General features: G+C 47.7%; 5 protein-coding genes across 10 annotated transcripts; 2 read left to right on the top strand and 3 right to left on the bottom strand.

The window, feature by feature from the left end:
- Positions 1-6,635: 6,635 nt before the first annotated feature.
- Positions 6,636-37,459, top strand: zgc:101858 (uncharacterized protein LOC449555 homolog). Of its 2 annotated transcripts, none has more exons than XM_068011977.1 (6): positions 6,636-6,818; positions 17,301-17,394; positions 21,274-21,343; positions 29,170-29,206; positions 29,787-29,850; positions 37,018-37,459. In XM_068011977.1, exons 1-6 carry the CDS (start codon positions 6,757-6,759, stop codon positions 37,174-37,176), a joined length of 486 nt encoding a protein of 161 aa, XP_067868078.1. In that variant the 5' UTR covers positions 6,636-6,756; the 3' UTR covers positions 37,177-37,459. The 2 variants fall into 2 exon arrangements, with proteins under 2 accessions (XP_067868078.1, XP_067868079.1); XM_068011978.1 differs by lacking the exon at positions 37,018-37,459 and adding an exon at positions 31,270-31,660.
- A 2,557-nt stretch (positions 37,460-40,016) lies between these two features.
- coq4 (coenzyme Q4 homolog (S. cerevisiae)) lies at positions 40,017-60,044 on the top strand. Of its 3 annotated transcripts, XM_068012824.1 has the most exons (7): positions 40,024-40,214; positions 40,313-40,480; positions 47,813-47,909; positions 50,443-50,545; positions 53,317-53,446; positions 58,579-58,672; positions 59,542-60,044. In XM_068012824.1, exons 1-7 carry the CDS (start codon positions 40,076-40,078, stop codon positions 59,702-59,704), a joined length of 894 nt encoding a protein of 297 aa, XP_067868925.1. In that variant the 5' UTR covers positions 40,024-40,075; the 3' UTR covers positions 59,705-60,044. The 3 variants fall into 3 exon arrangements, with proteins under 3 accessions (XP_067868926.1, XP_067868927.1, XP_067868925.1); XM_068012825.1 differs by lacking the exons at positions 58,579-58,672; positions 59,542-60,044 and adding an exon at positions 59,235-59,533 and having other exon boundaries at positions 40,017-40,214; XM_068012826.1 differs by lacking the exon at positions 58,579-58,672 and having other exon boundaries at positions 40,022-40,214; positions 59,542-59,658.
- Positions 60,045-60,067: 23 nt separating this feature from the next.
- On the bottom strand, positions 60,068-75,230 carry trub2 (TruB pseudouridine (psi) synthase family member 2). 2 transcript variants are annotated; one of them, XM_068012823.1, is made up of 9 exons: positions 75,163-75,230; positions 74,611-74,737; positions 74,114-74,245; positions 73,717-73,791; positions 72,313-72,374; positions 71,695-71,776; positions 69,932-70,004; positions 64,656-64,792; positions 60,068-60,760 (listed from the first exon to the last, which is right to left on the bottom strand). In XM_068012823.1, exons 2-9 carry the CDS (start codon positions 74,726-74,728, stop codon positions 60,447-60,449), a joined length of 993 nt encoding a protein of 330 aa, XP_067868924.1. In that variant the 5' UTR covers positions 74,729-74,737; positions 75,163-75,230; the 3' UTR covers positions 60,068-60,446. The 2 variants fall into 2 exon arrangements, with proteins under 2 accessions (XP_067868924.1, XP_067868923.1); XM_068012822.1 differs by having other exon boundaries at positions 75,118-75,203.
- A 4,728-nt stretch (positions 75,231-79,958) lies between these two features.
- Positions 79,959-169,337, bottom strand: LOC137347522 (apical endosomal glycoprotein-like). Of its 2 annotated transcripts, none has more exons than XM_068011973.1 (16): positions 169,259-169,337; positions 157,296-157,373; positions 152,979-153,116; positions 144,278-144,412; positions 142,281-142,408; positions 138,880-139,099; positions 138,469-138,603; positions 114,251-114,375; positions 109,481-109,571; positions 108,482-108,628; positions 106,270-106,401; positions 99,301-99,428; positions 95,346-95,463; positions 85,021-85,199; positions 82,117-82,161; positions 79,959-80,084 (listed from the first exon to the last, which is right to left on the bottom strand). In XM_068011973.1, the coding sequence occupies exons 2-15, from the start codon at positions 157,345-157,347 to the stop codon at positions 82,159-82,161; spliced, it is 1,731 nt and encodes a 576-aa protein (XP_067868074.1). In that variant the 5' UTR covers positions 157,348-157,373; positions 169,259-169,337; the 3' UTR covers positions 79,959-80,084; positions 82,117-82,158. The 2 variants fall into 2 exon arrangements, with proteins under 2 accessions (XP_067868074.1, XP_067868075.1); XM_068011974.1 differs by having other exon boundaries at positions 85,077-85,199.
- Positions 169,338-198,222: 28,885 nt separating this feature from the next.
- On the bottom strand, positions 198,223-215,491 carry phpt1 (phosphohistidine phosphatase 1). The gene is made up of 3 exons (XM_068011976.1): positions 215,297-215,491; positions 202,029-202,153; positions 198,223-198,503 (listed from the first exon to the last, which is right to left on the bottom strand). Exons 1-3 carry the CDS (start codon positions 215,442-215,444, stop codon positions 198,411-198,413), a joined length of 366 nt encoding a protein of 121 aa, XP_067868077.1. The 5' UTR covers positions 215,445-215,491; the 3' UTR covers positions 198,223-198,410.
- Between the last annotated feature and the right edge of the window lie 32,915 nt (positions 215,492-248,406).

The following is a 248,406-nucleotide window of genomic DNA, read 5'->3' as shown; positions in this document are numbered from 1 at the left end:
ATCTTCTCAACATCTACCACTCGAGGGGGAATCTTGAATAGGGACATAGTTCAGATAAGGGAACACCCCTCATTCTTCTAAACTCTAATGGTGGCACAGTGGTTAGCACCGCAGCCTCACAGCTCCAGCGACCCGGGTTCAATTCTGGGTACTGCCTGTGTGGAGTTTGCAAGTTCTCCCTGTGTCTGCGTGGGTTTCCTCCGGGTGCTCCGGTTTCCTCCCACAGCCAAAAGACTTGCAGGTTGGTAGGTAAATTGGCCATTATAAATTGCCCCTAGTGTAGGTCGGTGATAGGAGAATGGTGGGGATGTGGTAGGGAATATGGGATGAACGTAGGATTAGTATAAATGGGTGGTTATTGGTCGGCACAGACTCAGTGGGCCAAAGGGCTTGTTTCATTGCTGTATCTCTCTATGAATAAAGGCCTATCCTGTTTAGCCATTCTTGATAAGTCAACCCCTTCATCCCAGGAATCAGCCTAGTGAATCTCTTTTGAACTGCCTCCAATGCCAGTATATCCTTTCTTAAATATGGAGACCAAACCTGTACACAGTACTCCAGGTGCGGCCTCACCAACACCCTGTACAAGACTTCCCTATTTTTAAACTCCAGCCCCCTAGCAATAAAGGCCAACATTCCATTTGCCTTCTTAATTACTTGCTGCACCTGCATGCTAACTTTTTGTGTTTCAGTCACAAAAACACCCAGATCTCTCTGTGCTGCACTTTTTTGGAGTCTCTCTCCGTTTAAATAATAGTCTGCCTTTTGATTCTTCCTACCAAAGTGCATGGCCTCACACTTTCCTACATTAAACTCCATCTGCCAAGTTTTTGCCCACTCACTCAACCTATCTATATCCCCTTGCAGATTCCTTATGTCCTCATCACAACATGCCCTCCCACCTCTTTTTGTATTGTCAGCAAATTTGGATATATTACACTCTGCTCCCTCCTCCAAGTCATTAATATAGATAGTAAATAATTGAGGCCCTAGGACTGATCCTTGTGGCACTCCACTAGTTACGCCTGTCTAACCTGAAAAAGGGCCATTAATCCGGACTCTGTCTTCTGTGAGTTAACCAATCATCAATCCATGTTAATACATTACCCCCAATACCATGAGCTCCTATCATGTGCAATAATCTTTTATGTGGCACCTTATCGAATGCCTTTTGAAAATCCAAATACATTACATCTACCGATTCCCCTTTATCAACTCTGCTTGTTATATTCTCAAAGAACTCTAGCAAATTTGTCAAACGTGATTTCCCTTTCACAAAACCATGTCGACTCTGTTTGATTGCGTTCAGCTTTTCTAAATGTTCTGTGTGTGACCTCGTCCTCACCAATCTCCCTGCCACAAATGCATCTGTCCATGACAATATTGGTAGGAGTGACCACTGCACAGTCCTTGTGGAGATGAAGTCCCGTCTTTACATTGAGGATACCCTCCATCATGTGTGGCACTACCACCGTGCTAAATGGGATACATTTTGAACAGATCTAGCAATACAAAACTGGGCATCCATGAGGCGCTGTGAGCCATCAGCAGCAGCAGAACTGTATTCAACCACAATCTGTAACCTCATGGCCCAGCATATCCCCCACTCTACCATTACCATCAAGCCAGGAGTCCAACCCTGGTTCAATGAAGAGTGCAGGAGGGCATGCCAGGAGCAGCACCAGGCATACCTCAAAATGAGGTGTCAACCTGGTGAAGATACAGCCCAGGACTACTTGCGTGCCAGACAGCGTAAGCAGCATGCGATAGACAGAGCTAAGCGATCCCATAACCAATGGATCAGATCTAAGCTCTGCGGTCCTGTCACATCCAATCGTGAACGGTGGTGGACAATTAAACAACTAACTGGAGGAGGTGGCTCCACAAAAACTCCATCCACAAGGATGGAAGAGCCCAGCACATCAGTGCAAAAGAGAAGGCTGAAGCATTTGCAACAATCTTGTTGACGAGTTGATGATTCATCTCGACCTCCTCCTGAAGTCCCCAGCATCACAGATGCAAGTCTTCAGCTAATTTGATTCACTCCGCATGATATCGAGAGACAACTGAAGATACTGCAAAGGCTAGGGGCCCTGACAACAGCAATAGTACTGAAGACCTGTGCTCCAGAACTAGCCACGTCCCTAGCCCAGCAGTTCCAGTACAGCTACAACACTGGCATCTACCCTGCAATGTGGAAAATTGCCCAGGTATGTCCTGTACACAAAAAGCAGGACAAGTCCAACCCAGCCAATTACCGCCCCATCAGCCTACTCTCAATCATCAGTAAAGTGATGGAAGGTGTCATCAACAGAGCTATCAACCGGCACTTGCTTAGCAATAACCTGCTCAGTGACGCTCAGTTTGTGTTCTGCCAGGGCCACTCAGCTCCTGACCTCATTACAGCCTTGGTTCAAACATGGACAAAAGAGCTGAACTCAAAAGGTGAAGTGAGATTGACTGCCCTTGACATCAAAGCAGCATTTGACCGAGTATGGCATCAAGGAGCCCTAGCAAAACTGAGGTCAATGGGAATCAGGGGGAAAACACTCTGCTGGTTGGAGTCATACCTAGCACAAAGGAAGATGGTTGTGGTTGTTGGAGATCAATCATCTGAGCTCCAGGACATCACTGCAGGAGTCCCTCAGGGTAGTGTCCTAGGCCCAACCATCTTAGAAACATATGGGCAGGAGTAGGCCGTTTAGATCATCAAGCCTGCTCTGCCATGGCTGATAATCCACTTAAATGCCTTTTTTCCACATTATCCTCATATCCCTTATGTCATTTGTATCTGTCAATCTCTGTTTTAAACATACTCAATGACTGAACTTCCACAGCCCTCTGGGGTAGAGAATTCCAAAGATTCACAATCCTCTGAGTAAAGAAATTTCTCCTCATCTCGGTCCTAAGTGGCTTCCCCCTTATTTTGAAATTGTGTCCCCTGGTTCTAGACTCCCCAACCAGGGGAAACATCTTAGCTGCATCTACCCTGCCTATCCCTTTAACTATTTTGTTGGTTTCAATGAGATCACCTCTCATTCTTGAAAAACAGGCCCAGTTTCCCCAATCTCTCTTCATAGGACAGTCCCGCCATCCCGGGAACAAGTTTGGTGAATCTTTGTTGCACTCCCTCTATGGCAATAACATCCTTCCAAAGGTAAGGGGACCAAAACTGCACAACATACTCCAGATGTGGTCGAACCAAAGTTCTAAGCAATTGAAGCAAGACTTCACTATTCCTCTACTCAAATCCTCTTGCAATAAAGGCTAACATACCATTAGCCTTCCTAATTGCTTGCTGCACCTGCTAACCAACCTCCTGTGGGGGATTTTATCAGAAACCTTCTTAAAATCCAAGTATACCACATCCACTGACTACCCTTTATCCAATTCTGTTTGTAACATCTTCAAAAAACTCCAACAGGTTTGTCAAACATGATTCCCCATTCATAAATCCATACTGACTATGCCCAATCAGATCATTATTATCCACGTGTTCATTTGTCACATCCTTTAGATTCTAGCATTTTCCCAATGACTGATGTAAGGCTAACAGGTCTGTAATTCCCTGTTTTCTCTCTCCTTCCCTTCTTAAATAGTGGAGTGACATTTGCAACCTTCCAATCTGCAGGAACCGCTCCAGAATCTACAGAATTTTGGAAGATGATCACTAATGCATCCACTATCTCCATAGCTACTTCTTTCAACACACTGGGATGTGGAATATCAGGTCCTGGGGACTTATCAGCTTTCAGCCCCATTAATTTCTCCAATACAACCTTCTTACTAATACTAATTTCCTTCAATTCATCTTTCCCCCTAATCACTTGGATCTCTAATTCTGGGAGATTTCTTGTATCTTCCTCAGTGAAGACAGACACAAAGTAATCATTTAGCTTCTCTGCCACTTCTCTATTCACCATTATAAATTCTCCTGACTCTGCCTGTGATGGACCCACATTTGTCTTAGTCAATCGTTTCCTTTTTCCGTACCTGTAGAAGCTTTTACAGTCCGTTTTTATATTTTCTGCTAGCTTACATTCATATTCTATTCTCCCTTTCTTTATCAGTTTCTTTGTCCTCCTTTGCTGTATTCTAAAATCCTCCCAATCCTCACGCTTACTATTGCTGGCAACTTTTTTGGCCTTTTCTTTTAATCTTATACAATCCTTAACTTCCTTTGTTATCCATGATTGACTGCCCTTACTTTTGGGGCTTTTGTACCTTGAAGGAATGTATAGTTGCTGTAAACTATGTAATATTTCTTTAAAGACTATCCATTGCCCTATGTACTGTTATACTTTCAATGTATTTTCCCAATCCTGCTCAGCCAATTTCCCCTCATATCTTCATAATTTCCTTTGTTCAAATTTAACATCCTGGCTTCAGATTGAATTACCTCACTTTCAAACATAATATAAAATTCTTATATTATTCATATTATGGTCACTCATCTCTAAAGGTTCTTTTACAGCAAGATTATTAATTAGCCCGTTCTCATTACATAATAATAGATCAAAAATAGCCTGTTCTCTAGTTGGTTCCTCAACATACTGCTCTGGAAAACCATCCTTAACACGTTCCAGAAACTCGTCCTCCACAGCATTAGTGCTCATTAGGTTTACCCAGTCCATATGCAAACTGAAGTCATTCATGATTACTGTATTACCTATGCTACATGCTTCTCTAATCTCTTGATTAATGTCATGCCCCACACTACCGCTATTGTTTTCTGGCCTATAAATAACTCCTACCAATGTTTGCTGCCCGTTGCTGTTTCTTAGCTCCATCCAAACAGATTCCACGTTTTGTTCTTCCGATCGGAGATCCTCCCTCACTAAAGTACTGATCCCATCCCTTATTATCAACACAACACCACCTCCTTTTCCTTTTTGCCTCTCCTTCCTAAATAACGAATATCCTTAAATATTCAGTTCCCAGTCTTGGTCACCATGTGGCCATGTTTCCGTTATGACAATTAGATCATACCCATTTACCTCTATTTGGCCGTTAAATCATCTACCTTGTTGTGAATGCTGCGTGCATTCAGGTAGAATGCCCTTAACCTTGACTTCTTGACATTCTGTATTCTAAGCCTAGTTGATGCTCACCTTTGTTTCGCCTGCCTTCTAATGTCACTTGCTACTTTTCTACCTCCTGTTACCAGCTTTACTTCCTTCCAATTTGATCTACCACTCAGTTCCCATCCCTCTGACAAGCTAGTTTAAACCCTCCCCGACAGCACTAGCAAATCTCCCTGCGAGGATGTTAGATACGGTCCTGTTAAGGTGTAGCCCGTCCATCTTGTACATGTCCCACCTGCCCCAGAACCGGTCCCAATGCTTCAGAAAGCTGCTGCCGCCCCTCCTACATCTGTTCAATCGATCAATCCTCCTATTCCTGTGCGCACTAGCAGACTGCTTCAGCTGCTTCATCAATGACCTTCCTTCAATCATAAGGTCAGAAGTGGGGATGTTCTCTGATGATTGCACAATATTCAGCAGCAATCGCAACTCCTCAGATACTGAAGCAGTCCGTGTAGAAATGCAGCAAGACCTGGACAATATCCAGGCTTAGGCTGATAAGTGGCAAGGAACATTCATGCCACACAAGCCAGGCAATGACCATCTCCAACAAGAAAGAATCTAACCATCTCCCCTTGACATTCAATGGCATTACAATCGCTGAATTCCCTACTATCAAAATCCTGGGGGTTACCATTGACCAGAAACTGAACTGGAGTAGCCATATAAATACCGTGGCTACAAGAGCAGGTCAGAGGCTAGGAATCCTGCTGCGAGTAACTCACCTCCTGACTCCCCAAAGCCTGTCCACCATCTACAAGACACAAGTCAGGAGTGTGATGGAATACTCTCCACTTGCCTGGATGGGTGCAGCTCCAACAACACTCAAGAAGCTCAACACCATCCAGGACAATGCCGCCTGCTTGATTGGCACCCCATCTACAAACATTCACTCCCTCCACCACCAACGTACAGTGGCAGCAGTGTGTATCATCTACAAGATGCACTGCAGCAATGCACCAAGGCTCTTTCGACAGCACCTTCCAAACCCGCGACCTCTACAAACTAGAAGGACAAGGGCAGCAAATGCATGGGAACACCATCACCTGCAAGTTCCCCTCCAAGTCACACACCATCCTGACTTGGAACTATATCGCCGTTCCTTCACTGTCGCTGGGTCAAAATCCTGGAACTCCCTTCCTAACAGCACTGTGGGTGTACCTACCCCACATGGACTGCAGTGGTTCAAGAAGGCAGCTCACCACCACCTTCTCAAGGGCAATAAGGGATGGGCAATAAATGCTGGCCTGGCCAGTGATGCTCACATCACATGAACAAATAATATTTAAAAATCTGAAGTGTGTGAATAGCCAAGTTGGATCCTGTTCTTGCTCTCTGCAGCACAATGCGACTGGATAGCAATCAGGAGTAGGACAGCCTCGCTGAACTCCCCCACTGTTACTCAGGGCACTGAGTTCAATTTCCCTGAGACACTCTTCTCTACCCCCCTTTCCCCACCTCAGTACCAACTCCTACAAGCAGCTGGCGCGGGGTGGTGGGGTGGTTTGCTCAATTTCTCGAGGTGTACTGAGTGTTTCATTTTGTTCCTTAACAGCCCCTACTGCTCACTGGAGATGTGACTGATAAGGCAACTGTGAAGAAGCTGGTTGAGGAAACAGTGAACCATTATGGCCAGCTAGATGTGTTGGTGAACAATGCGGGGATACAGTACATGGGGACCATCGAAACCACAACCATGGATCAGTTTGAACAAATTATGAATGTTAATGTCAGGTACAGCCTCTCCCTCGAGCTGTTTTCATTTGTTACTGTTTGACTTGTAATGAACAGCTGCGCTTTATATCTGCCTATGCAGGATCTGTCCCTGTTCCTTCCCCAATCTCTGTACAGAAGCATCTAACCCCGTTTTTTTTTTTTTCTTTTTTATATGTCGAGGGGGCCTTTATTCCTCAGGCCCCCTTTATATACACACTTATATTTTTAAAATAACTTTATTAAAACCAGGTAAATAAACAAAAACTCAAATTAAAATGCCATTCTCGGCGTCGACGATGCACTCCAGTCCCTGCGGTGCCCACCGGTCGCGGAAGGCCTCAAGCGTACCGGCGGACACCGCATGCTCCTTTTCCAGGGACACCCGGGCGCGAATGTAACCGCGGAAGAGGGGCAGGCAATCGGGGAGGACGGACCCCCCGACGGCCCGCAACCTGGACCTGTGAATTGCCACCTTGGCCAGGCCCAGGAGCAGACCGACAAGGAGATCCCCCTCCCGGCCCATGCCCCTCCGCACCGGGTGCCCAAAGATCAGGAGCGTGGGACTGAAGTGCAGCCAGAATTTGAGGAGCAGCCCCTTCAGATACTCAAATAGGGGCTGCAACCTCGCACACTCCGTATAAATGTGGAACACGGACTCGTCCAGGCCGCAGAAAGTACAGGTGGCCTGGGAGTCCGTGAACCTACTTAAAAGCCTATTGCACGGGACTGCTCTGTGCAGCACCCTCCACCCCAGGTCCCCGATGTAAAGGGGGAAGACTCCCGCGTAGAGAGACCTCCATCGGGGTTTCCCCTCGCCGCCAGATGGCAACACGGACCGCCAGGGCGTGTCCGGCCGGCTGACGAGGGCGAGGAAGTGGAGAGTGTGCAGGAGCAGCCCGTACAGGAAACCCCTCCGCGCCGATTGGAATGGCACGGAGGGCATTTCCGAGAGGCGGCTCAGGTTGTGCGGGACCGGCTCCCGAGGAGGGTTTCGGGGCCTGGGTCCGATGAGCAGTTCCGGCCGAGCGGGGGTCAGCTCGGCCGGGATCGCTCCGCACTCCCGAGCCCCCTCGCCACCCGCAGTGAGGGACGTCCCGGGGGTTTCGGCTACTCCTCCGCCCGCCGGACCGTCCCCGGAGTCGGCCGCCCGGACAGCTGAGGCGCTCTCCTCCGCCAGCGTGGGAGCGCCCTGACTGGAGGCGACCATGTTCCAGACTCGGAAAAGATCCCGGTAAAAGACAGGCAACTCCCTCAGAGAGGCGCGGCTAACGGACTCCACCGGGAGCTGCGTGTCGTCTTGAAGGCAGTGACACTGGCGGAAAAAATACGTCGCCAGCGCACACCATCTGGGAGGACGCTCGACGTACAGGTATCTCTGCAGGGTCCGAAGGCGGAGAGTCGCAGCCTGGGTGCGGACGCACACCAGCGACTGACCGCCCTCCTCGATCGGGAGACTCAGGACCGCGGCAGAGACCCAGTGTTTCCTCTTGCCCCAGAAGAAATCGACGAGTTTCTTCTGGATCTTGGTGGCAAATACAGGGGGCGTGGCCAAAGTTACCAACCGGTACCACAGCATGGAGGCCACCAGTTGGTTTATGACCAACGCTCGGCCCCTGTAGGAAAGCACTCGGAGCAGTCCTGTCCAGCGCCCCAGCCGAGCGGTGACTTTCGCCTCCAACTCCTGCCAGTTTGCCGGCCAGGCTTCCTCAGCGGGGCTAAGGTGGACTCCCAGATAGAGGAGGTGCGTGGTGCTCCACGCAAAAGGTGTCATCTCCTCCGGCAGGGAGTCCACCCGCCACTGACCAACCAGGAGTCCGGAACATTTCTCCCAATTGATCCTCGTGGAGGACGCAGCAGAAAAGGTCTGCTGGCAGTCGCGCATCCTCCGCAAGTCAACGGGATCTGTGATTGCGAGGAGCACGTTGTCGGCGTAAGCCGAGAGGACGACCCGCATGGCCGGCTCGCGCAGAGCCAATCCCGTCAACCTCCTGCGAAGCAGGCACAGGAAGGGCTCCACGCAGATGGTATACAATTGGCCGGACATGGGGCACCCCTGACGCACTCCTCTCCCAAAGCGAAGGGGCGCCGTCAAGGACCCGTTAACTTTGACTAGACACTCTGCGGCGGCGTATAAAAGTCGAACCCGGGCCACGAAATGCGGCCCGAGTCCGAAAGCGCGCAGAGTCCCGAAAAGGTAATCGTGATCCACCCTGTCGAACGCCTTCTCCTGATCGAGGGAGAGAAAGGCGACCGACTGACCAGTCCTCTGGGAAAGATGGATCAGGTCCCGGACCAGGTGGATGTTGTCCTGGATGGACCGGCCCGGGACCGTGTAGGACTGGTCGGGGTGGATCATGTGGGCCAGCACGGAGCCCAGGCGGGTAGACATAGCCCGGGCAAAGATCTTATAATCCGTGCTGAGGAGGGAGACCGGACGCCAGTTTTTAAGCAGGCGGAGATCGCCCCTCTTCGGCAGCAGGACGATGACCGCCCTGCGCCACGAGAGGGGCATCTCCCCGGTCGCCAGGCTTTCCCCCAGGACCCGCGCGTAATCGTCCCCCAGGACGTCCCAGAACGCCCTGAGGAACTCCACGGTCAACCCATCCAGCCCTGGGGATTTGCCCCTCGAGAGCTGGTGGAGGGCGCCAGTCAGCTCCGCCAACGTGAGCGGAGCCTCCAATCCTTCGGCGCCCTCCGGGCTGACCTGCGGCAGGTCCTCCCACAAAACTCTGCGCGCATCCTCGCTGGACGGATCCGGAGAGAACGCACTGTAATAAGTCCGGACCAGGAGGCCCATTCCCTCCGGATCCGTGATGGAGGATCCGTCGTCGGCCAGCAGCTCGACGAGCTGCTTACGGACCCCCCGCCATTTTTCCAGCGAGTAGAAGAAGGGAGAGGCGCGGTCCAAATCTTCCAGGATCTGGATCCGCGACCTCACGTACGCGCCTCGGGACCCTATGAGCTGCAGGTCCCTCAGCGCGCCCTTCTTCTCTTTGTACGCCTGCCACAGAGCCGGGTCCATGACGGCATGACCGAGGCGGGACTCCAAGTCGAGCACCTCCCTCTCAAGGCGCCCGATCTCGGCTTCCCGCCTCTTGGTCGACCCCTTCGCGTACTCCTGACAGAAGACGCGGATGTGAGTCTTGCCCACATCCCACCATAGCCTCAAGGAGGGGAAGCCCCCCTGCTTCCTTCTCCAGTCGGCCCAGAATCGACAGAATGAGTCCCGAAATCGCACGTCCTCCAACAGCCGGTTGTTAAAGTGCCAGTACGCGGACCCCGCCCGCGTGCGGAGCAGAGTGAACTCCACCCACACCAGGCGGTGGTCCGAGCACGGCACCAGCCGCATGGAGGCCGCCGAAACGCGGGAGACGTACGCCTGCGAAATGTAGAGGCGGTCGATTCGCGACCCCCCTCCTCCAGACCTCCACGTGAAGGCGCTGGAGTCGGGATGGAGATTCCGCCAGACGTCCACCAAGTTAAGGGAGCTGATCAGTCCCCTCAACTTCTCCACCGACGCTTGGCCGCGCTGGGGACCGGAGCGATCCCCCACCTCGAGGGTGCAGTTAAAATCCCCCCCGAGGATGATGCACTCGCCGCTATCGATGGAGCTCAAGAGAGCGGACACTTCTTCAAAGAAGCGCGCTTGCAACGCGCCGGGCCTGGGCGCGTACACGTTCACAAAGTGGAGCGGCACGCTACCCAGGCGAACGGCGAGGTGGAGCAAGCGGCCCGGCACTAGCTCCTTGACCCCCAAGATCTCTGGCTGAAAAGTCGGGGCCAACAAGATAGCCACCCCACTAGAAATAGGGGTGAGGTGACTCATGTAGACCCCACCCTGCCACTCCAGGAGCCAGGTGGCTTCGTCTCCCGGAACGGTGTGGGTTTCCTGCAGAAAGCTCACCGCGTATCTCCCTTCCCTAAGGACTGAGAGATTGTGAAATCTGCGGTGAGCCCCTCTGCTGCCGTTGATGTTGAGGCTGGCTATGGTTATCTTCATGTCAAAGGTACTTAAAACCCGTCACCAACACCTCACTGTGAGGAGGGAGTGGAAGTGCACCTGGCCCTCCACTCCCCCAGCAACCCATTGAGGAACACATTAAAACGGCGCCTCTCAACCAGTTTCACGTCCGCGCGCTTGCCCGCTATCTTAAGGGCGGCACGGACGGACTGGATGATCAGCGCCAGATTCGACCAACGGTCGAGGGCCAGCTGAACTTTATTGCGGCAACCCCTGCAAGCCGCGAGGAAATCCCGGAGTTCCGCCGTGGGGATGAGAGGAGATTCGGTGGGAGGCACGAGGGACTCCACCACCTCACTGGCGATGGAATCAAGATCATCCTCCGTGCCCCGCACCGAATCCCCATCCTCCTCCGGGCCGTCACCGCCAGCGGCCGACACATCTACCACACACTGTGGGGCGGACGTCCCGGCCACGCCAGCTGGTCCCGCCTCCGTCACGATCCCACCCCCAGGATCGATGGCGGAGGAGTCCTCTCTGGGTTCTATTGTGAAACTGGAGCCTGTAGGCACCAGCGGTTCAGGACCCCCCTCCACCTCCGTCCCCAGGGCAATGAGTGGTCCAGGGGAGACAGAAGTTCCCGACTCCGGGAAACCAGCCGGAGCCGAGACTGGAGGCGGAGGGAGGAGGCTATCTCCCGCTCCGCCAGCACCCACAGGCCCAGCAGATGGGGCAGCATTCTCAGTTTTAACTGGGTCGGGTGTCTCCTGGTTGGTGGTGGACTCCGGCTGGGAGGCCCGACCCTCTGGGGCCTCGCCCTCCCCTTCATTCAGGACACCCGACCCAGTAGCAGTGGCAGAATGGGCGGCTTCCCCAGGCTCCCCCACCACAAGCAGGGCCCCACTTACTCCTTCAGGAGGGGCCTCACATACCGGGGCCATCCCCTCCCCTCCATCCTGAGGAATAGGGAGCACCTGCCCGGACTTTGCAGCCTTGGTGGTGGCGGTAGGGGAAACCTGGGGACCCGAAACAGGAGACAGTTCCCCTCCAACAGATGGGCCCTGCGCCTCAGGGCCCCTTGTTACCTCTGTGGAGGGGTGCCTTCTCCTCTTTTTCCCAGTTGTGTGCGGAGGCTCAGAGACCTCCATATCATCAGAGGCCTCCACCTCCACACTCTCTTTTTTATTCACCCTGGGCCTGAGCCCAGCCCTGGGGCAAGTTGACTTCCCGAGATCGGGCCTTGGGCTGAGCTCAGGCTCGGGTAGTGTCACGATATCCAGGGGACGCGCCTCTCGATGTTTATTTCTCCTCCGCGCCTTCCTTCCACTTGGACGGTCACCCCCCTCCCTGCCGGAGGCCGTGAAAACCACAGCCTCCGGTACCGACTGAATGGTATCTGGTGGTGGTGTAGTGGGGGTGGGAGGAGGTGCAGCGTCGCCACCCTGGGCCGCCGAGTTGGAGTTGGCAGCCGGGAGGTTGGGGCAGTTCTTACGAACATGCCCCACCCCCTTACAGACATGGCACCGCACCCCGTCCAAGGTCCAGAAGACGCGATAGGCCGTCCCCTGGAATTCTACATTGAAGTGGCCCTCTGTCACCTCCTCCCGCGCCAGCTGCATGAATAACTGGCGGCGGAAGGAGTACACGTGTCGGAGGCTGTTCTCCCGAAGACCGAGCGGGACTGGGGTGAGCCCCGTCTTTACCTCCCCCAGATGGTGCAGGTGGGGAAGGAGGAGCTCACCAGGGATGAAGGGTGGGACATTGGATAAAATGAGCCTTTGCGCAGTGGCCTCCAGGGGGTCCACTGGCAGAAAGGTCCCACCCACGGTGAGCCCCTTGCTCAGAGCCAGGGACACCGCCCGCTCGGTCTTCAGGAAAAACACTGCCTTCCCGTACATTTTAGAGGCTGCAACAATGGCCGAAGGGCCGACAACCTCGGCCATTGCTTTCACGCATGCCTCTATAGTCATGTTCGGGTGGACGTAGCTCTTGACCCCATGCTTCGTTGTTAATAAAGCAAACGGTGACGGGGCAACAGGTGCAGCTGCAGCAGCCGCAGCAGCATATGAACGGGAAGGCCCCGCCACCGGCAAAGAGGGGCTTGCCATGAGGTCTAAGAGCTACGTCCACCCCCAAGAAACAAAACAAATTTACACAATTTTTAAAAAAAGCAAACTTTAAACAAGGTGGAGTGGGAGTAGAGGAGGATGGCGTAGGATGGTAAAGGAAAAGGGGAGGATAGGTGATTGAGGCGACTGAGTGGAGGAAGGGAGAGAAAGGCTGAAAAGGATGTTTGTTCCAACTGCCAGTTGGAGCACCTTTATCACAATTAGTCCAAACTTGTTTGTTGTCTTCCAGTTGGGGGAGGCTTCTTCGCCCGGGACAGCTGGAGCCGCCCGGTACTCTCCTCTTCTGATTTTAACAAGACAGTCTTCACCCGGGCAACTCCAGCTGTCCCGAGCAGGCAGTTGGGGTGGGGAGGGAGCTCCCTGTGTGCAAACACCAATACAAACACAGGGGCCCCTACTGGATTTGGCTGCCCCACCCCTGAGTCTTCAGGCCTCTTCTCCCTCCCCCAAACAGTTTAAACTTAATAGTCTTTCAGGTGCCCTGACACCCACCTCTCCAGAAAAATTGCAGCCTTCCTTGATGGTTTCCCTCCACTCTGTATTCACCTTTCTCCAGTTGCTGCACTCTCCACTCTGCAATTGCTGCAACAGGTGCAGCTGCTCCCCCTGATTGCTGGCAGGAAGTGCTCCAAATTGACCAGCCAATCCCAGTGCTGTACCTGTCCTGGGAGTGTTTGATGGGACAGTGTGGAGGGAGCTTTACTCTATATCTAATCTGTTTTTTTTTCTTCTTTTTTTTATTTCCTTTTTTTTTTAAAGAAGTGGCCTTTATACCCCAGGCCTTATTTTTGTCGAGGGGGCCTTTATTTCCCAGGCCCCTTTTTTATGTATTTCAAATAAATAACTTTATTAAAAACAGAACTCAAATTAAAATACAATTCTCTGCATCTGTAATGCAATCCAGCCCCTGCGATACCCACCGGTCACGGAAGGCCTCAAGTGAACCCTCGGACACCGCATGCTCCTTCTCCAGGGACACCTGGGCATGAATGTAACCTCGGAGGAGGACCAGGCAATCAGGCCAGATGGACCCCATCCCCGCAGCCTGGACCTGTGAATTGCCACTTTGGCCAGGCCCAGGAGCAGACCGACGAGGACATCCTCCTCCCAGCCCACCCCCTCCACACCGGGTGCCCAAAGATCAGGATCGTGGGGCTGAAGTGCAGCCAAAATTTGAGGAGCAGCCCCTTCAAATACTCAAACAGGGGCAGGAAACTCGCACACTCCACATATATGCGGAACACGGACTTGTCCAGGCTCCAGAAACTACATGCAGCCTGAGAGACCATGAACCCACTTAAAAGTCTATTGCATGGGACTGCCCCAGCATCCTCCATCTCAGATCCCTGATGTAGAGGGGGAAGACTCCCACGTAGAGAGCCCTCCACCGGGGTTTACCATCACCGTCAGATGGCACATGGACTGCCACAGCGTGTCCGGGCGGCAGACAAGGGTGACGGGAAGTGGAGAGTGTGCAGGAGCAGCCTGTATAGGAAACCTCTCTGCGCCATGTGGAATGGCACAGAGGACACTTCTAAGAGGCGGCTCAGGTTGTGTGGGACCAGCTCCCAACGAGGGTTTCGTGGCCTGGGTCCGATGAGCAGTTCCGGTCGAGCGGGTGTCAGCTCAGCCGGGAGTGCTCCACATCTCCGAGCCCCCTCGTCACCCGCAATGAGGGGCGTCCTGGGGGCTTCGGCTACTCCTCCACCCATCAGTCTGTCCCCAGAGCCTGCCGCCCAGACAGCCAAGGCTGTCTCCTCTGCCAGTGGGGGAGCACCCTGACTGGAGGCGACCATGTTCCAGACTCTGAATAGATCCCAGTAAAAGACAGGCAACTCCCTCAAAGAGGTGCGGCTCGCGTTTGCCATCGGGAGCTGCGTGACGTCTTGAAGGCAGTGCCCCTGGCGGAAAAAATACATCGCCAACGCACGCCATCTGGGAGTACGCTCAACATACAGGTATCTCTGCAGAGTCCGAAGGCAGAGATTCTTATTCCGGGACAGGTACGGAGGCTCAGAGACTTCTATCTCAATAGAGGCCTCTGCTTCTACCTTTGCACCCCCCTGCCCAGACTCCTTGGGCCTGTGCTTAGCCGTGGGGTAGGTGGGCTCTCCTGGATCGGCCCTAGGACTAAGTTCAGGCTCAGGTTGTTGCTTTATGTCCAGGGGGTGCACCTTCGGGTGTTTTGATTTGCGCGTGCCTTTCTTCCACCCTGACAGGTCTCCCCTTCCCAACCGGAGGCCATGAAAACCACAGCCTCTGGAACCGCCTGAGTGGTGGTTTATTGGTTGATACAGGTGTCGGAAGAGTAAGGGGAGGTGCAGAGACGTCACCCTGGGCCACCGAGGTGGAGTTGGCGGCCCAGAGGTTGCGGCAGCTCTTACGAACATGCCCCACCCCCTTACAGTCATGGTACTGCTCCCTGTCAGAGGTCCAGAAGACACGGTAGGGCCCACCCCCCCCAGAACTCCACATTAAATTGGCCCTCCGTGACCTCTTCCGCACCAGCTGCATAAACAGCTGGCGCTGGAAGGAGTTTACATGTCGGAGGCTGTTCTCTTGAAGCCCGAGTGGGACTGGGGTGAGCCCTGTTTTTACCTGCCCCAAGTGGGGGAGGAGGAGCTCTCCAGGAATGAAGGGTGGGATATTGGACAGAAAGACCCACTGCACAGTTGGCTACAGGGGTCCACTGGCAGAAAGGTCCCGCCCATGGTGAGCCCCTTGCTCAGGGCCAGGGACACCACCCGCTCGGTCTTCAGGAAAAACACAGCCTTCCCACACATTGTAGAGGCAGCAACAATGGCCGAGGGGCTGACAATCTCGGCCATTGCTTTTACACATGCTTCTATCGTTATAAAAACAAGAAATGCTGGAATCACTCAGCAGGTCTGGTAGCATCTGTGGAAAGAGAAGCAGAGTTAACGTTTCGGGTCAGTGACCCTTCTTCGGAACTGACAAATATTAGAAAAGTCACAGCTTATAAGCAAGTGAGGTGAGGGTGGGGCAAGAGATAACAAAGGAGGTGTAGATTGGACCAGGCCACATAGCTGACCAAAAGGTCACGGAGCAAAGGCAAACAATATGTTAATGGTGTGTTGAAAGACAAAGCATTAGTACAGATTAGGTATTAATGCACTGAATATTGAACAGCAGCAAGTGCAAACCTGAAAATAAAAAACAGTGGGTAAGCAAACTGAACAAACTAAGATGAAATGAAATAAATATGTTCGGGTGGATGTAGCTCTTGACCCCATGCTTAGATGTTATTCGTGCAAAAGGTGCCGGGGCAACAGCAGCAGCTGCCGCAGCAACATATGTGCGAAAGGGCCCTACCACTGGTGAAGAAGGGCTTGGCATAGGGTCGATGAGTCACACCACCCCTAACAAACAAAACAAATTGACAAGGTTTTTTAAAACCTTTAAGCAAAATAGTATGGGAGTAGAAGAGGATAGGGGTAGGAAGGTGAAGGAAAAGGGGAGGATAGGTGGCTAAGTGGAGAAAGGGAGAGAAAGGCTGTGAGGGAAGGCTTCACCTCAACTGGTCATTGGAGCACCTTAATACAGTTAGTCCAAGAACTTCCAGTTGTCTTCCAACAGGGGAGGCTTCTTTGCGCAGAATTGCTAGAGCCGCCCGGTACTCTCCTCTTCCGATGTTTCACAAGACTTTCTTCACCCGGGCAACTCCTGCTGTCCCGAGCAGCCATTTGGGATGGGAAGGGAGCTCCCTGTGTGCAGGATAGAAGTTAGCACAAATACAGGGGCACCCTAGAGGTTTTGACCACCCCATTCCTGAGTCTTCCAGCCTCTTCTCCCTCCCGCATCAGCCCAAACAAAAGAGTGTTTCAGATGCTCCAACACCCACCTCTCCAAAAAGAGTTGCAGCCTTCCTGCCTCCTCATGATGGATTTACTTGTCCAGTTGCAAGACTCTCCACAGTCTTCTCTCTGCACTACTCCAGTTGCTGTTGCACCAGCCTGCAACAGATGCAGCTGATCCCCCTGATTGCAGACAGGAAATGCTCCGAATGCACCAACCAATCAGAGCTGTACTTGGCCTGGGAGTATTTGATGGGACAGTGAATGAAACTAATCCAACATTACAAATATAAACTCTGAAATATGCTACGAACCCTCCCACTGTCTCACACTGATATGGCATAATAACACAATTCTGTTAACCATTTTTACCTGAACTAATGCATCTGATAATTACTAGCTAGCTTGGTGTTACTGTGAGTTAACCACTAGTGGACAGGATTCAATTGCATAGCTGCATCATAATATAAGTTCAACCCTAAAAATCCCTTCTCAACCAAGTGGTCAAAGATCTCACTGTGGAGGTGTGCAAATAGAGTGAGCTTTCGGGCATTTATTAAATATTGACCTTGTGTGTTTGTGCCCTGCCCATCAGGTCAGTCTACCATCTCACTCAGTTGGCTGTGCCTCACCTCATCCAGACCAAGGGCTCTATTATCAATGTGTCCAGCATCACTGGCAAAAGATCGGTAAGTGAGCAGAGGCTGAACTGATTGTTGAGTCTAGTAATTGATGCCTGGGATTGTAAGACTCCCAGTCTTCTGTCGAGACTTCCAAACTGTGCCCAGATTTTCTCTCTCTTCCTTCTCCTCAGCCTTAGTTACAGGTTCTACTTCTCTGCCTCTTTGGTGAAGTTGAAACTCGTCACACTGTTCCCTACTCCACACCTTCCTCAATCTTCCATTCCTGCTATGACCATGACATCCATTCCTTAACGTGCATACACTTTCCAGGGTCTCTGGATTGCAATCATGAACAGGCATTGTGGATTCTCCCTATAGGAAGGATATTGAAGCAATGGAGAGGACACAGTGCAGATTTCGAGGATGCTGCCTGGTATAAGGGAACACAGATACTAACAGAGAGATATAGCACTCTTGCCTCTGAGTCAGAACGTTGTGAATTCCACTCTCACTCCACCTAATTCAGGCTGACACTCCAGTGCAGTAGTGAGGAGTGCTGCACTGTCAGAGGTGCTGCCTTTCAGATGGATCACTAAACTGATGCCATGTCTGTCCACTCAGGTGGACAGAAAATATTCCATGACACTACTGAAAGAAGATCGGAGCATTCTTCCCGGCGTCCTGGCCAACATTTATTGCAGGAACGTAAGAACAGGAGGGGCCCATTCAGCCCCTCAAGGCTATTGCACATTCAATTATTTATTTTTACTATTAGAGATACAGCACTGAAACAGGCCCTTCGAGTCTGTGCCGACCAACAACCACCCATTTATACTAACCCTGCAGTAATCCCATATTCCCTATCACTAGGGGCAATTTACAACGGCAAATTTACCTATCACCTGCAAGTCTTTGGATGTGGGAGGAAACCGGAGCACCCGGAGAAAACCCACGCAGACACAGGGAGAACTTGCAAACTATTAGATCATGGCTGATCCCTACCTCAACAACAACTTGTTATTTATATAGCACCTTTAATGTAATAAGACATCTCAAGGAACTTCACAGAAACATTATAAAACAAAATATGACACTGAGCTACATAAGGAGATATTAATGCAGATGACCAGACGCTTGGTCAAAGAGGTAGGTTTTAAGGAATGTCTTAAAAGAGGAAAAGGAGGTAGAGAGGCATAGGAAGGGTATTCCAGAGCTTAGGGCCCAGGCAGCTGAAGGCATGGCCACCAGTGGTAGAACAATTTTAAAATTGGGAATGCTGAAGAAGCCAGAATTAGAGGAGTACAGATATCTTGGAGGGTTGTAGAGCTGAGGAGAATACACAGATACCTCAACTCCAATTACCAATGTTGATCCAATCTCTTGATACTCCTTACCTAACAAAAATCTATTGATCACAGTCTCAAATTTCAATTGACTCCCTGCATCCACAGCCTACTGGGGGAGAGATGTGCAGATTTCCACTAGCCTTTGTACGAAGAAGTGTTTCCTGACATCACCCCTGAACAGCCCTAGCTCTAATGTTAAAGTTATGCCCCCTTGTTCTGGACTCCCCCCCGCCCCCACCCACCAGAGTGAATAGTTTCTCTCGATCTACCCTATCAAAACCTTTAATTGTCTTAAACACCTCAATTAGATCACCCTTACTCTTCATATTCAAGGGAATAAAAACTTAGTTTATGCAACTTGTTCTTGTAATTTAACCCTTTTAATGCTGGAATCATTCTGCAGCCCCTCCAAGGCCAATATATCCTTCCTGAGGTGTGTGTCCAGAATGTAAAGTAGAGCTACAGATGGATTCAACCAGGGTTTGGTACAGCTGTAACACAACTTCCACTCTTTACATTGAGCCCCCTCGAGATAAAGGCCAACATTTCATTCGCCTCTACTACTTTTTGTACCTGTCCACTTTTAGTGATCTGTGTGCTTGGACACCTAAATCTGTTTGTTTCTCCACAACTCCTAGTCTCTTGCCATTTAGAAAATACTACAATTTATCTTTCTTGGATCCAAAATGGATGACCTCAAATTTCCCAACATTAATCTCCGTTTGCCACAGTTTTGCCCACTCACTTAATCTGTCCATGTCCCTTTGTAACTTGCTGCTCACATTGACACAACTTACTGTGCCTCCTACCTTAGCATCGGCTGCAAACTTGGATGTATAACTCTCCTTCCTTCATTCAAGTCACTGACATATATGGTGAAAAGCTGAGGCCCCAGAACAGGTCCCAGAGGAACACTACTCGTCACATCCTGATAATCCGAGAATGTTCCCTTTATCCCTACTGATTGTCTCCTACATCCTACCCAACTTCCAACCCATTCACAAGCTTCCCACAAATTCCATGTGCTTTCATTTTTCCAATCTCTTCTTTGGAACCTTATCAAATGCCTTCTGGAAGTCCATATAAACAACATCCACAGACCCTCCACGGTCACCATTTTACTGACACACTCAATAAACTCCACTAGATTAGTCAGATATGGCCTGCCCTTCATAGAGCAATCTCTGATCAGCTCCCACTTGTCCAAATGCTCAGTCACTCTGTCTCTGGCAACAGTCTCCACACAAGTGTCATTCGACTGACAGGACTGTAGTTTCCTGGTTTCTCTGCAGCTCCTTCCTTAAATAATGAAGCAACATTTGGAATTTTCGAATCCAATTGCACAGTTTCTGAAACAAGAGTTTTGGGAGATTTTAACTGATGCAACTGCAATTTCCTCACCTGTTTCTTTTAATACACTGGGGTGCAAACTATCATGTCCTATAGATCCATCTGTCTTAAATTATATCATTTTCTCCATTACCTTTTTTTTAAACTGGTATTAAATCCACTAATCTCCCTTTGGCTTATTCTTAGATTCCATTCTCCCTTTCCTTCACTATGGAAACATTTTCCAAGTCTGCCAGCCCCTTGTGGTCTAGTAACAGTGTCACCTGCATCTGTCCTTAATGTGCCAACACCTCCCTTACTGACTCTCTCTGAATATACTTATCGAAAAACTTACTGTTCATTTGATACTCCTTGCAAGTATTTTTTCATTCTCCGTTTTGCACATTACTTGGCAGTCCTTTTGCTTTTCATAATGATCCCTTAACTAATAGCAATGAAACAGATTATATGGCCATTATCATATTGCTGTCTGTGGGATGTTGCTGTACACAAATTGGCTGCTATGTTTCCTAAATTACAACAGTGACTATACTTCAAAGGTACATCATTGGCTGTAAAATGTTTGGGACTACCTGAGGCCGTGAAAGGTGCTTTAGAAATGCAAGTCTTTCTTTGCGTCATGCAGACTGAGAGACCTGTCCCATGTTAGGATTCAGCTGCCCTATTCTGTCTCTCACCTGTCACACATGGGCATGGGGAGTGACCCACCTGTTCCACATGGGTGGGTGGTTTAGGGACGGGCTCAGTGACCCTCCTATATAGGTATGTGGAGGGGTGAGGGGCTCAGTGACCTACCTGGATAGGTATGGGGAGGGGCTCAGTGACCCACCTGTCCAGATATGGGGAGAGGTGAGTGTGAGGCTCAGTGACCCAACTGTCCAGGAGCGGGGTGGGGAGGGGTTCAGTGACCCACCTGTCCAGGCATGGGGAGGGGCGAGTGTGAAGCTCAGTAACCCAACTGTCCAGGAGCGGGGTGGGGAGGGTCGGCCAGTGTGAGGGAGGGGTTCAGTGACCCACCTGTCCAGGTTTGGGAGGGGTGGGGGAAGGGCTCCGTGACCCTGTCCAGGCTTGGGAGGAGTGGGGGAAGGGCTCAGTGACCCACCTGTCCAGGTTTGGGAGGGGTGGGGGAAGGGCTCCGTGACCCTGTCCAGGCTTGGGAGGAGTGGGGGAAGGGCTCAGTGACCCACCTGTGCCACACATTCACCCAAATCCAATATTTACCATGTTTTTTTATCTTGGCTTCCCATAGTTCCCTGGGGTTTTAGCCTACTGTATGTCGAAATCAGCCCTGGACCAGTTCACTCGATGTGTAGCCCTGGGTAAGTGCACTCTTGTTGCAAAATTCTCCTGCTGGTTTCCTGTTAAATTACGTAATTTATGACCTACACTTGCTCCCAATTAAACAACACCTCAATTCTAAAATTCTCATCCTTTATTTTCAAACCCCTCCCTGTCTCTGCAATCTCCTCCAACACCACAATCCTCCATGATATCTGTGCTTCTTTAGTTCTGGACTCTTGCGTATCCCCGATTTAATTGCTTCACCATTGCTGCCTGCGCTCTAAACTGTGGAATTCCCTCCCTAATTTCTCCGCCTCCCTACCTCTCCTGCTTAAGGATGCTCCTTAAAACCTACTTCTTTAACCAAGCTTTGGTGGCCCGTCTTAATATTTCCTTATGTGGCTCAGTATCACATTTTGCATTAGAATGCTTCTGTGAAGGGCTTTGGTACATTTTATTATGTTAATGATGCTATATAAATACAAGTTGGTAAAATTTGAGCTCAGTTTTGTACTTCCTTTACACTGTCCCCATCAAACACTCCCAGGACAGGTACAACACGGGATTGGCTGGGCAATTTGGAGCACTTCCTGTGTGCAATTAGTCAAACCAGCTGCACCTGAGCAGGCTGTGGGAGCTGGAACTGGAGAGAAAATAGCAGAGTGCTTCAACTGTGCAACTGTTGCACTTTTTCAAGGACTAAGAAGACCTGCAAGTCATTTTGCAGAGTTGGGTGTTGGAGTACCAGAGCACTGTTTTTTGCTTGGACTGTTGGGGGAGGGAGGAGGCACCGGAAGATCCAGGGGTGGGGCTGCCAAGTTCTCTAGGGAGCCCCTGTACTTGCTCTTGTGGTTACCTCCCATCTTGCACAAAGGGGGCTCCCTCCCCACCCCCAACTGTGTGGCTCGGGACGGCAGGAGCTGCCCGGCTGAAGAACATCTTCACAGTCTTTACAGAACAGCGGAAAAGGAGAGAACCAGGTGGCTTTAACCGACCCGGGCAAAGAACCCTCCCCTAACTGGAAGACAGGACCGTGAACTCTGAAGTAAGAAGCTCCAATCACCGAACCACAGCAACATCCTTGCAGCTCATCTCTCCCTTCCAACACTCGGCTGTCTATCCTCTCCTCTCCTTGACCTTTTTCTTTGCACCCCTATTCTCCTCTACCACCCCCCCCCCATTATATTGCTTTAGTTTAAGAACTGTTAGCTTTATTTCTTAAGGGTGGGCATGGCTCTGCAACCCCATGGCAAATCCCTCTTCGCCAGTGGCAGGGCCATCTCTCACGTATGCTTCTGTAGCTGCAGCTGTTGCCCCGTCACCGTTTGCACTAATAACATCAAAGGATGGGGTCAAGAGCTACGTCCTTCCGAACATGACGATAGAGGTATATGTTACGGCAGTGGGTGAGGTTGACGGCCCTTTGTCCGTTGTTGCTGCCTCTATAATGTTCAGGAAGGCAGTGTTTTTCCTGAAGACTGAGCGGGCGGTGTCCCTGGCCCTCAACAAGGGGCTCACTGTGGGTGGGACCTTTCTGCCAGTAGACCCCCTGGAGGCTACTGCGCAATGAGTCATTCTGTAGAATGTCCCGCCTTTCATTCCTGGTGAGCTCCTCCTTCCCCACCTGCACTATCTGGGGCAGGTAAAGACGGGGAACACCCCAGTCCCGCTCGGTCTTCGGGAGAACAGCCTCCGGCACGTATACACCTTCCGCCGCCAGTTATTTATGCAGCTGGTGCGGGAGGGGGTCACAGATGGCCATTTCAATGTAGAGTTCCAGGGGATGGCCTACCACGTCTTCTGGACGTTGGATGGGGCACGGTGCCATGTTTGCAAGGGGGTGGGGCATGTTAGTAAGAACTGCCTCAACCTCCCGGCTGCCAAGCCCAAGGTGGCGCCGCTGCACCTCCTCCCACTCCCCCTACACCGCCACCAGATAACGTTCAGTCGGTGCTGCAGGCTGTAGTTTTCACAGCCTCCGGTGGGGTGGGGGGTGCGTGTCCAACTGGAAGGAAGGCGCGCAGGAAAAATGAACATCAACAGGCGCATCCCCTGGGCACCATGGCAGAACCTGAGCCTGAGCTCAGCCCAACGCCCGCTCCCGATGAATCCACCTGCCCCAGGGCTGGGCTCAGGCACAGGGTGACCAGGCAAAAGGTGGGTGGGAGGCAGAGGCCCCTGATGACATGGAGGTCTCCGAGCTTCCGCACCCCTCCCGAAATAAGAGGAAGAGACGACCCTCCTCTGAAGAAGGCCCTGAGCCACGGGGTCCATCTCCTGGCGTGGGTCCTCAGGCTCCCCCTGCCACCAGCATGATCAGGGCCTCGAGCCCTGGGCGGAACTCTTCACCCCTCGGAATGGAGGTGGGGAGATGCCCATGTAATCTTGTCAACTCCTGACGTGGGGGACCCGCCTTTGGACCCCATGGGAGAAATCATTCCTTTGGCTGATGGGTCGGGTGTCCTGGGTGAGGGCGAGACCTGTGAGGGACTGCCCTTACAACAGCCTGATGCTACCGCCTGGAATGTACCCGACCCAGAGGCCAATCTGTGTAATTCCCTGTCTGCTGGTCCTATGGGTGCTGACGGGACGGGAGATGGCCTCCTCTCTCCACCTCCGGTCCCGGCTCCGGCTGGATTTCCAGAGTCAGGCACTTCCAACTCCCCTGGACCACTCATTGGCCTGTGAGGTGGAGGGAGGTCCTGAACCGCTGGCACCCACAGGCTCCAGTTCCATTCTAGAACCCAGAGATGACTCCTCTGCCATCGATCCTGGGGGTGGGATCGTGATGGAGATGGGACCAGCTGGCGCAGCCGGGACATCCGCCACACAGTGTGTGGTGGTTGTATCGGCCACTGGCGGTGACGAGATGGAGGAGGATGGGGACTCAATGTGGGGCATGGAGGACGATCTTGATTCCATCGCCAGTGAGGTGGTGGAGTCCCTTGTGCCTCCCACCAAGTCTCCTCTCATCCCCACGGCGGAACTCCTGGATTTCCTCGCTGCTTGCAGGGGTTGCCACAATAAAGTTCAGCTGGCCCTCAGCCGTTGGTCGAATCTGGCGCTGATCATCCGGTCCGTCCGTGCTGCCCTCAAGAAAGCGGGGAAGGGCGCGGGCGTGAAACTGGTTGAGAGGTGCCAGTTTAACGTGTTCCTCAATGGGTTGCTGGAGGAGTGGAAGGCCAGGTGCACTTCCACTCCGTCCTCACAGTGAGGTGTTGGTGACGGTTTTTAAGTACCTTTGACATGAAGACAACCATAGCCAGCTTCAACATCAATGGCTGCAGGGGGTCCCACTGCAGATTTCACAATCTCTCAGTCCTCAGGGAAGGGAGATATGCAGTGAGCTTTCTGCAGGAAACCCACACCATTCTGGGAGACGAAGCCACCAGGCACCTGGAGTGGCAGGGTGGGGTCTACATGAGTCACCTCATCCCTATTTCTATTAGGGTGGCTATCTTGTTGGCCCCAACTTTGCAGCCAGAGTTCTTGGGGGTCAAGGAGCTAGTGCCGGGCCGCTTGCTCCACCTCGCCGTTCGCCTGGGTAGTGTGCCGCTCCACTTTGAGAACGTGTACGCGCCCAGGCCCGGCGAGTTGCAAGCGCGCTTCTTTGAAGACGTATCTGCTCTCTTGAGCTCCATCGAAAGCGGCGAATGCATCATCCTCGGGAGGGAAATCGCTCCAGTCCCCAGTCAGTGGAGATGTTGAGGGGACTGATCAACTCCCTCAATTTGGTGGACGTCTGGCGGAATCTCCATCCGGACTCCAGCGCCTTCACATGGAGGTCTGGAGGGGGAGGGTGCCGAATCGACCGCCTCTACTTTTCGCAGGCGTGCGTCTCGGCAGCCTCCCTGCGGCTGGTGCCGTGCTCGGACCACCACCTGGTGTGGGCGGAGTTCACTCCACTCCGCATGCGGGCGGGGTCCGCGTACTGGCACTTTAACAACCGGCTGCTGGAGGACGAGCGATTCTGGGACTCATTCCGTCGATTCTGGGCAGACTAGAGAAGGAAGCGGGGGGGCTTCCCCACCTTGAGGCTATGGTGGGATGTGGGCAAGACCCACATCTATGTCTTCTGTCAGGAGTACGCGAAGGGGTCGACCAAGAGGCGGGAAGCCGAGATCGGGTGCCTAGAGAGGCAGGTGCTCGAGCTGGAGTACCACTTCGGTCGCAGACCTGGCCCTGTGGCAGGCGTACAAAGAGAAGAAGGGCGCACTGAGGGACCTGCAGCTCATAGGGTCCCGAGGTGCGTACGTGAGGTCGCGGATCCAGATCCTGGAAGGTTTGGACCGCACCTCACCCTCCTTCTACTCGCTGGAAAAATAGTGGGGGGGTCCGTAAGCTGTTCGTTGAGCTGCTGGCCGACGACGGATCCTCCATCACAGATCCGGAAGGAATGGACCTGCTGGTCCTTACTTATTACAGTGCATTGTTCTCTCCGGATCCGTCCAGCGAGGACGCGTGCAGAGTTTTGTGGGAGGAGCTGCCAAAGGTCAGCCTGGAGGGCACCAAAGGTTTGGAGACTCCACTCACGTTGGTGGTGCTGACTGGCACCCTCCACCAGCTCTCAAGGGGCAAAATCCTGGAACTCCCTTCCTAACAGCACTGTGGGTATACCTACCTCACATGGACTGCAGCGGTTCAAGACGGCAGCTCACCACCACCTTCTCGAGGGCAATTAGGGATGGGCAATAAATGCTGGCCCAGCCAGTGATGCCCACATCCCATGAACGAATAAAAATAAAATCCAGGACAACATTCACCTGTTCCGGGACCTGATCCACCTTTCCCAGAGGACTGGTCAGTCGGTCGTCTTTCTCTCCCTCGATCAGGAGAAGGCGTTTGACAGGGTGGATCATGAATACCTTTTCGGGACTCTGCGAGCATTCGGTTCCATTTTGTGGCCCGGGTCTGACTTTTATACACTGCCGCAGAGTGTCTGGTCAAAGTTAACGGGTCCTTGACGGTGCCCCTTCGCTTTGGGAGATGAGTGCGTCAGGGATGCCCCATGTCCGGCCAATTGTATACCATCTGCGTGGAGCCGTTCCTCTGCCTGCTTCGCAGGAGGTTGACAGGATTGGATCTGCGTGAGTCGGCCATGTGGGTCGTCCTCTCGGCTTACGCCGATGACGTGCTCCTCGCAGTCACAGATCCCGTTGACTTGCGGAGGATGCGCGACTGCCAGCAGACCTCTTCTGCCCCATCCTCCGCGAGGATCAATTGGCAGAAATGTTCCAGACTCCTGGTGGGTCAGTGGCGAGTGGACTCCCTGCCGGAGGAGTTAATACCTTTTGCATGGAGCACCACACACCTCCTCTATCTCAGTGTCCACCTTAGCCCCGCTGCAGAAGCCTGGCCGGCAAACTGACAGGAGTTGGAGGCGAGAGTCGGAGAGCGCTCGGCTGGAGCGCTGGACAGGACTGCTCTGAGTGCTTTCCTACAGGGGCCGAGCGCTGGTCATAAACCAACTGGTAGCCTCGATGTTGTGGTACCGTTTGGTCATTTTGGCCCCGCCCCCTGCATTTGCCAGTAAGATCCAGAAGAAGCTTATAAATTTCTTCTGGGGCAAGAGGAAACATTGGGTCTCTTCCGTGGTCACGAGTCTCCCGATCGAGGAGGGTGATCAGTCACTGGTGTGTGTCCGCACCCAGGCTGCTACTCTCCGCCTTCAGACCCTGCAGAGATACCCACACGTTGAGCATCTTCCCAGATGGTGCGCGCTGGCAACGTATTTTTTCCGGCAGTGTCACTGCCTTCAAGACGACACGCAGCTCCCGGCGGAGACTGTTTGCCGCGCCCCTCTGAGGGAGTTGCCTGTCTTTTACTGGGAACTATTCCAAGTCTGGAACATGGTCGCCTCCAGTCAGGGCGCTCCCCCGCCGGCGCAGGAGAGCGCCTCAGCTGTCCGGGCGGCCGAATCCGGGTACGGACCAGTTGGCGGAGGAGTAGCTGAAGCCCCTGGGATGCCCTTCGCTGCGGGTGGCGAGGGGGCTCAGGAGTGCGGAGTGCTTCCGGCCGCACTGACCCCCGCTTGGCCGGAACTGCTCATCGGACCCAGGCCCCGCAACCCTCCTCGGGAGCTGGTCCCGCACAACCCGAGCCACCTCTCGGAAGTGCCCTCTGTGCCATTCCAATTGGCAAGGAGGGGTTTCCTGTACGGGCTGCTCTTGCACACTCCACTTTCTCGACCTCGTCAGCCGGCCGGACACGACCTAGCGGTCCGTGTTGTCATCTGGCGGCGAGGGGAAACCCCAATGGAGGTCTCTCTACCCAGGAGTCCTCCCCCTTTACATCGGGGACCTGGGGTGGAGGGTGCTGCACAGGGCAGTCTTTTAAGTACGTAGACTTTTAAGTAGGTTTACCGACTCCCAGGCTGCCTGTAACTTCTGCGGCCTGGGCGAGTCCGTGTTCCATGTGTATGTGTATGTGGAGTGTGCGAGGTTGCAGCCCCTCTTTGAGTATTTTAGGGGGCTGCTGCTCAGGTTTTGGCTGTACTTCAGCCCCACGCTCCTGATCTTTTGGGCACCCGGTGAGGAGGGGCTTGGGCCGGGTGGAGGATGTCCTCTTCGGTCTGCTCCTGGGCCCGGCCAAGGTAGCAATTCACAGGTCCAGGCTGCGGGCTGTCGGGGGGTCTGTCCTCACTGTTTGCCTGCCCCGCTTCTGCGGTTATGTTTGTGCCCGGGTGTCCCTGGAGAAGAAGCATGCGGCGTCTGCTGGCATGCTTGAGACCTTCCGCGACCGGTAGGTACCGCAGGGGCGGGAGTGCATCATCGACGCCGAGAATGGCATTTTGATTTGAGATTTTGTTTTATTTATCTGGTTTTTAATGAAGTTATTTTAAAATGTCTATAAAGGGGACCTGGAAAATAAAGGCCCCTTTGACATAAAATACATAAAAGGGGCCTGGGGTATAAAGGTCACCTTAAAAAAAAAGGGGGGTTAGATACAAAAAAAGGAAAAAAAAGGGTTAAATACAGAGTCTCAACATCCAGAAAAAGCGACGCTAAGAACCCCGCGTCGTCACCTCTCCAGAAGGCCTGCCGAATCTAGTACCAATCAGGCACTTGCATGGACTGCAGCGGACCCTTCCCAGGATCAAGGACCCCGTCGCGGAAGTCCTGCCCTTGGATGACTACTAACCAACCAGAGGCCATCAGCTCTTCCGCTGGTAGGTCAGGGAAGGCGGGGAGTCACGGGAGGGGGGGGTCAGCAGCCAGGGTTGGATTTTGGCTTACTGATGCCCCCCAATGCACTAAGTGCCTTTTAAAGAGGGATTCCCCGCTCCGGAGCCAGGAAGCAGCCTGCATGGTATTCTGTGCTGTGCTTCCCATGTGGTGGCAGGATCACCTGCTGCACAGCTAATTGCAGTGGTGGTGAAATGAGGCCCTTTATTGGACATTAATTGCCCAGTTAAGGGCCTCAATTGGTGACAGGGCAGGAAGGCCTTTCACAAGCCTTCCCACCACGGATTAAATTTTGGTGGGCCCCCCTCCCGACACCATCCGTCCCAATTTTATGCCCTCCCCACCTCCAAAGCTGCGCCCCCCCCCCCCCTTTACTGGCGTCAGACACTGCAATCTGCACAAACTTCCGAAAAGTCGATATGTATGATTGAGCTCAGGTCAATAGGAGGACTCGAAAACTATCGGCTCATTCTGGTCCCACCCTTCAGGCCGAGAGAGGGGCCTTCGCTACGTGGATCCCCCACCCCAACCCCTGTGGTTTCCAGATCCTAAATTGGTGGATTGGTGATAGCTAGCCTCAGACGCAAGTGATGGTTCGGAATGAAGTTATTCAGAGAGTGACAGTGCAATTGGGATTGAGAGGAGACCCCAGTGTAACACTCTGTTTCTCTCCCCTGCAGAATTGGCTCCCAAGAAGGTTCGAGTGAATGCTGTGAAGTGAGTAATGGAGTTGGCTATCCTCTTCCCATTTCCATTTTGTTTGGGATTAATGCATCTTCTCCAGCGTTGGATCAACACTTTCTCTCTCTGCCCCCTCTTATCATCTGAAGGTGCTCCTGTGGGCTGTGACCCAGGCCCTCCAGTACCTTGTCTATTTGCTCTTCTCATGTACGATCCTGGACAGTGAGTGTTGAGGCCATTTGACTGTAGAGGGCATCGCACCCAAGCCTGGTCTGTCCACCTCTACAGCCACCACATATATGAACTTATGTACTGGGAGCACCAGCTGTATCCATCCTACCGAGGGTTCTGAGGCCAACTATACCATTGCCTCCTGCTCCCCTAGTTCAGGCCAACTGACTCAGCACAGTGAGAGGTCACAATACCACCTCCTGGTCTGAGCAGCAGCACCTGTCTCGTGTGCTGTCCATGGCTGGTGTGCTCTTGTGCTCCGTCGCTCTCTGGCACTAACTCGCTCTCTGGCCCACTCACTTGCTCTTACTTGTTCTCAATGGCTCTGAATCTCATGCTCACTGTCTGTTGTCTAACTATCTCGAATTCTGCTCTTTCTTTCTAGCCCTGGAGTGATTGTCACAGACCTCCAGAAGCGAGCTGGCCTGAGTGAGGTGGATTATGCTGAGGTAAGTTCTTGACTGGTATCACAGGAGTGTTAGGCCAGAGGAGCTCACCTGGTGACCGCTCAGGGTAGCAATTGGCTGCACTTGTATCTCCTTCTGTAATTGAGAAGCTCAATCAGTTCAGGCTCAGGTGCACTCCTCTGTGAGGGATGTTTGGTGTCATATTTTGGATCATGTTGGACTTGGCTAATTGTGCTTGTGCCTGGAGACGTTTGCTCCAATCCTCCTTCCCTAGCATTTAACTTATCTGGTTCCTTTTCCTTCTCGGTGATGTTGGAGCCTCTGTTAAATCAATTCTCCCTCTGTTCCCAAAAGGATTCCTTTTGCATTCCTTCAGGCCCCTTTTCACCTCCCAGTCGCTCTATATTTCAGTCTCCTCTCAATAATCGGGCATGCCTCCTCCTGCTCCATACCACTGTTCCTGTTTCCATTGTGTAGCATGAGGAGCTATGACCCATGCTGGCATGCCTGACTCCACCTCTCCTGTGTAAACCTCCCCAGGGGTCCCACACATCCACTAAGCTTAGACAGGGTCAGGGGATCCTGGATTGAATGATTTGGGGAGTTACATGCTCCAGCTGGATTGGAACAGTGACATCATCATATCTGAGATTTGAGAGTTTTAGTTTGAGAAGGAACAGGCAGGAATCTGTGCAGCACTACTAGTAAAGCTCTCTCTAAGCTATCCCCATCAAATGCCCCAAGTGCAGGTAGAGCACAGGTTAGATACAGAGTAAAACTCCCTCTACACTGTCCCATCAAACACTCCCAGGTCACGTACAGCATGGATTAAATAAAAAAGCTCCTTCTTGGCACATCCAGCTTTGTCGCTCTTGTCCCCAACCGATACCTTACTCCCTCCCATCCCAGTCTTTTCCTGCAGTCCAGCCCCCATCTTTGTTCCCTAAAGTCCAATAGATACAGTTTTGAACGTTTATTGCGGGCAACTGGTTTAGCCATTGATTCTCCTCTTGTCTGCTAAAACTGCTCATTATTGTAGGATCATCCCAAAATGAAGAGATAACCCCCAGTTTCTTCTATAATAGCATAAAGTGCTGGAAATACTCAGCAGGCCTGGCAGCATCTGTGGAGAGAGAAATGGAGTTTACGTTTCAGGTCTGACTACCTGGTCTGTGTATTCAAACATTGCCCCACTGTCTGTTAAGGACACAAGGATACATTCCAGGCTAACAGGTGTCAATTACACCCATCCTGAAACCATCAAGAGACATTCCTGAATTGAATGGGTTCTTCTGAAACAAAGAAGGTGTGAAGTAGCTACATCCTAATGGGATTATACTCATCCAGACATTAATGAATGGCCATAGAGTCCACATCCTGGTCTGTTGTGTGATCACAACAATGGAAAGGGCCACGTGTCTCCTAACAGAAGCTAATGTGAGAGATTTTTTACCTTAAAAGGTAGCTCACTGGAGAGAGAGCGGAGACCACAGCAACATCACAGAAAAGCAGTCCAGCGAGAGGCTGTGGAAGGATACAACCTAAACAAGGAAGAAGTCCTGCTGCTAATTCTATACTTCAACTTGGTGCAGCAGAGAATTGGTGGGCCACCACCTCCAGTCTGAAATATTAACCACCAGAAATCTACAACACCTCAACAAATTCAAGACGACAAACACCCAGGCCTGCATCTTTAAAAGAGAATGTTCTACTTAGAAGATACAATAGGTTTACCGTAAACCACGAATACCTATCACACCTTAGACCCTTGCCCTTTGCCATCTATCTATCTTCTCTTAAGAGTACATGCCAGAGTGAATGCATGCGCAAGTGGTGTTGCGAACATTTTGGGGAATTAATACTTTTCAATAAATAGTTAATCTTCTGTTTTAAACCTACAAGGAAACTGGTCACTGTCTGTTTATTTGGCAAGTAAAACACTCAGGGGCTAACTCATCATTTTAAACAAAATACGATTGCAGTCAGTTGGGAGGTGAACAGTGGGAACCACCCACACCCCATACCACCTGGCTGGAAAACTTCTCTTCCCATTCCTGCACCTATGGTGTTCCCCAACGATCTATTCCTAGACCCTCCTGTTTCTCATCTACATGCTTCCCATCAGCGATATCATCCAAAAACACTGCATTAATTTTCATATGTACGCTGATGCCACCCAGCTCTACCTCACCTCCATCTCTCTTGACCCCTCCACTGTCTCTAAATTGTCATACTGCTTGTCTGACCTCCAGTACTGGATGAGCAGAAATTTCCTATAGTTAAAACTAGAAAGACTGAAGCCATTGGGCGAGAATTTAACTCATTCAAAACCCAACCACTTGCACACAATTAAAATCGTCTTTATCCCTCATCACAAACTCTTTCCCAAACTATTACTATTCCTTGTTCCTATTTCTGGGGCGGCGCAGTGGTTAGCACCGCAGCCTCACAGCTCCAGGGACCCGGGTTCGATTCTAGGTACTGCCTGTGCGGAGTTTGCAAGTTCTCCCTGACCGCGTGGGTTTTCACCGGGTGCTCCGGTTTCCTCCCACAGCCAAAGACTTGCAGGTGATAGGTAAATTGGCCGTTGTAAATTGCCCCTAGTGTAGGTAGGTGGTAGGGAATATGGGATTACTGTAGGGTTAGTATAAGTGGGTGGTTGTTGGTCGGCACAGACTTGGTGGGCCGAAGGGCCTGTTTCAGTGCTGTATCTCTAAATATAATATATAAATATTGACTCCAATCCTTCCCTGAGAACTGTCTGATGCCAAACTAGACTTTTTACAATCTTGACGTCCTATTTGACCCCGAGCTGAGTTTCCGAACCCTCTCCATCACCAAGACCACCTATTTTCACCTCCATAATATTGCCCATCTTCACCCCACTTCAGCTCTTCTGCTCCTGAAACCCTCAGCCATACCTTCAGTTACCTCTAGACTCTACTATTTCATTGATCTCCTGGCTGGCCTCCCATCTTTCACCTTCTGTATACTGAGAATTCAAATTTGCAGCTCATCTTGCATTTAAAATGCTCACATTCGTGTTTAATCCTTCATAGCCTTCCCCCTCCCTAACTCATGTCCTCCAGCCCTACACACTCTTCCTATTCTGGCCTATTTTGTGCATTTTCCCCCTTCTTTCGCTCCCCCCACCCCCCGATGGCTGCATCTTCTGGAATTTCCTTCATAAACCTCTCACCACCTCCCTTAAAATCCTTTGTAAAGCCCAAAACTTTGACTATTTTTCTGGTCACCCCACCTATTTCCTTTGGTTCAGCATTCATTTCATAGAATCATAGGGTCATTATTGCATAGAAGGAGGCCATTTGGTCCATCGAGTCCATGCCAGCTCTCTGTAGAGCAATCCAGTCAGTCCTAATACCCTCCTGTATCACCATTGCCCTGCAAGTTATTTCCCTCAAGTGTCTATCCAGTTTCCTTTTGAAATCATTGATAGTCTCCACTTCCATCATGCTCATAGGCAGCGAGTTCCAGGTCACTGTGTTAAAAAAAAGTTCTTCCTCACATCTCCCTTGCATCTCTTGCCCAAAACCTTGAATCTGTTTCCCCTGGTCCTTGTTCCATCAGCTAATGGAAACAGCATTTCTTTGTCTAAACCTGTCATAATCTTGTCCATCTCTATTAAATCTCCCTTCAATCTCCATTGCTGTAAGGAGAACAACCCCAGCTTCTCCAACCATCCTTGTAGCTAAAATCATCATCCTTGGAACCATTCTGGTAAATCTCCTCTGCACCCTCTCAAGGACCCGCACATTCTTCCTAAAGTGTGGTGACCAGAACTAGATGCAATATTCCAGTTGTGGCCTAACCAAAACTTCATAAAGATTCAACATAACTTCCTGGCTTTCATACCCAATACTTCTATTTATGAAGCTCAAGATCCCCTATACTTTACTAATTACATTCTCAACATGTCCTGCCATCTTCAAAGGTTTATGCACACGAACCCTGTGATGGAATCCGTGGTTGCAAAGCTTGTTTTGTTTTTAGACCCTAACTGAGAGGGAAACTAGAATTGAAACAGAAACTGGAAAAACAACTTCAGGTTTCTGGGGAAACTGACACTGGTTAGAACCAGATAAAAGGAGACAAAGTACTTACTCCCCAGCTGAAGCAGACCAGGCGAAGTGGAGTGCCAACAGGCAAAAGAAAGTAGAGATTAAATCCAAGAGCTGTTTCTGTTACTTGAAGTAGCCGACTAAACAGACCCGTCCATACAGTGCACAGGTTGTAACTGAAGGACTTGGATAAAGGGAAAACTGGTAAATTCACACCATCAAGATTGTCATGAGCAGAGTTGAGGAGGTTCTGGAGAACTGTGTCTAGTGTGAAGACTGCACCCTTGGAGTTCGGAATGAGAGGGAATTGCTGTCAGAAGAATAGCAGCTAAACCCTTGAAGAAAGGAGCTGAAAATCTACCTGAGAAACTTCAAAGTTATGAAGAACTGTGTGACTAATTTTTTGTTTCCATATATGCTGGGTGGAACACCAAGCTGACCCTTATGACCAGGCTTATGATTTATAAGACCTGTGTTCTCAGCACCTTGCTGTATGGCTGTGAAGCATAGGCAAGTTACAGCTACCAGGAAAAGAACTGCAGTGCATTATGGGTATATCCTGGCAGGACAAAATCACAAATGTGGTAGTCCTCTCAAAGGCAGGGCTCCCAAGTGTGTTGGCACTAATCAAACAGAGGCAGATTCAGTGGATCGGACATGTCCCCAGGGTGGAAGATGGTCGCATACCCAAGGACCTTCTGTATGGTGAGGTAGTCAGGGCCAGACAACCAGTGGGGTACCCAAAGCTCCGCTTCAAGGATGCTTGCAAGTGTGACGTGAAGGCCCTAAATATTGATTATCGCACCTGGGAGTCACTAACTGGCGAAAGAGGGAAATGGTGACACATCCTGTGGACTGGTGTGCACTACCACAATGACCAGTTACTACAGCGGCTTGGCGACAGGTGCCAATGTAAAAAACAATAACTCACAGTTTCACTTGGCAGCTTCACGTGCAGCACTTGTGGCTGAACCTGCCTATCGAGGATTGACCTTCACAATCAGCAGCAAAGGTGCACCAAGAGATTGAGTAGGTTGTTTGCTGCATGTCCATCACTCTTTGCAGATGTAAGGATGCCAAACAACCAACTATGCTGGGTGGACTGCCCAGTGAAACTGTGAGACCCATCTCTGTTGTATGTGATCGTTAAGGTGTAATTTGTCATGTACATATTGACCATGATCTGTCTGTTGCTTCCTGTTTAATTTATGTTGGTTTTGGTTTGAATGTAAAAGTTAAACTTATATATGGGTGCGTGGAATGTGCTGCCAGCGGTGGTAGTAGAAGCAGATACACTAGGGGCATTTAAGTGACTCTTGGATAGGTACATGGATGATAGTAGAATGAAGGGTAGGTAGTTAGTTTGATCTTAGAGAAGGTTAAATGTTTGGCACAACATCGTAGGCCGAAGGGCCTGTACTGTGCTGTATTGTTCTATAAGTGAAATCTTGTCCATTTGGTTTGGTTTCCTAAATTAGGGTCAAATCGGTGGATTTGATTCTTTTCATTTGTTGGTGTTCTCCATGGGGATCACATCAACCTGCATGTCCCTGTCCCTGCACGCTCATTAGCACTGTGCCATTTAGTCTATATTGCCTCTTACTATTTTGTATGATTTTTTAAAGATTTATTGTTAGGATATGCTGCCCATCCCCAATTGCCTTTGAGCAGGTGGTGGTGAGCTGTTGCAGTTTGTGTGGTGAAAGTACATGCACAATGCTATTAGCGACAGAGTTCTGAGATATTGAACCAGTGACAGTGAAGGAACGATGATATATCTCCAAGTCTGGATGGTGACTTCTTGATGATGTTCATATGATAGTCCAGATCTTTTGTTATTCTTTCATGGGATGTGGGCGTCGCTGGCTAAGCCAGCATTTATTGCCCATCCCTAATTACCCTTCAGAAGGTGGTGGTGAGCTGCCTTCTTGAACCGCTGCAGTCCATGTTGGGTAGGTACACCCACAGTGCTGTTAGGAAGGGAGTTCCAGGATTTTGACCCAGCGACAGTGAAGGAACGGCGATATAATTCCAAGTCAGGATGGTGTGTGACTTGGAGGGGAATTTGCAGGTGGTGGTGTTCCCATGCATCTGCTGCCCTTGTCCTTCTAGTTCATAGAGGTCGCGGGTTTGGAAGGTGCTGTTGAAGGAGCCTTGGTGTGTTGCTGCTGTGCATCTTGTAGATGGTACACACTGCTGCCACTGTGCGTCAGTGGTGAAGGGAGTCAATGTTGAAGGTGCTGGATGGGGTGTCGATCAAGCGGGCTGCTTTGTCCTGGATGGTGTCGAGCTTCTTGAGTGTTGTTGGAGCTGCACCCATCCAGGCAAGTGGAGAGTACTCCTTCACACTCTTGACCTGTGCCTTGTAGATGGTGGGGCTTTGGGGAGTCAGGAGGTGTGTTACCCGCCACAGAATTCCCAGCCTCTGACCTGCTCTTGTAGCCACAGTATTTATATGGCTATTCTAGTTCAGTTTCTGGTCAGTGGTAACCCCCAGGATGTTGATGCCCTTCTTGGTGGTGGAGCTCACAGGGGAGGGAGGTGCTGTCAAAGTAATAATCATGTATCCTAGAGATTGTGCATGCTGCAGCCACAATGCACCGGTGGTGGAGGGAACTGGGGAATATTGAGTTCAGTTGCAGGGGCTGCTCTATCCTGGATGGTATTGAGGCTGCACCCTCCAGGCGCGTGATAACTATTCCATCACATTCCTGACTAGACTTGTAGATAGTAGAGGGGCTTTGAAAGGTCAGGAGGTAAGCCATTTATCATAGAATGGTTACAGCACAAAAGGAGGCCATTCAGCCTGTCGTGTCTGTGCCGGCTGTCTGCTAGAGCAACTCAGCAAGTCCCACTTCCCTGCCTTTCCCCATAGCCCTATGATTTTTTTCTCTTCAGATGATTATCCAATTCCTTTTTGAAAGCCATGATTGAATCTGCCTCCAACCAGGGATGGGGGGGCGGGAGGTGGGCAGGGGTGGCGCAAGGGTGGAGGGGCGGGGTTTACATTGGGGGAGGGGGCCAGGGATGGGCGACTGAGGGTTGGGGTGGGGTGCAGAGATGGGGCTGGGCTTGTAGCAGGAGGTCGGGGTACGTTCCAGCTCTGACCACTTCCCTTCTTTCCTTTTAGTTCCTGAATAAATCTAAGGTGACCCACGCCTTGGGCCGTCCTGGACAGGTGGATGAAGTGGCCCAAGCCATCGCCTTCCTGGCCTCCGATGCAGCCTCTTTCATCACTGGCGTCACCCTACCCGTGGATGGCGGGCGCCATGCCATGTGCCCACGCTGAGTGGATGAACCTCTGCGTACAGCAGGAAAGAATCCCAAAGAGGGACATTCGGAGCCTCTTTATTTTCTATTTGCCAGTGTTCCCAGTAGGTGCATTGATTACAAATGCCATCAATGTTGAGGAAATGGGGTTTAAACAAATTTGGTTATGTGATGTTTTTGAACCAGTTTCCAAAGAAACTGCGGGGAAAAGGTCAAAGTGCACTGAGGCTGGAAGCATTTCCTTTTCACTTTGAAAGAGACATCAGCTGGATGAAAATCAATAAAACTCCTGCTGTCCTGAAGCTGTCCTTTGTTTTATTTTCACTGCAGTAGAATTTGGTACAAATTGTGATTAATTTTCTCCTTTCCCTGGGCCTCCTCTGCAGTCTCCAGTCGAAGCCCTTCTAACCAGGTATGGTTGAGTCTTATCCTGCTCCCTTCAGCTGTTATGGCTGTGTTTGGGCTTCCAATCTCAACACCAGGAGATTCTCTTTCTGTCCATCAGTCCCTTTAAGCAGCTGGTTTGGGCTCTGGGTAATATTTTTTCTGCTTTAGCCATCACCAACCATTGCCATTTGGGCCAAACTCTCAGCACTCCTGCCAGCTGTCTGAGCCTCTGTTACCTCTAGATTTGACTATTCCAACACTCTCCTGACCATCCTTCTATCTTCCACCTTCTGTAAACTTGATCCCGTTCAAAAACTCTGCTCCTAACACGCAATAAGTCCAGTTAACCTTTCACCCCTGTGCTCGCTGACCTACATTGACTCCCATTTAAGCAACGCCTCGATTTTTAAAATTCTCATCCTTGTTTTCAAATCCCTCCACAGCTTCATCCCTCCCTACCTTCGTAAGCTTCTGCAATCCTCAGGTATCTGTGTTCTTCCAATGCTGGGTTCTTCTGCATCCCTGATTTTAATTGCTCCACTATTGGTGGCCATGCCTTCACCTGCCTAGGCCCCAAGCTCTGGAATTCCCTCCCTAAACCTCTCTGCTTCTCTACCTCTCTCTCTCTCCTCCTTACAACCTCCCTTTTTGATCAAGCTTTTGATCACCTGCACTAATATCTCTATGTGTCTTGGTGTCACATTTTATTTGAAAGTTCCTATGAAGTGCCTTGGGATGTTTTACCATGTTAAAGGAACTGTATAAATGTAAGTTGTTGGTGGTGTAAACGCACCTACCTGGGGTTATGGATAAGGGACTTGCATGTGTTACCTGGACTGACAACTCCTTGCTGATTGCATTTCCAACGACTGGACGCCAAGTGGGTTGCCCACCATGTCTCCCTGACTCAGCCTTTGGAAAATTTCATGCTGCTCAATGCCTGCATATAGGCTAAAAGTAGTAGCTGGATTATTTACAGGATGAGCAATACACTGAAGCCCTTTTTCAGATGGGGTAGTGGGGGTTTAGACCAACCACCACCCAACATTCTTCTAGCACCTTCCTTTTCTGGGCAGATGCCATTAATAGTTGTCCCATCTCAAGTGAAGTAATTCCTAGACTGTCCCTCCATTGACAGGGTTGGTTTCCAAAAGCTTTGTGTGAACCAGTGCATAATGATGGCTGAGAGATTAAAGAAAGACAAAATCTGTGCACTTAAAATATCCTTTTAACAATACATGCCTTTGTTCAAAAAGTGACAGGACTTCCGGACGAACCAGTCTATCTGAAATCACATCACCAAAACTACAGCTGTGAAGAGTGGAGATCTGGAAATATCACGGATTCTTTTTCAATATTATCCCTTCTGAAGGTGCTGACACTTACTGGAGCTCCATAGACAAGAGGCCATTCTGTGTCTGTGGGTTGTGACAGGGATGTGACTCCAGTCTGTTCAACCATAGGAAGCATCGCACCAAGCCTGATCCAGTACTCACATCAAGTTTGTGAACACACTTTCCATTAAGGTCGTGAATAAGACCACGCATCATCCCTGACCCTGGACACTGAAGCCAATTGTATGGCCCCCACTTAGATCCGGTGTGGATCAGAGCAGAAGCTGGGGCCTTTGCTCACCATTGTTAACTTGTCCATAGCACCTGATCCTGCAACAAATATCGGCCAGAGTGTTGGACACTAAAGAACCTACTAACACTTTTCACAAAAGAAAAATACTGCAGATGCCAGAAATCTGAAATAAAAACAGAATCTGCCGGAAATACTCAGCAGGTCTGGCAGCATCTGTGGATAGAGAGAGAAACGAGTTAACGTTTCAGGTTGATGTCCCTTTGTATGAATGGGTGAAATAGGTTCATTGTCTACCTTGAATAAACGTCACCTGACGTAGAACTCTGCTGCCCGTGCCCTAACTCACACCAAGTCTCATTCACCCATTGCTCGCTGACCTACACGGGCTCCATGTCCGGCAATGCCTCCATTTTTAAAAATTCCCATCCACATCCGTACGTTCAAATCCCTCCATGGCCTCACCCTCCTTTTCTCAGCGATGATCTCCAGTCCTACAACCCTCCGAGATATCTGCACTCTTCTAATTCTCGCCTCTTGAGCATCCCTGATTTTAATCGCTCTACTGTTGAATGAAAGGGCCTCTGTGAAGCGTTTTGGGATGTTTTACCACATTGCAGGTGCTATATCAATACAAGTTGATGACTGTAAATAAAGTAAATACAACGTGGGCAGGGCAGTTCCTGTAAAAAGCTGGGTTGGTAATGGGCTAAAACCCTCTGCTTGCAGTGCAGCACCATTCTCAGACTTTATTTCAGGTTGTTCACAGTTTCTATTTAGTTTTATTTGCATAATAAGAAGTTTCAGAAACACATTTAATTCAGAGCGTCTCTTTACCTGAGATTCCCGGTGCTGGGGCTCTGTGGGTGTCAGGGCCAGCACTGGGCGGTGCCGGGCGCGTTTCGAACTCCTTTCTGGCAGCGCCCAGCTGCCGTCCAATAGCTGCCATGGCGACCGTGCTGAGGAGCGAGGCCCGGGCACTGCGGGGACTCAGAGGCCGCGGCGGGAGGCCCGGCCCGGCAGCGGGAGTCGGGGTGCTGCGGCTGGTAACAGCCGGTTACCCGCCCGGACCTACGGTCCCAGCAGGTAAGGGCCCCCGAGCCACATCCACACTCCCCCACATCATCAAGCGGCCTCTGTCGGGGCTGTGAGCCGCTCCATTGACGGTGGGTTTTGTGTTCCAGGTCCCGGAGATCGTTCGCTGCATACCGGGGAGACGCTGAGCGCGGAGTCCGCTGCTCCACATACCGATTCCAGTCGCTACCGAACCCACATCCCCACTCGGCCGCTCCAGAAGCTGCTGCTGGCCGCGGGATCTGCTCTCATGGCTTTGTCTAACCCATACCGGCACGGTGAGTGAGGCTGTCATTCCCCGGGCTTTGTGTCCCTAGTCAGCCCGGGGAAAGGCCTGTGTGGAGCTGCTGCTGCTGAGGAGGATCAGTTTGTACCCGGGTTCACCATCCACACTGACACATCAACAATGGCCAGAGAAAAATACACAAAACAGCAGGGGGAGGCACCCTTGGAGCTACACCCCAAGGAGTTAACACCCTTAACCCACCTCTCTCATAACACCATAGAAAAATTACAGCACAAAAGGAGGCCATTCAAACCATCGTGTCCATGCTGGCCGAAAAAACTAGCTGTCCAATCTAATCTCACCTTTCAGCATCTGGTCCGTAGCCTTGCAGGTTACAGCACTTCAGGTGCATGACCAGGTACCTTTTAAATGAGTTGAGGGTTTCTGCCTCCACCACCGTTCCGGGCAGTGAATTCCAGACACCCACCAACCTCTGGATGAAAAAGTTTCTCATGTCCCTTCTAATCCTTCTACCAATCACCTTAAATCTGTGCCCCCTGGTAATTGTCCTCTCCACTAAGGGAAACAGGTCCTTCCTGTCTATCTAGGCACCTCATAATTTTGTGCACCTCAATTAAGTCATCCCTCAGCCTCCTCTGTTCTGAGGAAAACAACCCCAGCTTACCCAATCTTTCCTCATAGCTTCAACTTTCAAGCCTGGCAACATTCTTGTAAATCTCCTCTGTACTTTCTCCAGAGCAATTATGTCCTTCCTGTAATGTGATGACCAGAATTGTATGCAATACTCCAGTTGCAGCCTAACCAGTGTTTTATACAGTTCCAGCATTACATCCTTGCTTTTGTATTCTATACCTTGGCCAATAAAGGAAAGCATTCCATACATGTATATATATCCCTCAACCCCACCTACCTACTCCCTCTCGCCATATCCCTTAACCCCACCAACCCAACCCTTACCATATCCCTCAATCCTACCTACGTTCTCGCTATTCAAAAGAGACAAGGTGCGCCTCAACAGAACTGGGACCAATGTTCTCGTGGGGAGGTTCACTAGTGTGGTTGGGAAGGGTTTAAACAAATTGGCAGGGAGGTGGATACCCAGTGTACAGAAGTAGAAAGGTGCATAAAGGAGTGCTAGTGTTAAATGGTACTTGAGAAGGAAGTATTACCATATTAGATAGGAGCAGACTAAGAAGGACTACGAGGAATGCAAACACAGGTTTCAAATGTATGTATGTAAACACACAAAGTGTGGTGAATAAGATTGGTGAGCTACAAGCATAAATAGCCATGTGGGAATGTGATGTCATGGCAATAATGGAAATGTGGCTTAAAAATGGTGAGGACTGGGCACTTAATATCAAGGATACAAGTGTTCAGAAAAGATAGAGAAAGAAAAAAGGGAGGTGGAGTGGCAGTACTGATTAGGGAAGACATTGTAATGTTGGAAAGAGAGAATGTTCTTGAGGGGAAAAAAAAGTAAGATCATACTGGGGGTATTCGATCGGCCTCTGATGAGTGAGAGAGATAGAGGAGCAAAATTGCAGGGAAATCACAGATGTACAAGAACTATACCAGTGGGGATATTGGGGGACTTTAATTACCCAAATATCCATTGGGATAATGTTAGAGTAAAGGGGAAGGAGGGGGAGGAATTTCTGAAATGTGTTCAGAGCTTCCTTGACCAGTATGTTCTCAGTCCAACTAGGAAGGAGGCATTGCTGGATCTGTTGCTGGGGATGAGGTGGGCCAAGTGGACCCAGTATCTTGGAGAACACTTGGGTAAGAGTGATCATTGTATCAAAAGATTAGCAATGGAAAAGAGCAAGGAACAATCCAAAGTATAACTTCTAAATTGGAAGATGGTGAACTTCAATGGGATGAGAGGGGATCAAGCCAGGGTACAATGCAACCAAAGATTAACAGGAAAAACTAACGGAACAATGGGTGACCTTTAAGAGTAGATGTTTCAGGTACAGACTAGGTACATTCCAACAAGAGAGAAAGGTCAGGGAACCAAAGCCAGGGATCCTTGGATGACGAGGGAGATAGAAAATATGATGAAACAAAAAAAGATGGTTTATGATAGTATAGTTAGGGGCATAGACACTGTTCTCTGTGGCCAGGATCGAGAGTCCCGGAGGCTCTGTTGCCTACCTGGTGCCAGGGTTCAGGATATCTCCCTTCTTCCGAAGAAGGGTCACTGACCCGAAACGTTAACTCTGCTTCTCTTTCCACAGATGCTGCCAGACCTGTTGAGTGATTCCAGCATTTCTTGTTTTTATTTCAGGATATCTCATCTGGGCTGTAGAGGAACTTGGAGTGGGAGGGGAAAGATCCAGTTGTCGTGGTCCACATAGGTACCAACGATCTAGGTAGAATGAGGATAGAGGTTCTGCTGAGGGAATATGAGCAGCTAGGGGCTAAATTAAAAAAGCAGAAGCAAAAAGGTGATAATCTCTGGATTACTACCTGACCCACAAGCTAATTAGCACAGGATCAGTAAGATTAAAGAGGTAAATGTATGGCTCAAAGCTTGGTGTGGGAGAAATGGGTTTGAATTCATGGAACATTGGCACCAGTACTGGGGAAGGAGAGAGCTGTTCTGATGGGACGGGCTGCACCTGAATCATGCTGAGACCGGAGTCCTGGCGAATCGCATAACTAGGACTGCAGATAAGGCTTTAAACTAAATAGTGGGAGGAGGGTTCTGTTGCATGGAAAATTAGGAAGTCAAAGTTAAAGGAGAAGGTAGGAGTGCTGGTTAGTGATGAGGCTGATTGTTACCAGAAAATAAAAGGAAGGGGCAGAACGTGTGAACTTCATATTGCACCAAGGAATCGTACAAGAGTAGGGAAATTTGATAATAGAACAAACTTAAAGGCTTTGTATCTGAATGCACAAAGCATTCGGAATAAAATAAACGAGTTAACAGTGCAAATAGAGATGAATGGGTATGATTTAGTGGTGATTACTGAGACGTGGTTGCAGGGAAACCAGGTTTGAGAATTGAATATCCAAGGGTACTCAGTATGTCAGAAGAATAGGCAGGAAGGAAAAGGAGGAGGTGTAGCTTTCTTAGTAAAGGAAGAGATCAGTGCTGTAGTGAGAAACGATATAGGCACTGGAGATCAAGGCGTAGAATCAGTCTGGGTAGAAATAAGAAATAGCAAGGGAAAGAAGTCCCTGGTGGGAGTAATCTATAGGTCCCCAAACAGTAGTTCTGCAGTGGGGCACAGTATAAACCAGGAAATACTGGGGGCTTGTAAGAAAGGTACTGCAATAATCATGGGTGATTTTAATATGCATATAGACTAGATTAATGAAATTGGCAAGGGTAGCCTCGAGAGAGAGTTCATTGAATGTATTAGAGATTGTTTTTTGGAGCAAAATTATGTGGAACCAACCAAGGGAGCAGGCTATTCTAGATTTGGTATTGTGTAATGAGGTGGGATTATTTAATGATCTCATAGTTAAGGATTCTGTAGGGAAGAGTGATCATAGAATGCTAGAATTTCAAATTCAGTTTGAGGGTGAGAAACTGGAGTCCCACACTAGTGTTCTGGAGTTAAACAAAGATAATTACATAAGCATGAGGACAGATTTGGCCCCAGTGCACTGGGCAGGAAGACTAAAAGATAGGACAGTTGATGAGCAGTGGGAGATGTTTCAGGAGATATTCAATTCCTCCCAACTAAAATATATTCCAGAGAGGAAGAAAGAGTCCAAGAGGGGGAAAAAACATCCATGGCTAAGCAAGGAAGTTAAGGATAACAAAGATAAAAACTAAGGCATACCATATTGCAAAGGCCTGTGGCAGGCTGGAAGATTGGGAAACTTTTAAAGATCAACAAAGGGTTACTAAAAAGTAATAAAAAGAGGAAAGGTAAATTATGAAAGAAAACTAGCGCAAAATATAAAAACGGATAGCAAAGGCTCTATAAGTATATAAGAGGTAAGAGAGTAGCTAAAGTGAATGTTGGTCCATTGGAGGATGAGACTGGGCAGTTAATAGAGGGGAACACAGAAATGACAGAGACACTAAATCAGTATTTTGCCTCAGTTTTCATGGTGGAGGACACTAGTACCATCCCAATAGTAACAGGAAATGCAGAGGTTATAGAAAGAGAGGGACTTAGAAAAATCATCATCACTAGGGAAAAAGTACTGAGCAAACTATTGGGATTGAAGGCAGACAAGTCGCCAGGGCCTGATGGCCTACATCCTAGGGTCTTAAAGGAAGTGGCAGTGGAGATAGTGGATCCATTGGTTATAATATTCCAAAATTCCCTGGATGTGGGAAAGGTTCCAGTGGATTGGAAAAAGGCAGCATTTGCTGACAATGCAACCACTAGGTGGCGCTGCAATGGCACATGCGCAAATGCAGCCTGTGCCAGTAAAACATCGCAGTCTGCGACATCAGGCAGCTGCCAGGATTAAAGATGGCGCTGCTCAAATAATCACAAGATGGCAACCTAAACACATGGCAGCACACAAGGGCCGGGGAGGGGAGGGAATAGGCGGGTGGTGAGCCAGCAGTCAGGGGTGTGGCGAGCGGGCGGGGGGGCGGTGAATGAGCGAGCGGTCGGGGCTGTGAGCGAACGGGTGGGCGGCAGGGGTCGGAAGCAGGCAGCGGAGGGAAGGAGGAAAGCACACCCACCACCAGTAAGGTCTTCAGCAGCGCTGTCCCCGCTCCCCAGATCCCCCCTCCTCCAACCCCTGCTCTCTCCGGCCCAGATCCCCCACCATCTGAATTAAAAACAAGAAATGCTGGAAATACTCAGCAGGTGTGGCAGCATCTGTGGAGAGAGAAGCAAAGTTAACGTTTCAGGTCAGTGACCCATCTTCTGAACCACCATCTGCCCGCCTTACGCGATGACGTCCTCTGCACATGCGCCAACCAGTCCTGGCACTGCGGAACGCAGCCCATGCGCAGAGGGTAGGAACCAATTTACGCATGTGCGCATATTGGCGCAGTCGGTTGACGTCAGCTGCTGGCTGCGGTGTCAATAATCACTGTGTTGGCAAAATGCTAATATAATACCCTTATTCAAAAAGGGAGGGAGGCAGAAAGTAGGAAACTATAGACCAGTTAGTTTAACATTTGTTGGTAAATTGTTAGAATCCATTGTTAAGGAAGTTTAGTTTCGAGATACAGCACTGAAACAGGCCCTTCGGCCCACCGAGTCTGTGCTGACCATCAACCACCCATTTATACTAATCCTACACTAATTCCATATTCCTACCACATCCCCACCTGTCCCTATATTTCCCTACCACCTACCTATACTAGTGACAATTTATAATGGCCAATTTACCTATCAAACTGCAAGTCTTTGGCATGTGGGAGGAAACCGGAGCACCCGGAGGAAACCCACGCAAACACAGGGAGAACTTGCAAACTCCACACAGGCAGTACCCAGAATTGAACCCGGGTCACTGGAGCTGTGAGGCTGCGGTGCTAACCACTGCGCCACTGTGCCGCCCTAGTAATAACAGGACATTAAGAAAGTCAAAACGCAATTCATCAGAGTCAGCACGGTTTTATGAAGGGTAAATCGTGTTTGACTAATTTGCTAGAGTTCTTCAAAACTGTAACAAGCAAAGTGGATAATGGGGATCTGGTAGCTGTAGTATATCCGGACTTCCAGAAGGCATTTGATAAGGTGCCGCACAAAAGGTTGATACACAAGGTAAGATCACATGGGGTCAGGGGCAATTTATTAGCTTGGATAGAGGACTGGCTAACCAACAAAAAACAGAGTGTCAGGATAAATGGGTCTTTTTCTGGTTGGCAAGATGTAACTAGTGGGGTGCCACAGAGTTCGGTCCTTGGGCCCCAACTATTTACAATATATATTGATGACTTGGATGCAGGGATAGAAGGTACTATAGCCAGATTTGCAGATGGCACTAAAATAGGTGGGATAGTAAGTTGCAATAAAGAAATAAGAAATTTACATATGGATATGGATAGGTTAGGTGAATGGGCCAAAATTTGGCAGATGGAGTTTAACGTGGATAAGTGTGAGGTTAATCACTTTGGTCAGAAGAATAGAAAGGCAAATTATTATCTAAATGGAGAGAAACTTCAAAATGCTTCGTGCAAAGGGATCGGGGTGTCCTCGTGAATGAATCGCAGAAAGCTAGTATGCAGATACAGCAGGTAATAAGGAAGGCAAATGGAATTTTGTCATTTATTACTAAGGAAATAGAGTATAAAAATAGGGAAGTGTTGCTGCAACTATACAAGCATACTAGCTTTCTGCGATTCATTCACGAGGACACCCAGATCCCTCTGCACCAAAGCATTTTGAAGTTTCTCTCCATTTAGATAGTAATTTGCCTTTCTATTCACTACCCCAGAGTGCAGAGGATGCTGGGACATTGAGTAAATTTAAGGAGGAGATAGACAGATTTTTAATTAGTAATGGGTTAAAGGGTTATGGACAATGGGTAGGAAAGTGGAGTTGAGGCCGAGATGAGATCAGTCATGATCGTATTGAATGGCGGAGCAGGCTCAAGGGGCTGAATTGCCTACTCCTGCTCCTAGTTCTTATGACCTTATGATGCATGTCAGGTGAATTCTTCAAGTGAGAACCAGGCCAAATACAATAAGTTGAGAGGGGAAGTGGCCTCCTTTGTGTTGCTATAACTGCATGAATCTCGCCATATACCTCAACCCCACCTACCCACCCTCTCCCCACATCCCTCAATCTTACTTATGCACCTTCTTACCATATCCCTCAATCTCACCTATTCACCCTCTCCCCATATTGTTCAGTCCCACCTGCACCCTTTCCCCATATCCTTCAACCCCACCTACCCACCCTCACACCATGTCACTCAACCCCACCTACTCGCCCTCTTGCCATATCCCTCAACCCCACCTACTCGCCCTCTTGCCATATCCCTCAACCCCACCTACTCGCCCTCTTGCCATATCCCTCAACCCCACCTACTCGCCCTCTCGCCATATCCCTCAGTGCTATCTCTCTCAATATCCATCTAATTGTCTCTTGATCTGATTTGCACTGTCATCTTCTGTGTCCGTCCCATGTAACTTAATCCATAACTTGCTTCCTTTTTGGGTGATGAAGTTCTTTCCTTTTTACTCCTTACTCCCTCATTGTTACTCTGCGTCCCCAGGGATCTGAACTCTTCCTCACAGGGAACAATTTGACTTTGTCAATTCCCTTGAAGAGTTGAATTTTATCACCTTAAGGGAATAGCCCAACCTCCTTAAACTTTGCTGAAAGGTTTGCTCCTTCGTGTAGTTTTATTCTCAACACACCTAATGTGAAGTCACTTTGTGATCCATGTCTGTTATTTTGTTTGATCTGTTCCCTTTTTTTTGTTACAGATATGGTGGCTGTTCTGGGAGAAACTACAGGGCAGTTAGCAATTCAAAAAATGAGGGACAGGATGCAAAACCATCCTGAGGGACACCAGATTCTGCAGTGAGTGCGGCTGTGATATCCATACTGGGGTAAAGGGCAAGGAGCAGAGGGCAGGACAGAGTGGGTGGAGGGCGAGGAGCAGAGGGTAGGACAGAGTGGGTGGAGGGCGAGGAGCAGATGGTAGGACAGAGTGGGTGGAGGGCAAGGAGCAGATGGTAGGACAGAGTGGGTGGAGGGCAAGGAGCAGATGGTAGGACAGAGTGGGTGGAGGGGAAGGAGCAGAGGGCAGGACAGAGTGAGTGGAGGGCAAGGAGCAGATGGTAGGACAGAGTGAGTGGAGGGCAAGGAGCAGATGGTAGGACAGAGTGGGTGGAGGGGAAGGAGCAGAGGGCAGAACAGAGTGGGTGGAGGCAGATACTACAGAAAGCCGAGAGGAATATAGAAAGTGAAGGGTGAAATCAAAATGGAAAATAGGAAAGCAAAGAGGGCATGAAAGAATATTGGCAAGCAAAATCAAGGTGAACCCAAAGATGTTTTATTAATATATTAAGAGTAAGAGGATAACTAAGGAAAGACCAGGGCCCATAAAAGACCAAAGAGGTAACCTCTGTGTGAAGGCAGAAGATGTTGGTATGGTTCTTAATGAATACTTTGCTTCACAAGAGGGGGACAATGCCGACATTGTAGTTGAGGAGTTTGAAGTATTGAATATGATAAACATAGGGAGAGAGGAAGTATTAAGGCAATTAGCATCCTTGAAAGTGGATAAATCACCAGGGCTGAATGAAATGTACCCCAGGCTGTTAAAACAAGCCAGGGAGAAAATATTGGAAGGTTTGACCATTTTCCAATCCTACAGGTACGGTGGCGGAGGATTGGAGGACTGCTAACATATTGTACCTTTGTTTAAAAAGGGAGTGAGAGATAGACCGAATAATTACAGGCCTCAGTCTAAACTCGGTAGAGGGCAAATTATTGGAATCAGTTCTGAGAGACAGGATAAACTGTTACTTAGAAAGGCACGGATTAATCAAGGGTAGTCAACATGGATTTGAGAAGGACAGGTAGTGTCTGATTCACTTGATTAATTTTTTTGAAGAAATAACAAAGAAGATTGATTAGGGTAATGTAGTTGATGTGGTCTATATGGATTTTAGCAAGGCTTTTGACAAGATCCCATATGGCAGACTGGTTTAAAAAAAGTAAAAGCCCATGGGATACAGGGGAATGCAGCAAGGTGGATACAAAATTGGCTCAGTGGCAGGAAACAAAGGCTAATTGTTGAGAGGTGTTTTTTGCGACTGGTGTGCTGTTTCCAGTGGGTTCCGCAGGGCTCAGTATTAGGTTCCTGCTTTTTGTGGGTATATATTAACGATTTGGATGTAAATGTAGGGGGAATGATAAAGAAGTTTGCAGACAACACTAAAATTGGCCGCGTGGTTGATGGTGAGGAGGATAGCTGCAGGCTGCAGGAAGATATTGATGGACTGGTCAGGTGGGCAGAAAAGTGGCAAATGGAATTCTACCCGGATAGAGTAGAGGGGAGGTCAAACAAGGCAAAGGAATACACATTAAATGGGAGGATATAGATGAAGTGAGGGATTTGGAGTGTATGTCCACAGATCCCTGAAGGTAGCAGGACAGATCGATTAAGGTGGTTAAGAAGGCATACGGAATCCTTTCCTTTATTAGCCGAGGTATAGAATATAAGAGCAGGGAGGTTATTCTGGAACTATATAAAACATTAGTTCGGACACAACTTGAGTACTGTGTGCAGTTCTGGTCACCTCATTACAGAAAGGATGTAATTGCACTAGAGAGGGTACAGAGGAGATTTACGAGGATGTTGCCAAGACTGAAAATTGCAGCTATGAAGAAAGATTGGATAGGCTGGGGTTGTTCTCCTTAGAACAGAGGAGGCTGAGGGGACATTTGATTGAGATGTACAAAATTGTGAGGGGCCAGGATAGAGAGGATGGGAAGGGCCTATTTACCTTAGCAGAGAGGTCAGTGACTAGGGGGCTTAGATTTAAGTGTCCTCTTTCTGTGCTGTAAACCTTCTATGATTCTGGAGGACCAGAGGGCAGGACAGAGTGGACGGATGACAGGGACCAGAGGGCAGGACAGAATGGGCGGAGGGCAGGACAGAGTGGGCGGAGGACAAAGAGCAGAGGACAGGACAGAGTGGGTGAAGGAAGTAGGAGAGAAGATAGGGTACTTCAGGAAGCAGTAGATAGGTGACACCAAGTTTTAAATATTAAAGCCTGTGCACTGGAGGTGGAGGTGCGGGTCGCACAGTTTGAAGTTCTTTAAACAATGAGAGAAGGACGTAGTGTGATGAGTCTGGATTCCAACACAGGGAGGAGGGAGAATGTGTAAAATGGCATATTTGGATCTTGTTGGGAACAGAGGGAGTTGAGTACAGTCATATCAATAAAATAGCAATTGAGGAAAGGAGGGCAATAGATCTCAATGTCAGTGCAGTATATTGCCATCTTTACCACCTGGTATGGAAGATTAGATCGTTTGAACAGATGCTGACTTTGTTCCTGAGGTCAGGATTTCACTGTGTCCCTGGTGTTCTTGTTTGTAGGGAGAGGCCTCGGATCAGTATATCCACATTGGACCTGGCCAGCCTGAGAGAGTTACCTGATGGAACATTTGGCAGAGAGTATGTCCGCTTCCTTGACGTTAACGTGAGTTTGATGTTTTGCTGACCTATCCCGATCATACCTGGGGCAGTGAGAGAGTACTGCAGTAAATTGCACTGTCGAGGCACCATTACCTCCTTCAATTGAATAATTGTCTTTGTAAAACAAAAGCAGAGGCTTGCCTCATGAGTGCTTGCTGAAAATATTTAGGTAGCTGCGTCACTGTAGTGGACATGTACTTTTATAAGGCACAGGGATAGTTTCACTGAAGAGTGTTGTCTAGCCAGTAGTTTCAGTCTTGTATGTTATAGCGAGAATGGGGCTGAGTTTAATCTGGTTTTTCATCAGAACTGGGAAAATTTAGAAATGTAATAGGTTTTGAGCTAGTGAAAGCAGGGGAAGGTGGGAAAAACAATGTGAAGGGTTGAAGATAGGAGAGCTTAAATGTCAAAAGTTTCATGGTGAAAGGCCAAAAGGGAGTGGTAGTGGGACAAGGAAAGAAACAAAAGATGTGTTTAGAGGAGATGTGAATGGCAGGATCCTGAATAGCTGCCATCCGAATGCAAAATAAAGAAAAGAGCGAAAAAAACAAACCAGCAAAGAAACACGGAACAAAATGAGGGCAGTGGTTATGATTTAAAGTTGTTGAATTCAATGCTGAGTCCAGAATGCTGCAAAGTGCCTAGTCGAAAGATATGATGCTGTTCCTCAAGCTTGCATTGAGCTTCATTGGAACACTGCAGGAGGCGAGGACAGAGAGGTCGGTGTGAGAGCAAGGTGGAGAATTAAAATGACAGGTGATTGGAAGTTCGGCTTCGTGCTTGCGGACTAAACAGACGTGTTTTGCAAAGTGGTCACCCTGTCTGCGTTTGATCTCCCCTGTGTAAAGGCAGCCATGTCGTGAGCAGTGAATACAGTACACTAAATTGAAAGAAGTACAAGTAAATCGCTGTTTCACCTGGAAGGACTGTTTCGGGCCCTAGATGGTGAGAAGGGAGAAGTTAAAAGGGGCAGGTATTACATCTCCTGTGCTTGCATGGAAAGGTGCTGTAAGAAAGGAAGCAGGTCATGGGGGCGATTGAGGAGTGGACCAGAGTGTCACGGAGGGAACGGTCCCTTTGGATATGGGGAGCGGGCAGGAACGTGGAGTTGTGGCCGAGGATCAGCCATGATCGTATTGAATGGCGGAGCTGGCTCGAGGAGCTGTATGGTCTCTCCTGCTCCTACTTCTTATGTTCTTACGGTATGTTAAAATGGGAGGAGGTCGCGTCATGTTGGGGATGGCAGAAATGATGAAGGATGATCCATTGAATAGGGAAACTAGTGGGGTGAAAGGTGAGGACAAGGGAAACCCTGTCATGGTTCTGGGAGGGAGGATAAGGGGTGAGAGCAAAAGTGCGGGAAATAGATCAGATACATTTAGGGGCCTTGTCAACCACGGTGAGGGCAAATCCTCGATTGAGGAAAAAGGAAGGCATATCAGAAGCACTGGTATGGAAGATTACATTATCTGAACAGACGAGATGGAGAAACTAGGAGAATGGAATAGAGTCCTTGCAGGAAGCAGGGCATGAGGAAGTGTAGTTGAGGCAGCTGTTGGCTTATAGTGAATATTGGTCCATTTGACCCTTTGGGCCTGCTCCGCTATTCATTCAGATCATGGCTGATTTTCTATCTCAACTCCACCTTCCTGCACCATCTCTGTATTCCTTAATTCACCTTAGCACCCAAACATCTGTTAATCTCTGACTTGAATATTCTCAATATCTGAGCATCCGCAGCTCTCTGGGGAAGAGAATTCCAAAGATTCACAACCCTGTGAGGGAAGAAATTTCTCATCTCTGCCCTAAATGATTGACCCCTTATAGATCATTAAAATGTCATGACCAGGTGCAAAAAAAAAATCAAAAAGGCTAATGGAATGCTGCCCTTTATACATGGAGGACTAGAATACAAGGGGTAGAGATCAAAGCCCTGGTTAGACCACACCTGGAGTACTGTGAGCAGTTCAGGGCACCACACCTTAGGAAGGATATATTGGCCTTAGAAGGAGCTCAGTATAGATTTACTAGAATGATACCTGGACTCCAAGGGTTAAATTACGAGGTGAGATTATACAAACTAGGGTTGTATTCCATGGAATTTAGAAGGTTAAGGGGCGATTGGATCGAAATTTTCAAGATATCAAGGGGAACAGATAAGGTAGATTGACAGAAACTATTTCCACTGTTTGGGGAGTCTCGGACTGGGGACATAGTCTAAAAATTAGGAGTGAAATTAGGAAACACTTCTACACACAAAGGGTGGTTGAAGTTTGGTATTTTGTTCTGCAAACAGCAGTTGAAGCTAGATCAATTGTAAATTTTAAATCTAAAATTGATAGACTTTTGTAAGTCAAAAATATTAAGGGATATGGGGCAAAGGCAGGTATATGGAGTTAGGTCAGTGCTCAGTCATGATCTCATCGAATGGCAGAACAGGCTCGAAGGGCAGAATGGCCTCCCCCTGTTCCGATGTTCCTATGTAATGTGTAGAATGGGAGTTATGGAGGCAAAATCCCTGGAAGCATTTAAGAAAAAATTTAAAGCTGCAATGGGGGAATCATAAAGTCCTTCTGGATCAATGCATTAAGATGGGCCAAATGGTGTGACTCATCTATAATTATCTTGTGGCAAATGTTACTCAGAAATACAGTGCTTAGAGCTTGGTGTACATGACAGGCACACTGTATCACCACTCTCAGTCTGCAGCAGAGTAAAAGCATGCTCATTCTGTAGCAGAATGTGGTCACACATCAGTCCCTTTTTATTTAACAGCGAGTTACTCCCGACAGTCGGATGCCTGTGAAGTTTGTTGATGACGAGGAGCTGGCATACGTAATCCAGCGTTACCGCGAAGTGCATGACTTCATGCACACATTGCTGGGCATGCCCACTAATATACTTGGTAAGTCTGATTACTCGAGTTGGTTTTCTTTCAGTTAGAGTTTGAGCAGGTGATTTTTTGTAAAATTTTCAGGGTTAATTACCTACGTGTACCTGCATTGACAGTTAACTTCCTTACCGTTTAACATGGACTTGCTAGCCCCAGTCTCTTTCACTCTCCACTCCTACAATAGTTAGCAATATAAACCTTAGACTGTAAAATTGTACCTCTGGGTTAAAATGCAGCCCAGGCTGATGGTTTATAAGTCCCCTCTCTTTCCTGGCTGTGGGTCCTATGCAAACAACTAAAACCAATAGATTGGGGGAAGTCATTCACTAAAGCTTCAGTAGAGGACAAGTGGAACACCTTTAAAGGTATAATATCGAGCATGCAGGACAAATACATACTGAACATCAGCATGCACAGACTAAACAAAGGAGGCCAAAAATGGATTAACAAACATTTAATGGAATAGAGAGGAAAAATGATCTCCCATCCTGCAGAGGGAAAGGCTGGGATAAATACAAGAAAATACCGAAATGCATTACAAAAGGCAAAAAGGGACCTAGGTAAAGAAGATAACATAACAGTAACATTCTTTCTGTACCACAAAGGAAGAGGGCAGTCAAAGTAGGGCAGATGGAAACTGAATCAAAAGTGAACATGAGACAGTGAATGTTCAGAATGGTCACTTACACCATGGGAAATGACGAGCAACATCCCCATCCCCATCCCCTACAGAGATAACCAAAGGAAAGTCGGCAACCTCCATGACATCAATGACCTAGACAAGCTATTGGGTTGTAAACAAATAAATCCCCAGGGACAGATGGGATTTATCCCAGAATGCTGACGGGGACTGGGCAGATTTGTGAGGCACTGACACACTGGTCTGAGCAAATTACTAGACACTGAGGCAGCAGCAGTATTTTGGAATCAGGATAATGTAGTGCTCAAAAAGGAGCTGAAACAGACAGAGGCAACCACAGATCCAATAGGAATAAAATACTGCAGGTACAGCAAATCTCAAACAAGAACAGAAGCAGTCAGCAGCTCATTAGACACAGCATCTGTGGAGAGAAGGAAAGGTAACATTCCAGTCATTGTCCTTTTTAAAGACAAACACCTTATAAAAATGAAGAAAGGGAAAGGAAAAAACAAAGGTACACAAGAAAAGGATAGTGTCAAGTGATTGGTGGAAAACAGGGAGGGGTTAAATGACAGAAGTTTAGCAGGAGAGGTAAGGAAGCAGATGAGAGGCACTGAAGGAATAGGGCATGTGCCTGCCCCAGAGAATGTCACTGAGACCACTGCTGTATCTAATTTACATCAATGAACTAGATTCAAACTCAGTGTAAAGTGGTTACATTTGCAGATGATTCCAAACTGGGAATGAATTAGAGTTGGGATACCAGAAATTACAGAATGAATTGGATACAATATGTGAGTGGGCAAGATGGTGGTAATTACATATAAACAAGGGCTGATTGAGGAAGGAAAAATAGACAACACACATACCCCATGGATGGGGGTGAAATAATTCAGGATGAAGAGACCAGGGAATCTTCAGTGACTCAACATTCAACAAGTCCAACTAATGCAAAGCAGCAACTGACAAAACCAATTGGATGTGGAACTAGAGCCAGAAAAAACCCGGAGAATCGTGATCAAACTGCACAGGGATCTGGTCAGAGCCACCTTGAGCACCGTGTCCAGTTCCGGTCAGAGCCACCTTGAGCACTGTGTCCAGTTCCGGTCAGAGCCACCTTGAGCACCGTGTCCAGTTCCGGTCAGAGCCACCTTGAGCACCATGCCCAGTTCCGGTCAGAGCCACCTTGAGCACCGTGTCCAGTTCCGGTCAGAGCCGCCTTGAGCACCATGTCCAGTTCCGGTCAGCGCCACCTTGAGCACCGTGTCCAGTTCCGGTCAGAGCCACCTTGAGCACCGTGTCCAGTTCCGGTCAGCGCCACCTTGAGCACCATGCCCAGTTCCGGTCACAGCCACCTTGAGCACCGTGTCCAGTTCCGGTCAGAGCCACCTTGAGCACCATGCCCAGTTCCGGTCACAGCCACCTTGAGCACCGTGTCCAGTTCCGGTCAGAGCCACCTTGAGCACCATGCCCAGTTCCGGTCAGAGCCACCTTGAGCACCATGCCCAGTTCCGGTCACAGCCACCTTGAGCACCGTGTCCAGTTCCGGTCAGAGCCACCTTGAGCACCATGCCCAGTTCCGGTCAGAGCCACCTTGAGCACCATGCCCAGTTCCGGTCACAGCCACCTTGAGCACCATGCCCAGTTCCGGTCACAGCCACCTTGAGCACCGTGTCCAGTTCCGGTCAGAGCCACCTTGAGCACCGTGTCCAGTTCCGGTCAGAGCCACCTTGAGCACCGTGTCCAGTTCCGGTCAGAGCCGCCTTGAGCACCATGTCCAGTTCCGGTCAGCGCCACCTTGAGCACCATGTCCAGTTCCGGTCAGCGCCACCTTGAGCACCGTGTCCAGTTCCGGTCAGAGCCACCTTGAGCACCATGCCCAGTTCCGGTCAGAGCCACCTTGAGCACCGTGTCCAGTTCCGGTCAGAGCCGCCTTGAGCACCATGTCCAGTTCCGGTCAGAGCCACCTTGAGCACCATGCCCAGTTCCGGTCACAGCCACCTTGAGCACCGTGTCCAGTTCCGGTCAGAGCCACCTTGAGCACCATGCCCAGTTCCGGTCAGAGCCACCTTGAGCACCGTGTCCAGTTCCGGTCAGAGCCGCCTTGAGCACCATGCCCAGTTCCGGTCACAGCCACCTTGAGCACCGTGTCCAGTTCTGGTCAGAGATAAGGAAGATGTTTAACTACTGGAGTCAGAGAAGACTGAAAGCAATATGTACCTGTAAGAGTGTAGTTGGGGGAGTACTGAGATTCAGGGGAGAAAAATCAAAGGTGGCGGGGAGGGAGGAGAGAGTACTGAGTTGAAAAGAAGGTGAGGTGAGGAATAGGGTATTCGGGTGTAGCTTCAGAGCTGGGTGCAGAGACCACTATGCTTAATTTCCTCAGTTACCAAATAGCACTGATCAGACAAGGAGAGGTAGTGTCAGGGGTCTGATTTATGAGGGAAGACTGGAAGATCAGCTGTTAGTTTTGGAAAGGAGGTACCTCGGGTGATTTGATAGAGATACAAGATCATGAAGAGATTTGGAAGGTAAACTACCTTAAACTGGAAGAGCAGAACAGGTTCAAACGAGTTGCAGATAAATTTGGGACTGACATCAGGAAATTCTTTCCACACAGTGAGCAATCGACACATGGAACATACTCGAATTGTGATGGAGCCAAAATCCCTGGAGTTATTGAAAGAAACAATTGACACTGTAGGAGGGCAGGGGTGGGGTGTCTCTCTGGATTGAAAAGCTAATGCATGTCGTTTGGTCTGCCTCATTTATTTATCACCTTGTCGAGCAACTTTGGTAGCCCTAATGAGATGGGCCCAGAGCAGAGAGCTATCCCAGATTCAACACGCAGTGAGCAATCTCACTCCGAGCCATCACTGTTTTGGGAAATGGAGAAACTTTCACACTGCATCAGCAGGGGACACTGCCCTGAAGGCCAGGTTTAGGGACATTTCCTGTAGCTGCCCTGGGAGTGTTTGGTGCAGGATGGGGAGGAGGGTAAAAATGAGGGTGTGGAGTGGTGAAGATATTCTGAAGTTTATTTCGATTTACCGTCAGGGAAGTGAGTGTAACATTGTCCCTTAGGTGCTTGCAGGATGATGATGATGTGGACTGTACACAGCCTGTTAGCTGTCTGTGGATCTGCCTCTTTCTGTGCCATCCCCCCACACTACTGTTTCACTGTGCCATCCCTGAACACTGCTGATTCACTGTGCCATCCAACACTGCTGATTCACTGTGCCACCCAACACTGCTGATTCACTGTGCTGTCCCCCAACACTGCTGATTCACTGTGCTGTCCCCCAACACTGCTGATTCACTGTGCTGTCCCCCAACACTGCTGATTCACTGTGCCGTCCAACACTGCTGATTCACTGTGCTGTCCCCCAACACTGCTGATTCACTGTGCCGTCCAACACTGCTGATTCACTGTGCCGTCCAACACTGCTGATTCACTGTGCCGTCCAACACTGCTGATTCACTGTGCTGTCCCCCAACACTGCTGATTCACTGTGCTGTCCCCCAACACTGCTGATTCACTGTGCCATCCAACACTGCTGATTCACTGTGCCGTCCAACACTGCTGATTCACTGTGCTGTCCCCCAACACTGCTGATTCACTGTGCTGTCCCCCAACACTGCTGATTCACTGTGCCATCCAACACTGCTGATTCACTGTGCCGTCCAACACTGCTGATTCACTGTGCTGTCCCCCAACACTGCTGATTCACTGTGCTATTCCTGCACACTGCTGATTCACTGTGCTGTCCCCCAACACTGCTGATTCACTGTGCTATTCCTGCACACTGCTGATTCACTGTGCTGTCCCCCAACACTGCTGATTCACTGTGCTATTCCTGCACACTGCTGTCCCCCAACACTGCTGATTCACTGTGCTATTCCTGCACACTGCTGATTCACTGTGCTGTCCCCCAACACTGCTGATTCACTGTGCTATTCCTGCACACTGCTGATTCACTGTGCTGTCCCCCAACACTGCTGATTCACTGTGCTGTCCCCCAACACTGCTGATTCACTGTGCCATCCAACACTGCTGATTCACTGTGCCGTCCAACACTGCTGATTCACTGTGCTGTCCCCCAACACTGCTGATTCACTGTGCTGTCCCCCAACACTGCTGATTCACTGTGCCATCCAACACTGCTGATTCACTGTGCCGTCCAACACTGCTGATTCACTGTGCTGTCCCCCAACACTGCTGATTCACTGTGCTATTCCTGCACACTGCTGATTCACTGTGCTGTCCCCCAACACTGCTGATTCACTGTGCTATTCCTGCACACTGCTGATTCACTGTGCTGTCCCCCAACACTGCTGATTCACTGTGCTATTCCTGCACACTGCTGTCCCCCAACACTGCTGATTCACTGTGCTGTCCCCCAACACTGCTGATTCACTGTGCTATTCCTGCACACTGCTGATTCACTGTGCTGTCCCCCAACACTGCTGAATCACTGTGCTGCTGTTTCACTGTTTTGAACAGGTGAGGTTGCAGTCAAGTGGTTTGAGGCAGTACAGACTGGTATGCCCATGTGTATTCTGGGAGCTGTGTTTGGCCCACTGCACCTATCTGCCAGGTAAGGATTTTGCTGTTTTTAGCTTGAGAAACTTTGTTGAGCTCAGACAATGACTTAAAGCTATGCTCCCGAGAGGCAGGGTTGGGTGTTTTGAGGTGTTGTCCCAATCAGTCACTTCCTTTTTGGGGAATCCCACTGTTTCTCATAGAAAGCCTTTTCCTCTTTGGTTTTAGTTATAGAAGCCAGCTCAATTTTTAACCCTCAACTCTCCAAAGGCATGGGGAGGCCCCACTGCTCTTGTCCCGGCCTAGCAGACACAGTTATACATTATCTTATCAGTGGATAGAGATCAGGAGCAGGACACCTCGACTGGTGTTTAATTTTTTTCTAATTTCCTGCTCAGGATGTAGGTGTCACTGTCGAGCCTGGTCTTTATTGTCCTGAGAAGGTGATGATGGGCCGCTTTAAATTGAGTGACTTGCTCGGCCACTTCAGAGGACCATTAAGTTGAGGGAATGGAGTTACATTAAGGTGCAGACTAAGGATGGCCGGATTCCTTCGTTAAAGGATGGTAGTAAAGCAGTTGGGTTTTTACAATAGCTTATTGGCTTTTTATTTCCAGACTTTCAAACTGCAGTGGTGGGATTTGACCTCACAATCTCTGGAGGTTCGTCTCGTAACAAAACCACGGCACTGCTAAACACGAAGAGGGATGTCTGCCCTTCCAGCCCTCTGAAGTCAGCTGTAATGAAACAAAGATCACTCTGCCTGCAGGAGGCCAGAGTCTGTTTGTTGTGACAACATTAAACATCAGGCTTTGGGTCTTGTGCATTCAGATAAATATCTGCTTTAAATAGTGTGAGGATCAAGTACAGGGTTAGAGATGAGAAGACACTGACCTGCTGGTAACATACTCCTCCTTATCACAGGAATATCCAGGTTTTAGCAACAGACCTGATCCCGTGGGCTGTACAGTGTGGCAGGGCTGCTCATTGTGTGATGAACTTCTACTACGAGAATCGATGGAAGCAGAGCCTAGAGTCACTGAGGGAAGAGATTGGGATTGTACCCTGTCCCAATATTCAAACGTAACTGCTTGCCGCACGTAACACAGACGCAGAGATGGAGGAAGAATTGAACTGTGTAGAGACAGTCTTGTGGTTTCATTAAATGTGCATCCCCTACAGCAATCAGTGAAGGAAGAGGCTCAGAGAAGGCAGAGCTCAGACCTGTCCTGGGGCAGGAAGGACTGAAGTGAGAATGGGACTTCTGTGCAGAAAACACTTTCAGGAAATAAAGGCAACTGGAAATTGGATCGGTCGGATCTGTGGATTATGAGTAGCTCGCTGGTCACAGCCTCAGGGGGAGTGTTGTATACTGAACCAGTTAGTCTTGTAGTGTCAGGGCAATAAATAAAGCAACACTGACATTCTCAACTTCTCCTTTAAAGACTGCTGGAGAAAAAATTATATCAGTTTATTTCAATGCTGGTCACCAATGAATACAATCACTGACTTTCCCTGGCTGTTGGTTTCAGACTGCCATCTGCAGGGTTTACTGGGGTAGAGCAATCTGTCTCACCCGCTCACTAATACCTTTACTTCTGTCGGTTTATTGCTTCAACACACGAGTTGAGATTTACACATCTAATATTTCAAAATAGTGATTGCTTTTTTAAAAATATTGTCTTGGCATATGGTTGCTTGTACACAAATCCTGCAGTTCCCATTTAAAATCAGCCTGATCGATTTCTCCTTCAGTAAACATACAGGAAGGAACAGTCAAATCCATATAACCACTGTGTAGAGAATGCAGCCTAGAAGAGGGCTCTATGTCAGGGCCCTGGATACTCTATCCTCCTCTCCAAGACCCTGTCTTTTACCCCAGGGGGTATGTCTTCCGCAGAGATGGCCACGTGCCTCCAGCTGTCCTCTCGGAGTTGGACTTCCACTTTAGACCGGCTGGCTCGGACTGCGGCCTGTATACTCTGCAAGTCCCATTGTGTCCTGATCAATGCATCCTCCAGTGTGAAAATCCCATCACGTGTGCGTCGCACATGGGTGCACACAGCTGATGACTTCAGCTCCAAACCCATCTCATGGACAACCTTTCGCAGGTACTGCTGGGTCTCGTGCAGGCACTGGATCTCTGGGAAAAAGAGTAACATTCATCACCATCAACTTATATGGATATCATGCTGTACATAAAATGCCCCAAAATGTTTCACAGGAGCATTATAAAGCAAAATTAGACAGCAAACCATATAAAACAATATCAGGGCAGATGATCAAAAGCTTGGTCAAGTAGATAGATTTTAAACAGTGTCTTAAAGGAGGAAAGAGAAGCAGAGACACGTAGGGAAGGTATTCCAGAACTTAGTGCATCTGCAGCTGAAAGCACAGCCACCATTGTTAGAACAATTCAGGGATGCTCAAGGGGCCAGAATTGGAGGAACGCAGATATCTCGGAGAGTTGTGCGGCTGGAGGAGATTAGAGATAGGGACGGGTGAGGCCATGGAGGGATTTGAAAACAATGAGAATTTTAAAATCGAGACATTACTCATCTGGGAGCCAGTGTAGGTTAGTGAGCTCAGGGTGACAGGACTTGGTGCGAGTAAGGGCACAGGTAGCACAGCTGAGATGACTTCAAGCTTAAAAGAGGGTAGAATGTGGGAGACCAACCAGGAGTGCACTGGAATAGTCAAGTCTAGCAATAACAAAGGCACAAATGAGGGCATCAGCAGATGAGCTGAGGCAGAAGTGGAATCAGGCGATGTTAGAGGAACAAAATGAGCTTGGAAGCTCATCTTGGGGTCAAAAATGACACCGAGATTGTGAACAGTCTGGTTTAGTCTCAGACTGTTGCCAGGGAGTGGGATGGATTTGGTAGCAAGGAACAGAGTTTGTGGCAGGGACGGAGACAACGACTTCAATCTTCCTTAGTTGTAGGAAAGTTCTGCACATCCAAGACTGGATGTTAGACAAGCAGTCTGACAATTGGGGGACAGCAGAGGAGTCGCGAGAGGAGGTAGTGAGGTAGAGCTGGTGTCATCAGCATACATGTGAAAACTAATAATAAACTACCAAGAGGCAGTATCTAGATGAGAAATAGAAGGAGACCAAGGATAGATCCTTGGGGGACACCAGAGGTAACGATGCAAGAGTGGGAAGAGAAACTATTGCAAGTGATAAAAACAAACTGCTGGAAATACTCAGCAGGTCAGGCAGCATCTGTGGAGAGAGAAACAGTTAATGTTTCAGGTCTGTGACCTTTCATCAGGTGTTCTGATCAGAGAGAAACTAGAGAAAGATGAGAGTTTAGGGCTAGGGCGGGTGGAAGCATTAGAGATAGTTTGACCCAGTTGGCTAGGGGAAGGAAGTGGCAGAGATAGTTGATTGGATGGTCTCTGTCTTAGTGACAAAGAAGTCCATGAGCTCCTCGCACTTATTGGCAATGAGGGTGGAGGAGACAGTTTTAAAAAATGGTTTACATTAGAGAAAAGTAGTCAGTGGTTATTTTTGAATTCGAGTATGATGCTGGAATAGGGAGAAATTTTAGTAGAATAGAGCAGGACCTGATGGTGTTTTATGTGGTTCAGTTAGATCTGGCGGTGGATGGCTAAACCAGTTGTCCGCCATATCCTTTCAAGTCTATGTCCCTTGGACTTAAGGGAACAGAGAAGACAGCCATACCAGGGGGAAATGATCAAGGTGGAAGAGAGTAATGGTTTTAGTGGGGACGAGGGTTTCAAATCTGGAGATTTGGGTGTGGTTGAGCATATTCATTGCTGCATTTCTTCAGCTAAGAGGGTCAAAGGCTAAACAGTTGGAATTCTGCAAGTGAATTGGGAGAGTTTTTCGCAGGGGGGTGGTGGGAAACACAGGAGATATGAGTTGGGAGGGGAAAGGGGTTGAGAGTAGATTGAAATAAAGTGATACAAGGAGTGATCAGAGGTGGCTTTAAGTGTGATTGATATGACAGAAGCAGTGAGGCCATGTGATATGGCAAGGTCGAGGGCATGATGGTGAATATGGATTGAGGCATTTACATGCAGCAAGTGATTAAGGGGGCAGTGAACTCCGGAGAAACATCATGATGAGTTGAGATGGGAGGTTGAAATCACCAAGGAGAAGAGGTTGTTCAGCACAGGCTGAGGGAGGAAAGTAATGAATATATGAGAGAACAGTTTTGACGTACTTGGATGGGTGGTAGAGAAGGATGATTGTGAATGTGAGGTGTAGAACAAGGTCAGATGCTCAAAGGAAGAAGTGCCATCGGGAGTAGGGGGTGAGGCCAAGGTGGGATTTGGTGATAAACACATTGCCAATGTGATGGTCTGGGCGGGGCAAACAGTGGAAGGTATAGCCAGGTGAGGAGGCTTCATTTAGGTGGAAGGTGTCATCACTCCTCAGCCAGGTTTCCGTTACAGCCACAATGTCGATGCAATCACCCACCAATAAGCTCATGGACGTCAATGGCCTAGTTCACAAGTGAATGGATATTCTGGAGGAAGATGCAGAGGAGCAGTGAAAGATGATTCACTGGCAGAGTCCGCTGGGCCAGCAGTGGGAGGAGTGGAGATTGACAAGATCAACCCCCAGCAGTCATGTTAGGCGGGTAGCTCAGGGAGAGTAGGATGGGGTAGTTGGGGTTGCTGCTAGTGAGGAGGCAGCAACAATTGTCTCAATGGGCCCTTCAGAGGATGATGTGATAGGCACAGAAGGAAGCTGTGGACTTATCCGAGAGTGAGTCAAGCCTGGGACACCTGCGGGAGAGCGGGAAAGTTGAGTACTGAACGGTTAGGGATTTGGGAGAGCAGAACACCTGGTAGGGGAGAAACATAAGGAGGCATGATGATAGGAGAGGGGTCTAGGAGGGGTGAAAAGAAAAAAGGAGAAAAAAATGGAAGTGATGGGCTCGGGTCCGGAGTGGCAGCCAAAATGCGCACACAAATGAACATGGAAACTCGAGTTACATAGGCCAGGATATATAGCAATTATAAGCAGCAAATAGCTAGGAGACAATAGAAGGGAGCTCAGAGTTAAAGTCAGAGGTCCCATGGTGGGATAACGTTGACGTACATGGGGTGGAGTCAGCATGGAGCATCAATGCCCTGTTGTAGAAGAGGCGAGGCCAAACACTTAGTCTATGCTGAGTTGAGGATCATAGAATGCTTAAAGCACAGAAGGAGGCCATTCGTCCTGTCATGTCCATGCCGGCTCTCTCTCCTGCCTTTTCCCCATAGCCCTGTAAGTTTCTTGCTCTTCAGATAATTAGCTAGTTCTCTTTTGAAGCCTTCTATTGAATCTGCCTCCACCACATTCTCAGGCAGTAAAGGTTTTCCTCGTGTTACCATTGCTTCTTTTGCCAGTCATCTAAAATTGGTGTCCTCTGGTTCTTGACCCTTCGGCCAATGGGAACAGTTTCTTCCTATCTACTCTGTTCCAGACCACTCATGATTTTGAACACCTCTATCAAATCTCCTCATAATCTCAAATACAAAAACAAAATAATGCAGATGCTGGAAATCTAAAATAAAAACAGAAAATGCTGGAAATACACAGCAGGTCAAAGCAGCATCTGTGGAGAGAAAAACAGGATGTGCTTTTTCTCCGTCTCTGTTGATTGAGACATCACTTTTTGATTTCTCCTAGTTTGTCCTGATTCTGCTCCTTTACATCCGGCCTCTGATCTCCTGGTGTGACACAGCCCTTTCGTACTCAGGGATTAGGTGGCACCGTATGCTAAGCTGATCACAGATGGGGATGGCAACAGATGGGACATAATTGGTCTGTGCTGCTGCCTTAGCGAATGGGTGAGGAGAGGATGGGCTCTGCGGTCAAATCGTATGTCGACATTCACCCATGAAGGTTGGGTATGGGACCTGTAATCCAAGAGCAGTCTGCGCATTCAGGGCAGGAAGGAAATGCTTCTGAGATTCAAACAACATGAAAAATAAACAGAGAGAGAAATGCAGGAGAGATGTCATGAGCCACCTCGGTCCCCTCACTCAGTGGAGTGTATCCAGTTGTACTGACGTACCCAGTGTGAAGCTTGGAGGGGAGAAGTGCACACATCGAATGGCAGTAATGAGCGGAGGGGATTTGTGCAACGGCCGTAACAGCCCCCGAGACGCAAGCTCATAAGCCTCCTGGCTTTTCAAGTCAACACCAGAATACCTGGAACAGGAAAAAGTTACTGCAGTTAGAGAGCAATCGTTAACGCAACCAACTCATTATACTGCACGGTCTGCATACACTGGCGCCCATTGCACACACTGGTGCGCACAACAGCATGCATTGCCACCTGCACCAGCACCCCGCAATAAACCCCAGCACACACTGGCGCCCACACCCATGAAACCATCGGCATGAACATGAGGGCGGCACAGTGGCGCAGTGGTTAGCACCGCAGCCTCACAGCTCCAGGGACCTGGGTTCGATTCTGGGTACTGCCTGTGTGGAGTTTGCAAGTTCTCCCTGTGTCTGCGTGGGTTTTCTCCGGGTGCTCCGGTTTCCTCCCACAAGCCAAAAGACTTGCAGGTTGGTAGGTAAATTGGCCATTATAAATTGTCACTAGTATAGGTAGGTGGTAGGGAAATACATGGGCAGGTGGGGATGTTTGGTAGGAATATGGGATTAGTGTAGGATTAGTATAAATGGGTGGTTGATGGTCGGCACAGACTCGGTGGGCCGAAGGGCCTGTTTCAGTGCTGTATCTCTAATCTAATCTAAACTCCAGCATATGCAGATGCCCAATACGGCATGCAATGCCACAACCCTAGCACACACTGGCACTTGCCCAGCATGCACCACCACAAACCCCAGTGCACACTAGCGCCCACACTGCCATGAATCCCAGTGCCCACTGGCAACCACTGCACATTGGCAGCCACACCTGACACACTGCCACTGACCCCAAAGCATATTGGCACCATCTCCAATGCACACTGCGACCCACATCTGACATGCACTGCCACCATCCCCAGTGCACACCGCCACTGACCCAGCACACACTGCCACCATGGCCTAAGCACGGTCAACAACTGGCACACATGACACTTCCACTGACCTCGAGTCTCTCATTGATGGGCTGGGATGCCTTCCACAAAACCAATTCTTGCATCTCCAGTCTCAGCCCCACCCTTTAGTTCATCTGCTGACAATGAACTTCTCCCAATAAGCAGGGGCCACAGCTTTACACCCTGTGCTGCATCAGCTGGTGTCAGCCAGGCAGTGGCAGGGAGATACACCTGGACTCAGTGCCCCTGAATAACTGCGGGGGAAGAAATAAACCAGGATCCCAAACCAAGGACCTGACACTACACGCCCCACAACAAGTGCTCTCCCCACCTCCTGCTTCATTCAGAATGGTACCATGGGTAAGGGACTTCAGTTATGTGGAATCATGGAATTACAGCACAAGGCCATTTGGCTTATCGTGTCTCTGCCGACTCTCTGCAACAGCAATTCACCTAGTCCCACTTCCCCGCTTTTTCCTCGCAGCCTACAACTTTTTTCTTTTTAGATAGATAATTATCCAATTCTCTTTTGAAGGCCTAAATTGAATCTGCCTCCACCATACTCAGGCCATGCATTCCAGATCCTAACCACTCCGAGTAAAAAAGCTTTTCCTCAGAAGCCATTGCTTCTTTTGCCAATCACTGTCCTCTGGTTCTCGACCCTTCCGCCAATGGGAACACTTTCTCCCCATTTACTCTGTTCAGTCCCCTATGATTTTATCAAATTTCTCTCAACCTTCTCTTCCCTAAAGAGAACAGCCCCAACTTCTCCAATCTATCCATGTAACATCCCTCATCCCTGGAACATTTCTCAAATCTTCTCTGCACCCTCTTGAATGCCTTCACATCCTTCATAAGTATGGTGCCCAGAATTGGACAATACTCCAGTTGAGGTCAAACCAGTGTTTTATACAGGTTCATCATAACTTCCTTGCTTTTGTACTCAATGCTTCTATTTATAAAGCCCAGGATCTCATGCCTTTTTAACCACTTTCTCAACCTGCCCTGCCACCTTCAATGATTTGTGCACATATACTCACTCCCAGGTCCCTCTTTAGAATTATATCCTTTAATTTATATTTCCTTTTCTCATTCTTCCTAAAAAAGTGCATTACTTCACATTTTTCATTAAATTTCATTGGCCACCTGTCCGGCCGTTCCGAATTTTGTCTCATCTGCAAATTTTGAAACTCAGCCCTGTACACCCAAGTCTAGGTCCTTAACATATATCAAGAAAAGCAGGGGTCCTAACACCGAGCCCGAGGGAACCTCACTATCGCTGCAGTCCAAAAACTGTTCACAATGACTCTCTGTTTCCTGTCACTCAGCCAACGTCATATCCATGCTGCCACTTTCCCTTTTATTCCACGGGCTCTATCTTTGCCTGTTATGTTGGTGTTTATCAAATGCCTTTGGAAGTCCATGTACACCACACCAACCGCATTACCCTCATCAAAAAAATTCAATCAAGTTAGCTGAGCACGATTGGCCCTTAACAGATCTATGTCTATAAAAGACTTTTGGATTCCCTTTTATGTTGGTTGCCAGTCCCTTCTCATACTCTGTCTCTTTTTTTCACTTCCCCCTTTGAACTTTCTATATTCAGGTTGGTTCTCAATTGTATTATGCACCTGACATCTGTCAGATGCACCCTTTTTCTGCTTCATCTTACTCTCTATTAGAGCTCTGGCTTTGGGTGCCCTATTTATTCCTCTTGTGGGACTGTATCCAAACTATCTCCTCTTTGAAGGCAGCCCATTATTCTGTTACAGTTTTGTCTGCCAATCTTTGATTCCATTTTACCTGGGCAGATCCGTTCTCACCCCACTAAAGTTGGCCCTCCCCCAATTAATTATTTTTATTCTGGATTGCTTCTTGTCCTTTTCCATAGCCAACCTAAACCTTATAATGCTATGATCACTGTCCCCTAAATGTTCCCTGACTGACACTTGACCCATCTCATTTCCCAGAACCAGATCCAGCAATGCCTCCTTTCCATTGGGCCACAGGCATACTGATCTAGAGACTTCACACACACTTCAGAAACACTTGGCCCTTTACACTATTACTATCCCCGACTATATTAGGGTCATTAAAGTCCCTCATTATAACTACTTTATAATTCTTGTACCTTTCTGTAATTTTATTGGAAATTTATTCCTCTATATCTTTCCCACTAGTTGGTGGCCTACAGAATACAGCTAATAGTATAATAATACTTCTATTGTTTCTTAGCTCGAACCAAATAGATTCTGTCCTTGACCCCTCTCGGACATCCCCTCTCTCCAGCACTGTAATGTTTTCAACACAGCTACCCCTCCTCCTTTCTTCCCTTCCCTATCTTTCATGAATACGTCGTTATCCAGAAATATTCAGTCCCCAGTCCTGCCCGTTTTGAGCCAGATCTCCATTGCCACATTTCCACGTGGCTACCTGCGCCTGCAGCTCACCAACCTTATTTACCACATTCCATGCCTTCACATACATGTACTGTAAATCTAATTTAGACCTTATTACATTCCCATCTCCTACTCTAGTGCTATCTGTTTCTCCCAATTCTCGTGCATCTTGTTTATCCTCTCGAAAATTACCCCCCGTTTCCCATCCCCCTGCCAAGTTAGTTTAAACCCTCCCCAAAAGCAGTAGCAAATCGCCCAGCAAGGACATTTGTCGCAGCTCTGTTCAGGTGCAACCCGTCCAGCCTGTACAGGGCCCATCTCCCCCAGAACTGGTCTCAACGTCCCAGGAATCTAAAGTCCTCCCCTCTTGCACCATCTCTCCAGCCACACATTCATCTGCTCTATCCTTCTACTTCTGTACTCACTAGTGCCTGGTACCAGGAGAAATCCAGAGATTACGGCCTTTGACATGCTGCTTGCTAGTTTCCTTCCTAGCTCCCTAAACTCTGCCTGCAGGAACTCATCCTTCCTTTTCTAGGTCATTGGTACCAACATGGACCACGACCGTTGGTTGTTCACCACCACCTCCCCAAAATGTTCTGTAGCCACTCTGACATCCTGGACCCTGGCACTAGGGAGGCAACATACCATCCTGGATTCATGTGTTTCTGTGGCTGCAAACATGTCTGTTCCCCTAATTAATCAAATCGCCTATCACTATTGCTTTTCCAATCTTCCTTCTACCACCCGCCACCTCCCCCACCCCACTCCCACTATTGCTTTTCCAATCTTCCTTCTACCACCTGCCTTTCACCAGCACCCCCCCACCCCACCGCCTCTGTACAGCTGAGCCGGCCGTGATGACTAGACTTTGGCTGCACTCCCTACAGGAGCCATTACTTTCACCAACTTTCAAAACAGAATACTGGTTGGAGAGTGAGATGAACTTAGGGGATTCCTGCAATTTGTTTGGTCCTCCTTGACCACCTGGCGGTCACCTCTCTGCCTCCGTACCCTGAAGCTGCAGGGTGACCACATCTATAAACGTGTTATCCACAAAACTCTCAGCCTCATTGAGACAGTGCAGTGATGTCAGTTGCTCCTCAGGCTCCGAAACCAGGAGCTTGAGCTGCTGCAGCTGACAACATTCCCTACACATGTGGTTGTCTAGGACACGAGAAGTATCCTGGAGTTCCCACATGGAAGAGGACGTGCACTCCATGAGACTGAGGTGCCCTGCCCATGCTTCTATTTATTAGACTATTAAACTTAAGACCATAAAGACTCACCAGTTGGCTGCTTCTTGTGCGAACGTCACTTTATTTTATAGGGATGTTAACTGAAATGTTTTTACTTAATTCCTACTTTCTAAATACCTCAGATTTCAATTTGCTCCAGAGACTGAAGAAACTTAGAGCAGAGAAGGTGAATGAAAAATCTAATGTTCTAAATTATAAAGGGTTTTGATAGAGGAGAAACTGTTTCCACTGACAGGAAGGTAACTAGTAGACAGAGGACACAGACTGAAGGTAATTGACAAAATATTCAGCAGGAAGATGAGAATTTTTTGATGCAGTGAGTTGTGATTGGGAATGCAACGCCTGAAATGGCAACGGAAGATGATCAAAAAGTAACTTTCAAAAGGGAATTGGATAAATACTTGAAAAGGAGAAATAAGCAGGGCTATGAGGAAAGAGAAGGGGTTCGGGACGAATAGGATAGTTCCTTCAAAGAGCCAGCGCAGGCACAATTGGTCAAATGACCTCCTTCTGTGCTGCATTATTCTATGATTTCCACTGCTATGCTCAATGACCTTTTAGAACTTTCCTCACTGTGGTAAGATACACCATTTGGGTTTCCCTCCCTTGCTCCCTCTGCACTCTGGTTCACATACATACGTTAACATGGCTCTCTGGTGGCTGCCCTGGATCACAGCAATGATGCGCTCCACCCTGTCCAATGTGATGTGATCTGTAACATAACAATTAGAGTCTCAGTATAGACCAAAACTGAGGCTCCCACAGGGAGCAGCAGGGCCTCCACCAACCATCCCAATCACTCCCCTGAGGAACAGCCCCCAAAGGTTCAGCAGGTGGGAGGGGGCACACATCCCACCTGATGTGGTGAGCTACACAGGCCAGAAGAGCACTGGCTTTGGGCTGTGCTGGTCACCCTTAGCTGAGACAGGAGCTGGATAGCTGTAAGTGGCTGCAGTGCCCCTGTCTAGGGGAGGGTTTCCAGTATTCACCACTGTTCCACTGCTGTGTGAGGGCAGGATCAGGTCAGGTAATGCCACCCACAGTTTAACAGCTGGCTGACACTTGGTGAGGTTGCACAGGCAGTGGCTGTACCCCATCATGTATTAGAGCCTTTAGATGGGATCATTCAGGAAACAGGATTTCAGACCTGACTTCACAGTAACAAATGCAATGTTACAATAGATCTGGAATTAATTCCTCAACGGAGGGCTCCTCACTGTGGCTAGAGAACCACCACCAACATGACGGGCTACAAAAAAATCAATTAAATCCAGACAAGGGACAGCATACCAACTGAGATCATTCAAACACCAAATGAGGAACACACACTTAAATGGATGGGAAGGCAAGGTGAATTTCAGGCACAGAGAACTGACTTGAGGCTGTCCAAGAAAACAGGGCAATGGGTCATGTTTCTGAAGAGGGAAAAGATTGAGGGAAATGCTGAGAGGATGGGTAGATGGAATTATGAGCTGTGATAAGGGTCATGAAAATGTGCAAGGTCAAACGATGATATTTTTAATCCACTGGCTGGAAACCTGATTAAACCGGTGGAAACGAACCACTCAAGCCTTGCAAGCTTCAAACTCTGCCTGCTGACCATGAGCACTGAGGCATATTCCCTGCTGCAGACTGTAGTGATCAGTGGTTTAATTGATTTGTGTTTGATTGTATTAGTCTGTCCACCGATTGATACTCATTGTGCTTAATAACTTAAGCCTGATGGGGGGAGATATTGTGGTGAGAAAACTTTCTACAAAGAACAGACAGGAATCTCCTTTAGCTACACATTACAGGACTTTCTGGAAAGTAAAGATCTCTCTCGAAGGAATTCAGCCACATTGCTGTCTCCCGGAGAACCACTGAATCAGCGTCCACTTCTTCAAACCAGAAGCTTCAGGGCCACTGAATTCAGCCTGAAGGCAGCCGAGTCACCAACCTCCACAGACTGTATACCCCTTTTATTTCTCTGGACTCTAAGTCAACCAATCTATCCTTCCCCACTCTATGCTAAGTGAGTGAGTGAAAGTTTGAGTGCGTTTTTATTATTTTTACTTAGATTGGTTTAAGTACAATAAAGTTAACCTCTTTGTTAAACTTAAGAAAACCTGTCCAATTGGCTCTTTTTTATAATTACAATGTGTAAACAGTTAAACACTCACTGAATTGGCAAGTATATCCGCTTAAAAAAATCAATACGTTGTGGTCAAACAAGGAGAGGGAAAGAGGGGAGCCCTTCGATCTGCTCGTTGAAGTCCTTCTGCTCATTATTCCAGAGTTGGGGCATCAGGTTTACGAGCCCTAACCTTCACCCATTGGCCTGACTGCTCAATGTTTATAGATGTATATGGAAACCCGTGACACTCAGTCCTGCTGAGCTGCCCCAGCTCTCCCATCCTTACCGTAAGTTGTTCTCTCGATTAACCTGCCTGTGTCGGAAAAGTCTTCGGTTGCCATTCCAAAGCTGCCTTTTACAGTGTATTCCTGAGAAACCGGATCAAAAAAAAAAAAAGCTGAATAATGACTGTCACCATCCAACAGGTTCAGACAGACATCGATAGAGGCTTAGTAAGCAAAAGCCACACAGAAATACAGGTGCCCTCAGCATCTATGGGCTGAATATGATGGAAGAAATCAGCCAGAGTTCCTGCTCCCGATTGCCACGCAGGGAGCTTTGGCAGGGTCAGGGCTCCGTGCGATGAGCCCCATGGTACTCCCCTCCGGCACCGTGCACGCCCTTAGCACTGCCCCTCCAACAGCACCATGCTCCCTCAGTATTGACCCTCCGACAGCACTGCACTCACTCAGTACTGCTCTGGAGTGTCAGCCTGGTTTGTAGGTTCAAGGCTCTGGAGTGGGGCTTGAACCCGTGACCTAATGACTTGAGTCTCTAATCAGTCAAGCTAAAAGTAGACAGTAGCTAATGTAAAGTGTTATCTGTTGTGAAGGAGTGGGGCAGGCTGCAGGATGTGTATGGGGCAGGGTAAAGTCTGTTCTCACACAGCCCTGAGCAGCATTACCTTGGTCAGGTGAGAGTTGTAGAGATGAGTTAGCTGCTGGTTTCCTTTCCCAACCCCAAGCACTGTGGAAATAAAACAGTTCACAGTCTGTTAGAAACTCAGCTCTAGCTTACAAGGCCGTTCCACACTGGAGGCAGCACCTCAGGGGGGTCTAAATTGTACAGTTGCAATGATTACAATAGCACAGAATAGTGGGAGCTCTGTAGCACTAGTGGAGGCTACAGGGCTGTCCCTGGAGAGATGGACTATTTACCAACCTATATTAAAATGCCACTTTCACAATGCACAGATTCAGGTGACCATTCAGCCCATCTGCCTCACCCTTCCATCAAACTCTCAATCACCCAACACAGTACCCAATGGCCTTTTGTATGACCCTGGAGTTTCTGCTCCCACTCCCCTCCCGGGAGCCCATTGCAGGTTCAACCACTGTCTGTGTGAAGGAGGGCTCTCTCTCATTGCCTTTGATCAGTAGAACCAATGACTCTTATTCTGTAAACAACAAAATCCCATAGCTGCTACAATACAGCTTAACTAAAATCGAGACATGCTGGAAACACTCGACAGGTCAGGCAGCCCCTCTATGGCTAGAGGAAGGTATAGTTAATGCTTCAGATCAATGACTGCTCATCAGAACCAGACCTGAAACATTAACCGTACGGTTCTCTCTGCGCACACACTGGCTGACCTATCAAATCTTCCTATCGTCATCGAACATGTACTCAGGATGAACCTGCTCAATTCCAATTAGTGTGTTAAATAACATGTTTAAAGGTGATTAAAGGATTTGATAGCATAGATAGACAAGGGGGAAATAACCCTAAAATTAGAAATAAAAACAGGAAATGCCAGAAATACTCAGGTTTGGCAGCATCTGAGAGAGAGAAACAGTTAACCTTTCAGGTCGATGACCTTTCATCAGAGCCGGCATTCAGGGGTGTTGTCAAGAAACACTTCTTCACACAAAGGGTAGTGAGGTATGCAGGTTTTCCCAGTGACTCAGTGGGCACAGGCAAAGTCTGGTGTAGTATTGAGTCATTTAATGCCCAGGGAACTGTACTCATCTGGAATCAGCACTGGTCATGTAGAAGAGATACACATGCAGGGCAAGGAATTTATCAACTTCATATCCAGGAATGGTCTAAACCCTGTCAGAATGTTTCACAAACTACAGTCCACTTTCATTCAAATCATCTTATCAGCCACAGGTTTCAGGATTAAATTTCCACTTTGCAGTGTTGTTAAATTTCTTCATTCATGTAATTGGATAACTGAAATTTTTAGCTTAGAAAGTACTGAATTATCAGTAGTTAGTACATTATTCTTTCACTCTGTTGGTTTCAAACACCTATAAAAAGGAAGCTTAGAACAAAATAGAGAGCCAGTGCCGCTCCATACACTTACCAAGGACGCCAGACGATCGCAAATCCAGGCGATGACCAGCCCCCACCTTCAGATCAACAAATTTAGGGCCTTTAACTAGAACAGAGCAATTAACAGTTAATACTCACCAGCATTAAATACTGCAATAGTGCAAACGCCAACATTAAATACTACAATAGTACAAACCCCAGCATTAAACACTGCAATCGTGCATAGACACTCCACCCTAACATTAAATGTTGCAAAACTACAAACCCCAGCATTCAATACTGCAGGTTATACTTCATCCCAGCATTAAGTACTACGAGACTGCAGGGTGCATTCAATTCAACCTCCACGGCTTCTACCTCTGCCCTTCATTGAAAGCATGTCAGGTCCATTGCAAGCTGCGTTCAATGCCCTTACCTGTGCCCCTTACCTTGTGGGTGATCAGCCAGCACAGGGAGCTGGGTCACAGTCAGACTGATTTCGTTCCCCTTCTCGCCCTCACTGAAGCTTGGCAAAAACCGGATTTGCTGCCGAATAACTGGCTGCTCTGATGAATTGAGATCTGCCACAGGGTTAGAGGACACATGGTTAGTGAGAGTTCACATCACTGTCCACGCTGGTTACATTAATATTTCAAAATCCTGAAAAATGTTCTATACCAGCTAAGGGGGAGAACGGCAGTGTTGGGGTTAGCAGCCAGGAGTAAGGGTCAGTGTCATGGGTCATCGGCGGGGATAAGAGTCAGTGTCAGGGGTCATCGGCAGGGTTAAGAGTCAGTGTCAGGGGTCACCAGCCGAGTTCTTGGGGGGGGGGGGGGGGGGGGTGGGAAGGTCAGTGCCAGGGGCCCACTGGCCAGAGGGTCAGCGTGTCTGCATCTATCTCTCTGTCCACCCCCTCACTGCCCAACAGTAAATGTGACAGCCGCACCTTTCAGCAGTTTGGTTTCCACAGTGTCTCGGAGCCGCTTCCAATGAATTCCCGGTGGTTTATAAACTGCGAAGAGGCCATGTAATGTCTGACACAGTGACTGTGTGCGTCTCGCCATCCTGTCCCTCTGCAAACACAACACAAGGTCACATCTCCCCACACTGGAGGGTACACGGAGCAAACACAGACTCAACACACAAAGAATAGTAAGTGAACCCTCCCCACCCAGTCTCAGTACCCACTGGAGCCCAGTAACTGGACACCTCCCTCCCCACCCAGTCTCAGTACCCACTGGAGCCCAGTAACTGGACACCTCCCTCCCCACCCAGTCTCAGTACCCACTGGAGCCCAGTAACTGGACACCTCCCTCCCCACTCAGACATTTCACCCACCCGGCCATCCCTCTCCTCCTCCTCCTCCTCCTCCTCCTCCTCCCAGCGTCCAGACATTTCCCCTCTCACAACTCCTGCCTCAACACCCCCCACGAAAGCTGTGCGCTCCTCTGACCTGTCGCTCCCCGCCGTGTCCACCTCGATCATCCGAGCTCCTCACCTGATAACACGGCTTCGCCAAGGGCCTTTGTCAGTCCCAGCTGCGGCTGCGCGAGGTCAGCCTCGTCCATCTCTGCGCTGATTGGCGGGTGTAAGCCCACCTCCCCTGCTGATTGGTGCCTGCTCCTGTCAATCTCGAGCTGGCCGGAGGTGATGTCAGTGCGTTTCTCTGGTAACAGAGCAGCTTCAAAGCCAGTGTGGAGCAAAGCTGCTCAAAGACCCACTTTCAAACTTCCTGGCTCCAATCTTATTGTCCCGGAATTCCTCCACCACTACCCATCCCATTACATTGGGAATGGGGATTTATTAATTCATGGGGTGTGAGCATCACTGGTTAGGCCAGCATTTAATGCCCTTGAGAAGGTGGGGATCTGCCTTCTTGAACCACTGCAGTCCATATGGGGTAGGTACACCCACAGTGCTGTTCGGAAGGGAGTTCCCAGGACTTTGTCCCAGCGACAGTGAAGGAACGGCGACAGAGTTCCAAGTCAGGATGGTGTGTGACTTGGAGGGGAACTTGCCGGTGATGTTGTTCCCATGCATCTGCTGCCCTTGTCCTTCTAGTTGGTAGAGGTCGTGGGTTTGGAAGGTGCTGTCTAAGGAGCCTTGGTGTGTTGCTGCAGTGCATCTTGTAGATGGTACACACTGCTGCCACTGTGCGTCGGTGGCTGAGGGAGTGAATGTTTGTGGGTGGGGTGCCAATCAATCAATCAATCAGTTGCACCCATCCAGGCAACTGGTGAGTATTCCATCACACTCCTGACTGACTTGTGCCTTTAGGTGGTGGACAGGCTTTGGAGAGGCAGGAGGTGAGTTGCTCATCGCAGAATTCCCAGCCTCTGACCTGCTCTTGTAGCCACAGCATTTATCACAGATTTGTTACAGTGCAGAAGGAGGCCATTTGGCCCATCGTGTCCACACTGGCTCTCTGAAAGAGCAATTCCCTCAGTTCCATTCTTACATCTTCTCCCCGTAACTCTGCACATTCTTCCTTTTCATATAACTGTCTAATTCCCTTTTGAATGCTTCAATTGAACCTGCCTCCACCACGTTCTCAGGCAGCGCATTCCAGACCTTAACCACTCACTGCGTGAAAAAGTTTTTCCTCATGTCACCTTTGCTTCTCTTACCAAATACTTTAAATCTGTGCCCTCTCATTCTTGATCCTTTCACGAGTGGGAACAGTTTATCTCTATTAACTCTGTCCAGACCTCTCATGATTTTGAATACCTCTATCAAATCCCCTCTCAGCGTTCTCTTCAAGGAAAACAGTCCTAACTTCTCCAATCTATCTTCATAACTGAAATTCCTCACCTCTGGAACCATTCTCGTGAATCTTTTCTGCACTCTCTCCAATGCCCTCACATCTCTCCTAAAGTGGATTCCAGCTGAGGCTTGTTACAACCAGGTGAGCAAGATGCCTAGGGGGGGTCTCTTGCTGTCTTCACCTGGTCTTATTGTAACAGGGTTTAATTTTAAACACATTGTGAGCAGAAACAGGCTATCTTTGGTTTAAAGCAAAAAGGTGAAATTTATTAAACCTTAAACGTAACTCTAATACGGTTCACGCCTGCGGATATACGACACGCTCACGCTAGCATGCACATGCGATATAAACATGCAAGATAGGGACAGAAAAGAGTAGAAGAGATAGGTAGAACAGTTTGAGGCAATATCCTGTTACTGTTTCTCGAGCTCGCTGTAGTTCTTGACTGAAGTTATATTCTTGCATTTCGTTGGGGCCCAGTAATCTTCTTAAAACTTTGTTCACGTGGCAAACCTTTCTCTCTTTGCGTTTCACGTGTCTTCAATGGTTTCAGTTCCCTCTGAGATAGGCAGGAGATGTTCTTAGTTCCAGGAGAGCACACAGCGTTCTGCCTGGCAATTCCTTTGTTTGGGAGTTCAAATTCAAAAAGCTCCCCGGGTGCTCAGCATGTGACTAGTTCCTTATATGGAACAGTCTCTTCACATCCCTTGTTGGAGGCTCAAATTTCTCTGCCCCAGCCAGCTAGCCATGTGACTAAAACTAGTCTGACCACTTCTGTGTATTGGAAAGCCACTGCAGAGTCTCCATTGTTTCAACATTATCTGTTACCATGGAAATGTTTTTCCAGCCGGGGCTTGCAATTTTGAGTTTTAATGTTCATGTGGTGAAATAATGTGTGCCTCAGTTTTGGCAGGTAGGGGTTTGCCTGACAGGCTGAACTAGTGTCTTATAAAATTTCAACAAAACTTCCTTGCTCTTGTAATCTATGCCCCTATTAATAAAGCCCAGGATACTGTGTGCTTTATTAACCGCTCTCTCAACCTGTCCTGCCACCTTCAATGAGTTATGCACATGTACACCTAGGTCCCTCTGTTCCTGCATCCCCTGTAGAATTGTACCCTTTATTTTATATTGTCTGTCCATGTTCTTCTACCAAAATGAATCACTTCACAATTCTCTGCAACCTGTCTGTCCACTCCACCAACTTGTCTATGTCCTTTTGAAGTTCTACACTATGTGGCTATTTATGTGGCTGGTCCAGTTCAGTTTCTGGTCAATGGTAACCCCCAGGAAGTTGATGATGGGGGAATTCACAATGGTAATGCCATTGAACGTCACAGGGAGATGGTTAGATTTTCTCTTGTTTGAGATGGTCATTGCCTGGCATTTGTGTGGCACAAATGTTATTTACTACTTAGCAGCCCAAGGCTGGATGTTGTCCAGGTCTTGCTGCAAATGGATACGAGCTACTTCAGTAGCTGAGGAGTTGCAAATGATGCTGAACATTGTGCAGTCATCAGCGAACATCCCCACTTCTGACCTTATGATGGAGGGAAGGTCATTGATGAAACAGCTGAAGATGGTTGGGCCTAGGACGCTACTCTGAGGAACTCCTGCAGTGATGTCATGGGACCGAGATGATTGACCTCCGACAACCACAACCATCTTCCTTTGTGCTAGGTATGACTCCAACCAGCAGAGAGTTTTCCCCCGATTCCCATTGATTCCAGTTTTGCTAGGGCCAAATTGATACCAAACTTGATCAAATGATGCCTTGATGTCAAGGGCAGTCATTCTCACCTCATCTCGAGTTCAGCTCTTTTGTCCATATTTGGACCAAGGCTGTAATGAGGTCAGGAGCTGAGTGGCCCTGGCAGAACCCAAACTGAGTGTCACTGAGCAGGTTATTGCTGAGCAAGTGCCGCTTGATAGCACTGTCAATGACACCTTCCATCACGGGGCTGTGGATGGGGCTTCATTCCAATACATGTGTCCCAGTGCCTTCCCATCGCCATCTGCAGATCTATCCCTGGAGAGAGAGAGGGGAATTACCTAATTTTGGTAGTTTTGGTGCTGGTGGAGGCTCTGATTCAAGGACATCGAGGCTGACAAGCTACAATGAAGGGAAAGAGACCTGTTGTTGGAGGCCCCTCTTCTCAAAGCAGTGCCCTGGTGGAATCAGTGTAATAAATGAATGCCTGATGGCTCTTCAAAAAAACTACCCCAATCACAGCACAGCATGATTTATATGGAACTGAAAGAAGACTTTGCAGAGGGTTTGAGCACCAGTAAGCTCTGATTGACCACAGCTGACAAGGTGCCAGCTATCACTTCTGCAGGCTCCGGCACATCTACTTGCCCGCCTGCCTCCTCAGGGTCTGGGTCAGCAGAGACAATCGTACCACCTGCTACAGCGCACCTGTGGCCAGCATACAGCAGACGGCAGGTGCAGACAGAGTGTATGCTCTGAAACTGTGTGGCGCCTCCTTGCAGGCAGTACTGGCCACGGGTACCAAGCTGTGGAGAGGCTTATGCTGCAACAGCGGCGCCCAGCAACCTTCAGAGGAGGCCGGCGCAGAGCTGCTCAGTCACTTTGCCCATAGCCCACACCCACAGGGGCCCCTTTCCCTTCATTGTGGCTTTTCAGTCTTCATCTTCTGCCCTGTCAGCTTTGCCTGCTGACAGATTATTGTGCCCTTTGTCATTTTCCAAAGGCTTTCAGGATTTTTCTCCCACTATTGTCACACTGCCCTTTAATTGCCCCCATCTCTTTAAATGTAATTGATACACAATTTTCTCAGTCACTACCAGTATTCTCTGTAGGCCCGTGCTATGTGTAACTTGCGTTGACTGCGTTGAGGCATGAAGGGGTGGTAACGGGCAAGGGCAGTGCCACATGGAGACACGATGGAGGAAGATGCTGGGGGTGACCACAAGGAACACCACAGTTGAGGAGATGTTGCAAAAGTGAGCTAAAAATGCCCAGAGGTGTCTTTGAAATAGGGTAATGGGGCTGAGCAACACAGGACGTCCGTGCCGAGAATAATGGGTACTCCAGGTGGAGTCTCCTGTGGGGGAAAAAGGATCTTTCACACTCAGCAACTAGTTTCAGTCAGTGGGCAGAGCTAGTAATCCTCTGGCTTGTCAAAACTGAATGAAGAGTCACCTTTAGCTTGTTCTGTCTTTTTATACTACTTGAGATTGGACAACATGAAGGAATAGTTTACACAAGATCTGGCAGTGACCTACTGCTTATCTAGCTGGTCATTATTCAATACAAAGTTTGCAGCTGAATGAGCAGCCCTGGCTCACAAGTAATAAAAAAGTTGCTTATTATACCTGCCTGACATGTGCCTGCCTGTGGTACGGTCACTAAATAAGAGTGTTCTTGGCAATGACTGGAAGGAGTCTAAAGCAGGGTGGGGCAGCACAATGTAGGTCACAGGTCAAGCTCCAAAGAGGTTCTGTAAAGGACTGCAAATCACCCTCATTCTGGAGAAATTATTCTGGGAACTGTTTTTTAGCTTTTATTGATGAGACAATTTTATTTAAATTGTACACAGTGTGTTGGCCCTGGAAGGCGATCAGTCCAGCTCTCCTGCAGCTCACTGTGGCTCTACTCCAAATGAAGGTAAGGGTTCCACTCTCACTGAGTCCTGAAGTGTGAAAGAGAACAGCAGTGTTAGTGTCACTAACCTGACCACCTTCATTTCTGCTGGTGAAAAGGTAAGAATATGCAGATAGTGCTTGTGGGATTCCACTGGGATCCAGCCATCGCCGGTACACTGGACAGACACTGTGTACTGGGATCCAGCCATCGCCGGTACACTGGACAGACACTGTGTACTGGGATCCAGCCATCGCCGGTACACTGGACAGACACTGTGTACTGGGACCCAGCCATCGCCTCTACACTCGACAGACCCTGTGTACTGGGACCCAGCCATCGCCGGTACACTGGACAGACCCTGTGTACTGGGATCCAGCCATCGCCTCTACACTCGACAGACCCTGTGTACTGGGACCCAGCCATCGCCGGTACACTGGACAGACCCTGTGTACTGGGATCCAGCCATCGCCGGTACACTGGACAGACACTGTGTACTGGGACCCAGCCATCGCCTCTACACTCGACAGACCCTGTGTACTGGGACCCAGCCATCGCCGGTACACTGGACAGACCCTGTGTACTGGGATCCAGCCATCGCCGGTACATTGGACAGACCCTGTGTACTGGGACCCAGCCATCGCCGGTACACTGGACAGACACTGTGTACTGGGATCCAGCCATCGCCGGTACACTGGACAGACACTGTGTACTGGGACCCAGCCATCGCCGGTACACTGGACAGACCCTGTGTACTGGGACCCAGCCATCGCCAGTACACTGGACAGACCCTGTGTACTGGGATCCAGCCATCGCCGGTACACTGGACAGACCCTGTGTACTGGGACCCAGCCATCGCCGGTACACTTGACAGACCCTGTGTACTGGGACCCAGCCATCGCCGGTACACTGGACAGACACTGTGTACTGGGACCCAGCCATCGCCGGTACACTGGACAGACACTGTGTACTGGGATCCAGCCATCGCCGGTACACTGGACAGACACTGTGTACTGGGATCCAGCCATCGCCGGTACACTGGACAGACACTGTGTACTGGGATCCAGCCATCGCCGGTACACTGGACAGACCCTGTGTACTGGGACCCAGCCATCGCCGGTACACTGGACAGACACTGTGTACTGGGATCCAGCCATCGCCGGTACACTGGACAGACACTGTGTACTGGGATCCAGCCATCGCCGGTACACTGGACAGACACTGTGTACTGGGAACCAGCCATCGCCGGTACACTGGACAGACCCTGTGTACTGGGACCCAGCCATCGCCGGTACACTGGACAGACCCTGTGTACTGGGACCCAGCCATCGCCGGTACACTGGACAGACCCTGTGTACTGGGACCCAGCCATCGCCGGTACACTGGACAGACCCTGTGTACTGGGACCCAGCCATCGCCGGTACACTGGACAGACCCTGTGTACTGGGACCCAGCCATCGCCGGTACACTGGACAGACACTGTGTACTGGGAACCAGCCATCGCCGGTACACTGGACAGACCCTGTGTACTGGGACCCAGCCATCGCCGGTACACTGGACAGACACTGTGTACTGGGACCCAGCCATCGCCGGTACACTGGACAGACCCTGTGTACTGGGATCCAGCCATCGCCGGTACACTGGACAGACCCTGTGTACTGGGACCCAGCCATCGCCGGTACACTGGACAGACCCTGTGTACTGGGACCCAGCTATCACCTGTACAATGGACAGATGCTGTCTACAGTATAACTGCAGTCCCTCCCTGTGTGCACTATAATGGCACTTCCCATTTATAGAATCATAGAATCTTACAGCACAGAAGAAGGCCATTTTAAATAATGAGCATATCAAAGAATAGTGTCGATCCAGGGGACTGGCAGTGATAAAGAACAGCAAAGAGGGATAAAAAGATAGAAAGAGCTGAAAAAGGGGAATACAAAGATAAAGGGTAGTTAAAGATAATGTGGGCCCTTTAAAAACAGATGTGGATAATATTGCAAATGAAAATAAGGAAATTACACACTTATTGAATAATTACTTTGTGCCGGTCTTCACAGTAGAGGAAGAGGATAATATACCTGATATTCCAGGGAAGTTAATAATGATTCAAGGACTGAAATTCACTAAAGTTAATGTGAGAAAGAAAACAGTATTAGAAAAATAATCACACTGACTGACACACACACAAAGACTGACAAACCCCCAGGATCTTATAGTTTCCACCCGAGGATTTTAAAGGAAGCAGGTGAGGAAATTGTAGATACTTTAGTCATACACCTCGGGACATAAACTCTCTCGATACAGCAATTGTCCCTTTAGATTGGAAAATTGCAAATGTGACTCCATTCAAGAAGGGTGGGAGAGAAATCAGGGAATTATAGATCTGTTAGTATAACATCTGTTGTAGGGAAGTTATTGGAATCTATAATTAAGGGCAGAGTGAGATCTATGAGCTGATCAGCGAGAGCTAACATGGTTTTGTAAAAGGTAGGTCATGTCCAATGAAACTGATTGAATTTTTTGAGGAAGTAACTAAAGTGGTAGACAGGGGAATGTCTATGGATCTAGGTTATATTGATTTCCAGAAGGCTTTGATAAGGATTTTTATCTCTGTTCTTCCCCAAGGATTTATCCTTGGCCCCCTCCTATTTCACAGCTACATGCTGCCCCTCGGCGACATCATCCAAAAACATCTCAGGTTCCATATGTATGCTAATGACACTCACCCCATCTCTCTCAATTCCTCCACTGTCACTAAATTATCAGACTGCTTGTCCAACAGCCAGTACTGAATCGGCAGAAATTTCCTCCAATTAAATATTGGGAAGACCAAAGCCATTGTCTTAGGTCCCCACTACAAATTCTATTCCCTAGCTACACACTCCATCCCTCTCCCTGGAAACTGCCTGAAGCTGAACAAGTCAGTTCACCAAAATAAAAGCAAAATACTGCAGATGCTGGAAATCTGAAGTCTGTTCACCATCTTGGTGTTGTATTTGACCCTGAGATGAGCTTCTGACCACATGTCCTCTCCATCATTTAGCCTAATTCCACATCCACGACATCACCCAACTCTGTCCTGCCTCAGCTTATCTGCTGCTAAAACCCTCACCCATGCCTATGTTAACTCTAAACAGAGCTATTCCAATGCATTCCTGGCTGGTTTCCCACATTCTACCCTCCGTAAATTTGAGGTCATCCAAACTTCTGCTGCCTGTTTCTTAACTTGCACCGAATCCTGTTCACCTATCACCCCTGTGCTCACTGACCTACACTGGTAACGGTCTGGCAACATCTCCATTTTAAAATTAAAAGCAAAATACTGCGGATGCTGGGTGGCCCACCCCCACCTCACTTGCTTATAATCTGTGACTTTTCTAATATTTGTCAGTTCCGAAGAAGGGTCACTGACCCGAAACGTTAACTCTGCTTCTCTTTCCACAGATGCTGCCAGACCTGCTGAGTGGTTCCAGCATTTCTTGTTTTTATTTCAGATTTCCAGCATCCGCAGTATTTTGCTTTTATTATTATGAACATATCCTACCCTTGGCTGAATTATCTTGAGACGGCAGAAGTCCTGGCTCGGGGGCCAAAAGCGGGAGGCAACCCCACTTTGGCAGGCGGCAAGACTCAGGGGCTGCAATTTATCGGCGGCAACCAATTAAGAGGTCGCCGGGACTGCCATCCAATTAAGGAAGGCAGCCTGCCCCCAAGAGCTGTCAACCCAGTCAGAGGGCTGGCAGCTTGGCAGCCTCAGCAGTACCACCACTAGCAATGGCCAATGCTGAGGCTGCAGCTACAGGGAGAGGGCATCTCAATGTTGGGGCGCCCTTGAAGACATGTGAGCAAGGTTGGGGGAAGCCAGGCCCCAGCAGTCGGGTTGGGGTGGGGGAGGGGGGGTTGGGGGGAGGGAGGGTGTCGTGGAGCACCAGTGGTGGTTATTGCCACTGGGGGAGCTGCCCCTTGCACCATGGAGTGCCCATAAAGGTGACGTTCCCCCTCCCCCCCACAGCCCGGAGCCCACTGGAAGGCTGCCAGGTTTGACTGAGTGGTTTCCACATGCAGCAACAGGCCCTTCTGATATGGGTAAAATGCTCACGGAGAGGGGAAGTGGCCCTTAATTGGTCACTTAAGTGGCTCAATTGGACTGCCAGCAGTCAGCTGATCTGCCAAATTTCCCGTCACAGGCAATATGGCATGGCGGCGCAAAGGCATTGGGCTCCCCTTCTGCTGCCTTTCCCCGCCATTTTGCCAGCCCTCTCGTCTCCCAGCTCATCACCAATGGGCCGGGAAAATTCAGCCCTCTGTTTTTTGTCCATGAACCAATCCTCAATCCATGATAGTATATTACCCCTAATCCCATGAGTCCTAATTTTCTGTGATAACATCTTGTGTGGCACTTTTGAAAATCCAAATATACTACATCCACTGGGTCCCCCTTTTCCATTTTACTAGTTCCATCCTCAAAAAACTCCTACAGATTTGGCAAACATGATTTCCCTTTCACTAATCTGTGTTGACTCTGCCTAACCATATCATGTTACCTGTTACCACATGCTTTATAATAGATTCTAGTTTTTTCCATATTAATGATGACAGGCTCGCGGGCCTATTGTTCCCTGTTTTCTCTCTCCCGCCTCACATTTGCTACCTTCCGATCTATGAGCCTGTTCTAGAATTTGGGAATTCCCTAAAATATAGAAGGGTCAATCATCATATATCTGTGTCCTCTGATTAGTGAGTCACCTGCCATTGGAAACGGCTTTTCCTACTCTGTCAAAACCATTCATTATTTTGAACATTTCTATATTGGCATATCATATATAATTCTTTATAAAGGCATATACACTTTTAATTCTTAAGTTTATAGGATAATTGCTTTCTCCCCTCTCTGTGCACTATAATGGTGTGTCCCATTTAATAACTGCTGTTCCCCCTGCCCCTCCATAGTGTCTACTACAATGAACAGCCCCTGCCATTACCTTGTTCTGAAATCGGTAGAACAGGTTGTCAAATCCGAATTGTGGAGTGGACTCACTTGTGCTTCCAGGGGAGCTGAGCCTCCTGTTCCTATGCCAGTAAAGTGCACCGACAACTAAAGCCACCAGCACAGCCAGCATAATGATCACAGCAGCGACAACCCCAGCGGTATGGCCGGAACCTGCAATCAAGCACAACACCACACTCAGTCTCAACACAGTACTCAATTCCAATGTTACTCTGTATCTAACCTGTTTTATTTTCTTTTTTTCACGTTTATAAAATAACTTTATTAAAATCGAATAAATAAAATAAAACTCACATTAAAATGCCATTCTCTGCATCGATGATGCACTCCAGCCCGAGAGTGGCACGGATGGACTGGATGACCAGCGCCAAACTTGACCACCGGCCAAGGGCCAGCTGAACTTTATTGAGGCAACCCCTGCATGTCGTGAGGAAGTCCGCGGTACAAATGAGAGAAGACTCGGTGGGAGGCACAAGGGAGTCCACCGCCTCACTGGTGATGGATTCAAGGTTGTCCTCTGTGTCCCGCATCGAGTCCCCATCCTCCTCCAGGTCGTCACCGCCAGCAGCCGACACACCCAGCATACACTGTGGGGCGGATGTCAGCCGCACCAGCTGGTCCGTTCTCTGTCAGGATCAATGGTAGAGGAATCCCCTCTCGGCTCTTCTGTGGAATTGGAGCTGATGGGCGCCAGTGGTTCAGGACCCCCTTCCACCTTCGACCCCAGGCCAATGAGTGGTCCAGGGGAGATGGTAGTTCCCGACTCCAGAAATGTAGCCAGAGAGAGGATGGCAACTCCTGCCCCGCCAGAGCCCACAGGCCCAGCAGACGGGGCAGTATTTTCACCCATATCTGGGGTCGGGTTCTTCCTGGTCACGAGTGGATTTTGTTTGGGAAGGACTCCACTCCACTCCCACGACGCAGGGACTGATGGGGAGGCTTCTCAAGGAGTGTCCCCAGGCTCCCCCACCACACGCAGGGCTCCACTTGCTCCCTCAGGAAGGGCCACATGTACAGAGGTCTCCCCCTCCCCTCCATGCTGAGGGGTAGGGAGCTCCTGCCCAGGCTTTACAGCCTTGATGGTGGTGGTGGCAGGGGGAACCTGGGGACCCGAATTCGGTAAATGGGCCCTGTGTTACCTCTGTGGAGGGGTGCCTTCTTTTTTTCCTACTAGGACATGGAGGCTCAGAGACCTCTCGGTATTTATTCTTTCTCCGCATCTTCTTTCCACTCGGACGGGCATCCCCTCCCCGCTGGAGGCCGTGAAAACCTCAGCCTCCGGAACCACCTGAGTGGTGGTTGTTGCAGGTGTTGGGGGAGTACGGGGGAGGTGCAGCGATGCTACCCTGGGCCGCCAAGGTGGAGTTGGCAGCCCGGAGGTTGGGGCAGCTCTTCCGAACTTGCCCCACCCACTTGCAGGCACCCCCGTCTGTGTCCAGAAAATGCGGTAGGCCGCCCCCGGAACTCAACATTAAATTGGCCCTCTGTGACCTCCTCCCAAGCCAGCTGCATAAATAACTGGCGGCGGAAGGAGCATATATGTCGGCGGCTGTTCTCCTGAAGACCAATCAGGACTGGGGTGAGCCCTGTCTTTACCTCCCCGAAATGGTGCAGGTGGGGAAGGAGGAGGTCACCAGGAATGAAGGGCAGGACATTAGACAAAATGACCTGTTGCACAGTGGCCTCCAGGGGGTCCACTGGCAGAAAGGACCCACCCACAGTGAGCCCCTTGCTCAGGGCCAGGGACACCGCCCGCTCAGTCTTCAGGAAAAACACAGCCTTCCCGTACATTTTAGAGGCAGCAACAATGGCCGAGGGGCCGACAACCTCAGCCATTGCTTTCACGCATTGACATGTTGGGGTGAACGTAGCTCTTGACCCCATGCTTTGATGTCATCAGTGCAAACGGGTGACAGGGCAACAGGTGCAGCTGCAGCAGCATATGTGCGAGACGGCCCCACCACCAGCGAAGAAGGGCTTGCCCACCCCTCAGAAACAAAGCAAATAAAGTTTTTTAAACTTAAGCAATATGATGCAGGGGTGGAAAGGAAAAGGAGAGGATAGGTGGCCAAGTGGTGGAAGGGAGAGAAAGGCTGCGAGGATGTTGCTCTGTGAACGGTGGTTGGAGCACCTTATTACAGAGTCCAAAGTCCAGTCTTCCAGTCAGTCTGGATGGCTGGTGCTGCCTGGTTCTCTCCTTTTCCTGCTGTTGTAAACTTTCTTCAGCTGAGCAGCTCCAGCCATCCAGAGCCACGCAGTTGGGATGGGGAGGGAGCCCCCTTTGTGCAGGAAGAAAGAAAAACACAAGAGCAAATACAGGGGCTCCCTATAGAATTTGGCAGCCCCACCCCTGGATCTTCCGGCACCTCCCTCCCACAACAGTTCAAACAATAAAGCATTTCTCTGGTGCTCAGACACCCACCTCTCCAAAATAACTTATCAGTCTTCTTTGTCCTTACAGAATAGAAACAGTTGAAGTTGTAAGTTTCAGCTCTCAGCTCTCTCCTCTCCAGCTGTTTCACCTAACTGCACACAGGAAGTGCTCCAAACTCTCCAGCCAATCTCGTTTCTTTTTCTTTTTTTACTCTATATCTAACTCCTTTTTTTATATATAAGGTGGCCTTTATACCCCAGGCCCCTTTTATTTTGCTTGAGGGGGCTTTCATTTCCCAGACCCCGTTTATATACATTTTAAATAAATTTTAAATAAATAACTTTATTAAAATCAAATAAATAAAACAAAAACTCAGATTAAAATAGCATATTTGGCATCAATGATGCACTCCAGCCCCTGCGGTGCCTACCGGTCGCAGAAGGCCTCAAGCAAACCGACTGACACCACATGCTCCTTCTCCAGGGACACCCAGGCGCGAACGTAACCACGGAAGAAGGGCAGACAATCAGGGCGGATGTACCCGCTGACAGCCCGCAGCCTGGACCTGTGAATAGTTACCTTGGCCAGACCCAGGAGCAGACCGACGAGGAGATCCTGCTCCCTGCCCACCCCCCTCTGCACCGGGTGCCCAAAGATCAGGAGCGTGGGGCTGAAGTGCAGCCAAAACCTGAGGAACAGCCCCTTCAAATACTCAAACAGGGGCTGCAACCTCACACGTTCCATATATACATGGAACATGGATTCGTCCTGGCCACAGAAATTACAGGCGGCCTGGGAGTCCATGAACCTGCTAAAAAGTCTATTACGTGGGCCTGCCCTGTGCAGCACTCTTCACCCCAAGTTCCCGATGTAAAGGGGGAGGACTCCCGCATAGAGAGACCTCCACCGGGGTTTCCCCTCATCGCCAGATGGCAACACAGACCGCCAGGGTGTGTTCGGGTGGTGGGCAAGGAAGTGGAGAGTGTGCAGGAGCAGCATGTACAGGAAACCCCTCCGCGCTGTGTGGAATAGCACAGAGGGCATTATCGAGAGGTGGCTGAGGTTGTGCTGGACAGGCTCCCGAGGAGGGTTTCGGGGCTTGGATTCGATGAGCAGTTCCGTCGAGTGGGGGTCAGCTCAGCTGGGAGCACTCTGCACTGTCAAGCCCCCTCAATGCACCCTCAAGTCACCCGCAGTGAGGTACGTCCCGGGGGCTTTGGCTACTCCTCCGCCCGTCGGTCCGTCCCCGGAGCCGGCCACCCAGACAGCCAAGGAGCTCTCCTCTGCCGGCGGGAGAGCTCTCTGACTGGAGGCGACCATGTTCTAGACTTGGAATAGATCCCGGTAAAAGACAGGCAACTCCCTCAGAGAGGCACGGCTAACTTTCTCCACTGGGAGCTGCCTGTCGTCTTGAAGGCAGTGACCCTGGCAGAAAAAATACGTCGCCAGCGCACACCATCTGGGAGGACGCTTGATGTACAGGTGTCTCTGCAAGGTCCGAAGGCGGAGAGTCACAGCCTGGGTGCGGACGCACACCAGCGACTGGCCGCCCTCCTCAATCAGGAGACTCAGGACCACGGCAGAGACCCAGTGTTTCCTCTTGCCCCAGAAGAAATCAACGAGTTTCTTCTGGATCTTGGTGGCGAATGCAGGGGCCGGGGCCAAAGTGACCAACCGGTACCAGCACAGATTCGAGGCCATCAGTTGGTTTATGACCAGTGCTCGGCCCCTGTAGGAAAGCACTCCGAGCAGTCCTGTCCAGTGCCCCAGCCAAGTGGTGACTTTTGCCTTCAACTCCTGCCAGTTTGCCGGCCAGGCTTCCTCAGCGGGGCTAAGGTGGACTCCCAGAGAGAGGAGGTGCGCGGTGCTCCACACAAAAAGTGTTAACTCCTCCGGTAGGGAGTCCATCCGCCACTGACCCACCAGGAGTCCGGAACATTTCTCCCAATTGATCCTCACGGAGGACGCGGCAGAAAAGGTCTGCTGGCAGTCACGCATCCTCCGCAAGTCAACTGGATCTGTGACCGCGAGGAGCATGACATCGGCGTAAGCCGTGAGGACGACCCGCATGGCCGGCCCGTGCAGAGCCAATCCGGTTAACCTCTTGCGAAACAGGCACAGGAACGGCTCCACGCAGCTGGTATACAATTGGCCGGACATGGGGCATACCTGATGCACACCTCTCCCAAAGCGAAGGGGTGCCATCAAGGACCTGTTAACTTTGACCAGACACTCTATGGCGGCGTATAAAAGTCAGACCTGGGCCACGAAATGTGGCCCGAGTCCAAAAGCGCGCAGAGTCCCGATAAGGTATTCATGTTCCACCCTGTCAAACGCCTTCTCCTGATCGAGGGAGAGAAAGACGACCGACAGACCAGTCCTCTGGGAAAGATGGATCAGGTCCCGGACCAGGTGGATGTTGTCCTGGATGGACCAGCCCAGGACTGTGTAGGACTGGTCGGGGTGGATCATGTGGGCCAGCACGGAGCCCAGGTGGGTAGATATAGCCCGGGCAAAGATTTTATCATCTGTGCTGAGGAGGGAGACTGGACGCCAGTTTTTAAGCAGGTGGAGATCGCCCCTCTTTGGTCCTGCGCCACGAGAGGGGTAACTCCACGGTCGCCAGGCTTTCCCCCAGAACCCGCACGTAATCCTCCCCCAGGACGTCCCAGAACGCCCTGAGGAACTCCACGGTCAGCCCATCCAGCCCTGGGGATTTGCCCCTCGAGAGCAGGTGGAGGGCGCCGGTCAGCTCTACCAACATGAGCGGAGCCTCCATTGCTTTGACGCCCTCTGGGCTGACCTGCAGTAGGTCCGCCCACAAATCTCTGCACGCATCCTCGCTGGATGGATCCGGAGAGAACAACGCACTGTAAATATATGGACCAGGAGGCCCATTCCCTCCAGATCCGCGATGGAGGATCCGTCAATAGCCAGCAGCTCGATGAGCTGCTTACGGACCCCCGCCATGTTCCAGCGAGTAGAAGGTGAGGCGCGGTCCAAATCTTCCAGGATCTGGATCGCAACCTCACGTAAGCGGCTCGGGACCCTATGAGCTGCAGGTCCCTCAGGGCGCCCTTCTCTTTGTACGCTTGCCACAGGACTGGGTCCGCGACGGCATGACCGAGGTGGGACTCCAAGTCAAGCACCTCCCTCTCTAGGGGCCCGATCTCTGCTTCCCGCCTTTTGGTCGATCCCTTCGCGTACTCCTGACAGAAGGCATGGATGTGAGTCTTGCCCACATCCCACCATAGCCTCAAGGAAGGGCAGCCCCCCTGCTTCCTTCTCCAGTCGGTCCAGAATCGATGGAACGAGACCCAGAATCGCACATCCTCCAGCAGCTGGTTGTTATAGTGCCAGTATGCGGACCCCGCCTGTGTGCGGAAGTAGAGTGAACTCCGCCCACACCAGGTGGTGGTCCGAGCACGGCACCAGCTGCCTGGAGGCCACTGAGACGTGGGAGACGTATTCCTGCAAAAGTAGAGGCGGTCGATTCGGGACCCTCCTCCTCCAGACCTCCATGTGAAGGCACCGGAGTCCGGATGGAGATTCCGCCAGACGTCCACCAAGTTGAAGGAGCTGATCAGTTCTCTCAACTTCTCCACCAACGCTTGGCCGCGCTGGGGACTGGAGCAATCCCCCACCTCGAGGGTACAGTTAAAATCCCCCCTGAGGATGATGCACTTGCCGCTATCGATGGAGCTCAAGAGAAGCGCGCTTGCAGCGCACCAGGCCTGGGCGCGTACACGTTCACAAAGTGGAGAGGCACACTACCCAGACGAATGGCGAGGTGTACCAAGTGGTCTGGCACGAGCTCCTTGACCCCCAAGTTCTCCGGCTGAAAAGTCGGGGCTAACAAGTTAGCCACCCCACTAGAAATAGGGGTGAGGTGACTCATGTAGACCCCAAGTGGCTTCGTCTCCCGGAACGATGTGGGTTTCCTGCAGAAAGCTCACCGCATATCTCCCTTCCCTGAGGACTGAGAGATTGTGAAATCTGCGGTGTGATCCCCTGCTGCCGTCGATGTTGAGGCTGGCTATGGTTATCTTCATCTCAAAGGTACTTAAAAACCGTCACCAACACCTCACCGTGAGAAGGGAGTGGAAGTGCACCTGGCCTTCCACCCACCCAGCAACCCATTGAGGAACGCATTAAATCGGCGCCTCTCAACCAGTTTCACGCCCGCGCCCTTGCCCACTTTCTTGAGGGCGGCACGGACGGACTGGATGATCAGCACCAGATTCGACCAACGGCCGAGGGCCAGCTGAACTTTATTGCAGCAGCCCCTGCATGCCGCAAGGAAATCCCAGAGTTCTGCCGTGGGGATGAGAGAAGACTCAGTGGGAGGCACGAGGGACTCCACCACCTCACTGGCGATGGAATAAATGTCCTCCTCCATGCCCTACACCGAGTCCCCATCCTCCTCCAGGTCGTCACCGCCAGCGGCCGACACATCCATCACACACTGTGCGGCGGATGTCCCGGCCGCGCCAGCTGGTCCCGCCTCCGTCACAGTCCCACCTCCAGGATCGATGGCGGAGGAGTCCTCTCTGTGTTCTACTGTGAAACTGAAGCCTATGGGCGCCAGTGGTTCAGGACCCCCCTCCACCTCCATCCCCAGGCCAGTGAGCGGTCCAGGGGAGACAGAGATTCACGACTCTGGAAATTCAACCGGAGTCACGACCGGAGGCGGAGAGAGGAGACCATCTCCCACTCTGCCAGCGCCCACAGGTCCAGCAGATGGGGCAGCATTTTCAGTTATAACTGGGTCGGCCACATCCTGGTTGGGAGTGGATTCTGGCTGGGAGGGCTGACCCTTTGGGGCCTCGCCCTCCCTTCCACTCAGGGCACCTGACCCAGTGGCAGAAAGGGCTCTCCCACCACAAGCAGGGCTCCACTTGCTGCTTCAGGAAGGGCTGAATGTACCGGGGTCTCCCCCTCCCCTCCATCCTGAGGGGTAGGGAGCTCCTGCCCAGACTTTGCAGCCTTGATGGTGATGGTGGCAGGGGAAACCTGGGGACCCAAACCAGTAGTCAGCTCCCCTCTAACGGATGGGCCCTGCATCTCTGTGGAGGGGTGCCTTCTCTTTTTCCCAGTTGGGCACGGAAGCTCTGAGACCTCCATGTCATCAGAGGCCTCTGCCTCCGCACCCTCTTTTTTCAGTTACCTTGGGCCTGAGCCCAGCCCTGGGGCAGCCAGGTTCCCCGGAACTGGGCCTTGGGCTGAGCTGGGGCTCGGGTTGTGGCATGGTGTTCAGGGGACACGCCTCTCGGTGTTTATTTTTTCCCCGTGCCTTCCTTCCACTCAGACGGGCACTCCCCTCCCTGCCGGGGGCCATGAAAATCACAGTCTCCGGAACCAACTAAGGTGTCTGTCGGTGGTATAGGGGGAGTGGGAGGAGGTGCAGTGGTGCCATCCTGGGCCGCCAAGTTGGAGTTGGCGACCAGGAAGTTGTGGCAGTTCTTACGAACATGCCCCATCCCCTTGCAGACATGGCAACGCCCGTCTGAGGTCCAGAGGACGTGGTAGGCCGTCCCCTGGAACTCCACACTGAAGTGGCCCTCCAAGACTCCTCCCGCGCCAGCTGCATAAATAGCTGGCAGCGAAAGGAGTAGACATATCGGAGGCTGTGCTCCTGAAGACCGAGCGGGACTGGGGTGATCCCCGACCTCACCTCCCCCAGTTGGTGCAGGTGGGGGAGGAGGAGCTCATCAGGATTGAAGAGCGGGACGTTTGACAACATTATCCGCTGCGCGGTGGCCCCCAGAGGGTCCACTGGCAGGAAAGTCCCACCCACTGTGAGCCCCGTACTCAGGGCGAGGGCCACCGCCCGCTCGGTTTTCAGGAAGAACACAGCCTTCCCATACATTTTTGAGACTGCCACAATGGCCAAGAGGCCAACAACCTCGGCCATTGCCTTGATGCAAGCCTCAATAGTCATGGTTGGGTGCGTGTCCCTCTTTACCCCATGCTTTGATGTTAAGATTTTAAATGGTGACGGGGCCACAGGAGTGGCTGCCGCAGCTGCTGCAACATAGGAAGACCCCGCCACCGGAGAGGACTGAAAAGCCATGGGGTAGAAGAGTTACACGCACTGTGTGTGGAGAGCAAAAAAAAAGTAAATACAATAATAAATCGAAAATGCAAACACTTATAGGATTATTGCAAAGGGGAAGAGGCTGAGGGAAATGAAGGCCAGGAGGAATCAATCTTTGTTGGTATTTACAAAAAATAAGTCTTTTAGCTGGTCTTCCAGTTGGGAGGGTGGGGCAATGTCTTCACCTGGGTCAGCTGTAAGCTGCTCAGGCACACGCCTCTTTTGATGTTGAGAATAAGAAGTCTCTTCACTTGGGCAGCTCCAGCTGTCCCAAGCTCAGTAGTCGGGGTGGGGAGGGAGCTCCCTATCCAAAGGTGTTAAACACAGGAGCTCCCTATTGAACAATACAGCCCCACCCAAGGTCTTCAGGTCTCTTCTTCCCCCACCCCCAACAATCAATGAAAAAGACTTCAATATGAAACAAACTCACAGAAGAGCTTCCATCGTGATAGTCATAGAGTCATACAGCACTGAAACAGGCCCTTCGGCCCACCGAGTCTGTGCCGACCAACAACCACCCATTTATACTAATCCTACATTTATCCCATATTCCCTACCACATCCCCACCATTCTCCTACCACCTACCTATACTAGGGGCAATTTACAATGGCCAAATTACCTATCAACCTGCAAGTCTTTGGCTGTGGGAGGAAACCAGAGCACCTGGCGGAAACCCACGCAGTCAGAGGGAGAACTTGCAAACTCCACACAGGCAGTACCCAGAACCGAACCCAGGTTGCTGGAGCTGTGAGGCTGCAGTGCTAACCACTGCGTTCCAGCTCTCTGCCTTCCTTTGTTGCCAATGTGGATAAACCTTTCTTTCAATCTCATTCTCTCCCTCTTGCAGCAGTCACATAGCTTCCTGCCTCTGCACACAGCCATAGTCAGCTGAACCTCGTTAACTACTCAGCACCTCCAATTAGGCAGCAGCCAACCCCAATTTTTTTTTCTTCTTTTTTTCTCTATTAATCACTTTCATCATCTTGACCTGAACAAAAGTAATTGACTGGAAACTTAAACTCTGTATCTCTCTGTATCTAACCCTGTGTAGTACCTCTCCTGGGAGTGTTTGATGGGGATAGTGTAGAGGGAGCTTTACTCTGTATCTAACACTTTTTTTTTTAAAGTGAGCTTTATTCTATATCTAACCCTGTTTTTTTTTTTGAACCTGTGGAATTCTCTACCGTAGAAGGCAGTGGAGGCCAAGTCATTAAATATATTCAAGAAAGAGATAGATATATTTCTTAATGCCAAAGGGATCAAGGGATATGGGGAGAAAGCGGCAACAGGATACTGAATTAGACAATCAGCCATGATCTTTTTTGAATGGCGGAGCAGGTCCGAAGGGCCAAATGGCCTACTCCTGCTCCTATTTTCTATGTTTCTATGTATCTAACTCATGTTGTATCGGTCCTGGGAGTGTTTGATGGGACAGTGTAGAGGGAGCTTTACTCTTGTATCTAACCTGTGCTGTATCTGTCCTGGGAGTGTTTGATGGGACAGCGTAGAGAGAGCTTTACTCTGTATCTAACCCTGTGTTGTACCTACCCTGGGAGTGTTTGATGGGGACAGTGTAGAGGGAGCTTTACTCTGTATCTAACCCCGTGTTGTAACTACTCCAGGAGTGTTTGATCAGTCAGTTGACTTGGTCCCATGACGTTCCAACTCCGAGGCGAGAGCTGAGCCAGGTCTGATGTTACTGTTGGTTATTGCAGGCTCTGGCAATCGACCACAAGCCCTGAGTTATATCCACGTGACACAATGCAATGTGTTGGCAGTAGGTGTTGTTAGGCAGAGAATTTCTGCTACAATAAAACATGGTCTTACCCCCAAAAACATCATCTGTTTTAACTCCGTGACAGTTCATTCCGGGAGAATACACAACATCGTCAATGGCAACGTAACCGGTCTCTGCGATATCCGTTTTCACAGCTTTAAAACCCACCTATGGAAGGACACAGTCTGTCAGGAACAATGGCCATGGTCAGCCTGAGTAACACAAGACGTCAAGCCTCCTCTTCAGCATGCGGTCAATCAAATCTTTTCCTCATGCTCTGTTGTTAATCAGTGTCAGCCATAGCTCAATGGTAACGTTTCTCCTCTGGGTCAGTAGGTCATGGGTTCAGGTGCCAGCCCATAATTCATACTGACACACAATTGTAGTACTGAGAGACTGCTCTACTATCAGAGAGTCAATGCTGAGGGAGTTCTGCACTATCAGAGGAGCAGGACTGAAGGAGTGCTGCACTGCCAGAGGGATGAAGCTGGGCTGGTGGAAGGGGTATCAATTGGCAAACACTTTGGTGGAAGTGATCATAATTCAGTTAGATTTAGGGTAGTTTTGCAAAAGGACAAAGATAGACCAGGCATAGTGCTCAATTGGAGAAAAGCTAATTTTACTAAGCTGAGTTGTTAGTTAGCTAAAGTGGACTGGAAACAACTATTTGATGGTAAAACAGTGCTGGATCAGTGGGAGGTATTCAAGGAAGAGATAGTGAAGATTCGGAGCAAGCATGTTCCCTTAACAAAGAAGGATGGGACTAACGAATCCAGAGCACCCTGGATGTCAAGGGGCAGAAAGGAGAGGATAAAGAAAAAAAGGAGGCTTAGACAGATACTGAGGGCTCAATACCGCAGAAACCTAGAGGAGTGCAAAAAGTAGGGGTGAAATTAAAAAAGAAATTAAGAAAGTAAAGAAGGGCATGAAAAATATTGGCAAGTAAAATCAAGGAAAACCCAAAGATTTTTTATAAATACATAAAGAGCAAGAGGATAACTAAAGAAAGAGTAGGGTCTATTGGGAACAAAGGGATAACCTGTGTGTGGAGGTGGAGAACGTGGGTATGGTTCTTAATTAATACTTTGTGCCTGTTTTCATAAAAGAGAGGGACAATACAGACATTGCAATCAGTAAGCAGGAGAGTGAAAATTTAGATAAAATTAACATAGTGAGAAACGAAGTATTAAGGGTTTTACATCTTTGAAAGTGGGTTATTCCCCAGGCCCAGATGAAATGTATCCAGGGCTGTTAAGGGAAGCAAGAGAAGAAATAGTGAAGGTTCTGACCTTCATTTTCCAGTCCTCTCTGGGTACAGGGTGTGGTGCTAGAAGACTGGAGGACAGCTAACATTGTACCATTGTTTAAAAAGGGAGAAAAGGATAGACTGAGTAATTACAGGCCAGTTAGCCATACCTTGATTTTGGGAAAAACATTGGAAAAAATTCTGTGGGACAGGATAAATCGTCATTTAGACAGACACGGATTAATCAAAGACAGTCAGCAGGGATTTGTTTAGTGAAGGTCTTGACTAACTAACATGATTGAAGTTTTAGAGAAGGTAACAAGGAGGGTCGTTGGGGGTAGTGTATTTGATGTAGTCTGTATGATTTTAGCAAGGCTTTTGATAAGGTCCCACATGGCAGACTGGTCACAAAAGTAAAAGCCCATGGGATTCAAGGAAAAGTGGCAAATTGGATCTAAAATTGGCTCAGAGGCAGGAAGCAAAGGGTAATGTTTGATGGGTGTTTTTGTGACTGGAAGGCTGTTTCCAGTGGGGTCCGCAGGGCTCAGTACTGGGTTCCTTGCTTTTAGTGGTATATATCAATGATTTGGACTTGAATGTAGGGGGTATTATTAAGAAGTTTGCAAAGAGTGGCCATGTGGTTGGTAATGAAGAAGAAAGCTGTAGACTGCAGGAAAGTGTCAATGGACTAGTCAGGTGGCAGATGGAGTTCAATCCAGAGAAGTGTGAGGTAGTGCATTTGGGGAAAGCTAACCAGGCAAGGGAATACACAATAAATTGGAGGTTACTGAGAAGTGTAAAGGAACAGAGGGACTTTGAAATGCATGTCCACATGTCCCTGAAGGTGGTTGGACAGGTAGATAAGGTGGTCAAGAAGGCATACGGGATACTTGCATTTATTAGCCAAGGCATAGCATACATGAGCAGGGAGGTTTTGCTGGAACTGCATAATACCCTGGTCAGGCCTGAGCTGGAGTACTGCATGCAGTTCTGGTCACTGCACTGGAGGAAAGATGTAATTGCAGTAGAGAGGATACAGAGGAGATTTACGAGGATGTTGCCTGGACTGGAGAATTTTAGTTATGAGGAAAGATTCGATAGGCTAGGGATGTTTTCTTTAGAACAGAGGAGGCTGAGGGGAGACCTAATTGAAGTGTATAAAATTTGAGGGGTCTAGATAGAGTGGATAAGAAGGCCCAATTGCCCTTGGTTGAGGGCGCCTAGATTTAAGGTATGAAGTAGGAGCTGTAGAGGGGATTTGAGGGGAAATTCATTCACCCAGAGGGTTGTGTGGGTCTGGAACTCACTGACTGAAATGGTGGTAGAGACAAAAACCCTCAAAATATTTCATAAATACTTGGATGTGCACTTGAAGTGGCGAAACCTGCAAGGTTACGGAACAAGAGTTGGAAAGTGGATTAAGATGGATGGCTCCTTGTTGGCTGGTACGGACATTATTAGCTGAATGACCTCTTTCTGTACTGGGATTGAGGGATACAGTGAGAGAGTGGGTAGGTGGGATTGAGGGATACAGTGAGAGGGTGGGTAGGTGGGATTGAGGGATATGGTGAGAGGGTGAGTAGGTGGGATTGAGGGATATGGTGAGAGGGTGAGATTGAGGAATATGGTGAGAGGGTGGGTAGATGGGATTGAGGGATATGGTGAGAGGGTGAGCTGAATCCCCCACCATCAACATCCTGGGGGTTACCATTGACCAGAAACTGAACTAGAGTAGCCAAATAAATACCGTGGCTACAAGAACAGGTCAGAGGCTAGGAATCCTGCAGCGAGTTACTCATCTCCTGACTCCCCAAAGCCTGTCCACCATCTACAAGGCACAAGTCAGGAGTGTAATGGAATGCTCTCCACTTGCCTGTATGGGTGCAGCTCCAACAACACTCAAGAAGCTCAACACCATCCAGGACAAAGCAGCCCGCTTGATTGGCACCCCATCCACAAACATTCACTCCCTCCACCACCCATGCACAGTGGCAGCAGTGTGTACTATTTGCAAGATGCACTGCAGCAACGCACCAAGGCTCCTTCGACAGCACCTTCCAAACCCGTGACCTCTACCAACTAGAAGGACAAGGGCAGCAGATGCATGGGAACACCACCACCTGCAAGTTCCCCTCCAAGTCACACACCATCCTGACTTGGAACTATGTCGCCGTTCCTTCACTGTCGCTGGGTCAAAATCCTGGAACTCCCTTCCTAACAGCACTGTGGGTATATCTACCCCATACAGAAGGCAGCGGTTCAAGAAGGCAGCTCACCACCACCTTCTCATGGGCAATTAGGGATGGGCAATAAATGCTGGCCTGGCCAGTGACGCCCACATCCCATGAATGAATTTTTTAAAAAGGTGCAATTGAGGGATAGGGTCAGAGGTATGTAGGTTTGATTGATATGGTGAGATGGTGAGATTGTTCTGTGAATGTGATGCTGTTATTGTTTTTCAAGATCTTTTCACCTGTATTTGTGTGAGAGCACACCCGCCGTCTTTAATAGGATGCGAGCTCAAAGGCAGCCAATTAAGAGGCCACCTCCAGATAAAGAGCTCCCCTGGTCTGGCTCCCTGGCAAGTGCAGGGTCAGGACTCCCACTTGGACCCAACATTGGAGTCGCAAAGCTTGTGGGAAAATCCTGCCCAATGTTTCCTTGGACACAACCTGAATTTGAGGCTTTGAAAGAACCAACAAAGGCAAGGCTCCCAGTCTAAGCTGACTGGTTAAAGTACCGGAAAAAGCTGGACTGACCTGGAATACTGCCAAACTCTCCACAGTGATGTTGACAGCTTGCCATTTCTTACTCTGGGAATCCTTGGCCTCCCAGATCACAGGCTCCTGATCAATTTGGTATCGAAAAACCTTTAGGGCTCCGTGCACTGCAAACAATACATGAAGGGAAGGTCAGGAAACAGGACTTGGGAGCAACACATATCATAAGATCATAAGAACTAGGAGCAGGAGTAGGCCGTCTGGCCCCTCGAGCCTGCTCCGCCATTCAATAAGATCATGGCTGATCTTTTCGTGGACTCAGATCCACTTACCCGCGCTCCCACCGTATCCCTTAATTCCTTTATTATTCAAAAAGATATCTACCTTAGCTTTAAAGACGTTTACTGAAGAAGCGTCAACTACTTCACTGGGCAAGGAATTCCATAGATTAACAACCCTCTGGGTGAAGAAGTTCCTTCTTAATTCAGTCCTAAATCTGCTCCCTCTAATCTTGAGGCTATGCTCTCTTGTCCTAGCTTCACCTGCCAGTGGAAACATCCTCTCTACTTGTATCTTATCTATTCCCTTCATGATTTTATATGTTTCTATAAAATCCCCCCTCATTCTTCTGAACTCCAATGAATATAATCCCAATCTACTCAGTCTCTCCTCATAAGCCAACCCCCTCAACTCCGGAATCAACCGAGTGAACCTCCTCTGCACCCTCTCCAGTGCCAGAATATCCTTTCTCAAGTAAGGAAACCAAAACTGCACACAGTACTCCAGGTGCGGCCTCACCAGTACCTTATACAGCTGCAACATAACCTCTCTGCTTTTAAACTCAATCCCTTTAGCAATGAAGGACAAAATTCCATTTGCCTTCCTAATTACTTGCTGTACCTGCAGACCAACCTTCTGCGATTCATGCACAAGGACACCCAGGTCCCTCTGCATAGCAGCATGCTGCAACTTTTTACCATTCAAGTAATAATCCTTTTTACTGTTACTCCTACCGAAATGAATGACTTCACATTTATTAACATTGTATTCCATCTGCCAGACCTTTGCCCACTCACTCAATGTATCTATGTTCCTCTGCAAAGTTTCACAGTCATCTGCACACTTTGCTCTGCCACTCATCTTAGTGTCATCTGCAAACTTTGACACCCTACACGTGGTCCCCAACTCCAAATCATCTATATAAATTGTAAATAATTGCAGTCCCAACACCGATCCCTGAGGCACACCACTAGTGACTGATTGCCACCCAGAATAGCACTCATTTATCCCCACTCTCTGCTTCCTGTTAGTCAACCAATCCTCTATCCATGCTAATACTTTACCCCTGACGCCATGCATCCTTATCTTATGCAGCAGCCTCTTGTGCGGCACCTTGTCGAAGGCCTTTTGGAAATCTAGGTACACCACATACACTGGGTCCCCATTGTCCACCTTGCTCGTAATGTCATCATAGAATTCCAAAAGATTTGTCGAGCATGACCTGCCCTTCATGAACCCATGCTGCGTCTGCCCAATGGGACAATTTCTATCGAGATGCCATGCTATTTCTTCCTTGATAATAGACTCAAGCATCTTCCCCACTACAGAGGTTAAGCTAACCGGTCTATAATTCCCCATCTTTTGTCTACCTCCCTTTTTAAACAGTGACGTCACATCTGCTGTTTTCCAATCAGCTGGGACTACCCCAGAGTCCAGTGAATTTTGGAAAATTACCGTCAGTGCACCTGCTATTTCTCCCGCCATCTCTTTTAGTACCCTGGGATGCATTCCATCAGGGCCAGGAGACTTATCAATCCTTAGCTCCATTAGCTTGCCCAACACTACCTCTTCCGTAATAATGATTGTTTCCAGGTCCTCACCTACGTCCGACCAAACAGGATTGAAAATGTGAGAATCTAGATTGGATTTCTAATCCTTGACAAAGCTGCAACAGTACTTAAATCAACAAAACATGAATGTTCCTTTCCCTCTCCAAAAAGACTTAGGTACAATTCCACAGTGACCAAGCCCCACTGGGGTACAGTTCCACAGGCACTGGATCTCACTGCGGTACAGTTCCAAAGACACTGATTCTCACTGGGTGCAGTTTCACAGACACTGACTCCAACTGGAATACATTTCTACAGGCACTGACTCTCAATGGGATACAGTTCCACAAAAACTGACTCAACACTGGGGTACAGGTCCACAGGCAGTGACTCACAGTGGGATACCGTTCCACAGACACTGAATCTCACTACGGTACAGTTCTACAAACACTGACTCTAACTGGGATACATTTCTACAGGCACTTACTCTCAATGGGATACAATTCCACAGACACTGGATCTCATTGGGGTAGAATTCCACATACACTGGATCTCACTGGGGTACAATTCCACAGACACTGGATCTCACGGGACACAGTTCCACAGGCACTGATTCTCACTGGGGTACAGTTCCACAGGCACTGTGTCTCACTGGGGTAGAGTTCCACAGACACTGATTCTCACTGGGGTACAATTCCACAGAAACTGACTAACTGGGATACATTTCTACAGGCACTGACTCTCAATGGGATACAAATCCACAGACACTGGATCTCATTGGGGTACAATTCCACAGACACTGGATCTCACTAGGGTACAGTTCCACAGGCAGTGACACTCACTGGGGTACAGTTCCACAGGTGCTGACTCTCACTGGGGTACAGTTCCACAGAAACTGACTCAACACTAGGGTACAGTTCCACAGGCAGTGACACTCACTGGGGTACAGTTCCACAGAAACTGACTCAACACTAGGGTACAGTTCCACAGGCAGTGACACTCACTGGGGTACAGTTCCACAGGTGCTGACTCTCACTGGGGTACAGTTCCACAGAAACTGACTCAACACTAGGGTACAGTTCCACAGGCAGTGACACTCACTGGGGTACAGTTCCACAGAAACTGACTCAACACTAGGGTACAGTTCCACAGGCAGTGACACTCACTGGGGTACAGTTCCACAGGTGCTGACTCTCACTGGGGTACAGTTCCAAAGTGACCGACTCTCACTGGGATACAGTTCCACAGGCACTGAATCTCACTGGATACAGTTCAAAAGGCACTGACTCTCACTGGGGTACAGTACCACAGGCGCTGAGTATCACTGGGGTACAGTTCTAGAGGCAGTGACTCTCCCTGGGGTACAGTTCCACAGGCACTGACTCTCACTGGGATACATTTCTACAGGCACTGACTCTCAATGGAATACAATTCCACATACACTGGATCTCACTGGGATACAGTTCCACAGAAACTGAATCTCACTGGGGTACAGTACCAAAGGCGCTGACTATCACTGGGGTACAGTTCCAGAGGCAGTGACTCTCCCTGGGGTACAGTTCCAGAGGTACTGACTCTCACTGGGGTACACTTCCAACGTGACTGACTCTCACTGGAGTGCAGTTCCACAGACACTGACTCTCACTGGGGTACAGTTCCACAAGCACTAATTCTCACTGGAGTACAATTCCACAGGCGCTCACTCTCACTGGGGTACAGTTCCAAAGTGGCCAACACTCACTGGGCTACAGTTCCACAGACACTGACTCTCACTGGGGTACAGTTCCACAGGCACTGAATCTCACTGGGTACAGTTCCACAGGCACTGACTCTCACTGGGTACAGTTCCAAAGGCATAGACACTCACTGGGGTACATTTCCACAGGTACTGACCCTCACTGGAGTACAGTTCCAAAGTGACCAACTGTCACTGGGGTACAGTTCCACAGGCACTGATTCTCACTGGGGTACAGTTCCAAAGTGACCAACTCTCACTGGGGTACAGTTCCACAGGCATTGGTTCTCACTGGCGTACATTGCTACAGGCACTGACTTTCATTGGGGTACAGTTCCACAGACACTGACTCTCACTGGGGTACAGTTTCACAGACACTGACTCACTGGGGTACGGTTCCACAGACAGTGACTCTCACTGGGGCACAGTTTCACAGGCACTGACTTTCATTGGGGTACAGTTCCACAGACACTGACTCTCACTGGGGTACAGTTTCACAGACACTGACTTTCACTGGGGTACAGTTTCACAGACACTGACTCTCACTGGGGTGCTGTTCCACAGGCACTGACTCTCACTGGAGTGCAGTTCCACAGGCATTGATTCTCACTGGCGTACATTGCTACAGGCACTGACTTTCATTGGGGTACAGTTCCACAGACACTGACTCTCACTGGGGTACAGTTTCACAGACACTGACTCTCACTGGGGTGCTGTTCCACAGGCACTGACTCTCACTGGAGTGCAGTTCCACAGACACTGACTCTCACTGGGGTACAGTTCCACAGACACTGACTCTCACTGGGGTGCAGTTCCACAGGCACTGACTCTCACTGGGTACAGTTCCACAGACACTGACTCTCACTGGGGTACAGTTCCACAGACACTGACTCTCACTGGGGTGCAGTTCCACAGGCACTGACTCTCACTGGGGTACAGTTCCACAGGCACTGACTCTCACTTGGGTACCCTTCCACTGGTCTCTTACCTTCCCTAGACCTTTTCTGCTTGTGTGACATTGGCCGTCTCAATTTCTCTGCTCCTCCCACTCACTCTAACCTGTCTCCCTCTGAACTTTCTGAACTCCGTTCTCTCAGGTTCAACCCTAACATTGTCATCAAACCCTCTGACCAGGGTGGTGGTGGTGTTGTCTGGTGATGCGACCTTTCCCCAGCAGAGTCCGAATGCTGATTCTCTGACACTTCCTCCTACCTCCCCCGGACCATGACCCCACCACTGAACATCAAGCCAGTGTTTCCAGGACTATCATTGACTTCATCTCCTCTGGAGATCCTCCCTCCATTTCCTCCAACCTCACAGTCCTAGCAGCACTGTGGGTGTACCTACACCACATGGACTGCAACGGTTCAAAAAGGCAGCTCACCCTCACTTTCCTGAGAGCAATTAGGGATGGGCAATAAATGCTGGCCTAGCCAGCGACGCCCACATCCCGTGAAAGAATATGAAAAAGTCCCCAAACCCTGTGCAGTCCACTTCTACCTCCTTCCCAAAATCCACCAATAGGACTGCTCTGGCAGACCCCTTACTTCAGCCGGTTCCTGCTCCATTGAACTGATTTCTTCCGATCTCAACTCTAGTTTTTCTCCTCTTGTCCAGTCTGTTCCACCTACATCCATGACACTTCAGTTGCCCTCTGTCATTTTAACAGTTTTCAATTTCCTGGCTCTAATTGTCTCCTCTTCATCATGGATGTCCAATCTCTCTGCACCTCCAATCCCATTAGGACATTCTGAGGGCTCTCCACCTCTTCCTTGAACGGAGGCTCAACCAGTCCCCATCCACCACCAGCCTCCTCTGCCAGGCTGAACTTGTTCTCACATTGAATGACTTCTCCTTTAACTCAACTCACCCCCCCCCCCCCCACCCCAAATAAAAGGTGTTGCTATGTGTACCCAGATGGTTCCTAGCTATGCCTGTAATTTTAATTCTGCATCTTGCTCTCACGCTGACCTCTCTGTCCTTAGCCTCTGGCAGTGTTCCAATGAACTCAACGTAAGCTCCAGGAACAGAACCTCATCAGTCGATCAGGCACTTTACAGCCTTCCGGACTCAACATTAAGTTCAACAATTTCAGACCGTAATCTCTGCCCCCTTTTTGTTTACTTCCTATTTGCAGCTTTTGATTTTTCTCTTGTTTTTGCTTTAAGCCAGCAGCTGTTTATCATTCTGCCATCCACACCTCCTCTAGACACATCTATTGTTTCTTTACTTGTCCCATTACCTCTCCCTTTGGCACTGCATCAACTCTTTTATCATTTAATCTCTCCTGTCTTCCACCCTATCACAGACCTTCCCTATTGTTCTTTTTCCCAATCTCTCCCCTTTCATTGCTTATAAACCTATTCCATCTCTAACTTTTCCCAGTTCTGATGAAAGGTCATCAGCCTGTAACGATAACTTTGTTTCTCTCTCCACAGATGCTACCTGACCTGCCGAGTATTTCCAGCATTTTCTGTTTTGATTTCAGATTTCCAGCATCTGCACAATTTTGTTTTTGGATGCCAACTTCCATTATCCATTTGGATTAGTCCTCTAGCTTTTAGTGTTGTGTGTACCTGGACCCCTGAATCCCTTTGCTCCTCCACATTTCCTAATCCCTCACCATTTCGAAAATATTCCAATTTATCGTTCTGGGAATATGACAGTTCGGCAGAGTGAGCTGCAGTAGGTAGGGGTCAGGTGGGGAATCTCACACACTATCCCTGGGCACAGGGATGAGTTGCTTGTATAGGACAGTACAAAGCTCTAATCAGACTCTGTCAGGTACATAGTACTGAGCTTCATTCAGAGACCAGGCTATAAAGTAGGGTTGCCAACTCTCCAGGATTGCCCAGGAGTCTCCAGGAATTAACGATTAATCTCTGGGGTGCTGCTGTGAGTAACTCTGGGAGAGAATTCATTGAGGAATTGCGAAGCGTTTCTTTTTAATAAAAGGAATTATTTATATGCTTTGATTATAAGTTGTAAAATATCTGAGATGGAAAAAGGGTATTTGACAGAACTCAACCAATCAGATAACAGAGTTTGTTTGCTTTCTGATTGGCTGATCAATAGCAGGAGCATGTGGCGGGATGGTGGGAGGTCACATGATGAGGAATATGCCCTGCCAGAGTTGGCACACCCTGCTGCAAAGGTTCATGATGAAAAGAGATGCTGGAATCCCACAGTAGCTCAGTCAGTGTTTATGCAGAGAGAATCGTAAGGTTAATGTTTCAGGTCTTGTTCTGATGATCAAACGGTCATTGATCTGAAGCATTAACTCTACCTTCCTCTCTCCACAGAGGCTGTCTGACCAGTACAGTATTTCCAGCACCACTGGATTTTAGTTTGCTTTCTGTAACGGTGAGTGTTTGGGCTGTCAGATCGAGGTCCCCTGACAAAGGCAGTGCGTGTTGAAAGCGAGGCAGTGCAGAGGGAACTCACTGAGCTGTTTGGAGATGTTGGTGTAGTGATAGAACGTGAGGCAGGACCCCTTGGTCGGAGGGAGATGTTCACTCAGGAGCCAAGCTGTGTCATCAACACTCAGGACCTCAATATCCACAAACATGTAGTGACCTGGAAAATAAGAAAGACTTGCATTTATATAGCACTTTTCACATCCTCAGGATGTCCCAAAGCATTTTGCAGCCAATAAGTGCTTTTGAAGTGTAGTCACTGTTGTAATGTAGGAAACATGGCAGTCAACTTGCACACAGCAAGACCCACAAACAGCAATGAGAGAATGGCCAGGTAATCCCTTTTTGTGATCTTGGTTGGGGACATTGGATAAACACTGGGGAGAAGAGACAAGGCTTCAGTTTAACATTTCAGCTGAAAGATGCCACCTCTGACAGTGTAGCTGTCCTTCAGTACTGCACTGGTGTGCCAGCCTGGATTATGGGCTCAAGTGGCCGGAGTGTAATTTGAACCATGAATGTCCGAGTCACAGGCGAGCATGTTACCAATTGAGCCATGGCTGACATAGCAACACAAACACAGGTTAAATCATAGTCACATACAGTCACCATTGACTGCTCTTACAGCAGTACCACCACTGCCTTTAACTTTACAGAAATTTATTAATTAACAACTTAACTGAATCAGTTACTGGATCAACCTTCAAGATTTGACCAACAATTAACATTACCCCAGGCTGAGTTACAAGGAGATGAAGAATGAAGCAGTTCACTCCCTCATCACTATCTTTAGCCCCTAATACCACTCCTTCATTTCCATCTCTCCACTAGTTTTTCCCATTGTATCCTGTCTGTTTCTCTCCTCATCATTCCATTATCTTGCTCCTTCACCTCAATTTCATCCCTCTATCCTACATTTCTTCCACTTCTCTCTCTTCCATCTGTCGTTCTTCCGTTTCCTCCCATTCTCTCTTCTAGTTCTTCTCTCTCTCCTCCATCTCCTTTTCTCTCCTCTACACCCTCTCTCTCTCTCTTCTCTTTCCCCCTCTCTCTCCTCCACCTCACCTTCTCTCTTCTCTATATCCTGTTCATCCCCTATTTTCCCCCCTCTCTCTCCTCCACCTCCCCTTCTCTCTTCTCTATATCCCCTCCCTCCCCTATTTTCCCCCTCTCTCCCTCTCTCTCCTCCTCTCTCTCTCCTCTACACCCTCTCTCCTCTACTTACCCCCTCTCTCCCTCTCCTTCACCTCCTCCTCTTTCTCTTCTATTTCCCCCTCCCTCTCCTCCACCTCCTCCTCCTCTCCTCTATACCCCGCTCCCCTATTTCCTCCCTCTTTCTCTCCTCCATCTCCTCCTCTCTCTCTCTCCTCTATTCCCCCCTTTCCTCCACCTCTTTCTCTCCTCCATCTCCTCTGTACCCCTTTTCTCTCCTCTATTGCCCCACTCTCTCTCCTCTATTCCTCCCTCCTTTATTACCCCCACTCTCTCCTCTACTTCCCCCTCTCCGTTATTGCCCCCACTTTCTCTATTACCCCCACTCTCTCTCCTCTGTTTCCCCCTGCCCACTATTCCCCCACTCTCTTTCTCTATCCTCTATTTCTTCCTCTCCTCTATTTCCCCCTCTCTCTTCTATTTCCCCCTCCTCTCTATTCTCCCACTCTCTCTCCTTTATTACCCTCTCTCCTCCATTTCCCCCTCTCTCACTTACTACTTTCCCCACAGTTCTGCTGGATTCAGTTCCATTCGCTGTCTGCCCTTCCCTACCTCCTCCATAGCTGCACATCACCCTTAGTCAGTGTGGAGCATCATCGTGAGGCCTCATCCTGTCCTCACACACACTCACTCTCACACACATACACCCCCCAAACACTCTCACACTCACTCTCACACAAACACACTCTTACAATGACACACACTCACACACACACATCCTCCAAAACACTCTCACTTTCACACTCACACAAACACTCACTCACTCTCACACACTCACATCCAACCCCCAAACACTCACTCTCACTCTCACGCACACACACCCAAACATTCACTCTCTCAAACACACACACATATATACTCTCACACTCACCCACAGTGACCCTGGTGCAAAATGAACTGGTTACTGCCCGTACAGGATTTCAGTTCCTGGCTCCTGTCCTTATGGGAAACATTGTTTGGCTGATGCCAGTATTTATGCTGGCTAGTGCACAGAGAGGCAGGAATGCTCCTTCTGCCATCCCACCCACCTTGCGAGTTCCCCAAAGTGTGGTCCACCTGAGGCCCTTTGAAGTAGCTGGGGGCTTGGCCACTGTTCCAGTCCCAGTCCTTAGAGTCATGTTTGGGGTTCAGGACATTCTTCCAGCTGCACAGATCTTGCTCAAAGTCACAGGCTCCTAGGAAGGAAAATGGAGACAATTCAGCCCACCTCTCCTTCAGGTAAATATCTGGAATTCCTGACCTCATGTCTGGCCCAGCCTGGCCTGACTTGGTGAAGCACAACTCCTTCCTCTGCCTATTGGTGACTATGGGCCATGCCCCCAATTGGCAGGACGGGGTGTTTGGAATGTCGAAGAGTGGGAGGCGCATTTACAAAGGTATTTGAGCAGTGCCCACCCTGATACACCCTGTGTGAGGTGAAGTGACCCCCCACCTCCACCCGGGGTCCCTGGCAGAGTTAAATGTTTTCAGTTCCCCGTGGAGCCATCCTGCCGGCTGAGCCTCCCCCCCAACCCCCACCCCCCCACCCCCCCCCCGCCCCGCTGTCTGTCTGGCACCGGCTGGTTTACATACAGTCTGTTGGGCTTCTCCTGGGGCCTCAGCACAACCTGAACCAGTTCTCAGTGGGCGAGGGATCTTTAAGGACTGTGAAGAATGAAATTGCTGTAGTCCTCACAAGATGCATCGTCCCTTGATGAGGGTAAAGCTGGAGAAAGACCCACCCCCAATGCCAGAAAACCAAGATGGGATTGGTCTGAATTTGTGGCGTCTGTTTTGTCATCAGGGTGTGGGTTACTCGCAATGCGACTCTCCAGAGTCACCCAGTGCCTGAGGGAAGCTGCACCCTGCCTGGTGTAACACTGAGTGAGACAGTACAGAACCCAGCACTGACTGTTGTCAAGAGCTCCCTTCTGGTTGATGAGAGGGGTGGGGGCTGAGGGACCACAGGAGGTTGGGGGAGGTAGAGGAGGAGGACGGGGGGAGGTGGGGGTGGAGGGGGAGCTGGCCTGTGGTTGAGAATCACTTACCTATTCTGGGACATTCTGAGTGATCAATCATTACATCGTCGATGGCGATATGTGACACGGCTGCTCCTCCCCCGACTGCTTCAAACACCAACTGTAGAAAAAGAGCTATCGGGTCACTCGGTGACACCAAACACCCACCCCCGTGACACCAAACCCACCCCTTGACACCAAAACCCCCCCATGACACCAAACCCCCCCCCCCCGTGACACCAAAACCCTCCCCGTGACACCAAAACCCCCCCCCCCGCCGTGACCCCAAACCCACCCTCCCCCGCGACCCCAAAACCCCCCCGTGACACAACCCCCCCCCCCCCATGACACCGAACCCCCCCACCCTGTGACACCAAACCCACCCCCAGGAACATTAAACCCACCCCCAGTGACACCAAATGGAAGAGCACTAGGAAATGACAAGTGCTTTGGGGAGATCACCATGAACCTCCCTGTGTATTGGAGCATGGCGAGCACAGAGAAAGGCCCAGGACTAACACCATCCAGCTCGCTCACTCCAACACAATGGAGGCTCTGTTTGAAGGTGTTCCCTTCCTTTCATTGTAGGCTTGGAAGAGTAGCTTGTCAGTACCCCAGGGGTCCCGAGTGTGACAGCACCTCTCACAGCACCCTGCTCCAGTAATACCAACATTTCCTGGATGCAGCAAACCTACACAGATCCCGGAGGATGCAGTTATTAAGCGTGAAGGGGCAGCACCAGCTCAGTCTCAAGACACAAGTAAGGAGGAGCAAATGGTGATAGCAGAGAGGCAGCAAGACTAACTGTCCACATGGTGAGTGCCAACAACCCCTGTGCTTTAAGAAATACAGCAGGGCAGTGGCATTAGGAATCAGGGGGAGAGGGGAAAGTGCTAGTTTAAATACGAACATACGAATTAGGAGCAGGAGTAGGCCACTCAACCCCTCAAGCCTGCTCCACCATTCAATAAGTTCATGGCTGAACTGATTACTCCACATTTCCACCTACCCCCAATAACCTTTCACCCTCTTGCTTATCAAGAATCTATCTACCTCTGCCTTAAAAATATTAAAAGACTCTGCTTCCACTGCCTTTTGAGGAAGAGAATTCCAAAGACTCACCACCCTCTGAGAGAAAAAATTTCTCCTCATCTCTGTCTTAAATGGGCGACCCCTTATTTTTAAACAGTGACCTCTAGTTCTAGATTCCCCCACAAGGGGAAAATCCTTTCCACATCCACCCTGTCAAGACCCCTCTGGATCTTATATGTTTCAATCAAATCACCTCTTACTCTTCTAAATTCCAGCGGATACAAGCCTAACCTGTCCAATCTTTCCTCATAAGACAGCCCATCCATTCTATGTCTAGTAAACCTTTCCTGTACTGCCTCCAATGTATTTACATCCTTCCTTAAATAAGGAGACCAATACTGTACACAGTATTCCAGATGTGGTATCACCAATGTCCTGTATAGCTGAAGCATAACCTCCCTACTTTTGTATTCAATTCTCCTCGCGATAAACAATAACATTCTATTAGTTTTCCTAATTACATGCTGTACCTGCATACTAACCTTTTGTGATTCATGCACTAGGACACCGAGAGCCCTCTGCATCTCAGAGCTCTGCAATCTCTCACCATTTAGATAATATGCTTCTTTTTTATTCTTCCTGGAGGGGGTGCAAAGGCGATTCACCAGGATGTTGCCTGGGATGGAACATTTAAGCTATGAAGAGAGGTTGGATGGGCTTGGGTTGTTTTCACTGGAGCAGAGAAGACTGAGGGGTGACCTGATCGAGGTGTACAAGATTATGAGGGGCATGGACAGGGTGGATAGGGAGCAGCTGTTCCCCTTAGTTGAAGGGTCAGTTACGAGGGGTCACAAGTTTAAGGTGAGGGGCAGGAGGTTTAAGGGGGATTTGAGGAAAAACTTTTTTTACCCAGAGGGTGGTGACGGTCTAGAATGCACTGCCTGGGAGGGTGGTAGAGGCGGGTTGCCTCACATCCTTTAAAAAGTACCTGGATGAGCACTTGGCACGTCATAACATTCAAGACTATGGGCCAAGTGCTGGCAAATGGGATTAGGTAGACAGGTCAGGTGTTTTAATGCATCGGTGCAGACTCGATGGGCCAAAGGGCCTCTTCTGCATTGTATTATTCTGTGATTCTGTGAAAAGTGGACAATTCCCACTTTCCCACATTATACTCCATTTGCCAGGTCTTTGCCCCGTCACTTAACCTATCTATATCCTTTTGTAGCTTCCTTATGTCCTCTTCACAAGTTACTTTCCTACCTATTTTTGTGTCATCAGCAAATTTAACCAGACCTTCAGTCCCTTCATCTAAGTCACTTATATAAATTGTAAAAAGTTGAGGCCCCAGCACAGATCCCTGTGGCACACCACTCATTATATCTTGCCAACCAGAAAATGACCCATTTATGCCTACTCTCTGTTTCCTGTTAGCTATCCAATCTTCTATCCATGCCAATATGTTAACCCCTATATCATGAGCTTTTATTTTCTGCAGTAACCTTTGATGTGGCAGCTTATCAAATGCCTTCTGGAAATCTAAGTACAGTACATCCACCGGTTCCCCTTTATCAACAGCACATGTAACTCCCTCAAAGAACTCCAATAAATTGATTAAACATGATTTCCCTTTCACAAAACCGTGTTGACTCTGCCTGATTACCTTGAATTTTTCTAAATGCCCTGCTATAACGTCTTTCATAATAGCTTCTAACATTTTCCCTAAGACAGATGTTAAGCTAACTGGCCTGTAGTTTCCTGCTTTCAGTCTCCCTCCCTTTTTGAATAAAGGAGTTACATTCACTATTTTCTAATCTAAAGGAACCTTCCCCAAATCTAGGGAATTTTGGAAAATTAAAACTAACGCATCAACTATCTCACTAGCCACTTCTTTTCAGACCCTTAGGATGAAGTCCATCATGCCCCAGAGACTTGTCAGCCCGCAGCTCCAACAATTTGTTCAGTACCACTTCCCTGGTGATTGTAATTTTCTTGAGTTCCTCCCTCCCTTCCATTTCCTGATTTACAGCTAATACTGGGATGTTACTTGTTACTTCAATAGTGAAGGCTGATGCAAAATATCTGTTCAATTCATCTGCCATCTGGGCTATTGGTGAGTTGGTACCAGTGATTACACTGGACCATTAGTTTAGAGATACAGCACTGAAACAGGCCCTTCGGCCCACCGAGTCTGTGCCGACCATCAACCACCCATATATACTAATCCTACACTAATCCCATATTCCTACCACATCCCCACCTGTCCCTATATTTCCCTATCACCTACCTATACTTGGGGCAATTTATAATGGCCAATTTACCTACCAACCTGCAAGTCTTTTGGCTTGTGGGAGGAAACCGGAGCACCAGGGGAAAATCCACGCAGACACAGGGAGAACTTGCAAACTCCACACAGGCAGTACCCAGAATTGAACCCGGGTCGCTGGAGCTGCGAGGCTGCGGTGCTAACCACTGCGCCACTGTGCCGCATCATTGATTACACTGGGATAGAAGGGAGTTGGTAGTAGTGATTACACTGGGGTATAGGGGAGCTGGTACCAGTGATTACACTGGGGTATAGAGGAGTTCATAACGGTGATTACATTGGGGTATTGGTAATGGTGATTACATTGGGGTATAGGGGAGCTGGTACCAGTGATTACACTGGAGTATAGGGGAGTTGGTACCAGTGATTACACTGGGGTATTGGTAATGGTGATTACATTGGGGTATAGGGGAGCTGGTACCAGTGATTACACTGGAGTATAGGGGAGCTGGTTCCAGTGATTACACTGGGGTATAGAGGAGTTCATAACGGTGATTACATTGGGATATAGGGGAGCTGGTTCCAGTGATTACACTGGGGTATAGGGGAGCTGGTTCCAGTGATTACACTGGGGTATAGAGGAGTTCATAACGGTGATTACATTGGGGTATTGGGGAGTTGGTACCAGTGATTACACTGGGATATAGGGGAGTTGGTACCAGTGATTACATTGGGATATAGGGGAGCTGGTAACGGTGATTACATTGAGGTATTGGGGAGTTGGTACCAGTGATTACACTGGGCTATTGGGGAGTTGGTACCAGTGAATGCACTGGGGTATAGGAGAGTTGGTGCTAATGATTACACTGGGGTATCGGGGAGTTTGTACCAGTGATTACACAGGGCTATTGGGGAGTTGGTACCAGTGAATGCACTGAGGTATAGGAGAGTTGGCACTAATGATTACACTGGGGTATCAGGGAGTTGGTACCAGTGATTACATGGACGGTGGGGGGGGTGGGGGGTGGGGGTTGGGGGGAGTAGCGTTTAAGGAGTTGGTACCAGTGATTACTCTGGGATTTAGTTTAGAGATACAGCACTGAAACAGGCCCTTCTGCCCACCGAGTCTGTGCCGTCCATCAACCACCCATATATAGTAATCCTACACTAATTCCATATTCCTACCACATCCCCACCTGTCCCTATATTTCCCTACCACCTACCTATACTAGGGGCAATTTATAATGGCCAATTTACCTACCAACCTGCAAGTCTTTGGCATGTGGGAGGAAACTGGAGCACCCGGAGAAAACCCACGCAGACACAGAGAGAACTTGCAAACTCCACACAGGCAGTACCCGGAATTGAACCCGGGTCGCTGGAGCTGTGAGGCTGCGGTGCTAACCACTGCGCCACTGTGCTGCCCCTATTGGGGATATTGGGGAGTTGGTATCAGTGTGTTGTGAGATCAGCTGTCGTCGGACAAAGAACTGCGGAATTACCTTCCAGTTGTTTGCTGTTGCAATCCTGACTCTGCCGAGGCTCCATGTCAGTCCCTGGCCCATACTCATGTTCCACGCCTTTCTTTTCTCCTGTGTCTCTTCCTCCACATAAACATTCAAAGTCCCTGTAAAAAAGCAATGCTCTCTGTCTGATGAGGTAACACTGGCACTGATCAATACGTCAACTCTTACACAAGAATGGTCAGCATGTTCAACACTCAGCTTCATGTCCAGGCACTGAGTCCAGGGCGGTGGAATGCTGCACTTGGGAACAGAATGTGTTGGATTCAAATCCTGGCAGGAATCAATCACCATTTCACAATTATAGGGGGAATCCTTACTCTGTATCTACCCCATGCTGTAACTGTCCTGGGAGGGTATGATGGGACAGTGTAGAGGGAGTTTGATGACTTGCATCCAAACATTTAATTTTAGAGATTTCCTTCCTCTCCAACATTTTTTTCAAGACAGCAAGGTCAATCCCTAACCTTTTCTCACACACACATTTCATACAGTGTACATTATCCCACAATGAACAGTTATCTACACAGCATTCAATGGGTATAATATTGTCAGAATGCCCATTGTACCGAATCTCACTTAAAATATCTGACAAATAGAATCCCAACTGCTTGCACAAGAGCCAGTGTTTACGCAGCTAAAGTAAATTTAACAACTCTTTTTATTTTCTTAGTTTCCCAAGCTAAAGGATGACATTTCCCATTTTCACCCATAAAAAATATTATGAAACCAGCTGCACTCGAATACTCATCTGGAGGATTAGCATGTGAAGCATCACTAAACATGACTGGTTTTATGTTCTTTGGGCCACCTAAGGATGGGAACGTCTCCTGATTTAATTTATTAATGTTTTATTTGACCTTAAAACATTCCGATTTTTGGGAGTTTCATCACATTACTTAACTCCAACACATCAAAACTAGCACCTGGTCTAGTCTGAGTGTCCAACCAGTTCAACTGACCAATCAAGCTTCACAATTGCTGAGTCTCTTCTTTAGATATAACATTATCTTTCTGTGATGACCGAGCACAATTAACCGGGATGGGAGTAACATTCTCTAAATGGAATGGTTGATTTGAAATTATTTCAGACCTACTCTGCTTAATATTTAAACCAATATATTTAAAAGCCCCACAAGCCTGACTCCCAAGCTTAAATTCTACTCTAATCTTATCATTAAAACTTTTCTCAAATTCCGCAGTACCGCCTGATAAGGAATCATCAACATGCATCATGAAGTTGCCTGAAAGTTTTTCTTTCATTGTCGTCAGCTGTCCCTCAATTCAAGAATGACGTCTACTCAAGGTCACTACTTTCAGCCATGGGTTTTCATGTGACTGAACAGACTGATTCTCGACCCACAGATCTTTGGGCACATGGGGCAGGACATCACACAGGGTAGAGGGATCCGGAGTGCAGGATTTGCTTCTTTTTCTTTCCTTCTCTGCCACATCATTAAGGCATTTGGACCCAAAGCATGATGCAGCTTGATAGACAAGTTGTCGCCATTTTGAACGATTGGTAACAAGCTCCTCCCAGTCATCAATGTCAGTGCAGCCACACTTCAAAAGAGAGTTTCAGAGTGTCTTTGAAGCATTTTCTTTGTCCTCCCTGGAATTCTGGCCATTTGAGAGTTGAGAAAACAGGAACTGGCGGGGGAAGACGGTTTTCGGCCATCCAGACACAGTGTTCAGTCATTGCAGTTGGTTTTGCAGCAGTTTTGCCTGAATGTTGGTGGAGCTGCCGTCAAGAAAGGCACTAGCGATTGTTCGACAGTGAGAAACTGGTAAGTTCTTTTACTTTTCATTGTAATAACAAGTTTTAAAAGTTACGTTATGGCAGGTCAGCTTGGCCAAGTGAAATGTACATCCTGCGAATGTGGGAGGTCACGGACGCACTACGTGTCCAAGATGAACACATCTGCAGGAGGTGTCACTGGCTGCAGAAGCTTGAGCTCCGGGTTTTGGAATTCAAACAGTGGCTGGAATTACTGTTGTACATTCGCGAGGCAGAGGACTACGTGGATAGCACGTTTAGGGAGGTGGTCACATCACAGGCTAACAGTATGCAGGCAAGGAGGGAATGGGTGATGGCCAGGCAGTCTAAGAGAACCAGGCAAGCAGTGCAGCAGTCCCCTGAGTCTCTCTTGCTTGCTAATTGGTTTTACATTTTGGATACTGGTGAGAGCGATGATTCCTGGGGGAGTGCAACCAGAACAAAGTCCGTGGCACCACGAGTGGCTCAGCTGCACAGGAGGGGAGGAAGAAGAGTGGAAAAGCAATAGTGATAGGGGATTCGGTAATCAGGGATCAGACGGCATTTCTGTGACAGTAAACGTGACTCCAGGATGGTGGGTTGCCTCCCTGGTGCCAAGGTCAAGGATGTCATGGAGCGACTACAGGACATCCTTCCGGGGGAAGGTGAACAGCCATGGTCCTCATTGGTACCAATGACATAGGTAGGAAGAGGGATGAGGTCCTGAAAGCAGATTTTAGGGAGTTAAGAAGGAACTTAAAAATCAGGACCTCCAAAGCAGTAATCTCAGGACTACTCCCAGTGTCATGTGCTAGTGAGCATAGGAATAGGAGGATTGATCAATTGAACATGTGGCTGGAGAATTGGAGTAGGAGGGAGGGCATCAGATTTCTGAGGCATTGGGCAGGTGGGAACTTTACAAGATGGATGGATTACACCTTAACTGGATCAGAACTAATATCCTCACAGGGAGATTTGCTAGTGCTGTTGGGGAGGGTTTAAAGTAGCTTGTCAGGGGGGTGGGAACCTGAGGGGTAGCTCAAATTGAAAGGAAGGAAAGCTGGTAACTGGAGGTAGAAAAGTAGCAAGTGACATTAGAAGGCAGGCGAAACAAATGCAAACATCAACTAGGCTTAGAATGCAGAATGTCAAGAAGACAAGGTTAAGGGCACTCTATCTGAATGAACGCAGCATTCACAACAAGGTAGATGATTTAAAGGCCCAAATAGAGGTAAATGGGTATGATCTAATTGCTGTAATGGAAACATGGCCACACGGTGACCAAGACTGGGAACTGAATATTCAAGGATATTCAAAAGTTAGGAAGGATAGGCAAAAAGGAAAAGGAGGTGGTGTTGCGCTAATAATAAGGGATGGGATCAGTACATTAGTAAGGGAGGATTGCAGATCGGAAGAACAAAGTGTGGAATCTGTTGAGTGGAGCTAAGAAACAGCAAGGGGCAGCAAACAGGAGTTGTTTAAGGGTCACCAAACAGTAGTGGTGGTGTGGAGCATGGTATTAATCAGGAGATTAGAGAAGCATGTACCATGGGTAACACAGTAATCATGGGTGACCTCAATCTGCATATAGACTGGGTAAACCTAATGAGCACTAATGCTTTGGAGGACGAGTTTCTGGAGTGTGTTAGGGATGGCTTTCTAGTGCAGTATATTGAGGAATCGACTCGAGAACAAGCTATTTTAGATCTAGCATTATGTAATGAGAAAGGGCTAATTAATGGGTTCGAATCCCACCACAGCAGAAGGTGGAATTTGAATTCAATTAATAAATCTGGAATTTTAAAAAAAAAGCTAGTCTAATGATGGCCATGAAACCATTGTCGATTGTTGTAAAAACCCATCTGGTTCACTAATGTCCTTTAGGAAAGGAAATCTGCTGTCCTTACCTGGTCTGGCCTACATGTGACTCCAGATCCACAGCAATGTGGTTGACTCTTACATGCCCTCGAAATGGCCTAGCAAGCCACTCAGTTCAAGGGCAATTAGGGATGGGCAATAAATGCTGGCCTGGCCTGCGACGCCCACATCCCATGAATGAATAAAAAATAAATCTTGTTGTAAAAGAACCTTTTGGGATGAGTGACCATAATATGGTAGAATTCTACATTATGTTTGAAAGTGAGGTAGTTTAATGTGAAGCCAGGGTGTTAAATTTGAACAAAGGACATTATGAAGGTATGAGGGACAAATTGGCTGAGGTGGATTGGGAAAATACATTAAAAGGTTGACAATACATAGGCAATGGATAGTCTTTAAAGAAATATTACATAGTTTACAGCAACTATACATTCCTTCAAGGCACAAAAACTCCAAAAGTAAAGGCAGTCAACCGTGGATAACAAAGGAAGTTAAGGAATGTATAAGATTAAAATAAAAGGCCTATAAAGTTGCCAGAAATAGTAGTAAACCTGAGGACTGGGAGGATTTTAGAATACAGCAAAGGAGGATGAAGAAACTGATAAAGAAAGGGAGAATAGAATATGAATGTAAGCTAGCAAAAAATAAAAAAAGGACTGTAAAAGCTTATATAGGTATGTATAAAGGAAACATTTGACTAAGACAAATGTGAGTCCATTACAGCTAGAGTCAGGAGAATTTATAATGGGGACTAGAGAAATAGCAGAGAAGCTAAATGATTACTTTGTGTCTGTCTCCACTGAGACAAGAAATCTCCCAGAATTAGAGATCCAAGGGATTAGGGGGAAAGATGAATTGAAGAAAATTAGTATTAGTAAGAAGGTTGTATTGGAGAAATTAATGGGGCTGAAGGTTGATAAGTCCCCAGGACCTGATATTCTACATCTCAGAGTGTTGAAAGAGGTAGCTATGGAGATAGTGGATGCATTGGTGATCATCTTCCAAAATTCTATAGATGCTGGAGCGGTTCCTGCAGATTGGAAGGTCGCAAATGTCACCCCACTATTTAAGAAGGGAGGGAGAGCGAAAACAAGGAATTACAGACCTGTTGGCCTTACATCAGTCGTTGCGAAAATGCTAGAATCTATTCTAAAGGATGTGATAAATGTACACTTGGATAATAATGATCTGATTGGGCATAGTCAGTATGGATTTATGAATGGGAAATCACGTTTGACAAACCTGTTGGAGTTTTTTGAGGATGTTACTAACAGAATTGATAAAGGGGAGTTGGTGGATGTGGTATACTTGGATTTTCAGAAGGCTTTTGATAAAGTCCCCCACAGGAGGTTGGTTAGCAAAATTAAAGCACATGGGATAGGAGATAATACACTGGCATGGATTAAGGATTGGTTAACAGGCAGAAAGCAGAGAGTAAGAATAAACAGGTCATTCTCGAGCTGGCAGGCTGTGACTAGTGGGGTACCGCAGGGATCAGTGCTTTGACCCCAGCTGTCCACAATATATATCAATGATTTGAATGTGGGGACCAAATGTAGTATTACCAAATTCACGGATGACCACAAAACTAGGTGGGAATGTGTGTTTTGAGGAAGATGCAAAGCGGCTTCAAGGGGATTTGGACAGACTAGTGAGTGGGCAAGAATGTGGCAGATGGAATATAATGTGGAAAAATGTGAGGTTATCCACTTTGGTAGGAGGAATAGATGTGCAGAGTATTTCTTAAATGGTAAGAGATTAGAAAGTGTAGATGTACAAAGGAACCTGGGTGTCCTTGTCAATAAGTCACTGAAAGCTAACATGCAGGCGCAGCAAGAAATTAAGAAGACTAATGATATGTTAGCCTTTATCGCAAGAGGATTTGAGTGCAGGAGGGTGAAGTCTTGCTTCAATTGTCTAGAACCTTGGTTAGACTGCCCCTGGAGTACTGTGTGCAGTTTTGGTCCCCTTTCCTTAGGAAGGATATTATTGCCATAGAGGGAGTGCAACGAAGGTTCACCAGACTTGTTCCAGAGATGGTGGGACTGTCCTATGAAGAGAGAGTGGGGAAACTGGGCCTGTATTCTCTAGTGGTACAAAGAATGAGAGGTGATCTTAAAGGGATAGACAGGGTAGATGCAGGTAAGATGTTTCCCCTGGTTGGGGAGTCTAGAACCAGGGGACACAATTTCAAAATAAGGGGGAAGTCACTTAGGACAGAGATGAGGAGAAATTTCTTTACTCAGAGGTTTGTGAATCTTTGGAATTCTCTACCCCAGAGGGCTGTGGAAGTTTAGTCATTGAGTATGTTTAAAGCAGAGATCGACAGATTTCTAAATATAAATGACATAAAGGGATATGAGGATAGTGTGGGAAAAAGGCATTGAAGTGGAAGATCAGTCATGATCGTATTGAATGGCAGGGCAGGCTCGATGGGCTGAATGGCCTACTCCTGCTCCTATGTACCAATGTTCCTATGTTCCTCCCATCGAATCTGGAAGATGCGGCGGAGGCGTTGCTGATGGTATTTCTCTAGCACTCTTATGTGTCACTGATATACAGTCCAGGTCTCACTGCAGTACAGGAGTGTGGTGGCAACAATTGCTCTGTACACTAGGATTTTTGTTGACTTGTGGAGATCTTTGATGTCAAACACTCACTGCTGTAGTTTGCAGAAGGCTGAGCTGGCGCAGCTGATCCGGTGTTGGATCTCCTCATCAATGGTGACCTTTTGATAAGGGTAGCTGCCATGGTATAGGAAGTGCTCAACCTATTCCAAAGTCTTTCCTTCAACATATATGAGAGGTGGAATATTTGGCTGATCAGGTGTGGGTTGTATTGTTTTGGCAACATTCAAGGCGGAATTGAAGAGAACGAGAGTGGCTTGCAGATCTGTGCAAAGTGGACAACAACACTGCAGTCATCTGCAAACTATATGTTTGTCTGTGGTGGTCAATTTAGTTTTGGCATAGAGGCTACTGAGGTTAAAGAGATTTCCATCTAGGCGGTATTTAACACTCACACCAGAGGGTAGCTGATCTTTCACGCACTGACTAGACACTGTCAGGTAGATTGTAAATAGTATGGGGGCTATCACACAGCCTTGCTTGACCCCGGTCTGAATTTTGAAGGTGTCTGTTTCAGATCTCTCACTCAAGACAGTTGCAGTCATATCATCATGGAGCAATTGCAGGATGTGAAGAAGTTTCTTAGACATCCAAATCTCTGGAGCATGATCCACAGAGCCTTGCGATTTACTGAGTCAATGAATGCAATGAAGAGTTCCTGGTTTTGTTCTCGACATTTTCTCTTGGATTTGTCTGGCAACAAAGACCATGTCAGAGGTTCCCCTGGAAGGTCTAAAGCCACAGGAAGTAGCCGATTCAGGAGAATGCGTGTCAGAATTTTCCCTGCTGTGGACAAGAGAGAGTTCTTTTTCCTCCTAAAACTGTAGGATGAGTGCATGGAGTCTTGATGTGAGTAAAAGCCCACCAGCTTTGAAAACCTCAGCTGGAATACCATCAGGGCCACAGGCTTTGTTGTTTTTCATCTGTTTGACTGCTTGTTGCAGCTCTCCCACTGATGGTGGTTCACCCATGGATTCTACCACAGGGTACTGGTGGGTAGCCTGAAGAGTACCAGCGGCCATTGTGGATTCATGGTTGAGGAGTTGTTGAAAATGTTCTTTCCAGCGTTGACAGGTGGCATTGTCATCCTGAAGATGGGTCCTGACAACATCCCGGCTGTAGTACTGAAGGCTTGTGCTGCAGAACGAGCTGTGTCCCTAGCCAAGCTGTTCCAGTACAGCTACAACACTAGCATCTACCGACAATGTGGAAAATTGCCCAGATATGTCCAATCTACAAAAAGCAGGACAAGTCCAATCTGGCCAATTACTGCCCCATTAGTCTGCTCTCGATCATCAATAAAGTGACAGTGTTATCAAGCGCCGCTTAAACAGCGATAACCTGCTTACTGAGGCTCAGTTTGGGTTCCGCCAGGACCACTCAGCTCCTGACCTCGTTACAGCCTTGGTCCAAACAGGGACAAATGAGCTGAACTCAAGAGGTGAAGTGAGAGTGATTGCCCTGGATATCAAAGTAGCATTTGACAGAGTGTGGCATCAAGGAGCCCGATCAAAACTGAAGTCAATGGGAATTGGGCTGAAAACTCTCCACTGGTTGAAGTCACACCTACAAAGGAAGATGGTTGTGGTTGTTAGAGGTCAATCATCTCAGTCCCAGGACATCACTGCAGGAGTTCCTCAGGGTAGTGTCCTAGGCCCAACCATCTTCAGCTGCTTCATCAATGACCTTCCCTCCATCATAAGGTCAGAAGTGGGGATGTTCACTGATGTTTAGTACCATTCGCAACTCCACAAACACTGAAGCAGTCCATGTCCATATGCAGGAAGACCAGGACAACATTCAGGCTTGGGCTGATAAGTGGCAAGTTACATTTGCGCCACATAAGAACCAGACAATGACAGTCTCCAATAAGAGAATTTAACCATCTCTCCTTGACATTCAACAGCATTACCACTGCTGAATCTCCCACCACCAACATCCTGGGGAGTACCATTGACCAGAAACTAAATTGGAGCAGCCACATAAATACTGTGCCTACAAGAGCAGGTCAGAGACTGTGAATTCTGCGCGAGTAACTCACTTCCTGACTCCCCAAAGCCTGTCCACAATCTACAAGGCACAAGTCAGGAGTGTGATGGAATACTCTCCACTTTCCTGGATGGGTGCAGCTCCAACAACACTCAAGAAGCTCGACACCATCCAGGACAAAGCAGCCCGCTTGATTGGCACCCCATTCACAAACATTCACCTTCTCCACCACTGACGCACAGTGACAGCAGTGTGTACCATCTACAAGATGCACTGCAGCAACGCACCAAGGCTCCTTCGACAGCACGTTCCAAACTCACGACCTCTTCCACTGGGATAGCAGACAAATGGGTATACCACCACCTGCAAGTTCCCCTCCAAGCCACACACCATGCTGACTTGGAACTACAGCACCGTTCCTTCACTGTCGCCGGATTAAAATCCTGGAATTCCCTTCCTAATAGCACTGTGGATGTACCCATGCCACATGGACTGCAGCGGTTCAAGAAGGCAGCTCATCACCACCTTCTCTAGGGCAATTAGGGATGGGCAACAAATGTTGACATGGCCAGCGATACCCACATCCCATGAAAGAACAAAAAAGAGACACCATCCTATGAGCAAAGGGGATTTTGTTGATTTGACCTTGATCTGTAGATGGTCCTGGTGGTCAAAAAAGCTTTGCATATCATGGTGGTCAGCATATTGTTGGATCTCTCGGCCTTTCTCTTCCTACCACTGTCCTTTATCTTCCAGATTTGTCTTGAGCTATTGGAATGTTGCCTTCTTGACTTGCGATCTTGGGTTGTTCTGCCAGGCAATGTTCCAGGAGGTCATAGATTATGGTACCCAATGAAACATTACGGCATCTGCTTTTAGTTGAACACGACCAATTTTCAGCAAAACAGATCTCACTGAAAAATACCACTCCCTGGAAGCATCATTAAGGCCATAGTCGCATTTGTTTAGTTTCCATAGTCTTCCTTTTGCATCTGCTGCTTCTTTGGGTAGTTTCAGAAAGACTTCCCACTGAAAAGTATCACCTTGCAGAAATGTGGCTTTTATATCAATTGATGTACACTCTCATGAATATGTGGCTAAAAGAGATAAAACCATTTTCAAGATTACTTTTCCAGCTGTGGGATAGTCCACTTTAACATCCATATCACCCAGTCGCTCTTCAAAACTCCTCACAACTAACCTTGCTTTAGCCTTTTAAGTCCCATTGGGAAGGACTTTTTCACTACAAATTCATCAATGTGACAAGGCTGAGTGCCCCCTATCTGGTACCTCATCATAAACACCGAACTCTCTCGAGCTATCTAATTTCCTTTCACAGAATCACAGAATTGTTACAGTGCAGAAGGTGGCCATTCGGCCCATTGTGTATTCTGTTCCTCAGGACCTTCATCACAAATCACATGAGCACTCTCGTTACAAGGTGCCTTGTTTCCTTTTATCAGCTGCTCAGAGGTTGCGATTTTGTAATTAATTTTGATTAAACATGAAGAATGAACCTTAACAGTTTGATTGCCATGTTTCATTAGTACAGTCACGACCAGGGCCTTTCCATTCCCAATGACCCTCTCTTTTATAAAACACCAAATCTCCTGAATTAAATTCTGTCTCAGATGGTCTTATACGATGCCTCACAGTTCTCTGAATTTTCTCTGAGACTTCAGGCTTGATGAAAGCCTGTACCCCTGTATGCAAAGCAGTCAAATGTGCAGAAAAAATTAAACTAATTGTTGTACCTTCTAGAGTAGGAGAACTTTTGCACAGCACAGAAGGCAATTTGGGATTTCGCCCATAGATTATTTGATCGGGACTATATCCTTGAACCATCTGGAGTGAATTTTTTGCATGATCCACTCATGCTATGTCAGCTTGCAGTCTGATTGATCAGCTAAACTTTTATGGAGCATTTTATCGATCATTTCATGATTCGTTTCACACAGCCCATTGCTGAAAGGACTTTCAGCTGCAGTCTTCATGACCATGTTTTCAGACATGTCTCTGAACTTGTCAATGGCAAATTCCCCTCAGTTACAAACTACACTGGTGCCCCAAATCCAGTCCCTATCCATTTCTCCATGATTTTGTCTATAATCACCCTTTTGCCCTATTAAGTATTATTGTAGAAAAACTAAATCTGGTCACCAGATCTACAAAATGTAGAATGAAAATATTTCTGTTTTTGTCCCATTTCTTTAGATCCATGGCAACTTGTTAACGTCGCGTGTCAATGGAAGTTTTCCAATAGGACACAATGCATCCTCCGATACTTTTTACGGATTTCACACTTCTCAATAATCTCTTCTTTTAGCCTTGTAGACACTTCACCAACCACACCTGCACCTTTTTTCAGGATATTTAACCATTGACAAGTAGGGTGAGTAAATTGTTGATGTTTAACTTTAACACAATTTGCTTTTATATCTCTGATTCTTATCACCTGATGTCACTCGTACTTGTTTAACACTCTGATAAGAAACATCAGGTTTTGTTAAGGCAATACAATAATGTCCTGTCTGAGTAAACTGCAGATCCACTGACTTTCCAAAAATACTCCATGTCAAGTTTCGTTTTTTTATTCGTTCATGGGATGTGGGTGTCACTGCCTAGGCCAGAATTTATTGTCCATCCCTAATTATCCTCACCACTTAGTTAATCAAGATACAGTTACGGCAATGTGTTTTGTTGAATGATAATTTTCTTTGGCCCATTGGAGATCTGAATTTGTATTTCTTTTAAAAGACATTTTTAAAAAGACAAGCTGCCATCAAAGTCTTCCTTTCAGTTCAGGATGAGCACCTAATTTGCAATACTGTATCCTACATTGCAATGCTTGTGAGGAGAGACATGAAATGTCTGCATTTCCCAGTAAGAACCAAGACCCAGGGAGTTTAAAGGAACTACTTATTCTCTCAGCGAGAAGAGGAAATTATGCTGCTATGTTTGAATGACTGAATGACTGTCATGTGACAAGCCCCTCCCCATCTGTGGTTTTTAAGCTGTAGCAGAGGAGAAGCAACTGGACTCTGACATGAGCAGACCCTAAGTAGGGGTCCCTCTCTATCACCTCTCTCTTTCCATTACAGCTTGAAAACGTTCAAATCCTGCCTGTTGAATGACCACCTTTGCATACTCCAGCTACAGTCAGAAACCCCATTAGAGGGAATCATCCGCATCGCTATCTCCAGGAAACCCACTGAACCAGTCATCTACCTCTTCAAACTAAATCCCCAGGAGAACCAAATTCAGCTAGAAGCCAACCAAATAACCAAACTTCACAGACTGTATACATTTTTTATGTCCTCCAACTCAAACAATTTACCTTTCCCCACCCTGTAACCTATTTGTGTGTATGTGTGACAGTGAAAGTTGGCGCATTATAATTTTATTAGTTTGGTTTAGGTACAATAAAGTTAACTTCTTTCTTTGTTAACTTAGGAAAGCTTGTCCGATTGGTTCTTGTTATGACCATAGCAAGTAAGTAATCAAACACCTACTGAATTGGCCAGTACACACACTTTAAGAAAGAATTAAACCTGTTGTGGTCAAACAAGAAGAGGGAAAAGAGAGAAACCCCTCGACTCCTCCTCACTTGACTGTAACAATAAGATTTTAACCAATCTTTTCCACATACTGCAGAAAGGCAAGTACTGCACTGTTAAATGAGTCCACAAATGACATATTCATCACAGGACTAAAACTGCTTGTGACCAGTTTCATTTGTTAGGATCCATCATTATCTTCATCCTCTTCCTTAGAATTCACTGTGTCGCGTATCATTTCAAGTTCTCTCTGCTTTGGGCAGTTCATCGTGTAATAATACTTAGAGTCATACCTGAAGCAGCCATTAGCTGTTCCTTGGGCATTCCTGGGATTCATTTGCCAATTATTGCTATTCCAATTCTGTCTACTGCTGTAATAACCAGATCTGCCTGTCCTTCCATTGTATTGATGTCTGCATCCAGTATCTAGAGCAGCTTGAAATCTGACAATCATCGAGTCCTTTATACTTGGTGACACCCAGACACTCCGTATCTAACACTGTCATCCAGACACACTCTCTCTAACACTGTCACCCAGTATCTAACAGTGTCACCCAGACACTCCGTATCTAACACTGCCAGACACTCCGTATCTAACGCTTTCAACCAGACACTCTGTATCTGACACAGTCTCCCTGACACTCTGTATCTAACACTGTCACCCAGACACACTATATCTAACGCTTTCACCCAGAGACTCTGAAACTAACACCAACACTCAGACACTCCGTATCTCACACTGTCTGCCAGACACACTGTCTCTAACACTGTCACACAGAGACTCTGTATCTAACACTGTCATTCAGACACTCTGTATAGAAAGATAGAAAATAGGAGCAGGAGTAGGCCATTCAGCCCTTCGAGCCTGCTCTGCCATTCATTATGATCATGGCTGATCATCCAACTCAGTAACTTGTTCCCACTTTCTCCCCATATCCTTTGATCCCTTTAGACCCAAGAGCTATATCTAACTGCTTCTTGAAAACATGCAATGTTTTGGCCTCAACTGCTTTCTGTGGGTCATCTCAGTCCTGAAAGGTTTCCCCCATATCCTTAGACTATGACCCCTGGTTCTGGACTCCCCTACCATCGGGAACATCCTTCCTGCATCTACTCTGTCAAGTCCTGTTAGACTTTTATAGGTTTCTATGAGATCCCCCCTCACTCTTCTTAAATCCAGCGAATATAATCCTAACCAACTCAATCTCTCCTCATATGTCAGTCCCGCCATCCCAGGAATCAGTCTGGTAAACCTTCGCTGCACTCCCTCTATAGTAAGAACATCCTTCCTCAGATAAGGAGACCAAAACTGCACACAATATTCCAGGTGTGGCCTCACCAAGGCCCTGTATAATTGCAGCAAGACATCCCTGCTCCTGTACTCGAATCCTCTCGCTATGAAGGCCAACATACTATTTGCTTTTTTTATTGCCTGTTGGACCTGCATGCTTACCCTCAACGACTGGTGTATGAGAACATCCAGGTCTCGTTGCATATTCCCCTCTCTCAGTTTATAGCTGTTCAGATAATAATCTGCCTTCCTGTTTTTGCTACCAAAGTGGATAACCTCACATTTATCCACAATATACTGCATCTGCTATGCATTTGCCCACTCACTCAACTTGTCCAAATCACCCTGAAGCCTCTCTGTATCCTCATCACAACTCACCCTGCCACCCAGTTTTGTGTCATCTGCAAATTTGGAGATATTACATTTAGCTCCCTCATCTAAATCATTAATATATATTGTGAATAGCTGGGGTCCGAGCACGGATCCCTGCAGTACCCCACTAGTCACTGCCTGCCATTCGGAAAAAGACCCATTTATTCCTACTCTTTGTTTCCTGTCTGCCAACCAATTTTCTATCCATCGCAATGCACTATCCCCCAACCCCATGCACTTTAATTTTACACGCTAATCTCTTATGTGTGACTTTGTCGAAAGCCTTCTGAAAGTCCAAATAAAACACATCCACTGGCTCCCCCTCATCAACTCTACTAGTTACATCCTCAAAGAATTCTAGTAGATTTGTCAAGCATGATATCCCTTTCGTAAATCCATGCTGATTCTGTCCGATTCTACCACTGTTCTCCAAGTGTTCCGCTATAAAATCTTTGATAATGGACTCTAGAATTTTCCCCACTACCGACGTCAGGCTGACTGGTCTATAATTCCCTGCTTTCTCTCTACCTCCCTTTTTAAATAATGGGGTTACATTAGCTACCCTCCAATCTGTAGGAACTGTTCCAGAGTCTATAGAATCTTGAAAGATGACCACCAATGCATCCACTATTTCTAGGGCCACTTCCTTAAGTATTCTGGGATGCAGACCATCAGACCCTGGGGATTTATCAGCCTTCAATCCCATCAATTTCCCCAACACCATTTCTCTACTAATACTGATTTCTTTCAGTTCCTCCCTCTCACTAAACCCCGTGTTCCCCAACATTTCTGGTATGATATTTATGTCCTCCTTTGTGAAGACAGAACCAAAGTATACATTTCGTTGGTCAGCCATTTCTTTGTTCCCCATAATAAATTCCCCTGTTTCTGACTGTAAGAGACCTATATTTGTCTTCACTGATCTTTTTCTCTTCACATACCTAACGAAACTTTTACAGTCAGAATCACAGAATCAGAATCACAGAATAATACAGTGCAGAAGAGGCCCTTTGGCCCATCGAGTCTGCACCGATATATTAAAACACCTGACCTGTCTACCTAATCCCATTTGCCAGCACTTGGCCCATAGCCTTGAATGTTATGACGTGCCAAGTGCTCATCCAGGTACTTTTTAAAGGATGTGAGGCAACCCCCCTCTACCACCCTCCCAGGCAGGGCATTCCAGACCGTCACCACCCTCTGGGTAAAAAAGTTCTTCCTCAAATCCCCCTTAAACCTCCCGCCCCTCACCTTAAACTTGTGACCCCTCGTAACTGACCCTTCAACTAAGGGGAATAGCTGCTCCCTATCCACCCTGTCCATGCCCCTCATAATCTTGTACACCTTGATCAGGTCACCCCTCAGTCTTCTCTGCTCCAGTGAAAACAACCCAAGCCCATCCAACCTCTCTTCATAGCTTAAATGTTCCATCCCAGGCAATATCCTGGTGAATCGCCTCTGCACCCCCTCCAATGCAATCACATCCTTCCTATAATGTGGCGACCAGAATTGCACACAGTACTCCAGCTGTGGCCTTACCAAAGTTCTGTACAACTCCAACATGACCTCCCTGCTTTTGTAATCTATGCCTCGATTGATAAAGGCAAGTGTCCCATATGCCTTTTTCACCACCCTGTTAACCTGCCCTTCTGCTTTCAGAGATCTATGGACAAACACGCCAAGGTCCCTTTGTTCCTCGGCACTTCCCAGTGTCAGGCCATTCATTGAATACTTCCGTGTCACATTACTCCTTCCAAAGTGTATCACCTCACACTTTTCAGGGTTAAATTCCATCTGCCACTTTTTTGCCCATTTGACCATCCCGTCTATATCTTCCTGTAACCCAAGACACTCCACCTCACTGTTAACCACTCGGCCAATCTTTGGGTCATCCGCGAACTTACTGATCCTACCCCCCACATAGTCATCTATGTCATTTATATAAATGACAAACAATAGGGGACCCAGCACAGATCCCTGTGGTACGCCACTGGACACTGGCTTCCAGTCACTAAAACAGCCGTCTGTCATCACTTTCTGTCTCCTACAGCTAAGCCAATTTTGAATCCACCTTATCAAGTTACCTTGTATCCCATGTGCATTTGCTTTCTTGATAAGTCTCCCATGTGGGACCTTGTCAAAGGCTTTGCTGAAATCAATGTTAACTACATCAACTGCACTACCCTCAACTACACATCTGGTCACATGCTCAAAAAATTCAATCAAATTTGTTAGGCATAACCTCCCTCTGACAAAGCCATGCTGACTATTCCTAATCAAATTTTTCTCTCCAAGTGTTGATAGATTCTCTCCTTCAGAGTTTTCTCCAATAGTTTCCCTACCACTGACGTGAGATTCACTGGTCTGTAGTTCCCTGGCTTATCTCTACAATATTTCTTAAATAGTGGGACCACATTAGCTGTTCTCCAGTCCTCTGGCACCTCCCCCGTGGCCAGAGAGGAATTAAAAATTAGGGTCAGAGCCCCTGCAATCTTCACCCAAATCGTCCAGACCTGGAGATCTGTCCACTTTTAAGCCTTCCAAAACCTCCAATACCTTGTCACTCCCTATGACAATTTGCTCAAGAACCTCACAGTCTCTCTCTCTGAATTCCATATCTACATCCTCATTCTCTTGGGTGAAGACAGGCGCGAAGTATTCATTCAACACCCTACCAATGTCCTCTGGCTCCACCAACAAACTTTCCCCTTGGTCCCTAATGGGTCCTACTCTTTCCCTGGTTATCCTCTTCCCATTGATATACTTATAGAATATCTTGGGATTTTCCCTACTTTTACCAGCCAGAGCTTTCTCATACCCCTCTTTGCTCTCCTAATTGCTTTAAGCTCCATCCTACACTTTCTGTACTCCACTAATGCTTCCATTGATTTGCTGTTCTTGTATTTGCTAAAAGCCTCTCTTTTCCTTCTCATCATACCCTGAATGTTTCTGGCCATCTATGGCTCTCTGGGCTTGTTGCTCCTATCTGTTACCCTTGAGGGAACATGTTGGGCCTGTACCCTCCCCATTTCCTTTTTGAATGCCCCCCACTGCTCTTCTGTAGATTTCCTGACAAGTAACTCTTTCCAGTCTACCTTGGCCAGATCCTGCCTTATTTTACTAAAATTTGCTCTCCCCCAATCCAAAAGCTTTTTTTGCAACTTGTCGATTTCTTTCTCCATAACAAGCTTAAATTGTACCATGTTATGGTCACTATCACCAAAATGCTCCCCCACCAACACATCAACCACCTTCATTCCCCAGAATTAGGTCCAGCACTGCACCCTCCCTTGTTGGATCCTCTACATATTGAGCTAAAAAGTTCTCCTGTATACATTTTTAAAACTCCACTCCATCTAAGCCCTTAACATGATGACTATCCCAATTAATGTTGGGAAAGTTGAAATCACCTAATTATTATTTTTACACACCTCTGCAAATTGCGCACATATTTGCTCCTCAATTTCCCGCTGACTATCTGGGGGTCTATAATAAACACCTAGCAATGTGGCTGTCCCTTTTTTATTCCTAAACTCTACCCATAAAGCTTAATTTGATGCCCCCTCCAAGATATCATCTCTCCTTACTGCAGTAACTGACTCCTTAACTAATATTGCAACGCCCCCTCCTCTTTTACCCCCTCCTCTGTCTCGCCTGAAGATTCTATATCCTGGGATATTGAGCTGCCAATCCTGCCCCTCCCTCAACCATGTCTCCGTGATGGCTACTATATCACAATTCCACGTGCCAATCATTGCCCTTAACTCATCCGTTTTACCTGCAATACTCCTGGCATTAAAGTAGAGGCATTCCATCCTGGTCTTACTCCCTTGAAACTTACTTCCGCTGTATTCCCTCTGACTTGTTTGCTTTCCTTTGCTTAGCTGTGTCCCTATTCTGCTAGGAGTCTGCGTCCCCTCCCCCTGCCAAATTAGTTTAAACTCCTCCCAACAGCACTAGCAAACCTGCCAGCAAGGATGTTAGTCCCCCTCTGGTTCAGATGTAGACCGTCCCGCTTGTACAGGTCCCACCTTCCCCAGAAACGGTCCCAGTGGTCCAGGAATCTAAAACCCTCCCTCCTGCACCAACTCTTAAGCCACGCATTCATCTGTGCTATTCTCCTATTTCTATACTCGCTAGCATGTGGCACTGGGAGTAATCCAGAGATTACAACCCGAGAGGTCCTGCTTTTTAGTCTACTGCCTAACTCCTTGAATTCTTGATGCATGGCCTCATCCCTCTTTTTACCTATGTCATTGATACCAACATGTACCATGACCTCTGCCTTATCACCCTTCCCCTTCAGGATGCCCTGCGGCCGTTCAGTGACATCCCGGACCCTGGCACCAGGGAGGCAACACACCATCCTGGAGTCACGTTGACGGCCACAGTAGCACCTATCTGTTCCCCTGACTATAGAATCCCCTATTATTATTGCTCTTCCTCTCTTTCCCCCTTCCTGTACAGACAGGCTGCTTGTGGTGCCAGAAGCTTGGCTCTGTCCGCACTCCCTGGAGGAACCAGCCTCATCAGCCTCCAAAATGGAATACCGATTTGCAAGCGGGACCCCAGGGGCCTCCTGAACTACCTGCCTGATTCTCTTGGACTGCCTGGTGGTCACCCATTCCCTTCCTCCCTCAAGTCCCTTCAGCTGCGGTGTGACCACCTCTCTATACATGCTATCCACAATGCTCTCAGACTTACGGATGCTCCACAGTGTTTCCAGCCGCTGTTCCAGCTCTGAAACCCGAGCTTCCAGGAGCTGCAGCTGGACATACTTCCTGCACACATGCTGGTCCCGGGTACTGGAAATGTTCCCGGATTCCCACATGCAGCAAGAGGAGCAAACCACGGCTTCAAGCTCTCCTGCCATGACTAAACCCTTTAAATTTAAAACTATGGATGATTATAATTAAAAAAACAATTAAGTCTTGCTAAAACAATGACTTACAATTCAATCCACTTTGAGAAATACCCACCAGGAATAACTCACCAGTCAGCTGTGCTCTTTGGAAGCTCTCAGCTCCCCTCACTCTGAGGACAGGGAGGAAATGAAAGGAGCTCCTCGCTCCCTCCTCACCGAACTCCCTCAGTCACCATACTTCCACTATAGCACTCTAATGCAACCCAAGTCAGCATTCTAGTACAAACAAAGTCAGCACTGTAAGATGGCCCAATTTTATACTGACTGACTCTAGCCCCTGAAAACTGGTTTAAGCCAATTCTCTAATTAACAAGGTGTAGCTGCAAGCAGAGCCTGAGTGAAGCCTGTTTAAAGCTGGTCTAAAACTCACCTTCTCCAACCCAAACAGCAACTGTTATGTTAATCTGCTAAATAAAAGACAGATTAGATTTAAGATAAAATTAACCCTTAATTATCCTCAGTTACCAACTTCCACTTTAGCACTCTAATGCAACCCAAGTCAGCACTCCAGTGCAAAAAAAGTCAGTTTTTATGTTCCCCGCAAGCTTACTCTCGTACTGTATTTTCCCCTTCTTAATCAATCGCTTGGTCCTCCGTTGCTGAATTCTAAACTGCTCCCAATCCTCAGATCTGTTGTTTTTTCTGGCGAATTTGTATGCCTCTTCCTTGGATCTAATGCTATCTCTAATTTCCCTTGTAAGCCATGGTTTGGCTACCTTTCCCGTTTTACTTTTGCGCCCGACAGGAATAAACAATTGTTGCAGTTCATCCATGCACTCTTTGAATGTTTGCCATTGTCTATCCACCGTCATCCCTTTAAGTAACGTTTCCCAATCCATCATAGCCTACTCGCGCCTCATACCTTTGTAGTTTCCTTTATTAAGATTCAGGACCCTTGTCTCAGAATCAACTACATCACTCTCCATCTTGCTGAAGAATTCTATCATATTATGGTCACTCATCCCCAAGGGGTCTCGAACAACTAGATTGTCAATTATTCATCTCTCATTACACAATACCCAGTCTAGGATGGCCTGATCTCTAGTTGGTTCCTCAATGTATTGGTCCAAAAAACCATCCCGTATACACTCCATGAATTCCTCCTCTACGGTATTGTGACTAATTTGATTTGCCCAATCTATATGCAGATTAAACTCACCCATGATTACAGATGTTCCTTTATCGCATGCGTCTCTAATTTCCTGTTTAATGCCATTTCCAACATCACCACTACAGTTTGGGGGTCTATATACAACCCCCTCAGCTCTACCCATACATATTCCATTATCCTTCCTCACTATTGCGTTAATTTCATCTGTAACCAGCAATGCAACTCCACTGCCTTTTACTTTATGTCTGTCCTTCCTAAATACTGAATACCCCTGGATGTTCATTTCCCATCCCTGGTCACCCTGTAGCCATGTCTGCATAATCCTGACTATATCATACCCGTTTACATCTATTTGCGCGATTAATTCATCCACTTCATTGTGAATGTTCCGCGCGTTAAGGCACAAAGCCTTAAGGCTTGTCTTTTTAACTTTACTTGCCCCCTTCCCACTATTTTTCACTGTGGCCCTGTTTGATTCTGGCCCTTGATTTCTCTGCCTATCACTTTTCTTATTCCCCTTACTGCCTTTTGTTCTTGTCTTTGATCCCCCCTCCTCTGACTCCTTGCAAAGGTTCCCATCCGCCTGCCATTTTAGTTTAAATCCTCCCCAACCAATCTAGCAAATACTCCCCCTTGGACATCAGTCCCGATCCTGCCCAGGTGTAACCCGTCCAGTTTGTACTGGTCCCACCTCCCCCAGAACCGGTCCCAATGTTCCAGGAATCTAAAACCCTCCCCCTCACACCATCTCTTCAGCCACGTATTTGTCCGATATATCCTGCTATTTGTACTCTGATTAGCATGTGGCACTGATAGTAATCCTGAGATCACTACCTTTGAGGTCCTACTTTTCAATTTACATCCTAATTCCCTATATTCTGCTTCTAGGACCTCATCCTTTTTTTTAACCTATGTCATTTGTACCAATGTGTACCACGACCACTGGCTGTTCACCCTCCCCTTTCAGAATGTCCCGTAACCGCTCTGAGACATCCTTGACCCTATCACCAGGGAGGCAACATACCATGCTGGAGTCTCATTTGCAGCCACAGAAACACCTATCTATTCCCTTTACAATTGAATCCCCTATAACTATTGCATTCCCACACTTTTTATTCCTCCCCTGGGCAGCAGAGCCAACTGTGGTGCAACGAATTGGGCTGTTGCTGCTTTCCCGAGAGGCCATTCCCCCCAACAGTATCCAAAGCAGTATACCTGTTTTGCAGGGGAATAGCCATAAGAGATTCCTGAACTGCCTGCCTAGTCCTCTTGCTCTGCCTGGTGGTCACCCATTCCCTTCCTGCCTGTGGAGTCTGAGCCTGTGGTGTGACCACCTCTCTATACGTGCTATTCATGATACTCTCCACCTCACGGATGCTCCACAGTGTCCCCAGCCGCCGCTCCAGCTCTGAACCCCGTGAGTCCAGGAGCTGCAGCTGGAGATACCTCCTGCACACATGCTGGTCCCGGGCACTGGAAATGTTTCCAGCTTCCCACATAGAGCACGAGGAGCATACCACAGCTTTGAGTTCTCCTGCCATGACTTAGCCCTTTAAATTAAACCTGTTGGAAGATGCTTAATATCAAATAATATCAATTACCTTTGGGCCCTTCTTCCCTGGTCCTCGTTACTACAGAACTCCCTAAAAAACACTACTTAATATATTTGAAAATAAACTGTAGATCTTTCTTACCTTAGTTACTAAGCCAGCGATTTAGAGCTATTCCCGAACAGCAGTTACTCACCAACCAATCACCTTGCAGCTTTCCTGTGATGTCACTGTTGACTTTTTTTTTCAAACTCCGGCGCTCCTGGACTGCTCTCACACAAGTCCGCTCCGCTCCTTTCCCGCAAGGTAAGAGATTGGGCCTCGATCCTCGGGTTCGATTTATAGGCAACGCTTTCGGTGTTCCCCCCACATTGTGTATCTAACACCAACACCCAGACATTCTGTATTTAACACCAACACCCAGACACACTATATCTAACACTGTCTCCCAGACACTCGGTATCGAACGCTTTCACCCAGACACTCTATAACAACACCAACACTCAGACATTCTGTATGTCACACTGTCTTCCAGACATTCTGTATCTAACATTGTGACCCAGACACACTGTATCTAATGCTGTCACCCAGTATCTAACACTGTCTTCCAGACACTCTGTATCTAACACTGTCACCCAGACACACTGTATCTAATGCTGTCACACAGAGACTCTGCATCTAACACGGTCATTTAGACACACTGTATCTAACACCATCACTGAAGACACTTTGTATATAACACTGTCACCCAGACACTGTGTATCTAACACCAACACCCAGACACTCTGTACCTAACACTGCCACCCAGAGACTCTGTAACTAACACCAACACTCAGACACTCTGTATCTAACACTGCCACCCAGAGACTCTGTAACTAACACCAACACTCAGACACTCTGTATCTAACACTGTCATTCAGACACTCTGTATCTAACACCAACACCCAGACACTCTGTATCTAACACCAACACCCAGACACACTGTATCTAACACTATCACTGAAGACACTTTGTATCTAACACTGTCACTCAGACACTCTGTATCTAACACTGTCACCCAGACACTCTGTATCTAACACTGTCTCCCAGAGACTCTGTATCTAACACTGTCATTCAGACACACTGTATCTAACATTGTCACCCAGACACACTGTATCTAATGCTGTCACACAGAGACTCTGTATCTAACACTGTCATTCAGACACACTGTATCTAACACTGTCACCCAGACACACTGTATCTAATGCTGTCACACAGAGACTCTGTATCTAACACTGTCATTCAGACACACTGTTTCTAACACCGTCACTCAGAGACCCTGTATCTAACACTGCCACCCAGACACTCTGTATCAAACACGGTCAATTAGAGACTCTGTATCTAACACCATCATCCAGACACTCTGCATCTAATACCGTCACCCAGACACTGTATCAAACACGATCAACCTGCCTCGGCCCTCTCTCAGACCCCTCATGGTATTCCACAGTCGGGCAGCCAATTAACATCCTTACACCCCACCCCTGCCTACCTAATCTTGCCCCATTATACCCACTCTCACCCCCTTGTAGTCTACACGCAACCTGATGCTCCGATGCTCTCCAGGAGGGAGGGCAATGCTAGAGCAGGGTGTGGGGGCCGAGACAGGCAGCAGACCATGTGGTCCTCTGCAGTGTGAGACCCAGGAAAGCTTTATGCATAGCCCTGTCTGTCTCCCACCCAAACTAGGCTGGAAATAGCAGTGGGTCAAAGGGCATGAGCGTGATGGATCCTGAAGGAATGGTCCCGGGCACTCAGCTATATCGTTGGGCTGGGGAGGGGAGGGGGGGGGGAGGGGGTTGGTGGTCAGGAGGGGAATCCCATTCTGAGGAGGCAAAGCCACAGCCGGGGAGACCCAAGCTCCCTTGTGGAGTCTGGTGGACACATCTGCTCTGTCAGGCCCACAAGAAAACAAAATTATATGACACAACTTACCTATTCTGGGCCTCTTCTGGCCTCACCTCCTCATCTCACTCAGTTAGTATTTTGACAAAGCTACAATGGCCTTTTTGCAGAGACCTGGGGTTAAAGTTACTGTCGAGCCCTGATAATGACAGTGGGAGCCTGAGTTGTATATTTAAAGAAGGAACCTGCTGGCTCGGGTGTCTGAACCTCTTGTCCTCTCAGAAGACCTGGTTAAGATCTGAATCCTTGGGATCAGTCGGGGTAAGACACTGTGACCAGTTTAACTGTCTGCTCAGAGCTTCCATCGAGTGGGTGTAGTTAAAAATTGAACCTTTAGTGATAACAATCCAAGGCACTGCCATGTGCTGCCATCAGATATCAACAGTAACTTACACGATCAAAACATTTTCTTTCTAATCTATTTATAACTCACAATGCAGCTCAGAGTCTGACTCTGGTATGAGAATATAACTAAGATCCGCAGTACTAGTTACTGCAACTAAGAGGAGTCAAGGGCACATCATGACATGGTGATTTAAGTTTGCTGAGCCCAGGTATGAAGGTGAAAGGAAGGCCGTGTCTCTGAGGACATTAAAAGTGGTGTGGAAAGAGATGCAGTGGTTTTTGTCAAGGTTCATCCCAAGCAGCTCTGTAACACAGGAGTCTGTGCTCTACGGGCTGTTCCCAGGGACGCACACCGAGACAAACATCAACTGCTGCTGGAGGACTATCAATTCGGTGAAAGACGCCCTTTGGTCTGCCCGAAACTTGCTGGTCTTCCAGCGCAAAGAGTTGTCCACCACCGAATGTTGCAGACTGGCACATTCCAAGGTCCAGGACTACGTGCTGAGGGATGCACTAAAGCTTGGGGCAGCCGCAGCAAAGGCTCAATGGGGAAAGACCACAGTGTAAGGTTCCCCCACCAAGCTGGACTGAGGGGCTGGATCCATGGGAAACCCCTCGAACTGTATCGTTAATATTCTCAATTGCTGTAAATGTAAAACTGTAATTGACATGACAATTGTGAAACGGAAGGGTTGGGAAGGAACTCATGACAGTATTGAAGGAAACTGATCTACCTTGCAATGTTTGTATTTTTTGGTGCTGTTTGGAAACTGTTTGGCAATGTAATTTTTACAGATTTTTATGAATAAAGTATATTTTGGAAATAAAAAAAAATTAAAAGTGAAGCTATTACCTGGAGTCTCACCATTCATCTGGAACCAGAACTGCGAGCAACCAGCATCCCTTGGCTCCTGCACCGGTGAAACCAGGAGCAGAGCATGGCTGCTCGGAAGAACCCCAACACTGGTATCAGCCAGCATGTAGTGCCCTATAAACAAGAGAAACAACAACCCTTGGTCAATGGCCTGAACAAGTGCAGTCTGAAGGAACTTAACTTACTCATCTCTTCATGTATGACCCATGTCCCCAAGAGTGATGCACTGACCAAGTGTATTACCCAATATCCCAGAGTGTGAAAGGTCAGTATGTGACCCATTGTATCTCCCATTTCTGCATTAAACATTTCAAGTAATATAGAAAGTGGAATAGTTGTATTGGACCTGTGGGGCTGTTGAGGATGAGTTGCCGAGTTGTGTGTCCTCACCTTCACTGGTCTCTGTTGTGTGGTCAGTAATGGGCCGGTTGGAGGTGCTTCCAGGGTTTCCGGTCTGCCGCTCCCACCTTTCCATTCCTCTTGATGTGTACTGACAAGCATTAGCCTCGAAGGAGCACATCCCCTGAGCTTCACACACACCTTCCACAACAGTCACATCATCAATGGCGATATCCCCAATGTTATTTCTCTGAGTCGCTTCAAATATTAGCTGCAACCAATGTGAGAGTTAACATCAGTTCTAGAGTTCGTTGCATTTCAAAGGATAAATGGACGATTGGGGCCACTAGTGTCCGGGGCCTATGTGGCACAGTCATAGATTCATACAGCACAGAAACAGGCCCTTCGGCCCATCGTGTCTGTGCCAGCCTTCAAACACCTACCTATTTTAATCCCATTTTCCAGCATTTGGCCCGTAGCCTTGTATGCTATGGCATTTCAAGTGCTCATCTAAATACTTCTTAAATGTTGTGATGGTTCCTGCCTCTACCACCCCTTCAGGCAGTGCGTCCCAGATTCCAACCACCCTCTGGGTGAAAAATGTTTTCCTCAAATACCCTCTAAACCTCCTGCCCCTTACCTGAAATCTATGCCCCTTGGTTATTGACCCCTCTGCTAAGGGAAAAAGTCACACGAGATCAGAGGTGAGCTGGCAAGATGGATACAGAACTGGCTCTGTCATAGAAGACAGAGGGTATCAGTGGAAGGGTGTTTTTCTGAATGGAGGGATGTGACTAGTGGTGTTCCGCAAGGATCAGTGTTGGGACCTTTGCTGTTTGCATTATATATAAATGATTTGGAGGAAAATGTAGCTGGTCTGATTAGTAAGTTTGCGGACGACACAAAGGTTGGTGGAGTTGCGGATAATGATGAGGATTGTCAGAGGATACAGCAGGATATAGATCGGTTGGAGACTTGGGCGGAGAAATGGCAGATGGAGTTTAATCCGGACAAATCTGAGGTAATGCATTTTGGAAGGTCTAATGCAGGTGGGAAGTATACAGTAAATGGCAGAACCCTTAGGAGTATTGACAGGCAGAGAGATCTGGGCGTACAGGTCCACAGGTCACTGAAAGTGGCAACGCAGGTGGATAAGGTAGTCAAGAAGGCATACGGAATGCTTGCCTTCATCGGTCGGGGCATAGAGTATAAAAATTGGCAAGTCATGCTGCAGCTGTACAGAACCTTAGTTAGGCCACACTTAGAATATTGCGTGCAATTCTGGTCGCCACACTACCAGAAGGACGTGGAGGCTTTGGAGAGGGTACAGAAGAGGTTTACCAGGATGTTGCCTGGTCTGGAGGGCATTAGCTATGAGGAGAGGTTGGATAAACTCGGATTGTTTTCACTGGAACGACGGAGGTGGAGGGGCGACATGATAGAGGTTTACAAAGTTATGAATGACATGGACAGAGTGGATAGTCAGAAGCTTTTTCCCAGGGTGGAAGAGTCAGTTACTAGGGGACATAGGTTTAAGGTGCGAGGGGCAAAGTTCAGAGGGGATGTGTGAGGCAAGTTCTTTACACAGAGGGTGGTGAGTGCCTGGAACTTGCTGCTGGGGGAGGTGGTGAAAGCAGCAACAATAGCGACATTTAAGAGACATCTTGACAAATACATGAATAGGCAGGGAATAGAGGGATACGGACCCAGGAAGTGCAGAAGGTTTTAGTTTAGACAGGCATCAAGATCGGCGCAGGCTTGGAGGGCCGAATGGCCTGTTCCTGTGCTCTACTGTTCTTTGCTCCTATCCATAATATCAATGCCCCAAATAATTTTGTATACCTCAATCAAATCCCCCCTCACCCTTCTCTGCTCTCAGAAAAACAACTCTAGCCTATCCAGTCTCTCTTCATAGCTGAAACACTCCAGCCCAGGCAACATCCTGGTGAATCTCGTCTGCACCCTCTCCAGTGCAATCACATCCTTCCTATAGTGTGGTGAACAGAAATGTACACAGTACTGCAGCTATAGCCTAACTAGCATTTTATATCGCTCCATCATAACCTCCCTGCTCTTATATTCTATGCCTCGGCTAATAAAGGCAAGTATCACACATGCCTTCCTAACCATCTTATCTACCTGTGCTGCTGCATTCAGTGATCTATGGACAAGTCCACCAAGGTCCCTCTGTACTTCCTAGGGTCCTACCATCCATTGTATATTCCCTTGCCTTGTTAGTCCTCCCAAAATGCATCATCTCACACTTCTCAGGATTAAATTCCATTTGCCACTGCTCCACCCATCTTACCGGCCCATCTATATTGTCCTGCAATCTAAGGCTTTCCTCCTCACTATTTATGACACCACCAATTTTCATGTCGCACAAGGAAAATCACTTATCACCACAGATCTGCAATGGTGGGACATGGAGTCCACGATAAGGTAGACTTTATCAGTGTGATGATGTCAGATACATAGATCTGGAGGTGCAGCTCTCCCTCAGTCCTGCCTCTCCAGCAATACTGCACTCCCTCGGTACCGCCCCTCTGACAGTGCAGCACTCCCTCAAAACTGATCCTCCGACAGGTATAGCACTCCCTCAGTACTGACCCTCCGACAGTACAGCCCTCCCTCAGTACTGACCCTGCCACAGTGCAGTAGTCCCTCAATACTGACCCTCTGACAGTGCAGCACTCCCTCAGTACCGACCTTCCCACGGTGCAGCACTCCCTCAGTACTGACCCTGCCACAGTGCAGTAGTCCTTCAATACTGACCCTCTGACAGGGCGGCACTCCCTCAGTACTGACCCTGCCACAGTGCAGTAGTCCCTCAATTCTGACCCTCCGACAGTGCAGCACTTCCTCAGTACTGACCCTTGGACAGTGCAGCACCCTCTCAGTACTGACCATCTGACAGTGCAGCACCCTCTCAGTACTGACCCTCTGACAGTACGGCACTCCCTCAGTACTGACCCTTCGACAATGCAGCACTCCCTCAGTACTGACCCTCTGACAGTGCAGCACCCTCTCAGTACTGACCCTCCGACAGTGCAGCACTCCCTCAGTACTGAACCTCCGACAGTGCAGCACTCTCTCAGTACTGACTCTCCGACAGTACAGCCCTCCCTCAGTACTGACCCTTCGACAATGCAGCACTCCCTCAGTACTGACCCTCCGACAGTACAGCCCTCCCTCAGTACTGACCCTCCGACAGTGCAGCACTCCCTCAGTACTGACCCTTCGACAATGCAGCACTCCCTCAGTACTGACCCTCCGACAGTGCAGCACTCCCTCAGTACTGACCCTCTGACAATGCAGCACTCCCTCAGTACTGACCCTCCGACAGTACAGCCCTCCCTCAGTACTGACCCTCCGACAGTGCAGCACTCCCTCAGTACTGCCCTGGGAGTGCCTGGCTGGATCAATGCCTCAAGTGCAGTGGGGTACTCCACCTTGAAGTGCTTGATCTGGGGTGGGATGGTTTGGAATCCAAGCCTCCATTGATTTCCATGTGTTCCTGTCCTGGTCCACAGAAGCTCCTCGGCCTGGCCTTGCTGCTGCACCTTGAGGCTCAGGGTTCCTGTAGGGAGAGCTCAGTTTTACTTACACACACATCCACGTGCCCTGCCTCAGGACTCAGACAGCCAGGGGCATCATTCACCAGAGGGGATGCTGCAGGGCTTTGCTAAAGCGGGTCAGCAAGTCCCTATTGCAGGGGCAGTTGGGGAGCAGGATACACTTTGTGACAACAATCACGTCTTACTGATGGTGAATGATTGGCAGAGGATGTCAGTTTGAAAGATCCCCATCTCTCTCCTCCCACTCCTGGGGTTGATCAAGAATGTACCTGGACTGGCACTGCCACAGTGCACTGAGATTGCAAAACCCCTCGATCACTCATTGGCTCCAGGAAGAGGGGCTGATCACAGGGCACCAGGGGCACAGTGGGAGGAGAATTTGGGTTAACATCGGAGTAAAATGGCAAAAGAGCAGGGTCCATCGAGTTCACCAACACATGATACTGTGATAATGGAGTTGTTGATTAATCAACAGTGAATTTGCCCAGGGTAGAGTACAGCTGCAGATTCCTCAGCAAACGGGGTCTCTACACGGGATCCCTGAATAGGAGAAGTGGAAGAGGGGAAGGTAGATGGAGCACAAAGGGTACCTGTTGGATTGAAGGAGACACGGGGTGAAGCTGGTAGAAAGAGGGAAACTGCTTCTGCAAATGGGGAGCAATGACCTAGAAACCCATTTTCATCATTGTGGTGGCTTTGGCAACATCCCTGGAACTGGGCCTGGATGATGTATCCAATAATGTAGGTAAGATTCCACTTTGTGTTTCGGGGGCTGGGCCACAGTGAATGCCAGTGTCTGTGTAACTGGACCCCAGTGAGAGTCAGTGTCTGTGGAACTGTACCCCAATAAGAGTCAGTGCCTGTGAAACTGTACCCCAGTGAGAGTCAGTGTCTGTGGAACTGTACCCCAGTGAGAGTCAGTGTCTGTGAAACTGTACCCCAGTGAGAGTCAGTGTCTGTGGAACTGTACCCCAGTGAGAGTCAGTGTCTGTGAAACTGTACCCCAGTGAGAGTCAGTGTCTGTGGAACTGTACCCCAGTGAGAGTCAGTGTCTGTGGAACTGTACCCCAGTGAGAGTCAGTGTCTGTGGAACTGTACCCCAATAAGAGTCAGTGCCTGTGAAACTGTACCCCAGTGAGAGTCAGTGTCTGTGGAACTGTACCCCAATGAGAGTCAGTGCCTGTGAAACTGGACCCCAGTGAGAGTCAGTGTCTGTGGAACTGTACGCCAGTGAGATTCGGTGCCTGTGGAACGGTACCCCAGTGAGAGTCAGTGGCTGTGGAACTGTACCCCAGTGAGAGACAGTGCAGGTGTAACTGTACCGCACTGAGAATCAGTATCTGTGGAACTGTACCCAGTGAGAGACACTTCTGGATTATCTGTACCCCAGTGAGAGTCAGTGTCTGTGGAACTGTACCCCAGTGAGAATCAATGTCTGTGGAACTGTACCCAGTAAAAGACAGTGCCTGTGGAATTGTACCACCGAGAGAGTCAGTGTCTGTGGAACTGTACCCCAGTGAGAGTCAATGTCTGTGGAACTGTACCCCAGTGAGAGTCAGTGCCTGTGGAACTGTACCCCAGTGAGAGTCAGTGCCTGTGGAACTGTACCCCAGTGAGAGTCAGTGTCTGTGGAACTGTACCCCAGTGAGAGTCAATGTCTGTGGAACTGTACCCCAGTGAGAGTCAGTGTCTGTGGAACTGTACCCCAGTGAGAGTCAGTGTCTGTGGAACTGTACCCCAGTGAGAATCAGTGTCTGTGGAACTGTCCCCCAGTGAGTGTCAGTGTCTGTGTAACTGCACCCCTGCCATGTCATCACTTTTAGATACAGAATACATGAGATGATAACCAGCTGAGTTAGCTCCTGACTCACCGATCTTAGGTCCGTACATGTGATACCAGAAGGAGAAGCACTGATTGGCCGAGGAGGCTGTTTGTAGGATGGAGGTGAGCCGCGCTCTGGGATCACTGACATTTGTTGCTGAAGGGCCAACAAACAGGTAATAACCTGGAATCGAGACAATGCTTCATTATTGGCTGGCTGGGTTGTTCTATATCTACAGCTTACAATGTGACCAGGGGAGGTGACCTGTCCCCAGATCTACAACAACTGGATCGATCAGGGGACGGTAGCATCGTGGTAATGTTGCTGGACCAGTAATCCAGAGGCCCGGATTAATGCTTCAGAGACAGGAGTTCAAATCCACCACAGCAGCTGGAGAATTTCAGTTAATTAATTAATTGAATAAATCTGGAATAAAAAGCTAGTCCCATAACGGTGACCATGAAACTACCACATTTGTGTAAGCACCCATCTGGTTTCCTAATGTCCTTTTGGGAAGGAAATCTGACGTCCTTTACCTTATCTGGCCTATATGTCACTCCAGACCCACAGCAATGTGGTTGACTCTTAACTGCCCTCTGTAATAGTCTAGTAACCACTAAGTTGTATCAAACCGGTAGAGAGAAGTTGAAAAAAGAATAAAACCAGAAGGGCCATCCAGCAATGATTGGCACACCCAGCTCAATCACCCTGCAAAGCCCTACTCACTAATATCTGGGATCTTGTGCCAAAATTGGGAGAGCTGTCTCACAAACTACTCAAGCTACAGCCTGACATAGTCATACTCACCAAATCATACCTTACAGACAACGTCCCAAACTTCTCAATCCCCATCCCACCAGCAGGACAGACCCATCAGAGGTGGCAGCACAGTGGTATACAGTCAGGAAGGAGTGGCCCTGGGAGTCCTCAACATTGACTGCAGATGCTATGAAGTCTCATGGGTAAGGAGACCTCCTGCTGATTACCACCTACTGCAGCTGAGGAATCAGTACTTCTCCATGTTAAACATGACTTGGAAGAAGCACTGAGGGTAGCAAGGGCACAGAATGCACTCTAGATGGGGATCTTCAAAGTCCATCACCAAGAGTGACTCGATAGCACTACTGCTGGCCAAGTACTGAAGTCATAGCTGCCAGACTGGGTCTGCGGCAGGTGGTGAGGGAACCAACAAGAGAGAAAAACCTACTTGACCTCGTCCTCACCAAACTACCTGTCGCAGATGCATCTGTCTATGGCAGTATTGGTAGGAGTGACCACACACAGTCCTTGTGGAGATGAAGTCCTGACTTCATACTGAGGACATCCTCCACTATGTTGTGTGGCACTACCACTGTGCTAAATAGGATAGATTCAGAACAGATATAGCAGCTCTAAACTGGGCATCCATGAGGTGCTGTGGGCCATCAGCAGCAGCAGAATTGTATTCAACCACAATCTGTAAACTCATGGAGAAGTATATCCCCCACTCTACCATTACCATCAAGTCAGGGGAACAACCCTGGTTCAATGAAGAGTGCAGGAAAGCATGCCAGGAGCAGCACAAGGCATACGTCAAAATGAGGTGCCAACCATGAGAAGCTACAACACAGGACTACTTGCATGATAAACAGTGGAAGCAGCATGCGATAGACAGAGCTAAGCAATCCCACAACCAATGGATCAGGTAAAAGCTCTGCAGTCTCCTGCCACATCCAGTCATGAATGGTGGTGGACAATTAAACAACTAATGGGAGGAGGAGGCTCCACAAATATTCCTGTCCTCAATGATGGGGGAGCCCAGCACATCAGTGCAAAAGACAAGGCTGAAGCATTTGCAACAATCTTCAGCCAGAAGTGCTGAGTGGATGATCCAATTCGGCCTCCTCTTGAGGTTCCCAGCATCACAGATGCCAGTCTTCAGATAAGGTGAAGGTTCACTCATTAGCCTCACCAGGTGAGGAATTGTTTGTTACCCTGTTGGAATAATGATGTAATGGTTGATGTGTCAAAGGTCACCTACACCTGTGACCCTGCAGGTTAAAAGGGGATGGTTTAAGCAGGCTGGGTGAGTACACTTCCAGGAGCATGCAAACTACAATGTGTGTTTGGTCTCTCAGATCGGTAATGTATGATCCGTTTGTCCAATTCTAGATAGACTCTCCGGTCTCTGTAATGGCTCATCAATAAAACCTATTTAAAGGGTCTGGGTTGCGAAGTGCCACCATAATATAAGCATATACTTTAGAGAGCATAGTGTGATATAACACAGAAGGAGGCCATTTGGCCCATTGTGTCTGTGCTGGCTCTTTGAAAGAGCTATCCGATTAGCCCTACTCCCCTGCCCTTTCACCATGGCCTTGCGTATTTTGTCTATATTAACAACTTAGTCTAACAGACTGGCAAGATCCAGTTGGGATAATTCAGTCCTGTGGTCACTTAACAGCCACAGGTGAGACTGTCCCATGGATGGGACTGGCCTGGAGATTCTGGTTTGAGAGCACGGCCCATACTGGTGCTTGCCTCTCCTTCGCATAGCCAGGCCAGGACTGATTCACACTGCTCCTGCCGTGAGTGGCAGCAATCTCTAATCACACTGACCCTTCCTTCCTTCCATGTGTATCTTTTCTCCCCTGACTCCAGCTCGGACAGAGGCCCAGAAGCCATGTTGTGCTTGAAGTGAAATATCTCTCATCAGCAAAACTGTTATGGGGACAGGATTCAGGGAAAGCAGTCTTCCGATGTTAAATAAAATCACAAACAGGGTCAATAACCCCACAAAAAGGGAGGTACAGATGGTCGAAAACCAAAATAAACCAGAACTCCAGAGGGGATAGGAATAGATCAAACCCCGCTTCAAACTCACCCTCTTTCCCATGAGATGTTAAACCGAGGCCCTGTCTGTCCTCACATGGATATAAAAGATCCAGACCACTGTTGGAAGAAGAGCAGGGGAGTTCTCCCTGATTTCATCCCTAATTTCCCTTGAGAAGGTGGTGGTGAGCTGCCTTCTTGAACTGCTGCAGTCCATATGGGGTAGGTACACCCACAGTGCTGTTAGGAAGGGAGTTCCAGGATTTTGACCCTGCGACAGTGAAGGAAGGGTGACATAGTTCCAAGTCAGGATGGTGTGTGACTTGGAGGGGAACTTGTAGGTGGTGGTGTTCCCATGTATTTGCTGTCCTTGTCCTTCTAGTTGGTAGAGGTCGCGGGTTTGGAAGGTGCTGTCTAAGGAGCCTTAGTGCATTTCTGTAGTGCATCTTGTAGATGGTACACACTGCTGCCACTGTACGTCGGTGGTGGAGGGAGTGAATGTTTGTAGATGGGGTGCCAATCAAGCGGGCTGCTTTGTCCTGGATGGTGTCGAGCTTCTTGAGTGTTGTTGGAGCTGCACCCATCCAGGCAAGTGGACAGTATTCCATCACACTCCTGACTTGTGCCTTGTAGATTGTGGATAGGTTTTGGGGATTCAGGAGGTGAGTTACTCGCCTCAAGATTCCTAGCCTCTGACCTGCTCTTGTAGCCACGGTATTTATATGGCTACTCCAGTTCAGTTTTCGGTCAATGGTAGCCCCTAGGATGTTGATAGTGGGGGATTCAGCGATGGTAATGCCGTTGAATGTCAAGGGGAGATGGTTAGATTCTCTTTTGTTGGAGATGGTCATTGCCTGGCACTTGTGTGGCGTGAATGTTACTTGCCACTTATCAGCCCAAGCCTGGATATTGTCCAGGTCTTGCTGCATTTCTACACGGACTGCTTCAGTATCTGAGGAGTTGTGAATGGTGCTGAACATTGTGCAATCATCAGCGAACATCCCCAATTCTGACCTTATGATTGAAGGAAGGTCATTGATGAAGCAGCTGAAGATGGTTGGGCCTAGGACACTACCCTGAGGTACTCCTGCAGTGATGTCCTGGAGCTCAGATGATTGACCTCCAACAACCACAACCATCTTCCTTTGCGCTAGGTATGACTCCAGCCAGCTCCAGTGAATGAATAACAAGAGTATTAGTACAAAGCAGCTTCACCTGAATGCAGATTTCACCAGAGTGCAAGGGAATTTGGTGAGTGTGGGAATTCGGTGAGGTGTGGATTAGAGGTGCTGTATGATGTATAAAATATAAATATAAACAAATTGGGTTAAATTAGGACTGTGAGCCAAGTTACAGTAAAGACCTAAAGTACATAAATAAATTTCATAAATTAAACAAGGTTATTACCTAGATTAAATACTATAAATAGACAATTGAGTGATATTTCATAACTTAAAACCTAATTAGTTAAATAAAACATGATACAAATGGCAGGGCAGGTGACTTTTTGCAGCTGTAGCTTGTGGGAGCTGGTGTGATCCACAGCAACTACATCTTCAGTAAGTGGCTGCAGCTCGAGGAACTTCGGCTCAGAGTTGATGAGCTGGATTCTAAACTATGAACCCTGCAATGCATCAGTGAGGGAGGGCATTACCGCGACACTTTGTTCTAGGAGGCAGTTACATCCCTTAAGTTAAGTACTTCGGAACTGGTCCGTGGTCAGGGACAGGAGGGTGTGACTACAAGTGAGGCAGTTCGGAGAGGGTTCACTTGGTTGATTCCTGGGATGAAGGAGTTGTCTTATGAGGAAAGGTTGACCAGGTTGGACCTATACTTATTGCAGTTTAGAGGAATGAGAGATGATCTTATTGAAACATATGAGATTCTGAGGGGATGTTTCCATTTGTGGGAGAATCTAGAAATGGGGGAACAGTTTCAAAATAAGGGATCTCCCATTTAAGACGGAGATGAGGAGGAATTTCTTCTCTCAGAGGATCGTTAATCTTTGGAATTTTCTATCCCAGAGAGCAGTGGAGGCTGGATCATTGAATATATTCAAGACTGATGTTACGCTCAAATAAAATGCAGCGATTGAAAACACAAGAACTCAACATGAAGAGTTATAAAAATTGACTTTTCTTTTTAAAAAGTGGACAATGTGCTTCAAAATGGCTACCGAAGGTCAAAAACCTCACTTTTTATATTTAGTCGTAGAGTCATAGAGTCGTTCAGCAGAGAAACATGCCCTTCAGCCCACCGCATCCATGCCGACTGTAATGCCTATCTATACTAATCCCACGTGCCTGCATTAATTTCATATCCCTCTATGCCTTGCTCATTCAAGTACCTGTCCAGATGCCTCTTAAATGTTGATACTGTTCCTGCCTCCACCACCTCCTCCAGCAGCTCATTCCAAATACCCACTATTCTTTGTGTGAAAAATTTACCCCCTTGATTCCCTTTAAACCTCCTCCCTCACCTTAAATCTATGCCCTCTAGTTTTAGTCACCCCTACCATGGGAAACAGACTCTGGCTATCTACCCTATCTATGCCTCTCATAATTTTATATACCTCTATCATGTTTCCTTTCAGCCTCCTTCGCTCCAGGGAAAACAGACCCAGCCTATCCAATCTCTCTTTATAACTCAAGCCCTTCAAACCAGGCAACATCCTTGTGAATCTTTTCTGCATCCTCTCCAGCTTAATCACATCATTCCTGTAGTGTGGCGACCAGAACTGCACACAGTACTCCAAATGCGGCCTAACCAACGTTATGTACAACTGTAACATGACGTCCCAACTCTTGTACTCAGTGCCTCAGCCGATGAAGGCAAGCATGCCATACGCCTTCTTCACCACCCTGTCTACCTGTGTTGCCACTTTCAGAGAACTATGTACTTGCACCCCAAGGTCTCTCTGCTCAACAACACTCCCCAGGGCCCTGCCATTCACTGTATATGTCCTGCCCTGGTTTAACTTCCCAAAATACATCACTTCACACTTGTCTGCGTTAAATTCCATTTGCCAATCCCTTGCCCACTTTCCCAGTTGATCTATATCCTGTTGTAACCTTAGACAACCTTCTTCACTGTCCACTATACCACCAATTTTGGTGTCATGTGCAAACTTACTAATCATGCCCCCTACATTCACATCCAAGTCATTAATATATATGACAAACAACAGAGGGCCCAGCACCGATCCCTGCGGCACACCACTGGTCACCGGCCTCCAATCTGAAAAACAACCCTCCACTACCACCCTCTGCCTCCTATCACCAAGCCAATTTTGTATCCAATTAATCTCCTGTTTCAAACCTGCAAGAAAACCTGTCTGTTTTTCTAACAAATGAAACACAACGGGGTTAAAACCCTGATAACAAGAACACTTGTTGCGATCAGGTAGGAGTTGAACAGTGGGAACCACCCATACCCCTCACCATGTGGCTGTAACACTGAGATAGAAAGATTTTTGATCTACAAGGGAGTTAAGGGTTATGGAGGGGCAGGCAAGAAAGTGGAGTTAAAGCCCACAATCAAATCAGTTACTGAATGGTGGAGCAGGCTCAAAGGGCCGAATGGCCTATTCTGCTCTTATTTCTTATGTTCTTTTGGGAATCTAGAATTCTCACCCCAAAAAGCTGTTGAGGTTGGGGTCAATTAAAAATTTCAAAATGGAGATTGATAGATTTTTGTTTGATAAGGGTATTAAGGTTTACAGAACTAAGGCATGTAAATTAGCCATCTAACTGAATGGCAGAACAAGCTGAAGGGGCTGAATGGCCTCCTCCTGATCCTAAGTTCCTTCCTATGAGACCTGTGCCAATGTGGAGGGAGTCTGGATTGGGAGACTACAAGAGTCTTCTTCACATCAAAGCTTTCACCTGACCGGGTGACTTAAAGCCTGGCTCGGGTATAGAATTAAAACCCGATCTGGGCCCGACCCAACAACAGCCAACCCGAACCCGACCTGAGCCTGAGCCCTTTAATTGTTTTAAATGCCTGGCCCAACCCAAACCCGACACATGTCGGCGGCTTTGGTCGGGTAGCCAGGCTTTACTGCGGAGCCCGGACTGCACGTTTCCCGCCTTGACGTCCTGAATGTTCATTTGAAGATTACTTCCTGGAGCAAGGCAGCACCATCCACATCCAGCCCGACCCGAGCCGAGCCCGAATGCTGGACCCAGAAGAGAAACCCGACCCGACCCGAACCTGACATATGTTGTCGGGTCTGGTCGGGTTCGGGTCGGGTAGCCACGCTTTAGGGTGACTGACCCCAATAGCAGCAGTGGGCAGAGACTGATGGTCTCGGAGACAGTGAACTGATTTCTGTGTTACTGAGACACCAAAGGCACTTGGTCTTTGATTGGTCAGAAACTACAGGGAACCCATGTGTCAGATCCATAGGCCGGGGCTGGGATAATGTGAGCTGGGTTATTGGTTGGATTTTTGATTTCTGCACACCCTTGGTGATCTCTCCTTCTCGAGCTATGTATTGGACCCCCACGTTAGCTGTAATTGTCAACTATCTCTTTGCTTTCTTTTCCACAGTGGTGAAAATCAAACAACAGATTCATTGAAATGATGAGGTGTGAGTGATGAAGCTTGCGAGGCCTCTGTTGTGAACAGCATTAACTGCAGCTCCTTTGAATCAATCATCAATCATCTCAGTCCCAGGACATCACTGCAGGAGTTCCTCAGGGTAGTGTCCTAGGCGCAACCACCTTCAGCTGCTTCATCAATGACCTTCCTTCAATCATAAGGTCAGAAGTGGAGATGTTCGCTGATGATTGCACAATATTCAGCACCATTCATGACTCCTCAGATACTGAAGCAGTCCATGTAGAAATGCAGCAAGACCTGGACAATATCCAGGCTTGGGCTGATAAGTGGCAAGTTACATTCGTGCCACACAAATGCCAGGCAATGACCATCTCCAACAAGAGAGAATCTAACCATCTCCCCTTGACATTCAATGGCATTACCATCGCTGAATCCCCCACTATCAACATCCTAGGGGCTATCATTGACCAGAAACTGAACTAGAGAAGCCATATAAATACCATGGTTACAAGAGCAGGTCAGAGGCTAGGAATCCTGCGGCAAGTAATTCACCTCCTGACTCCCCAAAGCCTGTCCACCATCTACAAGGCACAAGTCAGGAGTGTGATGGAATACTCTCCACCTGCCTGGATGGGTGCAGCTCCAACAACACCCAAGAAGCTCGATGCCATACAGGACAAAGCAGCCCGCTTGATTGGCACCCCATCTACAAACATTCACTCCCTTCACCACCGACGCACAGTGGCAGCTCTGTGTACCAGCTACAAGATGCACTGCAGCAATGCACCAAGGCTCCTTAGACAGCACCTTCCAAACCCGCAACCTCTACCAACTAGAAGGACAAGGACAGCAAATGCATGGGAACACCACCACCTGCAAGTTCCCCTCCAAGTCACACACCATCCTGACTTGGAACTATATCACTGTTCCTTCACTGTCGCAGGGTCAAAATCCTGGAACTCCCTTCCTAACAGCACTGTGGGTGTACCTACCCAACATGGACTGCAACAGTTCAAGAAGGCAGCTCACCACCACCTTCTCAAGGGCAATTAGGGATCGCAATAAATGCTGGCCTAGCCAGCGATGCCCACATCCCATGAAACAAATAAAAAAAAATTAGGAAGTGAGATCCCCTGGCTGGGGTTAGGAGGTGTGTCAGTGATCCACCCTGGTAATGCCTCATTCCTTTCTCCTTCCATCAGCCTTGACCCTATTTGTACTGTCCACTTTAACATCCTTCCCAAGTAACCAACTCCACAACTCACCTCCCCACTGGGTGGAATGGTTACACTCCTCGACTTCCCTCCTTACTTCTCACTTGCTTCTTCTCACCCTGTGTGCCCTGGGGTTTGAACCCTTCACCCATCCCATTTACCTTTGCCGTTGACGGTGTGATCATACATCGGGCCTTGAGTCATGTTTGGTTCTTTCCCATTGTCTCGAATCCACTGAAGGCCGATTGTCGTGTTTTGTTCCCATTCACAAAAACCAGTCTCAAAATTGCAGGAGATGGCTGGAAGCAAACAAATCATTTTAAATCCGCCTACTGAAGATGGTGAGTGGATTACTCCCCTCCCTCTCACAGGGTATATAGTACAGCAGTAACTTATAGAAACCCCAGATCAAATGGGGGATAAGGACCCAACCCTCTATGTCTGGGAGTTGTCAGTAGTGTTGGTGTTATTGATTCTCTCCTTCCCCATGAACCAAATGGACAGGGAGGGGAATCCCAAACACAATCAATACATAGCAACAACTCTCCCCAATCCAAAACAAAATCCCTCATTTTGGTGTTTTTACACTGGGGACTCCTTTGAGTTCAGTGTCACTAACAACTCCCTTGAGACCTGGAGTGTCCCTTTACTTGTCCAATTGTAATTGTAGCAAAAGTGAATAGTTGACCAGAGAACCCTTGTTAATTTGCATTGGCTTACCGAAATACACCATGTATTGTGGGGTACATAGATGAATATTCACCCTATCAGACTATGGCACAGATTATAAACCAACAAACACTTTTATTTAGCATTGAGCTGGTAAATGGGCAGCATTCGGTATAACGAGGAGGATTACCGTAATTATAAACGTCACTATTTTTACTGAAATGGCAAAATAACTCGGAATTGCACAAACCTGCTGCAACCAAAGAAACTAGCTCCTGCTTTAATCGTCAGCATGACACTGACTCCACTATTCACTTACCACACAGTGAAACACCACCGCGGGACCAGATCTGGCTCAGTCCCTCTGATTGATCCATTTAAACCATTCAAACCCCTTTGAAGATACTTTGAAACAAGGCACATAAGATGAACTGCATCTCTCCTAATTACATTCAGTTAACAGCCATTCACAGCTGATCAACTGCACAAATTATCATAGAACCATAGCATCTTATAGCACAGAAGGTGGCCATTCAGCCTGTCGTTCCTGTGCCAGCTCTTTGAAAGAGCTATCCAATTAGATCCCCTCCCCTGCTCTTTCCCCATAGTCCTCCAAATTTTTCCCCTTCAAGTGTTTGTCCAATTCCCTTTTGAAAGTTATTGAATCTGCTTCCACTGTCCTTTCAGGCAGTGCATTCCATTTCACAACAACTCACTGTGTAAAAGAAAGTTTCCTCATTGTACCATGGGTCCTTTGCCAATCACCTTAAATCTGTGTCCTCTCGTTAACCTGACCCTCCTACCACCAGAAACAGTTTCTCCTCATTTACTCTATCAAAATCCTTCCTAATTCCCCTTAACCTTCTCCGTTTTGAGGAGAACAATCCCAGTTTCCCCAGTCTCTCAACATAACTGAAGTCCTTCACCTGGTACCATTCTGGTAAATCTCCTCTGCACCCTCTCCAAGACCTTGCCATCCTTCCTAAAATGCAGTGCCCACAATTGAACACAATACTCCAACTGAGCCCTACAAGTGGTTTATAAAACTCCATGCTTTTGTATTCTATTCCTCCATTAATAAATCCAAGAATCCCATATGCTTGTTTAACAGTCTCAACTTGTTCGGCCACTTTCAAACATTTGTGCACATACACGTCAGGTCTCTCTGTTCATGCATCCCTTTTAAAACTGCCATTTAGTTTATATTCCCTCATCTCATTCTGCTACCAAAACATATCACTTCACACTTTTCTGCATTAAATTTCATCAGCCATGTGTCTCTTTGTCTATAGGAGTACATCTTCAATTATAGAAAGCTCAGAAAAAAAACTCCCAAGCTCTCTGTCTGGACCTGAGCAAGGTGTAAAATAGACTAACAGCAAGATGTCAAGAAGTGTTTCTTGGGAACACTGCATCTGAAGGCCCCCATTTTTGCCCCCACCAGTAGCAGCAACCAATGTTGGGTAATAAAGAGTCTGATAAGTAAATGTGGCCCCAGCACTGAACCCTTTGGGAGACCATTATTCACGTCCAACCATTTTGGGAAATTGCCTTTAAATCCAACACTCTGTTTTCTCCTTTCTGACCAATTTTCAGACCAGGTTAATGCAATACCTCTTAACTTTCTGCGGTAATCTCCAGGCTTTCCTAAAGTCTACACTACATGGATTGCTTTTCCTCATCCACCATGTCTGTTACTTCCTCAAAGAATTGTAGGAGATTTGTCAATCATGATCGTCCCTTTTGAAATCCGCATTAACTATTTCGATTTTCTCTTTATCCGAATAGTGGGATATTTTTTCTTAGTCAGTGACTTGATTGCCACGCGTGTGTAGTTGATGACTCCCTATAACTGTGGGGAATCCACTGCAGCAAACTAAGAGCCCTCTCGTTCTGACTAGCCTCATCAGTTGCAAACTGGACATGAATGGTGGTCCTAGCAAACATGGTATTAGTCACCTGGGGGATGCACTTGTGGGCAACAGATTGTGAAACCCTGCAGATGTCACCAGTGGGACTCACAAATCTGGACCCACTCCACTGCTGCCCCCCACCCCCCACACTCCCTTCACTGTAAGGAAGAGATTTACGAAGATGTTGCCAAGAATGGAGAATTTTAGCTATGAGGAATGATTGGATAGGCTGGGAATGTTTTCATTTGAACAGAGAAGGCTGAGGTGAGATTTAACTGGGCTGTATAAAATTATGAGGGGCCTAGATAGAGTGGATAGGAAGGACCTATTCCCCGTTGCAGAGAATGCAGTAGCTAGGGGACATAGATTTAAATTAATTGGCGGAAGGGTTAGTGGGAGTTGAGGAGTAATATTTTCACCCACAGGGTCTGGAACTCACTGCCTGAAAGGGTGATAGAGGCAGAAACCCTCATCACATTTAAAAAAACACTTGGATATGCTCTTGAGGTGCTGTAACCTAAAGACCCACGGGCCAAGAGCTGGAAGGTGGGATTAGGCTGGATTGCTCTTTTCTGGCTGGCACAATCAAGATGGGCTGAATGGCCTCCTTCTGTGCTGTAAGTTTTCTATGTTACTACCCCTGGAAAGAGCTGGAGGTGAGGAGATTCAGGGCTATGGTGACCTTGATGCATGCCCACCTGGTCCATTGGGAAGGCAGTCTTATTCCAGGAGGTTGCAGATGTCAGCAATGGCCTGCCATGTAAATCCAAGCCTGCCGAGGCAATGCTGCTCAGTCATGTCCAAATAGCTGATCCTCTGCTGGTAAACCGTGCCGTAAGGGGATCGCCTCCTGCGAGCTGGAGCTCTGTATCCATCCCCTCTGTCTTGTCGAATGGCAGGTGGCTGAGGAGAAGGCAGCTGGTGCTGCTCCTTCTGCTACTCCTGCTGGCGCTGCTCCTCCTGGTTCTGCCCCTGCTGCTGCTCATGTTGGTGCTGTTCCTGCTGGCACTGCTCCTGCTGGTGATCCTCCTGTTGGTTCTGCTCCTGCTGGTGATCCTCCTGCTGGTGCTGCTCCTACTGGTGCTGCTCCTGCTGGTGCTGCTCCTGCTGGTGGTCCTCCTGCTGGTGCTGCTCCTGCTGGTGATCCTCCTCTTGGTTCTGTTCCTGCTGGTGCTGCTCCTGCTGGTGATCCTCCTGCTGGTGATCCTCCTGCTGGTGCTATTCCTCTTGGACCTCATCAGAGGTCCAAGGTAGAGCTGCATCAGCTGCTCTGAGACTGATCTGAAGGCTGACAGCAGGGAAGAGCAGATCAAAAACTCCAAGACTGCAGAAACGACCTCCAAAGTCCTGGAAGTTACCTCCTAAGCAGTGAAAGCAGTATCTCAGAACAAATCCTATGAGTGCTTAGGTACAGAAGCAGCTGGTGTATTTAAAGGCTTTCCAGCCTGTCAATTGCTTGGTCCCTGCTGTCCTCTCGCCTTGTTCAACCTGACGAGTTCCAGGAAGCTTGGGAAACCTGTGCGCTGGCAGTTAAAGCCAGAATCCATGGTTAAAGTTAATTGGCTTTTTGCATATTTAAATCTCGCCTGTCCCACAGGAGTTTCCAGCTTGCTTAGAAAAGCACTTGAGATAATTGCAGAAGTTTCCGGGTTCCTGCCAGCTTCCCAACACACCAGCATCTTTGCTTCTTAAATCCCCACAGGCACAGACACCCACACCTCCCCCAGGCAGGTTAAAATTCCTCCCTCAGTGCCTAGGGCCAGGCCGACATGGAAAGAACAACCACGAGACAGAGTGAATGAGGGAGGGACACTCTCCAAGTGTCTTCGAATCTCATGTACTTGCAATCTGTGAATAACAAGGAGTGAAAGTGATGTTAAAATGGATACGACTTACCCAGGAGACTACGAGGGAGCAGGAACAGCAGGAGAAGAGTGGCAAGTGACATTTGGAAGCCTCTTCAGTGTGTAATGTCTGTGTAAAGAAACAAACTGAGGACAGAGGACAGTGCAGAGTGTGTGTGACACCTTTTCATACACTTTGATAAAGTTTGGACTTTAATCATCCTATCAACAATTCCCCAAATTGCTGCTCTTTCTTAATCACTCTCAACTTGGTTTTATGAGCATTTGTAACAACTTGAATTGCACCGGTTGCTTTTAACCCTCTGCAGTCCAGGATTTCCTTCAGAGCCCTTGGTCGAGATTACAGATCATGTCACAGTTTGTTATCCCATTCCACTGGGACCGATTCCACACTCACAGACCGGAGCCCAGCACAGAATTCCAAATGAGCTTTACGGTGACAAAGCTGAAGCACTTTTATCTTGTTTTAGTTTGGTGGCTGCTCCTTTAATTCAGTTGCAATAATATACGGTCCAACTTGTGTGTAGCTGAACTCCCTGGTTCAGTCCATCTGCGTTTGCTGGCTAAGCACTGGACAAGTAACCAAGGAAAGAACTTGCATTTATATAGCATCTTTCACATCCTCAGGACACGCCAAAGTACTTTTGAAGTGTGGTCACCGTTGTAATGTAGGAAACGCAGAAGCCAGGTTACACACAGCAAGATCCCACAAACAGAAATGTGATAATGAGCAGATAATCTGTTTTAACGAGGGTGTCTGAATGATAAATATTGACCAGGACACCAGACAGAAGTCCCCTACTCCTCTTCAAAATAGTGCCATAGAATCATTTGCATCCAGCTGAAAGGGCAGATAGGGCCACGGTTTAATATCCCATCTGAAAGATGGCACCTCTGACAGTGCAGCACTCCCTCAGTACTGCACTGAAATATTAGCCTGAATTATGGTCTCAAGTCTCTGATGTGGGATTTGAACCCAGAACCTTCTGAACCAGAGGACAGAGTGCTACCTGTAAACAGGCATTCAGCCCAATGTGGGACAAATCGGAGGTGAGTGCCTGCAGTAACAGATTCCCAGCAGGATCTTAGACCTTCACACTACTGCCTCCAGCCCCACAGGAGAGCCCTGCTGGTGCCTATAAGGACAAGGTGAACAATTAGGATTTGGGGAGAGGATGGGTACATGTGATTAGGGATTCCTTCTTCCTGTGGGGAGTAAATGTGACACAGAATGGTTGGACCAAACAGGCTGTTTCTGCACTCCTATTTCCATTTACTAATCTGGGCTGCTGGCACCTTCTGCAATGCAGAGGGACAGGCAGCCCAAACACCCAGTTTCCTTCCACACCCTCCTTTTCAGTAGAAGCTGGACTGAATCCGAGGAAACTCGTGTGGGAGCTGATGCACGGCACTCCTGCCTGATTTAAGTGCTCCCGACTGTTTCAGGCAGCGGGTGCCCCATGCACTTTGGGAAGTCCCCAGGAACCATGTGGAAACCCAGCATGAAGAGGCTCCACTCCAATGCCCTCACCCAACAATAACTTGCACTGATATAGCACCTTCAACATTGTAAAACATCCCAAGGCACTCCACAGGAGTGTTACTAAACAAAATTTGATACCACGCCACATAAGGAGATGTGAGGGCAGTTGATCAAAAGCTTGGTCAAAAAGGCAGGTTGTAACGAGCATCTTAAAGCAGGAGAGAGAGGTAGAGAGCTGGAGAGGTTGAGGGAGGGAATTCCAGAGTTCAGGCCTTTGGCAGCTAAAGGCACAGCCACTAATGGTGAAGCAATTCAAATAGAGGATGCTCAACAGGCCAGAATTGGAAGAGCGCAGATATCTTGGAGGGTTGCAGGAGTGGAGGAGATTACAGAGATCTGGAGGGAGTGGAGCGAGGTCACGGAGAGATTTGAACACAAGGATCACAGTTTTAAACTTGAGGCATTGCTACACTGGAAGCCAATGTAGGCCAGTGAGCACAGAGCTGATGGGCGGACGGGAATGCCCCATGGAACGTCCGACAGAAGGAAACTGTCCCTATAGCGACAGCTACACTGTCCCAGCTTAAATAGATATAAATATCACACGGTTTGCTTCCAAGGTTACAGAGTTGAGAAAAGAGCCATGCCGTGTATTTCAGTGATAGACAAATAACTGCTTCAGTTATCTGTGAGACTAGTGTTTGTATTAGGCTGCATGTGTGTGTGGCTGCACCTACTGCGCAGGTCTTGTTTCATGTCAAGAACCGCATATGCAAGGCCACTCAAAGAAATTTAAGGTTACTGCAATTTGAAAGAATTGGTCTCGCACAATAACAACATTTTGCAGGGAAAATTGTAAGCGATAGTTATTTCTGATATTAAGGTCCTGATATTCAGGGGGTGACAGGGAGGGAATCGGGAAGTGTGTTTGTGGTTGGGGGTGCGCGAAGCCTGGAAATCACAGATTTCCTGCTGAATTTAATGGCAGGACCTGATTATAATTTTATAATTCCATTTCCTGCCCGGCAGCCAGCTGGATTTGTGGGGAGGGGGGCGTTTATTCAGTCATGGGATGTGGGTGTCGCTGGCTAGCCCAGCATTTATTGCCCATCCCTTATTGCCCTCGAGAAGGTGGTGGTGAGCTGCCGTCTTGAACCGCTGCAGTCCATGTGAGGTAGGTAGACCCACAGTGCTGTTAGGAAGGGAGTTCCAGGATTTTGACCCAGTGACAGTGAAGGAACGGCGATATAGTTCCAAGTCAGGATGGTGTGTGGTTTGGAGGGGAACTTGCAGGTGGTGGTGTTCCCAAGAATCTGTTGCCCTTGTTCTTATAGATGGTAGAGGTCGTAGGTTCGGAAGGTGCCTTCGAAGGAGCCTTGATGAGTTGCTGCAGTGCATCTTGTCAGACTGACAATCAGGAGGGAGGGAAAAATCATGGGCTTAAGGCTTGGGATCATGGGTTTGGGGAGCGGTTGGTTCATTGCAGCAGTAGATATACCTGAGGGCAGGGTAAGCGCACCTCCTGACTCACAGGCAGTGCAATAAAAAGCAATAACCTGCTGAATACAGTTGCTCCTGTCTCCCTGGCATTGCCAGGATTCCAGAGCCCTTGGAAACCCAGCTGGCCAGCATTAAATTTAAATCAGGCTCCCAACTGCACTGAAGGAGCCTGATTTAAATATTATAATATGTCCCATCTCTTGAGAGTGAGGCACAGTCACGCCACGCAAACGGCCACTATAGAAACAGCAGCAGGTGTACTCACGACAGACTGGGCTCACATTACTACACCCCCCCCCCCCCCCCACATCCTCCTCCCTCCCCCCACCACCTTCCTGGCCCCTTTATCACCCATTAAAGTTCCCCAGTAAGTCATACTTATTCAAGTCTTACAAGCTCTGCAAGTATTCAAAGTTTATGTGCCAAAGTTGGGAGAGCTGTCCCACAGTCTAGTCAAGCAACACCCTGACATAGTCATACTCATGGAGATCATACCTTACAATGTCCCAGACTCCTCAATCACCATCCCACCAGCAGGACAGAGCCATCAGAGGTGGCAGGAGAGTGGTACACAGTCAGGAAAGAGTGATCGTGGGAGTCCTCAACATTGACTCATGAAGTCTCAAGGGCAAGGGAACCTCCTTCTGATTACCACCTACCACCCTCCCTCTGCTGATATATCAGTACTCCTCCATGTTGAGCATCACCTGGAGGAAGCACTGAGGGTGGTAAGGGCACAGAATGTACTCTGGATGGGAGGCCTCAATGTCCATCACCAAGTGTAGCTCAATAGCATCACGACTGACTGAGCTGGCCACGTCCTGAAGGACATAGCTGCCAGTCTGGGTCTGCGGCAGGTGGTGAGGGAACCTGCATGAGGGAAAAAGCTACTTGACCTGTCCTCACCAATTTGCCTGTCGCAGATGCTTATGTCCATGACAGTACTGGTAGGAGGTACCATCACACAATTCTTGTGGAGACAAAGTCCTGTCTTCATGCTGAGGACATCCTCCATCATGTTGTGTGGCACTACCACTGTGCTAAATGGGATAGATTCAGAACAGGTCCCGAAGCAGCAGCAGCAGAATTGTATTCAACAACAACACGTAACCTCATGGCTCAGCATATCCCTCACTCTACCATTACCACCAAGGAGGGGGACTAATCCTGGTTCAATGAAGAGTGTAGGAGAGCATGCCAGGAGCAGCACCAAGTGCACCTGAACGTGAGGTGCCAACCTAGTGAAGCTACAACACACAACTACATGCATGCTAAACAGTGAGAGCAGCATGCTATAGACAGAGCTAAGCGATCCCACAATCAATGGATCTGCAGTCCTGTCACATCCAGTTGTGAATGACTATTAATGAGAGGGGGAGACTCCATGAACATCTCAAACTCAATGATGGGGGAGCCCAACACATCAGCACAAAAGACAAGGCTGAAGCAGTTTGCAACCATCTTCAGCCAGAATTGCTAAGTAGATGATCCATCTCAGACTTCTCCTGAGGTTCCCAGCATCACAGAGGCCAATCTTTAGCCAATAAAATTCCCTCCACATGATATCAAGAAATGGCTGAGCACACTGGAGACAGTAAAGACTATGGGTTCTGTCAGTATCCCGGCTATAGGGCTGAAGACTTGTGACCCAGAACTAGTCGCACCTCTAGCTAAGCTGTTCCAGTACAGCTATAACACTGGTATTACCGAGCCATGCAGAAAATTGCCCCAGGTATGTCCTGTCCACAGGACAAAATCCAATTCGGCCAATTACTACCCTTAATCATCAGCAAAGTGATGGAAGGTGTCGTCGACAGTGCTATCAAGTGACACTTACTCAGCAATAGCCTGTTTACTGATCGTCAGATTGGGTTCTGCCAGGACCACTTGGCTCCAGACTTCATTATAATGTTACGACCAGGTGAGAAAGGGGTCATGCTCACAGCACCTTCCTTTTTGGCTAGAGGAGGGCCCTCTGTGTCTCCTGCTTTCCTTTCTCTCCCAGGACTGCTTGGGCTCCTATCACCTTCCCACACTTTGTCCTTTTTGGATTTGTGGGGTGATTAGGAAAAGTTCTCCCCTGGGAAACTGACCTATAAATTAAAGCAAACTCATCGGCCAGGACAGCCACTTGCCAGGTTCTCTGGACCCACTGCTCCTCTACATGGGTCTTTATGGAGAGTGGGAGAGAGTGTTTAAATTCCTCTAATAGAATTTCTTCTCTGATATTCTCATAGCTGAGCTGTACTTTAACAGCCCTCAGCCACTGGTCAAAATCCAGCTGCTTACGTCTTTCAAATAGCAGATAAGTTTGATTAGCTTGCTTCTTGAGGGTTCTAAACTTTTGGCGTTAGGCTTCAGGTACTAATTCATATGCCCCAAGGATAGCATTTTTGGTCAGTTCATAATTTGATGAACTCTCACCTCTCACCAGGGAATAAACCTTTTCCAGTTAGCTTGCTTTGTAATAAAAGAGACCAGGTCTCAACTGGCCATTTTAGCTGCCTTGCCAGTTCCTCAAAGGACACAAAAATTCTTCTACATCCTCCTCGTTGAATTTTGGAATTAGTGGAGCAAGTTTTAACAATTTTGTACCCAGCCCTGAATTATGCTGAGTTAACTCAAGCCGCTTTAATGCTCTCTCTTCACATTCCTGCCAGAATATTCTTTCCCTCTCCCTCTCCTCAAATTCAAGTTTCCTTTGTTCCAATTGTATCTTTGCAAACAATACCCTCTCTGGGTCTGCTTCTAACCCTGTTTCTGCTTCTTCAGATTCAAGGGAAAAATGGTTGGCCACTAGCCTTAGGAGTTCAGACTTTCTAGCCTTGCCACGTACAATGATCCCACACTGCTCAGCCATTTTCCTCAATTCTTCCATAGACAGTGCTTTTAACTTATCCCAAGTTACGTCACCATGGCTTGGTGAGCGACTAGCTTCAGCTGCAGACATGTTAGTATTCAAGCACACATAACCACAAGAAAACCTGTATTGAAATCCTGCTGTTTTTTGATTGGGAACAATTTTGCTTCCCACTTCCAATTTCTCTCATTTGTCTGTGGGTATAATCCAGGAAGGTAGCATCCAGATTTCTGTTACAACCAGGTGAGAAAGAGGTCTAGGGTCCCCTCTCAGTCTTCACCTGGTCTTACCGTTACAGGGTTTAATTTTAAACACACCATGTTTTTAGCTCCCCCTTGGTGAATCCTTGTTCACCGTTTTCCAATTATAAGGCGAAGAAACCAGCACAAACAGGCTTTCTTAGGTTTAAAGAAGAAAAGTGAAATTTATTAAACTTAAACTCTAATTCGGTTAACGTTTATGGATACAAGACGCACCCAGGCTAGCATGCATACGTGGTACACACATGCAAATAGAAACAGAAAAGAGCAGAAGAAAAATAAAGAGAAAAAGTTTGAGGCAATATCTGAAGAGTTGTTGTTACGGTTCTTCGAGCTCACCTTAGAGACCTTGATTATAGGTAGATCTTCCTTTTCATTGGGGCCCAGTATTCTTCTTAAACCTTGTTCGCTGTAGGAGACTTTTCTCTCTTGGGGTTCATGTGTCTTCAGTGGATTCAGAGGCTTGTGAGAAAGAGATGGAAGCAGACCGAAGAGAGATCTTCTCAGTCCAGGAGCAAACAGACACTCTACCCAAACTGTTTGTACAATTGCCCACCAGGTTAGTCATGTGACTAGCTGGTTTGACCATGTCCGTTTGTGTATTCAGCCATCTTAGCTGTCAACCTGGAATGCGAGCTCCCCCACCTGGTGATCAAAAGTCCATCGTGGGTTGAATGTGTCAAGGAATGGCTGCTTTGTCCTTCCAAACACTGTCTGTTAATATGCAAATATCTTTTCCAGCCACGGCTGATCTGTTTAACCTTTCTTAACTCCAGTAACAGTTTAAAATCAATGTCATGACAAAATTAATGTGCCTTGTTCTTGGCAGGTGGGGGCCTCACATGACAATAGCCTTGATCCAAACATGGACAAAAGTGCTGAATTCCAGAGGTAAGGTGAGAGTGACTGCCCTTGACATCAAGGCAGCTTTTGACTTGAGTATGGCATCAAAGAACCCTAACAAAACTGGAGTCAATGGGAATCAGAGGGAAAACTCTTCGCTGGTTGGAGTCATACCTAGTGCAAAGGAGATGGTCGTGGTTGTTGGAGGGCAATCATCTTAGCCCCAGGACATCATTGCAGGAGTTCCACAGGGTAGTTTCCTAGGCCCAACCATCTTCAGCTGCTTCATCAATGACCTTCCCACCATCATAAGATCAGATGATTGTACAATGTTCAGCACCATTCACAACTCCTCAGATACTGAAGCAGCCCGTGTCCAGATGCAGCAAGACTTGGACAACATCCAGGTTTGGGCTGATATGTGGCAAGTAATATTCGCGCCACACAAACAGGAGAGAATTTGACTCCCCTTTACAATCAATGGCATTACCATTGCTGGATCCTCCACTATCAATATTCTGGGGGATACCATTGACCAGAAACTTAACCGGACCAGCCATATAAATACTGTGGCTACAAGAACAGGTCAGAGGCTGTGAATTCTGTGGAAAGTAACTCAACATCGGGCTCCCCAAAGCCATCATCCACAAGGCACAAGTCAGGAGTGTGATGGAATACTCTCTACTTCCCTGGATGAGTACAGCTCTAACAACACTCAAGAAGCTAAATGTCATCCAGGACAAAGCAGCCCACTTGACCAGCACTTGATCCACCGCCTTAAACATTCACTCCCTCCACCACCGACACACTGTGGCAGCAGGGTGCACCATATACAAGATGCACTGCAGCAACTCACCAAGGCTCCTTCAACAGCACCTTCCAAACCCACAATCTCTACCACCTAGAAGGACAATATTAACTGGGATAGTTTTAGTGTGAAAGGAATTGAGGGAGCAGAATTCTTGAAGTGCATTCAGGAGAACATTTTTGCCCAGTATGTAGCAAGTCCAAGAAGAAAGGGCACAGTTTTAGACTTAGTTTTAGGAAATGAAGATGGGCAGGTGGAAGGAGTGGCAGTGGGAGAGCATTTTGGTGGTAGTGATCATAATTCAGTTAGTTTTAACATAATTATGGAAAAGGACAGAGACAGAACGGGAGTTAGAGTTCTCAATTGGAACAAGGCCAATTTTAATAAACTGAGGAGTGATTTAGTGAAAGTGGACTGGAAACAGCTACTTGAAGGTAAATCAGTGTCAGGGCAGTGGGAGGCATTCAAAGGGGAGATTCAAGGGGTTCAGAGTAAACATGTTCCAACAAAGAAAAAGGGTGGGACGGCCAAATCTAGAACCCCATGGATGTCAAGGAGCCTACAGGGTAAGATAAGGCAGAAAAGGAAAGCTTATGTCCGACACTGAGAACTCAATACTACAGACAGCCAAGAGGAGTATAGAAAGTGGGGGGTGAAATCAAAAAGGAAATTAGGAAAGCAAAGAGAGGGCATGAAAGAATATTGGCAAGCAAAATCACGGTGACCCCAAATATGTTTTATCAATACATTAAGAGTAAGGGCATAACTATGGAGAGAGTAGGGCCCATAAAAGACCAAAAAGGTAATCTATGTGTAGGGGCAGAAGATGTTGATATGCTTCAAAAGTGGGGATGATGCAGATATTGTAGTTAAGGAAGAGGACTGTGACGTATTAGATGTGTTAAACATGGGGGGAGAGGAAGTATTAATGGGATTAGCATCCTTGAAAGTTTATAAATCAACAGGACCAGATGAAATGTATCCTAGGCTGTTAAAAGAAGGAAGAGAAGAAATAGCAGAGGGTCTGACCATCATTTTCCAGGCCTCACTGGATACAGGTGTGGTGCCAGAGGATTGGAGAACTGCTAACGTTCTACCTCTGTTTAAACGGGAATGAGGGATAGACCAAATAATTACAGGTCAGTCAGTCTAACCTCAGTAGTGGGCAAATTATTGGAATCTTTTCTAAGAGACAGGATAAACTGTCATTTAGAAAAGCACAGGTTAATCAAGGATAGTCAGCATAGATTTGTTAAGGGAAGATCTTGTTTGACAAACTTGATCAAATTTTTTGTAGAAATAACAAGGAAGACAGATGAGGGCAGTGCAGCTGATGTGGTCTACTTGGATTTTAGTAAGGCTTTTGACAAGGTCCCACATAGCCGACTGGTTAAAAAAATAAAGTCCAAAGGGATCCAGGGAAATGCAGCAAGGTGGATACAAAATTGGCTCAGTGGCAGGAAACAAAGGGTAATTGTTGACGGGTGTTTTAGCGACTGGAGGGCTGTTTCCAGCGGCGTTCTGCAGGGCTGGGTCCCCTACTGGGTCCCTGCTTTTTGTGGTATATATTAACAACTTGGATGTAAATGTAGGGGGCATGATCAAGAACTTTGCAGACAACACAAAGATGGGCCGTATAGTAGATAGCGAGGAGGATAGCTGTAAGTTGCAGGAAGATATTGATGGTCTGGTCAATGGGCAGAAAAATGGCAAATGGAATTCAACCCAGGGAGGTGTGAGGTTATGCATTTGGGGAGGTCAAACAAGGCAAAGGAATACACGATTAATGGGAAAATACTGAGAAGTGTAGAGGAGGTGAGGGACCTTGGAGTGAATGTCCACAGATTCCTGAAGGTAGCAGGACAGGTCGATAAGGTGGTTAAAATGGCCTATGGAATCCTTTTCTTTATTAGCCGAGGTATAGAATATAAGAGCAGGGCGGTTATGCTGGAGGTTATGCCTGCGGGGGTAGGGGTGGAGTTTGGTTTTTAAAGGGTGGGAGGGTGAGTTATGAGGAGGATGCAGAGAGGCTTCAGGGTGATTTGGACAAGTTGAGTGAGTGGGCAAATGCGTGACAGATGCAGTATAATGTGGATAAATGTGAGGTTATCCACTTTGGTAGCAAAAACAGGAAGGCAGAATATTATCGAACGGCTATAAACTGAGAGAGGGGAATATGCAACGAGACCTGGGTGTTCTCGTACACCAGTCGCTGAAGGTAAGCATGCAGGTGCAACAGGCGGTAAAAAAGGCAAATGGTATGTTGGCCTTCATAGCGAGAGGATTCGATGTACAGAAGCAGGGATGTCTTACTGCAATTATACAAAGCCTTGGTGAGGCCACACCTGGAATATTGTGTGCAGTTTTGGTCTCCTTATCTGAGGAAAGATGTTCTTGCTACAGAGGGAGTGCAGCGAAGGTTTACCAGACCGATTCCTGGGATGGGGCGGGACTGACGTATGAGGAGAGATTGAGTCGGTTAGGATTATATTCGCCTGAATTCAGAAGAGTGAGGGGGGATCTCATAGAAATCTATAAAATTCTAACAGGACTTGACAGGGTAGATGCAAGAAGGATGTTCCCAATGGTGGGGGAGTCCAGAACCAGGGGTCATAGTCTAAGGATACGGGGTAAACGCAGGTAAATAGAGTGGTCAAGAAGGCATACGGCATGCTTTCCTTCATCGGACGGGGTATTGAGTACAAGAGTTGGCAGGTCATGTTACAGTTGTATAGGACTTTGGTTCGGCCACATTTGGAATACTGCGTGCAGTTCTGGTCGCCACATTACCAAAAGGATGTGGATGCTTTGGTGAGGGTGCAGAGGAGGTTCACCAGGATGTTGCCTGGTATGGAGGGCGCTAGCTATGAAGAGAGGTTGAGTAGATTAGGATTATTTTCATTAGAAAGACGGAGGTTGAGGGGGGACCTGATTGAGGTGTACAAAATCATGAGAGGTATAGACAGGGTGGATAGCAAGAAGCTTTTTCCCAGAGTGGGGGATTCAATTACTAGAGGACACGAGTTCAAAGTGAAAGGGGAAAAGTTTAGGGGAGATATGCGTGGAAAGTTCTTTACGCAGAGGGTGGTGGGTGCTTGGAACGCGTTGCCAGTGGAGGTGGTAGATGCGGGCACGATGGCGTCTTTTAAGATGTATCTAGACAGATACATGAATGGGCAGGAAGAAAAGAGATACAGACCCTTAGAAAATAGGCGACATGTTTAGATAGAGGATCTGGATCGGCGCAGGCTTGGAGGGCCGAAGGGCCTGTTCCTGTGCTGTAATTTTCTTTGTTCTTTTGTTCTTTGTAAACCTTTCAGGACTGAGATGAGGAGAAATTACTTCACCCAGAGAGTGGTGAGCCTGTGGAATTCACTACCACAGAAAACAGTTGTTTAAAGGGATCAAAGGAAATGGGGCAAAACGGGAACAGTTGGATGATCAGTCATGATCATAATGAATGGCGCAGCAGGCTCGAAGGGCCGAATGGCCTACTCCTGCTCCTATTTTCTATGTTTCTATGTTTCTCATTGGTTAGGCCACAACTTGAGTACTGTGTGCAGTTCTGGTCACCTCATTACAGAAAGGATGTAATTGCATTAGAGAGGGTACAGAGGAGATTTATGAGGATGTTTCCAGGACTGGAAAAATGCAGCTATGAGGAAAGATTGGATAGGCTGGTGTTGTTCTCCTTGGAACAGAGAAGACTGAGGGGAGATCTGATTGAAATGTACAAAATTGAGGATCTGGATAGAGTGGAGGTGAAGGGTCTATTCACCTTAGCAGAGGGATCAGTGACGAGGGGGCATCAATTTAAAATGATTGATAGTAAAATTAGAGGGGAGATGAGGAAAACCTTTTCTCACCCAGAGGGTAGTGGGGGGTCTGGAACTCACTGCCTGAAAGGGTAGTTGAGGCAGAGACCCTCAACTCATTCAAAAGAAGTCTGCATATGTAGCTCAAATGCTGTAATCTGCAGGGCTACGGACCAAAGGCTGGAAGGTGGGATTAGAATAGGTGGATCGTTTTTCAGCCGACATAGACACGAGTGGCCTCTTTCTTTGCCTTAAACTTTCTATGATTCTATGACAAGAGCAGCAGATGCATGGGAACACCACCACCTACAAGTTCCCCTCCAAATCACACACCATCCTGACTTGCAACTATATCGCCGTTCCTTCACTGTCGCTGGGTCAAAATCCTAGAACTCCCTTCCTAACAGCACTGTGGATGTACCTACCCCACATGGACTGCAGCGGTTCAGGAAGGCAGCTCACCACCACCTTCTCAGGGGAATTCGGGATGGGCAATAAATGCTGGCCTGGCCGGTGACACCCACATTCTATGAACAGATAACAAATACACTGAATTATAATATGGTTTTCATTTGGTTGTTGATTGTTTGTTTATTAAATTCTCCTGCACTTAAAACCTAAAACACGTGATACTTCATCACCTTAGAAAGCAAAGAAGAATCTTTGTGAGAACATTTACAGCAGTTAAGGAACAGAACGAAATCCTTTTGGTAATTCTGGGCTTGATGCTGAAAACTGACCTTGATATCGACACAAGTGAAGATAACTCTGTGAGGTACCTGACCAAGAAGAGTGATCTAAAATTCAGATGTCAAAACACAAGAGTAAAAATGTAGAAAGAGCCAAAAATGTAATCAAACCCCTTCCCATTCACTCCAAGTACAGAATCCCAATGGACCAAACTCTTCCCATTCACTCCCAGCGTATAGGATCCCAAGGATCAAACACTTTCCAGTCACTCTCAGTGTTTAGAATCCCTATGGATCAAACTCTTCCCATTTAGTCCCAGTGTATAATATCCCAAGGACCAAACTCTTCTCTTTCACTCCCAGTGTATAGGATCCCAACGACCAAACTCTTCCCACTCACTCCCAGTGTATGGGATCCCAATGGACAAAACTCTTCCCATTCACTCCTAATGGACAGATTTCTCATGGATTAGATGAGCTGTGGTCTCCCAGTGTCGTTAGGGTATTCGTAATGGCTAAGTCCTTTTAGGTAGGTTTGAGATTTCTGGTAGGTATTAAAAGAACCAGTGTCCCCAGCATGGAGCACTAGAAAAATATTGTTCTTGGGTGACCAAAGCATGGAGCACTGACCAAGGTAACGTTCCTGTGTGTTCCCAGCTTGGAGCACTGGACAAGGTATTGTTCCTGTGTTTATATCTCCAGCATGGAGCACTAGGCAAGGCATCGTTCCTGTGTGTCCCCAGCATGGAACACTGGCCAAGGTATTGTTCCAGTGTGTCCCCAGCATGGAGCACTGGACAAGGTATTGTTCCAGTGTGTATGTCCCCAGCATGGAGCACTGGACAAGGTATTGTTCCTGTGTTTATATCTCCAGCATGGAGCACTAGGCAAGGCATCGTTCCTGTGTGTCCCCAGCATGGAGCACTGGCCAAGGCATTGTTCCTCTGTATCCCAAGCATGGAGCACTGGCCACGGTATTGTTCCTGTGTGTCCCCAGCATGAAGCACTGGCCAAGGCATTGTTCCTGTGTGTCCCCAGCATGGAGCACTGGCCAAGGCATTGTTCCTCTGTATCCCAAGCATGGAGCACTGGCCAAGGTATTGTTCCTGTGTGTCCCCAGCATGGAACACTGGCCAAGGTATTGTTCCAGTGTGTCCCCAGCATGGAGCACTGGACAAGGTATTGTTCCAGTGTGTCCCCAGCATGGAGCACTGGCCAAGGTATTGTTCCTGTGTGTCCCCAGCATGGAGCATTGGCCAAGGTATTGTTCCAGTGTGTTCCCAGCATGGAGCACTGGACAAGGCATTGTTCCCGTGTGTATGTCCCCAGCATGGAGCACTGGACAAGGCATTGTTCCCGTGTGTCCCCAGCATGGAGCACTGGCCAAGGTATTGTTCCTGTGTGTCCCCAGCATGGAGCACTGGCCAAGGTATTGTTCCAGTGTGTTCCCAGCATGGAGCACTGGACAAGGCATTGTTCCCGTGTGTATGTCCCCAGCATGGAGCACTGGACAAGGCATTGTTCCCGTGTGTATGTCTCCAGCATGGAGCACTGGACAAGGTATTGTTCCTGTGTATCCCCAGCATGGAGCACTGGCCAAGGTATTGTTCCTGTGTTTATATCTCCAGCATGGAGCACTGGACAAGGCATTGTTCCTGTGTGTATGTCCCCAGCATGGAGCACTGGCCTAGGTATTGTTCCTGTGTGTATGTCCCCAGCGTGGAGCACTGGACAAGGTATTGTTCCTGTGTTTATATCTCCAGCATGGAGCACTGGACAAGGCATTGTTCCCGTGTGTATGTCCCCAGCATGGAGCACTGGCCTAGGTATTGTTCCTGTGTGTATGTCCCCAGCATGGAGCACTGGCCAAGGTATTGTTCCTGTGTTTATATCTCCAGCATGGAGCACTGGACAAGGCATTGTTCCCGTGTGTATGTCCCCAGCATGGAGCACTGGCCCAGGTATTGTTCCTGTGTGTATGTCCCCAGCATGGGGCACTGGCCTAGGTATTGTTCCTGTGTGTTTATCTCCAGCACGGAGCACTGGACAAGGCATTGTTCCCGTGTGTATGTCCCCAGCATGGAGCACTGGACAAGGCATTGTTCCCGTGTGTATGTCCCCAGCATGGAGTACTGGCCAAGGTATTGTTCCTGTGTTTATATCTCCAGCATGGAGCACTGGACAAGGTATTGTTCCTGTGTGTCTCCAGCATGGAGCACTGGCCAAGGTATTGTTCCTGTGTTTATATCTCCAGCATGGAGCACTGGACAAGGTATTGTTCCTGTGTGTATGTCCCCAGCATGGGGCACTGGCCTAGGTATTGTTCCTGTGTGTCTCCAGCATGGAGCACTGGCCAAGGTATTGTTCCTGTGTTTATATCTCCAGCATGGAAAACTGGCCTAGGTATTGTTCCTGTGTGTCTCCAGCATGGAGCACTGGCCAAGGTATTGTTCCTGTGTTTATATCTCCAGCATGGAGCACTGGCCTAGGTATTGTTCCTGTGTGTCTCCAGCATGGAGCACTGGACAAGGTATTGTTCCTGTGTTTATATCTCCAGCATGGAGCACTGGCCAAGGTATTGTTCCTGTGTTTATATCTCCAGCATGGAGCACTGGCCTAGGTATTGTTCCTGTGTGTCTCCAGCATGGAGCACTGGCCAAGGTATTGTTCCTGTGTTTATATCTCCAGCATGGAGCACTGGCCTAGGTATTGTTCCTATGTGTATGTCCCCAGCATGGGGCACTGGCCGAGGTATCGTTCCTGTGTGTCTCCAGCATGGAGTACTGGCCAAGGAATTGTTTCTGTGTGTATGTCCCCAGCATGGAGCACTGGACAAGGCATTGTTCCCATGTGTATGTCCCCAGCATGGAGCACTGGACAAGGCATTGTTCCCGTGTGTATGTCCCCAGCGTGGAGCACTGGCCAAGGTATTGTTCCTATGTATCCCCAGATTGGAGTACTGGCCAAGGTATTGTTCATGTGTGTTTATCTCCAGCATGGAGCATTGGACAAGGTATTGTTCCTGTGTGTCCCCAGCATGGAGCACTGGCCAAGGTATTGTTCCAGTGTGTCCCCAGCATGGAGCACTGGACAAGGCATTGTTCCAGTGTGTCCCCAGCATGGAGCACTGGCCTAGGTATTGTTCCTGTGTGTTTATCTCCAGCATGGAGCACTGGTTCCTCTATGTGTGTTCACCCAGTGAATGCAGTGATCAGATTAGTAACGCATCATTGCATCACATGGCACATGAAATAAAACAGTGGATGTCTTGTGTGATTTGTTAGAAGGCTGATGGAGCCCTTTTTATTTGAACAAATAAAATATTTAATCAGGCTGTGACAGAAAGACTTACAAACTGGCATCTTTATCTGCAGTATTTAAGTCATGAAAGTGCAGCATTTCTGACGAAAGGAGCTCTGAACTTTGCGTTGTGGATTATTGATCAAAGTGCAGCTGTAAAGTGGGAGATAACCTGAGAGAGTGCTGAGCACTAGGGTACTGAACACGTGACCGACTCATCCCACTATATGATGCAACTCACCCACAGTTTCGGGAAGCAGCAGGTCAGGTACCCATGGTCATGGTGGGGGTTGATACAGGACATTTCTACAGCCCCTTTCACAATCTCAGGAGGTCCAAAGCACTTCACAGCCAATGATGTACTATTGAAGTGTTGCAATGTAGGAGACTCGTCAGCCAATATGTGCACAGCAAGATCCCACAAACAGCAAAGAATTATTGTATTGGGCCCCTAAAATTAGTTGCAACACTCTTGGGTTACGGAATAGAGAACCTGCTCCGGTTCTGCCCCAGGACCACCGACAGAAAATGCCGAGGCGCTGATGGGATGAGGACAGAATCGGAATTGGATGTGATGCCTCCATTGCAGAATATCCTGCTGACATTCAGTGTGAAGGCTCACAGTTGAAGAACGCCTACTTGGCTGAGGTACCAGAGGCCAGCAATGCCTGTGGAACCGGACCCCAGCGAGAGTCACAGCCTTCGGAGGAAGAGGGGTGAAAGGTGGGTAGAAATGTAAGCACACAGCATTGACTTAACACAGCCTAAAGAAAGGACTTGGATTACAAGTTGTGTTTCAGAGTGAATGCAATCCGACTCCAGCAAAGCTAACTGCTGGTAATAAAGCGATCGGGAGATGTAGCCCACTGAGAAAATGAATGTGAGAGAATGCAAAGATAACCAGGTACAAGCTCTACAACCTTGAATGTACTTCAAGGACATGGTGAGTGATACTCCTTGATTTTCAGTGTGTTGTTTTGCAATTGTAAATTGCCTCACAGAAGTAGTCCTGGGTTCGTGCCCCTCCACACATTCATCGTGCTGAAACTTTGAGTCAAATTTTCAGATAAAATTAATGCTGAGCGCTGTTAATGCTGCATACAGAGCAATTTCTAATTCAGGCACCCAGTGTTATACCATCAAACACTCCTAGATCAGGTGTAACCAAGGTTAAATACAGGGCAAATCTCCCTCTACACTGTCCCATCAAAAACTCCCCAGGACAGATACAGCACAGATTAGATACAGGGCAAATCTCCCTCCACACTGTCCCATCAAAAACTCCCCAGGACAGATACAGCACAGATTAGATACAGAGTAAAACTCCCTCCACACTGTCCCATCAAAAACTCCCCAGGGCAGATACAGCACAGATTAGATACAGAGTAAAACTCCCTCCACACTGTCCCATCAAAAACTCCCCAGGGCAGATACAGCACAGATTAGATACAGAGTAAAACTCCCTCCACACTGTCCCATCAAAAACTCCCCAGGACAGATACAGCACAGATTAGATACAGAGTAAAACTCCCTCCACACTGTCCCATCAAAAACTCCCCAGGGCAGATACAGCACGGGTGAGATACAGAGTAAACCTCCCTCCACACTGTCCCATCAAAAACTCCCCAGGGCAGATACAGCACAGATTAGATACAGAGTAAAACTCCCTCCACACTGTCCCATCAAAAACTCCCCAGGGCAGATACAGCACAGATTAGATACAGAGTAAAACTCCCTCCACACTGTCCCATCAAAAACTCCCCAGGGCAGATACAGCACAGATTAGATACAGAGTAAAACACGCTCCACACTGTCCCATCAAAAACTCCCCAGGGCAGATACAGCACAGATTAGATACAGAGTAAAACTCCCTCCACACTGTCCCATCAAAAACTCCCCAGGGCAGATACAGCACAGATTAGATACAGAGTAAAACTCCCTCCACACTGTCCCATCAAAAACTCCCCAGGGCAGATACAGCACAGATTAGATACAGAGTAAAACTCCCTCCACACTGTCCCATCAAAAACTCCCCAGGACAGATACAGCTCAGATTAGATACAGAGTAAAACTCCCTCCACACTGTCCCATCAAAAACTCCCCAGGACAGATACAGCACAGATTAGATACAGAGTAAAACTCCCTCCACACTGTCCCATCAAAAACTCCCAGGACAGGTACAGCACAGATTAGATACAGAGTAAAACTCCCTCCACACTGTCCCATCAAAAACTCCCCAGGGCAGATACAGCACAGATTAGATACAGAGTAAAACTCCCTCCACACTGTCCCATCAAAAACTCCCCAGGGCAGATACAGCACAGATTAGATACAGAGTAAAACTCCCTCCACACTGTCCCATCAAAAACTCCCCAGGGCAGATACAGCACAGATTAGATACAGAGTAAAACTCCCTCCACACTGTCCCATCAAAAACTCCCCAGGGCAGATACAGCACAGATTAGATACAGAGTAAAACTCCCTCCACACTGTCCCATCAAAAACTCCCCAGGACAGATACAGCACAGATTAGATACAGAGTAAAACTCCCTCTACACTGTCCCATCAAAAACTCCCCAGGACAGATACAGCACAGATTAGATACAGAGTAAAACTCCCTCTACACTGTCCCATCAAACACTCCCAGGACAGGTACAGCACGGAAAAAAGGAAAAAAATTGGGTTAGATACCAAGTAAAACTTCCTCTACATTGTGTCATGGACTTGTATCTTTTTTCTCCTTGGATTAAAACAGTGTGTGCCTTTTAAACTCTGTTAAAAACAATACACCTTTAAAGGAGAGAAAGCTCTGGAATTTCTAAGGCACAGTGTGCCAGCAGCTGTACTTGTTACCCTGGGCGACAGCAGGAGAGAGGTCACATGGTGTGGTGTTTCATTTGACTGTGTGTAAAATTGGCAAAAAGTGGTCTGCATGAGTTAGTTTTGAGAGATTCTCCAATGAGGCGTGCTACTGAAGAGAAGAAACTGTCATTTCTCTCAAAAAAATTCTACAAGGAGCTTTGGGCCAAGTTAATTGCCTAAATAAGCAAAGCCTTCTTTTTTCAAGAAATCATTTCTGTTGCTGTTGATGCTTGCTGCAGCCAAAGAGTTGAATGCCTATGAAGAATAGACTATTGCATCAAATCCACGTGAAGACTTTGAGTGGCCTTTGACTATTTCCACATTAGAATACCTCTTCCATCAGGAACGTAACCCACAAAGACTTGTTTATTTATCCTTAAGAAACAGGTAATTTTAAAAATGCCACTTTTAAAACAAGTTAACTACTGTTATTTTTAAGTGAAATAAAAACAGGAAATGCTGGAAATATTCAGCATGTCTGGCAGCATCTGTGGAGAGAGAAGCAGAGTTAATGTTTCAGGTCAGTGACCCTTCTTCAGAACTGACATTTATTTAGTTATTTTATTTTAGGTATTTTAGTGTGTTTAGTTTATTTCTAATGTGCCTACCCACTGTTTCAGTTTTTAAATTGTTTTTTAATGTTTGTGCTTGGAGTGCTTTGTGCTTTACAGTCTATTCACACCCTCTCTGTACTAACGCTTTGTCTTTCAGCCACCATTAACATACCGTTTGCCTTTGTTCCATGAACTTCTGGTCTGTTATTCTCTGTGACCTTGTCCTATCAACACCTTATATTTTGTTTTCTCTTGCCCCACCCCCCCCCCCCCACCCCGCTTTACTTGCTTAAAATCTTTTACATTTCTAATATTTGTCAGTTCTGAAGAAGCGTCACTGACCTGAAACGTTAACTCTGCTTCTCTCTCCACAGATGCTGCCAGACCTGCTGAGTATTTCCAGCATTTCTTGTTTTTATTTCAGATTTCCAGCATCTGCAGTATTTTGCTGTTTTTAAATGTATCTGTGTGAATGGGGAGTTAGATTAAAATAGGAAATTATAAGGTCTTTAGACATAGGTTTATCTTAATAGTGTTTAAGATTTAGTTTTTAATAAATAGTTAATTTGTTGTTGTCTAAAGATACCTGGTTGGACTGTTTCATTCTGGGGGTTACTAGAGGGTTTAATTTGTCTGTTTTCCGGTTGGGTGGAAAACTTTAAATAATATGCTGTGACCTGTGGAGTGACGGGACTGAATTGACGGTGCATTGCTCCCACTGCAGTTCTAACATATTGTCCCATTACACACTCCCAGGACAGGTACAACTCTGATTGGCTTGAGAGCTTGGACCATTTCCTGTGTGCAATCAGGGGAAGCAGCTGCACCTGTAGCAGCCGGTGGGAGCAGCAACTGATGAGGAGAGAGGAAAGAGTTGCAAGTGTGAAACTGAATCCATCTATTGGGGAGAAAAGAAGACCTGCAATTTATTTTGGAGAGGTGGACTTGGAACACTGGAAAACTCTTTTGTTTGGACCAGCAGATAAAACTAGAGGTTGTGAAGTAACAGAGTGGGGAGAGGGTTCGGGAGAGGTGAGATTTGGAAATCCAAAGAAAAAGGCCAAGGCATCGGAACAGTATGTGGGTAAAGACAAGCAGAACGGGACAGGAAGGGACAGAGAGTTTAACAGAAATTGTACATCAGAAAATAAGGACATTGAAGGGAATAGAAGCAATAAAATGAAATTAAAGGTTATATATCTGAATGTGCGAAGCATCTGCAATAAGATAGATAGAACCATAGAAAAACTACGGCACAGAAGGAGGCCATTCAGCCCATCGTGTCCATGCCAGCCGAAAAAAACTAGCTGACCAATCGAATCCCACCTTCCAGCACCTGGTCCATAGCCTTGCAGGTTACAGCACTTCAGATGCAGGTCCAGGTACCTTTTAGATGAGTTGAGAGTTTCTGTCTCCACCACCGATCCAGGCAGTAAATTCCAGACACCCACCACCCTAACTGGGTGAAAATATTTTTCCTCTTGTACCCTCCAATCCTTCTACCAATCACCTTGAATCTGTGCCCCCTGGTAAGTGACCTCTCTGCTAGGGGAAACAGGTCTTTCCTGTTTACTCTATCTAGGTCCCTCATAATTTTGTACACCTCAATTAAGTCACTCCTCAGCCTCCTCTGTTCTAAGGAAAACAACCCCAGCTGATCCAATTTTTCCTCATTGCTGCAACTATCAAGCCCTGGTAACATTCTTGTCAATCTCCTCTGTACTCTCTCCAGAGCAATTATGTCCTTCCTGTAATGTGGTGACCAGAACTGTACACAATGCTCCATATGTGGCCTAACCAGCGTTTTATACAGTTCCAGCATTACATCCCTGCTTTCGTATTCCATACTTCGGCCAATAAAGGAAAGCATTCCATATGCCTTCTTCAGGGACCTGTGGACACGCACTCCAAGGTCTCTCACATCTCCTACCCCTCTCAATAGCCTCCCATTTATTGTGTATTCTCTTGCTTTATTTTCCCTCCCCAAATACATTATCTCACACTTCTCTGGATCGAATTCCATTTTCCATTTTCCCACCCACTCAACCAAACCATTGATATCATTCTGGAGTCTACAGCTATCCTCTTCACTATCAACTACACGGCCAATTTTTGTGTCATCAGCAAATTTCCCAATCATGCCTCCTACATTTAAGTCCAAATCTTAAATATATATCACACAGCGAGGGACCCAACAGTGAGCCTTGTGGAAAGCTTTCCATTCGCAAAAACATCCATCGACTACTACCCTTTGTTTCCTGTCACTGATCCAATTTTGGATCCAACCTGCCACATTCCCCTGTATCCCATGGGCTTTTATATTTCTGACCAGTCTGCCATGCGGGACCTTGTCAAATGCCTTACTAAAATCCATGTAGACCTCATCCACTGCACTACCCTCATCAATCCTCCTTGTTACTTCCTCAAAAAACTCAATCAAGTTAGTAAGACATGACCTTCCCCTAACAAATCCATGCTGACTATCCCTGATTAATCCATGCCTTTCTAAGTAGCAGTTTATCCCGATCTTCAGAATTGATTCTAATAATTTACCCACCACCGAGGTCAGACTGACCGGCCTATAATTATTTGGCCTATCCCTCGCACCCTTTTTAAACAATGGTATAACATTCGGAGACCTCCAATTCTCTGGCACCTCGCCTGCATCCAGTGATGATTTGAAGATGATCCTCAGCACATCCGCTATTTCCTCCCTAACTTTCTTTAACAACCTGGGATGCAATCCATCCGGCCCTGGCAATTTCTCCACTTTCAAGGATGAACTAGTGGCTCAAATAGAGGTACATGCTTTAATCGCTATCACAGACATAGTTACATGGTGATCAAGGTTGGGAAATCAATATTCCAGGGTACACAATATTTCGGAAAGACAGACAGAATAGCAAAGGAGGAGGGATAGCACTGATGGCAAAGGATGACATAAGGGCATTAGTGAGAAAGGATTTGGCCTCAGCAGATCATGAAGTAGAATCAATATGGGTGGAAATAATTTTAAGCAAGAATCAGAAAACACAGGTGGGAGTAGTTTATAGGCCCCCTAGCATTGATCAGAGCATTAAACAAGAAATTATTGGAGCTTGTAACAAAGGCAATGTAATAATTGTGGGACTTTAATTTTCATATAGACTGGGACAATGAAATTGGCAGGAGTGGTCTAGACGATAAGTTGTAGAATGTTTCAGGACAGTTTCTTGGAGCAATACGTTATGGAGCCAACTAGGGATAAAGTTATCTTAGATCTAGTATTGTGTAATGAAGTAGGGTTAATTAGCAATGTCATGGTAAAAGATCCACTGGGAAACAGTGATCATAATACCATTGAATTCCATGTAATGTTTGAAAGTGACATGCTCCAATCACAAACAAGAATCTTAAACTTAAACAAAACCAATTATGTAGGCGTGAGGGAAGAACTGGCTAAGGTGAATTGGGTAAATAGACTAAAAGGTATGACAGTAACTTAACAGTGGGAAACCTTTAAAGAAACAATTCAAAATGTTCAACAAAAATACATTCCTTTGAAAAACAAAAACTCAGCCAGGAAGACCCATCCGTAGCTCACTCAGGAAGTCAAGGATAGTATTAGATTAAAAGAAGAGGCTTACAGTGTTGCAAAAATGAACATCAAGTCTGAGGATTAGGAATGTTTTAGAAACCAGCAAAGGGCCACCAAAAAGTTGATAAAAAAGAAAAAAAATAGAATGAGAGTAAACTAGCCAGCAACATAAAAACAGATTTTAAGAGCTTTTATAGGTATATCAAAAGGAAGAGAATAGCTAAAGTAAACGTTGGTCCCTTAGAAGAAGGAACAGGAGAAATTATAAAAGCAAAATACTGCAGATGCTGGAAATCTGAAATAAAAGCAAAAAATGCTGGAAATACTCAGCAGGTCAGGCAGCATCTGTGGAGAGAGAAACACTTCAGGTTAGTTCTGATGAAAGGTCACAGAGCTGAAACGTTAACTCTGCTTTTTTTCTCCACAGATGCTGCCAGACCTGCTGAGTATTTCCAGCACTTCTGTTTTTAACAGGAGAAATTATCATGGGGAATGAGGAAATGGCAAATATTTTGTGTCTGTCTTCACAGTAGAAGACACAAGTTCTATACTAGAAATAGGCAGTAACCCAGGGACTAAAAAGAGTGAGAAAATTAAGGAAATTCATATCAGCAGAGAAAAAGTATTGGAGAAACAGGGACTAAAATCTGACAAATCTCCAGGACCTGATGGCGTACACCCTAGGGTTCTAAAAGAGATCGCTGCAGAGATAGTGGATGCTATTCTAGCTTTGATTTTCAAAAATTCCTTAGATTCGGGAATAGTCCCATCAGACTAGAAGTTGGCAAATGTTACACCACTTTTCAAGAAAGGAGGGAGAGAGAAAACAGGGAACTACAGGTCAGTTAGCCTAACATCAGTCGTGGGAAAATGCTGGAATCTATTGTTAAGGAAGTCTTAACAATGCACTTAGAAAAGCACAGTATAATTAGAACAAGTCAACATGGTTTTACTAAAGGGAAATCCTGTTTGACAAATTTATTAGAGTTTTTTGAGGATGTAACTAGTAGGGTAGATAAAGGGGAACCAGTAGATGTAGTATACCTGGATTTCCAAAAGGCATTTGATAAGGTGCCACACAAAAAGTTAATTGGCAAGATAAGAGCTCATGGAGTTGGGGGAAATATATTAGCATGGATAGATAATTGGTTAACAGATAGGAAACAAAGAGTGGGCCATAAACAGGACATTTTCAAGTTGGCAGGCTGTAAATAGTTGAGTGTCGCAAGGATCAGTGCTGGGGCCTCAGCTATTTACAATTGATATCAATGACTTAGATGAAGAGACAGAGAGTAATGTATCTAAGTTTGCCGATGTTACAAAGGTAGGTGGAAAGGTAAGCTGTGAGGAGGACACCGAGGGGCTATAAAGAGATATAGACAGGTTAAGTGAGTGGGCAACAAGATGGCAGATGGAGAATAATGTAGGGAAGTGTGAAGTTATGCACTTTGGTCATAAGAATAGAAAAGCAGAATATTTTTTAAAAGGTGTGTAACTTGTCATTGTCAATGTTCAAAGAGACTTGGGTGTGCTTGCACAAGGAACACAGAAAGTCAGCATGCAGGTACAACAAGCAATTAAGAAGGCAAATGACATTTTGGCCTTTATTGCAAGAGGGTTGGAGTACAGGAATAAGGAAGTATTGCTACAATTGTACAGGGTTTTGGTGAGATCACATCTGCTGTACTGTGTGCAGTTTTGGTCTCCACATTTAAGAAAGGAAAGACTTGCACTGGAGGCAGTGCAGCGAAGATTTACTAGATTGGTCCCTGGGATGAGGGGGTTCTCCTATGATGAGAGGCTGAGTAAATTGGGCCCATACTCTCTGGAGTTTAGAAGAATGAGAGATGACATCACTGAAGCATATAAGATTCTAAAGGGGTTGAATAGGGTAGACACTAGTGATTATTTCCACTGGTCATGGAATCTAAAACATGGGGACACAGTCTCAGGTGTTGATCATTTTGGACTATGAGGAGAAATTACTTCACTCTAAGGGTTGTAAATCTTTGGAATTCTCTATCCCAGAGGGCTGTGGATGCTCCATCATTGAATACATTTAAGGCTGGAATAGATAGAATTTTGGTCTCTCAGGGAATTAAGGGATATGTCGAGCAAGCAGGAAAATGGAGTTGACCAGCCATGATTATTTTGAATGGCGGAGCAGGCTCGATGGGACAGATGGTCTACTCCTGCTCCTATTTCTTGTGTTCTTGTCTCCTAGTTTGAGACCCCGGGTGCCCCCTGTCATCACCACCACCATCAAGGCCATAAGGCCTGGGCAGGAACTCCCTACCCCTCTGGATGGAGGGGAGGGGAAGATCCCTGAATGTGTAGCCTCTCCTGGGGGAGTGAATGGCACCCTATTAGTGGTGGGGGAGCCTGGGAACGCTCCTGGAGAAGCCTCCTCAGCTGTTGCTGGGTTGGCTGCCCTGCGTGGAGGGGAAGGGGAGGCCCTGAAGAATCAGTCATAGAGTCATAGAGTTATACAGCACAGAAACAGGCCCTTCGGCCCATCGTGTCTGTGCCGGCCATCAGGCACCTAACTATTCTAATCCTATTTTCCATCACTTGGCCCATAGCCTTGTGCTTTCAGGTAAAGTCTGGTCCTGACCAGGATGAACCCAACCCAGTTGCTAATGAAAATACTGCCCTGCCAGCTGAGCCTATAGGGGCTGGCCGGGCGGGAGATGGGTTCTTCTCTCCGCCTTCGGTCCCGGCTCCGGCTGGATTTCCGGAGTCCAGAACAACCGTCTCCCTCCGATCACTCACTAACCTGGGACGGAGATGGAAGGGATCCTACCAAGCTGGTGCCATGGGCCCAGTTTCCACGGAGAAGCCCAGAGAGGATTCCCCTGCCATTGATCCTGTGGGTGAGATCACGATGGAGGTGGAACCAGCTAGCGTGGCCAGGAAGTCCGCCCAACAGTGTGTAGTGGGTTTGTCGACCACTAGCGGTGACTACCCAGAAGAGGATGGGGATTCGGTGTGGGGCACGGAGGACGATGTTGAATCCTTCATCAGTGGACATCCTTGTGCCCTCTACTGAGTCTCCTCTCATCTCCACTGCGGAACTCCGGGACCTCCTTGCTGCCTGCAGGGGTTGCTGCAATAAAGTTCAGCTGGCCCTTGACTGGTCATCAGATCTGGCACAGCTCACTGGGTTTGTCCGTGCCACCCTCAAGAAGGGGGGGAAGGGCCCAGATGTGAAAAAGATCGTGCAGCACCAGTTCAATGCGTCCCTCTCTGGGTTGCTGGGGGAGTGGAAGGCGAGGCACACTTCGTCGGTCTGCTCCTGGGCCTGGCCAAGGTGACAATTCACAGGTCCAGGCTGCGGGCCGTCGGCGGGGGGGGTCCATCCTCCCCGATTGCCTGCCCCTCTTCCGCGGTTACATTCGCGCCCGGGTGTCCCTGGAGAAGGAGCATGTGGTGTCCGCCGGCATGCTTGAGGCCTTCCGCGACCGGCGGGCACCGCAGGGACTGGGGTGCATTGTCAACGCCGAGAATGGCATTTTAATTTGAGTTTTTTGTTTATTTATGTTTTTAATAAAGTTATTTTTAAAAATATAAATATGTATATAAAGGGGGCCTGAGGGATAAAGGCCCCCTGGACATTAAAGATATAAATGGGGCCTGGGGTATAAAGGCCACCTAAAAAAAAAAGAGGCCAGATACAGAGTAAAGCTCCCTCTACATTAGAAAAAAAAAAGAAAAAGAATTCCAGGTCAAGCCGGCCCCCCCTCAGGCAGAACTGCTTATCGGACCCAGGCCCCAAAACCCTCCTCGGGAGCCAGTCCCACACAACCCGAGCCACCTCTCGGAAATGCCCTCCGTGCCATTCCACACCCCATAGAGGGTTTTTCTGTACAGGATGCCCCTACATACTCTCCACTTCCTCACCCTCGTCTGCCTCCCAGACACACCGTGGCGGTCGGTGTTGTCATCTGGCGGCAAGGGGAGTCCCCGGTGGAGGTCTGTCTATGTGGGAGTCCTCCCCCTTTACACTGGTGACCTGGGGTGAACAGTGCTGCACAGGGTAGTCCCATGCAGTAGACTTTTAAGTAGATTCACGGATTCCCGGGCGGCCTGTAATTTCTGCGGCCTGGACAAGTCCGTGTTCCATATTTATATGAAGTGTGCGAGTTTGCAGACCCTCTTTGAGTATTTAAGGGGGTTTCTCATCAAGTTTTGGATGCACTTCAGCCCCACGATCCTGATCGGTGCAGAGGGATGTAGGCCGGGAGGAGGATCTCCTCGTCAATCTGCTCCTGGGCCTAGCCAAGGTGGCAATTCAAAGGTCCAGGCAATGGGCCATCAGGGGGTTCGTTCGCCCTGATTGCCTGCCCCTTTTCCAAGGTTACATTTATGCCTGGGTGTCCCTGGAGAGGGAGCATGCAGTGTCTGCCAGTTTGCTTTGGGTCTTCCACAGGGGCTGGAGTACATCAAAGATGCTGAAAATTGCATTTTAATTTGAGGTTTGTTTTATTTATCTGTTTTTAATAAAGTTATTTATTTAAAATACATAAAAAGGGGCCTGGGGTATAAAGGCTACCTTACGAAAAGGGCAAAAACAGGGTAGATATAAAGCTCCAAAAAAAGTTTAAAAAAGCAAAAGAAAAAAGTTTAGATACAGAGTAAAAGCTCCTTCTGCACTGTCCCAAAACCTATCAGCCTGACCAGCACCCTCTTATTGTATAATAAAATCAGAAAATGCTGGAAATACTCAGCAGGTCAGGCAGCATCTGTGGAGAGAGAAACAGAGTTAACGTTTCAGGTCTGTGACCTGTCATCAGAACTGGGAAAGTTCGAAATGAAATAGGTTTTAAACAATGAAAGGGGGGAGAGTGGAAAGAAGAACAAAAGCAAAGGTTTGTGTTAGGATGGAAGACAGGAGAGATTAAATGATAAAAGAGCTGGTGGTGTAAGGCCAAAGGGAGTGGTAATGGGACAAAGTAAAGAAACAAAAGATGTGTCTACAGGAGGTGTGAATGGCAGGAAATCTGCCATCGGAACACAAAGTAAAGGAGATGAGAGAGAAACAAGAGAAAAAAAACAGCAAAGAAACACAAAACAAAATGGGGGCAGAGGTTATGATTTAAAATTGTTGAACTCAATGGGCTTCATAAATAGAGGTATTGAGTACAAAAGCAGGGAAGTTTTGATGAACCTTTAAAAAGCTCTGGTTCGGCCACAACAGGAGTATTGCATCCAGTTCTGGTCACCACATTTTAGGAAAGATGCAGATATTTACCAGAATGGTTCCAGTGATGGGGGATTTTAGTTACAAGGTTAGGTTGGCGAAGCTGGTATTTTTCTCCTTAGAGCAAAGGAGGTTGAGGGGAGATTTAATAGAGGTAGACAAGATCCTGACAGGTTTAGAAACGTTAGAAAAGGAAAAACTGTTCCCATTGACCAATGGTACAAAGATAAAGGGACACAGATTGAAGGTTTTAGGCAAGAGATGCAGGGGGAATGTGAGGAAGCACTTTTTACACAGCAGGTGGTAATGACCTGGAACTCACTGCCCAGAAGGGTGGTGGAAGCAGAGACGATCAATGACTTCAAAAGGAAATTGGATTAAAGGAATAAATTTACAGGACTACGAGGATCGAGTGAGGGAGTGGGACTGACTCAATTGTTCTGCAGACAGCCTACATGTACTCAATGTGCTGACTGGCCCTCCTTCTATGCTGTAAATGACTCTATGGAGCTCTGTTCCTCGAGCTTACGTTAAGCTTCATTGAAACACTGAAGGAGGCTGAGGACAGTGAGATCCAAGTGGGATCAAGGTGGAGAATTAAAATGGACAGGCAACTGGAAGCTCAGGGTCTCCCTTGCAGATCCAACCATGGTGTTCCACAAAGCATTTCCCCAATCTGCGTTTGCTCTCCTCAATGTAGAGGAGATTAAAGCCTGGTTACCCGACCCGAACCCGACTACGCCCGACTGCATGTGTCGGGTTTGGGTCGGGTGGGGTCGAAGTTCCGAGTTCAGCATTCGGGCTCGGGTTGGGTCGGGCTGGACAGTGCTGCTTCCGGGAACTCACGGGATCAGGCTTATCCATGATTCCCCACAACTCCAGCTGTAGGAATAGCCTGCTGCCAGAACGGATGAAGGAGATTCCTTCCTGTCGGGTTCGGGTCGAGTTGGCTGTGGTCAGGTCGGGCCCGGGTCAGGTTTTAATTTTTATACCTGAGCCAGGCTTTAGAGGAGATCACATTGTGAGCAGCGAATACAATATTCTAAATTGAAAGAAGTACAAGTAAATCGATGTTTCACCTCGAAGGAGTGTTTGGTGAAAAGAGGAGGTAAAAGGGCAGGTGTTGCATCTCCTGCGCTTGCATGGAAAGGTGCTGTGGGAATGGGAGGGGGTGTTGGGAATGATTGAGGAGTGGACCAGGGTGTCATGGACGGAAGAGTCCCTCTGGAATACTGAAAGGGGAGAGGAGGAGAAGAAGGTGTGTTTGGTGGTGGCAGCATGCCAACCATCCTGTGGCATGTTGTCAGGAAGTTGGCAATCAGAGCAGAGCATTCATAGCACAGCTACAGCTAGAAGAGTAAGATGACAATGTTTCTGTTTTAAGTGTACTTTTTTTTTACGCTTTAAACAATTTAAAAATTTGGTTGTAAAGTTTGCTGTGTCCCAGTTAGTGTGTTTGGTATCCATGGGGCGTTTGCAGTTTCCTCAGAAGCTCTGACAGTCCCAAATACAATACGTGTATGTGTCATGTGTGTACTCTCGCTATTGTGGCAGGTGTAAAATATACACACTGAGATTTATACGCTAGCTGTCACAGTAATTTACATGCATTCCACCTCCCACGGTCCATTTAAAGAGAGCAATTGAATTGATATTTTCTATTCACAGTCCCTCAAACAAACACGGCCCTTTTAAAACTCACTCCGGGTTGTCAGCAACAAGCTTCCAGAGCAAACTCCAAACCGTGCTCTGGCAATCAGACTGAAGGAATGTGCTTATCTGTGCTGGTTCTGTCTACAAGACACTTAAATACAACTTATTGACATTGAGCTTCACTGGGGAATCAGTTCAAAGAGGGAAAATTACTCACAGAGCGAAAGAGCAGATTGTAATTGCTGATAAACCTACTCGGTCACTGAGTTGAAGCCTGATGTAAAACCTGGCCAGACCACTGTCGTTCTACATTTCCTACATCCTCTACAGCACCTCACTGAGGTATCCAGAAGTGGTGTTTAATCAATGGGGCAATGTTGAGGGAGCTCTGCTCTGTACCTCCTGTCCTTCCTAAAATTCAGATCAAGCAATGGCCTAGCTGGGAAGGCCCTGAGAATGACCTCTGACCTCCTCCTGTTTCCATTGGGGATAGCATTAAGTCAGCTCAGCATCCCTCTCGTACTGCAACAGAGAATGGGAGGCTATTCAGCCCCTCCATTCTGTTCCACCATTCAATTAGATCATGGCTGCTTGGTATCTTAACTCCATCTAGCCACTTGGTTCCATATCCTTTATTACACTATCTGAGCAAAAACCTATCAATCTCCATTTTCAATTGACCTATTTCCACTACCCTTTGTATGAAGCAGTGCTTCCTGAAATCACCCCTGAAAGGCCTCACTCTAATTTAAAAGTTATGCCCCCTTGTTCTGGACTCCTCCCACCACAGGAAGTAGTTTCTCTCTATCGTCCCTGTCAAATCTCATAACCATAAACACTTCAATTAGATCATCCCTTAATCTTCTATATTCAAGGGAACACAAGCCTAGTCTGTGCAACCTGTCCTCATAATTTAACCCTTGTAGGCCTGGTACCATTGCAATGAATCTACCCTGCACTTCCTCCAAGGCCGATACATCCATCCTGAGGTGCAGTACCCAAGACTGAATGCAATATTCCAGACGGGATTTGACCGAATTGGCCAGCAAGGGTCAGGGAGATTAGAAATTAATCAGGCTGCACCTCCACTGAGCACTGGACATACAGCAGCCTTTACCTCTCCACCTTCAATCGACCAGCCAATTCAGCCTGAAGAGATTGGAGGCCAGCTCCTCGAGGCAGATTCTCACCACACCACGCTACTCATCTTCCCTTTAAACATCCGGGTACTATCATAGATGGCAATTGAAGTGGCAGCTCAACATATAAATCATGCTGGAAACGTGACCAACAGTTGGGTAGGAGGAAATTAAGCCAAATACCTTCAGCCTAGAATTGAAGAACTCAAGGGAGAACTGCTTGATCCAGAGAAATGTCTCAGGTGTCCAAGATCAGCACAAAGACAAGTACTCAATGCATCATTTTTCATTCTCAGGATGGGGGCGTCGCTGGAAATGAGGGCATTTATTGCCCATCCCTTACCACCCTGTGGTGGTGCTGGACCATCTTGAACTGTTGGCAATGGTACAATACAGCTGTGTGCCCTCCTGAGCCACTTCAGAGGGCAGGTAAGATCAACAACTGTGGTATGGGACTGCAGACACATACAGACCAGGCAACAACTTACATTTTATTAGCACCTTTAGCCTCATAAAATGCACCAAAGCGCTTCACAGGAGCATTGTGGGGCAGCACAGTGGCGCAGTGGTTAGCACCGCAGCCTCACAGCTCCAGCAACCCGGGTTCGGTTCTGGGTACTGCCTGTGCGGAGTTTGCAAGTTCTCCCTGTGATCGCGTGGGTTTCCGCCGGGTGCTCCTGTTTCCTCCCATAGCCAAAGGCGTGCAGGTTGATAGGTAAATTGGCCATTGTAAATTGCCCCTAGTGTAGGTAGGCAGGTGGTAGGAGAATGGTGGGGAGGTGGTAGGGAATATGGCATTAATGTAGGATTAGTATAAATGGGTGGTTGTTGGTCAGCACAGACTCGGTGGGCCGAAGGGCCTGTTTCAGTGCTGTATCTCAAAAAAAAATTGGCATATGGGTGAGGACGGCAGCTTTTCCTCTTGAAAGGATGTTAGTGACAATCTGAGCTTCATGGTCACTTGTCCTACTTTACAACAGTGACTACACTTCCAAATACTTGGCTGGCTTTGGGCCTTTCTGAGATCACCACAAGCACTATGATAATGCAAGTCTTCTTATTCCAACTTTCATTTACAGATCTTGTTAAGAAACTGGGTTCAAACTCTCCAGCCATCATGTTAGGATTTGAACTCAGTCTCTGGATTCCCAAGTCCACTAACATAACCACAACACTGCAGTACCCCATCTACAGACATTCAAACAATGGAGGATACAGAGTAAATCTCCCTCTACACTGTGCCATCAAACACTCCCAGGACAGGTACAGCACGGGTTAGAAAATAATGTCCTTGCTGATTTACTTTGGAACCTGGTCCAACACCTCAAATTTAAAATTCTGATCTTCACATTTAACTCCCTTCCTGCTCTAACCCATCCCTATCTCAGTAACCTCCTCAAGCCCAACACCCACCCACCCTTCGCCTCCCAGAACACTCTGTTCCTCTAAATCTGGAGTCTAGTGCATTCCCCACTCCTTCTGCCTCACCGCTGACAGCCGGGCCTAGAGCTGTCCAGATCACAAGCAGTGGAACTCCTTCCCTAAACCCCTCCACCTCCAACTCTTCCTTTAAAACGCTCTCTCGTACCCAGCTCTTTGACCAACCTGTGGTCATGTGTCCTAATCGCTCCCCTGGTTCAGCCTAATCTTTCTTACAGCCCTCTGAAGCACCGAGCAGTGCAAGCTGTTGTGGAACGTTCCTACCTCTCCTCACATGCTGCTGTTACGCACTGTGAGTTGGTTGACCCTTGAGGACCTGAGTAATCACCTCATGTCCTGGGATTACCAGTGGTGGACTCAACGCATTAATCAAAGGGGTCAGTGGAAGCAGTACGGTATCAGCTGAGCTCCGTGGGAAACAGTGGGGAGCGGGTGCGAGCTCCGTGGGAAACAGTGGGGAGCAAGCGCGAGCTCCATGGGAAAGAGTGGGGAGCGGGAGCGAGCTCTGTGGGATACAGTGGGGAACGGGTGCGAGCTCTGTGGGATACAGTGGGGAGCGGGTGCGAGCTCCGTGGGATACAGTGGGGAGCGGGCGTGAGCTCCATGGGAAAGAGTGGGGAGCGGGAGCGAGCTCTGTGGGATACAGTGGGGAGCGGGTGCAGGCTCCGTGGGATACAGTGGGGAGCGAGCGTGAGCTCCGTGGGATACAGTGGGGAGCGGGTGCAAGCTCCGTGGGATACAGTGGGGAGCGAGCGTGAGCTCCGTGGGATACAGTGGGGAACGGGTGCAAGCTCCGTGGGATACAGTGGGGAGCGAGCGTGAGCTCCGTGGGATACAGTAGGGAACGGGTGCGAGCTCTGTGGGATAGAGTGGGGAACGGGTGCGAGCTCTGTGGGATAGAGTGGGGAACGGGTGCGAGCTCTGTGGGATACAGTGGGGAACGGGTGCGAGCTCTGTGGGATACAGTGGGGAACGGGGGCGAGCTCTGTGGGATACAGTGGGGAACGGGTGCGAGCTCTGTGGGATACAGTGGGGAACGGGGGCGAGCTCTGTGGGATACAGTGGGGAACGGGTGCGAGCTCTGTGGGATACAGTGGGGAACGGGTGCGAGCTCTGTGGGATAGAGTGGGGAACGGGTGCGAGCTCTGTGGGATACAGTGGGGATCGGGTGCGAGCTCTGTGGGATAGAGTGGGGAACGGGTGCGAGCTCTGTGGGATAGAGTGGGGAACGGGTGCAAGCTCTGTGGGATAGAGTGGGGAACGGGCGTGAGCTCTGTGGGATAGAGTGGGGAGCGGGTGCGAGCTCTGTGGGATAGAGTGGGGAACAGGTGCGAGCTCTGTGGGATACAGTGGGGAACGGGCGTGAGCTCTGTGGGATAGAGTGGGGAACGGGTGCGAGCTCTGTGGGATGTAGAGAAAATAAGTGTGAGCTCTGTGGGATGCAGTGGGGAATGAGTGTGAGCTCTGTGGGATGCAGTGGGGAATGAGCGTGAGCTCCGTGGGATGCAGTGGGGAATGAGTGTGAGCTCTGTGGGATGCAGTGGGGAATGAGTGTGAGCTCTGTGGGATGCAGTGGGGAATGAGCGTGAGCTCCGTGGGATGCAGTGGGGAACGAGTGTGAGCTCTGTGGGATAGAGTGGGGAACGGGTGCGAGCTCTGTGGGATAGAGTGGGGAACGGGAGCGAGCTCTGTGGGATAGAGTGGGGAACGAGTGTGTGCTGTGGGATAGAGTGGGGAACAGGTGCGAGCTCTGTGGGATACAGTGGGGAACGGGTGCGAGCTCTGTGGGATACAGTGGGGAACGGGAGCGAGCTCTGTGGGATGTAGTGGAAATAAGTGTGAGCTCTGTGGGATGCAGTGGGGAATGGGTGTGAGCTCTGTGGGATGCAGTGGGGAATGAGCGTGAGCTCCGTGGGATGCAGTGGGGAACGAGTGTGAGCTCTGTGGGATGCAGTGGGGAATGAGCGTGAGCTCTGTGGGATGCAGTGGGGAATCAGCGTGAGCTCCGTGGGATGCAGTGGGGAATGAGCGTGAGCTCCGTGGGATGCAGTGGGGAACGAGCGTGAGCTCCGTGGGATGCAGTGGGGAACGAGCGTGAGCTCTGTGGGATGCAGTGGGGAATGAGTGTGAGCTCTGTGGGACGCAGTGGGGAATGAGCGTGAGCTCTGTGGGATGCAGTGGGGAACGAGTGTGAGCTCTGTGGGATGCAGTGGGGAATGAGTGTGAGCTCTGTGGGATGCAGTGGGGAATGAGTGTGAGCTCTGTGGGATGCAGTGGGGAACGAGTGTGAGCTCTGTGGGATGCACTGGGGAATGAGCGTGAGCTCCGTGGGATGCAGTGGGGAACGAGCGTGAGCTCTGTGGGATGCAGTGGGGAACGAGTGTGAGCTCTGTGGGATGCACTGGGGAATGAGCGTGAGCTCCGTGGGATGCAGTGGGGAACGAGCGTGAGCTCTGTGGGATGCAGTGGGGAACGAGTGTGTGCTGTGGGATACACCAGAGAACGTATTAACTGCTTTGTCGGGCTCACTCCATCCTTCTCTCATCATTCCTCATAGTTCTGTGAAACTATTTCCTGAACTTCCCTTCTGATATGCAAGTGAACTGGGAAGTTAGGCTGGAGGTGTGTTCAGGAACATAGGAACCAGTCAATTAGATCTTGGCTGACCTGTATCTCAATTCCATTTACTCAACTTGATTCTATGAATTTCTGTTCAGGTATTAAATTTTTTCAATCTCAGTTTTGAAATTTTCAATTGACTCCCCCCAGTTTCACCAACATTTTTGGGGAGAGTGTTCCAGATTTCCACTACCTTCTGTGTGAAAAAGTGCTTCCTGACATTACCCCTGAATGGCCTAGCTCTCATTTTAAAATTATATCCTCCCTTGTTCTGGACTCCCCCACAGAGGAAACAGTTTCTATCTACCATATCAAATCCTTTCATCACTTCAATTAGATCATGTTTTAATCAATATTTAAGGGAATACAAGCCTCATCTATGTAACCTGTCCTAACAATTTAGTCCAGGTATCATTCTGCTGAATCTATACTGCACCCTCTCCGAGGCTGATATTTCCTACTCTGTACAGCTGTAGTATAACTTCCTCCCCTTTCTATTCCAGCCCTATTAAGATGAAAGCTAACACCCATTAGCCTTTTTAACTATTTTTTGTACCTGTCCACTTGCTTTTAGTGATTTCTGCACTTGGATCCCTAAATCTCTGCTCATCCACATTCCGAGCTTCTCACCATTTAGAAAATACTCTGCTCTATCTTCCCTGGATGAGCTCACACTTTCTCGCAACAAACTCTATCTAGTACAGTTATATTCACTCCCCTAATCGATTGGGAGTTGAAAATTTCAAAATGGAGATGGATAGATTTTTTTTTCAGGTTAGTAAAGTTGTAAGTGGAATGAGATACAGATCAGCCATGATCTAATTGACTGGTTCCTATGTTCCTGAACACATCCCCAGCCTAACATCCCGGTTCACTTCCACATCAGAAGGGAAATCGAGGGAGTGGTTGCACAGAACTGTGAGGAATGATGAGAGAAGGATGGAGAAGAAGGTCTGCACTGAGTGTGAAGGAAGAGTTTGGTAAGTGAGTGAATTTTAAGGGTTAATCTCTCAGGACTAGTTTTTGTTTTGTTTACATCTAGCAATTAATTAAAATTCCTGTTTCAGTTAAGAGTTGTTAGGTTTCTTGCAGTTTTAAACAGGGGTATACTAACACTGAGATTAACTGTAGCTAGTTAGGTAGCTAGCTTGAACTAGTTTCTGAGCTGTATCAGAGCTCTGGTAGAGCTGACACAGCTTTGTTTTCAGAGTATAAATTGAGGGGACTCTCAGTGCTGCTGGTCTGCATTGAGTGTTGCTGGAGGGCACAGAGTGTTAAGGGAGTTTGGTAATTGAAGGAGTTCGGTAAGGAGGGGAACATAAATTAAGAAAATAAATTTGAGTGCACTGAGTGTAAAGTGGGAGTTTGGTGCATGAGGGAGAGGCTCTTTTCTTTCTTTCTTCTACCTTTTTTTCAGCCTCCAGTAGCTGCCTCTCTCTTTGGTATAGGGAAGTTGATTGGTGAGTAACTGGTAAGTTATTTTACCTCTCATTGTAATAAAAAGTTTTTAAAGTTACAATATGGCAGGTCAGCTTGGCCAAGTGAAATGTACGTCCTGTAGTATGTGGGAACAAAGAACAGTACAGCACAGGAACAGGCCATTCGGCCCTCCAAGCCTGCGCCGATCTTGATGCCTGCCTAAACTAACACCTTCTGCACTTCTGGGGCCCATATCCCTCTATTCCCTTCCTATTCATATATTTGTCAAGACGTCTCTTAAACGTCGCTATCGTATCTGCTTCCACCACCTCCCCTAGCAGCAAGTTCCAGGCACTCACCACCCTCTGTGTAAAGAACTTGCCTCGCACATCCCCTCTAAACTTTGCCCCTCGCACCTTAAACCTATGTCCCCTAGTAACTGACTCTTCCACCCTGGGAAAAAGCTTCTGACTATCCACTCTGTCTATGCCTCTTATAACTTTGTAAACCTCTATCATGTCGCCCCTCCACCTCCGTCGTTCCAGTGAAAACAATGAGTTTTTCCAACCTCTCCTCGTAGCTAACGCCCTCCAGACCAGGCAATATCCTGGTAAACCTCTTCTGTACCCTCTCCAAAGCCTCCACGTCCTTCTGGTAGTGTGGCGACCAGAATTGCACGCAATATTCTAAGTGTGGCCTAACTAAGGTTCTGTACAGAAGTCATGGATGCACCACGTGTCCGAGATGAACACATCTGCAGGAAGTGTCACTGGCTGCAGAAGCTTGAGCTCCAGGTTTTGGAACTCGAGCAGCGGCTGGAGTCACTGCTGTGCATCCGCGAGGCAGAGGACTATGTGGATAGCACATTTAGGGAAGTGGTCACACTGCAGATTAGGTGCATGCTGGCAGAGAGGGAATGAATGACCGCCAGGCAGTCTAAGAGAAGCAGGCAGTGCAGGTGTCCCCTGAGTTTATCTTGCTTGCTAATCAGTTTCACATTTTGGATCCTGGTGAAAGCAATGGTTCCCCGGGGGAATGCAGCCAGAGAAGTCTGTGGCACCACGGGTGACTCAGCTGCACAGGAGGGGACAAAGAGTGGAGGAGCAATAGTGATAGGGGATTCAATAGGCAGGGGATCAGACAGGCATTTCTGCGGCAGTAAACACGACTCCAGGATGGTATGTTGCCTCCCTGGTGCCAGGGTCAAGGATGTCACGGAGCGGCTGCAGGACATCCTTCTGGGGGAGGGTGAATAGCCAGAGGTCATGGTCCACATTGGTACCAATGACATAGGTAGGAAGAGGGATGAGGTCCTGAAAGCAGATTTTTAGGGAGTTAGGAAGGAGATTAAAAAGCAGGATCTCCAAAGCAGTAATCTCAGGATTATTCCCAGTGCACGATATAGTGAGCATAGGAATAGGAGAATTGATCGATTGAACACGTAGCTGGAGAACTGGTGCAAGAGGGAGGGCATCAGATTTCAGTTCTCGGGCAGGTGGGAACTGTACAAGATGGGCGGGTTACACCTCAACAGGACCAGAACTAATATCCTTGCAGGGAGACTTGCTAGTGCTGTTGGGGAGGGTTTAAACTAACTTGTTAGGGGGATGGGACCTGAGGGGTAGCTCAAATTGGAAGCAAAGCTGGTAACAGGAGGTAGAAAAGTAGCAAGTGACATTAGAAGGCAGGCGAAACAAAGGTGAGCATCAACTAGGCTTAGAATACAGAATGTCAAGAAGACAAAGTTAAGGGCATTCTATCTGAATGCACGCAGCATTCACAACAAGGTAGATGATTTAAAGGCCCAAATAGAGGTAAATGGGTAAGATCTAATTGCCATAACGGAAACATGGCCACACGGTGACCAAGACTGGGAACTGAATATTTAAGGATATTCGTTATTTAGGAAGGAGAGGCAAAAAGGAAAAGGAGGTGGTGTTGTGTTGATAACAAGGGATGGGATCAGTACATTAGTGAGGGAGGATCTCAGATCAGAAGAACAAAATGTAGAATCTATTTGGGTGGAGCTAAGAAACAGCAAGGGGCAGCAAACATCGGTTAGGCCACTGTAGGCCACCAAACAGTAGTTGTAGTGTGGGGCACGGTATTAGTCAGGAGATTAGAGAAGCATGTGGCATGGGTAATACAGTAATTATGGGTGAATTCAATTTGCATATAGACTGGGTAAACCTAATGAGCACTAATGCTGTGGAGGACGAGCTTCTGAGAGCAGTGTGTTAGGGATGGTTTTCTAGAGCAGTACGTTCAGGAACCAACTACAGAACAGGCTATTTTAGATTTAGTATTACGTAATGAGAAAGGGCTAACTAATAATCTTGTTGTAAAAGAACCTTTAGGGATGAGTGACCATAATATGATAGAATTCTACATTATGTTTGAAACTGAGATAGTTCAATCAGAAGCCAGGGTGTTAAATTTGAACAAAGGAAATTACGAAGGTATGAGGGGCAAATTGGCTGAAGTGGATTGGGAAAATACATTAAAAGGTATGACAGTACATAGGCAGACATAGTCTTTAAAGAAATATTACATAGCTTATGGTAACTATACATTCATTCAAGGCACAAAAACCCCAAAAGTAAAACCATACATAAAGGAAATTAAGGATCACATAAGATTAAAAAAGGCATATAAAGTTGCAGAAATAGTCGTAATCCTGAGGATTTGGAGGATTTTAGAATATAGCAAAGGAGGAAGAAACTGATAAAGGGGAGAATAGAATATGAATGTAAACTAGCAAAAAATATAAAAACAGGACTGTAAAATCTTCTACAGGTACGTAAAAAGGAAATGTTTGACTAAGACAAATGTGAGTCCATTACAGGCAGAGTCAGCAGAATTTATAATGGGGAATAGAGAAATGGCAGAGAAGCTAAATGAATACTTTGTGTCTGTCTTCACTGAGGAAGATACAAGAAATTTCCCAGAATTAGAGATTCAAGGGATGAGGAGGAATGAGGAATTGAAGGAAATTAATATTAGTAAGTTATATTGGAGAAATTAATGGGGCTGAAGGTTGATAAGTCCCCAGAACCTGATATTCTACATCCCAGAGTGTTGAAAGAGATAGCTAGGGAGATAGTAGATGCATCGATGATCATCTTCCAAAATTCCATAGATTTTGGAGCGGTTCCTGCAGATTGGAAGGTCGCAAATGTCCTCCCACTATTTAAGAAGGGAGAGAGAGAAAACAGGGAATTATAAACCTGTTAGCCTTACATCAGTCGTTGGGAAAATGCTAGAATCTATTCTAAAGGATGTGATAAATGTACACTTGGATACTAATGATCTGATTGGGCATGGTCAACATAGATTTATGAATGGGAAATCATGTTGGAGTTTTTTGAGGATGTTACTAATAGAATTGATAAAGGGGAATCAGTGGAAGTGGTATACTTGGATTTTCAGAAGGTTTTTGATAGTCTCCCACAGGGGATTGGTTAGCAAAATTAAAGCACATGGGATAGGAGGCAATATATTGGCATGGGTTAAGGCTTGGTTAACAGGCAGAAAGCAGAGAGTAGGAATAAACAGGTCATTCTTGCGTTGGCAGGCTGTGACTAGTGGGGTACCGCAGGGATCAGTGCTTGGGCCCCAGCTGTTCACAATATATATCAATGATTTAGATTTGGGGACCAAATGTAGTATTTCCAAGTTCGCAGATGACACAAAACTAGGTGGGAATGTGTGTTGTGAGGAAGATGCAAAGTGGCTTCAAGGGCATTTGGACAGAGTTAGTGATTGGGCAAGAACATGGCAGATGGAATATAATGTGGGAAAATGTGAGGTTATCCACTTTGGTAGGAGGAACAGATGTGCAGAGTATTTCTTAAATGGTAAGAGATTAGAAAGTGTGGATGTACAAAGGGACCTGGGTGTCCTTGTCAATAAGTCACTGAAAGCTAACATGCAGGTGCAGCAAGAAATTAGGAAGGCTAATGGTATGTTAGCCTTTATCGCAAGAGGATTTGAGTACAGGAGTAGTGAAATCTTACTTCAGTTGTATAGATAAAAGCAAAATACTGCGAATGCTGGAAATCTGAAACAAAAACAGAAAGTGCTGGAAAAATTCAGCAGACCCGACAGGACCTGTGGACAGAGCAGAGTCAACGTTTCAGGTCAGTGACCCTTCCACTTTGTTTTTGTTTCAATTGTATAGAACCTTGGTTAGACCGCACTTGGAACAGTGTGTGCAGTTCTGGTCCCCTTACCTTAGGGAGGACATTATTGCCATAGAGGGAGTGCAACGAAGGTTCGCCAGACTTGTTCCCAGGATGGTGGGACTGTCCTACGAAGAAAGATTGGGGAAATTGGGCCTGTATTCGCTAGAGTTTTGAAGAATGAGAGGTGATCTCATTGAAACCTACAAAATACTTAAAGGGATAGACAGGGTAGATGCAGGTAAGATGTTTCCCCTGGTTGGGGAGTCTAGAACCAGGGGACACAATTTCAAAATAAGGGGGAAGCCACTTAGGACAGAGATGAGGAGAAATTTCTTTACTCAGAGGGTTGTGAATCTTTGGAATTCTCTACCCCAGAGGGCTTTGGAAGCTGTCGTTGAGTATGTTTAAAGCAAAGATTGGCAGATTTCTAAATACAAACGACATAAAGGGATATGAGGATAGTGTGGGAAAAAGGCACTGAACTGGATGATCAACCATGGTCATATTGAATAGTGGGGCAGGCTCGATGGGCTGAATGGCCTACTCCTTCCCCATGTTCCCCACTGCACCCCACAGAGCGCACACTCGTTCCCCGCTGCACCCCACAAAGGGCGCACTTGTTCCCCGCTGCACCCCAGAGCGCGCACTCGTTCCCCGCTGCACCCCAGAGCGCGCACTCGTTCCCCGCTGCAGTTAGGATTGTAAAAACATGTCCAGACAGACAAGAGACAAACCTGCTCTTCCACAGTTAAGGAGGCTGAGTGATAATTTACTTTAATTCAGATCTATCATACATGATCATTCAGAGGGGCAGTGCACCTTCTACAAGGGGTTTCAGAGTCCAAGTAAATGAGTTGTCACCAATACAGCAGGAGGCTCCATAGACTGGAACAGTCGTGTTGTGCCAGCTCAGGAGAAAGAACAATCAGAGCCAGGCCACTTCAGTAACCCTCATCTGTCCAGGTCACACAGTAGTCTGGGTACTTGGCTTTCAGGATATCGCTTGTTATTTCATGCTTTGCCCGGCCAAAGCCCTGCGTACAAAAGGTCAAGATTATCAGAATTTTTTTTTTAAGCTTTCAGTCCCCACAGCAGTATTCCCAGCTGCAATCTATCACAAACTTCGATATATAGATCTATATATACTGTTTGATGTTCTCCCTCCCCCTCCTGAAGGTGCTGACTCTGCCTCAGGTTCCACTCCTCAGCCTGTGCAGCTCTTCAGCAACCAAAACTGTCATGTGGCTAATGTTCATACTCTGGCTCAGACTGTGCCAACAACACACTGGATCATAAGGAAATCAGAGGCTGACCTGCTCCCGTCCACAACTGCCACCAACAGGTAAACACAACCACACAAATGGGTACACGCATCACACGCTGCCCCATACCAAACACACATACCATACAGGCACAGACACCATACACCAACACCACATTTGATCCCATTTAAATCCAAGCCTCATTGTCAGGTTGTACTATAATATAATATAAAACAGGTAATGCACACACTGTTACTGACAGTGTAATTGGGGACTCCCGCCAGTGCTGGGAGGCAGGGCTGCCGTCCAGCCTGGGCAGTAGGTTGGCTGAACTCTCAGCCGTGCAGCACACTGCTCCAATGCTCACTCTGTCAGCTGCTCCAATGTTGCCAAATTTGCAGTGTAAACAGGGAAGGGTGTAACACAATGGGAATAGGCCAGTGGCAGACTGACTTCCCAATAATTGGCAGCTCTTGGAAGCATTGTTGGAATTTACTCTAGCTTACTAAGAGTAAGTAGTGTACAGAAGCTCAGTGCATTACCCACTGCCAAGTTCAGCCATCCCTTGACACACACTGTTGTCTTCTCACACTGGTTGAGGGATTGGACAAGTCTGTGCCTTAGGAAAGGGAAATGGCAGATGAAATGGACAAATATTTTGATTCTGTCTTCACTATAGGGGATACAAAGAACATTTCAGTAATAGCTGTAAATCAGGAGGTGGAAGGATATGAGGAACTTGGTGAAATTACAATAACCAGGGAAGCGGTACTAAGCAAACTGATGGAGCTTCGGGCTGACAAGACCCCAGGTCCTGATGGGCTTCATCCTAGGTCTTAAAAGAGGTGGCGAATGAGGTAGTAGATACGTTGGTGTTAATTTTTCAAAATTCGCTATATTCTGGAAAGGTTCCATCAGGCTGGAAAATAGCAAATATAACCCCTCTATTCAAGAAGGGGTTTGGGGGTGGGGGGGAAAGAGGCAGAAAACAGGTAACTGGGCACTTCGAAAAACTCTCAGTAATCTGGAATAGTCAGCATGGCTTTTTGAAAGGGAAATCGTGTTTAACAAATCTATTGGAGTTCTTTGAAGGAGTAACATGTGCCATGAATAAAGTGGAGCCTGTTGACGTATTGGACTTGGATTTCCAGAAGGCATTTGACAAGGTGCCACATAAAAGGTTATAGCGTAAAGTAAGAGCTCATGGTGTAGGGGGTAACATATAAGCATGGATAGAAGATTGGCTAGCTGACAGAAAACAGAGAGTATGCATAAAAGGGTCCTTTTCTGACTGGCAGGATGTGACAAGTGGAGTTCCGCAGGGGCCTCAACTTTTTATAATTTATATCAATGACTTAGATGAGGGGAGCAATGGCATGGTAGATAAATTTGCAGATGACACAAAGATAGGTAGGAAAGTATGTTGTTAAGAGGACTTAATGAGGTTGAATGAGGGGCGAAAATCTGGCAGATAGAATATAATCTGGAAAAATGTGAAGTTGTTCACTTTGACAGGAAGAATAAAAAAGCTGAGTATTACTTAAACGGAGAACAACTGCAGAATTCCGAGGTGCAGAGGGATCGAGGTGTTCTAGTGCATGAGTCACAAAGTTAGTATGTAGGTACAGGAAGTAACAAAGGCGGCAAATGGAATGCTATCCTTTATTACAAAAGGAATTGAAAATAAAATGAAGTATGTTATGCTTCAGTTGTACAGGGCATTGGTGAGACCACATCTCGAATACTGTGTGCAGTTTTGGTCTCCTTATTTAAGGAAGGATGTGAATGCATTGGCGGCGGTTCAGAGGAGGTTTTCTAGATTGATACCTGGAATGAGTGGGTTGTCTTAAGAGGAAAGGTTGGTCAGACTGGGCTTGTTTTCACTGCAGTTTAGAAGAGTGAAGTGAGACTTGACTGAACTATATCAGATCCTGAATGGTCTTGACAAAGTGGATGTGGAAAGGAGTCCAGAACTAGGGGGCACTGTTTTAAAATTAGGAGTCGCCCTTTCAGGACAGAGATGAGGAGAATTTTTTTCTGAGTTGTGCAACTTTGGAACTCTCTGCCTCAGAAGGTGGTGGAGGCAGGGTCACTGAATATTTTTAAGGTGGAGGTAGATAGATTGTTAGGCAAGGGAATCAAAGGTGATCAGGTTAGATGGGAGTGTGGAATTTGAGACACAAACAGATCAGCCATGATCTTATTGAATGGCGGAGCAGGCTCGAGGGAACGAATGGCCTACTCCTGCTCCTAGTTCGTATGGAGCTGCCTCGGCTGGGGAAAGAGGGTGGGCTAAAATTGGTGGGAGGGGGTGGAAGGAAAAATTACCATCCAGCCAGCCCTGCTGCAAAATAGATATCAGGTGGAAGAGAAGGCTGCAATGTCCTCCACAGTTACAGCCTTATGCCATTTCCTTCTGAGGCTCCAGTAACGTCACTTAGGCATCTGCTCAGGCATTCCAGCACAGGGTGCACACACACACACCCTCCAATCAGTGTTTACACACCATTCCCATCAGGGTGGAACGTCACCCCCTACGCCGGGGGGGGGGGGGAGCGTCACCCGCTGCGGGGAACATCACCCACCCCACCTCCCGCAATCAGAGGATGCACCACTTGTTGTGATATCACTTTAACAGTTTGAATACCTCACACGTCAAAGGAAATGATGCCAGTCGGAGATGTGTTCGCCAGCTTGTCACACATGTATGATCGAGCTGTAAATTTGTTACTTCACAATAAAGAACCTACAATTTAGTTACCTTTCAACTGAGGATTGTCTAGTAACTTATAGCTGGAGAAGGCAATAACACAGCACCTACCCCCACTTTTCAATCAGGGGTCACATCACCACGCCAATCAGGGAGTACAACCCCCCCCACCTCTCCCAATCAGGAGGTACACACCTCGACCACCATCCACCCCCCCCAAATCAACGGTACACCAACCCCCCCCCCCCCACAGATCAGGGGGTATACACTACTCTCACCGCTTTCCCCCCCCCCCCAAAATCAGGGGGTACACCACCCTTGCCTCCCCCAATCGTAATCCTAGATTGGGAAGCTTGGCTGATTTCTGCTCTCTAACCCAGGGGCCAACCTAGATCAGATGAGCTAACTCAGCACAAGCCAAGAATGAAGCATGAATGCTTGTCGTCCTCAGGATTATGTTAAAGAGTTATCACTGTCTATTGTCACTGAGCTGAGGGGGCACCAGCTCAGGGGAGTCTCCAGCTCTTCTCGTGCATTTTCCCCTTGACTGTTTTGCAACAAACCTTGCCTTTCCCCTCTGTACTTACCATAGAATATCCATACACGTGGATCTTCTTCTCTGCACTATCGTGCTTAATTCGACCTCCACCCTCGCACTCACAGTACAGACCCTGCTTCTCAATCTCAGCAGACACCTCGTCGTAGATATCAGCTGTGGTTACAGTAAAGCACAAGACCATTTCAGGACAGCAGGCACCATATCAACCAAATCACAGGAAATATTCCCAACATGGGTTAGGTAGCTCCCTCTACACCAAGACTTCTCAACCATTGGTCTGCCCAAAATAATTTCAGCATTATAGATCCTCATTTGTAAATGGTAAGTAAATCTATGAGCCCCAGATCAGTCACTCCGTGACTTCATCTCTCCATGGCTACGGGAAGTGTCTTTTTTTTTTAAAAGCTTACCAAACTACTATATTTCCCTTGGTGACATTTCTCCAATCACCAGAAATATCTTCAGCAAAGCTGTTCCTATTGCTTTCGATACTCAAACATAAACCATTCCCTGTCCCCTCAGGCTACATTTACTGTTCCCTAAAAACCCACCCACTGCTGCTTTCAAAAACAGATAAGACTTGGATTTGTTGTATCCCTCTAAAACTTACATTTAACATGTGCCTGTTTTTAATCAATCACTTTCTTCGGGAGGGAAACATACGCTTTCCCCTCAGTCATTCATTTATTTTTAATTTCTGCATTGTGATCTTTGATCACAAGTTTCATTATTCTATTGCCACTGATGTTTTGTTTTAAGAATCTGAATGCGTCTCAGAATTTATCTTTTGAGCAAAAAAACTCAACACAGAAAGCAGGCTGAACAAACACCCATCTGTTATCTGTCAGTTTTAGTTCTTATTTCCCCAAGGTCAGGCTTCTGAGTGCAGCACACACATATACATGTGTATAAAATATGTGTATTTTCAATACATTCTTTTGTTCTTTTCCCAGAATAAACAATTTCACCTTTCAATTTCTCTCTCTCATTGGGTTTCCTGTTACACTGCTGCCTGAGTAATTAACACGAGCAGTAACAAAAATAAAACTGATGCGTTGTGAGATCTAACCAAAGTGATGCTTGGCAACACATCCTGTTATATAGGACACCTATAATAAAAACAGAAAGTGCTGGAAATACTCAACAGGTCTGGCAGCATCTGTGGAGAAAGAAGCAGAGTTAACGTTTCAGGTCTGTGATCTTTCATCAGAACACAGACCTGAAACGTTAACTCTATTTCTCTCTCCACAAATGCTGCCAGACCTGCTGAGTACTTACAGCACTTTCTGTTTTTATTTCAGATATCCAGCATCCGCAGTATTTTGCTTTTATATAGGATGCCTACATTGGCAATGTGTCTTGTGTAATACATGCAGATATACAGCTAGTCTAATGAGATGTTAGCACAGGAGTGTCCCAGCTAGATCCCTGGGCTATGCTCAGTCCCGACTCAAATGGCTTTAAAAGTGTCTCCAGTACCTGTCTGCAGGGTAAAAAAAAACAGTCAGCCAGGACGGCCACTCCTGACTGTAATGGAGTGAGCCCCGGCTGGAAACAGGATTGCGCTGTCTATGGTACAACTGAATAACAGCACTGCTTCTCCCACAGCACTGACTGTGTTGGTCCCATTTAGCACAACCTACTTATGTGAGGTAGGATTTTCCACAATGAAAACAATGTACTGAGTCTAGATGAACACTGACCATGACTTGCGTGTGCGCTTGGCGAAAGTTCCTCCCCGTCTTGATAGAATTATTACTCAGCACCAGCAACAGGATTCACATTAAATAATTTATTTTTATACAGAAAAAATACTTGTGCTGCAGGGGGTCTGTGGAATTTTTATACCATGGGAGGGGAGACTCAGAAGCAAAAAAGTTGAGAATCCCTGCAACACACTGCCCCATCAAACACTCCCAGGACAAGTACAGCACAGGGTTAGATATAGAGTAAAGCACCCTCTACACTGTCCTCAAACACTCCCAGGACAGGTACAGCACAGGGTTAGATATACAGTAAAGCTCCCTCTACACTGTCCCCAAACACTCCCAGGGATAGGTACAGTACGGGGGGTTAGATACAGAGTAAAGCTCCCTCTACACTGTCCACATCAAATACTCCCAGGACAGGTACAGCACGGGGGTTAGATACAGAGTAAAGCTTCCTCTACACTGTCCCCATCAAACACTCCCAGGACAGGTACAGCAAGGGGGTTAGATACAGAGTAAAGCTCCCTCTACACTGTCCCCCATCAAAAAAAAAGAAGAAAAAAAAAACAGGGTTAGATATAGAGTAAAGCTCCCTCTACACTGTCCCCAAACACTCCCAGGACAGGTACAGCACAGGGTTAGATATAGAGTAAAGCTCCCTCTACACTGTCCCCAAACATTCCCAGGACAGAAAAAATAAAAAAATAAATAAATAAAATGGATTAGACAGAATAAAGCTCCCTTTACACTGTCCCATCAAACACTCCCAGGACAGGTAAATATAGAAAATAGGAGCAGGAGTAGGCCATTCAGCCCTTCGAGCCTGCTCTGCCATTCATTATGATCATAGCTGATCATCCAACTCAGTAACCTGTTCCCGCTTTTGCCCCATACCCTTTGAACCCTTTAAACCCAAGAGCTACATCTAACTCCTTCTTGAAAACATAGTGTTTTGGCCTCAACCACTTTCTGTGGTAGCGAATTCCACAGGTTCACCACTCTCTGGGTGAAGAGATTTCTCCTCATCTCAGTCCTGAAAGGTTTACCCCGTATCCTTAGACTATGACCCCCTGGTTCTGGACTCCCCCACCATCGGGAACATCCTTCCTGCATCTACCCTGTCAAGTCCTGTTAGAATTTTATAGGTTTCTATGAGGTCCCCCCCTCACTCTTCTGAACTCCAGCGAATATAATCCTAACCGACTCAATCTCTCCTCATACGTCAGTCCCGCCATCCCAGGAATCATTCTGGTAAACCTTCGCTGCACTCCCTCTATAGCAAGAACATCCTTCCTCAGATAAGGAGACCAAAACTGCACACAATATTCCAGGTGTGGCCTCACCAAGGCCCTGTATAATTGCAGCAAGACATCCCTGCTCCTGTACTCGAATCCTCTCGATATGAAGGCCAACATACCATTTGCCTTTTTTACCGCCTGCTGCACCTGCATGCTTACCTTCAGCGATTGGTGTACGAGAACACCCAGGTCTTGTTGCATATTCCCCTCTCTCAGTTTATAGGTACAGCATGGATTAGACAGAGTAAAGCTCCCTCTACACTATCCCATTAAACACTCCCAGGACAGGTACAGCATGGATTAGATACAACATCAGGTCTAGAATAGTTGTGGAAAGGGGAAAGGAACAATCAAAGGTGATGATCCTTAATTGGTGGGGGACGGAGGGGGGCTAACCTCAGTCAGCAGGAAAGCAATTTGGCCCAGCTGGATTAGAATCAAAGATTGAGGTAAAACAGTAAATGAGCAAGCAATGTGAGGTTTTCAAAGATGAGATCGTTCAGGTACTGACTAGACACATTTGCAGGAGGGGCATCCAAAGCCTGAGCTCCCTGGGTGACTGAAGATATAAGACTAAAATGAAGCAGGAAAAGGAGGGTTGTGATAAATGCAGGCTCATAATTCAGTGGATAATCAAGCTGAACACACCAAGTATAATAGAGAACAGACAAAGGGGTAAAGAGAAAGTGAGAGAAAAGATTAGCAGGTGACATAAAAGGGAACCCCAAATCTTTACAAGTAGTAAAAAGGTAGTCAAAGGAAGGGTGGGACTGAATAGGGACTAAAAGGAGCTATTCATCTGGAAGCAGAAGACATGGCTGAGGTACTAAATAAATACTTTGCAACTGTCTTCACAAAACAAGAGCCTGTTGGCAATGTAGCAGTAAAGGAGGAGCCAGTCGAGAAACTGGACAAGATAAAATTAGAAAGAGCTGAAGTACTTCAAAGGTTGGCAGTGCTTAAAGTAGAAAAGTCACCAGGTCCAATGGAATGCATTCTAGGTTACTGAGGGAAGTCAGGGTTGAAATTCCCAAGACTCTTGTTTCCAAATCTTACCATAGTCTCACCCCTCTCTATCTCTGTCATCTCTTCCAGCCCCACAACCCACCATGATATCTGCACTCCTCTGGTCTTTTGAGCATCCCCGATTTTAATCGCTCCACCACTGGCAGCCGTGCCTTCAGCTGCCTGGGCCCTAAGCTCGGGAATTCCCTCCCTAAACCTCTGTCTTTCGACCTCTCTTTCTTCCTTTCAGAGGCTCCTTAAAACCTACCTCTCTGACCAAACTTTTGGCCATCTGCCCCAGTATCTGTTTATGTGACTTGGTATTAAATGTTGCTTTATAACACTCCTGTGAAGCGCCTTGGGAAGTTTTATTACGTTAAAAGTACTATATAAATATAAGTTGTTGTTGGTTCTGGGCACAATCTTCCTTGGATATGGGAGGGGTGCCAAAGGACTGGAAGTGCAATACCCTATGAAAGAAAGAAGAGGGGTATAAACCTGGCAATTTAAAGGCCAATCAACCTAACTTTGGTGGTGGAAAACTTTTAAGAGACAATAATCCAGGTCAAAATTGCCACATGGAAAAGTATGGGCTAATAAATGAAAGTTATCATGGATTTGTTAAAGGCAAATCGTGCTTGACTAACTTGATTAAACTCTTTGATGAAGTAACAGAGGGGGCTGATGAGAGCAGTGTGGTCGATGTTGTGTATATGGACTTGCAAAAGGATACTGATAAAGTACCACATGATAGACTTGGGAAGTCCATGGAAAAAGAACAGTGACAGCATGGTTACATAATTGGCTAAGAGACTGAAAGCAGCGAGTAGTGGTGAACAGTTGTTTTTTTTTAGACTGAAGGGAAGTATACAGTGGTGTTCCCTAGGGTTCAGTACTGGGACCACTACTCCTCTGATATACTTGAATGACTTGGACTTTGGAATAAAGAGCACAAATTTAAAATTTGCAGCTGATACACTTGGAAGTGTAGTTAGTAAACAGTAAGGCAGATATTGATAAATTTCAACACAGACTGCCTGGTGGGCAGACCCATGGCAGATGAAATTTAAAGCAGAAAAGTATGGAGTAATAGATTTTGGTAGGAAGAATAAAGAGAGGCAATATGAAATAAATGGTACAATGTTAAAGGCGGTGCAGGAACAGAGAAACCTGCGGATGTATGTACACAAATCTTCAAAGATGCAGGACAAGTTGAGAAGTTGTTAGAAAATGTACACAGTGATCCTTGGCTTTATTAAGAGGTATAGAATACAAAAAGGAGGAAGTTATAAAGCACAGGTTGAGTCTCAGCTGGAGTAGTGTGCTCAATTCTGGGCACCTCACTTTAGGAAGGATGTCAAGGCCTTGGAGAGGGTGCAGAAGAGATTTATCAGGATGGTACCAGGGATGAGAGACTTCAGTTATGTAGAGTCTGGAGAAACTGGGACTGCACTCCATGAAGCAAAGGAGGTGACAGTGAGATTTGATAGTGATATTCAAAATTTTGAATGGTTTTGATAGATTTTCCTTATTTACTCGGTTTCCAGTGACAGAAAAGTTGGTAATTAAGGATATTGGCAAAAGAACGAGAGGCGACATGAGGAGAATTTACTTTTAACAGAGCAAGTTACAATGATCTGGAATGTGCTCCCTGAAAGGACAGTGGAAGCAGATTTAATAATTTTTAAAAGGGAATTGGACAAAAACTTGAAGGGGAACAATTTGCACAGCTATGGGGAAAAGAGCAGGGGAATGGGATTAATTGGATAGCTGTTTCAAACAGCTGGCCAAATAGCATTCTTCTGTGCTGTATTGTATGACATGGAGTAAAGGTCCCTCCATACAGTCCTGTCAAATACTCCAGAGGGACCAAACTCATTGCACACAGAACCCTGACACCTGGCTGTAAAAAACCATTATCAGACCCATGGACCTGATCCTCCCCACCCTGGTACCATAGAAATGGTGTAGGAGGTGACCATTTGGCCCATCGTGTCTGTGCCGGCCAGAAAGGTGTCATCCAACCTAATCCCACTTTCCAGCTCTCGGTCCGTAGCTCTGTAGGTTATGACACCTCAAGTACATATGCAAGTATTTTTAAATGTTATGAGGGTTTCTGCCTCTTCTACCCTTTCAGGCAGTGAGTTCTAGACCTTTACCAGCCTCTGGATGAATAAATTTTTCAACTCTCCTCTAATCATTCTGCTAATTACTTTAACTCTATGCCCCCTGATTATTGACCTCTCTGCAAATGGAATTAGGTTCTTCCTATCCACTGAATCTAGACCTCTCAATTTTATGCACCTCAATTTCTAAATTCACTTGTAACAGCCCTTCAAAACACTCCCACAGGGGATGCTGAGACCAAGTGGGCCCACATCAGAGACGCCATCTATGAGTCAGCTTTGACCACCTACGGCAAACGTGCGAAGAGGAATGCAGACTGGTTTCAATCTCATATTGAAGAGCTGGAACCTGTCATAGCCGCTAAGCTCATTGCACTGTTGTTTATGTTTAGAGATACAGCACTGAAACAGGCCCTTCGGCCCACCGAGTCTGTGCAGACCATCAACCACCCATTTTATACTAATCCTACACTAATTCCACATCCCCACCTGTCTCTATATTTCCCTACCACCTACCTATACTAGGGGCAATTTATAAAGGCCAATTAACCTATCAACCAGCAAGTCTTTAGCATGTGGGAGGAAACCGGAGCACCCGGAGGAAACCCACGCAGACACAGGGAGAACTTGCAAACTCCACACAGGCAGTCCCCAGAATTGAACCCGGGTCGCTGGAGCTGTGAGGCTGCGGTGCTAACCACTGCGCCGCCCGTGAGCTACTGTTGAACTACAAGAAAGCCCCCAGCGATTTAACATCCGCAGCACTTAAAGCAGCCAGAAGCACTGCACAAAGAACAGCCAGGCGCTGCGCAAACTACTACTGGCAACACCTATGCAGTCATATTCAGCTGGCCTCAGACACCGGAAACATCAGAGGAATGTATGATGGCATTAAGAGAGCTCTTGGGCCAACCATCAAGAAGATCGCCCCCCTCAAATCTAAATCAGGGGACATAATCACTGACCAACGCAAACAAATGGACCGCTGGGTTGAGCACTCCCTAGAATTGTACTCCAGGGAGAATGTTGTCACTGAGACTGCCCTCAATGCAGCCCAGCCTCTACCAGTCATGGATGAGCTGGACATACAGCCAACCAAATCGGAACTCAGTGATGCCATTGATTCTCTAGCCAGCGGAAAAGCCCCGGGAAGGACAGCATTACCCCTGAAATAATCAAGAGTGCCAAGCCTGCTATACTCTCAGCACTACATGAACTGCTATGCCTGTGCTGGGACGAGGGAGCAGTACCCCAGGACATGCGCGATGCCAATATCATCACCCTCGATAAAAACAAAGGTGACCGCGGTGACTGCAACAACTACCGTGGAATCTCCCTGCTCAGCATAGTGGGGAAAGTCTTTGCTCGAGTCACTCTAAACAGGCTCCAGAAGCTGGCCGAGCGCGTCTACCCTGAGGCACAGTGTGGCTTTCGTGCAGAGAGATCGACCGTTGACATGCTGTTCTCCCTTCGTCAGATACAGGAGAAATGCCGTGAACAACAGATGCCCCTCTACATTGCTTTCATTGATCTCACCAAAGCCTTTGACCTCGTCAGCAGACATGGTCTCTTCAGACTATTAGTAAAGATTGGATGCCCACCAAAGCTACTAAGTATCATCACCTCATTCCATGACAATATGAAAGGCACAATTCAACAAGGTGGCTCCTCATCAGACCCCTTTCCTATCCTGAGTGGCGTGAAACAGGGCTGTGTTCTCGCACCCACACTTTTTGGGATTTTCTTCTCCCTGCTGCTTTCACATGCTTTCAAGTCCTCTGAAGAAGGAATTTTCCTCCACACAAGATCAGGGGGCAGGTTGTTCAACCTTGCCCGTCTAAGAACGAAGTCCAAAGTACGGAAAGTCCTCATCAGGGAACTCCTTTTTGCTGACGATGCTGCATTAACATCTCACACTGAAGAGTGTCTGCAGAGACTCATCGACAAGTTTGCGGCTGCCTGCAATGAATTTGGCCTAACCATCAGCCTCAAGAAAACGAACATCATGGGGCAGGATGTCAGAAATGCTCCATCCATCAATATTGGTGACCACACTCTGGAAGTGGTTCAAGAGTCCACCTACCTAGGCTCAACTATAACCAGTAACCTGTCTCTAGATGCAGAAATCAACAAGCGCATGGGAAAGGCTTCCACTGTTATGTCCAGACTGGCCAAGAGAGTGTGGGAAAATGGCGCACTGACACGGAACACAAAAGTCCGAGTGTATCAGGCCTGTGTCCTCAGTACCTTGCTCTATGGCAGCGAGGCCTGGACAACGTATGTCAGCCAAGAGCGACGTCTCAATTCATTCCATCTTCGCTGCCTCCGGAGAATACTTGGCATCAGGTAGCAGCACCGTATCTCCAACACAGAAGTCCTCGAGGCGGCCAACATCCCCAGCTTATATACACTACTGAGTCAGTGGCGCTTGAGATGGCTTGGCCATGTGAGCCGCATGGAAGATGGCAGGATCCCCAAGGACACATTGTACAGCGAGCTCGCCACTGGTATCAGACCCACCAGCCGTCCATGTCTCCGCTTTAAAGACGTCTGCAAACGCGACATGAAATCCTGTGACATTGATCACAAGTCGTGGGAGTCAATTGCCAGCGTTCACCAGAGCTGGCGGGCAGCCATAAAGACGGGGCTAAAGTGTGGCGAGTCGAAGAGACTTAGTAGTTGGCAGGAAAAAAGACAGAGGCGCAAGGGGAGAGCCAACTGTGTAACAGCCCCGACAAACAAATTTCTCTGCAGCACCTGTGGAAGAGCCTGTCACTCTAGAATTGGCCTTTATAGCCACTCCAGTCGCTGCTTCACAAACAACTGACCACCTCCAGGCACTTACCCATTGTCTCTCGAGACAAGGAGGCCAAAGAAGAATTAAATCTCCCCTCAGCATTCTCTGTTTCAAATACACCCCTAGCCTATCCAATCTTTCCCCAGGTAAAATTCTCCATTCCTGGAAACATCCTCATAAATCTCCACTGTACCCTCAGTGCAATTGCATCCTTCCTGTAACACCATGACCAGAACTGTAAGCAGTTCTCTAGCTGTGGTCTAGTATTTTATATAGTTCCAGCATAACCGCCCTGCTCTTATATTCTATGCCTCGGCTAATAAAGGAAAGCTTTCTTCATCACCTTATCTACCTACGCTTAGTTTTTTAGTTTAGTTTAGAGATACAGCACTGAAACAGGCCCTTCAGCCCACCGAGTCTGTGCCGACTATCAAAACCCATTTATACTAATCCTACACTAATTCCATATTCCTACCACATCCCCACCTGTTCCTATATTTCCCTACCACCTACCTATACTAGGGACAATTTATAATGGCCAATTTACCTATCAACCGGCAAGTCTTTGGCATATGGGAGGAAACTGGAGCACCTGGAGGAAACCCACGCAGACACAGGGAGAACTTGCAAACTCCACACAGGCAGAACCCAGAATTGAACCCGGGTCGCTGGAGCTGTGAGGCTGCGGTGCTAACCACTGCGCCGCCCTGTGCGCTGGTACCATCAAGGATCTGTGGACATACACTCAAAGGTCCTTCTGTTCCTCTACTATTCTCAGTAATCTACCATTTATTGTGTATTCCCTTGCCTTGTTTGCCCACCGCAAATGTATTACCTCACATTTCTCCAGATTGAACCCCATTTGCCCACCTGACTAGTCCATTGATATCATTCTGCAGTTTGCAGCTTTCTTCTTCATTATCAACCACACGGCCAATTATTGTACCATCTACAAACTTCTTAATCATATCTCCTACATTCGAGTCCAAATCATTGATGTATACCACAAACAGCAAGGGACCTAGTGCTGAACCCTGTAAAACACCACAGGAAACAACCTTCTAGTCACAAAAACACCCGTCAACCATTACTATAATAAAAGCAAAATACTGCAGATGCTGGAAATCTGAAATAAAAACAAGAAATGCTGGAAATACTCAGTAGGTCTGGCAGCATCTGTGGAGAGAGAAACAGAGTTAACATTTCAGGTCAGTGATCCTTCATCAGAACTGCCAACCATTACTCTTTGCTTCCTGCCTCAGCCAATTTTACATCCAACTTGCTACTTCCTCTTGGGTCCCCATTTGCTCTCACTTTTCCAACCAGTCTGCCACGTGGAACCTTGTCAAAAGCCTTGCTGAAATCCATACAGCCTACATCAAACATGCTACCCTCATCAACCCTCCTCAAAAAATCTCAAATCAAGTTAGTCAGACACAAATCCATTAGCAAATCTGTGCTGTCCTCGATTAATCTGTGTCTTTCTAAATGACGATTTGCACTGTTCCTCAGAATTTTTTCCAATCATTTTCCCACCACTAAGGTTAGGCTGACTGGCCTATAATTACTCAGACGATACCTTCCTCCCTTTTTAAATAACGGTACAATGTTGGCAGTCCTCCAGTTGTCAGGCAATATGCCTGTAGCTGGAAAGTGATGGTCAGAGTCTCTGGTATTTCCTCCCTTGCTGCTTTTAGCAGCCTGGGATACATTTCATTCTGGCCTGGGGATTTTTCCACTTGCAAAGATTCTAAATCCCTTAATATTTTCTCTCTCTCTATGTTTATCCCATCCAATATTTGAAACTCTCCTCCTTAACGACGTCAGCATTGTCCCTCACTTTTGTGAAGACAGACACAAAGTATTCATTAAGAACCATCCCCATGTCTTCCAACTTCACACACAAATTCCCTTTATGGTCTCTAAGCAGATCTACTCTTTGCTTAGTTATCCTTTTGCTCTTTATGTATCTGAAAACATCTTTGCATTTCCCTTGATTTTACTTGCCAATATTTTTTCATGTACTCTCTTTGCTTTCTGAATTTCCTTTCGAATTTCAGCCCTGCACTTTCTGCAGTATTGAGCATGTGACATACATTTCTTTTTTTGCGTTATTCTACTCAGTATGCTTTTTGACATCCGGGGGGCGGGGGTCTAGATTTAAGAGTCCCACCTGTTTTCTTTGTGGAAAGATATTTATCCTGAGTCCTCTTTAGCTCCTCTTTGAATGCCTCCCACTGCTCTGACGCTGACTTATCTTCAAGTAGCAGTTTCCAGTCCACTTTTGCCAAATCAAATCTCAGCGCAGTCAAACTGACCTTTCCCCAAATTAAAACTTTTATCATAGAATCATAGAATGGTTGCAGCACTGGAGGACATTTGGCCCTTCATGTCTGTGCCAGCTCTCAACAAGAGCAACTCAGCCAGTCCCAACCACCCACCCACCACCACCACCCCTTCTCCGCAGCCCTGCAAATTTTTTCTCTTCAGATAATTATCCAATGCCCTTTTGAAAGCCAAAATTGAATCTGCCTCCACCCACAATCTCAGGCAGTGCATTCCAGATCGTAACCACTCACTGCGTATAAAAGCTTTTGCTCATGTCGGTGTTAGTTCTTAAATCTGTGTCTTCTGGTTTTCGACCCTTCCACCAACAAGAACCATTTCCTTCTACCTACTCTGTCTAGACCCCTCAGGATTTTGAGCACCTCTACCAAATCTTCTTTTAACCTTCTCTTCTCTAAGGAGAAGAGCCCCAGCTTCTCTAATTTATCCACGTGACTGAAGTCACTCACCCCCTGGAACTATTCTCCTAAATGTTTTCTGCATCCTCTCTAATGCCATCATATCCTTCCTAAGGTATGGTGCCCAGAACTGGATGCAATACTCCAGTTCAGGCCGAACCAGTGTTTAATATAGGTTCACCATAACTTCCTTGCTTTTGTACTCTATGCCTCTATTTATAAAGCCCAGGGTTCTGTATGTCTTATTAACTACTCCCTCAACATGCCCTGCCGCCTTCAACGATTTGTCCACATATATACCGCAGATCTCCCAGCTCTTGCACCCCCTTTAGAATTGCATCCTTTATTTTATATTGCCTTTCCATGTTCTTCCGACCAAAATGAATCACTTCACACTTCTCTGCATTAAATTTCATCTGCCACATGTCCACCCATTCCACCAGCCTGTCCATGTCCTCTTGAAGTTTACAATACTCCCAAGTTTTTTTATCATTTGCAAATTTTGAAATTGTTCCCTGTACACTAAAGTCTAGGTCATTAATACACACAAGAAAAGAATGGGTCCTAACATCGACCCCTGGGGAATCCCATTGTATACCTTCATCCAGTCTGAAAAACAACCGCTCACCACTACTCTCTACTCCCTGTCACTCAGTCAACATCATATCCACTGTTCTGATGAAAGGTCACTGACCTGAAACAGTAACTCTGCTTCTCTTTCCACAGAGGCTGCCTGACCTGCTGAGTATTTCCAGCATTTCTTGTTTAATATCCACTTTCCCTCTTATTCCATGGATTGTAACTTTGCTGACAAGCCCGTTATGTGCCACTTTGTCAAATGCCTTTTGGAAGTCCATGTAAACCACATCAACTGCATTATCTTCATCAACCCTCTCCGTTACCTCATCAAAAAACACAATCAAGTTAAACACTATTTGCCTTTTCAGTCTAGGCTGACTTCCGTAATTAATCTACATTTGTCCAAGTGACAATTTTGTTCTGGATTATAGTTTCTGAAAGCTTTCCCACCACTAAGGTTAAACTGACTGGTTGCTGGGCTTGTCCTTACTCCATTTTTCGAACAATGGTGTAACATTTGCAATTCTCCAGCCCTCTGGCACTACCTCTGTATCTCAGGAAAACTGAAAGATTATGGCCAGCGCCTCTGCAATTTCCACCCTTACTTCCCTCAGCTGCATCTGAGCCAGTGACTTATGAACTTTAAGTGCAGTCAGTCTTTCTAATACCTCACCTTTACCAATTTTTGGCTTGGTCTATCTTTGACCTTTTCCATAACCAGCCTAAATCTAATTGAATTATGATCACTTCCACCAAAGTGCTCCCGAACTGTTACCCCTTCCACCTGCCCAGTTTCATTTCCTAAAATTAAGTCTACAGACTGACTAAAAACGTTCTCCTGAATGCATTTGAAGAATTCTTCTCCCGCTGTGCCTTTCACATTCCACTGATTAGGGTAATTGAAATCCCTCACGATTACTGCCCTACTGTTTCTGCATTTCTCAGTATTTTGCCGCTCTACATCCCCCCGCCCCCCCAGGACTGTTTGGGGTTTATGAACACTCCACACTCCCAACACTGTGATTACCCCGGCATTACCGTGATACTCGGCCGAGGCCCAGCCCCGCACGATATTCTTCTCCTCACCGCTCTCGCTACCCTGCTGAACCCGTATTAACACATATTTAAACAATCCGTCTGAATCTATCCGCACATCAGCGACCCGCTCAAGCCCCGACACTGCCATGACACCCGAACATGCGTACAGCCACGCCACCCGCCGAGCATGCGTACAACCGCCGCCGACGCCGAGCATGCGTACAGACGCCTCCGAGCATGCGTACAGCCGCCGCCGAGCATGCGTACAACAGCCGCCGCCGACGCCGACCACGAGCATGCGTACAATCGCCAACCCGCCGCCGCCGCCGGCCACACATGCGCACAGCCGCCGCAGCCGACGGATGGAAGGTTTTCCCATTGTCTTGCCGCCGTTCACCTCCGCTCAGTCGCCAAAGCGGCAGCACTGAGACAGCGAGGGAATGGAGGCTGAAACAGAGGACATCCAGCACCCAACTACTACCCACCCAGCATCCAAATATCACCCACCCAGCATCCAAATACGACCCACCCAGCATCCAAATATCACCCACCCAGCATCCAAATACTACCCACCCAGCACACAAATATCACCACCCAGCACCCAAATATCACCTACCCAGCATCCAAATACGACCCACCCAGCATCCAAATATCACCCACCCAGCACCCAAATATCACCACCCAGCACCCAAATACCACCCACCCAGCACCCAAATATCACCTACCCAGCACCCAAATATCACCTACCCAGCATCCAAATACTACCCACCCAGCACCCAAATATCACCCACCCAGCACCCAAATATCACCACCCAGCACCCAAATATCACCTACCCAGCATCCAAATACTACCCACCCAGCACCCAAATATCACCCACCCAACATCCAAATACCACCCACCCAGCATCCAAATACTACCCACCCAGCACCCAAATACCACCCACCCAGCATCCAAATACCACCCACCCAGCACCCAAATACCACCCACCCAGCACCCAAATATTACCTACCCAGCACCCAAATACCTCCACCCAGCACCCAAATACCACCCACCCAGCACCCAAATATTACCCACCCAGCACCCAAATACCACCCACCCAGCACCCAAATATCACCTACCCAGCACCCAAATATCACCCACCCAGCACCCAAATACCACCACCCAGCACCCAAATACCACCCACCCAGCACCCAAATACCACCACCCAGCACCCAAATACCACCCACCAGCACCCAAATATGACCTACCCAGCATCCAAATACTACCCACCCAGCACCCAAATATCACCCACCCAGCACCCAAATATCACCACCCAGCACCCAAATATCACCCACCCAGCACCCAAATATCACCACCCAGCACCCAAATATCACCCACCCAGCATCCAAATACTACCCACCCAGCACGCAAATATCACCCACCCAGCACCCAAATATCACCACCCAGCACCCAAATATCACCACCCAGCACCCAAATATCACCTACCCAGCACCCAAATACCACCCACCCAGCACCCAAATATTACCCACCCAGCACCCAAATACCACCCACCCAGCACCCAAATATCACCTACCCAGCACCCAAATATCACCCACCCAGCACCCAAATACCACCACCCAGCACCCAAATATCACCTACCCAGCACCCAAATATCACCTACCCAGCCTCCAAATACTACCCACCCAGCACCCAAATACCACCCACCCAGCATCCAAATACCACCCACCCAGCACCCAAATACCACCCACCCAGCACCCAAATATTACCTACACAGCACCCAAATACCTCCACCCAGCACCCAAATACCACCCACCCAGCACCCAAATATTACCCACCCAGCACCCAAATATCAGCTACCCAGCACCCAAATATCACCTACCCAGCATCCAAATACTACCCACCCAGCACCCAAATATCACCCACCCAGCACCCAAATATCACCACCCAGCACCCAAATATCACCTACCCAGCATCCAAATACTACCCACCCAGCACCCAAATATCACCCACCCAACATCCAAATACCACCCACCCAGCATCCAAATACTACCCACCCAGCACCCAAATACCACCCACCCAGCATCCAAATACCACCCACCCAGCACCCAAATACCACCCACCCAGCACCCAAATATTACCTACCCAGCACCCAAATACCTCCACCCAGCACACAAATACCACCCACCCAGCACCCAAATATTACCCACCCAGCACCCAAATACCACCCACCCAGCACCCAAATATCACCTACCCAGCACCCAAATATCACCCACCCAGCACCCAAATACCACCACCCAGCACCCAAATACCACCCACCCAGCACCCAAATACCACCACCCAGCACCCAAATACCACCCACCAGCACCCAAATATGACCTACCCAGCATCCAAATACTACCCACCCAGCACCCAAATATCACCCACCCAGCACCCAAATATCACCACCCAGCACCCAAATATCACCCACCCAGCACCCAAATATCACCACCCAGCACCCAAATATCACCCACCCAGCATCCAAATACTACCCACCCAGCACGCAAATATCACCCACCCAGCACCCAAATATCACCACCCAGCACCCAAATATCACCACCCAGCACCCAAATATCACCTACCCAGCACCCAAATACCACCCACCCAGCACCCAAATATTACCCACCCAGCACCCAAATACCACCCACCCAGCACCCAAATATCACCTACCCAGCACCCAAATATCACCCACCCAGCACCCAAATACCACCACCCAGCACCCAAATATCACCTACCCAGCACCCAAATATCACCTACCCAGCCTCCAAATACTACCCACCCAGCATCCAAATACCACCCACCCAGCATCCAAATACCACCCACCCAGCACCCAAATACCACCCACCCAGCACCCAAATATTACCTACACAGCACCCAAATACCTCCACCCAGCACCCAAATACCACCCACCCAGCACCCAAATATTACCCACCCAGCACCCAAATACCACCCACCCAGCACCCAAATATCACCTACCCAGCACCCAAATATCACCCACCCAGCACCCAAATACCACCACCCAGCACCCAAATACCAACCACCCAGCACCTAAATATCACCTACCCAGCACCCAAATACCACCACCCAGCACCCAAATGCCACCAACCAGCACCAAAATATTACCCACCCAGCACCCAAATACCACCACCCGGCATCCAAATACCACACACCCAGCATCCAAATACCACCCACCCAACATCCAAATACCACCCACCCAGCATCTAAATACCGCCCACCCAGCATCCAAATACCACCTACCCACCATCCAAATGCCACCCAACCAGCACCCAAATACCACCCACCCAGCACCCAAATACTACCCACCCAGCACCCAAATATCACCCACCCAGCACCCAAATATCACCACCCAGCACCCAAATATCACCACCCAGCACCCAAATATCACCTACCCAGCACCCAAATACCACCCACCCAGCACCCAAATATTACCTACCCAGCACCCAAATACCACCCACCCAGCACCCAAATATTACCCACCCAGCACCCAAATACCACCCACCCAGCACCCAAATATCACCTACCCAGCACCCAAATATCACCCACCCAGCACCCAAATACCACCACCCAGCACCCAAATATCACCTACCCAGCACCCAAATATCACCTACCCAGCCTCCAAATACTACCCACCCAGCACCCAAATATCACCCACCCAGCACCCAAATATCACCACCCAGCACCCAAATATCACCCACCCAACATCCAAATACCACCCACCCAGCATCCAAATACTACCCACCCAGCACCCAAATACCACCCACCCAGCATCCAAATGCCACCCACCCAGCACCCAAATATTACCTACACAGCACCCAAATACCTCCACCCAGCACCCAAATACCACCCACCCAGCACCCAAATATTACCCACCCAGCACCCAAATACCACTCACCCAGCACCCAAATATCACCTACCCAGCACCCAAATATCACCCACCCAGCACCCAAATACCACCACCCAGCACCCAAATACCAACCACCCAGCACCTAAATATCACCTACCCAGCACCCAAATACCACCACCCAGCACCCAAATGCCACCAACCAGCACCGAAATATTACCCACCCAGCACCCAAATACCACCACCCGGCATCCAAATACCACACACCCAGCATCCAAATACCACCCACCCAACATCCAAATACCACCCACCCAGCATCTAAATACCGCCCACCCAGCATCCAAATACCACCTACCCACCATCCAAATACCACCCACCCACCATCCAAATGCCACCCACCCAGCACCCAAATACCACCCACCCAGCACCCAAATATTACCTACCCAGCATCCAAATACCACCCACCCAGCATCCAAATATTACCTACCCAGCATCCAAATACCACCCACCCAGCATCCAAATACCACCCACCCAGCATCCAAATACCACCCACCCAGCACCCAAATATTACCTACCCAGCATCCAAATACCACCTACCCAGCATCCAAATACCACCCACCCAGCATCCAAATACCACCCACCCAGCACCCAAATATTACCTACCCAGCATCCAAATACCACCCACCCAGCATCCAAATACCACCCACCCAGCATCCAAATACCACCCACCCAGCACCCAAATATTACCTACCCAGCATCCAAATACCACCTACCCAGCATCCAAATACCACCCACCCAGCACCCAAATACCACCCACCCAGCACCCAAATATTACCTACCCAGCATCCAAATACCACCCACCCAGCATCCAAATACCACCCACCCAGCACCCAAATACCACCCACCCAGCACCCAAATATCACCTACCCAGCACCCAAATATCACCCACCCAGCACCCAAATACCACCACCCAGCACCCAAATATCACCTACCCAGCACCCAAATATCACCTACCCAGCCTCCAAATACTACCCACCCAGCACCCAAATATCACCCACCCAGCACCCAAATATCACCACCCAGCACCCAAATATCACCCACCCAACATCCAAATACCACCCACCCAGCATCCAAATACTACCCACCCAGCACCCAAATACCACCCACCCAGCATCCAAATGCCACCCACCCAGCACCCAAATATTACCTACACAGCACCCAAATACCTCCACCCAGCACCCAAATACCACCCACCCAGCACCCAAATATTACCCACCCAGCACCCAAATACCACTCACCCAGCACCCAAATATCACCTACCCAGCACCCAAATATCACCCACCCAGCACCCAAATACCACCACCCAGCACCCAAATACCAACCACCCAGCACCTAAATATCACCTACCCAGCACCCAAATACCACCACCCAGCACCCAAATGCCACCAACCAGCACCGAAATATTACCCACCCAGCACCCAAATACCACCACCCAGCATCCAAATACCACACACCCAGCATCCAAATACCACCCACCCAACATCCAAATACCACCCACCCAGCATCTAAATACCGCCCACCCAGCATCCAAATACCACCTACCCACCAGCCAAATACCACCCACCCACCATCCAAATGCCACCCACCCAGCACCCAAATACCACCCACCCAGCACCCAAATATTACCTACCCAGCATCCAAATATCACCCATCCAGCACCCAAATACCACCCACCCAGCACCCAAATATTACCTACCCAGCATCCAAATACCACCCACCCAGCATCCAAATATTACCTACCCAGCATCCAAATACCACCCACCCAGCATCCAAATACCACCCACCCAGCATCCAAATACCACCCACCCAGCACCCAAATATTACCTACCCAGCATCCAAATACCACCTACCCAGCATCCAAATACCACCCACCCAGCATCCAAATACCACCCACCCAGCACCCAAATATTACCTACCCAGCATCCAAATACCACCCACCCAGCATCCAAATACCACCCACCCAGCATCCAAATACCACCCACCCAGCACCCAAATATTACCTACCCAGCATCCAAATACCACCTACCCAGCATCCAAATACCACCCACCCAGCACCCAAATACCACCCACCCAGCACCCAAATATTACCTACCCAGCATCCAAATACCACCCACCCAGCATCCAAATACCACCCACCCAGCATCCAAATACCACCCACCCAGCACCCAAATATTACCTACCCAGCATCCAAATACCACCCACCCAGCATCCAAATACCACCCACCCAGCATCCAAATACCACCCACCCAGCACCCAAATATTACCTACCCAGCATCCAAATACCACCCACCCAGCATCCAAATACCACCCACCCAGCATCCAAATACCACCCACCCAGCACCCAATTACCACCCACCCAGCACCCAAATATTACCTACCCAGCATCCAAATACCACCCACCCGGCATCCAAATATCTCCCACCCAGCACCCAAATATTACCCACCCAGCACCCAAATACCACCCACCCAGCACCCAAATATCACCTACCCAGCACCCAAATATCACCCACCCAGCACCCAAATACCACCACCCAGCACCCAAATACCACCCACCCAGCACCCAAATACCACCACCCAGCACCCAAATACCACCCACCAGCACCCAAATATGACCTACCCAGCATCCAAATACTACCCACCCAGCACCCAAATATCACCCACCCAGCACCCAAATATCACCACCCAGCACCCAAATATCACCCACCCAGCACCCAAATATCACCACCCAGCACCCAAATATCACCTACCCAGCATCCAAATACTACCCACCCAGCACCCAAATATCACCCACCCAGCACCCAAATATCACCACCCAGCACCCAAATATCACCACCCAGTACCCAAATATCACCTACCCAGCACCCAAATACCACCCACCCAGCACCCAAATACTACCTACCCAGCACCCAAATACCACCCACCCAGCACCCAAATATTACCCACCCAGCACCCAAATACCACCCACCCAACACCCAAATATCACCTACCAAGCACCCAAATATCACCCACCCAGCACCCAAATACCACCACCCAGCACCCAAATATCACCTACCCAGCACCCAAATATCACCTACCCAGCCTCCAAATACTACCCACCCAGCACCCAAATATCACCCACCCAGCACCCAAATATCACCACCCAGCACCCAAATATCACCCACCCAACATCCAAATACCACCCACCCAGCATCCAAATACCACCCACCCAGCACCCAAATATCACCTACCCAGCACCCAAATATCACCCACCCAGCACCCAAATACCACCACCCAGCACCCAAATACCAACCACCCAGCACCTAAATATCACCTACCCAGCACCCAAATACCACCACCCAGCACCCAAATGCCACCAACCAGCACCGAAATATTACCCACCCAGCACCCAAATACCACCACCCGGCATCCAAATACCACCCACCCAACATCCAAATACCACCCACCCAGCATCTAAATACCGCCCACCCAGCATCCAAATATCACCCATCCAGCACCCAAATACCACCCACCCAGCACCCAAATATTACCTACCCAGCATCCAAATACCACCCACCCAGCATCCAAATACCACCCACCCAGCACCCAAATACCACCCACCCAGCACCCAAATATTACCTACCCAGCATCCAAATACCACCCACCCAGCATCCAAATACCACCCACCCAGCACCCAAATACCACCCACCCAGCACCCAAATATTACCTACCCAGCATCCAAATACCACCTACCCAGCATCCAAATACCACCCACCCAGCACCCAAATATCTCCCACCCAGCACCCAAATACCACCCACCCAACATCCAAATACCACCCACCCAGCATCCAAATACCACCCACCCAGCACCCAAATATCACCTACCCAGCACCCAAATATCACCCACCCAGCACCCAAATACCACCACCCAGCACCCAAATACCAACCACCCAGCACCTAAATATCACCTACCCAGCACCCAAATACCACCACCCAGCACCCAAATGCCACCAACCAGCACCGAAATATTACCCACCCAGCACCCAAATACCACCACCCGGCATCCAAATACCACCCACCCAACATCCAAATACCACCCACCCAGCATCTAAATACCGCCCACCCAGCATCCAAATACCACCCACCCACCATCCAAATATCACCTACCAAGCACCCAAATATCACCCACCCAGCACCCAAATACCACCACCCAGCACCCAAATACCAACCACCCAGCACCTAAATATCACCTACCCAGCACCCAAATACCACCACCCAGCACCCAAATATCACCACCCAGCACCCAAATATCACCTACCCAGCATCCAAATACTACCCACCCAGCACCCAAATATCACCCACCCAGCACCCAAATATCACCACCCAGCACCCAAATATCACCACCCAGTACCCAAATATCACCTACCCAGCACCCAAATACCACCCACCCAGCACCCAAATACTACCTACCCAGCACCCAAATACCACCCACCCAGCACCCAAATATTACCCACCCAGCACCCAAATACCACCCACCCAACACCCAAATATCACCTACCAAGCACCCAAATATCACCCACCCAGCACCCAAATACCACCACCCAGCACCCAAATATCACCTACCCAGCACCCAAATATCACCTACCCAGCCTCCAAATACTACCCACCCAGCACCCAAATATCACCCACCCAGCACCCAAATATCACCACCCAGCACCCAAATATCACCCACCCAACATCCAAATACCACCCACCCAGCATCCAAATACCACCCACCCAGCACCCAAATATCACCTACCCAGCACCCAAATATCACCCACCCAGCACCCAAATACCACCACCCAGCACCCAAATACCAACCACCCAGCACCTAAATATCACCTACCCAGCACCCAAATACCACCACCCAGCACCCAAATGCCACCAACCAGCACCGAAATATTACCCACCCAGCACCCAAATACCACCACCCGGCATCCAAATACCACCCACCCAACATCCAAATACCACCCACCCAGCATCTAAATACCGCCCACCCAGCATCCAAATACCACCCACCCACCATCCAAATGCCACCCACCCAGCACCCAAATATTACCTACCCAGCATCCAAATACCACCCACCCAGCATCCAAATATCACCCATCCAGCACCCAAATACCACCCACCCAGCACCCAAATATTACCTACCCAGCATCCAAATACCACCCACCCAGCATCCAAATACCACCCACCCAGCACCCAAATACCACCCACCCAGCACCCAAATATTACCTACCCAGCATCCAAATACCACCCACCCAGCATCCAAATACCACCCACCCAGCACCCAAATACCACCCACCCAGCACCCAAATATTACCTACCCAGCATCCAAATACCACCTACCCAGCATCCAAATACCACCCACCCAGCACCCAAATATCTCCCACCCAGCACCCAAATACCACCCACCCAGCACCCAAATATTACCTACCCAGCATCCAAATACCACCCACCCAGCATCCAAATATTACCTACCCAGCATCCAAATATCACCCACCCAGCATCCAAATACCACCCACCCGGCATCCAAATATCACCCACCCAGCATCCAAATATTACCTACCCAGCATCCAAATATCACCCACCCAGCACCCAAATATTACCTACCCAGCATCCAAATACCACCCACCCAACACCCAAATATCACCCACCCAGCACCCAATTACCACCCACCCAGCATCCAAATATCACCCACCCAGCATCCAAATATTACCTACCCAGCATCCAAATATCACCCACCCAGCACCCAAATATTACCTACTCAGCATCCAAATACCACCCACCCAGCACCCAAATATCACCCACCCAGCACCCAATTACCACCCACCCAGCATCCAAATATCACCCACCCAGCATCCAAATATTACCTACCCAGCATCCAAATACCACCCACCCAGCACCCAAATATTACCTACCCAGCACCCAAATACCACCCACCCAACACCCAGATGTTACCTACCCAGCACCCAAATATCACCCACCCAGCACCCAAATACCACCCACCCAGCACCCAAATATTACCTACCCAGCATCCAAATACCTCCCACCCAGCATCCAAATACCACCCACCCAGCATCCAAATATCACCCACCCAGCACCCAAATATTACCTACCCAGCATCCAAATACCACCCACCCAGCATCCAAATATCACCCACCCAGCACCCAAATACCACCCACCCAGCATCCAAATATCACCCACCCAGCATCCAAATATTACCTACCCAGCACCCAAATACCACCCACCCAGCACCCAAATACCACCCACCCAGCACCCAAATATCACCCACCCAGCACCCAAATATCACCTACCCAGCACCCAAATAACACCCACCCAGCACCCAAATATCACCTACCCAGCACCCAAATATCACCCACCCAGCATCCAAATATCACCCACCCAGCACCCAAATACCATCTACCCAGCACCCAAATATCCCACCCAGCACCCAAATATCACCCACCCAGCATCCAAATACCACCCACCCAGCACCCAAATATCACCCACCCATCACCCAAATACCACCCACCCAGCACCCAAATACCACCCACCCACCGAAATACCACCCACCCCAGCACCCAAATACCACCCACCCAAATACCACCCACCCAAATACCACCCACTGAATACCACCCACACTGCACCTAAATACCATCCACACAATTACCATCCCCCAAATACCTCCCACCCTGCACCCACCCACACACCTAATTGGCACCCACAACGCACCCACCCTGCAGTTTACCCACCCATATATCAAAGGCCACTTCACTTCCAACTGTCAGTTCAATCCTCTAATATTCTTAAAACTGTTGCTGTTCCTGCTGCTCACTCACCTTGATCTTGTGTCTACGTTTTTCTTTTCCGGACAACCCAGCTCCAGAATCCGTCTCTCACATCAGTGTTACACTTTGTGTGTTTTTAAGCTCTAGCAAATTTGTCAAACATGATTTCCCTTTCACAAGACCAAAACCATGTTGACTCTGTTTGATTGCGTTAAGCTTTTCGAATTGTCCTGCTGTTTCTTCCTTCATAACGGACTCTAGCATTTTCCCAATGACTGATGTTAGGCTGACTGGCCTATAGTTTCCTGCATTTTGTCTCCCTCCCTTCCTGAACAGGGGCATCACATTAGCAGTTTTCCAATCCACGGGGACCCTCCCAGAATCCAGTGAGTTCTGGAATATTTCGACCAATGCCTCCATTATCGCTGCAGCCACTTCCTTTAAAACCCTTGGATGTAGGCCATCAGGTCCTGGTGACTTGTCTGCATTTAGTCCCATTAGTTTCTCAAATACTTTGTCCCTCGTGATAGAGACTGTTACAGGATCTTTTCTCCCATTAGCTCCTTGCTTATCTGATATCTGGGATGTTTATAGTGTCCTCCACCGTGAAGACCGATGCAAAATATTGGTTTAAATTATCTGCCATTTCCCTGTTCCCCATTATCAATTCTCCAGTCTCATCCTCCAAGAGTCTCACGCTCACTTTAGCTACTCTCTTTCTTTTTATATACCCGTAGAAGCTCTTGCTGTTTGTTTTTATATTTCTTGCCAATTTACTTTCATAATCAATTTTCTCCCTCTTTCATAGCTTTTTAGTCATCCGCTGCTGATTCCTAAAAAGTTCCCAATCCTCTGGCCTATCACTAGTTTTCGCCGCTTTGTATGCCTTAGTTTTTGATTGGATACTCTCCTTGACCGCCTTTGTTAACCACGGGTGGTTCATCCTTCTCATTTTGACTGGGATAAATTTTTGCTGAGCGTTATGAAATATCTGCATAAATGTCTGCCACTGCTCATCCACTGACCTTCCCCTTAGTCTAGTTTCCGACCTGCTTTAGACAACTCTTTCTTCATACCTCTGTAATTGTCCTTGTTTAAGTTGAAGACACTGGTTTGAGACCCGAGTTACTCGCCCTCAAACTGAATTTGAAATTCTCCCATGTTATGATCGCTTCCCCCTCGAGGATCCTTAACTACGATATCTCTTATTAATCCTACCTCATTACACATTACTAGATCTAAAATAGCCTGTTCCCGGGTAGGTTCTGCAACGTATTGCTCTAAGTAACAATCCCTGATACACTCTACAAATTTGTCTTCCACGTTACCTCTGCCAATCTGATTTGTCCGGTCAATATGCAAATTAAAATCACCCATGACAATTGTAGTGCCCTTCTTACACGCCTCCACTATTTCCCGATTTATACTTTGTCCTACAGTGAGGCAATTCTTTGACGGCCTATAGACGACTCCCACCCGTGACTTCTTCCCCTTGTTATTCCTTATTTCCACCCAAACTGATTCCACATCACAATCTATTTCACCTATATCACTACTCACCACCACACTGATACCTTCCTTTATTAACAAAGCTACCCCACCTCCTTTTCCTTTTTGCCTATTTTTCTGGAATGTCGAATACCCTTGAATATTGAGTTCCCAGTCTTGGTCACCCTGCAACCACGTCTCTGTATCAAGTCATATTCATTTATTTCTATTTGTGTCATCCACTCATCTATCTTGTTACAAATGCTGTGTGTATTCAGATAAAGAGCCTTAAGCTTTGACTTTTTACCATTATTACTCATTCTGGTTCTAATTTCTACTGCACTCTTCTGCTTATATTTTCTGCCCCTTCCTGTCACACTTTGATTACCGTTCGCCTCTTCACTACCCTGCACCTCTGCTCTCTCATTTCTTTTTGATTTTTTTAAACTTATCTTCAATTGAACCCTCCCTCCCACTAATTAGTTTAAAGTCCTATCTACGACCCTAGTTATACGATTCACCAGGACACTGGTCCCAGCATGGTTCAAATGAAGCCCGTCCCAACGGAACAGCTCTCTCCTTCCCCAGAACTGGTGCCAGTGCCCCATGAGTCGGAACCCATTTCTCCCACACCAATCTTTGAGCCACGCGTTTACTCTCTAATCTCATTTACCCTGCACCAATTTGCACGTGGCTCAGGTAGTAATCTTCAGGTAGTATTACCTTTGAGGTTCTGCTTTCTAATTTAACCCCAAGCTGCTCATAGTCCCTCAGCAGAACCTCTTTCCTAGTGCTACCTATGCCGTTGGTACCTAAATGGATCATGACAACTGGATCCTTCCCCTCCCACTCCAAGTTCCTCTCCAGCCCTAAAGAGATGTCCTTAACCTTGGCACCAGCTAGGCAACACAGCCTCTCAGACCTGTTACCATGGAGACTATTACATTGAACCTCACAACAAACAGTCTATGAGACAGGCCTGAAGCTTTGGCTGGCTGCTAAGTTTTAAAGAAACAGTCAGGTTCCTTTTTCTCGTTTGGAAGGTGTGTGGAAGCTCCCCTGGAGGAGGGGCTTCTGAGGTTATGCGTTCCCCCATTGAGTGACAAGCTCAGTCCAACACTGCACCGCATCCTCTCAATGTTCTTGAGCACTGGGCAAAAGGGACGTGTCACCAAGTTGGAGGAGGTTGGGCTCAGACTAGGGTTACCAACTCTCCAGGGTTGACCTGGAAACTCCAGGAATTAAACATGAATCTCCAGGGCGTTGCTGCGGGCAATTCCAGGACAAAATTCATAGAGGAGGTTGACAAACGTGTTTTAAAATTTTATTTGAACTGTTTTGCTTGCTCATTCTAAAAATATCGACCTTCGGTGGTGGGGGGAGGGGTGCGGAAAGACTGTTTGACTGACAGTCAAGATCCATCCAATTGCATAATGAAGGGTCTGTTCATTCTATGATTGGCTGTAAGAAGGGGAGCACCGCGAAGATGGATGTGTTCGGGTGACCAATGATGTGAGAGTGGGGGTGGGGTGGCTGGCAGCAGGAGGATCATGTGACAAAACTTCCAGGAAAATGATCAGACAAGAGTTGGAAACCCAAGGTTGGTCTCACAGAGCTGGCTGGCTGAGAGAATTGTTTTGAACTTTTGCTCCTTTGCTATGAATGAATTGAAGCCTGTTGTGACCAGGAGGTCATTGTTATGACGTAAATTAAATCCACCCATTGCTGGTCTGGAAGTTCCTCAGAATTCCAGTCATTGTATGTCCAGAACTTCACTGGGTACTCAGCGGATTCTCCACTTAAACATGGTTTCTTCCAATGAAGCTAGACGATGCAACCGGAGAAAGTCCAGCAATTTCAGAGTCGTTGGCTGCCAATTATCACAACAACATGCAGTGAAAACTCACCTTTAATGGAATAAACTGTCCCAATAACCGACAGCTTCACAGAGGCAAACAAGAAGCAAGGAGCAGAGTGAGGGAATGAAAAAGAAGCAGAGTGAGAGGCTTTGAGGAGGAAGGCAATGGGGACAAGGGGTTGGGAGAGAAAGAAGGGACAAAGAGTGTGAGTGAGAGAGAGAATGGGAGAGAAGTTGAGAAAGAGAAATTGGGAGCTAGAAGACATTGGAGAGGAATGAAAGCCTAATTTCTCCTTCATGAGGAGGAGGGCAGGTTGGGGTCCCAACTCAACTTTTCAATCTGCAGTTAGATAGCACTTTTAACGTGACGTTGCACCAGAAGGACTGAAAGGAATATGGGAGTTACTAGACAGAAAAGGACTGAGCTCCATCCTGGTAGTCCAATGCCACAAGGATAATGGTGTCATCGACAGATTATATTGAACAATCGCTATTAATTACAACAGACCCAGAGCGGAGGAGAGGAAAGCCCAGTGGGGGAAACCACAGGTCCAAAGACACCCAACCAGCTGATCTGCAAAGACTTATTTTCAAGTTTCAGAAGAGGTGACGTGAGATCTCCTCATTGAGGTAGGAAGTCTTAGAAAGAGAGAGGTGTGGTGATGGGGATGGTGATGCTGATGGGGAGGAGGAAGGGGAAGGAGATGGGGATGGGGATGGTGACGGTGAAGGGGATGGTGATGGGAATGTTGATGGTGATGGAAATGGGGATGGTGATGAGGATGGTGATGGTGAAGGGGATGGGGATGGAGATGGTGAAGGGGATGGGGATGGTGATGAGGATGGGGATGGAGATTGGGATGGTGATGGTGAGGGGGATGGGGATGGAGATGGTGAAGGGGATGGGGATGGTGATGAGGATGGGAATGTTGATGGTGATGGAAATGGGGATGGTGATGAGGATGGTGATGGTGAAGGGGATGGTGATGGTGATGGTGATGGGAATGTTGATGGTGATGGAAATGGGGATGGTGATGAGGATGGTGATGGTGAAGGGGATGGTGATGGTGATGGTGATGGGAATGTTGATGGTGATGGAAATGGGGATGGTGAGGGGGATGGGGATGGTGAAGGGGATGGGGATGGAGATGGTGAAGGGGATGGGGATGGTGATGAGGATGGGGATGGAGATTGGGATGGTGATGGTGAGGGGGATGGGGATGGAGATGGTGAAGGGGATGGGGATGGTGATGAGGATGGGGATGGAGATTGGGATGGTGATGGTGAGGGGGATGGGGATGGAGATGGTGAAGGGGATGGGGATGGTGATGAGGATGGGGATGGAGATTGGGATGGTGATGGTGAGGGGGAAGGGGATGGTGATGGGAATGGTGAAGGGGATGGTGATGGGGATGGGAATGGTGAAGGGGATGGTGATGGGAATAGTGAAGGGGATGGTGATGGGGTTGGTGATGGTGAGGGGGATGGGGATGAGGATGGTGATGGTGAAGGGGATGGGGATGAGGATGGGAATAGTGAAGGGGATGGTGATGGGGATGGTGATGGGAATGGTGAAGGAGATGGTGATGGGGATGGTGATGGGGATGGTGAAGAGGATGGGGATGGGAATGGTGATGGTGAAGGGGATGGGAATGGTGATGGTGATGGTGAAGGGGATGGGGATGAGGATGGGAATGGTGATGGGGATGGGGATGGTGATGGTGAAGGGGATGGGGATGGTGATGGTGATGGTGATGGTGAAGGGGATGGGGATGGGAATGGTGATGGTGAAGGGGATGGGGATGGGAATGGTGATGGGGATGGGGATGGTGATGGTGATGGTGAAGGGGATGGTGATGGGGATGGTGATGGGAATGGTGAAGGGGATGGGGATGGTGATGGTGAAGGGGATGGGGATGGTGATGGTGAAGGGGATGGGGATGGTGATGGTGGAGGGGATGGTAATGGGGATGGGGATGGTGAAGGGGATGGCGATGGTGAAGGGGATGGGGATGGGGATGGGAATGGTGATGGGGATGGTGATGGGGATGGTGAAGGGGATGGGGATGGTGATGGTGGAGGGGATGGTGATGGTGAAGGGGATGGGAATGGTGATGGGGATGGTGAAGGGGATGGTGATGGGGATGGTGAAGGGGATGGGGATGGTGATGGTGGAGGGGATGGGGATGGTGATGGCGATGGTGAAGGGGATGGGGATGGTGATGAGGATGGTGATGGTGAAGGGGATGGTGATGGGGATGGGGATGGGGTTGGTGATGAGGATGGTGATGGTGATGGTGGAAGGGATGGGGATGGGGATGGTGATGAGGATGGTGATGGTGAAGGGGATGGGAATGGTGATGGGGATGGTGAAGGGGATGGTGATGGGGATGGTGAAGGGGATGGTGATGGTGATGGTGGAGGGGATGGGGATGGTGATGGTGATGGGGATGGTGATGGTGATGGGGATGGTGATGGTGGAGGGGATGGGGATGGTGATGGGGATGGTGATGGGAATGGTGAAGGGGATGGGGATGGTGATGGTGAAGTGGATGGGGATGGTGATGGTGAAGGGAATGGGGATGGTGATGGTGGAGGGGATGGTAATGGGGATGGGGATGGTGAAGGGGATGGTGAAGGGGATGGGGATGGTGGTGGAGGGGATGGTGATGGTGAAGGGGATGGGGATGGGAATGGTGATGGGGATGGTGAAGGGGATGGTGATGGGGATGGTGAAGGGGATGGGGATGGTGATGGTGATGGTGAAGGGGATGGGGATGGTGATGGGGATGGTGAAGGGGATGGTGATGGGTATGGTGAAGGGGATGGGGATGGTGATGGTGATGGTGGAGGGGATGGGGATGGTGATGGTGATGGTGAAGGGGATGGGGATGGTGATGGGGATGGTGAAGGGGATGGGGATGGTGATGGTGATGGTGGAGGGGATGGGGATGGTGATGGTGATGGTGAAGGGGATGGGGATGGTGATGGGGATGGTGAAGGGGATGGTGATGGGTATGGTGAAGGGGATGGGGATGGTGATGGTGATGGTGGAGGGGATGGGGATGGTGATGGTGATGGTGAAGGGGATGGGGATGGTGATGGGGATGGTGAAGGGGATGGTGATGGGGATGGGGATGGGGTTGGTGATGAGGATGGTGATGGTGATGGTGGAAGGGATGGGGATGGGGATGGTGATGAGGATGGTGATGGTGAAGGGGATGGGGATGGGAATGGTGATGGGGATGGTGAAGGGGATGGTGATGGGGATGGTGAAGGGGATGGTGATGGGGATGGTGAAGGGGATGGTGATGGTGATGGTGGAGGGGATGGGGATAGTGATGGTGATGGTGAAGGGGATGGGGATGGTGATGGGGATGGTGATGGTGATGGGGATGGTGATGGTGGAGGGGATGGGGATGGTGATGACGATGGGGATGACGATGGTGGAGGGGATGGGGATGGTGATGGTGATGGGGATGGTGATGGGAATGGTGGAGGGGATGGTGATGGTGATGGGGATGGTGATGGTGATGGGGATGGTGATGGTGGAGGGGATGGTGATGGGAATGGTGGAGGGGATGGTGATGGTGATGGGGATGGTGATGGTGATGTGGATGGTGATGGGAATGGTGGAGGGGATGGTGATGGTGATGGGGATGGTGATGGTGATGGGGATGGTGATGACGATGGGGATGACGATGGTGGAGGGGATGGGAATGGTGATGGTGGAGGGGATGGTGATGGTGATGGGGATGGTGATGGTGGAGGGGATGGGGATGGTGATGACGATGGGGATGACGATGGTGGAGGGGATGGGAATGGTGATGGTGGAGGGGATGGTGATGGTGATGGGGATGGTGATGGTGATGGGGATGGTGATGGTGGAGGGGATGACGATGGGGATGATGATGCGGATGGGGATATCTGGCCCTGTCTCCTTTTTAAATTTATGAATTTCTGTCTGTAGGCCTCTTGTATCAACTCATAGGCATTGAGGACAGCAGTCTTTACTTTGTCATCGTTCCATGAGTGTTCTTCTGAAATAGATGAATACACCTCCAAAGCTTTTCCTATGAAAACCCTCTGTAAGAGCATTGTCCAAGATGATTTCGACTAATTCAGATTCATGACAATTTTCTCAAATGACACAAAGTACATTTCCACTCTTTCGTCATTAAATTTAGATACCAAGTATATATTTTTTGCCAAATCAAAACTATGATGAGTTTTCTCTGGGTCATTCTCACCTTTTACATCCAATGCACATTCATGAACTCTGAGATTTTCCCTTTCAAATTCTAAATTTTCCCTTTCTCTTTTGAATTCTAATTCAAGTTTCTGCATTTCTCTTTCTCTTTTTTCTCTTTCCAATTTCATCTTTATTTCGAATTGTCTCCTTTACCTATCATTTGGTTAATTCTACTTGAACATAGAATCATAGAAAAGTTACAGCACAGAAGGAGCCCATTCAGCCCTCATGTCTGCGCCGGCCATGAAAACTAGCCACCCAATCTAATCCCACCTTCCAACACCTGGTGCTCAGCCTTGCAGGTTACAGCACTTCAGGTGCACGTCCAGGTACCTTTTTAAAAGTGTTGAGGGTTTCTGCCTCCACCATCAATCCTGGCAGTGAATTTCAGAAACCTGCTGGGTGAGGGTGAAAATGTTTTTCCTCTTGTCCCTGCTAATCCTTCTACCAATCACCTTAAATCTGTGTCCCCTGGTAATTGACCTCTCCGCTAGGGGAAACAGGTCCTTCCTGTCTACTCTATCCAGAGCCCTCATAATTTTGTACACCTCAATGAAGTCACCCCTCAGCCTCCTCTGTTCTAAGGAAAACAACCCTAGCCGATCCAGTCTTTCTTCGTAGCTGCAACTTTCAAGTCCTGGCAACATTCTTGTAAATCTCCTCTGTACTCTCTCCAGAGCAACTATGTCCTTCCTGTAATGTAGTGACTAGAACTGTACGCAATACTCCAGCTGTGGCCTAACCAGCATTTTATACAGTTCCAGCATTACATCCCTGCTTTTGTATTCTATACCTCAGCCAATATAGTAAAGCATTCCATATGCCTTCTTCACCACTCTACCTACCTGTCCTGCCACCTTCAGGGACCTTTGGACATGCACTCCAAGATATTTCACTTCTTCTACTCCCCCCCCACCCCCGCCCCAATATCCTCCCGTTATTGTGTATTCCCTTGCTTTGTTTGCCCTCCCCAAATGCATTACCTCACACTTCTCCGGATTGAATTCCATTTGCAACTTTTCCGCCCACTCAACCAAACCATTGATATCATTCTGGAGTCTACAGCTATCCTCTTCACTATCGACTACACAGCCAATTTTTGTGTTACCAGTAAATTTCCCAATCATGCCTCCCACATTTAAGTCTAAATCATTAATATCTTCCACAAACAGCAAGGGACCCAACACTGTGTCCTGTGGAACGCCACTGGAAACCTCTTTCCATTCGCAAAAACATCCATCGACCCTTTGTTTCCCGTCACAGAGCCAATTTTGGATCCAACCTGCCACATTTCCCTGTATCCCATGGGCTTTTACTTTTCTGACCAGTCTGCCATGTGCGACCTTGTCAAATGCCTTACTAAAATCCATGTAGACCAATCAACTGCACTACCCTCATCAATCTTCCTTGTTACTTCCTCAAAAAATTCAATCACGTTAGTAAGACACAACCTTCCCTTAATAAATCCATGCTGACTATCCCTGATTAATCCATACCTTTCTAAGTGTCTCTCAGAATTGATTCTAATAATTTACCCTCCACCGAGGTCAGACTGACTGGCCTATAATTATTTGGCCTATCCCTCACACCCTTTTTAAACAATGGTACAATGTTCGCAGACCTCCAATCGTCTGGTACCTTGCCTGTATCTAGTGAGGATTTGAAGATGATCCTCAGCGCATCCACTATTTCCTCCCCGGCTTCCTTTAACAACCTGGGATGCAATCCATCCGGCCCTGGCGATTTATCCACTTTCAAGGATGTCAGACCCTCTAGTACGTCCTCTCTCATTATACTTATCGTAGCTAATATTTCACACTCCTGCTCTTTTACAATAATGTCTGCATCATCCCTCTGCTTTGTGAAGAAAGAGACAAAAAACTTAATAAGAACCCTGCCCACATCATCGGCATCCATGCATAAGTTCCCTTGTACATCTCTGATAGGCCCCACCCTTTCCTTAGTTATCCTCTTGCTCTTAATGTACTGATAAAACATCTTTGGGTTTTCCTTGATTTTACCTGCCAATAATTTTTCATGTCCTCTCTTTGCTTTTCTAATTTTCTTTTTTACTTCACCCCTGCACTTTCTATACTCCTCTAGGGTTTCTGAAGTATTAATATTTTTGTGATTGTCATAGGCTTTCTTATTCTGCTTTAAAATACTCTGTAAGCTTCTAGATAACCGGGGGACTCTAGATTTGGCTGTACAACCCTTTATCTTTGTGGGGACATGCCTACACTGTGCCTGTAGAATCTTGCTTTTGAATGCCTCCCACTGGTTTGCCACTGATTTTCCTTAAAGTAGCTGTATCCAGTCCACTTTCACCAGATCACCTCTCAGCTTTGTAAAATTTGCCTTCCCCTAATTTAGAACTTTTACTCCTGTTTTATTTTTGTCCTTGTCCATGATAATGCTAAAACTTACTGTATTACAGTCACTATCTCCAAAATGGTCACCCACTGCTACTTCATCCACTTGCCCAGCTTCATTAATGAAGACGAAATCTAGAATTGCACCCCCTCTCGTTGGGCTTGTTACGTGCTGGCTAAAAAAGTTCTCTTGAATGAGGTTCAAGAATTTTGTGCCCTTCACACTGTTTGTATCCCAGTTGCTATTAGGGTAATTGCAGTCCCCAACTATTATTGCCCTATAGTTTTTGCACTCAGAAATTTGCCTACATATTTGTCTTCTATCTCCCTTTCTCTACTGGGGGGTCTACAGTACACTCCCAGTAATGTTGCTGCCCCTTTTTTTTATTTCTGAACTCAAGCCATATGTCCTCATTTGATGATTCATTTAGCATATCATCCCTCCTCAAAGCTGTTATTGATTCCTTAACTAATAATGCTACACCCCCTCCTTTTTTATCCCCCTCTCTATCCCACCTGAAAACTCTATATCCAGGGATGTTGGGCTGCCATTCTTGCCAGTCTTTAAGCCAAGTTTCTGTTATAGCAATGATGTGGTGTTGCCAAGTGTCTATCTGTGTCCTTGTATTTAAATAAGTATCTTTTAACACTGCCAAATTCCTGTGCTTCACACTTTTGAACCTTTGCTTCTTTTGTCTTTTAGAGTCACTCGCTAGTTTTCTGCCTCCCTTAACACTTGCAGAAACATCCTTTTCTTTCTCAAGCTTCAATGATCACCACCTTCCTAGCCCTTAATGTTAAGCTGACCCCTAGGTTCCCTGCTTTCGTCTTCACATTATCTTTTGTCAACGGTTCCAAGGCACTAAAAGACAAATTCTCTCTCTCCACAAAGGGCTGAGCATCAGAGGTACTCATGTTGATTTACCACTGAATGCAGCAAAAGTAAATGTATAATCTTAATATAAAATAAAAGCAAAATATTGCAGATGCTGGAAATCTGAAATAAAAACAGCAAGTGCTGGAAATACTCAGCAGGTCTGGCAGCATCTGTGGAGAGAGAAACAGAATTAACATTTCAGGTCTGAGATCAGAACTGGCAAAGGCTGGAAATGGTTTTGAGCAAATGAAAGGGGGAGGGGAAGAAGAACAAAAGGGAAGGCGTCTGATAGGGCGGAGGGCAGGAGCGATTAAATGACAGAGCTGTCACAGAACAAAGGCAACGGGAGTGCTAGTTGTAGCAAATGACAAAGCATAAGTCAGGAGAGAGTGCTAATGGCAGAATAATGATTAGCTCTGTCCCAAAGCACAAACATGAAAAACAAGTTTAAGACAGGTACATGGTTAAAAAATAAAATAAAACAAAAAAAAAACAAAAAAAAAGCCAGTCATGCTCTGAAATTGTTGAACTCAATGCTGACTCCAGAAGGCTGCAAAAGCTTGCGTTTATATTCACTGGGACACTGCAGTAGGCCAAGGACAGAAATGTGCGCATGAGAGCAGGGTGGTGAATTGAAATGACAAGCAACTGGAAGCTCAGGGTCATGCTTGTGGACTGAGCAGAGGTGTTCTGCAAAGTGGTCACCCAATCTGTGTTTGGTCTTCCCAGTGTAGAGGTAACCACACTGTGAGCAGCGAATACAGTATACTACATTGAAACAAGTACATGTAAATCGCTGTTTCACTTGGCAGGAGTGTTTGGGGCCTTGGATGGTTAATGTGAAATCTTTTTTGTTTAAATTCTGGAAAATTCTAGTGAACCTATCTCACAGCCTAATTCGGATCAATCCTGGATGAGCCCCCAATTTTGTTATGATCCCCGTGGAGATCAACAAATCAAAAGAACTGAATTGACTGAAGGACCCCAGTAAAAAAGTACAAAAAGATTTCACTTTCATAACTTTTACTTTAACCATCAAACCAAAATCAACATAAATTAAACATGAATTAACAAGACAAATCATGGTCACATTAACTATCAGATACAGCAAAGGTAGATCTCACAGATTTACTGGGCAGTCCACTCAGCGTACATGGCACTTATTACAGCCACAAAGTTCTTCAAAGCTCTGAACTTCCTCTTGTAGGTCTTCAGCTTCTTTCTTTCAAGATGCAGCTTCTGCTTGTCAACCGACAGCTGTTCCCCTTCAACTGGAACTCTGCAGGTACGGTCTTCACCAAAATGGCGCACTTCTCCAGAACCTCTTCAACTCATAAGAACATGGGAACATAGGGATAGGAGTAGGCCATTCAGCCCATTGAGCCGGCTCCACCATTCAATTAGATCATGGCAGATCATCTACCTCAACGCCACTTTCCTCTGCTATCCCCATATCTCTTGATGTCATTCGTCTCCAGAAATTTACGATTTCTATATTGAAGATGCTCAATGATTGAGCTTCCACAGAAATTCCTCCTCATCTCAGTCTTAAATGACTTTCCCCTTATTCTGAGACTATGTCCCTTGGTTCTAGACTCACAAGACAGGGGAAACATCCCATCTACATCCACCTTGTCACGCCCTGTAAGAATTTTGTAAGTTTCAATGAGATCACCTCTCATTCTTCAAAACTCTGGAGAATACAGGCCCTGTTTTCTCAATCGGTCCTCATAAGACAATCCCGCCTTCCCAGGGATTAGTCTAGCGAACCTCTGTTACATTCCCTCTATGGTAAGTATATCCTTCCTTAGATAAGAGGAGCAAAACTGTACACAATACTCCAGGTGCAGATTCACCAACGCTCTAGACAGGCAAGACATTTTTACTCCTGTACTCAAGTCCCCTTACGATGAAGGCCAACATACCATTTGCCTTTCTAATTGCTTGCTGTACCTGCATGCTAGCTTTTAGTGACTCATGAACAAGGACACCCAGGTCCCTTTGGACATCAACACTTTCCAACCTCTCACCATTTAAGAAAAACTCTGTCTTTCTGTTTTTTCTACCAAAGTGGATAACTTCACACTTATTCACATTATATTCCATCTGCCATGCTCTTGTCCATTCACTTAGCCTGTCCAAGCCTCTTTGCATCCTCCTCACAACTTACATTCCCACCTAGTTTTGTGTCATCAGTAAACTTGGAAATATTATATTTGGTTCCCACATGCAAATCATTTATATAGATTGTAAACAGCTGTGGCCCCAGCACTGTTCCTTGCGGTACCCCACTAGTAACAGCCTACCATCCTGAGAATGGCCCGTTTATTCCTCCTCTTTGTTTTCTGACTGTTAACCAATTCTCAATCCATAACTAATGTATTAGCCCCAATCCTATGTACTCTAATTTTGTTTACTAACCTCCTGTGTGGGACCTTATCAAAAGCCTTCTGAAAATCCAAGTACATCATATCCGCTGGTTCTCCTTTATCTATGCTACAAGTTACATCCTCAAAAAATTCCAACAGGTTTGTCAAACACAATTTCCCTTTCGTACATCCATGTTGACTCTGCCCAATCACATCATTATTTTCTAAGTGTCTAGTTGTCATATCCTTTATAATAGATTTTAACATTTTCCCTATTACTGACGTCAAATTAACAGGTATGTAGTTCCCTGTTTTCTCTCTCCTTCCTTTGTTAAATAGTGAGGTTACATTCGCTACTTTCCAGTTTGCAGGAACCTTTCGAGAATCTATAGAATTTTGAAAGATAACCACCAATGCATCCATGATCTCTCTAGCCACCTCCTTCAACACTCTGGGATGTAGCTCATCTGGTCCAGAGAATTTATCAACCTTCAATCCAGTTAATTTTTTGAGTACTACCTCTTTATTAATGCTAATTTCTTTCAGTTCCTCATTTTTACAAGTCCCTTGATTCCCTAGTATTTCTGGGAGATTTTCTGTATCTTCCTCCATGAAGACAGATACAAAGTAATTGTTCAGTTTCCCCACCATTTCCCTATTCTCCATAAAAAAATATTCTCCTGTCTCTGCCTGTAATGGACCCATATTTGTCCTTGTTAATCTTTTCCTTTTCACATAAAGAAGACTTTACAGTCCACCTTCATGTTTCTCGTTAGTATCATAAGCACTTTTGTTTTTTTTAAAACCAGGTCTGTGTGCCTTCAGACTGAAAAGAAACTCTGTGGACAATAACTGCAGAGGTTTAGTGTTTGAAGAGTCCAGGCTGTAGGGCAATTTGTATCCAAGCAACCTCATGGTTTTACAGCAGTCTTATGACTCTTATTGAGACATACTTTTAGTTCCATTTTGGCAGTGAAAGAAGAAACCAGGGGTGCTGTGAGCAGCTGAAAGAGTTACTGCTGGAAACTGGCCAGGAATACAGCCCAGAAAACTCTCTCTCTTGAAAAATAATTCCTGCATCAAAGAGCAAGAGACCCAGAGAGAAGAGGAGTTGCTACACTCGGTGGAGAAACACTGCTATGGAGAAAGAAAGCTTATGTTTTGAGTGTGGCAGGTTGCTGTTGCCTCCATTCAAGAATTCTTGTCTGAAGAACGAGTGCTGTAGTTGCTGCACTCTGTGGAGAAGAATCCTTTGCTGAGAGTAAGTCCTGTTGACTTTTGTGTTTTTGGAAGTTCCTGAACTCTCAAGAAAGTTTCTACCATTAGACTGCTACTTGAAAATTTAAATAGACCTGTTGCTACAACCTGTTGCTGAAAGATCTGTGTGATGCCTGCTGCAGATGAACTACTTTGAATGCCTACCCACCATAGACTGTTCATTAATTTCACCTGGAGAGACATTGAGTGGCATCTGACTATTTGACTCTGAGACACCTCACTGATCCAGGAAATTACTACCAGAAGATAAAACCCAGTTATGTTATTATCCCTAAGAAACTGTCATAAAACCAGTAGCCATTTTCCCCAGTTAACCATTGGTAATTGAATGTGTGTGTGTGCATGAGGATTAGGAAGATTAAGGAGTTATGAAATCTTTTCATATATATAGATTAATCTTATTATCATTTAAAACTTGGTTTATTAAAAAATAGTTAATTTTGTTGTTGTTTAAAGAAACCTGGTTTGGCGTGCTTTATTTTGGGGATAAATAAAGTGATTAATTTCACTATTGTTCTGGTAGGGGGAAACTTCACTAATATGCTGTGACCTGTGGTGTATGGGACTAAATTAACAGTGCATTACTCCTGCCTCAGCTGTAACACTAGCTTGCATTCATGTTCTCTTTTCTCTTTCATCATCAGTTTTTTGGTCATCCTTTGCTGGATTCTAAATTGCTTCCAATCTTCAGGCTTACCACTTTTTCTGGCAACCTTATGAGGCACTTCCTTTGATCTAATGCAATCTTTAACTTCTTTTGTTAGCCACAGTTGATTCATCTTTCCTGTTGGGTGTTTGTGCCTTCGAGGAATGTATATTTGTTGTAGACCATGTAATACTTCTTTAAATACTAGCCATTGCCTGTTTAGTGTCAAATCCTTTAGTGTATTTTCCAAATCCACCATAGCCAATTTGCCCCTCATACATTCATAGTTTCCTTTGTTTAGATTTAAGACCCTAGTTTCAAAATGAACTATATCACTTTCAAGACTAATGTAAAATTCTATCATATTATGACCACTATTTCCCAACGGCTCCTTTACAGCAAGGTTATTAATTAGCCTTTTCTCATTACATAATACTAAATCAAAAATAGCTCAATTCCTAGTTAGTTCTTCAACATACTGCTTCAGAAATGCATCTTGTACACACTCCAGGAATACATCCTCCACAGTATTAGTACTGATTAGGTTTACCCAGTCTATATGTAAATTGAAGTCACCCATTATTACTGTACTAACCATGTTACATGCACCTCTGATTTCCTGATTTATACCATGTCCAACATTACAATTACAGTTTGGTGGCCTATAAACAGCTCCCACCAATGTTTGCTGCCCCTTGCTGTTTCTTAGCTCCACCCAAATTGGATTCAAATCTTGATCCTTTGATCTTAGATCCTCTTTCACTAATGTACTGATCACATCCCTTATTAAGAGAGCTTTTCCTTGTTGCTTATCCTTCCGAAATGATGAATATCCTTGAATATTCAGTTTCTGTCACCATGTCTCTGTAATGTCAATTAAATCATCCCAATCTACCTCTATTTGTGCCTTCAAATCAAACTACCTTCTTGCGAATGCTAGATGCATTCAGATGGAGACACAGACATGATGGGCTGAATGGTCTCCTTCTGTGCCGTAATTTTTCTATGGTTCCATGGATTACCTTTAACTTTATCTTTTTAACATTATTCTGCATTCTGATCCTATTTGATGCTTGTATTCACTGCGTCTGTCTTCTAATTTTGCTTACTACTTTTCTACTTCCTGTTACCAGTTTTGTTTCCTTTCAATCTGAGCTCCCTCTCAGGTTCCCATCCCCCTGCCAATCTAGTTTAAACCCTCCCCAACAGCACTGGCAAATCTCCTGCGAGGATATTAGTCCCAGTCCTGCTAAGGTGCAATCTGTCCACCTTGTAGAGGTTCCACCTGTCCCAGAACCGGTCCCAAATCCTCAGAAATCTGCTGCCCTCTCTCCTGCACCAATTCTCAATTGCTCAATCCTCCTATTCCTGTGCTCACTAGCACGTGGCACTGCGAGTAATCCTGAGATGACTGCTTTTGCGGTCCTGCTTTTTAATCTCTTTCCTAGCTCCCTAAAATCTGTTATCAGGACCTCATCCCTCTTCCTACCTATGCCACTGGTACCAATGTGGATCACCACCTCTGGCTGTTCACTCCCCCCCAAAAGAATGTCCTGCAGCCACTCTGTGACCATCCTTGACCCCGGTACCAGGGAGGCAACACACCATCCTGGAGTCATGTCTAAGGCTGCAGAAATGCCTGTCTGTTCCCCTTACTAATGAATCCCTTATCACTATTGCTCTTCCACTCTTCTTCATCCCCTCCTGTGCAACTGAGCCACCTGTGGTGCCACAGACTTGGCTCTGACTGCCGTGCTCTGAGGAACCATCACCCTCACCAGTATCCAAAATGGAAAACTGGTTAGCGAGCGAGATCATCTCAGGGGACTCCTGCAGTACCTGCCTGGTTCTCTTACACTGCCTGGTGGTCACCCCTTCCGTATCTGCCTGCATGCTGCTAGCCTGAAGTGTGACTACCTCCCTAAATGCATCCACATAGTTCTCTGTCTCTGCAGATGCACAGTGACTACAGTCGCTGCTCAAGTTCTGAAACCCAGAGCTCAAGCTTCTGCAGCTAGTTACACTTCCTGCGATGTGTCCCACATATCACAGGATGCACATTCCACTCAGCCAAGCTGCCCTGCCTTCCCTAAACTTTACAAACCATTTATTATAACTAGAATACTTACCAGTTACTCACCAATAAGCTTTTTCCCCTGTACTGAAGTAAGAACCAATTACTGGAAGGTGAATGCGGCAGAAAAAGGAGCACCTCCTTACTGCCCCCTTCACTGAACTCCCTCGCACCAACATAACTTTTATCCAAGCACTTCAGTTTCTTCAGCTTGCCTTCACACCACCCCTACATGATCTGAGTTTGGATGGCTATGTCCTTTTAATCTGGTTCCAACCAGTTCCTGTTTCCCCAGAAACCAGAAGTTTTAGTTTCCCTTTCAGCTAGGGTCTGTCTCAAAACAAACAAGCTTTGAAACCAGGGTCAGTGCACCAGCAGAACATTTGACAAGTCATCTGTTCAGACTACAGCTCACTCATACTCCCCCACTGGTGCCACAAACCATGAATTCAATCACACAAACCAATACACACACTTCTACAATACAATACACACTCACACACATATCTACAAACCAATACACAGTCCAACAGCTACAAACCAATATAATCACTCACATGTCTACAAACCAATACTGTCATGGAAGTGTTTTTTTTTCTGTTTAGAAACTAAGGGGGGGGGGGGTCTGTGTACCTTTACAACTGAGAGAAGTTTTTATATTCTCTGGGAACATTGTGTGCGATCTGCAAGCCTGTTTCCTAAGCAACAGCAAGAGAGATGTGGTCACATGCTGCATTGTATCAGTTTTATTGTATGTAGAATTGGTTAGAACCGGTTTGATCTGGCAGACCAGCAAAGCGTGCTCTCCTAGAAGGAAGGATTTCTCTCTCTCGCTCAGGAGAAAATCTACATTGGTCTCCAGGCTGTGTTTCACCTTAAGAGGAAACAACCCCTGGAAAGGATTCTTTGCATTATTGGAGACAGACAATTCCTTTTTACTCCCGAATCTAAGAAGTCTCTGCCTCAGGAGTGACTTTCTGTTGTGTTTTGTGTTTCTGGGACTTCTGGAAACTCAGTAAAGTTTCTACTGATAGATTGCTACTTCAAAATCTATATAGATCTGTTGTTATACTCCTTGTTGAAAGATCTGTGTGACGTCTAGTGCAGCTGAAGTGCCTTGAACGCCTATCCATTAGAGACTGTTCATCTACTCACCTGGAGACTTCTAGTGGCATCTGACTATTTGACTCTGGGATACCTCACTGATCTGGGAAAGTAACCAACCAGGACTAACAACCCAGTTGTTTTATTATTCCAAAGAAATAGCTCTAATTTTAAAACATCATTTTAGAACCGGTTAACCATTGGTTTTGAATGCATGCGTGTGTGCATGAGGGTTAGGAGGAATAAGAAATTATAAAGTCTTTTCAGACATAGATTTATCTCAGTATTGTTTAAGATTTAGTTCATTAATAAATAATTAATTATTGTTGTTTAAAGATACCGAGTTTGGTGCATTTTATTCTGGGAATAACAACGTGCTTAACTTAGCTAATTTATGGTAGATGGAAAACTTTAATAATATGCTGTGACCATTAGAGTAATGGGACTGAATTGACAGTGCATTACTCCCACCTCGGCTGCAACAGTACGTGCACATCAATAAGCCAGTACACACACACATATCCAAAAACCAATACACACTCACTCACCAATCTGCAAATAAACACACTCACATACACATCTATACACCAATACACCCTCATATACAAGTACAAACCAATACACATTCTTCTTCTTCTTTGGCCTCCTTGTCTCGAAAGACAATGGGTAAGTGCCTGGAGGTGGTCAGTGGTTTGTGAAGCAGCGCCTGGAGTGGCTATAAAGGCCAATTCTAGAGTGACGGACTCTTCCACAGGTGCAGCAGAGAAATTGGTTGTTGGGGCTGGTACACAGTTGGCTCTCTCCTTGCGCTTCTGTCTTTTTTCCTGCCAACCGCTAAGTCTCTTCGACTCGCCACACTTTAGCCACGCCTTTATGGCTGCCCGCCAGCTCTGGCGAACACTGGCAACTGACTCCCACGACTCGTGATCAATGTCACAGGACTTCATGTCGCGTTTGCAGACGTCTTTAAAGCGGAGACAAGGACGGCCGGTGGGTCTGATACCAGTGACGAGCTCGCTGTACAATGTGTCCTTGGGGATCCTGCCATCTTCCATGCGGCTCACATGGCCAAGCCATCTCAAGCGCCGCTGGCTCAGTAGGGTGTATATGCTGGGGATGTTGGCCGCCTCGAGGACTTCTGTGTTGGAGATACGGTCCTGCCACCTGATGCCAAGGATTCTCCGGAGGCAGCGAAGATGCAATGAATTGAGACGTCGCTCTTGGCTGACGTACGTTGTCCAGGCCTCGCTGCCATAGAGCAAGGTACTGAGGACACAGGCTTGATACACTCGGACTTTTGTGTTCCGTGTCAGTGCGCCATTTTCCCACACTCTTTTGGCCAGTCTGGACATAGCAGTGGAAGCCTTTCCCATGCGCTTGTTGATTTCTGCATTGAGAGACAGGTTACTGGTGATAGTTGAACCTAGGTAGGTGAACTCTTGAACCACTTCCAGAGTGTGGTCACCAATATTGATGGATGGAGCATTTCTGACGCGATGTCCCATGTTGTTCATGTGAGAGCAGCAGGGAGAAGAAGATCCCAAACAGTGTAGGTGCGAGAACACAGCCCTGTTTCACACCACTCAGGATAGGAAAGGGGTCTGATGAGACGCCGCTATGCTGAATTGTGCCTTTCATATTGTCAGGGAATGAGGTGATGATACTTAGTAGCTTTGGTGGACATCCAATCTTTTCTAGTAGTCTGAAGAGACCACGTCTGCTGACGAGGTCAAAGGCTTTGGTGAAATCAATGAAAGCAACGTAGAGGGGCATCTGTTGTTCACGGCATTTCTCCTGCAGCTGGCGAAGGGAGAACAGCATGTCAATGGTGGATCTCTCTGCTCGAAAGCCACACTGTGCCTCAGGGTAGACACCCTCAACCAGCTTCTGGAGCCTGTTTAAAGTGACTCGAGCGAAGACTTTCCCCACTATGCTGAGCAGGGAGATTCCACGGTAGTTGTTGCAGTCACCGCGGTCACCCTTGTTCTTATAGAGGGTGATGATATTAGCATTGCGCATGTCCTGTGGTACTGCTCCCTCATCCCAGCACAGGCAAAGCAGTTCGTACAGAGCTGAAAGTATAGCAGGCTTGGCACTCTTGATGATTTCAGGGGTAATGCCGTCCTTCCCAGGGGTACACCAGTATCACACCAGTACAAACCTATATAACACTCACCAAGCAACTCACCAATCCTCCTTTAACACCACCTTCCAAACAAGCTACCTCTACCTCATAGAAGCACAAGGGCCGCAGCCGCATGGGAAAATCACCATTTGCAAATTCTCCCCCAAGCCACATACCATCCTGACTTGGAAAGAAAACTACCACTCCTTCACTGTCGCTAGGTCAAAAGTCTGGACTCCCTTTCTAACAGCAGTGCCAGTGTACCTACACCATGTGGACTGCAGCAGTTCCAAAATGCCCAGTGATGTCCACATCCCACAAAATAAGAGCAAACACTCACACATCCAAAAGCCAATACACACTCGTACACACACACCTACACACCAATACATACAAAAACCTACACAGCAATACACACACACACCTACACACCAATACACACACACCTACACACCAATACACACACACACCTACACACCAATACACACAAACACACACACCAATCCACACACACACCTACACGCCAATACACACACACACCTACACAGCAATACACACACACACCTACACACCAATACACACAAACACACACACCAATCCACACACACACCTACACACCAATACATACAAAAACCTACACAGCAATACACACACACACCTACACACCAATACACACAAACACACACACCAATCCACACACACACCTACACACCAATACACACACCTACACACCAATACACACAAACACGCACACCAATTCACACACACACCTACACACCAATACACACACACACCTACACGCCAATACACACACACACCTACACAGCAATACACACACACACCTACACACCAATACACACAAACACACACACCAATCCACACACACACCTACACACCAATACACACACACCTACACACCAATACACACAAACACGCACACCAATCCACACACACACCTACACACCAAAACACACACACACCGACACAGCAATACACACACACACCTACACACCAATACACACAAACACGCACACCAATCCACACACACACCTACACACCAATCCACACACACACCTACACACCAATACACACACACACCTACACACCAATACACACAAACACACACACCAATCCACACACACACCTACACACCAATACACACACACCGACACACCAATACACACAAACACGAACACCAATCCACACACACACCTACACACCAATACACACACACACCTACACACCAATACACACAAACACACACACCAATCCACACACACACCTACACACCAATCCACACACACACCTACACACCAATACACACACACCTACACACCAATACACCCAAACACGCACACCAATCCACACACACACCTACACACCAATACACACAAACACACACACCTACACACCAATCCACACACACACCTACACACCAATCCACACACACACCTGCACACCAATACACACAAACACACACACCAATACACACACACACCTACACAGCAATACACACACACCTACACACCAATGCACACACACCTACACACCAATACACACAAACACACACACCTACACTCCATTCCACACACACACCTACACACCAATCCACACACACACCTACACACCAATACACACACACACCTACACACCAATACACACACACACCTACACACCAATACACACAAACACACACACCAATCCACACACACACCTACACACCAATACACACACACCTACACACCAATACACACTAACACGCACACCAATCCACACACACACCTACACACCAATACACACACACACACCTACACACCAATACACACACACACCTACACACCAATACACACAAACACACACACCAATCCACACACACACCTACACACCAATACACACACACAC

This window comes from Heterodontus francisci, chromosome 32, assembly GCF_036365525.1.
Source record: "Heterodontus francisci isolate sHetFra1 chromosome 32, sHetFra1.hap1, whole genome shotgun sequence".
NCBI classification, from domain to species: Eukaryota; Metazoa; Chordata; class Chondrichthyes; order Heterodontiformes; family Heterodontidae; genus Heterodontus; species Heterodontus francisci.
This window is presented reverse-complemented; position numbering and strand designations above follow the sequence as displayed.

What these genes read in the sequence shown, in the direction of transcription:
- zgc:101858 (XM_068011977.1), top strand. Translation starts at nt 6,757, where the DNA reads ATGGGGACCATCGAAACCACAACCATGGATCAGTTTGAACAAATTATG. An exon ending in ATTATGAATGTTAATGTCAG is followed by an intron (nt 6,819 to 17,300) that starts GTACAGCCTCTC and finishes CCTGCCCATCAG; the next exon opens with GTCAGTCTACCATCTCACTC. An exon ending in CACTCGATGTGTAGCCCTGG is followed by an intron (nt 21,344 to 29,169) that starts GTAAGTGCACTC and finishes TCTCCCCTGCAG; the next exon opens with AATTGGCTCCCAAGAAGGTT.
- coq4 (XM_068012824.1), top strand. Translation starts at nt 40,076, where the DNA reads ATGGCGACCGTGCTGAGGAGCGAGGCCCGGGCACTGCGGGGACTCAGA. An exon ending in GAGGGACACCAGATTCTGCA is followed by an intron (nt 47,910 to 50,442) that starts GTGAGTGCGGCT and finishes TCTTGTTTGTAG; the next exon opens with GGAGAGGCCTCGGATCAGTA. An exon ending in TCCGCTTCCTTGACGTTAAC is followed by an intron (nt 50,546 to 53,316) that starts GTGAGTTTGATG and finishes TTTATTTAACAG; the next exon opens with CGAGTTACTCCCGACAGTCG.
- trub2 (XM_068012823.1), bottom strand. Translation starts at nt 74,728, where the DNA reads ATGGCGAGACGCACACAGTCACTGTGTCAGACATTACATGGCCTCTTC. An exon ending in AATCGAGAGAACAACTTACG is followed by an intron (nt 70,005 to 71,694) that starts GTAAGGATGGGA and finishes GTTATGTTACAG; the next exon opens with ATCACATCACATTGGACAGG. An exon ending in CACCAGAGAGCCATGTTAAC is followed by an intron (nt 64,793 to 69,931) that starts GTATGTATGTGA and finishes TTCCTGTTCCAG; the next exon opens with GTATTCTGGTGTTGACTTGA.
- LOC137347522 (XM_068011973.1), bottom strand. Translation starts at nt 157,347, where the DNA reads ATGTCACTTGCCACTCTTCTCCTGCTGTTCCTGCTCCCTCGTAGTCTC. An exon ending in GCTCCCTCGTAGTCTCCTGG is followed by an intron (nt 153,117 to 157,295) that starts GTAAGTCGTATC and finishes GTTTGCTTCCAG; the next exon opens with CCATCTCCTGCAATTTTGAG. An exon ending in AACAGATGATGTTTTTGGGG is followed by an intron (nt 85,200 to 95,345) that starts GTAAGACCATGT and finishes GCTTGATTGCAG; the next exon opens with GTTCCGGCCATACCGCTGGG.
- phpt1 (XM_068011976.1), bottom strand. Translation starts at nt 215,444, where the DNA reads ATGGCAGTGTCGGGGCTTGAGCGGGTCGCTGATGTGCGGATAGATTCA. An exon ending in GGCCTCGGCCGAGTATCACG is followed by an intron (nt 202,154 to 215,296) that starts GTAATGCCGGGG and finishes CTGTAACCACAG; the next exon opens with CTGATATCTACGACGAGGTG. An exon ending in ACGTGTATGGATATTCTATG is followed by an intron (nt 198,504 to 202,028) that starts GTAAGTACAGAG and finishes TTTTGTACGCAG; the next exon opens with GGCTTTGGCCGGGCAAAGCA.